We start from the raw sequence: 288,358 nt of genomic DNA, 5'->3' as shown, positions 1-288,358 counted from the left end.
AGATGGTATAATGATTCCTCTCACTTAATATCAGACGTTAATTATAGATCCACTTTATCATAAACATTCAAGCTAACAGTGTTACTTGTGCTTATGCTTGTAGTGAGTCATAATTATTCCATAAGTACCTTTCAATTTTAAAAGATATCAGCCAACTCAAATCTGAACCTATCACATCTATGATTTATGATTGAACTATGAACAGCACAATGTGCTGTCTCACCATCACATTCCCAGCCCCCCAAACTGCAGAGGAGAGGGTCGGACTGTATGGTGCTCACACTCGTGGTCAGTTGTGGAGCAGCACAGTGCTGCTGAAATGCCAGGATGTGGCAGGTGGCAGGATGGAAAGTCTGGCTCGCTTTTCCCCAATATTAAGTGTGAATATACTGATTCCTTTTCACCTCGACCACATTAACTACTGTTAACTAACTGTTTGTATTTTTAAGATATTAAACTTTGTATTAGAGGTGACACTGTTGACTGGGAACAATTAGCTTAAATTAATTAGTAATAGACCTTTTACATTTGTCAGAGTTGAATTAACCCTCATTGAGGAGTTACGGGTACAATTCAAGTTCAATTAGAGATGCCATCTTGATCATCTCTCATACAATTTTATTCAATTAGTCCCTTTCTTATTTACAGTCTTTGTTGTTTAGTATAGTTTTTGTTTTTGTTTCTGTCGATGTTTGGGCAGAAACAGAAAGTGTACTAAGCTTCTGGTTTAAGTTTAAAAGATTTTAAACTGGATCTTTGTCCTCTGTAATCTCCCATGTAAGTTGTTTTTCTTTTTTCTGTTTGTGTGGTACCCTGCAGCTGATGCTGAGCAGTGGAGTACTGGTGACGCTGAATCAAAATGGACCTCAACTCGAACAAGTGTGTGTTGACCGAACATTAGTGGGCCGACTACCAGCCAACACCGTGACTGATGGTTAGTTACACAAACAAACATACAGTATATTAAGACCTGTTCGGTGTGTATTTATGATTTCAGGGAGCTAAGGAGCTTATTTTTACCCTTTGGTATATATTTTATATGTGTTTATTTATTTAAAAAATGTTTTCACCCTTTAAGCCAGCATTGGTACACAATTCATTAAAGCCTTCAGACATTTTGACTGTAATTTTGGTTAGTTCTAACACCTATTATTGCAGGAAAGAATACCTTCTTCTGTATTGTTGCGCTTCTTGCATTCAGTGTATGAAATGATGGTTTAATATGTGGCTTTAATATTCTAGAGGTTCACCCAGGTTTAAGCAGATTAAGGACACAATCATCATTGTTTCCACCACATTGATGGGCCACCTATCTCTGCCCACAGCCATACACACACACACACACACACACACACACACACACACACACAGACATTTGCATTAAAATGTTAAATGTTTCAAAACCACAAAACCATCTACCATGCACTTTCTCCCACACTGTCAGCACCGACTGTGTGCTTACACCTGCTCACCACACATGCAGCCTGACATCTACCACACACACACACACACACACATGCACACTCCCCACTCTCCTCACCACTTTGTCACGCAAAGACTCTCTCTCACACACACACACACACCGATTCGCACACATGACAGGTGCCACAGGTGAGCGAGGCGACTCTGGTAGCTAATTGCGGGCAAATCCTTTTGTGCTGTGTGTGTCCAGGGGCCTTCCCTTAAGAGCATCCATCAGTGTTTTTCCTCCATTGCGCATTCCTCAAGGGAGTACCGCCCCCCACTTGCACTGCGCTCCCTCGCTCTGCAGACCTGGCAGGAGAGAATAAGGGGCCGTGGACACCGGCCCAAATCTGCTAATTATTTCTTTCTTTCTGTATCAATTATTTGTTCATAACACCGCCCTCCTCGCTTCCGCCCGAGGTCTCCAGACACCTGATAAAGCCCCCATAGTGCACACACTCTCTCACTCTCTCTCTCTCTCTCTCTCTCTCTCTCTCTCTCTCTCTCTCTCTCTCTCTCTCTCTCTCTCTCTCTCACATACACAAATACACACACGCACACACTCGTTCTTGCACAAGCACATATGTAATTACAGACGCACAGACTTTTTTTTTTTTTTTTAATACAGACCAACAAGCATTTACTTATTACTTTTACAGGCATACACACACAGAGACTGTAACACACACACACACACACACACACACATACACATTGGCACATACTGAGGTACACACATACACACCCACACACAGCCAGGTACACATACACCCACTCACCTCCCGCTGCGCTCCATTCAAAGCCTCAGAGGCACTAATTATTAGAGTAATGGTTGTGAGAGGGTGGGTTCCGGGGATTTTGTGTATGTGTATGTCTGTGTGTGTGTGCATGTGTGTGTGTGTGTGTGTGCATGTGTGTGTGTATGGAGGGGAGGGGGTGGGGGGCAGCAGGTTAGAGGCTGTTCTCACATCTGTCACTTGTTAAATTAGCCTTAGACAATTAGAGTAGAAAGCCAGACCAGATCACACTGTCGAACACATTTACAATGTACAATTACAGAGACAGTTTACAATTACAATCAAGTTGTGACTGGTGTAAGTGTGTGTGTGTGTGTGTGTATGTGTGTGTGACATGCCATGTAGAAGTGTCTTATTCATGTCTTGTTATGTTATTTTTTATATATATACATATATATATATATTATGTATTTGTATTTTTAATCACTGCAAAGTCAGTTTAAAAATAAATGAAACCATAAGTCACTGTGTAATGAACAGGATTTGACAACTTTCTTAAGCAAAAAGGTTCTTGGCATTTGAATACTGAAGAAAATCCTCTTTTTGATTTGCATGGATTGAACTAAATGTGAGGCCTGCTCTGTTTTACGTATTTGCCGCTCTGAGACAACACTCAACGGCAGCCAGGTCCGCTTTTGTTTCGCAATGTGACAAAAAAAGCAAGCTTAAACTTCTCTTAAACTTTGCATCCTCAGTCTTGGTTACCTCCGTGTTTCTACCATGAGCTCTGATTGCATCATACGGATCAGTAGATTACATATATTTTACACCATCAAAGTATTACCAGCTTCCTTTGGCCGATGTCTGGGCCAAGCTGTGCATATGCTCCACGATTAAGCATCCTTAAGTGATTTTTCATAGCCAGTTTCATTTACCCATGTTTAAATGTGCTTTGGTTAAGCCCATTGGCCTCTTATGTCAACATGCTGCTGAGGAGATGGCATTAAATGGATTTAGGGGACTGTGTGTGTATGTGGTGAGTGTGTGTGCTTTAACATGTGGTTGGTTTGTTTTATGAATGTGGGTGAGAATGCACGTACTGTATGTGTACATGTGTTGGTGTGTGGAACAGTGCATGCATAAAACGTGGTTGCAGGCTTGCATGTATGAATGTATATGTAGTGATCTGTGCATGTGTTTATGTATCTTGGGGGTTTGAAAATGAGTGTGTGTGTGTGTGTCTCTCTCTCTCTGGGGGGTGTATTGGGGTGGGTCATAAAGGTCTGGCCCTTAATACCAAATCAGCCACCTGGTACCAGATTGGGCCACAGCCTGGTTTCATATCCCCTCCTTCATTTGGGACTGAATGGGATTAATCCTAATCCCGTTTATAGACACCCATAGAGATCAATACTAAACTGCATTTAACTTGATTTGTCTGTAATCTATTACAAAGACGCTTACTATTGCATTAAACGTTGTTTCGGAAAGCCAAGGCCTTGTTAATGGCTGTATTTTGTAATGGTTTAAGCCTTGAACCAGTTTTCATTACAAATGCTTTATAATCCAACTCCAGCATAGGGACAGAGGGATTGCACTGACTCAACTGACCTGGTTTAAGATGCTAGTTTTTCTGTATTTTCAAGCAATGTTTCACTTCCCTCATGAATATTTGCATATTAATTTGAAATTTTCACACAACAGAACGATTTGAAGTGTAATCATACCAATACCCACACGTTTATAAATACACACATGCCATGGTTAATTGCCGGTTAGATTTCTAAATCTCGGGGTGCAGCCTTACTCGTTCAACTCAAAGCAGGATATCTGAGAGACATGTGTAACAACCCCCCTCCTTTCCATTTAATTGGTTTCATAAACAGATTAATTTGAAGGAGAGGGGGGCTTAATTGCTAATCAGCGTTTCCATGCAGCTCCTGAAGAGTTGAACAGGATCAAGTGTGTTTTTCTACCACAAAAAGGCCTCAGAGCCTGCAGTGCACTGACAGGAGGGGAAGAGAGAGGAGAACAGGAGAGAGAAGAGATACAAAGAATACAGGAGGCAGGAGAAGAGAGGAGAGGGGGAAATGAGGAGGAAAGGAAAGGAAAAGTGGGAAAGTAGTGGTAAGAGAGAGGAGGGAACGGGAGGCAGCCGGAGAAAGACAACTTCTGGCATGCCACTCCAAACTAATCGAAACTAAATGATACAGTATAAGGGGGACAGTGACACTGCAGTATAATGAAGTGAAGGCATAGAGGACAGTCAGAAAACACCTTCAGGATAGAAATATAATTGGGGAGTGCAGAAATGTCTGAGAATATGTGCAATGTACTGTATACTGTGCAGGATATTCACATGCTCAGCCAAAATACAGAGACTACAGGTATGTTGTCCTCACCACAGTGTAGCAACTGCAGCTATACAACTAGCTAAACTCTTCTCTGCAAATGATTGACTTGAGGCATAGTGAGCTTTCTTTGCTGTTTACTGTTCCTCTTTTGTATCATACAGGGCAGAGTGAAAACTGTAACACAAAAATACAAAACAAATCCCCATTTTACTTTCCAACATGTGCTTTCCTCCATGTAAATACATATAAATGAAATATTTTAATACAAACCAATCAAATTCTTTTTCATGTAAATAATATATCCTTTTTAACAATTATTTATATTCAACCATGAAATTATATACTTACGACATTGCCTCTGTGGCGTTTACAGCATGAATTGCTTTGGATGAACCCAAACACAGGAGAACTGATTCAGCTAGCTTCTTCACTACTAACAGGAAGCGAATTGTACACACGTGACTCCCTCAGTAGAGAAAACCCATTTCAAAATAAAACACATTTCAAAATAAAGGCATGTACAAACTTAGGCCATAAAGGCAACACACTCCCCGCCTGACCTCCGTGAGGTCACCAACTAATTACCACATGAACTAAGCAGGTCTCTGAACATCATTTTTAGCAAGAAGTAAAACAACTTCTGAGACTGGTCGGAAGAACGTCTTTGAATGTCCTTGGTCTGTGGTCTTCTTTGTCATGTCATTATCCTTGTACCACAGGAATCTCAGGTAGTTCCTGTGGTCCTGTCGCACCAAGAAGCAGTGAAACATCTGTTGTATATCTGCCAGGATCGCAACCTTTTCCTTCCGGAACCTCATCAGAACTCCAAGGAGTGTATTGTTGAGATCGGGTCCTGTGAGGAGCACATCGTTAAGAGAAATACCTAAGTGTTTGGCACTTGAATCAAATACCACCCTAATTTGGCCTGGTTTTTGTGGGTGGAAAACCCCAAAGGTTGGCAAGTACCAACATTCTTCACTCTCTCCCAACGATGGTGCTACCTCTGCATGACCGTTCTCCAATATTTTTCCCATGAAGGCCATGTATTGCTGTTGCATCTCTGGTCTCTTATTTAGACTGCACTGGAGTGACGCAAATCGTTTGGCTGCTTGTTCCCGGTTGTTGGGTAGGCGTTGCCTTGGTTGCCTAAATGGGAGTGGGGCAACCCAACTATTAGACTCATCTCTGTAGACTTCTTTGCCCATCAGTTTCAAGAAGATGTCATCTTCAATTGAGGATGCCAGCTTGTTGTCACGTTCTGTGTGATTGAAGACAGTTTGTCCTAACACCTCTTCTGCAGGTTTACTGACCTCTGACTTGCCATCACTTGCTGCTGTGCCATGATCAATCTTTTCTTTGATGTGCAAGAAGCTTGTGCAAGGTTGTAGGAGTGAGGGTCGACCATTCTCAAGCACAGTTGTTTTGAAGGTGTTGACAGTCTGCCTGTGTGCACTTCCCAAACACACTTCTCCAACTAGCACCCATCCCAGGTCTAGCCGTTGCGCAAAGGGGGCATTGTGGGGCCCGTTGACCTGTTCCCTGACCTTGTGCACTCTTATTACATCCCTGCCGAGCAACAGGAGGATCTCAGCAGTCGGGTCGATATCAGGAATGTGCTCTGCTACTTTCGCAAGATGAGGATGGTGTCGAGCTGCACTCGGAGTCGGGATTTCAGACCGATTGTCGAGTATATCATTGCACTCGATGAGTGGTGGGAGAGGGATTATAGCCCTTCCATCCAGCGACTCGATAATGAAGGCTTCAGCTCTACGCCCAGATGCTTCAACGGTGCCAGAACACGTCTTCAAATAGTAGGAGTATGGTTCACACTCTACATTAAATAGCTCAAATAAACTGGACCGTGCCAATGACCTATTGCTTTGGTCATCCAAGATGACGTAGGCCTTAACGTGTTTGTCTGGTTGACCTTTGCGATATACTTTCGCCAGGCAAATCTTGGAGCATGATTGACCAATTTGTCCTGGCCCACAAACCTCAGTGCAGCTTGAGTTAACAACTGTGGTGGCAGTGTTGTTCTCTTCTCCCTCCCCGCCATTGTGTGGTGAAGTTGAAGAAGCCTTAACTTGAGATGCAGGTCCAGGATGCATGGCAGAGTCATGATAGGTGCTCTCACATTCCATACACTTAACTGCATTTTGGCAGTCCTTAGCAAAGTGAGTGGTTGAGCTACAACACCTAAAGCAGATCCCTCTTTCTTTGAGAAAAGTCTTTCTTTCTTCCAGGTTCTTTGCTCTAAAAGCTTTGCACCGTTTAAGGGGATGTGGCTTGCTGTGTATTGGGCAGCTCTTATTTGGGTCACTTACACCTTTCACATTGCTTGCACGTGTGTGTGTAGAATCAACATCCGTCTTGTGAACCGAAATGGGGTTCCTTTCGAACTTTGTGGGTGAGCTGCAAGCGCTTGGGATAGAAAAGCTGGGGTCGTTTCTCTTCCGTGCCTCATAACTTATGAACTGGCTGAAAAATTCAAAGGGTGGAAATTGTCCTTTATTTTCTTCCTTATGTTTTGAACCAGCTGAAATCCATCTTTCTTGAAGCCCATAGGGCAATTTTGCAACTATGGGTTCGATACCACGTGCAGTGTCCAAGTAGGAGAGAGCTGGGAGGTAACCGTCCTCCTTAGCACACTGTACTTCCATTAGCAAATCTGATAGTTCCCGTAGCTTCACGTGTTCTTTTGCTGAAACTCTTGGGAAATTGCCAAGTCGGTCGAAAAGAGACCTTTCGATCATTTCAGGTGCTGCATAACATTCCTGGAGGCGATCCCAGGCCTTCTTAAGTGCTGTGACTGGGTTTGTTATGTGTACTGACCGTATACGCTTCACATGATTGCTGGATTCTCTACCGAGCCATTTTATCATCAAGTCCAACTCCTCAGTAGGTGTGAGGCCTAGCCCTTGTGTGACATTGGTGTATGAAGACTGCCAAGCACGATAGTGTTCAGGCTTATCATCAAACTGATATAAACTTGAATTCACCAGGTCACGCCGAGCCAAGTACTGCACCAGGTGTTCAGTTGTGGGTGCACTGTAGGAAGCTGTAGGCATGGACTTTGGATAGAAGGGCTGTGCTGACTTGTTCAGGTTGGACTGACACTCTTTTGAATCACTCTGTTGGTCAGGTGCTCTGTGCGAAGCCTGATTTTCCATTTTGACTGCTGGCGGGACATACACATAGTCAAAAATGTCAGGGTGGCTAGTGACATTAGCATATGATGTTTCATTTGGAAATGCAGGGGTCCGATGTTCTGGATTAAAGGAATTGCGAGGGCTAAATAATGTCTCATTTGCTGGGGGCTGACTTTTTGGTGAGTGAGCTTTAATGGCTACTTGATCTGGGAAGTCAGTTGAAGGACAGCTTTTATGTGATTGTGGGTCAAAGTGAGAGGTAATGTAGTCACTTGTCCGCTCCATTTTGTCTTCCTCTGCTGGGCCTACCTCATCTAGCACCAACGGACATGCCTGGGCATCTGCTGATTCCCACACGGCTGCTTCAGCCTCTGCTAATGCTGCTTCTCGGCGTATAGCAAGTTCTTCAAGCTCAGCATCCCTCTTTACTTTCTCAAAGTGATATGCAGCATCTTTGTCAGCCTTTATCTTCTGATATTCAGCTTCTCTGTCAGCTATCTCTTTCTTCTGCTCAGCCTCCTTAGCTGCTCTTTCTATCTTAGCTTTAGCTTCTTGTTCAGCAAATGCAAGGCGTGCTTTAGCTGCTTCTGCTTTGGCACGTGCACGTATTAATGAACCACTTGACGATGCAGATGACCGTGAACTCCTGCTAATCACTGAAATCTTGTCATTTTGTTTCCCATCCATCTTACCACGATGTACAACACCAGCCTTTAAATGTCTTTTCACTATGTTGTCCTCACCACAGTGTAGCAACTGCAGCTATACAACTAGCTAAACTCTTCTCTGCAAATGATTGACTTGAGGCATAGTGAGCTTTCTTTGCTGTTTACTGTTCCTCTTTTGTATCATACAGGGCAGAGTGAAAACTGTAACACAAAAATACAAAACAAATCCCCATTTTACTTTCCAACATGTGCTTTCCTCCATGTAAATACATATAAATGAAATATTTTAATACAAACCAATCAAATTCTTTTTCATGTAAATAATATATCCTTTTTAACAATTATTTATATTCAACCATGAAATTATATACTTACGACATTGCCTCTGTGGCGTTTACAGCATGAATTGCTTTGGATGAACCCAAACACAGGAGAACTGATTCAGCTAGCTTCTTCACTACTAACAGGAAGCGAATTGTACACACGTGACTCCCTCAGTAGAGAAAACCCATTTCAAAATAAAACACATTTCAAAATAAAGGCATGTACAAACTTAGGCCATAAAGGCAACACAACAGGACTTAATATGAAAGTGGACGGAAGGCGACATGAATTGGAAACACATATCTTCAGCTTTGTTCCAATCAAACCATCAAGAGCATCAGAAAACATGTCAGAAAAAAATAATGAGTCTCAAGAAATTATTAGCATTGAATGAGTCGTTATTTTTCTTTATAATTTGGTAATTTAAACTTTATTTCTTCATGTAAGTACTGTAATTAAAGGCATCATGTTTTACATAAAAATGATTTGGAAGATAAATGGTGACCCAGATGTGTAGTAACTTGTATGTGTTGATATTTTTGTCATGATTTATGGCTGTGTAAAGAGACAGTGGACTCCTTAAAAGGGACTTGTCATTTCTGTCATTTATATATTGTTATAATGTCGGATGTCTTGAATATGGTCAGTGTTCCAAAACTTGAGGTGAACGTATATAAAAATGACACTTTCAAGTCAAAAGCCAGGGATTCAGCCTGCTCTGAATGCTCTGTTTGCAAAGTTACCTCCACTTCCTTGTCCTACTGACATCATACATGCCTACAAACAGCTGTCCGTTGGTTGCTTTTGTTGCTAATGTTGTTTCATGGGTTGTCTCTGTCGTCCACTCCCGTATCTCGGATCAGATTCAGGCTCGAACATGTACGCATGTATTTGAGAAGTCTATATTTCAAATGAAGAATGAGAAAAGCAAAGCGAAATCTGACTGTTATTGTTTGTTCATGTAGCCTCCATGAAGCTAACCAATCAGAACAGAGTGGGCTCGGGAGGGGGGCCTTAAAGAGACAAGAGCTAAAACAGCCTGTTTCAGACAGAGGCTGAACTGAGGGGCTGCATAAAGAGCCAGTATAAGATAAATAAGGAGCTTTTTGAACTGTAAATCATACAAAGATGTTCCAGTAGAGTCCCCGAATAGAAATGTAGACCTGGAAATGTGCGTAATATGATCATCTTTAGGTGTCATCTCAACGATACATAGAGGTTGTCTTTTGTTTTTAATCATGACATTCAATGACAAATGTGGTGATGTCATTCCCAGCGGTGCTGAGCGATCGGCTGTTCCTGCTGGCCTTCCTGGAGCAGAGCCAAGTGGCTGCAGTCTACCTCAACAAAAAGAACCAGGACTCCCCAGAGACTGGCAGGCGAACAGACAAACTCTCACCCTCTGAAATCAAGGTACAGTAGAACACATTAATGGAGTGTGCATGTGTGTATATGTGTATGTGTATGTAAGACAGGACAGAGTGAGGTGTAGAAGAGACCATGAGAAAGAGAGAAAGGTGTTAAAAGGTTCACTATCACCGTCCAACTCTGTTATTATTCCACCTGATGACCAACATTTTTTCCACTCAAATGTGGATTTGAGTGAAGCCTGGAAACAAAATTATATTCAGTTCAGTCCCATGTTGTTCAGTACGAGGCCATTATAAACATGGAATGAAAGGTAGAAACCATTATAATAGCTTTCAATGAGAAAAATGTTTGAATCAAGGTTTAGTAGACTGAGACACCAGCTGCGTCCCCATGAAACCAGTTTGACAACCTACTATGAAATCTACTCAGTATATTGGCTGGTATGTACAGTAAACTACATACATCTACAAATTATGCAAATAAGGACCTCAGATTCGTGTAACGGTTATCTAATTTTCCAGTAGTCTTTGGAACAACTTCAACAACTGCTTGAGTTTAGCAAGATGTTTATAACCAGTTCAGCAGTTAACCAGTTAACCAGTTTATGTGGGTTTCTGATATCCATTTATCCTATCTATTTGCCCTAATACAGTCAGAGGTGGTAATGTTGGAAAATCTTAAAAATTTTGAAAAGACAATGCTGCTTGATATATTGTATATATCCTTAAAATGTTTTACCCATATGGTCTGAATGAAGAAAACAATCCAGTAGTCTTTCTGAATGTTTGTTAATAATTTTTATGAACAGTGTTTACTTAAATCCTAAAGAATCTCTTTTACAAGGGTGTTGATATTGCACAAGTCCTCCCCTCCTTTTATTTGGGCACCTGACTGCTGTTTTAGGACAAACGAGAATAAAAGGCCGAAAGAGTTTTCCATCCAGTCCGAGTAAGTTCATGGGAAAAGGGCCTTGCGGTTCAAATGTACCCAGGTCACCTTAAACTCTCTGCATCCTTCCTGTGTTTGTTTATTAATCTCTTGTAAAGATGGGTATTGAGAGGTAGTCTGATGTGGGAGGGGGGTTGTAGGTGTTCGTAACAGGTCTGATTATGTGTCATGCCCTTCTTCCCTCCCCCAAAACAAAACTACAGTGTCCTCCTTCACTAGCAGGCTAACCGCTAACCCTGGCATTATCACATTACTGCCAGGCCCTTTTGTTAAGGTGTGTGTGTGTGTGTGTGCGCGTGCATGTTGCTGTGTGTAAAAGCAATCGTTCCTGCCGTGCATCTGTCTCCACAAGCAGAGTCCTGATAAGACACCATCCCCAACACATACACACTCATTCAACCACTACGCCATATTGTACACCCCACTCCTCTGTCAATGCATGTGCACACACACACACACACACTCATGCAACCTGCAACATACACACGTGTGCACACGTATGCCCTGCCACCCATCCCCCACAAACACGCACGCGAGCACACACACACACACACACACACATCGCCCTGGTCCAGTGGGCTAAGCTGGAGAAGGGAGAGTGGGGGGCGTTGAGGGGGGGCTAAACTAATCCGGCCCACAGAAAGTGGTTTTTGATTATTGCTGACCAGCAAACGCCAGCAGAAAAAAAAAAAAATCTAGAAGAGGAAAGAGATGGGTAGGGATGGAGGGATGGAGGGGGCATGGGGGGTGGTGGGGGGGGGGGTAGAGATAGAGTGTGTTATTAACCCAGTGATTTTCAGATTTTTTTTTTTTCTTCTTTTCCATTTCTAATCTGTCAGTGATCTCTCGTTCAGCTGTTTGGGGCAACTCTTTGTTCCCTTTATCATCAGATGTTCTTCCATCATTTTCATTCGCCTCTGTATTTTGTGTCCAAAGCAAATTTCCACCCCACCCCACCCCCCGAGGGGCAAGAAGGGCAGGGATTCAAGGATTCAAGGATCATTTATTTGCCAAGTATAGAAATATAAGGAATCTGTGTTGGTTCAGCTTTCAAAACATGCCAAGACATTTACATTCAGTAAAAAATCTAACATATAACATTAGACAGTGTTACGCTGGGTGTGTGTGTGTTCAATAAAAAAAATCTAACAAATAAATAACAATCTAACAGTTACATAAAACACAGACACTGTTATGATGACACTGTTACGCTGGGTGGGAGGGTGGGTGGGGGTGGTGGGGGGGTTAAAGTGGCAGGTGCAGGGGCATGGACCACTGAACCTCAAATCTGCTCTACTCATACAGTGCAGCTTGTCGATTTACTAATTTTAGCATGTTCCTGGGCTGTTAAACCATATTTTTTTTGTACTTTAGGAGCATGTTTCTTTTATTAATTTCTATTTAACATTCCTGTATTCCCGCTTATGACAACATGCCTATTTAGAGGGATTCTGATTTTACAACTGACTGCTCTTTTCCGGGGTTTCAGATATTTATTTTGACACAAACCTCTCATTGATTTATTACAAAAATTCCAATTATTCTACCTTCTTTTCTCCTCTCCTTATGTATGATTTTTGTTTTGTCCTTCATTCATTCATTCAAGCATGCCTTTTTCCTCTATTCCCATTTCCCTAAAGCTGTAGTGCATAAAGGCAGCCGTCACCCCTCTTTCCTCTCTCTCACCCCTCTGTCCAAACCCAAACAATCTGCTTTTTCTTCATTACCACCCTTTATTCCTCTCTCTTTTCCCTAATTCACCTCTGTCCTGCCTCTATCTGTCAGGTCCTCTTCTGCACTGTGACAGAGGTCATGGACATGTGTGTGTGTGTGTGTGTGTGTGTGTGTGTGTGTGTGTGTCTGTGTGTGTCTGTGTGTGTTAGGCATCGACTGGCTCATTGTGTTAGTGAGTGTGACCGGAGATAAGGAGTGTATGAAAGGCCTGTATGAATATTGGGCTCTGTGTGTGTGTGTGTGTGTGTGTGTGTGTGTGTGTGTGTGTGTTAAGAGGGAATGAGCTGTGGTGTACATGAAAGGCAGGGTCACAGTGTAAGACCTGCAATTTCACCTGCTTTAAAAGTGCTTCTGGATAGAGCACTGTTTGTTTAATGGTGTGTTTGTGTGTATTTTGTACACTTACATATCAGTGTCTCTACATGTATGCACATGTGTGTTTGCGTGCATACATGCATGCATTCATGTATGTGTGTGGGTGTGTGTGTGTGCGCCCCCAAAGCACCACGAGAGCTCATTACTGTGCGCCTCTGTGTTGTGGCCCGTAGAGCGTGGCGGACCTTCCCAAAAATATGCACATCACTAAAACAACAAGCCCGACAGAACAAAACACACACACACACACACACACACAGACATTAATAATGGAAGATAAAAAAACAAAAACCTTAGACATCAACACAAACAGGACGGGGGAAGGACAAGAGAGTGATATTTGCGGCTACAGATGTGGAAGTTTCAGAGCCCTCAGGTGGGTGAATCCACATGGGTGAATCACTGAGGCTAAAGAGCTGATATTCTGATAACTTCCCCTTCTTCATAAGATATCTTTTAACTTTCTGGGTGTTTCTGTGTGTGCCAGTATTGATCTTTATATTGTATTTCCTATGTTGACTTTCTTCTCAGTGCATACTCTGCATACGTGTGTTTCCATGTTCAGGTGACCTGTGTGGAGGTGACTGGGCGGGGACGCAGGCTCCTCAGACGTGTGGCTCTCAACCGTCTCCAGGATGTGGCGCTGTGCTGGTGGAACCTGGACGAGCCTGGAGAGGGGCTGTGGCCCTGGACTCCTACCAACACGCACAGGAACAACCTGGTCCTGCTCAGCTGCTCACCTGCTGAAGGCCTCAAGGTAGACACACACACACACACACACACACACACACACAAACTTATTCTCAAAAATATAAAAGTTACAACTTTAAAGTTTGTTTTCTGACAGGTCAGTTACACACTTAAAAGATTACAATACCTGTCATGAAAGTGTAGCAACACACAACAGATCAGATGGTGAACGACAACAATCGTAGGTTCTTCATTTGAGAGTAAAGTATATTCGTGCAAAGACCGTGGACTAGCCCTTTACTTTTGGAGTTTTCTCATCCAGCCTACGTGTGTTTTGTGGACCTTATGGGTGAAGTCTTGTGGGTTTACTGCAGGAATATCAGGCGGCAGGACTCTTGTCAATGTTGGCTTGTCACTGATTCTGTTTGTGATTCTCCAGACACATTCTAGGAGTGGAGAGTGTCCTGTTAGGAGACCTCAGGACTCCACCAGAAATCTACCAATTTATAGAAAATGGTGGATTGCTCCCTTTTCTTCATCTTGCTGCCGGAAGTAATAAAGAAATTCAAGTATTGTTCACAAGTGATTGTAAGATGGAGTGTGAGATCAACAGGTGGATTGGTGCAGCGTTAGCAGTACAGCAGTACAGCAGCACAGTATGTTTCAAAGCAGCTTGGACAACCAGAGGGAGTTGGAACCATTGCTCCTTCACATCCAAGACATCTCCCAATGGAGATATTTCAGGGATGTCTAATGGGAAGGAGACCACAGAGTAGACCCAGATTACACTTGTAATGGTTACGTTACCCACCTGGTCTGGGAACACGTTGGGATCTCCCAGGATCACTCGCTGCCACAGCAACACAAACCACTTAAACTAGTGACAGAAACCACATATGCATCTGGATGAATGAATGTATAATTAACTAGAAATCAATGAAATGTGTTTGTGAGTTAACTTGATTGATTGCCTTTGTTGTGACAAAGTGTATCACTTTGACTGAAGAGTGTTCATTTCAGGAAAATCCTGTATTTCAAATGGGAAGCAGAGCTTTTTTCTTCTGAAGTTTGTATAAATTTTGGCTCAATTAGGAATTTATAAAGACAAATCACTGGAACAGTTTACAGTAGCATGAAATAGACAGAAATATAAAAACAATGCTTACAAATTAGATATTTTTTGCACATATTCAGCAAAAGAAAGGCAATTAAAGTGGTGCAGACTGTAATGACACTGTTGGTTTGCTTGTTGCACTTTCTGCCACCTTTAGCAGTTGATCATGTGAGGGCGACGGAGGGAGTTGTTTGTCTTTTTTGAATGAGGCATTTAAAATCCTGTCTACGTGCTCTTTCGAGATAAATCGAGGCTTTTTCAGTCAGCTCTTATTATAAACATGTCTCACAGGACTTTACAGAGAACAAGCTAAGCTAAATCTAACTAATCAACCATCAATAATTACAATGATTCAGTAGAGCACACAAAACAAATAAAGCAAGGACACAGAATATGGCATAAAATTATATGAATATGAATAACTTAAAAGGTTTTTTAATACCGTTCAGTACAGTTTGAAACCTTAAACTCTGTAAACACATATCATAACTCTAGCTGTTTATTTTACCCTACACACACAAACACACACACACACACAGTGAAAAAGGCAACAAAGCTGCTGTTTTTAAGTGGAGACTTGTGGATGGGATTGGGGATGGTGCGTTAGTGACCTCAAGGGTGGCACCTCTCTGTCGCACCTCCATGCATCGCCATATGAAACACGCAGGAGAGCTAAGCCGCGGTACAGCGTGAAGGAGAACGCCTACGCATCCACAAAGACGCACACACGCTGTGACACACATCCTCATGGCCTTTGGCAAAACCCTACCCGTGACCCGATTCTATGTTAACGTAGGTTTGGCCTCACGCCGAAAAACAGATGAAAGATCCCAAATTACCGAACCGGGCTTAACTCTACTCCTCATACCGCGTACCTCGGTAAGCGTATGCAAAATATTCACCACACCAAAGCGCAGAGAAGGGAGAGAGTTTGCAAGAGGGAGGAAAGATGAGCGTTACCAATTGCATGCAAGGAAAACAAATTCACGCAGGAGAGAATGAGGGAGGGTTGGGAGGTGGAGGGGGGGAGGAGATGGGGGGGGGGGGAAGGCACATGAATATTGAAATAATCAAAGCAGATGCTGTTCGCTGCTTTTTCCGCTTCTTGTTTTTGGAACGCTCTCCACATTTATCACACTCCTTCACCTAGTTTATTCTCTCTGTCTCCTTCAACCCCCCCCCCCTCCTCCTCCTCCTCCCGTCCTCCTCTCCTCCTTCCTTCCTCCACGCTTCAAGAACATTAAAGTCTCTTCGTGGGGCTGCGGCATCGTGCTCTAATGAAAGCGTTTGTTGTCATTTTTCAGATGCGCGGTGTGAAATTAAGCGAGCAGTTTATGTAAGAGCCGTGGCGGGAATCAAACGCCGGGCACACATCGGGAGACGCCAGCTACTTCAATCACTTCAAGCTCATATATATGTTCCTTTTGTTCAGTTCGCTATCTGCCGCACTAAGCCAATTTTCTAGCCAGTCTCTCGGCATTTAAAAAAGTCTGATTTCTTTCCCTATGTGGTCTTAATTCGTATGCCCCCCCCCCCCGTGCTGATAAGTGGAGCCACGGCACGCAGGGGGGTGTAGGGTGGGAAGGAGAGAAAAACACATACAGTTCGTTTTTATGCAGCCAGTTAACATTTTCAATGATCCTTCCTTCATGCTTCTATCCCTCAACCCCCAACAAACACACACGCACCATTTGCTGGAATTTAATAATCTTAATGAAATGAAAACACCACATGAACGTTTACTTGCATTTTGTATGTGTGTGTGTGTGTGTGTGAGAGAGAGTGTTTGTGTGCATGTTTGCGAACATACTTATTTTTGTTTTTGTTTTTTAAAGCCTATGACTATCCTGTTATCTGTCACCAAACAGTTTTTCTGCAGCTGCTTGATCGGCATTTGTGTGATTTCTGTCTTATTGACTTTGGCACTGTGCTGTGTGGCATTTGTCTCTACTGAAACAAGAAAAACAGATTGTCCATGAAAGACAAACTTAAATTAAATCATTTGCATAGAAAGAATGTATAGTTGCAGGAAAATTAAGCATTTTAATCTGTACTTTTATCTCATCCACAAGTGGAAAAACAATCACCGTAAGAGTGTATTAGAGGCTAAATTAATCATGTAAAATGGCATTATTTGCCTCTGAAACATAAATTGCAGTGTTCATATGGAGAATTTAAGCATGTACAGTAGAGAGCACATTTTCTGCAATGCACTGGAATCATATTCAGACCATGAAAGGGTTGGGTGTTGAATGCAAAGTGCAGAATTTCTCCCAAGCTCCACTGCTTTGTAAAAAATCACACAAGATACACTGGTTCTGCAGTTTCAGGTCCAGTGAATAATATTCCCTCCGTACTACAATTATGTTCAGTGGTACCAATTATGACAGTTATGGTGTGAGGAATATTTTGGCTCGTAATCCTGCTGTGCCTGTGCATTTTCTCACATCAGTACCTCAACTCTAACCCTAATTCACATACCTAAAACTTCCCAGTCCCATCCCCCGCCCCTCCAGAACCCCCTCATCCCTTCATCCCTCGACTCTCCTCCGAGTCCCTCCGTCTCTCTACCCGTCTCTCCCTGTCTTTCTCTGCTCCGTGAGCTGGAAAATTGGCTTCAAAAGGCCACTGCTGTGAACAAGGGCCAGCCACACAGTTGGGCCCGTCCGCTTTATCTTTCACGCCACGGAGGGGAAAAAAAGGTGCCGGCAAGAGAGAGAGAGGGAGAGAGAGAGAGAGAGAGAGAGGAGAAGAATGGAGAAGAATAGTTTTGACCAGTCACTGAAACCAATAACCAGGAGAAAGCTACTTACCAGAGGCCTCTCTCTCTCTCTCTCTCTCTCTGTCTGTCTGTCTCTCTCTCTCTGTCTGTCTCTGCTCTCTTTGCATCTTTCTCTCCATGTCTCCACCCCCTTTTCTCTCTCTTTACTCACTTCCATTCCCACTCTTTCTCATCATCTTTTGTGCATACATTTTGTCTGTCTGCATCTCTCTTTCTGTCTCTCCCTTCCTTTCACTCACCTGCTCACTTCCTCTCATGACCTTATTCATCATTTTCCATTTTATGCTCTCAGAACCAGGAAATACAGTACGTTCAGCTGCCACAATATACACACCGGAGAGCTCACAGGCAAACAAAGCTTTGCTTTTATGAATATATTGAAGTGACACATGCACATTGTATTTCAGAAGTCCTTTCTTTTCTCTTCTTATAAGTACTGATAAGCACTGACTGTTGTTTTGGGTATCAAAATGTAATTTTACTTGACTTTCATGTAGCAGAGACACGCTGAACAGCCTCAGTCGGCGTTGTGAGATCAATACCCAGAAAGAAGTCACCTGACAGCCCACCTGGTTTTTTTGTGAACACTTATACATAATATTAATACTTTTAATAGTCTATTGTCACAGTGGTTAGTTCACCCAAATAATAAGACAACCAGCTGAGCATACAGCTTTGATTATAAGAGTTCATGCATTGATCAGCTGCAGGTTAAGTATCTCAGAATTTGTCTTATGGTAACATGAATGTTTGCAGTTTAAAAGAGTTTTTGGCTCTTGTAAGATTCAAACCCCAAAACCCTGAAAGACTTTGTGCCGTGCTCCAATGTTCTAATCAGCTGTGTTGCTTTCAGAAGCCTTTAGCTCAGTCCACATGGAAGAGAAACTGAGGCAAACTGGCCTTGAAGATGAGCCAGAGTCCAAATGCTGCCGCGCTGGTTTTAATAAATATTGTGACTGGTAAACATGCGACAGAGAGAGAGTGCTTTCTATGTTGAATGTTCTACAGCGGCATTATTTAGATTTATTGACTGCATCCTTTTAAATATTGCACTTCTATGTAACTCTCAAAGCAGTTCATCTTAGTCAAGTACAAGTCAGTTGAGCTCAGGGCCCTTTGTGTAGGTTCTTAATATTGGGTTTAAATATACAAGATATAATATCCTTTAAAAAAGTATCTTAAACTGAAATCTAAAATGTCCTGGAAGCCAGCATAATGAGGCCGTGACTGGAGTAATATACTTTATACATTTTGGTTGAGTCTGAGATATGATTTCTGAAATAATGATCATGTGATTGAGGATTTTCCTCTCAATCAATGGACTGTCAATCTAGCTATAACTCCACTGTATAATATACTGTATCTTCAAACATCCAAGTAACATTGAGGAAATGACAAATCAATGCATTGACGTTTGAGGCCCATTACTTACTGCATGGAGCTTTCTAGCAGGGAAATCCCTTTTTATTGACTGTAAAGCTGGGTGAAAATAACCCAAATATCATTAAATTGATTCTATTTTTATGTTTTTATTAAAGGGATAACACTATCCCACGTCATACATGTTTGTTGTGTTATGTAGTTCATGTAAAAATAGACATAAGACAAAACAGAGATTAGTCTTGAGCCCCAACTAGAGGAAGCACCGGCTGTCGCAGGTGTTTGAACCAGTCCATGCAGAATTCGCTCTTTGCCTCTGAGCTTTAGCTGACACTGCCCCCTCCTCCTTTCCATAGGGGTTCACCTGTCAGGGGAAGCAGAGCTGAATCAGCTGCACCTCATCCCCGATGGTGCCATGGTGGCATGCTGGCACAGCGGGCACTAGCAAGTTGGGCAGAGGATGAAAAGCTGAGAGGATGAGATGTGGTTGGGGGGTCAGGGTTTGTGGAATTGAAGTAGGTCTTGTGATTCCTGTGACAGCATTCTGTGGACTATGGTCTCTCGCCTGCTATGTGTTTGTGTGCAAGTTTATGAAATGCATTTGTCACTTTGTCCAAGCAGAAATGTAGCTATCCAGAAAACCGCACCCTTCCGAGGATACCCCACCCCTTACATGCATTGCCTGCTGCCTCAAATAAACACACGCACACACACACACACACAGCACCCACCCCCTGGGGAGCAGCAGGAGCTAGCTCTGGGGGATTATGGAGAGCAAAAAAAAAAAAGCTTTCAGGAGGACAGTCATCTGCTTCTCTCCTGCTGTAGACCATGGGCAGGCAAAATAAACTCCCTTCCTCCCTCTAAGTCCCTTTTTGGCAATGCCTGCCAAAAAATTGGGCCGGGCAGCTTTGCGAAAGGAAAGGCAGGCAGGCAGCCGATCCCTCTTTCTGTCTACACGGCGAAAAGAAATGGGCTCATTTAGCCAAAGCTGCCACGGTCAATGCAGGGCTCTGATAGAGGCTTTGGTAAGGTGAAATCCCTCCTGAAAAGCTCTGTTAGTGACTATGGAACTGTTGGGCTGCTGTTTAGTACAAGCTGTTGTCTCCTGTCATCCACCTACTGTTCCTGGTTCCTTGTGGGTGTTTTATCGACAGTACCACCGGTGACACGGCCTATCTCCCTCAGTGTCAATGCTCGCTTGCTTAGCGGGGCCATTGTGCCCACTCCCACCAACTGGTTGTGATCCAGGTGTGAATAATATAAATTCTGGATGTGACCATTGGTCAAATAATTCCAAGCTTTTCTTCCTGTATCATCCTCTTTATATAGAAAAAGGCTTGTTTCTTGTCATTCAGACCATGTCTAGTATTGAGCTTTTGGCTCCTCACACAGGTAAACAGGAGGTTGTTTATCACTGGGTGCTGAGTGCCAAGCCGTGGCATGCTAAGGGAGAAGATGTTGTTGACCTTGAGTTAAAATGGAGCGCTTATCATTAGCTGTCTTGATTGACAGTCGGATGTTTATGAGCAAAGTGGAAGGCTCTATTTCTTCCGTCTCCAGGCGGTTTGGGGCTGCTGCCATGGTATGACTCATTTTTCTGTCCCTGTCTTTCTCTCACATGTTCTCTTTCTTTCTCTTTTCTTATCCTTCTTTTATTTTAAAACAGGTTAGTTCATTAACAGTACTGCCACAAGTCAGTCGCTTCCAATCCCAAAATAGACAACAGACACTGAACAATTTAGAGGATACTGGCTCAGTCTGGCTAGATCTTCATTTCTAAGTGGTGTTGTATCCTGTTTTACCAAGTGCACCATCCCTCTTACCACTCCAGTGCTAATGGGGATATTTGAACCAAAGACGGATACAGACAGAATTGAACATGTACAACATCTAAGTGTAGTAGACTTGTCTGCAAGATCATTTTCTCCGGTAACACATAGTGAAGTGGGTGGAATTGCCGGAAGAAAATTAAAATGTTAATTCACAATTGAAAGTTTAAAACTAACATATATTTTTCAACATGGCCTCTTGGATCATTTATAGGTTTATAACATAAAAAAAAATCATTTTTTTTTTTCTTTAAGTGTTCTATGTCTACTGGTTCAAAATACTAAAAGAAGACATCAGCCTCTAAATCAAGATCTTTAGCACATTCAGTGCGCTGTAGTTTCTGAACTGAAGTCTCTAAAAACTATGAGAACTAAAAAGTAAAATCTCAAGCTGCTTAATGTATTCAACAAGTTTTTACAAAGCTGAGTCTCTAACTTCAGCTTGCAATTAGTGGAGTAATCGACAGGATTTAAAGGACGGGTCTATTGTTTTATGACAGACTTAAAAAATTGTGAACCCGTCCTTTAAAGCTCATTAAGAGGATGTTTTCAAAACTAAACTACTAAAAGAGTAAATGCTTCAGAGTTAGAATAAATTGCTTTGAATAAATAAATGTTAGCAATTTAATTTACACAGGATATGTTATTGTGAATTGTTAGATCAGATGGGAAGATGATCAAGTGTGCATCAGTTGAGGTATTTAGTTTTATTTAATTAATACTCTCTCTCTTTACCTTTACTCCCTCTGCCAGGTCCTTAGCTCCATCCGGACTGAAAGCAATCCTCTGGACTGCTGCTTCAGCCGGCTCCAGCCCTACCAGCTGCTAACAGTGGAGCTACCTGCTGGACCCCAAGGATCCACAGAGGGGCCCTGGGCTGACTCTTGTGTGTACGAATGTGCACGAGGGCGCATGCACCGCCTGTCTGTCACCCGAATCCCGCTGCCTTCCCATCCTGTTTCCTGCTCACGTCACCCCTGTGAGACCACACTCCTCCTGGGCTTAAGCGACTCCTCCCTGGTCTTGTACGACCAGCGACGGGGGGTCTCTCTACTGGCCTCTTGCCCTGTGCCGGCCACCCTCCTCGCCTGGCATCCTGCTGGGGCCGTGGTCATGGTGGGGGGAGGGCACGGGGAACTGATGTGCTTTGATGTGGGCTTGGCACCTGTAAGAATGGCACTGGTAGCGGAAGAGGTTGCTTCGGCCGCCACGCTAAGACTAGCTGAGCACCTGCGCTGCTCTGGAGGCCTGGAGGGACTACAGTGGGGGACAGGCCTGGAAGGAGGCCCAGAGGGGACAGATACACTGATGCTGGCCTTTCATGGGGGACCACTAGCAGCCTTGAGATTCCGACTAGGTAAGTAAAATAAGATCCCAAAATGCCATTTGAAGAACAAATTACTAAAAATAAATGTAATGCAAAAAATGTAGGAAGTTGGAAAGTGTACAGAATGGAAACCAAAACTACGTTAGGGCTGCAAACTAACAATTATGCCCTTTATTGGACAATCAGATGATTTTTTGATCGATTATTAAATTGTTAAGTCAATAAAAAGCCTTTGGATCAAGATGATGTCTTAAGAATTGCTTGTTTTGTGTAACCAACGAACCAAAACTCAATGATATGCAATTACACCACAGAGAAAAGCAGCAAATCATATTAATTATAAAAAATGATGATTTATTTTCTTTAAATCACCTGATGAAACACCTAATAATTTCAGCACTACTCCACATTTAGCCATGAACAAAACTCAGTAAGTTAAATATCTCAGAACATTGAGCAAACTGTTGCATCTATTTAACATCACTTCAAAGGTCTCAAACCAGCAACAGTAAGAACTGTTTCAAAATACACTACTACAAGTAACCAGCCATAAAATTTATTTCCCTATCCGATGCACTTTCTCTCAATAGAAAATAATTTAATAACCCTCCACACCATCACTATCACCTCCTCCTAATGAAGGTGCCCTCCTCCCTTCAGAAGCTCTCCCTCTGTTTTGGATCTGACACTGTATCTGAACTCCGCTGTGTAAATATGGCTGCTGAACGGGTCGTCCTAGTACCTCTTCACTGCCGAGGGAAGTTAATTTGTTGACGGGCGGGAAGGTTAGCAGGAGTCACGCTCTCAGAGGTCATTCAATAATCGCCCTGGGGCAAGAGCCCCCCAGGTGCATTCTGGGATGCATTTTTCCGATAAATCGTTTACAGTGGCTGCGCAGTCCCTCGGGGCCCCCAGATAAAGTTTGCCAATCAAAATTTTTTCCGAAGCAGCCACCTCACCCCTCTAACACACGCGCATACACTAACATACACACTCATACGGCGCTATACACACTCACACGTACACACATCCAGCGTCTTTAATTGTGACTTTGGAAAGAAGATGTGACAGTGGCACGCAGCTCTCTTGCTGAAGTTTGAAAGCAGGAGTGTGGGGGTGGAGGGAGGTAGGTAGAAGATTGTGTGTATTTGAGTTTGTGTGTGTGTTTGAGGGTGTGTGTTTGGCTGTGTGTATTCAACTGCATTTGCCTGTGTGCACAGGGAAAGGGGAGGGTGTCTTCCAACAATAGCTTCCCCTCCTCTGATCGTCTGCCAAGGTTTTGATGAAGAAAGTCACTGCACGTCTTTTCTCCATGATAATTCTTCCCCCCCCTCACACACACGTGTGTGTATTCTTCTATTTCTGTGCTTCTATGCGCACACACACACACACACACACACTCCAACTCATTTGTTTGTTTGCTTGCGCTCCTTCTCTGTATTGACTTGTTTCATAAGGCCCGCTACATGACAGAAGGAGTGAGTCGGGAGGCGGCGAGGAAGAAAGACTTGGCCAAGCTCCAAGTTCTCTTTTTTCCATAGGAGGCAGCCCTCCCTGGTGCCCCCTCACCCCCACCCCCCTGCCTGTACCGAGTTATCTCATCTGGGCACACGTTAGCCGCGGCTGGGCCTGCACCGGTACAGGCTGTGGAAGTGCAGACCAGGAAATGTGCTGCACGGCGCAAGAAAATAGAGTCATTTTTCATGAGGATGGGAATTTAGTGAAATATTATTGATGTATAAAGTTCAATTACATAACTGAGTGTACAACTAGTGTTCAAAGAGCGAGACCAAGCGAGACCATGTCTTTATTCGACATTTATTTTGGTTACTTCTTAAAGCAGAAAATTAGTCAGCAGCCATCAAGATAACATAAAGGTGGGCTCTCTCCTCCACTGCACAAGGTTGTTCTTGCTAATTTGGAGACAGAGCTCATTTGTAAAGCACTTTTATCAAGCCAAGCCTACCCAAGGCAACAATTTGAGTTTAAACCTATTAGTATTCTTAAAATTTACTAATACAACACCAGCGTTTTGACTAGATTACAAAGGACTCCTTTCGTTTGTAACTTTAAGACATTCATTTCTAAATAAGACACTGTGGTCTACTTATTGATTCTGGACAATATAATAACACTTTTAATTGCTGATATTTTCATATTTTAGAGGACTTAAATGCTGAGCTTCAGATAATCATTAATATCTTTGCAATTGAATTCAGTGTCAGTTGTTGCACAGTTAAGTTTAGTCTCTGTGAAGTCTATTTGTCATGTTGATAATGCACAGTGTGAGTACTCTTTCTTCGTGGCTGTTTGTTCATGCTGCTGCTGAACTTAGTGCTCAGTGTTGTTTTGTGTACCGTGTGACACAGTGACGCCGAACTGAGCTGGTCAAATAGGTTAGCGTAGACGGGTGTGGGAGAGAATTGACAAGGATCCATTGTTTCTGCATCAGAGTTAGCTTGGAGCAGGCGTTCACACCCAACTCAAGGACCCCTACACACAAACATACACACACTCACACATAAACATAGACACACACAAACCGCTCAACGCTCAGCTGATGTATTAGCCACATTAGCCCACTCTTTAGGGGATTTGGGGGCTTGCTAATTGCCAGCTTGTCATTTTAATTGCTTGTACACCCACACACACACACACACACACACACACACACACACACACACACACAGACACACACACACAACTTCTTCAATTAATTAGACAATGAGTCAGTGGTGACTTTGACTTCCTGCAGCCTGGTCCATTGACAGTGCCGGTGTTGGTGATCACCAACACTGTCCAGAACTGTGGCACATTTCATACACAAGAGCAATTCAAAGTGCTTTACATAATGCATTAAAAACATTAAAAAAAAGAAAAACAACATACACAAACACATTAATATGCCAATTAAGAAGTTAAGAACAGAGATAAATACAGGATAATTAAAACTAGTTTTAATTGTAATAAGTTGCTCCTGATGAAACAAAGGAAAATAAAAGTGCAGTAGAGAAACCAATCAGTCAAAGCTTCAGGAGAACAGCTCAGTTTTTAAGTTAGATTTGAAAGTGGCTAGAGTTGGTGCACATTTAAGATCATCAGGAAGTTGTTTCTATCTGTGTGCAGCATCGTAGCTAAAAGCCGCTTCACCCTGTTTTAGCTCTGAGTCGAGGTACAAGTTGACTACTTCCTAAGGATCTAAGGGCCCTACTGGGTTTATACTCTTGTTGAGTTTGTACAGTTGTTTATAAACTAGCAGCAGTACATTAAAATCTATTCTTTAAGTAACTGGAAGCCGGTGTAAAGATTTAAGGACAGGAGTTATTAGAACTGTCCAAATTTGGTGAAATGGCTAAATAAGCCTAACGACATCGTAACATAATCCTGCTTGTGGCATGAATGTGAAAAATGTCTTAACGTGGCACTTTCAGAATTCTAATTTGATGAAGTTTCATTAAAGGAAGTTTCCGTTTCAGTCGGCACACGCTCCATTCATTGCAGCACACACTTAAGTACGGTGCTCCCGTGTTGCTCCAGCACTCGCATGCACGTCGGGCCTTTCCCAAAACAAGTCTGCAACAATTCCTCCTACTGTTGTATTGTGTACCATCGTGATCAAGTCACAGTGGACCATAATCACCCTTGGCATTCAACACCTTCACTTCCCGTGTGTGCGGTCTTTGTATAAAGCCACACACACACACACACACACACACAGGCACACCTTTGCCCTTACATACAAACAGAATGAGACACCTCTGCTGCCAGTTAGAGTACAAAACCTTGTCCTTCCATTATTCAGCAGAGTCCTAATCTGCTCACACACACACACTAACAAAAGCATAATCAATATCACCTCTGGTCAAAAGACATAATCAATTGCAGCGTCCCTCTCATCATCACTCATCACAAAAAAAAACAAACTTAAGTCACCAGACAGTCTGATTTGAATAAAATTTAGGCAAATCATTTGAACTTAAGAGAACATAACGTAAGTTCAATATTTTTATCAGTATTTATCAGATGTATATAAACAGATGGTGGTTCGCTGATGGTGAATCTTGTTTTTAATTTGCATTCACACACACACACACACACATATACACACACACACACACACATATACACACCAGGGATTAAACAGACTTCCCAGCTAATTGATTGACAAGTCAATGCCAGTCTGAACAATCTAGTGCTGCGAGTTTAGACCGATCCACTGGACACTTACTTAACTTAAGTAACACACTGCAAGTGGCAAAACGTTACCCTTACTTCACCCCTGAATACAGATTTCCCACAGCGGTGAAGGAAAATATGAAATGTTGTTTAACCAGCTGCATTTTTGCATATTTTATTGTTTATATTTTATCATCTAAACCTTGTGATACATCCTGACAGGAGGCCTTCATATGTAGTATAAATATTAATTTAATCAAACTAAACATTATATCTGCCATAGAGATGAATGAGATCCCGGTGCATTTATTCATCATTAAATGCAGTTTATTAATTTGTAAACTAAACGTGACAGGGGCTGTGACGGGGGGCCAGATGGGTCCAGGGGAGCTTCTGCAGCAGTGGCTACGTTGTGGTCAGGTCAGAGAGGCGCTGGGCATCCTGGAGGCCATGGACTGGAGCACCATGGGAGACGAGTGCTTCCGAGGCCTGAGCTCAGTCGCCAACCACCTGCTGAGGCTGGAGCTGAACGCAGAGAGAGAAGGTGGGTTTTAAAACACTTTAGGCTATGTTAAACACAGTAGATCGGGGGCTTAGTTTTACAGATATTTATGTAAATTTAAAGATCCCCTCTAGGCATGTTTTAAGATGTATATAAAATACTTTGAATAATAATTTGTGTCTGATATGGTTTTTCCACAAAAAAAGTTAAATCTTGTTAAAATCCTTAGATACTCATTTTTCCCCATTAAAAATATCAGAATCTGTACATTTGAAAATATAAATAATTACAAAAGTTTAACTGCTGGATACAAGATGCATCTTAGTTTACTGAGAAGTCTCAGTGTTTGTGCACCAGAGGCTTTAAGTTTCCACATCAAACTTGTGTAAATTGAATATCGGATCAGGATTGGCTCCAAACTATTTGTGATGTCACAAATCCTGCTCGTAGGCCCCTTTAAATCAGATTTTCAATGAGCAAAGAGAAACTTTCCTCCTTCAGCAGATGAATGTGAAAACAGCCTTCTAGTGTCAAACTCTTAACATACATCATTATGCACAGTGAAGCTCAAACATTCAACTGTAGGAACAAGAAGGAAAACACATTTTTGAGTGGAGGAGGACTTTAAAGCTGCACTGTTGACACATTATTATGTTTTACAACAGAAAACTGATAATATAAAACATGTTAGATTTCTGTCTTTCACTGCTTGGTAAAATTGTTTGCTGACACACATCTCACATGACCCACATGGATATTATTTCTTTTTTCTTTTCTTTATTGATTAATTCATTGCGAGTGTTTCTATTCTGTCTGAAGCCCAACTAGAAGCAGCACTGGGTGTGTTTTACACCCCACCTGCCCCTCTGTCTGACACGGTGATACTGGAGTACAAGGAGGCGATCCTGAAGTACGCCCGCCGCTTTTTTCACCACCTCCTCAGGTAATGTGTCCTGTAGCTTAATTCATCTAAATTCATACATTAACAGTATGTTCCCAATAATAATAATAATAAGTAATTAAAATGTAAATCAAACAATTAAAACCACATGTGTTATGATAAGATGTCTGATCACTGATTTAAAGCTGCTGATGTGAGATTTGACTCCTTTTTAAGGCATTAACAGAGGATTTTATTCAGTTATTATTAAAACACTATGCAGGGTGCAGAATCAGAATAAGAAATACAGTCCAAAAATGTCTTTCAGAAAATGACATCCATTGAAGAGACAATTTAATACCGCTTATTTGCCGCTCACTATTGCTATTTTAAAAATTCTAAAAAGGAAATAGCTTTTGAATGTCATCGCACGCACGCACGGATGCAGCTTTGAGTCATTCATAAGGCAAAGCACCACACATGCACCTGTTTAGACTGTTGTTTCATATTCCCTTCTGCCATGAGAGCCTTTTGAAATGCCTGTTTGACTGAAATAGACCCTGTTGTTCCCACACACTGCTGCTTACTGCTCTCCATCCTGCAATTACCTCCCATTCCCTCTCTCTCTCTCTCTCTCTTTCTCTTTCTCTCTTCCTCTGTAGCAGAGCTGGAGCGTTGTTTGGCATCCCTCCTCCTCTCCTCTCTTATCACCTACCTGCATTCTTTTTCTCTCCATCAACATCAAATGAAGGAAGCCCCCCCCTCCTCCCCCCATCCCTCTTCCCCCCCCCCCCCCCACACACACCTCCTCTCTCTGCTTGTGTTTGTTTGTTTCATGTTGGCTCTAGACAGGAAAAAAGTTGAGGTGTTTTGTACTGGGAGACGCAGCTCTTTCTCTCTCTCTCTCTCTCCCAGCTTTAATTCTGGATAATAGGAAGAGGGCTCACTACTCTCAGTTCAATTATTGACAGTTTTCTATGCAGAGGTGTGTGTGCGTGTGTGTGTGTGTGGAAAGGAAAGTTGGGAAGTGTGTCTGTCTGTGTGTGTGTGTGTATGTGTGCAGACATAAGGAAGAAATACATACAAGTGACCTTTCCATCTGTAAATTTTCATCCAAAGCGTGTGTGTTTTTAGATTGATGATTGTTCTCGGCTGTTGTCAGTCTGTCAGGATGTTGTCGTGTTTCCTCTTAAATCGTCTCCTCTTCCTCCGCAGACACCAGCGCTTTGAGAAGGCCTTCCTCCTCGCTGTAGATTTAGACGCCAGAGACTTGTTCATGGTGAGTGAAAAGTAAATTTCATTTAAATTGCTCTCTTGAAAGAAATGTGACACTTAACCATGACGAAAAGGTGGCTGACATCATAGTAGAGCTGCAACGATTGGTCGAGTAATCGATTAGCTGCCAACTATTTAATTCACCACCATCAACTTTGATAATCAATTAATCTTTTTGAATATTTTTTTAAGAAGAAAATGTCCAAATTCTCTGATTCCAGCTGCTCAAATATGAATATTTTGTGGTTTCTTGAGTCCTCTATGATAGAAAACTAAATATCTTTGGGTTGTGGACTGTTGTTCGGGACAAAACAAGACATTTGAGGACATCGCTTTGGGCTTTTTGCGAAACACTGATCAACATTTTTCACCATTTTCTGACATTTATAGACCAAACAACTGATCGATTAATCAAAAAAATAATCAAAAGATTAAACAATAAGGAAAATAATCGTTAGTTGCAGCCCTACATTATATTAAAACCCACTATTGAATCATTTTAAGTCAGTAAAGTAGGAAAAGCTCGACACTCTGTTAAGACTAAAAAGGTTAAAAAACATCAGATACTTCACCAAATGAATCACAAACAATATAAACACATAAACACAGTGGCAACACAGGTGCTCAGTGACTACAGAAAGGTAGAAAATATAGAAAGTCCTCTGATAGGCTGGAACACAAATTTAACCAAAACACATTTTATTCAATGAGGCTTACAATTATGTTAAAGCTGTATAGTTGTAGCCAATCGCAGCACCTCCCTACATAAAGTGATCCATACTAGAACCACTTTGATGACCCAGTGAGGCTATCAAGCAGAACTGTGTTCCGGCTCACTTACAATTTCCAAATGTACTCGGTTTTATTGGAAAATTCCACAGATATTGGGCCCCAGTAATCACAAACCGTGAGATTTTGTTGGCACTGCTAAGCGACGTGTAACATGTCTTCCAACATTTTTCAAACAACCAGTGATATTGTTACTGACTGTTAATAGATCCCTTCATAAAACACTTTCGATGTAATTGACGGGGGACAAAATCCACAGCCTTCCATCTGTGCAAAAATGTATTTAAAAGTTCATTTTAAGCCAACATGAGGCTTCAGTTGTGCAAATTAGTAAAATCAATTCAATATCTTTCTGAGCTATTGTCTTTATAAGTGCCAAATTCCTTCTTTTTTGCTTCTATCCTTTCACTGCAGCTTTTACTGAGACATTTTTACTAAAAAGACTAACTATGGAAGATATCTGCCTTATACAAACACCTGAACTATTACATTTTGAGGGATAAATCTCAGTGTACATATTAACTAGTAGCTTAACTAGTACTGTACTGTACAACCTATTTTAATCATTCTTTCACTGTTGTACCCTTGTTGCTCTCATTTGCACATGACTTGTAACCCATACAAGTGTGTGTGTGTGTGTAACGTGTCAGAGAGCAGGTGTGATCTCAGTATGGGCCCCTATCTTTTCACAACCTCCATGGCCTCGGCTCGGCCTTTTCCTCTCCTCTCATCTTCCCTCTAACTCGCTCTTTCTTCCACTCCACGCTGAAATGCTCTTCTATGTGTTTGACCCCCTTTTTCATGGGGCCCCCTTTGCTCCATGCTTCACCAACACCCTCGACATTAATACAGACCCACACACACACACACACACACACACACACACACACACTCCTCTTGCTCCCTCAATCACACTGATAGCACTGGTTCCAATTCCCTCCCCACTAAGTAGTGCTGCTGGGAAGCCGAATTGAAAAGGTGGAGTCGAGTCTGTGGACCTTGAAAGAGCGCAGGGAAGGGGGAGGCAGAGAGGAGGGGAGGGGGTAGCGGTGTAGATGGAAAGCTATATGACAAATGCAACAAAAAAAAAAAAAAGGAGAGAAAAGGCGAGAGAGAAAAGAAACAAGGTCTTGCTCTGTAACTTTGGAGGCGTAAAGAGATGAGTAAGGAGGGAGAGGAAGAAACAGGAGATGATCCTGGACACTGAGGTGGAGACATATTTGCAAGTAATTCTCAGTGTTGAGGCTGAACTGACGGGTGGAGTCAGACACATCAGGGCTATTCAGCCCGGGTGAAGCAGGCCAAAAATGTTCCAGCTACAGTGATTATTCTCATAGAGCCACATGTACAATCATATATGTGCACCGTATGTGAAATCCTTAAACTTACTGGGCCTCAGTCATGACATGTTTGGTCATATAGATGTGATCTTAACTTAAAATTCACTTTTTTTCAGTAATATACATGTTAATTTTTTTTTTAAATTCTGAAATTTAGCATTTGAGACACTTCTACACTGATATTCTCAAATTCTTTTCATATTTTGTTGAACGTGAAATAGAAAATAAAGCCCAAGTAACCTTTTGTAAATTCAAAATGACAAATATTCCAATAGATTAACTACTTTAAGTATTTTTATTATGTTTTCAAGATGCTTTTGTGTGTCACACGATAACCAAATTGTTGATTTGCTTGCCCCTTGAAGCCAGAGGTGTGACGTTGTTGTGATGTTATTCAGAGCTTGTATGTGTCTCTTCACACTGCAAAACCTCTCTAATTAAAGGTACTTATTTACTCTAAGAACTGTCTGTGCCCCTCCTGTAGCCCTAATGCTACACCTCCTTAAAAATCAAACAAGTATAGTGTTGATAGCACACAGACGACATCCCTCCAGACTTTCAGTTTCTCCTCTCACACCTAAAAAATATTTTGCTGAAGATACATTTTACGGAACGAAACACAGTTTAAAATTAAATCAGCTGTTTACGCTCACTTCATGAATCAGATGTAGGATTTTACTATTTGTCTTGTTAATTTTATAAGAACAAATTTAAGAGAGAACATAGAAAACGATGTGATCGAGCCCCTTTGTGGACAGATGCAACAGATATTTTCAAATCCTTTCATCCCAGATCTGTAACAAAGTTAACGATGAGTTACAACAAGCAGTTTCAAGCACTTTCTAGCCTCATCGACCTAGAGAGCTGCATCACATCACATCCGAAAAGAGCGACAGAGAGAAAAAGAGAAAGGAAAAAGAGGACGTTGACATTTCACCCCTCGCTCTGTCCCTCGCTCTAATTAGGTTGTGTTGTTGCTTTAACCTGCTGGTCGGCTGATTGAGTTGAGTTGGAGGGGGTTAATGAGGGCAACCCCCATCCTCACCCAACTCTTTCTAACTTCCAACTTGCCCACAGAACTCAATAACGCACTACTGACTCGATAAAATACACACACACACACACATATACACACAGATAACGTGCCCTTACCTCTTCTGGAAACGCCCAGCATGATATACCCCCCCCCCCCTCTCCCTTTATCACCCGACCCCCATCCCCTCAAGCCCCATTGTTTCCCAGCTAACAATGGAGGCCCTCCAAGTCTTTCTCTAAAAAAGAAACCTTTTGTTAAAATGAAACACTTTAGTGTCGGGCTAAATTGAGGGGGAGGAGGAATTGTTGGTAGGGGGGTGTTTTGGCGGTGGTGCAGGTTGGGGGGTGTATGTAGAGGTAGTAGTAGGGGGTTACTGAGTCGTTTGCATTTTTTTTTTTTTTTTTCATAATTGGCGCTGTTCTGTAGCTCCCTAATTAGCCTTTGATAATGAGTTGATAATGTAACCAATTAGGTCATTCGTCAGCCAAGTCAAGCCGAGGACAAGTTTTTTTTTTTTCCTCCCCTTTTTTCTTCTTCTTCTTCTTGGGTCTTTGGCTCTTGATGTAGCTTGTTAATTAAATCAAATTGTGTGATAGCCGAATCTGATGACGGCTCTTTTGTTCCCCAATGAGGGCTTGTACTGTTTCTTGTTAGATACGCTAACTAAGCTAAGGCAAGCTGCGTCTGTTAGGTTCACCCCCTATCTTCCTCCACTATCTGACGCCAGGCTCGGTGGCGCTGGAGGAGGAGGAGGAGGAGGAGGAGGAGGAGGAGGAAGAGGTATCGCACGTCTTCGGCAATAAGCTCATTGTTGTCGCTCAGATGAGTAATTTGCCTTATTAAAACGTTAAGTCCTTAACACCTATCTGATAGAAGTGTTAGTCAAACACAAGGCTCCTGGATAACAGGTGTGTCAGAAAACAAGTGTGTGTGTGTGTGTTCAGCAAATGTGCTCATGTCCAGGGATTATGCTTATGTTAATTAGTGAATATGTATTTTCATGTTTGCATACTTGTGCCCATGTGGATTTGTGTCCAGTCTCCTTGTCAATATTTGATTTGACTGTATGTTTGTTAATAAAGGTTAAAGGAGAATTCCAACCTAAAACATTTTAGCCCATGAACTGGAATTTCTTGGACTAACTGGTATTTAAGTGTATTTTTTTATTATTCCTGCAGATAACCGGCTAAATGCAGCGGCCGCAATGTAGTTTGATAGCAGAGAACTTCAAAAATAATCATCAGGATTTGATGTCAGTCTCTCAGAATCAAAGAGCAAAGGCTGCCTTTTAGTCTGATGTTTTACATGTTTTACAGATAGAAACACATCTCAGAGGAAACACAGAGAGACTAAGGCTGTGCCCGAAATCACTCCCTCGTTCATTTATTCACTATTCCCTGAATAATACTACATCAAGAATTCGGACCCTTATAAATGATCAGAATTTTGAGTCATCACCAACAGTAGTGTGGTTAAACTGTACACATCTAACAATAGTAGCACATGATGTTGCATTTTTAAACAAAAAGTAATCTTGCTTTGTCTGTCAAAGCACTTTATAAACTCTGTTTTTAAAGGTGCTATATAAATAAAGTCACTATTTATTATTATTATCTATGCTGTGGACATGGTTTACTTATTTATTTGTTTAGGGCTCTATATAGTGCATCAATTTTACACATATAATTCTGACACTCAAATATAGCAAATAAGGAGTGATATAGTATATATTTTAGTGACGAGGCTTTTTTCATTTGAGCACGGCTAGGTGTGCTCCATTTTAAATGTCTAGCTGACCAATCAGATTGTTTGGTCATAACTACCTGTTGTATAACACGTATTTACACATGCACGTCTCACTCTTTTGCTGTTACTACAAAACCATTGTTTCTGTTATTCTCTCTACACCAATAGCAACAAGTTGTTTCCCGTTAGGTGTGAAATCTTGAATGGCATTGTTGGAAATGTATGAAATCACAAAAACTGAAGTCAAAGTTGTCAGAGCAGGTTTAATAATCAAACAATAACTACAAAATAGCTCCAGTTTTAAAAAAATTATTACCGAGTGCAGGTGGAGTGAAGGGAGCATTCTTTAAAATGTCACAATTGTGCCACTATCGGTCACATGTCAGAAACCAAAAAGGTCAAAAAGTTACTCTGCATACCAAAAAAAAAAAAGAGCAAATCCACATTGTATGTTCACGTATGTATTTCCCATCGATCCTGTTTGACAGTAACACAGCCAACATGTTCGAGTGCAAACATACAGCAGACGTGAGCCCTTCTATTAATGTGCTGTAAGCGCTGCTGTGTGCCAATTAACCTAATCCTTCATTTATTTGGAAGTAACCCAAATATCAGTCAATATCGGGGTCTTAGCGTCCACCTCACCCCCCTTTCCCTCTACCCCTCCCCAAAAATGGCCCTCTAAAACGCCCCTCTTTATCAGTGCGGTTAGCTGGCGCGCTGCAACCCCTAAAGCTCTTATATAAATAAGATTAGTGTCGCGTTTGAGCGTTGGGGAATAAGAGGTGTAATATCTGATGGTTTTATATGCAGTATTATTGTTATCCCTTCTTAGTCGGGCTGATACTCCTCTCTCTCTCTCTCTCTCTCCTGCTAGTTCTCCGTTTGTCTCTCTCGCTCTCATTTCACGTTTGTTCATTCGTTTATTCTTTCTCTGGGTCTCTCTCTCTCCAGATTCAGACAGTATTATGAGGAGCTAAGCTGGAATAATGCGCCCCGGCATCAAATGTTCATATTGTTCTGTTCTGTCTGTCATACAATCTCTCTCTCTTGCTCTCTCTCTCTCCCTGCTGCTTCTCTCGCTCTCACACACATGAAAAACCCTTGTTGTGAATTTTGACTTCTTCCCGGCTTTTATGTCTTGTTCACCCTCTCCCTCTCTCTCTCTCTCTGCTCTTTTCTTCTTTCTCTCTCGCTCACACTCCTCACTATCATTTCACTATAATGCCTCCTCTCCTGTTTAATCTTCTGCTGCTCTGTTTGTTATCAATTAGGAAGCCTCACTCATATCTAATTGAGGGGCCATGTCCTCGTTCACAGCGGCTGAATTAGCCACCTCAGTCCTGGGAGCCGATTTAGGTCCTTTTGAGGCCATTTTGTTGTCAGCCATTTTCACATTTCCTCCTAACTCCTCACCACAGAGGGCAGGCACCACACTATAATTACCCAATCTGTTCCCATTCATACTCTTCAATTTCAGCACCTCTCTCTCTCTCATTCTCCTTTACTCCCCCCTCTCTCCCTGCCTCAATTCCTCTCTGCTCCCCATCTCTTTTGGAAACCAGCACCCCCCTCTTTTTTTTTTTTTCCTCTGGGGGTACAAAAGCTGGGTTACAATATGGGGGTATTAGGGCCGGGTGCAAGCTCAGCTGGGGGCTGGCTTTAGCCAGCTGAGGGTTATCCATGGCGAGCCCTGAGTCACGGCACTGATGTCCTGTGATGTCGCTGAGGCGGAAGACTTTCCTTAACACGCTGTACCCTTTGATGGGCCCTCAGGCCCTGCACTCGGCCTGAGGAAACCCTGCGACCCTGAGTAGCCCCTCGTTGGGTGCCAGGATGAGGGTTTGATTCACTCTCAGTTCAATCACTTTAGGTTGAATGTTGCAGAAAATCTGTTTCCCTTCTGTTTAAAAATTCCACAACGTATATTTTTTATTTTTCTCACTTTAACCTACCCGATATCCACAGCGTGTATATTTCGCTCCAGTCAGGGCGACATTTTCACACTGGGAGCTGCCCAGTACATTCTTAGCATTTACTGCTGGTAAATGTGGCAACATGATGATTTTCTAATTAAATTGTGTATTTTTTATTTATTATTTGTTTATTTATTTGTGTCTTTAGTTATTTACTTCACAGCTGCTCTGGGAGATTAAAAAAAGACGTTTCTACATGAAACTTTTATACCATCAAGAAGCTCCAGTGTTTGATTTTTACACTGAGAGCATTTAAAGGGACACAATAGAAGATATTTCAAGACATTCAGACAGATATTCGTAACTATTGGTGGTCATTGATTCTAAAGTGAAGGTCTGATTGTTTGTATATCCTGCTGTATGATTGAGCTGTTATCATACAGTTCAAATTTTCCCATCAGGATGCACTTTTTAAATCTAAAATTAAACCAATTTAACATCATAAAACTATGAATTAGTTCAATTTTTTATAGGGGAATACACTTTTCTTGTTGATCTGGACATATAGATCCCATGTTCCTAATCCAAACATTATTGACATTGTTGAATGTATTTAATTAACCTGCTATAACATCCTTTAATTAGTTAATGTGCTAATGGGACTAAGCTGTGTCCCAGTTCCATAATAAATACTAACTGTATAAAGTGTGTACTAATCTTCATAGTGTACTGTTTTAATATACAAGAAATCAACATCCTAAAACATTTAATAATAACAGAAAACCACTTTGACTGTCAGACGTTAATCAAACTGTGACTGACTAGAATGTCAAATGTCAAACAGAGAAAGAAAAATGTTTTTCTCTAAAAATGTTATATTTTATTTTTTGTTTTTTCCTGTTTCATGTTTCACCGTCATTAACATTAACAGTAGTGTAGTTTTACTTTTTTACATTGTAGGAGAATAATGTCCCTCAACAGGAGTTTTTGAGTTTGCATATTTTGTTGTTTTTTTTTTCAATGTACATTTTGTCTCTTTTCCATTATGAACACACTAATGTATATTCTCAAAAGCTGCTTAGAATGGATGTCAGACACAGTGCATGTCTCTCTTAAGATTTGAATTGAATCTGATTTATTAAGACTACGGTTTGAGAATTAATTTGTATTTTTCCAACTATTTAAATAGAAGATGAACTGACCTCAGCCTTGCTTGTAGCCTGGAGGGCCTTAAAACAGGAACAGTGTGGTTATTAATGAATAGTAAGGCAGCCTTGAGTATTAAATCAGCCACCCTCAGACATCATTTAGCAATATTATCTCTCTTTATGGCCGTGCGAGACTCAAACAGAGAGATACAGAGGATACACGCTGTTTCCAATATTGTCACAGGCTGATATAGTAATATGCTCGGCTGGATATGTTTCTCCGTAAAGAGAGAATACCAGCGTTTCTGAAAGGTGAACAGTCCCTCGCCTCCTCTCCCACTTTTGAAATGTGACAGATAACATCCTCCTAGTTCAAAACCGGAGAGACGAGGGTGTGGATGGAAGGGGGGGGTGGGGGGTGGAGGTAGAGATGGGGGGGTGGGGGGTGCGAGCAGGCTGATTTCAAAGTTTTTTGAGGAACCGGCATTTCATCCAACCGGTGCTCTTTCTGATGTTGGGCTTCAAACGCCTCATTTTTTTTTTCCTGTCATTTCATCTGTTTCTTCCTTCTCCCGCCAAAACACCGCCCCCCCCCCCACCCCTCCCAAAAAAAAAGAAAGAAAGAAAAAACCCTATTGTCATTGGAGCCTAGATTCATTTTAGATTAACGTTTGCGTTTCTTTCTGTTTTGCATTACCTTCAAAGGACCTCCATTATGTTGCCAGCGATAAGGGCGAGGTGGTGTTAGCGGATGTGGCCAAGACGAAAGCGAATGAAATCGAGGCCCAGGCCATCGCAGGCAACGGTAAGAAAATAATCATAATGTCTTAACCAAAAAGACACCAAATGTGACTCGTTATTTCTCCTCACATCTGAGACGGAAGGTGGACGCTCGATAACCTCGGTAACTCACCCACTCCGACACACTATTCTCACATCTGACGCCAGGTATTTTCTCAGGCTCTCACCCTAATTTAATAGAACCAAGGAGAATTACATCAGATCACGTTTGACAGATTAAGAGTGTAAAAATGGAAAACTCACATAACCTGTAGCCTTTTTTTTTTTAAAAAGACATTATCATCTATAGTAACGATTGAAAGTGAGATACTGAAACGAGCTTTCATTGCATGTTTAGAGAATTAAATGGAAGGTGTGAAAAAGAAATCTGATTAATCCGTTTTTATTAAGTGACATCAACCTTTACGTAACCACTAACAGCACAAAGAATAGTGGGTAAGTTAAGGTTTTTCACCAAATTGGATTTGAAAAACAAAAGTGTTTAATTTCAGACTAATGAAACACATTGAAGGCACCAAAGTGGTTTTGAGGAACCAGCAAGGGGAGGAAAACCAGCGAAGGCCCTTTTTTTTTTTTTTTTTTTTTTTTTTGTCGTTACTTCAGGCTGTGCTGCTGCCCTTTGACAAACACTCCCGAGAGCACATACCAGAGGGGATCAAGCTGAGTTCCAGATTACACACACACACACAAACACACACACACACGCAATTCCTAACAGAGGTTTCTAAGGCCAATGGGGGAGCAGAAAACATTCAAATTTGTGAGGGAACTAGATGAACATGTCTGATGAGTCCTTCATTGATGCTTAAAATACACCAGAAGGCTATGTGTGTGTGTGTGTGCGTGAGTGTGTATGTGTGTGTGTGCGCGCATTTGTGTACTCACAGACAACCAAATGAGGCGAGAGAGGTATTTAACTCCACCGTATAAGGTCAAACCCCGAAGGCTGAGTGTCTGTGTGTTTGTCGGTGAATGAAAATGAGCGTTTGTGTAACTGTGAGGCCTGTTTGCATGCAGTTTCTTTTGCTTTTTTTTTTTTTTTTTTCCTAATGTGATGCATAACACGCACACTCCTCCTCATAAGCCTCTTAATTATGTCCTCGATGATTTACCTCCATCACCTGCAGCATGTCCTATCCTTGGACAACAGCAGTGCAGAGAAAGGAGGGAAGATGAGACAGAAGAGAGAGAGGAAAAAGAAAGGATGAGGAAAGGGTGAGGACAGAAATTAAGAGGAGGAGGAAGCAAATAAGGGAAATAAAGGAGAGGAACGAGGAGGAAAGAATAGATAAATACAGTAAATAAATTAAAATTGAGCAAGAATGAAGGTGAAGGAAAGAAAAACAGACAAGAGACAAAAAATAATGAAAAATTAAAGGATGCATGAATATATAGAAGGTGAGAAAAGAGAAAATAAAGTCAGAAAACAAATTAATAAAAAGGGATAAAAGTATATAGATAGCTTCATTTATTACACACACACACACACACATCAGTGTGTTACATGGTAGATGGTTTGACTGTGTTTGACCGTGTCACAGCCAGTTGTGATGATGGCTCTCTGCTTGTGTGTGTGTTTGTGTTCAAGTGTGTGTACATCTATTTGTGTGTGTGTATGGCTGTGTGTGTTTGTGTGTGTATGTGTGTGTGCGCTGTACAGTTGTGTGTTACCGTTCAGACAAGCAGACAGAGCATATTAACGGAGCTGAAAAGACAGGTCATAAATAATGAGCAGCTCACTGCAAGCAGAGGGCTCCAGTGAACAGGTGTCTCGCTTTACACACACACACACACACACACACACACACACAGTCCCTGGCACTGTCGTCACACACCACCAGGATCAGAACACACGTGTGCACAAACAACTTATGTAAACATACATATAACATTTTTTAAATACTAATAATATATATTAATATATAGAATTAAGAAATATATAGAATAAAGAAAGCATGATGTGTGAAAATAACAACACATTCTTGCAGAAGTTTTGAAGAACATATGATACTGTTTGTCTTTTCTAGTTAGTATTCATTTATCATTAGCAGCAAATATGTTTATAAAACAAAGACACATTGGAGAAGAGTTTCTTTTTGTGTTCAGTTGAGATTAGTTTTGTTCTTCAAGGATAAAGCAAATAAATGTCCGTATTTTTTGTTATAATGAAAGAAATATTCTATAAAAACTGAAAAATAATGAAATCTCATTATGAAACATTGCTCCTCAAAGCAAGACTAGCAAACGGAAAACAAATATTTGCTCTCGGATAAATATTTGATCTCTGACATGGTGCGTGTGTGTCTAACAAATAAGTCGGTATCAGGGTTGTTCAGGACAGTAACCTGCAGTTGTTGTTGCAACTGCTTTGCAAATGAGTCGAAATGCTGCGAAAACGCTGTTGAAATACAAATCGCATCTACAGGTATGTTTGGTTGATCATCAGAGTGGATGGAAATTTCCGTGTGTTTGAACTCATAACGCCAGCGTCCTTCCGCGCAGACTGAACACACACTTGTGTCATCAGTCACATGCTTTTCAAACACGCGTTCCCACGGTGCAGCTACAGTGACCTTTGGCCCAGACTGACAAACTATCTGTTTGAACACACACAAGCGACTGAAATTTGTTTGTACTCAGTCATAGTCACACACCACAGATCCAGTTCAGAGTGGCCCTCGGAGTCACTTGTTTGTGTAAATACTGTATATGTACTGTATGTGTGTTGCACACATACATTGTTAAACAGCCTGTTTTGTTCATGCAAAGCAGGTGAATCCCTACTGAGGACTCAGAGGCCCAACATGTCCTGAATGACCTGCATCAGGTCAACTTCTTGTTATGAAGGCAAATACACACACGTTCACCGCACATGAACACACACAAACGCAAACATACAGTATTTTTTTAAACTCTGAAATTAGATGTAAAGATATTTCAGCATATTTAAAACAACAGTCAGGAGTCCATATGAGCACTGAGGGTTTCTTGCTGTAATCAATATTTCCTCCTGTTCATACTGACATTAGAAGATCTCTACATAATGCACTTAACAATGTAGACGATGGGGGATAAAATCCACAGTCCTTGTTTTTAGAAAAAATGTATTCAAAGTATATCTGAAGATAATATGAGGCTTGTCTGAGTTTGTCTAATAAAGAAGATATCTTCAACAAATACGGTCTTTTTAGTTAAATTTTCCCTCTTTGTGTCTCGATGGACAGTGTTTTCCTGTTCAGCTGCAGTGGAAGGATCGTAATATAATGAGGGAATTTGGCTAAAAAGGCTGTAACATTGAAAGATATTGACTTGATTTGACTAATTTGGACAGCTGAAGCTTCATATTAGCTTCAAGTAAACTTTTAAATACACTTTTGCACTGAAGGAGGACTGTGGATTTTGTCCCCCATCACTTACATTGAAAGTGCATGATGGAGGAATCTCTTGATGTCCAGTATGAACAAGAGGAATAATTACAGCAAGACAAACATGTCAATGTTCATTTTGGCACCTGACTGTTATAAAAAAAACCCATCCTTTTAAACTAGATATGCCTGCTGCTCCACATCCAAAGAGCTCAACAGTAGCAGAGCTAATTTATAGTGCAGTGTAATTACCTAAAACTTACAATAATATTGATACTTGATTGATCTTACTGCCCTGATCAGTCAACAGTCTCTCTCATCTCTGGATCACACTGCCCCCTAATAGCTGTTATTCCTTACTGATACCACACTAAGACATTTGCATTTAACATAATTCCTTTAAACCTGCATTTATACGCACAGAAAGTCCTTCAACTAGCACACAATAATACTTAAGTTGTGAGCAGTTTGTAGTATCGTACCACACAGATTTTAGTTTGTTTTAGATTTATGTTTTACTTTGTTGTGCGTGTGAAAGTGATGCAACAAGTATTACACTCATGCTGTCGGAGGAAGTGAATGTCCTCCACATTGTAGATAACACTTACATAACTACTGAATAATATGTATTTGTCTTTTTAACCCCTCCAAGGGAATTATTTCATTTCCAGTGATGCCCTGCTTCATCAGGAGGATGAGGAGCTTCTTCTTGTTTGCATTGAAAGGAGCTTGTTGATTAGGGCGTCTGATCAGGATACTTCCTGGTTGCCTCCCTGTGGAGGTATTCCAGGCACGTCCAACTGGGAGGAGACCCCGGGTCAGAACCAGAGCACACTGGAGGGATTATATATATCCCACCTGGCTTGATATCCACCGGGAAGAGCAGGAGGACGTGACTGTGGATGTTTGGGCTACTTTGCTAATCCTGCTGGCATCACGACCCAGATGTGGGAAGCGGGAGATGGAAGGATGAAGGAATAGATGGATGGATGTCTGCCTCATGTTCACAGTTTTACACATTCACACATGGGGATTAAGTGCTTTTCTTGCTCAAAGGCAATTTGACAGCAGTAATTGAAGAACATCATTTGCCAGTTTAGCAGTCAGACAGCAAAGTCCACGTCTCTAAAGTTGAGGTCAGCGGGTTTTTAGTTCATGTCCTCAGGACTCGGAGTATTTAATCTGCAGCTGCTTTACACCTGGAATTAACTGCAATTAACCGCCCAGTAGGACGGAAAAGCAACCCGCTGTGCTATTCTTGAGGAGCAGGAGTGAAAACAGCTGATCTAGGCCATCGGCACCCCGGGTTATTTCATTTCATTTCAAGAAAACGTCAAAACAAGTTGATTTGCATTAGAATGAACATATCTCTTGCTATTGTCTGGACGATTTCTCACTTGTTCTCTGAAAAATGACTCAATACCGGATCGAGTGGTTCTTTTTTTGAGGTGGATGTCTTTTGCGGCGCACCAGCATCAGTCCTGGACTTGGAATCAGATTGGGCAGAGACACCGGATTTCTATGCACATCTTCTCATATTCATGTGCGTCTTTTGTGAACCGAGATGAACAGAGATTCTGCCTTCGCTTGTACACACACATGCACAAAAGCACACAATAGGGGACACACATCTCAGCTTAGAAATGGTCCCTTTTATAACAGCATTGGAAATCGCTTATAGCTGTCTGGCTGACAAGTGTTTTGATTTGGATAGATACGGCATTGTGAGAGGCAGAGTAGCGAACAAGTGCGAGGGAAGGCTTCTTTCTCTTCCTCTCTATCTCTTTTCTTTTTTGAGTAGCGTTTTGCCAAGAGGAGAAGCCAAGTTGTGTTGCCTGATCGTTCCGTCTCCCACTCACAAAGGCTGATGTGACTGCTGGGCCTTTCAATGGGCAAAGAGACAAGAGCTTTATCTGACGATCCACTTCTCCACCTCCTCTCACTCTCCCTGTCTCTCTTTTCTTGGTCGTTATAGTAAAAGCCTGTTAGCTCCGGTGTGTGTTGAAGGAAAAGCTGCATTTGTCTCCCGCTCCCCTCTCAGCTGTGTCAGTTTCCTCTGTTCCGCACAAACCTCCGTTTACTGTTCGACTTCTCGTCTCATTTCAGAAAAAAAAAACGTCAGTGGCATGAAACAATATTGTCAAGGCGTGAAATCCGAATCAGCAAAAACCTACACTCTGCATATGTAAAGCAGTTTAAACAAACCGTATAAAGATGATAAATTATAAGGCTTAGAAACATGCAGAAATCAGACAAAATCTCCGCACCCTGTATTAATCGCTGCCAATAAAATGTAGTGGAGCGATGTTTCAATCTCACTGAGATCGATGTCTGGCTTTGTTGGGTGAACAAAGTAGAACATGCAATATACAGATGGATGACAAATTAACAGAAAAAAGCTGAATAAATATATATACGCTGTAGCTTTCATCGTCACCAGAACCCACTTTGAACACCTATGTGAGATTTTAAAGTGAAAACCACCCTGTGTTAAACAATGCAGAGGGGCTGCGTTGGTGGGGGTACCAGTGAGACAAAGAATCCAGAAAATCCAGTTGGAGTAACAGATTAATGCGTTTCAAGGCATGTCGGACGCCAAAACACCGCACAAACAGTTTCTGATACTCACAGACGGGATTTCACAACTCTGGAAAGTTATCACAGGGGCAACTAAATCGGTAGAAACACAGCGTTCACCAGGAATGTGCGCTCGCGTGTGTATGACGCAGCCCTTTAATTCATTTGAATGGGGTCGGCGCGTTGACGAAAGATAAAACAGTCGCCGCCGTGATAACCATCTAGAGTTGTAAAATCCTGTCTGTGAGTATTACAAACTGCTCTGTGTGGTGTGTTTTAGCATCTGATAAACCTTTAAATGCATTAATCTGTACGTGTAACACCACGCCCCCACCAACGCAGCGCCTCGCATTGTTTTAACGCAGCGCTCTTTACAGTCTGAATGTAGCTTTAGAGTGTTCACCGCCACCATCAACAAAGCATCAAATGAGGGAATATCTTATAGAAAAATGCTCTTCATCCCTCCAGTTGAGTTCAGAGACTTGGAAGAATCTTTGCTAAAAAGCACTAAAAGCTGTTTTGGCAGCTCGTGGTGGACCAACCCCTAACAAAGATGCTTTCATGTTGGTTTTTCCTTTAATCTGTCACCCATCTGTATATACGGTCTATAAACAAACATAAGGATTACTTACAGTGGCTGCAGAAAGTATTCAAACCCCACTTCACTTTTAGTTCACCTTAGAGTAGAAACAGTAGGAAAATACTATATGACCAATTACATTAGATTTACTACATCAAAATAATATAGGAAGTAAGTAGAAAAAGGTGCAATTGTATATTGATAATATATTTCTCACCCACAAATGGTTTAAACGTAATATACAATAACATAACTGAGAATCTGATGTCATCAGTGCTCTCGACTCGGTGTTTGTTTACTCTTGTTTGCTTTTGTCCCTCAGGTTATGTCAAATATATGCAGCCACAACATACAGCGCGTTTCTCTCACCTACAGTTTCAATTTTCCGTTGGAATTAGTTTCATTAGTGACACGTACGTATTAAACATATTAAACATCTTAAACATCATCGTAATCATCGTTGTTGCCAAAGCATAGCAGATTAGTCGTAATAATGTCATTTTATTCCATTCTGAGCTGAATAAAAACTGTTTTTCTCACTTGACGTGTTACTTTTTTTATTTATCCCTTCGTGTGTGTGTGTGTGTGTGTGTGTGTGTGTAGACCCTCTGAGAGGTAGAAATGGTGTGTATGGTTCCAGCATCGGGGACAGACAGACGGAGAGGAACCAGAGTGCAACAGGACCTTCATACCCAAACACTCCCACAACACAGTGAGTTCCATGTCTGTTATGTATGTGTGTGTATGTGACTGCATATTACTGAGTGTTTTTGTGTGTGTGTGTGTGTGTGTGTGTGTGTGTGTGTGTGTTACTCTCCGTGCTCTCATAATACACCATGTGTCTCTTTTCATGTTATGTTGAAGACTTTTACAGAAGAGCGAGTCTGTTTTTTCATATTAATATTATAAACAATACAAATGTATCTCATTTTGTTACGGTAAATGTTATTACTTTACAAAATATTTAGTTCAACTTGTTATAAATGAAGCCCCCAGACTCATTCTGTGTGCGGAGGATTCACTGTTTTACTGTTACATGTCTCGTCCCACAGCAACTCACTATTGTCTGAGTATAAATTGTATGAGAGTGTCAGTGGCCAAATGACCCAGCTGCAGCCTAAAAGCCTTCACTCCCAGTGACATTTCAAATGTCAAAACCACATCAGTTCCGGGTCTTACGCTTCTAGCCATCCCAGCACTGAAGCCGGAGCTGTTTAGCCACATTTAAAAACGCCACCGGAGTCCATTTTCACCACGGTTCAGTCTCCAGAGTGCTGACAAAACTCACTGTTTCAGAGTGATTGTTTAATACACTTGTCTTTGTGAATGACGTGTTGAAGCAGTGTGACTAAAGACACACTGAAAGCATCCCTCTCTTTGTCCCAGCCTCTCTCTCTCTCTCTCACACACACACACACACACACACACACACAAACAGATACTTACAAATATAGCCATCCACGTCTCTATTATTGTGGGATGGAGGGTGTGTGTGGGGGGACGGATGGAGGGGAGGGGGGGGCATTCCTTGTCATACCCCAACTAACATATTGGAGTATTTATATGGGATTTGTGTGCATTAGATAAAAAAGGCGCTCTTGTTCTTTTCATCCTCATAGGCTTTTCATGGCTGTTTGACTGTAACACTGATGACTCTCTGCTACCCCTCCACCTCCACCCCTCCACTCTGCGTTTCTCTAAGCCCCCTCCATCCATCCCAAATCCCTTCCTATCGGCCAATTTAAACAAGCTGGGTCCAGAGAGAGAGAGAGAGAGAGAGAGGGGAAGAGACAGAGAGAAATACTCTGTCCTAAGCTCTTTTTAAAAACAGTAAAAGGAGCGAGAGGAGGGGGAAAAAAAAGAGTGGTAAAGAGGGTTAGGGCGATTTGGCAGCCAAAAGCCCGGTTGTACTACCCCAGGTCTTCCCCTGCACCGCTGACAGAGGCTAAGAAAGCAGATCCCCAAAACCTCCCCAAAGATAATGGCCACAGAGAGAAAGAGACAAAAGCCTCTGTTTTTTTTTTATTGCACAATTTCCCCCCTCCTTTACAACAATTTTATATATTGAAACCCTCCCCCCCCCCCCTTCCTTTGTAATCTGGTCTCCGATGAAGTTTCATTGTTTCTCATGTGAAGCCAATGACAGCTTAGCTGAGATGGAGTAGGGGAGGCATTATAGCGCGGGCGTTCTCCCGTTTGGCTCGCTGAGAAAAGAGCAGAAACAGAGAGAGAGGCGAGCACAATGGCAGTTTGGGGGCTCCTCGCCGATTCCCGCATTCCCCCAAATCCGACTCTGTGTGTGTGTGTGTGTGTGGAGAAGTGAGAGAGAACGAGACGGGAATCTGGGACGCATCCCAACGTTCCTTTGATGGCTGCTGGCCTCTCTCGCTTATCACGTACTCGTCTGTCAGCGGCGTAAAGGAGAATGGAGGCTATTTTTATTTTTTGCTTAGCGAGGCCGAGGTAAAGGTTAGGCAAGTCAAGAGCGGCAAGGAGCCAAAGATTTATATTTGTCAATTAAATATTCAATTTTTACGTATTTATTTGATATTAATGTCCAGAATGTGTAAGCAGGAATGGCTTCAGTATCACACTGTGTTTGCTAGTGAGACGACAGATCATCGAACCAGATCCTAGAGCCAAAAACAGAAGCTCTGAGGTTACACTTTTGTAACAGTTCACCAATCGACAGTATCAAAGTAATGAGCCCTGATCAATAAAAACCTGACATCTGCCTGTAATGATGGAGGCGAGAACAGTGTCAGTTTGTAAAACCTGCAAAGAAAACTGCCTCACACCAGCTAGAATAACCTCATTAGTACGAATATTGTGTTTTATAGTATTTAAAGTTTTAGGACGTGTCTGCTAAGTGTTGAGTCTGGCCGGAGCAATTGATGAGGAAGTTTAAGAATTTAAGAATTACTGTCCTTCAGATCTAACATAAATTTACCATTTACCATCATGATTTTAAGTCTTTTGTGACTGTTTGATGGATTATAAAACTAGCTGAAAGTCATGTCAAACATGCACTGACAGCGATCTTTGATTGAGACACGTGTGCAACGTTCAAGCAGCTCCTACATGTGTCCGCCATGTTTTATCTGGTTGACATGTGACTCAGGTATTGACTCAGATAATTAATGGACCTGGTTGAACAGTCCCTGGGACCTGAAGATGGTCTAAATGACATCTTTCAAGTTTCTGTCTCTCAAGCTTTTCCACCCTCGATGAGGGTGAGGGCTCAATGAGAGCATTAGTGGCCAAAAATAAAGTCACTCTATTACTTTATTGATCGAGTGAAACAAACGTTCACACCTTTGTCTTGCTGGTACTGATGCAGAGAGAAAAGTATACAGCTTCTGTTCATTAGAAAATGGTAGTATGTTGGTATTAATGGAAAGTGTATTTCATTGCTTTGATGTTACTCCTGTACACAATGTGCCCCTTGTGTTTCAGTGTCTGCTGATGAGTATTGGATGCACAATAGTTAATGGATTATTCATATCATAATGTGGAGTGTACATACACATGCTATACATATACATACTGTATGTATGCATGTAAATCAGTGAGAGAAGAGGTAAACATACCAAACTATGAACCTGAAGTAGCCCTAGTGCACCAGATAGCAGTGCATTTTGAGGTTTGACTGACAGGTTCAGCTCTTTGTTACTTAAATGGAAAGTCATTTGATGTTCCCATCTCTGTTTGCTGCAACACACAGTGTATATCACAGCTAAATTCAACAAATTCACATAAAACATTTTCTGGAAAACACAAGAAATCAGTAACTGAAGTAGAGAGTAGATGACAGAGAGAATACGTGCATCAAAAATATAGAAAATCACTCCTGGAAAGCTCAAAACATGAAAAACTGTAAAGTTTGTATTGTTTGTCAAAGATAAGCTAAAATGTACATGTGCAGTCCGGTTCTGTGTTTTCACAAATGTAGCTTCACACATGATCTGTAAAAAGAAAAGTTACTCAGTTCTCTTTTTGTATTTTAGTGCTGATGGAAGAGCCAATCAGAGGAGGCCGCAGGCTGAGAACATACGTGTGACCGTGAACCCAGATGTCTTCAGGTCACTGAGTCAAACAGGTGTGTCTGTCTGTCTGTCTGTCTGTCTGTCTGTCTGTCATGCTTAAAACACCTGTATCTCTGTTGTGTCTGTGACAGAAGAATGATCAAAGACCTGAGTTTCACCTTTGTAGGTTAAAGAATCACAAGAATATAAATAAGCAACTGAGCGGTGATGAGTCGTCCTCCAGGAGGAATGTTTAGGTGTATTCATGACACTTCAGTTTCAACGAGCTGAAACATTTGGATCCTTTTTCAGCTGTCAAACTGGGTTTTTTTTTTAGCTGCAGAAGATTGACAATTTGTGTACAGTATCCTTTTTTCTGTTTTAAAGAAGTCACTCTGACATGAAAAATGTCTTTTCCACATGGTTATATAATATTTGTTGTCATTGCTTACTCAACAATAAGTGATAAAGAGAGTAGAAGTCTTTATTCAGAAGTCAAAATCTGGGAAAAGATTCATATTTGATAGTTACGTCATAGTGTACCAGTAGAGGAGCATAACAACTCAGACCAAATATGCCATCACAAATGTTTTAAGCTGCTTATAACTGTGAAAAACTGTTGTATTTTTAGTGAGACACAATGGTTTCATCCTCATACTTACCCAGACTTTATGATAAATTCAAACATTTTTAAAACAATCTCGTTTTGTCTCATGTCTCGTTGCCCCAACTGCCCTCAATGTTGCTCTTAATTCTCTCAAACTACCTCCAACATTAAACCCGTCACCAGTAACAGCTGATGGAGAGAATCAGCTCCGTTATATTAAATCACAGCCCGTCGTGTTCAGCATGTCGGTTTCAGGGCCACGTTTTGAAGCCCTGCAACATTCAGCCTGTTTTACTCTCTAAATGTAGCCTGAGTGCTCCTCTCTCCGGGTCTCAGATGTCTGAGATGACTAACTGGTCATTTAGGAAGAACACCCATTAAGAAAACATCACCACTCCTTATTCGCTTCTTCCTCCTCTCCTCCTTCCCGCTCTCTTCCATTTTTAATAATTCCATTTTTTTTTCGGGTGATTAGCAATTGTCTCACTACCAAATCGCTCTGTCATTTGATAATCCGGACTGTAGGCTATTGGAGGGAATTTGCATCACCGTTTTAAATATCTGTATAAGGCACACAGGGGTTTTAATGTCAATCATAACCTTATTAACGCAGGGCTCAGAGCGAGAGAGATCGCCATGAGTGACAACGGTTTACATTCGTTAAAACCCAGAAAAGGCGACGTGTCCGACGTACTGAGTGAGCATATAACCTGTTCAGGCATTCTGCGGCGTGTGTGTGTGTGTGTGTATGTTTATGTGCTGTAGGGCTGTCGTGTGTGATTATGCATGGATAATGTTTGGTTGTTGTACTTGTTCAAACTGTCACGGCTGCTTTACAGGAACGTCCAACATCTCTCCAACATCATCTGTCTTTTCATTTTGTCCCGCAGGAATCAGCGAAGGTGACAGAGACGACAGGAATGTAAGTTGATCGACTGAAATTTGATTTTTATTTTCATTTCTGTTGACAGGATTCACAAACCTGTATCACGTCCTTTCTACAGTTTGTAGATCAGCTGGGAAAAGTTGTCAGGAAGTATGTTATAAGTTCATAGACATCAGTATATTATACTGCTACTACAGTGTTTCCCAACCTGTAGATGCAAGAAAAATCAAACTTCTGCTGCAGAACATTGTTTATTTTTTTTATTACTTCACTTTTATTCGTGCATATGTGTATTTTTCAATAACTGAAATGAACTGATTACAACTCGTAGACATGCAAACTGTGACAAGGAGTCATAAGTATGTTGGGAACCACTGCTACACTACACTAAAGAGAGATAAATTGTTTTTAGGATATTATAATGAACAGTAGTTTGTGGTTTCCTACCTGCAAACGTACTGATGCTGAAGGGTTGAAGACTTTAGAATGAATTGTTAAATCAATACAACCTTAAAGTTAACATCTCATCTTTACCTGTTGTCTGACTATATAAAACAGGAAAGGAGCCGCTGTAATTCAATGTATAAAACCAGTTAAATGTAGTGTTTAAGAAATATTGTATAAAATGATATAGTGCAGTGTAGCGTAGTTTAAAATTAAGATTCAAATCTTTATCAGCTGGGTGATATGAAGCAGCTGAAGGCATGTTTAAAAGTAAAATGATGTATGAAGAACAAGTCCAGGACACATTGGACTCTGTGTGCTGTTGTCTTTATGTTTATACTCTGTTCAGGTTTGTAAAACGTGATGTTTCTGTTTATTCTCTCTCTCAGGACGATGAAGACCCCGGGATGCTCCGTGTGGTCCATTTAGGAATGGTTTGAAAAGACTAAATCTTCACCAATAACGGGCTCATTTTGTCTATATTTATATAAACAAAGCAGTTACTTAAACTTGTATCATTGTACAGAACAGCAGATGACTGATGAATCACACATAAGTATTATTAATAAATTACTTTTGTATTGAAAAACAGAAGCCAGAAGCCTTTATTTTCTCAAGTCAGAAACACTGACTGACTCTTAGTTTAGTCTAAACCAAATGAACCTTAAAAGAAAACAGTTACTCGCCTTAAAAAAATAAAAAAAAACATGACATGAAAATGTTTTAAACCTTGCCATTAATCAGCCTGAAAAAATAAAGACTTGTATTATACTTCCATCACCACTGATATTGAATGTTCCAGGCTTCCTCTGTGTGTGTGTGTGTGTGTGTGTGTGTGTGTGTGTGTGTGTGTTTGTGTAGTGTGTGTGCGCGTGTGCGTGCGTGTTGGCCGAGATTACGGGCCACAGTTTTATTCATGAATAGGAGCCAACCAGAGACTTTAAAGCATCGCGCGGAGCCCTTTTCCTGAACAGCAGCCATAGCCATGTCAGAGCTGTCGACGCGCTGCGCTCACCGACTAATCTGACAGCGCCGCGCGAGCCCTAATCCCTCACTGTATCGTAATCTATTTACTTTGCATTCTAAGAGGATTTCCACCAAAAAATATACAAGAAGCGATGTTGGAAATGGACAGAAGATCAGCGAGGATGCTTTTCTGCTCTCTCTCTCTTTTTTCTTTTTTTTTTGTTTTGTTAGCTTTTTAAAAAAAAAAAAAAAAAAAAAAATCATTGTATGTTTTTTGGGAGTCAATCCCCTGCGAGAGGGATGGGTGAAAGGAATTACATTTCTGACTGATACTAATACTTCTCTTATGTAAACATCAAAATGTTATATTTCCCCTCTGATGATACAGTCACACTGCAGAGGCTGCTGGAGATAAGTGGCATCTGTCGTTGCCTTTAGTGCATCTCTTGACACGTTCATAATTTACAAACCAAGGCTGCATTATCTCCCGATTGTTTGACTTGACAGCTCGAATAAAAGCTGCAAAATTGCTTAACAGCCGAGCACAAGTTCCTCCCATCTCTCTGATGGCCCTACACAGTAGCCTTTTTTGACACGCAAACAGTGAAATCTCTTCTTTTCATAAAACAGGAAAAACAAAGTACGAGACCAAACGCTCTCCTCAGTTACCCTTTAAGCAATTATGTCAGCTTTGTAAAATCATAAATAGTTATGCTTCATTTAAAATGTGGCCAGCAGCTTTATTGTAAAAACACCGCCTCACGCTCAAATCTTTTCCATCCGAGATGACTCGCAGAGATAGGCTTATTAGTGGTATTAACATACTGCGCGGCGTGCTGGAGCTGTGAAACGGCCTTGTTAACATTTGGAAATGAATCAAGCCTCCAGCACTTGCTATTATCCAGGTTATCTGTTTTTTTCTCTCTCTCTCTCCCTCTCTCTCCCTCTCCTCTGTGCAACAGCTGTGCAGTGTTTCTGCGAAGGCCTTATCACATCTAATGATGGCACTGATTGGACTGATACTGCTTTCCCCCTCAGGGCGAGGTTGTATGTTTTATAGGTTTGTTTCACTGATCTCCACGAGTGGGATCCCTAAAACATTATAGACGAATGTGTCAGTACCGTTAAATACATCATAGAGACAAATTTACTCACAACTGAGAGTAATTGGGAAGGATCTTATTCCCAGGAAAACATTACACAGAATGGTGTTAAATTTCTCATTGTTATTGGTTCCAGTGGATACTTTGCATAAGAATCGCAGTACAATTGTTTCATCAAGAAAAGTACTTAATTACGGGGCAAAATAGCTGTACTGAATATCTGTTTTTGCCTCTTGAGAAGCCTCAGAGACAAAACACATTATATTTTGATGCTCTATGATTAGAACAACCTGTTTTTTTTGGCCTCAGATTGAAGTCAGAGAGAAACATAAGAGACTAAAAGTGAAGATAAATGTTATATTTGTGGTCGACTTTTGGTCCAATGTGCATAAGCTAAATGTTCTGTTCAGCCTCTCTAACAGCTAAAAAAAAAACATACTAATCATTATTTTATCACCTTGATACTTCATGACTTTGAGTAATTTTAGGAGAATTTCTTATAAACATGATTTTGACTCCATGTTTCAGACGTCCGCCACAGAAAATGATGCATTTCTTCTGTTTGGGGTCTCAGAGACCCCGACTGGAAAACAATACAATATATTTTTATATGCTTTATATCTGTGATTGGCGTTGATGATACTTTTTATGCAGCACTTCACCTCCCAAATCCCAAATAAGTCTTATTAGGATTTCTGTTATTGGAGTTATATAAGATAACATCACTATATAAGACAACTTACTGCACATTTCTCTGTCTGTGAAATGACTTTTTGACAAACAAAAGTAGTTAAATAAACTAATATTTCCTTATTTGGTGGTAATAATGATGCTTTTATGGTCATTTTGGTGTTTTGTCACATTCATTAAATGTGTCCAGTTTATGGCAGAGGGAAGCGTTACCACCTCAACACTCTCATACATTGTGGACTTCAATAAGATGAGAAAAAAACAAAGTATTTACATTTTTATTTAAAGGGGGGAAATTGTTAATTTTGCAATTATTGTTATTTTTACACAAACAATCAGCTTTAAACTGATGTCAACATGACATAATGGTTCATTTTCTGTATAGCCAGTTAATCAAACTAGATAATATTTGAAAATTAACTGACTTTTCAGATTTTTAAGTGATAGTTGTATTTTCTTTTCCCCACAGAGGCCGACAGCTGTGATTGTTTCTGCATGTTTTAAAGGTCAAAGGTCACGAGTAGAGTTTAGATTTTCTCTACATAACCACAAAGCATCATACACGGTCAGTTTACTGCCATCGTTTTTCTGTCGCTTCTCTTTGGCTTCATATGTGGAGAGAGAAAAGTTTGTCAATGAAGAGCAAACTAAATGAAGGAGGAAACGTGACGAACACGTCAGACAGTAATCTGTTGACACACGGAGTCGACGTCCTCGATGGGAAACACTAAAGCCTGAAGGCCAACAAGTCTCCATTAAGCTTTCCCTGCGCTGGAGGGCTGCAGGAAAAGACAAGTTGTGACTTGGGACGAGGGTCCTCTGCATCGTTTCCAGATGAGATAATACAAGCCCGCTTCAAATACCTTTCCACCGCGTCCCTCCTCATCCCGACGCAACTGATTTACAAGGAGCGGAGCAGGGAAGTGAACGGTCATTTAAGGTCAGATATGAGGGGAGGTGCTCAGTCCAGAAAAACAGGGGGAGGCAAAGTCCACACTGAACTGCTTCCACCAGTCCAGTCTGGTCTGAAGGAAGTGTTTGACTGCTGCAGTGACCTCAGAAAAGTTTTCTCGTTTAATTTACTGATACACTGTTTAAAGAACTTGATTGGATTTTGGGAGTTTGGTCTTCTGATCAGTTTATTGAGTTGTTTAAGAGACGATTGGCACCAAAACCATCTCTGTGTCTCATGTAGGGAGCTCAGTTTAGGGTCCATGTTTATATTTTAGCGTGTCAAGTGAGTGAGTAGCATAACCTAAATTATTAGCTTTTAGCTCCACTGTTTGTATTGTTGTTAGCCACGATCTCAGGGCTGTAGAGATGGCAGCGTCAGTTGGTCGACCACTTTAGTCCAGACTTAAATATCTCAACGATTATGGGATGGATTGCCATGAAACTTACAGTTGACATTCATATTCCCTTCAGGGTGATTTGTAATATCTTTGAGGATTCCCATTATTAGTCTAATGCTTTGGTTTATGACTAAATACCTGCAAAACTAATGACATTCCCATTTGTGTTTAGTGCTAATTAACAAATGTTAGCATGCTAACACGCTAAATGAAGATGTTGAAGATGGTAAACATTATACCTACTCAACAGGCCTTAGGCATTAGCATTCAGCATTCAAAACACCATTGTGCTTTGACTATAGACTCTTGTTTGTTTTATTGATTTGTTATTTCTAAAAAAGCGAACTTCAGTCTTCAGGATTATTTGTGAAGCCGCTGAAAGTTCTTTGTTTTTGTTTAATTTCATCTCAGTTATTCCCAGCCTGTCAGATTTATAGACAAAATGTAAAAACGTCCTCATGCAGAGCTGCAAAGCGTCTTATTGTCTCTCTTTTAGGAGAACGCTGTATGCATGTTAGCAGACACTGCCAACAGATCAGTCTACTTGACCCCCTCATCACACTTAATAAGGGCCAAATACCCTAATAGTCTGCGTACCCATTTAATAGTCAATCAATCCAAACTGTCAGTGCTAATCAAAGAAGGACGGATGAAGCTCGACGTTACAGAGAGACTCGGTGTGCTCAACTAAACCTACAGTATGCAAACCCACGAGGAATTTCATGAATGCTCTCAGCGCCTTGTGTCACAGGGGTGACTAAGCTGCTTTCACTCCACCAGCTCGGCTGTATTGGCCGCCTGGACTGAACTGTGAAATCCCCTCATAGGAACCAAAGGTACCTTCACCTTCTTTGAGTTTGGATGACAGATTCGAGAGGTTTGGTGGTGGCTTTGTTGGGTTTTTTTTTTTTTTTTTTTTAAAGATTGTGTGAACCTGTATAGACCCACCAGTTATATGTGCCCAGACTTGACAGTAAACAAAACAAGATGCAAGAAGAAAAAGAAGAAACAGACAAAAGCAGAGAAACTGGAGACGACGGCCCGGACTACACCCACGTCGGTGTACAGTTGACCCCAGATTAACCTCCCCAGGTAAATATAATCCTCCTCTGTATCACCTCTCACTCCTCATACCGGCCTATGAACACACCAGGATGCCAAGGTCTGGCGACAGTCGACAGCCAATGAAAGACAAGTGTGTGAGTGTGTGTGTGTTGTTGTTTTTTTTTGTTTTTTTTTTCTTGTCCTGCATGGAAACAGAAGACAAGAAAGCAGTCCCAGCATGCAGGCTATCAGTGCATCTGTTGGTCCTTCGAATCTCTCTCTCACTCTCACACACGTACTTTGACGTATCGAGGTCTCGCACAACACAAATCCAATACTGGAGGATCAGTCCGGTTTCTGTCTCCTTTATCTATCTGTCTGTCTGTCTCTGTCTCTCCTAGATAGAAATCACAACCGCTCATGCAAAAATGGTCCAGCACGGTTCCAGTTCATTTCCTGGACAAGTGTGAACAAAATGTCAACAGTTTCCAGTCCACCCACATTCAGACACCTTTCACTGGAGCAGGCGAGAGGCCAAAAGGTCAACAGTCGACAACCAGTGGTGCAATCAATCGACCTATTGAACAAACTATGAAGGCGTCGGACCCTGAGCTCAGGTTGAAACAACACTTATCACACACTCGTGCACACAAGATTAGAGTGACGAACTGGTCCAATAGCGTCCTTTTTTATTAGATATCAAATATCAGCAGATGTGACGGACTGTACTTGAACGCATCTACAGGCGAACAGGCTGAAAATCCTGCAATTAAATGTATTTTATTAGCAGATTATGTATAATTGTTTGATTTTAGCTCCTAATTTTAAAGCTTTAAGAATCCATAAGTGTCTCTTTTAACAGTTTAGAGGCTTTTTTCACACTTGCAATAATGAAATTCAGATGAAAACACTAATTATATGCAAGTTTTGGTCATTTTAAGATGTTCAATATGACAAAATATTGGTTAGTGCCCTTAAAAAAAACATCCTGGTTGCACCTTGTGTTAACCGAAACTCTCTAAGCGCTCCAAGAATTTGGATGCCAATTACAAAAAAAAAAAAAAAAAAGTGTGTTAAACAAAGAGATGAACTAATTGACTGGATTATATCGTCAACTTAATCACTCTTGAACCTTTTCTAAATTAAAAGTGTTTTGTTGGTTCTTCCCTCAGGCGTGAAACCAAACCTCAGGTTAAGTTCAGACGAGGCCGTGAAGATGAAAACAACATTTTTTAACCTTTGTTTGCAACCTGCCGTAGATCTGATGAAAGAGAGAAACGAACCTTAAATACTCGGTCACATTTAAAAGAAATTATAATCTGACTAGTTTGCATTTGTGTGGTCCGAGACAAAGTGGAGTCTGATGGAAAGACGAATTTGGATTTGTGCTTTTGTAACCTCTGTTCTTGTTTTTATAATCGTTTCCATCTTGACAGAAGGATGATAATTCCTTCAATACAGTATGTTCGAGATGGTTTATCTGTCAGCATTTGTGTCTGAGGTCATCGGGTCGGATTAAGAGATACCTGCTGATTAAAGTTGTGTCTTTATACATTTAGAGTCGTTTTTAGTGCTTCTTCTGGTGCCAAAATACACTGTTAGAAGTAAATGAATCTGATTTGTTTGGCTGCAATCTTAAAATTCAGCCTTTATCTATCAAAACAAATATAAATAATAAAAATAAATATCACCTGCAGCAACTAAAAGCAGCAGACATGAAGTATTGTGTTGAGAAACTGAACTGTGTTTTTTTTTTTTTTTGCATGTAACTCTTTGTTGTAAAGTGAATTTCATCTTTTAATTAGTAACATCTGTATAAATGATTCATCTCAATCATCAAACTAATTGCATGTTTATCTGGAAATACTAATAATAATAATAATCCAAAATTATTTCCTAAAACTAAACAGCAGCAGCAGCAACATATAAATTAAAGTGAGACATTTCTGATATTCTGCTGCAACTTTAGATTAAATTTAGTTGTTTTAAACTGCAAAAGATTTGAATTCTGACTTAAATTCCTCAATAAACAGCTGCAGGAGTTGCGATGAGAATGAAATAATTTGCATGTTAAAAGTAAGTTATTCACACTTCTGTTATTTCTGAGCAGCAGCTTTTTCCTCAAACGCAATATTTACTATAAATAACTGGATTTTGAAGCTTTATTTGATATTTTTAAGAAGCTGCTGATCATTAAATGTTTTTCTTTTCCTGCATTTTGACGAAGAAAACCGCGTCTCCTGTGTGTTTATCAGCCACATCTCTCACATTAAAGCTCACTGATGACTTCTCCTTTTTCTCATCAGCATTTTCAGCTCGTTCATGTGGAGGCCTTCACTTCACTTCTCTCCACATTTTCATTTTTATTTCATTCGCTCTTTGTCTTAATCTAAATATCTTATTTTCTTGAATGTATCTATTTGTTTGGGCTGTTGTGCAGGTGTTTAATTAGTTAACTAACCTGCAGGCTGCACAGAAACATTTCCTTCATGTCTGACATGTTGGCTGCAGCTTCACATCCTCAGAGGAAACATTTAATAATCTCTTCTTTTGTCAGAAACGCTTACACCGCTCCTTTTTTCTCTTTTCTTTTTCTCTCTCTCTTTTTTTTTTTTTGTTTCAGTCGGTGTTTGAAGGTGAGCAGCTGTCTCATGTCAGACCTGTGGCTCCCCCCTACCCTCCCCCCCGACCAAAAAAAAAAAACTCCTTAAACAATCCACACAAGATTGGTTGCAAATGTTTGTTTGATGCAAATCCGAACAAATCCGCCGCTGCTCGTGGACGCTCGCTGCGCTGTTTGCGCGTCTTGGCGCAAACATGTTTAATGTCTGCAGATATTTATTCAGCTGCTGCGAGATTCATTTACATAAAAAGAGAGAAACACACGGCGGGTTGCAGCTGAAACACGATCATCCACAGGCAGGGAGGAACTCCAATATGTATCGATCAGGCTGATAATCTGATCAAGTTGATTGGAGGATCTATGGCAGAGGTTTCCAAACATGTGTCCTCTCCTCACAGGCTGCAGAAAGACTTAGATTGACTCATTTGGATGATTTTTAGGAGGTAAAAGTGTAAAATTACACAAGAAAAAGAGCAAAGATTGAACATAAATCAGAAAACAAAACACTTAATATACTGTAGCTCATTTTTTTTTGTCTCTGTCAGACATTATTGATCATCTTGTGACCGTTTAAGCAGTGATTCACTGATCCCAAAACAAATCAAAGTAATCCGCGACTCATTTTTTTAAACCTTCTCAGATTATTTAATCTGAATATAAAAAAAACCTTTAATAAAAACTAAAACAAAGATAAAATAACTTTAATGTAGCAGAAACGTTTCTTTCATCTTTCTAACGTGTTAATCCTCTTGTGGATGAAGACATCTCGACCTCACTGATGGTTTAATTATCATTTCATTGAAAATTACACTAATTGAACCAGAGCTGAAACAATCAGTCAATGTATCGATTAGCTGATGTACAGAAAATCAGTCGGCTACTATTCTGATAATTGATTAGTCACTTTTCAAGCAAAAAAAAGACAAAATGATGGATTTCTGCTACTACTACTTTTTTAAATGTGTCTTATGTGAAGAATACTGATCATATGAGTTTTATATTGTTAATCAGATAAAATATGAATCAATTAATCGAGAAAATAACCCGCAGTTTAACCAGTAATGAAAATAATTGAGCCTTAATTAGAACCTACAAGAAAAACTCTTCAATTCAGATTCATTTAACTCATTTAAACTTCCGTTTTTTATGTGAAATTATTTGAAAAAACTGCACTTACACTTAATTTTAAAAAGTGCGCACAATTTACACTTTTGGTGCGTAATTTCTTTGCACAAAAACAGTGATTTATTTATTTAAACCTGTTTTTTTTTCTGTTATTGGCTCCTTTGCTCTCAGCGCGGCCTTCACTGTCAGTCCAAAACAACCTTGCCAGAAAACTGACGCGATTTTTTTTTTTTTTTAAACTTCCCCCTCTTTTATGCCTGCGAGGATTACACACACACACACACACACACACACACACACACACACACACTTACATCTGACCCCCTAACCTGGCCCCACCTACGTAATTACCGCATCAGAGGCAGAGAAATTCCTGCAGGTTATTTTGGAGAAACCAACTCAGGGCGCAGGAGTAATTATCACGCCATTACAGCGCTGCATTCAATTACGCCTCGATCAAATGTCTCCCGGCTCAATATTTAAGGCTTTTTAACGCCGCAGTTTAAAAAAGACACTTGGTCTCCCCTAAAGCGAAGAGAGATGTTTAGTGTTTCAATTTAAAGACAGACACAGAAGAGGATTAAACTGGTTTGCTCTCTAAAATGGAAATGCGGGGCCTACACGCTGTTCACGGGTTGTATTAATTATGGGTTAATTTGCATTTACCCTGTTATAATTAGGAGAAGAAGAAGAAACAAGCTTTTAAATAAAAGTGTGTCTAGTTCAAATGAGAGAAAACAGGAGTTTTGAGTTTGTAATTTGCTGGTGTACATGCATCTATTAAAAAAAAAATAAAACCCAATTTGACTCCCTGTTGGGACTCAAACAGACAGAACCCACTGTGGAGGATCAATATGACTTAACGGATCTTTATTGGATGAACATGTATGTAAAGGTGGTCGCCTTAAAGATACATTCAACATCTCACTGTCATTTTTGGAGCTATAAATCCACATTTCCTCTCCAGAAAAAGAAAAAAAAAATGTTTTGACTCCAATAATCAAGCCAAGTGCTGCGGTTCAAACATGTCCAATAATCACGACAATGCCCAAGAGGAAGAGGAGGAGGAGGAAGGAGGAGGAGGAGGAGGAGGAGGAGGAAGGAGGAGGAGGTCTGCTTTGAAAATGTAGAGGCTATATATCATCCGGAAAACAAAAAAATGTAGCCAGAATATTTCTGCATCTATTATTTTTAAGATTTAGAGAGTTTTCCAAGACATTTTTCAAATTTGCTGAGTAAAACAATGTATATAAAAGCTGAAACTTTATGGCCAATTTGTTTATCTTTGGAATATTTGGAAAGATTTACATACAGTTTTTTTTTCCTTTTTTTTCTCCCAAAGTGGTAATAAACAATTTTTCAAATTCGGGAAAAAAAACACCAACTAAACATGGTCACTGTAACTGACCCAAATACATATTTACATATTTCAGCTCCTCGATGTAGCTGACTAAAAATCTCTGTCATTCTAAAATAACAAATTTTGAGAAATAAAAACTATACAGGAGTTTGTTTTTTTTTTGTTGTTTTTTTTTTTTTTTTGATTGGGTTGGAGGTAAGACGAAGGGGGGGGAGCAACGGCAGGCAGTTCCTGTCGGTGCACCAGAGGGGAAAATATTCCTCCCATCCAGAGAGCCAGAGAGCTGGTGGTCAAAGGAGTTTGGTTGAAATGAATTGAAAAAAAAAAACAAAACAAAAAAAAACAGTTTGGTTTTCTTAAGGTCATCCAAGAAGGGGGGCGTCTTTTAAAAACCCATTCTTCTTCTTCTTCTTCTTCTGCTTCTCCTGATCAACTTTTCATGTTCTCTTCACAGGACTTCTGAGGGACTGTTTCTCTTCTTTTTTTAATTTTTAAAAGTGGACGAGAAGGAGCTGCTGCTAATCTTATGGTTCATAAACTCTTTTTGTCTTTTAAAAAAAAACAAAAAAAAAAAAACAAGCTAATCTGGAAAATAAAAAGAAGAGGGAGCAGACGAGCAGGGAGGAGGAAAAAAAAAAAAAAAAAAAAAAGCCTGATCACAAGACTTGGAACCTCCAGGAGGCCTGGTCTTTGTAGTCCAAGCAGTCTGTGGTGTTAAAGTTGAGCTTCCACGAGGAGGCCGCAGTCTGCTCTTTGTAATCCAGGCAGTCGGAGGAGTTGAAGGCCAGGCTGGAGCCGCCGTAGGCCTGGTGGTGGTGGTGATGGTGGTGGTGGCCTGACGACTGGCTGATGTGGTGGTGCGGGTGGCCTGACATGGAGGAGGCCGTCATGGGGCTGAGCTGGTGGGGGTGGTGGTGGGAGTGCATGGGGGCAAGGTAGGAGCCACAGTCCACGCCGCTGAAGTAGGAGCTGGAGGGGGCGGGGTAGCCTTGGCCGTAGCCCGGCGTCTGGTTGTAGGACATGGGGTAGGAGGTGGCGGCGGCGGCGGAGCCTGACATTGAGCGCTGCATACAGGATGCGTTAGAAGGGGGTCCGGGCTCGGGGAGAGGGGCCACGGCTGGAGCGGGAGCGTTTCCGGGGGAGATAGCGGGGCTCCAGATGGAGGAGACGGTGCTGATGGAGGTAGAGGTGCTGCTGAGCGCCGCCGCCGGGCCCGTGTGATTGGTGGAAGAGGACGAAGACGAGGACGAGCCCGTGCTGGAGACGGCAGGAGGCGTGAACTGGCCGCTGCTCTCTGATCCGGTGCTCTCTCGGGCCGGAGAAGACTTCTTCTTAGGCGGCCTGGCTTTGGCACTGCTGCCGCTCTGCTGCTGCTGGCGACACTTGGCCCTCCGGTTCTTGAACCACACCTGCAACCGAGAACAACCGAGCCAGGAGTTAGCAAGCGTACACATAAATAACTGCAGCATTTCATCAAAAAAAAAAAAAAGAAGAAGAAGAAGATAGTCCTGGGCCATGCTGGGAGTACATTATGGAGGAAAATTGTGGGTTATTAGCCATCAAGGTTCATTTCCACCCCGGCCCCTTGGCTCGGACCAGCCAGGGGTCCAATTTCATACCTGGTAGACGGCTCTAAGATAACAGGCTATTGGGTTTCACCACACAGTAGGGTAACTCTAGAGCACCGAGAGGGTAGGATCATGTAGAGCATTTTGTTTCACACACACATTCAGAGAATAACTCAAATTGTCAGAGAGAGAGAGAGAGGCTTGCCTTGGTTTTCCCCTAATGCCTCTGAAGAGTAGTATTTGTTCAACATGGTAGTACACCAGTGAGTTTCTGGAGTATTTGCTGGACTAGTCCTGGTCTCTTCATTACCTCGCCGCCATATTTCAGATCAAATTACACAGCCTTCAGTTGTATTGCATCAAATAATAATGAAAGAATCTACTGTTTTCAATAGACTCTAACGTTTGTCTCTATAATTGTGTCACTTATTTCTGTTTACATCAAAACTCACATGCAGTTTGGTCTGTTGGATGCTTGCTCACTGCCAAAATGAAATAAAGTTTTGACAAAATAAATAATTATGAGCTCAACCAGAAACATAGGAGGGAAATAGGAGATTATATAAATAACCACTTGAACACAACCATCAACATCCAGTTGCCCCCAACACTTATTGATCAAAAATCAATCCATATATCCGTTATTATCCACTTTAAAAAGGAGCTTAAATGACTGTAATCAAGAGCTACCAGACCTGAAATTATACCTATAGCTTAATTATGTCATTTTCTTCTTAAATTAAATGAGAAAGTAGTGTTGAAATTACTGGTGTTAAAATTACAAAAAAATGTTTCAGGTTTGGTGATGATATGACACCTCAGCCATTTAGCCTAACTAACGGTCAGTTTAGCTAACTATAGGCTAACCCAACTAAGCTAATTATAACCGCTGTAATGTACATAAATTAGGACACCAACGGTCGATTTCAAGGACATACATGAACATTTAAATCATTTTTAAAAACACATGCATGCTTCCAGAGAGTGATAAGCAAAGACACAACTGACTAGTATACTTTTAAAATAAATAAATAAATGCGCTAAGCTAATTAATTTCCTATAAGGCAGCTCCTCATAATCGATGCTAATGAGGGACTAGCTAGGAGTTGCAGTTGAAATGCTGGTTTAACTATTTACAATAAATTAAGTTGCCATTTTATCATTATACTTTTAGCATTAGAACGTTAATGGGAAGCCAAATTTAGCAGGAAAAATACCTTTTAAAACGTATTTGTGTGTTTAAAAAATGGCCTGTTTGATGTTAGCAAATAGCATAATTTAATACCAAAAGTTACCAACGTCTATCCAGAGTTAACGGTAAGTGTTGAACGTTAACGTTAGTGTTCATGGTTAGTATTGACCGTTAGTGTCGACCGTTGGGTCCGGTAGGTTTGTGTTTTTTTGGGGACGTTTCCACACTTTAACTGAACACACGGAGGTGCAAAGGAAATATTTTATTTCTTGCCTGGACTCTGGACTCGGGCAGGTTGATTTTCAGTGCGACCTCCTCCCGCATAAAGATGTCCGGGTAGCGGGTTTTGGCGAATAGAGACTCCAGGACGTCGAGCTGGGAGCGGGTGAAGGTTGTCCGCTCCCTCCGCTGCTTCCTGGGAGTCGCTGCGGAGCAAAACGACACGGAAGAAACACAAGAGAGCCGTTAATAAAACTGCTAATAACGATGTTCATAATAATGAGTTTCTGCTCAGACTGTGAAGTCTGCTGTGGAAAATAATTAAAATACATCACTTTATCCTTAATTAATCAGCGTAAAACAAAAATTAAAATCTTAGAGGAGCTTTCCGTTGAAGGTTACGTTAGGTGAAATTGTAACGCGTTTTCTCATTATTGATCATTATTGTTTATGATCAGTAACACTGACTTCACTTATCCTGCAGACGTAGAGAAATTAACTTCTAACCGACATTTTTATTTTAGTTTACACCGATTAAAGTCTAGACAGAAACTAGACAAAAAAAAAATAAAAAATAAATAAGAATAAAAAGAAAAGGTTTCTGACAGGCAAAGTGGAGGTAAAACACATTCCAAATAACTTAATAGGCTGTTATCATGTGTACAATTTATGTTATAATGATAATTCATGGTGCACATACATCATACTTTAACTGCTTAACAAAATACAAAGACACTTGATGTGTGATTTTTGTCTTGTCCTGAACATTTTGTATCATTATTTTTTTGTCCATATAAGCAGAGTTATTATAGTTTTATATTTTTCCAGAGTGGCTGTACTCGTTTGAGATACGTTTTTTAATTGTTTAAAAATGTCTAGTTTAGTTTTTATTAGTTTCAGTATCAGTTTTAGTTGTTTTAATTATTATAATATGGAGTTGTATCTGTCAGGGGCAAGATTTAATAAGTTCAGAATAGTTATTACAATATAAACACGACAGTTGACTCTAGTCATTTATATAAATATATAATACATGTCTGTATATTTATAGCCTACAGTAGTATTAGACTTTATACTATATAGTCTCAATAAACCAGCCTCCTCATGCTTGTTGACACATTTGACATGAAAGAAAACTAAAAGACATTTTCTGTGTATTTTTTTTTTATTTTAGTTAGTTTTGTAAGAACACAGTAGTCTATTGTTTTAATTACTTTTTTTTTCTTAAGTCTACATTATATTTTTATTTCAGTTAAATAAAAATGTTTTTCACACCTAGTTTTAGTTTTTAAGTTTAGTTTTAGTTAACTATAATAAACTCGCATATAAGCCCAAAACACTAGTACGTTATTATTATTGTTATTATTATTGTTGTTATCCTGCTATTATTACCGTTGTATCATCATCATTGTTATTATTATTATTATTATTATTATTATTGCACATTAATTCACTTTTTAGTAGCCTAATTTTCTTCATGAAGAACACTTTTCTCCCTTTTTTTGTCCAATGGCATTTATGTTTTTAAAAAGGTGTGTGTGTGTGTATGTAGATATATAAGTGTGTGTGTGTTTGTGTGTGTGTGTGCTCCTACCTGGGTAGCCCACTGAGGGGTGCAGCAGGTCCATGGCAGCGCCGCTCAGCCCCAGGCCGTTGACGCCGTAGGGGGGCTGTTTGAGGTAGGACATCATGCTACAGGCGGTCACTGCTCCACCCAGCTCAGGCCAGTGGTTCGGTTTCCCCCGATGCTGCAGCTTGACGGGACAGGGGGCCGATCCAAGTCACTGCACACACACACACACAAAATGTATTTTAAAACAAGATGAATCAAAGCCAGCTGTCACTGCACATGTTAGTTTTGGAAGAGAGAGAGAGAGAGAGAAAAAAGATGGATCCTGAACCAGGGGAAGATTGTTTTCATCATCCAACATTTGAGAAAGAAACTCAAAACTAAACTAACGATCTGTTGTGTTTTATTTTGAAATCCCTCTTTCCAGACAAATGTATTCATAGTGGAAACACGCAGGAAAACACTATAAATAAACAGCCGTCATTACACTGAAGTACCTGACAAATCCTGCTCATAATTTACTGGCACTTGGATATAAAAACCACGACAGAGACGCACATGAAACCGCTTCAGAAATATTAGATTTTGGGGGGACAGTCGGGGTCAAACGGCTGCCAGATCCGCTCCAAGTCAAACCTCAGCGGAGAAAACAAACCTGCAAACTGAAGCTACACAACTTTTCATTTGTAAAAAAAAAAAAACAACAACAAGATTTTATATCATCAACCTCCAGAATATAAACTAAAACCATCAATAAAAGGAGGAAACACACATGAACATGGTCAATAAATCACTGCTTCCCTGAAAAGACTGTTTGTGTTGATCTGAATATATATTTATGTTTTGTTTACTTGTGTACTGTCTCTATTTTATCTTTATGTATTATTCACTTTTTCTCTGCTGCAGCTACAGTTTGTTGTAAATAGATGCACTTCACTTTTTTTTTTTAACACCAGAAACACTTTGATCCTCAAACAGTGATTAATAATTCAATCAAAAATAAATTACATCTATTATGTAATGTACCGTTTAAAAGCTCTGAATGTCAATAAGATCAATAATCAGGGTAAAAAAAATAAAAAAAGACAGAAAATAGCTTGTAAAATGACGCATTTTTGTCAAACTTTCACTCATTTTAAAGTCAAAATGGAAAATTAATTTTACATTTTGCAATAAAAAGTGCAGGATTATTATTCTGTGTTGAATCTTTTTTTTTTTTTTTTTTAAAGTTGAAACCTTTGAATAAAAGCACACTGAGTACAATATGAGTGTGTGTGTGCGTGTGTGTGTGTGTGTGTGTGCAGGCCTCCACACACACACACACACACACACACAGCGCGTAAAAAGCTGGATTATGGATGTGATTTGATAATGTATAAAATCACAGCTGCGCCTGTGTGAAGTCTTTTCTGTTCTCGGTCATTCTGTTTGTTTCGGGTCGTCAAACTTTGTGTGTTTTTCTGACCACAACAAGACTCCTGTGGCTCTTCAGCTCCCGGCTGAAATTAACTGAATCCACATTAAAATAATAATAATAAAAAGAAGGAAAGAAAAATCCAGCTGCAGTCCTGCAACATCACTCTTCTTTTTTATTAAAAAAACCAAGATATGAGGAGTCAGTTTTAACAGTTTTATCTTTTAAGATCATCTTTAATGTTTGTTCTCTTCTTTATTTTAACGCTCAGGAGAAAATAATCAAACTCTACTTGAAATAAAGGCTAATTTACTTCATTTTCTCCAGATTGTAACAAACAGGAAATTAATATTTTTTATAACTATGATATTTAATTCCTCTCTGTGCCTATTTAATTATAAGCAACATCCCTTTATGTGTGTTTGTTTCTCTCAGTAAAAGAGATTCAATTAAAAAGGTTCAAATTTAGGAGAAAATGAGCACAAAGCGTTTTGAATTTAAAACAAGTATCTGAAACATTAATCTCACCTGCAGAGAAGAGCTTTGACTTTTTTTTAAATTCTTTTTTTTTTATCCTGGTGAAGGTTTATAAAAAGTTGGATATTATATTTAATTTGAACTCCTCAGTGAAGAGTTTCAGCCCTGCAGTGTGAATTCAATTAGTTAATCTAAAAAAAAAAGGGAAGAGATTATTTTTAACAATGAGCTCCTAACTGACCAAAAGAAAAGAAAAAAAAAAACCCAAACCTGAACCAGACAAACGTGTATTCCAGCGGCTTCTAACGCCGCGTTTCCAGCTCTGCCAGGCCGGAGTGAAAAGGCGAGATCTCGGTGCAAATGAACTCAATTAGAATTTAGATTAGACCTCCGGGGAGAGAGAGCGTTTCAGAAGGGCTCTTATCAGCAAAATAAATTAACAAAAACCAAAACACGCCTCTCCAATTATCTACTAAGTGGTTCAAACGTTTTAATGGCCAATTGCACTCAAAAAAAAGGAAGAAAAAAAAAACCTCCACATGGATGAATCGGAATAGAAATATGAAAATTATCTACTCTGGGAGGAAGTTGACTTCATTTATCCAGTTCAAGCTGAAGTCCTCCACGCTGCGGATTAATTGAAATCTCCGCAAAAAAACAATTCACACAAGCGTTTTCACACCACGTATCACTGTTTGTTTTTTGAAATGAATGCAACGTTTGGAGAGAAAAAAAAAGTGACTTTTTCTGTCGCTTTTTTACACTTGAGCTGCTCGTGTTAATGATGCACAGTTTTGTTGCTCGCGTGCAAACTGCGGCTTGCAGTTAAAAAAAAAATAGAAAAATACGCACAAAACATTAAATTAGTGAGAGAAAAGGAAGCAACGTTACCTTGTTTTTTTCTCTCCTTCCCTTCTCCTGAGCTCTCGGGCCACAAGAGGAAAGCAGCAGTAAAATTATCCAGCAGTAGGAAGTCTGCAGGGCACAAAACTCAAGCAGCAGCAGCGGCAGACTTGCTCAAAAACAATCAACAGTGCGCAAACCGAGCAGCATCACGGACAAACACGCAGCCAGGTTAACCGCACACAAGCGTCACCGCGTCCTCGGTGCGGTTCCGGGTGTTTTTACAGCCAAATAAATCAAACTCATTTGCTTTCAGGGGGCTTGTCGTTGTCTGTCAGAGTGTTAAGGTTTCTAATGGAGATTGATCACCTTCTCTCCGCCCCGCGCCTCTATGAGCGGAGGACACCTGCGGATCCGCCTCCTGCAGCCAATCGGCGCGCGTCTCCCGGTTGACGGACGGCGACGGCGGCCTATAGACGCGTAGCTGCAGCTCCGAGAGCCCACTCCCACTCATATCCCCCCCTTCCCTCCCTCCCTCCCTCCTCCTCCTCCTCCTCAGGTCCCGGTCCCGAGACCTAGACGAACCACAGAGAGGTTTTAAAAAGATGGAAATGTTTCACAGGCCTGCTGGAGAGACTGAGTGCTTCAGAGAGCGCAGGCCTGCGTGCGCTCTGCTGTGCGCCAAAGTGCGTAAAGGCAGAAACTGACTTTAGAGGATATATATACAAATATATTCACATTTTATAGGAAGAAGTGATTATTTTGTTATTTGAACGCAGCTCACAAGAAAAAGAAGCATTTTTTTTGGAGCCACCAACAAGAGAAACAAACTAAATCTGCGGATTTTTCTTTCAACTGAAGCAGCAAAAACTCATTTTCTGCTAAAATCCTTCAGTTTTCTTGTTGTCTTGATACACAGAGGTTTTATTTTCCTCTAAAGCATTAAATTGTTTGTTAAATGAAATTTAAAAAAAAAAAATCATTACTCAGAAGGTTTCAGGAGAAAGAATATGTAGGAATCAAAGAAGACATTTGTTCCGAGGATTAAAAAGATCTTTTAAAAACTGTGTTTAGTTTGACAGAAAGCTTCCTGTTAGTTCACCAACAAAACAAAAACACATTTACAGAGAAGAAGCCGCAGCTGCTTTTTACTGGGACACTTATTCCTGCTGTTCATTCCTCTCATGATGTCGCACAAAAAGTCAAAAATAAAAAGGAAGTTAAATTTATCCATTTTGATTTTTATTGTGATACGCCCCCCCCCCCCCCTTCCTCCTCCTCCTCCTCCTCCTCCTCTCCTTCTCTCTCTCTCTCTCTCCACACACACACACACACCAGTCTCATGAATATTAATGAGGTCTAATCCCCATTTAGAATTACATTTGAGGATGGTTGACGTAAAGTTTAATAGGGATAGACCTCCAACTCACTGCGGAAGAAAAAGAATCCACAGAAGAAGAAAAAATCAGCAGCAATAAAAAAAAAAAAAAAAAAAAAAAAAAAAAGCTGCGGTCACTGAATCAAATCCTGCACTTTATGCGGATGTTTTTAATGTGTTTTTAACTCATCACACACAAAACAAACTGGGGTTTTTGGAGGTTTTTTTTTCATTTCTGGCTTGTGTGTCAGAGAGGGGTCGTGGAGATGCAGCTCAGCTCGAGCTTCTCTTCTTTGTGGATCCAAAAAAAACCATCAACTTCTGTAAATGAGGCCTGAGCTGAAAGCGAGCTAATGTTCAGACAGAGAGAAAGAGAGAGAGAGAGGGAGCGAGAGAGAGAGAGAGTGGAGGGATGGGAATTACATTTTTATGTGTGTGTGTGTGGAGGGGGGGGGGGGGGGGGGGGGGTATCAAAGTGGAGGCCGATGGGACTTAAAAGTCATCGACGAGAGCACTTTGACAGAGAAACTTAGACATCAATAGTCGGCGGAGCAAAAAAAAAAAAAAAAAGGGGGATCAAGTATGTTGGAGGTTGTGTGTGGAGGCCTGTAGTGATGCTGCTCGGAGGTTAAAGGCACCTGAACGCACCAAAAACGCACGTAAACGCACCTTAACAGTCATTTAAATGAGTAAATCCGTGTTTTTACGCACAGAGACGCCAAAAAAAAAAAAAAAAAAATCAAAAAGTCAGACTAAGTGAAGTCAAATGTGTGAATGGGAGGTGAACAAAGAAGAGGCGTTGTAAAGTTTTTTTCTGAGAGTTTTTGGCGGTTAATTCATGCGGGTTTGTGCTGCATGGCTGCTGACTGGAGGTCAAACACTTTTTACGCACCGTTTTATTTCCACCACATCTGAAGTCCGAGCAGTCAGAGGGCCCGTGGAGGCTCTGACTGAAATACCATCACCCCTCCTCTCAACACACACACACACATACACACAAACACACACACACACACACACACAGGCCCCGTTAAATTATGCAAAAAGGCCATTCAACAAATATGGCCCTCACAACACAAAAGAGACGGGTTATTCTGATATTTCCTCTACATTTCTTGTTTTTTTTCTCCCCCCCTCTCTCTTCTCTCGATGTAAGACCCCGAGATAAACCCCTGAACAAGTATCAAGTTATCAAGTTGCACCAACCTTTTGTAATAAGAGTATTTTGTCTAATCCCAAATTGCAGTTGAATTTTCTTAATGCTGAGCTGGTAAAGCCTCGGATTAGGCGGCGAGGAGAGGAGGGGGAAAAGTTTTGTCCCTTCAGCCGGCAGGATTGGAAGCGGGGATCTGCGGGGATGTTGTCGGTGCTTATTAAAACGATGATGCATAAAACACAGTGTTGCAGGAGCCCCGGCGCTCGCTGCACGGTGGAGACCCGGGAGGCTCCCTCAGGTGCAGTTTTTTGGACGGCGGCTAGGGAAGGAAGTAACGGCAGAGGGCCGAGCGGCTCTCAGCACCTGTGAGGTGAGGCCAGGAGACATCAAAGCTCAGGAGATAATCCATTCAGCTGAAGGATCCTCAGCTGCACAGCTGCGCCGAGGCACCGCCGCTTTTTACGCAGCGCGTCGCTCTTATTCTCTGTAAAAATAGGAAACTAACTGAAATGTTTTTTTTTTTCTCCACTCACTTCTACTTCCACATGAGCGTTAAAGACTCGAGTGATGCTGCAGAGGTAAGACAGGACTGTTTCTGTCATTTTATTTACTGCTAATTCTACAAAAATAAACATGCATCAAAATTGTTCAAATGTTGGATTTATCAGCTGATTATTTCTTTCATTAAAGTATTTTTTTTTAGTAAAGCTGATTGAAGATGAAGGAATTTAAAACTGATTTAACAGAAGCAAAAAAATCTAAACTAATTCAGGAGTAAAAGTGAAGTTTTACGTCAGCTTTTAAAACACAACAGAAAACATTTTAACAATCTAAACAACAAGTTTAAATTCATCTAGAAGTGACAGACGATGTGAGTCATTTTTTAAGTTTTCCTCTCACACACACACACACACACACGTGCAGCCATCTGACGGCACCGAGCTAAACGTCCTTCACCGTTTTTCTTTTTGGGCTCTTTGGCGTTATTCTCCACATTTACAGCCTCCCGTGATAAACGCGCTATAACGCAAAGTAAAACAAAAAAGCGCCTCCGGGAGGGGGGGACGACGCGCGTAATGTGCGTAATGTGCACGTACAGTCGGGTCCCAAGCAGAGAAGAAACGAATCAGCAAATTAATTTCAAAGTATTAGAAAGGCCGGGGAGGACGTCTGCTGTCACAACCTATTTTCCTGCTTTAATCGGGGATGGGAGGCTGCCTGCGGGGATGGAGCGGAGGGTTAAACTACGGACACTCTGATTTTTATTACAGGGACACGTTTTTACTGTTTATTTCAGGCTGCGCAGTCAGGAAGCCGGTACAAGATAAATAAGTGCAATTAAAAGGAGGTGATTTTTTTTTCTCCATCTTTAAAAAAAAAAAAAAAAGAATATCGACAGTTTTCTCTCGACCTTCTAGTTTTTATTCCTCCCTCCCTCCATCCATCCATCCATCTCTGCCATGGCTGCGGGTGACCGAGTCTCTCCAGCTCTGCCCCCCGTCTGCAGCGCGCACAGAAGCGGCCCAAGGAGAAAAAAAAAAAAAAAAAAAAACATCTGCTCGGTACAAAGTGATTTCTCTAATCTTCCTCGGAGGAACCTGCTCAGCACCGACCTCAAACAAACACACACACACACACACACACACACACATATATACACACACACACACACAAAAACCCAGAACGCCAATTTTAATTTATAAACACGCACAAGTCGCGGGGGAATTGAACAAGAGCGCAGAATAATAAAGCGTTGCTAAACGCAGCGCAGTGATATAGGAGCCACTGATGTGTTTACATTTCAATAACTTTATGTGAAAAGAAGAAAAAAAAAACCACAAGGATAGTCTGGAGCACGTGCAGGTAAAATGGATAAATTGATAAAGAAGAAAGGAAAGTATTGATTAGAAATGTATCTGCAATTATAAACATATATAGTGAATATATAAGAAAAAACATAATAATAAAACTTTTAAGGCACCATTTTATTAAAATTCATCGTTAAAATGTGAAGAAAATTATAAAACTGGTCGCAGATTAAATACTTGCAGCTTTAAAAACCTCTAATATTTGTTTCCTGAGGGGTTAAAAATAAATCCAGCACACGCTGCTTTGTGGAGTATGAAATCATAAGGACTTTATTGAAGACTTGGGTTATGACACTGGAATAAATAAACAGATAAATGTTCACACTTAAAAAGGACAACTGCACCAGATGTGGAGCTCTAAAGAGATGCATGTGTGTGTGTATATAAGCATATTTCTCCTCTTCAGGATACAATAAATAGAAATCAAAAAAAAAAAAAAAAAGTTGTTGAGCAAAAAAAAATGCACATGAAATGAAATGTGATGGTAGTTTTCACTTACAAGCAGCTTTTATAGGACAAACGGCAATAAATAATATATATATATTTTACTTTCAACTGCATGAATCCTGAAAAAAAGAAAACAAAAAAAAAAAACCCAGAGGATTTTGGAAGCTATTGGTCAGAGCAGTGATGAAAATATACAACATGAGATTATTATTATTTTTTTTTAAAACATGATCTTTCTTTTGGTAAACTGCTTTCAAGCCAAGACAATAAAAAAAGCAATAGGAAAGTTAAGATTTATGCAAGATTTATGAACGGTGTGCGTCGTCCCCCCCTCCCTCCCCTCCCTCCCCCTCCTCTTTTTAAGATATTTTACAAGTAAAAACTTTAAAGTGAAATAATTAAAAGATACACAGTCAAGTAATGAAGTAGCTTGAAAAGACTGATATTATAACGACTCTTGTTTCTGTTTTTTTAAAAGTCCAACTCATCTTCTCAACATCATGAAAAGAAGAAAAAAAAATAAAAATAAAGAAAAATCCCCCCCCCCCCCCATTAAACCCAGTTGTGCTGTACCTCAATCCGACTGGTCTCCACATTCAGACAGGATGGAGGCTGCTGCTGCATCATTACATACAAATATCCCATCTGTCTGATTAGGGGGGTTTGCACTGCTTTTGTCTCGTCATACATTTTCATATCACATACAAGTACCGTTCTTAAAGCAAATTAACATAAAAAATATCGTATATATATATAAATATATATATATATATATATATATATATATATATATATATATATATAGTGGGACAGTTTGAGTCAGTATAAAGTTGGTGCAAAAGCATCGCAGGGCTTCTTAATCCAGCCGAGTCTCTGCTGTTAGTTTCACCAAAAAACAACAACCAGAGCAGGAATCCAACAACTCATAGAAATGTCTAGGAAAGCCACTATCAAATAATAATAATAATAATAATAATAATAATAATATATCAATAATCGTAATGATACATTTCTTTTATCGGCTACATTTGTTGGTTGTGTTTTTTCTGTAATGACAATCATTGAAGGACACACTTCTCCTCTTTCTTGGCCATCTTGCCTTTGTTCTGCTCCAGCGTCCTCTCCAGGTGCTCGTCCTCCTCCTCGGCCCTGCGGGAGGGCAAAGGTCAAAAGGTCAGATGTGTTGGTTGGCGGGGAAGGGGTGCACATACAGGTAAACGCAGTCGGTGCCGAGGCAACCGTCGCCGTACCACCTGCGGAGTGGCCTTGCGCCAGGGGCCGAGCTCCGACCTTTCACCCGCCTGGCACCCTGTTGGCGGACGGTGCCGCCAATCTGGAAGGGATCCCGCCTGTGCAGGTGTGCTGCTGCTGCTGCTACCGCTGCCGTGCAGGATGACTGCAGGCTGGCTGGGACGCAACACGCCCTGAAATGTGTTTTCACTACGTCTACGGTTTCTTAGGAACCAAACCACAAACTTACTAAAGGTTGAGTTTGATGTTCTGAGAGAAAATAACCAACAGAACCGTGTGTTGTTTGTGTTTTTACATCAATGTTTCATACTTGTTCTGTGTCTGGTGCTGAGAGGATTGTGGGTAACTTACTGTTTCTCCTGGGCGTCCAGGTCCCTGACCAGCGCATCTCGTTTGTTGACCAGTATGACCAGCTCATCCAGCAGCAGCTGCTCTCGTCTCTTCTGGGCCTCCGTCTTCTGCCAGTCTGCAACGACACCAGAAGAACAAACAAACTCCGTCAGACCAGGAGACGCTGAGATCTTTTTATTCTAAACAACCTGGAGACGCTTTGACCTGCGGACCAACAGGTTGTTTATTTATTTATTTTGTCCTGCAGTGAACGACCTCACAGGAGCAACATTTCTACAGAATCACCTTTGACCCTCCTGGAATAGAAATGTTCTTCCTGCACACGTCTCACACACACACACACACACTGGACGTGGCTTCACTTGTTTAACGCAGCTCTTCATCAGGTAACTGAGTCACACTGAAGGACGAACGAGATCTTCACGAGGACTTCACAGTTTCAACATGACGGACACGTCGTCTGAACTAAGACACATGTTGCTCAAACATCTTCAGATCATTCAGCGGATGGACGGATGGATGGTTTGATAAAAGTTCATCTTGTTTTTGACCTGCTGGACTCTCGTAGAGATGAAGACGAGGTCGGTTCCACGTATGGACCAGTGTGTAGATGTGATGTGTCGACTCCATCAGGATGTGTGAACAGTGATGATGTATCGAACACTTGAAGGACGATCATGTTAACGTGCAGCCTCATGATGAAGGTTTCCTTCCTCATGATGTTCATACGTTTTAGGAAATTAAATTCCACAGTTATGAATTATCTGTTTATCACATCTTCTTGACACTGAAAAGATCTTAATGTGACTCATAACTTAAAGGTAACGACTGCAGAGCTGCAACAATCAGATGATTAATCAATTAGTTGGCAACTATTTTGATAATTGATTCATCGTTTTGAATAATTTTTTAAGAAAAAATGCAAATATTCACTGGTTCCAGCCTCTTAAATGTGAATATTTCCTGTTTTTTTTAGTCTTCTGTGATGATAAACTGAACATCTTTGGGTTGTGGACTGTTGATCAGGACTAAACAAGATGTTTTAGGTCACATGTCCAGAAACCTTCATTGTCATTTTTCACCATTTCTGACATTTTAAAGACCAAACGATCAATCGAGCCGGTAAAAGGCAGATTAATCAATAATGAAATTAATGTTTGCAGCCCTTAATGACTGGCAATCACTTTCTAACAGACTTCAGTCTTTCAGTCACATGTGGAGGTGAATATTGTATTGAACACTTTACATTTTCAAAGTTTTCTCATGAAAGTTGGTATAATATCCTCAGAAAAGCAAAGTGACGCCTCGTTATACTCAACATTTATTCAGTAACTATTAAGCTGCTTTGACACCTGTTTGGTTGTTTTGGGTCCGTTTTGAAAGACTTCAGTACGATTATTTAATGTTTATGTTGAATTTAATCATTTCGCAGATTCACTATTTTACATTTAAAATAAACGTCACCTCGCAACCAAACACTCGGTTTGTTCCTCAGCTAATAAACAAACAAACAGGTGAGCCCCCGACTCTCGTCTCAGTTCTCCAGGGTCTTTGCAGGAAGGGGCCCCACAGGGCCCCACAGGGTCCAGGTGGGACCCCGATCCAAATCCCCTCAGCCTCTCCCTGGAGGAGGGGGCTGCCCACAGGAGAGCACTCAGTCCCCCTGGGGCTCAAATATCCGCCTGGCGCCCTCGGCTCCAGATACACCCAACACCGGGGCAGCGCTCCTCCCTCCCTCCCTCCCTCCCCCCTAAAAACTCACCCCGAACACTGAACGCTGCTTAAACAATATCATTACAACCAGTAGTGAAACATCAATCCTGCATCTACCTATCCTGCAAAAACAACACAACTCAAGCTGTTTATAGATCAGATTAAATTAAATCAACTTGTTATTGTCGCTGCACATTTTACCAGTAAAACAAACTAACTAGAAACATTTCCTCCGTCGTCTCACAGCTAAAAAGAAGGAAGGAAATCTCTCGGCTTCTCCTCAGCTCACAGCGAGGACCTCCATCGTTTCATATTAGAGAAAGAAAAGAAAAAAATCCCAGCGAGAATTCAAACACAGCTGAGCCGTGTGCAACTTCTGTGGCGCGTAGGCAACTTCACCCCTCTATCAATATTTAACCGCCTATTGATTTGAGAATAAAAGGAATGTTGTAAAATGTCAGTCCCAAAATAAGTGTGGCTTTATTAAAAATAAATATTCCCCCCCCCCCCCTCCTCATTGAGTCAAATTGCAGCAGTGAGGCTGTGTGTGTGTGTTTTGTGTGTGTATGTGTGTGTGTGTCACGCTGGGCCCAGTGTGTTTGTCCTGAAAGGTCTGCGCTCTCTTCATTGGCCCCGCTCGTCCCTTTGAAGTCGACCACAGAGCGAAATGAACACAGTCCCAATATTTGGCTCTCTACGTTCTTCTCTTTCTTTCTTTTTCCTCCCTCAATCTTTTTTTTTTTCTTTTCCTCAAGGAAGCAAATTTACTCTCCTCTGCCTCTGTGGCGGAGTCGACAAAATACTTCAAAACTGCCAAATATGTCCAACTCCTGTGTGTGAAGAGTGTTTGTTTTTTTTTTTGTTTCCTCTTTTTCAACGAGAGGAAGGCAATTTGGAGTTGTGAGAGATCAAGACAAACTGTGTCAAGTGTAGAAGAAGAAAAAGCAGATGAGTCATCACGTGAGTCATCTTCCTCAGATAATTGTAGGACAGGAATGTGTCTATATCCGCCATAACTCCACTATCCCACAATCCCCTCTCTCTCTCGACAAGGCCGGCCCACAAGAGGAGGGTTCAGGAGAAAAGAAAAAAAAAAAAAAAAACTTCCCACAAAAACACAGAGAGGTATGAAAAAAAAAAAATCCTCTCAATCCTGCCCTCCTTCTCCTTCAGAGCACATCTCAGCCAAAAAGCCAAAGTCCTGCTCGTCCCAGGGAGAGCTGGGTGGTGTGGGAGGGGTGGTGGGTGGTGGTGGGGGGGTTACGGGGGCAAGCACACTGCTGTCAATCACACGTCGCAGAGTCCCGCCCCCCTCATTAGGAAGGTAAACAATAAAGAGAGCCGATGAGAGACGTGACCAGGCAACACCAGAGCGGGGCAGGCTGGGTAACCAGACACCCAGGAACAAACAAAACACCCTGCAGCCACTCAGCGAACCCCCCCCCCCCCAACTCACCCCCTCACCCCTCAACAAGCCCCGCCTCCCCCATCAGAGAGGGAGAGAGAGAGAGAGAGGTTAAAGAGAGGGAAAGACTTGGAGGAGTGTGTACAACTCACATGGTGGGTGCATATTCAGATAACCCTCGCCGTGCACGCCAACGGTAACCATGTGAGTCTGCACAAGGCACACAAGAATGCGCTGGTTCAAATCCCCATGAACCCCTCCCCGCCCGCTCTCTCCGACGACGCTAAATTTATTCAAGAGAGCAAACTGGTCCAAAGCTTCGTTCTCTAAAAAAAAAAAAAAAGCGAGAAGAGGCCGACTTACATGCATCTTTCTATCCGTCTCTCTCTCTCTCTCTTATTTTCTGTCTCACACACAAAACACAGCAATGCGACATCAGGATTTGATCCGCAGCTTCATAAGTTAAAGGACGACGTCCTCCGAAGTCCTCCAGAATCTACGACTACCGACACCGATCTATAAACGTATTCCCCTTCGTTTCTTTGTTGTTTTTTTTTCCCCTGTCGTCCTCTCCGCTCTGCTCGCTCTACCTCTTGTTCTCGTTGTAAAAGGCCCCCAAAAGCTGGTTTTGGCCGAGGTCCAAGTGGAGTCAAGAGACAAAAAGTGTCACTGGAGGAGAAGAAAGTCGACAGGCGGTGAAAACGGTTGACAGATAAACGTCTTGACGGCGACGCATAGCCGGATTCTTCAGTCACATGCAAATGTTGAAAACTGAAACACAAAAGTTTGGTGATTTCATTCGTGGTTAGACGCAAAAGTCTTAAACACCAGAAGAAGAGCTCAGTGCTGCGGAAAAAAATCTAATTAGCAACAACCAAAGATGATTTTCCACTAATTAAGACTATTAAGTTTAACAGTCTGGTGATAATCTATATTTATATTATTGTCAGCAAATAAACAATCCTGATATTTTGATATTTAAGGATCGTTTATGTATCCAAAGCCTGATACATCTTATTCTTCTAGAGCGACACTGTTGTCTAAAAACTATTGAAAACACATCAATGAGCCACATTGAGCGACACTTCCTTCGTTACAGTGAAGACACACTGTAGTTTATCTTGAGTCAATCCTACATTCATCATCCTGCTGCCATAAACACTCAGTAGAGCATCAAATCTGCTTCTCAACATCGTCTGAAACAAATACACTATTTACTGCTTTTTAAGGAAATTACGTAGACCACGAAAAAATGAAAGAATACGTTTGTGACCTGATTTTTAACATAAGACAAGCTGGGAAAACCTCCATCTTCACCCTTTACACTAAAGTATCCAGTCCACAACTTGACACCTTTAATGTTTGGGAAAAATGCAGAAAAACTGTTGAAGTAACAGACTGCAGTATCAGACTGCTTCAAATCAAAACATTAATGAGTCAGTGTAGCTCTGAAAAAGTAAAAAAAAAAAAAGTCGATGTATAAGTAGGTGAGACATTGAGCGAGCGGGAAACTAAGTTCTAACTTTTTAAATCATCCACAAATTCAAGCATCAATCTAAACAAAACGCACAATTTCAACATCTGTTCCACCGTATGTTACAATAACCTGCATATAATATCATGTTAGCTACACTAACAGGAGGCTCTTGTTCCAAGATCCTGGAAAACACATAAATTTACATCTTCTAGAGGATGTGAGGAGAATATTTTGTACATTTAAAGTAAATGAGGACAAACTTTATCATCAGTTTCTATGTAACGATGAAGAACGACCTAAAAACCAGCACAAACAACCTCACTGTAAAAAAAAAAAGTTAAAAAAAAAAAAAACACACTTGCTTCCAAAATTCTCCAAAAGTCCGACAACTTGTGGAACGAAGGTTCTTGTTATCGGCGGTTCCAGTCAACTAGCAACCCTGAAAGAGTTGGCGACATCATCAAAAGTCGCCCATGTGATAGGATTCCACAGTGCACCTAATCAATCAGGGTCTGTACGCGCCGTCCCGATGTGTTACAAAGCCCAAATAGATTTACAAATGGGAAGTGTGTGTGTGTGTGTGTGTGTGTCGGGGGTGTGGAGAGGGATAAGCTCCTGCATAGGATTACATATTGATTTTAAACATATAAAAAAGCTTATCATATCAAACCGTAACAGGAAAAACTCTGGGACCCGGCTATGCATAAATCCCTTTTAGATGGTGAGAGGGCGTCCACCTTAAAACACACACACACACACACACACACACACACACACACACACACACACACACACACACACACACACACACACACACACAGGTCCTCAGAGTGAGCCAAGACACAGTTTTGTGTGTGTGCATACATAGGTGTGAATCGGTAAGCAGATAAAGAGGGCATAGTGGATCAATTTTGTGGCAGGGAGATGAGAGTGTGGCATACAGATGGCATTTCCCCGCCTGGCATCCCACCAAGAAGGTACACGGAGGTGGTTATCATTGGGCATGCTCATAAACAACATCAACGCCGGCCTGACAGCCTCAGCGTGTCCCCAACTGTTTTATTCTGCAACAGCTGCACAGTTAATCAAAACTGTTTTAACATCAGGTTGTTCGTAACGTCATAAATCAGCTCAATAAACAAGTTATTGTGCATCATTATGTCACGATTTGAGCTTCGGTGGTTAATAAATGTCGACTCTCAGTCAAATACTATACTATCAGTCAAATAAATAAAACAGTCAAATGTTGTTTTAAGATCAAAACTGCAGCAAAGTATGTGTTTGAAATGTTCAACACTACAAAAAATCACTACACAAAAGTGACTGTCAGGTTTGTGCTTCAAACTACTTCTAAAAAAAAATCGGAGGAATATTTAGGAAAATGTGTCCTTTAGCAGGAAAGCAGCTTGAAAGTTGATTTGAGAGGAATTCTCTCCTCCTGACTTCTCTTTCCACCTCAAAGCGTTCTCTTCTCATCCTCCCTCTCTCATGTGTTTGTGCGTCCCGCGGTATCTGGTTCACGTTGGAAATACGACTGTGGAATAAAACGTCACGAGTCATAGTTGTTTCTCTTTCCTTCTCTGGTCTGCAGCCTGATCAGAGACACGCAGCTCAACAGCTTTTAACTCCCATCAGAATCTAAAATGTTTAGATTATTATAGACAGAATGAGAATATTTACTTCTATACCTCTGCTACAACTGGACAACAAAATAGCAAATATTCTTCTAACCATTTCATAAACAGAACCAGCTGTTAGCATACTTAACCAGTTAGCTGTAGCGTTTATTGACCTGGACAGACTGTGTGAAGACTGTGGTTCGATATGTGACTATGTAGGCCGACTGAGAAGTAAAGACAGACTGGTGTGTGTGTATCAGTGCAGGTATATATTTTTCTCAGCAGGGTGTGTGTGTGTGTGTGCAGGTGTATCTTAGTGATGTGTGTTTCTCTCTCTGCTCTGACTCTCACTGCATCTCTCTCTCTCTCTGTGTCATCGACTGGCCAACCAAATCAGCAATTACTCGCACGCCCGACCATCGCTCAATGGACCTGCCCAAGCACCAAATAAGAGCTGGAAAGATGGGCACTGAACACACACACACACACACACACAGACACACACACACGCAGACAGAAAGATAGACACACGGGTGGACACACAAACACACCTGTGAGAAGTAAACACACTGATGCAGACAAACAGAGACCAACAGATCCTCTCTCTCTCTCACTCACACATACACACACACACACACACACTGTCAGGTCTCTTCCCAGCAGCTCAGAACTATCTGTGGCTGCTACAGAAAGGTAGAGCCTGTGAATGTTAAGTGCCTCCCTTAGGGAGGAAAATAAGGCCGGCTGATAAGTTAGTCAGCTGCAAATCCAACAAGTCCACATGAAGGCAGAGAGGAGCGGTGACACGACACACACCACCTCTCCACCTCGACTTGCACACTATCTCCGCTCTTTCACTTCCACACACACACACACACACACACACACAGAGGCCTAACAGGTAGACACATGATACATATCTGATATAAATATGCACTCACAGAAGCACCAGGAAACCCACAGACACACACACACACACACACACAAAAAAAAGACAAAAGCAGACTTGCACACACACACACACACACATAGTTCAGCACAATATAATATACACAAACACGAGCACACACCCACACACTGAAAACAGACTCACTGATACAAAAACACACTCAGAAATATGAACCAGAAAAAAAGTGAAATCCTCCCATTTGACTCGAGCTGCAGACGCATGGCGGCTCGATAAAGATAAATAAATAAAATGGCCGGGCGAAGACGGAGGAAATCAACCTGGACGCAGGCAGCGTGGCGCCGTCTGCAGCTCCTGCTTGGCTACGCATGTCTGCTCCCCCCCTCAGCACCCCCCCACTCCCCCCCTTTGCCTGGCCCACCTCCTTTCTTGCTAATTACAATTGATTTATTATGGACCAGGTAGCTTATCAGGTGCCCGCTGAAATTACAATGGTTGCTCCTCTAGCAGCCATTTGGCCGTTAAATAAACTTTATCCAGATGTTCAGACTTGTAAATTAGTCTCTCTAGTTTGCAGATTTAGGAATATTTCTTTACAGATTGTTGGTCGTTTCCTTTACATTTGCAATCAGTAACACAATACAGTAGATTATTCTAACTCTATCAAAACACATCTAACGTCACAAAGTTGAGATTCACGTTTAAATGCAATTTATAAAGTGCAAGTAAGATTTTATTGTGAAGTAAAACAGAGAAGAAATTACACATCTCTGCTGCCTGGTACCTGCAGACACCATATTAAATCCCCTGACCTTTGTGTGTGTGTGTGTGTGTGTGTGTGTGTGTGTGTGTGTGTGTGTGTCTTACCCTCGATGGCCAGCATGGCTCTCAGCTCTCTGTTCAGCAGTTCGAAGCGTCTCTCCAGATCGTGCTCTTTCTCCCTGTGGCAAGTTAAGAGAGAATGAGTGAAAAAAAAAAAAAAAACAGACACACACTCACAACAAAGTTCATCAATATGTTAATGACTAAATCATTAAGCACTTAAAGAAACCTGCAATAAACATCGATTCAGCTACTCGCCTGAACCTTCTCCGGCTTTGCATTAATCTACTGCACATAACTGATACACATACTGCGCTCACACAGCCCTGGGTGAATGTGCACGCGTGTGTGTGTTTGTGTGTGTGTGTGAGGAAAGAAAAAGGAATATAAAGAGAGTAGAAAGGATGTGAAAATGCATTAAGAAAAATAAAGAATGAAACATATATATATGCATTTATGGACATGCCATGAGTGTGTGTGGTCTGGATGTGTGTGTATGTATGGCTACATGTGGTTTGTGTGTGCGTATGCGGCGCAAATTAAATTCTTTCCTCTTTCAGCCATATTAAAAAATGAGCTAATTCGGTCCCTAATAGAATTTGTCCTTCACAGGCGCCTTTTTCTCTTCGCCTCCACAAAGAGAGAACAGAAAGGGCTAATAATCAGCCCTTCTGTCAATTGGCCACTTTAAAAGCCTCCCCTTTCCCACGATATAATGTGATTATGAATACTTCAATCTCTCCTCCACTCGCACACTTTGAAATCCCAACAGCCGCAAATGAAGAAAAAGGCAGCCAGTCTCTCTGTGTGTGTGTGTGTGTGTGTGTGTGTGTGTGTGTGTGTGTGTGTGTGTGTGTGTGTGTGTGTGTGTGTGTGTGTGTGTGTGTGTGTGTGTGTGTGTGTGTGTCTCCACCTGTCGCAGCTGACCACATACAAAGAGACTGGCGATAGAGTGATGATCGCCACACTTCTATTGATTTCATATCCCGTCCACATGTAAATCAATGAGCGGATAGACAGAGGGGGATGAATGGAGTAGTAAGTATCCTCCCCCCCCCCTCTCTCACCCCACAACCCCCACCCCCCCTCCTGTGCAGCTTCAACGAATGTGATCTAACGCTTGAATAGAACGGTGACGTTTCCAGGTGTTTTAATGCCTCTTGGTGCATGAAAAGACAAACAAAAGCAGGTGATAATGGAGGCTACACAGCTGATTCCACCAGTAGGAAGTGGTTTATAGTAGAAAAGGCACAGGTCATTGTGGATGTGGCGGTAATTTGACTATAAAATTGAAATAAGGAGTTGTATGGAGAGATCAGCGGCTAAACAGAAAGACGATAAAGAGGCGGACATGTCAACAGACAGAAAAGTTAGTTAAGCTACAGGATACGTACAGCAGAGAGAGCTGATTCTGTCGTCTGATGAGGGCGTTCTTCTTGTTGACCAACATGAACCACTCCTGCATCATGGCCTCCTCCTCCTCCTTGTTGTTGCCTGGAGACACACACAAACAGAAAAAACAAGCAGAGTTAAACACACAGACACAATAAAACAACCCTTTCAATAACATCACAAGCTTTTAATATTTATTCCTCAGGTGTTTCTTTGCACCCTTTTAAAACCATCATGTCGATTGTTAAATAGAAAGTAAAATCAGTTACAGTAGATTGAACCTGACAAGATAAAAGGTCATTTTCTACCATCGGCAGCCTGTAAATAACAAAATTAAAGCGTACAGTGTATATAAGCGCGCAGGCATACACACATGAAAGAGATGATGCAGAGTCAGTACATCCATCAGATATTTATGTGTGTGTGTGTGTGTGTGTGTGTTTGTGTGTGTATATGTGTGCGTAAATACACTCTCACTTATGTTCCTTGTGTAAACATTCACATACTTCACACCATGTCTTCACAACGTCAATACAGCTTCAACCGGGGCGGGATTAACTCAGCGATTACCGTCGAGCATCTTTACAGAGTGGAGCCTCTCACTGTAGGGCAATACATATCCCACCAATCACTCAGCGGGCCTTCAAAAAAAAAAAAAAAAAAAAATACACGTCTCTGGGACTCTCCGATGCTTAGTGTAATACCTGCTCTACACACGGAGAGCTAGCAAGGCTCAAGATGCATGGCTAATGTAAGCTTCGCCCACGCCTGGGGCTAAAGCTCTATGCTGTAACTTACTTACAAGATACAATGGGATGCGCACAACTGATACGGACACAGCACATCGAATGGAAACCCTTAAATGTTTGCCACATAACAGCAACGGGAACAGCAACCATCAGTCATGTCTGACCTGGAATAAAAGAGGAACTATTCGGTTCAGGAGTTTGACATCAACTGGGCATCTGTCGACTGCCTCAGAATGATTTCAAAATAATAATTTAGACTATTTTAATGATTTAAAAGATCAGTTATTAAGAGGTTATTTTATAGCTTAAAAATTCAAAACATACAGGATTGGAACGAGCCATCACTCCTGATTGATTTACAGGTCTTTTGATGCAGAGACTATCAAGAGAAAATAAATAAATCTTAGTTATTAAAGTCTCCTGGTGGTGTTAAATGCTTTACATTAGTAAGGCTGGTAAACAGCAGGAAAAAAGACGTTTATTTTCAATTATGAACAGTTGACAAACACAAAAAGGCTGGTTTTGAATCATTAAGACAAAATCTTAAAATTATATATGTGAATTTAATTCAAATTTATGTAGTTAAAAACAGGAACAGGCCTTTAAATGTATTAACATAAGAAAGACAAATATTCTCCAACAACTTACTGTAGAATCTGAAACTGACGTATGTGATTGTACATAATTGGTGGATGAGTCTTTCCAAATTCAACAGAAAATTATAGTAAATTACACCGCTTTCTGAATTTAACAAGATGGACAGCTGCAAAATAAGTTGGGTACGAGATGTAGCCACATATCAGTGTTTTGTGTGCAATATAGTTAAATGTGCACTGATTGGGTTTGTTTTGTTTTGATAAGACCCCTTTAAACATGGACCTCACATGTATTAGAAATTAAATGTAATTTATTCTTTATAACCTCTTAATTTTTCTACACAGATCACTTGTATATTTCGTCAATGTGTAAATAAACTCCGCTGTGGTCAGTCCAGTAAAGAGCGCCGTTGATGTCAACAATTGGGATATAAGCTTCGTGGCACTGGAGGCCAGTTAAGCAGTGACAGCAGCATTAATCTGACACTCAGTACGTCTGTGAAGAGAGGAAATGGATGAAAACAGAGGACGTGAGATGAAAGATGGTCTTAGGGCTTATGTTATTATCTCTCGCTGTTTTTTTTTTCCTCCTCCCTTTCTCAAGAGGAAGGTTTAATAGCTGAGTAGCTACGACAGGCATCATAACAGAATTAACACTAAGAAGACATTTTATACCACTTATTTATTAATTGGGAGTCCTCTTAATAATAAGTAAGGCACTGTTGTGCTGTAAACAAGTATGCCAAGTTCAGTTTTTTCATACTAGTCCAGAGAGGAAGTTTTATTTATTGTCTGGGAAATGTGGTTATGACCCGCTCCTTCTTTTTGGTGGTTTCAAACATTATTGACTTAAGTGTTTTAAGCTCATACTGCTGCTTTATTTTTTATATTCTGGATAAGATTTTCAACAGAATAGAATATAAACTAAGGGACAATATGTTTGGTGCTTTAAATGGACCTGAATATGATCACAAGCTGTGAATAAATGATTGATTCAGCTGCTAAGGAAAAGAGAAAACCAAGAGAAATGTGTCTTTTTCTGTCCAACACACACACACACACACACACACACCGCCACTCATGGCAGAGGAGAGGGAGTATTGGGCCGCTGCGTCACTGGCGACAAAAGGCAAGCACGTGGATGTGTGCGCGGACACCGGTGAGTGTGTGGACATTTGTGATACTCTGAGCCAGCAGATGTATGTAATTTCATTTAGGAGGGTGGAGCGGGGAGGGAGGGGAGGGGGGGGGTTGTGGGGGGGATAGAGAGAAAAAGAACGAGCGAATGAAAGAAAGCTTCAGGATTTAGCGGAATCGGGGGCTCGTGGATTACTGTAGTCAACTTTGAAACGGACGACACTCGGAGGGGGGATAAAGCCGGCGCTGACAGGTCATTGTGCTGCCTCGAAGTCAAATAAAACAAGCAAATAATAATGGCAAATATTAAGCTCCTGTGACATTGTGGCGAGGCGGGCTGGAAGACGAGGGGGGATTATAAAGCTATATCCCCCACCGCTAGCCAGCCAGCAGCTACCAGCCAACCACCAGCCGCATTTTGTGAAAGGAGGGAGGAGAGGAGAAGGGAGAAGAGAGAAAGGCAAGGAGGTCAGAGGAAAGGTAGAGCGGGTAGGATAAAGGAGATGAGGGAGGTGGGGGGAGGAGGAGGAGGAGGAGGGAAGGATGGGTAGTAGGAAGGAGAAAGGGAGGGATGGAATAAGGGCAAGCAGTTGAGCGATTTCAAAGCAGAGAAAGAGAGGAGGGGATGGAGGGATGGAGACGGGATGCTAGACAGCTGCTCAGCATCCTCCTCCCTTCACTCAACCTCTCCAGGGTTGAACTTTGACCTCCACATACTACCTGACTCTTAAAGAGACACTGTGCATCTGCAGTTTGTCCAACTGAGACGAGTCACATTTACAGGCTCTAACATTCACTTCATTTATTTATTTATTTGGTTGCTACAAGACTTTAATACCCATTAAAATTACATATGAGACAATTTTACAGTAGAAAACTTAAGATGACAACCAGTAGAGTCAGTTTTTTAAATTGTGCTTTAGGGGAGTGTACTATTCAAAAAATAAATATTGGTACTTTTAAAATATTAAGGTTAGTTCCTCTTGTATTTATCAATGAAACTGCTATTATTAGTAGGGCTGCAATTAACAACTATTCTCATTATTGATTCATCTGTTATTAATTTGTAGTAATCCCTTATTTGTGCAGTTAGAACATTGTGAGAAATGGTCATTACAGAGAATTACATCTTCAAATGACTTGTTTTGTCCGGCTAAAAGTCCAAAACCCAAATAAGTTTAATTTACAATTATATAACAAAGAGAAAAGCAACAAATCCTCATATTTGAGAAATGTTTGCCATTTCTGCTTGATTAATAATCTAGTAATTTTAAATAGTTGTAGACTTAATTGTTTTGGCACTAATGTTTATGTTCAGTTCATTAGCGTAACCGTATGATATCACTGAAAGTACTGAAAAGGGGAAATTAAGGAACAAACAGTGCAGATGGAAGAAATCAAAGTGTTTGTTTCAGTTCAATAACTGTATGTAGTAGTTTATGTAACTGTTCGTTGTTGCTCAGCACAAATATTAAGGCACTAAGCAGGGTTGAGGGTTTGATTCCCACTCGGACCACCCATGCTAAATATATACCAGTACAACAAGAACAGTACTGTCATGAATACGTCCACCAAATGGCATATGTTAAGAGTGACAACAAGAGAGAAAACACTGCTGAACGTTGTGTTGTATGAAGACAAATGGTGTAAATATCGCTGGCAGGCGCCATTGACACTGTGTCTGTGAATCCAGCCTTGGCTCTGAGACACTGTGGATCCATGCTGGCTCTCAGGGGGCCATCTTGGATCAAAGCATCTGGCAGTTTGGCAGGTTGCATTCTGGGTCTTGCTGCTTGCCTTACACGCCATTTCTCAGCGCTCAACACAGAGCAGGGCAGAGCAGAAAGAGGCCAAAAATCTACTGAGACTGAAGCAATAAATTTGGCATCGGTACAATGTTTGATCAGGACATCAAAGGATTAGTGAAATATGTCTGATGGAGATACACCGGGTTTCCCTTCCTACAGGAAACTTTATCGTCATTAATATCGTGTTTGGTGTCAATGTGGCGGCGATGGTGAGAAACACACAAGATAAAATCAACTCAAGCACACATATATATACACACACACAGCCAAGATACAACTGATACACACATCCTGACAACCCCTCTATCTGATTGCCTGTCTCCCTCTTCTCTTGTTTCACTCTCTCTGCCTCACAAACACAACCTGGATACAATGTGAAGGGGGATACATTTATCCTGAAGGCATGGAGAAAAAAAAAAAAAAAAAAAAGGCTGGTTAGCATGGGTCAATGCGTGATTGTACGCTTCAATATGAGAGGCAGAAAGAGAGGGAAATGTAGAAAGAAATGGAGAGAAGGCAGGGTGAAAAGACAGAGTTAGCCTCTATAGCCAAATAAGATTAAGATAGCTATCTTGGCCACTGTTCCATTCAGTGTAGATAGGAATAATGAAACCCACCCTGAGGTGGTCAAACTGCTGCTGCTGCTGGTGGCCTGCGCTGGTTTTTAATTAAATGTGTAACGTTGCTGTTCTACGTCTCATTAAACGCATGCAAGGAGGTTGTTTTAGTGTGTAAATATTGATTGATTTCATATTTTCAGTAGAATGTTAATTTGCTAAGATGCCCAAAGCTGGCAGGCATTTTACATTTTATTTGTCATATTTCACAAAGGAGCTTGTAACTAAACACTTTTTTCTCTGTTTTATTGTTCAGTTTATATACAAAAAGAAGAGTTTGATGCCAACAATCCAAATTTTTCTTGTTTTATTGTTGCTTGAGACTAAAGCATCTACCAATTATTTTCATTACTAACTTATTGGTAATTTCAATTAATAGTTTAATCTATGGCATATCAGAAAGTAGTGAAAAATGGCCATCACAATAGACATGTTAACGTGTAGTAGCGGGAAAAGCACAGGTGTAAATAACAACATGAATCATGGCTGTATTCCATTTATGTGTGCAGGTTTCATGGCCCCAGTATTGTGCATTGTTCACTGTCATGGTTCACTGGGAGACCTTAATGGAACAGAGACATTGTTCATTTTTTTTTTTTATTTATCTTAATTTATCTTTTGTTATTAGTAACACCTGTGCTTTTCCTGCTATGACAAGTCAAAATATCTGCTGTGAAAAAGGTCGACTTCCTGGAGGTAGCGTCTTCAAAAAGATAGTTTTGTCCAAATGACGATATAAAACAGAAAATTAGCAAATGTTCACATTTGAGACATTCGAACCAGCAAATATTTGCCATTTTTGCTCGTCAATCAACTAATTGTGTATTTGAATCGACTAAACACAGCACGATATTGCAGGGGTCAAAACTTTGACCTTCCAGTTAGGGACAGGCCTTTTGACCATTACGTCACCCTGCCACCTAAGAACCACAGGTATTTGTTTAATCGTACAAGAATATGATGACTGGATACGGAAATCCGACACTTTCCTTCCCTAGAGAAACAACTTCTTTCTGTGCCTGGAAGGAGGGAGCTGGGATAAAAGGGGGGAAATGAATGAGACAGAAAGAGAAAAACATTAAAAGCTGTGATCACAGCACGTTCATCTCATTTCTTATCCCACCATTTTGCCATTTAATCCAATAGCTGCTAATCCAATTTGTCTATCGGACATGTAAAAAGGCGGGGAGGAGGAGGAGAAAGACAAGGAGGAGGAGGAGGAGGGAAAGGGAGGAGATAGAGCTGAACTTCTCTTCTGTGTCCAAGTCACTTTTCTGAATTGCGGTTTATTTAGGGACGAGCCGCACTTGTGCCTCTCCCATCGCTTTCTCCATCCGACCGTCAAGCCCGTCTGATATCAGCGGGGATCAGGGCAAGATGAAAGCCAAAGATGCATGAAAGGAAATGAGAAAAGAAGGAATAAAAAGAACAGGATGAACATTGTTTCCTGTGATTAGGTAAGAGCTTGTTAAAAGGCTGTCACTGCAGTGATGTGAATATGCATGACAGGGGCCGGCCTAATCAGAGAGGTCTGTGGCGAGGACCGGAGGGGGGGAATTGTGGTTAAGTAGCCTACTGAAGACTTGATTTAATTAATGTGAGTAGAGGAGTGTCTTGTTAGGAAGGAGACACAGAGAGAGAGAGAGTGAGAGTGGGAGAGAGAGAGTGTGTAGCTTCTAAGCAAGAAAGGCTAGTGTGCTGGAAAATTCAGTTTTGGCCATAAAACATAATCTAAAGCCTGCAGTAGTGGTGTTTCTTTAATGCTGGAGGAGATCTTCAAATTTCAAGTAAGCTTTGGCTTCAGCTCTGACAGCTTACTCACTTCTCTCTCTTACTTACTTGCTCTTATTCAAAGCGAAATGCAATAAATGCCGCAATTCCCAACTTAGAAATGTTACAGAATCAACCCCCCTTCACCTCCAATCTTCTCGACATTGCACATGTGATTTCTCCTGCACTCTCCTATTCTCCTCCGCTCTCTACTGGAGTGGTGCTGAGGGCTATTTTTTTTTTTTTTTTTTTTTCCAGGGAGGCTTGTACGAGGCCTTTTTAGCCACCTTCAATGGCACAATGGTCCCAGCGTATAGAGCAGATTCCTGCTTTATTGAACCTGTATATAATGTCTGGTGAATGGAACACATTAACCAATTCACACTCACCTCTTTGCTTCCCTCCTCCCCCCCTCCCCGCATAGAAATTGGAGGAAAGTAAAATAAGAAGAAAAAAGAAAGAAAAAAAAAACCTCCCCTCACATTGAGGCACAATGACTGCCTTTTCCACCGGTGTCATTTGTCAACCACTGCTTGCTTTACAACTTACAAAAGAGGTGGAGGTAGAGGAGAGACCAAAAGAAGCAGGAGTAGGGTGTGACTGAGAGTTTTGGGGGCAGAGAGATGAATCGGGTCTTTTTTTTTTTTTTTTTTAATCACAATCATAAGTGAGGCTGCATAATTATTTGTTTCTAATTATGATGTGTGTTAACAGTAGAGCTACATCTTGTTGGAAGTATTTGTAAAAGAAACTGCCCAACGTGCAGAGCTGTTTGATCTTGTGTAATGATTTTTTGTTTCCATAATCAATAAACACAGGATATCCGCATGAGTAGAGTGTTAAAATATTGAAGCGATACTGATATAAAATGTGTGTGCTGTAGAAAAAGAGCCACTGATACTAATCGGAGTTGAATTTAACACCTGCTGAGGTGTTACTGGTTAATCAAATAAAGGTGTCGGGGCAAAATTTTGACTCGTTTTCCAAAATTCAATAACATTTATTCAATTAACTCACACATCTAAAGAAGGGAGGAGATCCAATGTGGTTTTGATGGTTTATTAACATCCACACGGTAAATCCCACTGAGGTTCTTTCAAAAAGGGAAATATACAAACTGTCCTCATTCATGACGACATGTGGTTTATGCATTTTTAATGCAGTTCCACTCTTACATTTAGCTAACTTGCCTCTAACATTTATTCTGCTAGCACTGTGGGTTATCTCACTAACTGCACACGTACAGTAACTAAGTCTTAATATACACATATTTTGAGACAACAACTGACTACCAACTACATTAAAAAGAAGTATGATACTCAGTTCTCAGGGACAATAAATAAATGCACATAATGAAAAACTCAACTCTTATATTTAGACAGATTTGACTCTTAGAAACATCCTCACCTGCCACAACAGTTGATAACTATGAGGTGGTGAAGTTGGAAACAGTCAGTTAGTTCTTTGTTTGTCCTAAAATTCGGTCAACTGCACTCAAGAAAGTTACTTCCAGACATTGCAACCCCGTCTCCTTGAAATAATGTTTAAATACTAAAATAACTAAGCACACAGACTTTTACACCAGAGGCAGAGGTTCACATCCTGGGTCTTGCGTGTGATTAGGTTTATTTAACAGAAGCGGTTTGGAACGATCTTAAAGCCTAAACATAACAATAAAAATGATGCTTTAGCTGCTATGACTGGATATTTGAGGAAAATAATGAAATGAATATTTTGTAGACACGTTCAGTATGAGGATTTTTCAATTTTGCAGATAAGTTCATTGAAAACATTCCCTCATTATGTTGATAAAAGTCACAACTGGGGCAACATTATGCTTCTATTTTACTTCAGGAGTATGTAATCTCTAAGAGACAGGGTTGGACACACGGCTGTATTTTTGTCTCTGAAGTATTTTCATAGTTTAGGGCCAAAAGTTAATTTCAGACAGAGACAAAATAATCATGATCATGTAATATTTTCCATATCGTAAATACCATTACAGTTTTAGCTGTTATCATGCAGCCCTGATTGTGAGCGCTGCCTCGAGGAGAGATGAACTCAGGATGGTAGAAAGTCGGATTGCCAAAGCCTTTTTTAATGAGCAGGAGAGTGTACATAAGCAGTGCCTATCATGTCACTGTTTTTAACGTTTGTGTTCAGAGAGCATGTTAAACACAGGACGATAGGGTTTGTCCTCCTAATATGTTTCTTCCTCTCATCTCTCTCTCTCTCACTCTCTCGCTCACAGCCCCCCTGGGCAAACACATCTGACCTCAGAGCTAACAGTAGAACAACCTCCAGACACCTCTCACTCCTCCACCTCAGAGGTTAAGGAGGGGTGGGAGCTCAGGCAAACAGAGTTCACATAATAGACTGACTCTGGAGATGAAATCTTCATATTTCAGGCTTCGCTTTGTACACACACACACACACACACACACACACACACACAGAGCTGCTCGTAGGGAGTGGTGAAGAGTGTATTTGCGTAAGAGACGTCATTTATGCAGCTTTCCCTCTCTTACTCCCACGCACTCCTCTTAATTGAGCTCTTCTCTTCTTTCCACTTCCTCCACCTTCTCATTTTAATTTGAGTATCTAAATTAAATGTGTGTTTATGAAGTGAACTTAAGCATCTGATTCTTTATTTTATTGAATAACGAGGGACTAAAACGGGGCCAGATTAGACCAAAACAAATGCCTTTCCTGGAGTATTTTTTCTGTTTGTCTTGCAGAACCAGCCAAGCCGTGACAATCACACAAATACACTCCTCCTCCTCCTCCTCCTCAACTCAACCCCCACATCTCTTCTCCTTCCTCCCCTCCCTCCCTCCCCCACTCCATCAAATTGTGTTTTTGCTACAAATCAATAAACATTATCAGAGAGTGGCAGACTATGGGCTGGTGGAGGCAGCCTCTGTCTGTTAAAGCCCAGACCGCCCTGTCTCTATCACAGCCTGGGTGAGAAGGCCAGGAGGAAACAAATACACACACACACACAAGAAAAAGGTAGACAACACACACACAAACACAAAAATACATGTAACAGGGACTTACAGTAAACATAAGAATCTACAGGCACAGATTGAAGCAGAATACATACAAACAGAGCCACAAGTAGACACACAGACATGCCCGATGATCAAAGAGCGAGTCTTTGATGCATGTACGCTTCTACAGGGAGCGATTTCTCACATCCACGCATACAGAGACACAGACAGCAGAAAACAATCAAACTGAGAGGACTGGAAAAGAAAAGAACAGCGCGGTACAGCACCGGCTGTTTAGTCCATGACACTCAACGTTTGTAAGAAATTAAAGGGGGGAGAAAAAAGAAAAAAAAAAATCACAGTCTATGACGCCAACAGTGACTTTAAACACTCTCTAACCCATTAAGGCCGCTGTATCACCACTCTATGCTTGTCAGCTCCCGTTAGCTTTAGCGTCAGAAATCCCCGCTCTCTCCGACGCTCTACGAGAACCATTTAACTGAGCTCTAAATAAGATGATTTTCAACCTGTCCCCACTTAGCTTGGGGCTGTAAAAGGAAAATCAGGGGGCCTGCCATACACCATTTTCTCAATTACCTTTCTCATTATTGTCATCCGTGTTCATTACTACTATTATCATCCTCCCTTTTCTGTTGCACCCCCCCCCCCCCCAACCCCCCACTTTAGGCTAGCTTAGGCCATTGTGGCTGTCATGTTGGATGAAGAGAAAGAGGAGAGCGGCAGAATCGAGAGCTTTTTCAAGGCCAGAGCACTTCAGGTAATTAATATAGCAAGAGGGGGCAGATGAGAGGAGACGGAGAATATGTGAGTATATGTACGCCTGTGTGTGTTTTTGCTGAAATGCCTGATTGGGGAGCTCACCTGCCGATACCCCCTAAAAGGTATTTCATTAGCAAGCCTTTTACCATACAAGCACAGGAACAAAGCCTCGGTTACGCCTGTCTCCACTCCAACTCAACGGGGCCCTCCAGGACGCCTGTAGCTGTGTGTGGGAAGAGTAAAGAAGAGTGGAGGAGCAGAGAGGAGAGGCGAGGAGAGGCTATCCCTGTTCATAATCTCATGACAAAAGGCAAAAAGGCATCATCCTATTAACAGCATGATCTTCACCATCTCATGCTAGCTCCTTTCCACAGGGGGCTCTCTGTTATTATTAAGGTGAGTGGGTGATAGGGAGCAGGAAAGGCGCCCGGTGCCTCCCTATTAGCCCTGGGACAAGAGTAGGTATGGAGGGGGAGAGGAGAGAGGAGAGACCCCATGCTAGGGTCCTGCTTGGAGTCTCTTTCTATTCTTCAGAATGAGAGCTTGGACCTTTGGGGGCTGGTTTCTATTAGGCTTCAGTGATACAACACAAAGTGGGAGACATTCTTCAATCAAACACCTCGACGCCAGCGGTGATGCTCGCTGGGAAAACATCCTCAGCTCCACCTGAAGCCGACTCACTTTATTCCTCAGCTCACGTCAGGGATCATATATTAATTAAATGCTGTGAAAGCCGCGGCGTTACCTGCTCTATATTCATTTTTGTAGTTGTGTTGTCTCCTTATGATGCTCACAAAAAGTCAAAAATGGTTAAGATTCATGCTGTGTACTGAGAGTTGATAACTGTTGTCTAGTTGTGTATCGAATTAACATGTTGTGTACGTTAGTTTGTTTGTTTTTTTTACTGTATTTATTCACACAGAATATAATTACGGCAATATTTTGTATATGCATGTTGATGGATTCTCTGCTGCTCGTTTATGATGGTGGAATCTGTGGAGATGATGCAACATGTTGCCTCTGTGCTATCAGGACGTTAAATTAAATATGACAGAAGCGATTACATGTATCAGTATTTGCATCTCTTCACAGACTTCAACAGGCGTTAAGGTAAAAAAAATAAAATAAAATAAACAAACACTGGAAACGGAAAAGAGGGAGGAGTCATGGACATTTTTTTGTATTAAGCTCGGTATCCACTGGCAGCATTGCTAAAATACTCAGTGTGTGTGTGTGAGAGAGAGAGAGAGAGACTGGTGAGAGAAAGAGAGATTAGTCTGTTTTTCTGTTTGAGTGTTTTGTCTTCTGCTCAGTGGGGGTGCTTGCCTCTAGCCTCAGGTTACACAGGGGAATTGTGGGAAAAAAAGAAGTAGACTGAGCTGTGTTTGAGAATGACAGCAATGCCGGGCTTGGTGTTAAAAAAGTACTGAACAGGTAACTCCCTCCTCACTCTGAATTTCACTTCATTCATAAATGATTAAAAGTTCTTTTGTTAGTGTACAGTATCTCATTTGATTGCATTATTATCACCGAAAAATTGTTGGTCCGTTTTGACCTTTTTTCTTCAGAAGCCTCATTGATAATAATGTTTTGACAACATTTTTTAATGGTTTACAAGCATAAATACGCATCTGAAGCTCATTTAGATGTGGTACCAGACGCTTTGTGGCTGTACTTGAATATGACAATCTCTGATGCTTCTAACATCCTCAGTACAGGTTGGTAACTAACTGCAAATAAATACAAACATTTAACTACATTCATAAGTTACTTCAGAGATGCGAGCTGTCCGGAGACCCGGTGTGTAAAGATGGCGGAGCGAGACATGCACACTGTAGCTAGAATAGCAGGGGATCGTCTCCGGCACATTTTGGAGACAGTTCTGTGTACATTGGACATAACAGACTGCAATGAAAACCTGTCTGCTAATGTTTGTGACATCTCAGAAGAGGCACGAGGAGCAACAAGGCTTCAGAGTGATGCTACTAATGTTCAGATTCTGAGAACTAGTCTGGGATTATCAACGAAGCTGTGCTGTCAACCTTTATATTGTTTACATACAGCAGAAATATAAGCACAAACTGTTCTTTTTCCTTTCTTCAGTATGTTTAAAACACTACTACATGATATTAAACTGAAATAGTCAACTAAACATTAACTGATCTTTATTATAGTGATTAAGAGTACAGCAACAGGTTTGGGGAAAAGCTGAGTACTGACGTTGTGTTTATATGTCAGTTTTTGATGTGGACATGAACCAAAGTACAAGAGAAACTATCATAATACTATGATTCATTAACTGTACATAAGTAGACTTCATTCACTCCCATTAAAAGCAATAAAGACGATCTTCAATTTCCTCTCTTTGCAAATTTCTGAATCCAATCGATTTTTTCTATGTGTGCATGGATTTATCATGTGATCACGCTGCTTGACGATGAGACAAATGTCAACAACTCATCGCTCAGACGGCTCTGCGAGTACACCCACTGTTGCACTTTAATTAACACTATACACAAATGGTACATGCTGCACAGCTTCAACATTGCTTTTAGGACATTTATGGATAAAAATAGCATTGTTCTTGCTGTGTGACAACCTATTACTGCAAAGAATACACACGGACTCACCTGATAAAAGTCAGGATTGAGCTAATTCAGTGCGATAGAGAAAACTTTGAGGGACATTTTTAAAAAGGTATGTCAAAGTAAAGAGTAGAGATACTCGAGAGATGCACTCCTTCCGACTCCATCGCCTCCCACACACACACACACACACACACACACACACACACACACATACACCTCCTCTCATCATCATCGTCCTCCATTCTCCTCTGTAGCCCAGTAAAAAGCCTGTGATGACCTGGGTGTGTAGCTTATTAACCTCTCCATCAGTTCTTATCAGCCAATGAATAGCCCAGTCATCTGCCCCTCCTCTTAAATCTAAGGGAAAAAAAATTTCTCCTCACGTCAGTAATAATTCAATCCACACACAAATCATTTAAGGTGTACGCGCGCACACACACACACACACAGACAGACACACACACACACACAGAAGGGGATCAGTGGTAACATTTTGTCAACCTCGGTCCTGGTGGGCTTCCAAGATTGGCGTGGACCAGATGTTACTGAAATTATCAACAATCGGAGGAAACAACAGACGGGCGTGTGTGTGTGTGTGTGTTCACGTGTGTGTACTTATGTGCCTGCCTACATGCATGAATGTATGTGTGTGTGTATGTGTGTGTGTGAGGGCCAGAATAAATTAATGGCTGATTTCTCCCCTTGCTTTGATGGCATTAAGAGCCCTCTTCTTCTCAATGTGCCGCGTTAAATGCTTTTCTCTCCTTCTCTCTTTCCCTCCGTCTCTCCCTTCTTTTTTTTTTTTTGACAAGCAGGGCCACCCAGCAGAAAGCAACTGATGCAAAACGCCAGAGTAATCCCCCCCTCCATCCACCAACCACCACCACCCCTCCCGCTATCTTTAGTCTTTGACACAGTAGCCATTATCTGTGGGATTTAGTTAAACCAAACCTTCATGTATTTGTTAGGCCCTGGGTTCGTTTTCTCCTCTGACTGCTCTGCTTGAGTGTGGCCAGGCTGGGGGGGGGGGGGGGGGGAGTGGAGGGGTTTACATCATCAGTACAGCTAGCTGGAGACATAAGAAGAGGGGGTATACAATGCCATCTAGCTGGATACTGTTAAGGATGTTAAACATGTTAAAGTAGAAATTTGTAGCCTTGTTTGTAAATCGCTGCCAAAAAAAAACCCCAAAGAAAAACCTAAACTGAGTTTTTACAGAAGTTAACAGCTCAAACACAAACATTTAACTCACCCTGATTAATTTAACCAAACTTAACAAAAACAGATCATATGATATCCCATGCTGCCTGAGTACCACAACAGTGAACTGAGCCATACATACAAGGAACCAGGAAAAACAAAACGACTTGTTTCTTGACATTTTCATGCATCAGCAGTCAACTGTGTCAAGTTTATAAAACTATTTGACAAACAAAACCTGAAATATGACTGGAAGATAAACCAAATTTACAGAGGTACCAACATTACCAACCTACAATTTATCTTATCACAGTTTTCAATAAACAGAGTCTGAATTATATTTAATTAAACTGAGAATAGCTACAACAAAGAGTTCAACTAAAGAATATCAGCAGCTGGTCATCCTGTAATTAACCCAGACAAACATATAAAAAGCAAGTCAACAAATATAATGAAATGTCACATATGGATGTATTAGTTACAGATAAATGTGGATGATATTGTCCAATCCTAACATGAAAACTGATGACGGCTACAAAGAGAGTAAAACACTTTGCTTAAAAAAACCTCATATCTATAAAATCATGCTTAAACACTAGAGCCTTTCTCTCAGCTACATGCTGCTACAGAGCTAAAAGCAGTGTTATGGAATCACTGTTGAAACTCGCAGATAAGCTGGGGCTTGGTGGGACTAAGCTAAGGTTAAGCCAGGTGGTTTAGCTCCCTGAGTATGTGTTTACACACACACTGAGGTGTGAACCATTTGGGGAGCTTAGAGGGGTGGAGAAACATGAGTTGATTTAGTGCTAGTGTAAACCTTAGTACCTGTTGATGGTGTTAATTGGGACAGCTTAACACAAACAGCATAAATCTGTAGGGATTCTGATCCGGGCCAAGTCAGATATACACACTGGTACAGTGGGCTGCCTATCAAATCCCAATACTTTTTTTTTTTTTTTTTTATGGTAACAACCGAAAGGCATCAAACCTACTGAGATTCATAGTTTTGTTTAATTATTCTTTAATAATGTCATGATTTAGATACAAATTTTGCCAATTTTAAACTATTTTATGTAGGAAAAGCTCTTGTGCAGCTTCTTGTGTTTAGACATTTAACATTTGAGAACTATTTTATATACTTTAAATTAAAAAAAAAAAAGTTTTGTAGAAAAATGTGTGATTTCTTCTAAAAATAATGTATCAAAAAAAGTTTATTTAAATTATTTTAGTACAGGTTAAGAAATCCAGGTACTGTGTAGGCACTAGTATGAAAAACTAACAATCTCGAGCCCTCGTATTCAGTGGTGTATAGAAGTAATTTTGAAAATATTGCCCCTATTTGACTTTAAACACGGGGCCACACACAGGTCAAGCCACTTATATGGCAGTTATATTTATTTGTAAGGGAGTAAGAGAGGAGGGGGTAGAGAAATTTCTGAATGAAAAAAGTGTGAGTATGTCACAGAGAGAGCAGTGATAAACCCCCCCCCCTCAACCTGCTGACAGACAGCTGCAATCTTTTTAGCATAAGTGGCTCCGCCTGCTCCATTAGCAAAGAGAAGGAGGAGGGTGTGTGTGTGTGTGTGTGTGTGTGTGTGTGAGAGAGGAGAGGGGGGGAGGCTCGACCCCCCCTGGGGTAGATGTTAGAACAAATTTGAGGGGTGTCATATTACACGCCTTGTGACAGGAGGCCGAGGGGAGGTGAACGATGAATTTGCTTAATGAATTAATCTGTGGACCAGTAATAGCTCTGCTAACAACATTAGTCATCCTTCTTTCATCTCTGTGCTGCGATTCACTAGTTTCTCCCCTCGTCTTCCTCTGTTACACAATCATTTCATCCATTCCTTCTTCATCTTTACTCCCTGTCCTTCCTCTCTCAGAGGTTTGCTTAAGGGCAACAGCAGTCTAGCCTTCCCCATTTAAGATATAAATAAATACATTTATTTAGGTATTTATGGTAATCTTTTGCTATTTTCAGGTCAGACCTACCGAGGAATTAAGTCTCTAGATTTGTTTAATATACTCCCTGATGTACATTGTCCCTAATGTGTTTGTAAATGTGTCAAATAAATCCCCACGCACACACTTTTTCCATCTGGAACGATATAACATTACAACTGACACAAACACCAGGCTGTTACTGCCACTGGCCCTGGCTCAAGCTTTGATTCAATACACAAATGCAAAATTGCTGTGTTTAAATAGATATTTAAATGGAAATGTATTGGGAAAGACAGCTGTTGGTATTTGTAGCCTGGAGTGCTCATTACAATGGGAAATGGGGAGGAGTGTGTATGGGAGGGGGATGATGACAACGGTAGCATGGCGAGCAGCTGTGTTAGCAAGTGAATGGTGTAATTACTGGCCAAACCTCTGTCATTAACCTGCATTGTCGAGTGCCACCACATCCGTTACCATGAGAAAGCCTTGATTAATTGACTGCAAGGTTGAAATTCAATTATGTTGTTGGGCTGTAGTTTGTAAACCAAATAATTATCAACCACATACAAAACAAACAACAACAACAAAAAAACCCCTCTCTTGTAAATCTGAGCTATACTGAGAATATTTTTCTCTTTAATTTCAACTGTCAGTTTTGCTTTGAGATGGACGCGAGATAAAGTTTACATTAACACACAAACAAGAAAATAAAAGAAGAGGAGGGGGAAAAAACAGGTGGATTAAAATGTGTCCGCTTCATTTCAAACCAATAAATTAGCTCTTCATATAAATTTAAATGCACAAAAAAAACAAGACAAACAAAAATAAAACACTGGCTCCGCTTTGATTGCGTGCATCTCTGTGCTGCTACAAAGTCTGCTTTGTGCTGTGCGTGTTTATGCGTGTGTGTGTGTGTGTGTGTGTAGCTAAGCTGCGGTTGTGTGTATGAACATATTCAGTGTGTTTGTTAATGTGGAACTTGTATATTCTGTGTTTGCATGTGTGTGTCTGTGACGATGTGTTTGGCAGCTTGCAGGATGGTTTGTTGGACCGGCTGCTGCATGGGGTCTCAGGCAGAGAGGCGGCTGATGAAAGCATTGGCGGGATGCTCCAATAAAGAGCAGATTATCATAAGCGGCCATTGTCCACCTCCCAATTCTCTCCAACAACCCCCCCCCCTCCTCCCTCCTCCCTCCTCTTCCCGTCCCCACTTACTCACCCCTCTGCTGAAAATGTTAATCGGGCCTATCGCTGGCAGGCTGAGGACAGGAGGAGTGCCTGGCCCAGTGAGTACAACTTCAACTGATTTAGAGGAAACGTGGATACAAATTAAGAGAGCAACTAAAAAAAAAAAAAAACAAAAAAAAAAAACAGGAAAAAAAAGCAGTGACAAAATAATCAGAGAGAAAAAGAAAGTGAAACACAGACAGAGAGATATACGACAAAAATAAAGTAAAATAAGAAGCAGCCTACAATAATTCATAAACAAATTTAACTTACACGTCCCTGGGCCGTGACGAGTAGCTACACCCCCCCCCCCTTCATCCCAACAAACTCCCTCCCTCCCTCCCGTTGACTCCATCCACCCAGCTCGTTTTATCTGAAGATTCTCAGACAATGCCTAGAGGATCCCGTTCCCTAATCTTCCTAAAAATCCCCTTTCATCCCCACTGTTAAAGAATGTATGAAAGGCTGACACCGAGCTGGAGAAAAGAATGAGAAAAAAAAAAAAAAAAAAAAGAGAGAACCAGTGCACATCTGGGAGTGAGGAGGGTGGTGTCACTGTGCTGGACTGGGGAGGGGAAGGAGGGGGGGTGGGTGGGTGGGTGGGTGGTGGTGGGGGAGACAGGGAGGCAGAGGCTCAGCATTGGTCGCTTGTGCAGAGTCCTTGCAAGTTGACTAATTAAATTGTTTTGCTGCTCAAACATTCAAATGGCCGAGGAGATTAAGGGCATGAGCGGGAATGGGAGTTTGTGTGTGTGTATGTGTGTGTGTGTGTGTGTGTGTGTGTGTGTGTGTAATGGGAAGGGGGGGAGGGGGGGGGTTAATCTGTGTTCTGACCCAGTTGAACCTTGGAGTCACACACACACATTTTCCACACAAAACAAAAAAAACCCAAATCCTTTGTTTTGTCCCCCCTCAAAGGCAAGAAAAAGGCAATAGGTTTTAAAGGAGAGATCCCAAGATTTCTTTTCTTCCCCCCATAGGGAAGAACGGCGCATTTGCTCCTGAAGTGAATTCAAGATGACCACAAACACATTCCACTGTGGTCTAAATACAAAAACCATTCGATTGAAAGTGAGTGCTCTTTTTGTAACCCTGACAACAACAACAACAAGAAAAATGACCGAAGGCTTCAAAAAAAAAAAGAGAAAAAGAAAAAGAAAGAGGAACGCATCTTCTCTTGGCTGTGTCTATCTCAGTTGCCATGAGCCTAGCTTACGAATCGGGTCTGTGATTATGGATAAACAATAGTTGCAATCTTCACTGCTCAACAATTTCAATCACAATTCACCACAATGAATGGCCGAGCCTACAGCGTAGCCTGTGTTCACTTTCAAGTCTACCTTTATTGGAAGATTCAGTAGAGCTGTGTGTGTGTGTGGGGGCTTAATGTTACTCAATTCATTGTCAAAGCCCAACAAAATACAACAGAGGAAAAAGAGGAGTTGTACGATGTAGCACCTGAAAAACAAAGTGAACGCTAATTAAAGCCAACACCAAAACCTCTCTCCTCTCTCCCTCCATCTTTCAGTCTGTGAACTGGGGAGGGTATTATAGTCTAAACACTTTTTCTTCTCTCAGTGCTGAAAGATTAGACTGGTTATCCCATTAAAGTTGGTAAAATGCCATTCTTGTGTCTTTAAGCTCTCGTATAGGAGGTCAAGATGAGTCTGCCTGCGCTTACAAGGCGGGCACGGATGTAATCTGCCCAAAGTTACAATAATTAATGTTAAGCTTCTTCAGCAATACGTTTGTGAAAGAACTGGCCCTGATAATATACTTAAAGCTGCACAGGCTGTTTGTGTTGTCGCGACGAGACAAGGCAGGGCTTGATGTGCATGCGTGTATGAATGAGTGTGTGTGTGAGAGTCCCTATGCCACTCACGTAGCTGAGCTTAAATCTTTAGTCAAACTATAAGCTGATGCTGCCACAATGCTGGATTAGGACGACAGGCATGGGAAAAAAGTGAGAGGCTGGCTCACTTGATGCAAAAGAAATATACACGTAACACACACACACACACACACACTCCAGTGACAATGATGCCTGAAACCCATCACCATTAGTATTAGGACTACAAGTACAGGATCTGCAATGTAAAGAAATTCCAATTACAGATTTCAATATTTAAATACCAAGATATTCCTTCAAAAGCATGCATGTGCACATACATACATATATATTTTAATATCATAGATGAAATGCAACTAAATATTGATAATTCAGAAATAGATTAAAACCAGATTTTAAAAACCTATGTATTATGAAGACAGTGGTAAAGAAAGGACAGAGTAGTGATTTTAAATAACTTAATCATTGACTAAACCAAAAATTAATTTGTTTCTCTATAAAGTCAACTGCAAGACAACAATACAATTAGATTAATTAAAATTTGCCTGAAGGACTTAGTTTGGATGATTTAGAGCCACAGGTTGACGTTTAAGCTGTTCACACACTGCAATCCTCCACACACACACACACACACACACACACACACACACACACAGACACACACATGCTCTAAGGCCGCCAGCAGCCCTTTTCGAATGTGAAGGCATTGACAGTCCGTTCTGTCCCTTTCTCAGATACTGAGGGGGATATGCTGCATGTGTAAAGTACATTAAGCTCTTGCTGGATCCCTCCTCGTGCCATTCTCCTCTCGTCGACTCGCAGACACAAAGGCAGATTAAAGGAGCGCACGCCATAAAAACCCCTATGTCAATCTTATCGGCTTCAAGTGCAATTTTTAAACATATGTTAATCTGGGAGAGCTAAAACTCATTCTCTGCTCTCTCTCTCTGCTTGTTTATCTCTTATCAAATGCGCAGTAGGTGAGGGGCAGCTTCGCGGTGCGGCTAAGTGCCATTATTTGGATAATTGCGTCCATTGTTGCAGTTTATATAGCTATTTGAAATGGGAGGTGTGTGTAAATAGGTGCAGGGGCCAGGTAGGGGGTGGTTGAGATATATTCAAACAGGGGCCAGGGGATTTTCTGCAAAGGCTACATGACGCATTTGAATGCTTCTTCATACCTAGAGCTGAAATTTCAATAAGGAGTGTTTGATATATTTTTCTGTGTAACAATACCTTAGAAAAAATAACAATGCCAAGGTCAGAAGCATTACATGCGTTGGTAGAAACTCACTAACAATGAATAGTATCTAAATTCTACTGTAAATTAGCATGAAAATAAAGCGCATATTAATGACACTATTGAAAGTTTAAGCTTTTCCATCCATGCAAGGTGCTTTTTTTCTCCCTTGGAGCACTGTGCAAAAAGGTTGTATGACACTTAATAACACCAGTTTCATAGTTTAACTTTTGCAAAAGCAGCCATGCGATATCATTCTAGTCAAAATTATATGTATTCTTAAATGATATTCTATCTTGATGACAGTTTTGACAACTTTTTAGTTGACAGAATTATAACTATTATAGGAATTCATCTTCAAAATGAAAACACATCTTCTGTTAAAACGCGCTAATATTCTTCTCCTATAATCAAACTCCTATAAATATTTGGTCTGTTGCAGGAGGTGAACGTTCTCCTAATGTTGCATGTGTGAAGGACAGTGCTCCCAGTGGTGCAAGAATAACAAGTTCATTAGTCGAGGGGGGGCGCCGCAGGAATTCAAATTCCCCCCCGACCTGGGCCTGGCCTCTGATTGGCTGGCTGCGTCGGCATGGCGAGACTCATTAGAGCCCAGCAGTAATTAAGAGTTGTTAGAAAGTGAATTCTCCAACCGCAGATTAGAAAATTAAACTATTTACTGATTACATATTAATAGAAGACAACAATGGCGCTTGCCATAAGCTTGGAAGGCAACCAAGGAATAAATCTGTGTACTTAATTACCATAAACAATGGGGGCATAGAAATGGAGTTTTATGCACACTCCCTCCTGTAATGTGTCTGATATCAGAAGACACTTGACAATTCTTGTTCAATTATCTCTATTATTTAATGTGCTGTGAACTGCCTCTGAGTAAATAAATTAACCACCCCAATTACTTTGGATTCATCTGGGGAGGGCCGCGGCGTAATAGAAAATGCCGCAGAAAGCTGCATTGTGCCCAAACCAGGGGAGAGAGGGAGGGGGGGAGAGAAAGGAGGAGGAGGAGAAGAGATGTGTGGAAAAGGAGGGAGACGAAGGGGGAGCAAAGGGTGAGAGAACGGAAGGAGAAATAGAGATCCACAGGGATAAAAGGAACAGAGCAAATAAAAAGTGATGCAGAGGAGCAAAGAGGATTGAGAAAGAAAAGAGAAAGAGAAAAACAAAGAAAGATAAAAAAGAAAGAGCAGAAAAAAGCAGAATGAGGAAGCTGATTTGGAAAGCACAAAAAATAAAGAGTGATGGGATAAGTTACGTAGAACAGGAAGAATTAAAAAAAATGAAGATGATTGAAGACTTGAATCCTTGTGGAAAACATTATACATGCAAACTCTATATATAGAGAAGGAGGGAAATAGAAGGATGAGGCAATGACAAAGCAAAAGCATGTGATATGAAAAGAAAGGCATATTGAGGACCAGCAGTGGATCTTCCCAGGCTTTCTGCTGGTGAAGCAGGGAGATGAACAATCAAGTCATGGGTCAGTCGGTCTGTCTGTTCACATCTGCCCATCAGTCCTGCAGCGCTGTGCACTACCACAGTACCACTGCACACTGAGCTCACCCAAACTTACCTCAAGAGGTCTGAATCATATGATCAGATGCACTGCTATGGACATCGCACTGAACATCCACCCTGCTTATAAAAGTAGCTCTGTGTCTATGAATAGACTGCAGTAAAAACTACATATAGACAACATAGATGTGAACACATGGCTAAATGTAGAATTACTAGTATGGGAACAGTCAGTGAAGTACATTTATACAATGATTAAGAATGCAGAGATCTGTAAATCCCTCAATACATGAATAGTAGCCTAGACTTCCTCTCTTGACCATTTTCTCTCTGTGACGTCCAGCCTTCACCGCACCTGTACTTCTTAGCGCTGACCCAAGTAACCCTTAGGTTTTCAATTGAGTTCTTTATTATCTAATTTTTTGTTGAGGTCACATCTGAACTCCAGCTCAATTAAAATACTGCAAGGGTGTGACAAATTTTATTTCTGTCCAATCTTTTCTCTGGAGAGGTCTGCTCAGGAAAGCTCAGCTTCTTTCTCAAGTCTGCAGATGTTCTGTATTTCATAAACACTTTAGATTGGATTAGGGCAACTAAAGTAAAAGTTGATAGTAGATTGGGTAAGAAGTTGGTCTTTATGCTTCTACAAGACAATAACAGCCTGGCTTGAAGACACACTAGTTAAAGAGGTTGAACTGGGGCTGCTTCCATGTGTTGATGGATGCAGAGTTGTGTGCTTGTGTGAGAAGTGGGGTGTCTTTAAAAAGGAACCTACATGCTTAGTAAACTAGACAAAACAAGGTTCCATGTATAGATAAAATGAGATCATGAGAAGAAACAGGCAGAGGTGGTCGATACACATTAGTGGTGGATTTCACAACCACATATCAGTTCACACAGGTGCATAATAAGGAGTGTTTTGGATGGTAGAAGAGAAAATCTTGTCTAATACATACAAAAGCCTACGTTTTATGCACTTCTGTGGCCAACAAGTTGCAATGAATTAACTTTATTCTGTCAGATTTTTTGCCAAATTCATCATGATGAGGAGACTTTCCAAGAATATTTATTAGCATCCAAGGAAGCTGCTCAAGATTTAAAGAAACTGTGTAAAGTTTTCTTAATTGTACTGTGATTGTGTGAAGTCCCAAATTCAACCAGGCACCTGGACATCCAGCTGCTACCTGGTGACTAGCAGAGTAAAGAAATATCAACATCTGACTGGTGGCTGGTGGTAAATTCTCACCATGTTCCCTAGTTAAGCACAGGCACCGGTCAGATGTGATGGATCAATACCGGATGTTTTGCTTACAGCCAATCAGCCACGGTTTCAATCAGACATTTCAGGTGCGGAGAAAAATATCTATCATCTATGACAGCCAATAGAAAGGTGACCTCAGTTGCTGAGGTGATAAAGGTTACTTTAGTGACCACCTGTCACTGGCGCATCTCGCTCCGATGCCTCCAGATCTTGGCCTAAAGGCACAATCCATAACCTATTGGATGAGTCTCTGGGATAAGTGCTGCAAAATGAGATATGGAAACAGAAATGCACTTTCAGGGAGCGAGAAAGGTGCTCCACATCAAGTTTTTTTTTCCTCCTTGCTGCAATACGATGGTAGTGTGGAATCGGTAGCTTTTTCACTGCATTTTTTATTTTGTAATGAGCTTTAACAAAATGACAGACGCCTCACAGGTAAGCACAGCCTCCCCAACGTACATATGTCAGGACCAAAGAGGTTAATTCTACATGTTTCATTGATAGTTATGATAATTAACAGCATCAGGGACAAATCATAGGGCTTTTATTGTATAAAAAACATATGATATCACCCACATACACAATATACTGAGCTACATCCTCCAGTAGTGTGTTGACTCATGGAAGTGACATTTTCTCGATTTAATTCCCCACTGATGTTATAAGGGGGTTAAAGCAACCAAGGTGAATCTCTCTTCGTGATATCCTTTTATTATTTTGTCCTCGCCTTCCCTGTTGTCCCCCCCTCTTCCTTTTCTAGTGAATCCTATTTTTCAGGATATATATATATACCTGCGGTCCTATATAAACTATATAAAGAGAAATCTTTATGGTTGAAGGTGTTTGGAAGTAAATAACCTGGCGTCTTGCTGGCTAGCGGCTGCTTTATCAGTGGGTGAAGAAGAAGAAGGAAAAAACAGCCCTTCAGATTGACACAATGGCATGCGCTCCGACAGGGGAAGAGGGCACAGAGGCAGGGAGGGAGGCGAAAAGGAGGAAAGCGAACACAACAAACAGAGGAGAGATAGTCTCGATATCAGGACCCAAATGGGATGGGGAAGGTGAGCGCAAATCCCACCGCCCCAGTTTCCTTTTCTAAAGACCTCCTCTTCTATCCTCCCCTGTGTTGCTTTTTAAAGATTTTGGGGGCTAAATCCACCAAGTTACGCGCCGATATATCAGAAAGAGCATGAGAGCTGCTACTAAATTACTACAGCAAATACTGTACCTGCAGTTTACAAACATCAAAATTTTACACTTCCTGGATCCACGTGTTTTTTTTTTTTTTTTTTTTTTTTCTCCAAGCAGCATTCTTGGGTGAGAAATGGGATGGTTTAGTATCACAAATGGGGATGCTATTCTCCAATTTCAGTTAGGGACTTAACGGAGCCAAGGCCCCTCTTTTGGCTCGGCACACTGTCTCATGTCTTAACAAGGCTTTACCCCCGGCCAAATCTTAAATAAAAACCTTCCGAATCCGGCTCCGTACGCCAAACCAGATTGCACTTTGTATGCGCGGGTGTGTAAGCATTTGTGTGTGTCTGTTGTGGATTTGTGAACTGTGTCAGTGCTCATGTTGTGTTGCCTCGTGTTTTTTTTTTTTTTTTTTTTTTTTTTACATTTCTTTGCCTCTCCCTCTCTCCTCCCTTTAACTCACCCCCGTCTTTCCTTATACAGCATATCAATGAAGGCCAGATATGTACTAGGGGAAGGAGGGTGTATGTGTGTATCCGTGCATGGCTGAGCGCACTGTTCAATAGTGTGGAGGCTGGCTGGCTGGCTGGGGCTGCGGCTGGCAAACGGCTGCAGCGGAGACTTCGGCTGGGGCTCCGCTATCGCACCCAGTTATCGTTTCCCCCATGAAGGGCTCCCTTATCACCCCAGCCCAGAGAGGTCTCCCTTCTTCTACCATCCCCGAGACACACTCCCCCCTCTCTCTCCCTCCCCACCCACCCATCCCCTCCCTTCTCCACCTCCTCCTCCTCCTCCCTCACCCCCCCCATCCCCTCCTTTCATATCCACCCAGCGCTCCGTCGCGCAACATTCAACCGAGAGGGAGGGAGAGAGGGAGGGAAGGAGGGAAGGGGGGGGCTTCAAAGATTCTCTCTCACACAAACGCACACATAAATACACACACATAAACTCCCTGAGTGTGCATGCGTGTGTATGTGCGTACGTACGCTCAATTTGCCAAAACAGTTTTTCCAGTGTAATTGGGCTTGGGGTACCTGTGTCCATGAGATAGCGCAGCCTCTTCTCCACGCGAGCTGCTCGGGCGTCTATGTGCCTCTGCTCGCTCTCCAGCGCAGACAGCTCCCCAACCACATACTGACTGGTGTCTTTGAACGCCTTCTGTCAACCGAGAGAGAGAGAGGGAGAGAGAAAGAGAGAGAGAGAGAGAGAGAGAGAGAGAGAGAGAATGGTTATGAGAGAAAAGGAAGAGTAGTGCGATATAGCATTAAACAGAGACAGAGAAAAATATGATAGAGGGATGAGACAGAATGAGAGGAAAATAGAGATTGAATGAAGCAAGAAGGTGATGAAGGGATACAAAAAAGAAAGGACGAGAATGAAAAAAGAAATGAAAGGAGAGGAAATGAATCAGAAGGGAGGAGGATAGTGAAAATGGTTTTAAAATGTATGCAATAGATGAGCAGAGTGTCCAAAAATCTTCTTTACATAAAACAAAAGAGAATTTCACCAGAAAAAGGTTTTAATCTCACAACAGATAATACATACAGCTATTGACTAACTGTTGCTGCTTCTTGTTTTGTAGGAGCTTTGTTTGGCATTACTGAGTTCCTCTCTCACATCTTCAAAACCACTTTATAGCAAAAGGAGCAGCAAAGCTTTAAATAACCTGATTAGAGAACTGTGAATTAACTCCTATTCAAGTAAATCTTCGTTTACGGCAAACTATCAAGGCGAGCAGTTTCCTTAAATAATCATTGACTATGTTACTGATCAATAATTGATCAAACATCAAAAATAAAATACCAAATGCTTGTTTGTCAAACATATCTTTTCATAGCTCAACACAAACAAATCAGATATAAAAACACGTGCTAATTATTTGAATCACTCAGAAACACTAATCAACAAATGGCCCAACAAAATCCAAAAGACTCAACATAAAAATTCTGCATAATTAGCTTGATGACATAAATTAAATGTGAATAAACATGTAGGGAACTTAAAGTTAACCCATTCTTGTATGAATAAGAAGTGTTGTCATGTAGCCTGCAAGTGTCTGTATCAATAGACTTTAAATCTTACTGGTCATTTAAGCATATGAGTGTGTTTGTGTGTTGAGCTTTAACTTAAACACCAACATTTGCTGAATCATGAATGATAATAAAGAAGCAGCAGCGACGATGAACTGGTCAGATGAAGAGCTGAAGGCAACACTCAAACCTCCTTCACGTCATCAAGGTAACCAGCACCTTTACTGTCCCGTTACTTCTGCATAGAAAACCACATCTATCTACCACTCCTTATGACAACTCAACTGATTAACCCATCATCAATCCCCAACAGCACTTTGAGTACATTGTCCAGTTATATATCACATTTTTTATCCAATGCTCAATCCACAATCAATGATATATTTAGGTTCAATTCAACTTTTCACTAGCGTAGATCTTTAATAATTACCGAGTGTTCCTGTACGTTCATTAAAAACACAAAAAGTGTTTTAAATTAATTCAGAACAAATATTTACAACCTACTGTGTCTGACTTACATGACAGGTTTTAAATTGTTTTCCTGCTCTGAAGATTAAAAAGAAGAGGAGCGGAAGAATACAGAGATTCAGAGAGACGTCAACATCAGTGGGAGATGAATCAGTAAACTGCTAAATGTGAAATACAAATCACGGAAAACAATTTACGAAAAATAAAGTGTTTCTTTAAACAAATTATTTAAAGATATTTTGGTTTCTGCTTTCTTTTACTGGGGGGAGATCATTTCTGTTCAAAAAAACTTTGACAGGTGCTAAAAGTTAAAAAATGTACATTTCTTGTAGTGTTGTCTTGTCCCACCTGCAGGTTAAATGTCTCCACAGTCCCTTAAACTAAACCTTACATTCAGCTCTCCTAACCCACTCTGCCATTTCAGATAAGTCTTTCTTCCAACTTCTCATACATACAAACACCAGCCACTCCATATGCACACACACACATATACACACACACACACCCATCCCTCTTTAACCATATGCACTTAATACACACTCCATTTCTGACCCCTCTTCACCTCTGTCTCCTGGCTGCTTGCTATTCTCCAGAGAAACTCCTCTGAGTGAGGAAAATGTTTATTCAAATTCACTACTGAGGATGCATCCGAAAAAATATCTCCATTTTATTGCTGATGCACTTCATTTTTCTTAATGGGAAGAGGAACTAGTGAGCAGGAGAGAGAAAGTTTTTTTTTTTTTTTCATTCCACCCAGGCCAGCACTTTTTCCCTGTACTCTTTCCGACGTGTGAGCGTGTGCATCTGTGTGGTTCTGTGCATGTGTGTTTTTGCAAGTGTGTGTGTGTGTGTGTGTGTGTGCTGATTCCCAGCAGCCTCTCTCTCTCCCCCCCCCCCCCCCCTCCCTCCCTCCCTCCTCCTTGCGCGCTCTCGCTCTATCACCATATTTTTCCTTGGCAAATCAATTTTACACATGATCAGCCCACTCCCCTTGCCGCGCTCGGCCCAGCCGTAATTAAGAGGAGGGAAATTACCATATATATTATATTAATGCAAACATCATTCAGCAGGTAATTCTTGGCTGATCGGGATAATGGAAAGGTTGAACACCCATTAACCCTGGGGCCCAGGCACTGGGAGGAGGAGGAGAGAGGGTGTGTGTGTGTGTGTGTGTGTGTGTGTGTGTGTGCGCACATGGGACTGGGGTGGAGGGTGCAGGGTCGAGGGTAGGAGAGGGCTGCTCGGGAAGAGAGATTCACCCCGTGGTCTCCAGTGGCACACACACTCATTGAAATTATAGCATTCTTATAGACACACTCTTTGTACGCACAAGTTCAAACACAGGCCGAGAAGAGACTGGGAGTGTGTGTATATACGTACACTTGAAGGACACGTAGGCACACAACTCCTTTGCAGACACACACACACACACACACCTCTAAATGGCAGCTGATATCTACCATTGTTATAATTAAAATGGCAGTCTGTTAGATCAATACATAGATGTCTCTGCAGAGAAGAGAGGACAGTAGAGGGAGAGAGGAAGTGTGTGTGTGTGAGATTGTGGTGGTGGTGGTGGTGGTGGGGTGGACAAGGTGAAGAGGAGGGAGGGAAATTCAAGCTAAAAAGGTGCAGAGAGAAGAAGAGTTCACTGATAGATTTATCTAAGACAAGTCAGGAGAGACAGAAAGAAAGCTGACTAACAGGAAATAAAAAAAAGGCCAAGTAGAAGCAATTATAGGATACAACCTCCCACCTCACTCTTGACCTGTAACTACTCAATTTCACCTTGACAAGCCAATCACCAAGGCATCATGAAGCTAAAGTTAAGGGCAAAGTACACCCGTTACTTGGGCCTATCACAGTGCTTGCTCATATCTTGCTTTTAAGCCATTAGTATTTTAATGGTATGGATTTTTTTCTGCTTTTCCTGTCAGTTATTGCAGGAGGGAAAAGTTTAAAGTATGCACTGAAAACCCTCAGCATACAGAAGTATGATTTAACAGAAAGAAAATGACAAACCTCTTCTTCAAATGGTCTGCGGATATCAATCTCCGTCGGTGAACCTCTATCCTCCTCGGCCCTCCTCAGATCTTCAGGTACAGACTTCTGTCTTTTCACCTCTGGAGGAATAAAGGGACGAATGGATAAGGAGGAGAGAAAAGGAAAGTGCAGGCATTCGAAAGAAGACGTGTAGAAGTTGTGAGATGTCATTGAATGGTCATTGCATATAAATGTTGTTTTACATGCTTAAAGTGTAAGATAGTTGATGGAGTCAGAGAGGCTCACTACTGAAACTAATTAATAATGATCAAGGAGTGATGGTGTGATCATCTTCAGTGTCAGTTTTCATTTCTTTCAGTGACTGGGCTGAAGATTGACTACACTTCCTCCAGGATTTCTGTCTCTTTCTTTCTCCCTTTCTTTCCTGGAATTCTTTATCATTTCATAGGTGATTTATTCAGCAGTTATGGTAAATTTGGTGACAGAGGTTAAGGAAGAGTTTCTTAATAAAGTTGGTTTCAAATGAGCATTTGTCGAACAAGTGAATCATTATGACTTTATTTAGATTTGAGCAACTACTCTTCAAAATGTCTGTGCACGTCCCTGACAGTTACCTGTTCTCAGGTGTGAGTCACGTGCTGTTGTGTGAATACATGCTCAGTAAATTCTCCCTGGGTAAATATGCATGTTGTTAGTGTGTTTGTGTGTGTGTGTGTGTTTGTGTCGCATTGTCCCCTACCTGGTCTGCTCTCCACATACTGGCTGAAGGACTTCAGCTGTGTTTTCCTGACAGCTGAGTCCTTGTTGAAGACTACCGGGCTACGCAACCTCTCTGTCGCTCTGCGCAGCCGCTCTGCTCGTAACTCCTCAGCATTATTCTGTCAAACACAGAGAAAATACACATTTAGCCTCGACAAGTATGAATCTGTTGATACCAGATGTCACAGGAACATAAGACAGTGTATTAAGAAACGGTTACTTGTAATTACATTGAATAAGAAATTGAACCTACAGTATATCTGGTGTTGCTGTCCTGCCACAGCTGATTGGTTTTGATCTCAAAGTTTACAACACTGATGTAGTAAGATGGGTGAAAGCAGCTGATGAATACATGCAGATTCAAGAAGTGCACAAACAATGGCTAGTGTAAAAGTGTTAAAACAAACAGAAGACACACACACACACACATACAGATGGAGTAGTTGGTTAAACTTTAAACTATTACTCTGACAGCCTCTAGCAGCCACTCAGATCTGCTCTCAGGCTTTTATTAGGCAGCTGTTTCAGGATTTCCTAGCTGCTCTGTGATTATTGTAACCAAAAACACACACACACACACACACACACACACACACACACACTGGTGCACATGTAAACACGTGTGCACAACACCTACTGACAGGCCATGAGATAAATCTGGTAGAAGTTGATATGTTAGCTACATTGTGGTTTGCATGTTTGCGTGAACACCTCTCCAAGCACACACACACACACACTCTCTCCCTCACTCATGAGAGAGACAAAAAGGAGGCAATTAACTTGACTTTCAACAAAACCCCGAGCCAGAAAATATATTCAAATTATGCAAAATGGGAAAAAAAAGCTATTGTTTTCAAAGTGAACATGTGTTAAAAAGCTACACGCTCGCTTCTCCCAATATCAAAAAACGGCATGCAGAAATGCTTTATTAGCAGGCCTCCAAATATGCCAAGCCGAGTGGAAAAGAAACCGACTCGGGCTAAGACTGACGTTGTGGCAACGTTAATAAGACGGCGAAACGTGTAATAAAGTCGACAATTAGGGCAAACATGTTCCACTGCTTGAGACGGAGGGAGATAGTCAAGCAGGGTGTGCAGAGCGAGGACAGCTAATAGAGACAGTGCGGGTGGGGAACGAGCTGCAGATAGGGAGTTGTTAGTTTAGCTTCAGATTATTGACTTTCAAAAACAATGTGAGCAATTAGTCTGTTCTCGCTTTGTTTTGTCTATTAGTCTGTCAAGTTTCCACCAGCCACTTAAAACCTTATGTCAAGTCAAATCGAAAGCAAAATTTATTTATTTATTTAAGTGCTATATAGCAAAATGGCCAATTAAACATTTGAAGACATAAGGCTTGTATGTGTGAGAGTGCTACTGTTTACTGTGTGTGTGTGTGTGCGTCAACATTAGGGGGCAACAGCAGGGCAATATCCAAGAGCAGAGAGTAAATTACTGACATCAGGAAAAGCGAGGAAGAGAAAACACAGGTAGGTAACAACTGGTGGTTTTGACTTTCTTCCTAAATAAAGGGAACAACAATAAGACAATCACAAAAACTAGATTGCTGAGTCCCTAATTAATGTTTGGTCTTGGCTTTCATGTCAAGGTTGCAACTGTGCAGTATTCAGTGAGGTTCCAGGACAGCAGCATTCAAAAAGCACCAAAAATCTCTCTGGTCTCATTTTTATTCATTAGGCGGACGTGTTATAGCAAAAAAAAGCTTTTCATTTGACTTAAAATGACAAATGTACAATATGTACAATAGACATGGTTCATTATCACGATCTATTATGATGTTATGTGCGTAGGTCACCTAGGTAAGGCAAGAAAAATACATACAATACACACTACAAATTACTTACGGTACTATAAATTTCTGTAGACAGGAGTCAATCAAGTGGCAGATTACCTGAATATTTTTTGTTTTTCAGGAGAAGTGTAACAATCAATGATAATTGGATGTCAAAGGATTTATTGGATTACTGTCCGTCCTTGTCATATTTTCATGAGGAGGATTTGTTTTTTTTTCAGATTTTACTGTGTTGACTGGTAAAAACTGCAAGCGCTTGCAATATCTACAGTGAACTGTTGATTTAGTAAAAGAGTAAATCCCTAGGGAGCCTGATTAGGACACTGAAGCTGTCGGCCCAATGATTAGTTGTTGTTTAACTGTTGTGAATCTGATGTGTTCAAGCAGAGATTAAACAGCGATGCAAAAAGTAAAAACCGCTGGCACATTACAACCAGATCTGTATGAACACGCCAATATCATAATGACAAGACAACACTTCCACTGGCCCTCAACACATTCTTAAAAACTGACTATACAGTGTGGGTGTCATCACTGTCAGAGGAATTGGGGTGCTCTTTCTTTCTCTCTCTCTCTCACACACATACACCCTATTACTCACTGGCCCACCCAGCCAAGTTTGAAAAATACATTTTGTAAAAATAAATATAAAAAAACATTTTTAAGGAAATAAATAAATATAAACTTGACTTGTTGTTGTTGACTTGACGTGTGTTGTCTGATTAAAACAGAACTGTTTAAATAAGTTGTAGAAAGTCCCTGGTATGTAATTGGTTGCTTCAGCTAGCTTGCTGCTTTTCAGTAATAGTCATAGCAAAATTTGTATGCATGTCTCTGCACAGTCAAGAATGGAAAATCAAAGTGCTTCTCTTCAAAGTGGTTTGGACAGTTTTCTTGATAAAATAGAGTGTAAGGACAAAGTTTTCTGTAAAATGTGCAGATTTCGTTTTTCGTGAGCTGACGGGTACTAAAGCAACAATAGCTGTAGGGTATAATGAATGCACAAGGCAGATGTTACATGTGTGATTTCTGTCTAAGTTAACACCTCTGCTGTCTGGGTTTATGTTCAGTTGCCACTTTATGCAATAAAATAGTTAATTAACTGTACTGTACGCTGTAGAGCCAATGAGCAGTCGGTCTTATTGGTACAAATATACTGTTTTTTTAGTCTGGACAGAGTATAAAAGACTATTTTTTTCTCTACTGTTGTGTACAGCCTTTATAGACCAATGCTCTGTTGGTTGAGCGTGTTGGATCAGCAGTGTTTTGCTGTTATTGGCTTTATGATGCAGAATGTTGCAAAGTAAACTGGTCGCTCGTTTTTTTCAGTTTTTCTATGTTTGTTCTATTTTCTTCTAACTATTCATAAGCCAGTTTTTCTGGGAAAATATGGCCCACTTACTTTTGTATTGGCCCACCCAAAATACAATTTCTGCCTACACCGCTGACACACACACACACACACACACACACACACACACACACACACACACAGAGAACACCTGCCCACTTGGCTACCCCTCTGTCTCTCTTTTACGCTCTGGGACAAGCAGATATTGGGGTGTCCCCCCCCCCCCCCTCACTCCCTCCCTCCCGTCTTACTCTTTTTCTTTCACTCTCGCTCTTTATCTCTTATCGCTGCTATCATCGCTGTGGTAAGCTGTGGCAGTGGTGATTCAGTGCTTTTGGTGTGTGTGTGTGTGTGTGTGTGTGTGTGTGTTGGACAGTCTGAATGTGCGTGCAGGGGGCTGCGTGACTAATGTTGCAGTCTGCTGAGCGTCGCATGGCCTTATCGTGCGCTACCGAGGCTGCGCATACACACAATTACTAATGAGAGGGAGACTGTGTGTGTGCGTGTGTGATGTTCCTGCAGGTCGTTCCACCCTCCTGAAGGACTTTTGGGATGCCCAATCCTCTTGGGACAAGACAGTTTATCCTTTTTTAAAAGGACAGAAGTAGTAAACTCACACGGCTGCACATATACAGACATATTTATGCACACACATTTTTTGACATAACTGATTTGTTTTAGTTGTGTTTTGGTGAGAACACTTTCATTTGGTGCAGCTTCACATTTATATCACATAAGCTGAACTTGAAAAATGAACATGGCATCATATTAGACAAGCATTTGAGTGCAAATAATGGCTTGCTCACTAGTGATAAAGCTGTCTTGTTGTGTAGTTTAGGCTACTGTGACAGTAAACTGTGTTTTTCAGAAGCTCCTGCAGCTCCGGTTGTTCTTAGCCTGAAATCTTCAAAAAAAAGCTATGCAATTATAGTTGAACAACTGATTCAGCTGGGCTGGAAACCTTTGAAATTTAAACACTTGCAAATATATCATGGCTATTTCATGCTACATAGCAGTAAAACCGTCTTGCACCTTCACTCCTAAGATGCAACTGTGAATCATGATTGTTAGCCTCTGGGCAAATCATACATAATTATAACAAGATGCTGATAACTGTAGTTGTAGTAAACCGTGTAGTTCATCAGCTAACATATGAAGCTAATATCATTCTTAACATGAATCCAAACAAGCTGTATTAAATGTTGAGAAGTAATATTAAAAAACATGATAAACTGTTAAATGTAATACATATATAACAGCTCACATTCACACAGGTATTTCCACCTACATTCATTCACTGATAGTGATGGGGCTGCCATGTAAGTTTCTGACCTGCTGACTCAGGAAAAGTTCAACATCAGGCATCAAAAATCAAATATTTGGCAGAGCGAGGAATAAGTGTTCACATTTTTGGGTAAGGTGTTTCTGATGAGGTGAGGTGAGGTGTCACACAAACGGTGATTCTACCTCTGTGTGGGTCAAGTGAGTACAAATGCACACATAAGCACTCTTTTGGCCATAAAGGACTAAGCCTTTTAGGCTTTGAACACAAGAGGGTGTTTATGTGAATCGATGATCAAAGACACCCTGTGTCGCCATAAGCACAGAGGGTTTCGCTTGTACTGACAGCCACATACGCACACACTCACCTTATTCCACTTGACATTCAAAATCAATTAAACAGATGTTAAGACTGGCCGACTGCGTTGACTCAATATTCACATCAGAAGATATAGATGCATGCAGGAGCAACAAACCCCCCCCTTCCTCACCTGCTCTCACACACACACACACACACGACAACTCTCTGAAAAGGTCATAGTCAATAAAATGGGACTGCTACGTGTTATGTAGAGCATTATGATGCGGGGGTGTGTGTCATGGCTTTAGACAGTCATATGGACACAAGAGGGATAAACTATGAAGTGGTCAAACTGACTGATATGTACACAGGGTCAGCAGGCCGACAACCGGGAACAATCGAACCTGATTGATTGGACTGACCCTTTGATGGTGTGCAGAGAACGAGGGGACAGACAGAGAACGACAGAGAGATAAAAGGAAAGAGTGGTGTGGAGAAAAAGAGAGAGAGAGAGAAAAAATAAAGATACCCAGTGGGACATTAATGGTGGATATGTGTGTACCTCCAGTCCTTCTGCAGGGCTGAGTGGGGAGGTGGAAGAGGCAGTAGGCGAGGATGAGGAGGAGGTGGAGGACGGGGATGAAGGGGAGGTGACTCCTCCTGGCCTGACCTCCGCCAGCTTCTTCAGCTTCAGGTCCACATGCTTACTGTTTGTTCCTGGAGAAGAGAGACAGAAAATGATAATGAGCACAAAACAAACACAGAACATGTAAAACAAAACTGATTTATAGTTTTGTTTTACTACACAGTAAACATACAAAAGCACTGAACTTCACACACACACACACAGACTGAAACTCTTACAAAGTCAAAAAGGCAAGACAACTTACTTTGGATTCATGTACACACACACTCACCCAGACACAGCCATTGATAAGAAACGTACACAAACACACGAGTGGGAAAAGATATACAGCGTATACTGTATATATATGATGTGTGCGAGAGAGATAGGGATCTGAACAGACCAGGCAGCCTTAAGTCCTGTTTGTACTGCAGAGAGCTGCTCAGGTACCGGGTATACATGTCCAGGACTATCACCATGGTAACCAAAAGGGCAAGATGGAGGGAAAGAGAAAATGAAAGATAGGTAGAGGGAGCATGTTTCATTTTTAAATGTTTGTTCTCTCACAATCTCTCTTTCTCAAGAGTTTATACTGAGAGGTGTTTCTAATATTTGGTCCATCTTTGTCGTTATAAATCTTTATAATCTTAATATACAGTCTAATAATGCTATACTGCTACAAAATTCAACAGCACCAAAAACTCCAAAATGGCCATAAAGTTTAATTAACACCTCTCTAAAATGGTTTTATAAAGTGAACATTATAACCTTCTTGAATACTGGATTTATTGAGGAACTGCTGTATTAGACCACATTCATTTTAAAGTAATAATCTTGAAGAATTTCATTTAAGTAAATGTCTATTAAACCACTATCTATCGCTGAATGAGGTCACACAATGGTGATTGAGCCTGTGGCCCACTGATTAAAGCCTTTGCATCGGCAGTATTATGAAATGGGTGTCGGTGGCAACATTCCCAGGAAAAATCACAAGTGGCACACAGTTAGTGACGTGTTTTTCATTACCCAGCGGTCGTTGGTCCGCCAGAGAGGGTAGGCGGTGCTAACATGACAGTCTCGCTCTTCAACTCACTTTTATGTGAAGCGGCGTACTGCTAACTGACTGACGTCACACAGACGACACTGTTTGGAGCTCTGGGAAGTGAGGTCGAAAAAAACACCTGCAATTATCACCATAGGTGCTGCCAAAGAGAATGAAACTCTTTGAGCTCTTTGAGATTGTTACTTTAACCCACGTTTAACCCACGGTCAAAATATCTTCACAATCATGTAAAAATAATGGTCTGTTCTGCCTATTTTCTTCTTCTTCTTATTAAAACCTGTTTTTAGCACCTTTCTCATTCTTTATTTTCTCCAAAATGATCTTCCCTATTTTCTCGCTAACTCCCTCCTCTCGTTCCAATCTGTCAAACTTAACTTCCTCCTTCCCTTTCCCTCCATCCATCCATAATTTGTTTGTTCTATCCTTTCTTCCTCCTTTTTCCTTCCTTCCTGCCTTCCTTCCTTCACTGCTCCCTCAGTTTCTCTCTCTCTCTCTCTCTCTCTGTCTTCCAGTACTTGTGTACAGCTTTATTTTCCAGGGACTGGTAACCACAGCTCCCCTGCCAGGTCAGACCACTGCACTGAAGAAGATGAAAGAACAGGAGGGCAACCGTTTCATGTGTCACCTCCCTGCGTGACATGCACACATAAGCTGTGTCCCAATTCAGGGGCCGCATCCTTCAAAGGCTGCATTTGAAGACTGAATGCGTCAAAGCGGTGCAACAAGGCTGTCCGAAGGCTCCTTTAAATGCGGCCGAGAAATGCGGCCCTCTTTTCCCGAATTTGGAGAATCCATCAGCTGGATCCTTCACGGCCCAACCTATCCTAAGATTCATTGTGTGCTGGTGATGATTGGATTTTTTCCAAAAAGAGAATGGCATCTCCAACTCTAAGAGCGACCAATGATTACACTTTTAAATTTAAGTATTGGGTTTCAACTCACTTGAAGAGCTAATGATACAAATATTAAAAAACTAGGGGGCCTTGAAACCTCAAATTTTTGTTAAAATAATATCCTAAGTTACGTGACGTTAGCGATGCTAACTGACGTAGCTAGCTACATCATCACGCATTGCTGCATCTCCATTTCCTCTAATAAATGGTAAAAGAAAATAAATAGATAAAGACAATTAAAATTCTTTAATTAAAATCCATTTCTACTAGCTGCGTCTCGAATGTCAACTGCAGCTTTCAAGGTTAAGTGACAGGAGCGGCGCTTAGTGACGCAAATAGGAAATCCTCTGTAGACCAGACTGTCTTATTTAACAACAGTTTGGCCTTCGCGGTCTATGAAGGAAACACCTTTGTAGACTGCGTCTTTCAAAGGACGCAGCATCTGAATTGGGACACAGGTAAAGACAAACAAACACAGACACACACAAAATTACATGATGCATGCATACAGACGCCAAACATAAGACACACTCTCTTGAACTTTGTCACAAACACACACCCAATGACATACAAAGAAACACACTTAGACTCGTATACATATATGATATAAAACAAAATACAAATGCAGCATATACACAGCGGAGGAGATGAGGGGAATGACCTAACAGGAAACGTACGACAAAAACTGAAAATTTAGGAGGGAAAACATTTACAGAATGAAGTGTGGTATCAGCTACTTTAGTGTTACAATCACCATCTTTCAGGACTACATAAAATTGCCTCCATTAAAGAACAAAAAAGAAAACACACCAACAGTGAGAAAAAAAAAAAACAAATAGAGCAGAGATACTGCACTTCAAAGCTCGAGGAAGCATTTGTCTGTTTTCATGTTTGTTTCTTCTGGTCCCTCACTGTACTCTCACCTATCTCACATCGGCAGGGAATTGAGGGAGCAAATAAAATAAATTAAAAACAAAACAAAGTAATTAGTTTACCTCTGAAGATTCTGGCAAATGCTTTCCTGAAGATATGATTTTATTTTTGTCTGGGGAGCACTTTTCAGACTTTATTAATTACTACTTAAAGAAGTTTCTAATGAAAGGGGGGAGAAAAAAAACCCCACCACCAACAATATGGCGGCACTAAACTAATGTATATTGTAAGTTAGTTCCTCCAGAGTGAAACACCGATAGGTACGAAGCTTGCGAAGCCAATGGGATGCAGAAGTCAGAGGGGAAAGTGAATAGAGGATAATTGATGATGATGCACTGAAAGGTTGACGGCATGCACTTAAGTGAGTGACTGAACGACTGAAGACGGCAGAGTGGAAGTGAGTAAGAAAGTGAATAAGTGATTGAGTAAAGCTTAGATCCGACTGCCTGTTCAAATTTTGATGAGGGCAGTTTAAACTAAATGACTGGTCTCTACTAAAGGCTTACACTGCCCTGCATTGAAAGGCTGTGCTTACTGTGTGGAGGAGATAAGGTGTAGTATCACAAAGACCCAAGAGAAAAAAGAATCACTCTAGTGTTGTTTAGACCTGATATTTCATTATTACAACAAATCTTCTAGATTCCATTTAGTTCTTCATCGGACCTCTGTCCACTGCATTCAACTTTAAACTTTAAAAAAACTACCCATCAGATATTTTGTCTAATATGTCATTAAGAGAGAGCATGAGTGAGTATGTGAGTGATTTACGGCATTCACATTCAGGTATACAGTTTGAACAAGTGAGTGAGTAATGAGTGAGAGACTGAGAGAGAGACTTGGAGAAATTGTAAATGATTGGGGTATACAGTATGTGAATGTACAATTGAAAACTGACCACTGAGAATGTAGGAAATAAGGTAAAGAAAGTGCAGGCAGGTAAATGTTAAAAAAAAGGCAAAGAAGACAGTGAACCATGCAGCACCACACAGCCTCAGCCAGTGATTTTACCCAAAGAGGATAGCTCAGAGCTGGGGTTAGTAAGCTCCAGGGGCCCCTGGGTGCTGGAAGTAGCTGGAAGAGGGGCCTCCAGTGGCAGTGGGTTAGTAACCAGGGCAGACGCAGACGTGGTAGCAGCAACAGTATCATCATCATCACCATCACCACCACCACCACCACCAAAATGGAACTGCTCCTCCTCAGCCCTCCCCTCTTCCTCATCCTCACCCCTTTCACCATCAACACCGTCACCCTCATGATGACCTCTCACTCCGTCCAAAACATCTGCAGGTATTGAGTGGGACAGAGGAAAGGAAGTATGAATGAAGGGAGTGAGTCAGGGAGGCAAGGGAGGAAAGTGAAGAGTTAAAGTGTGAAGGGAGGAAGTGAGTGAAGTTTATAAAAGAAAAAGTATAGGTGTTAGAGGAATATAAGGAAGAAAATGAGAGGAGTGCAGAGAAAAAAAAAACGTTAGTTTGTGTTAACATTAGTCTGTGCTAAGAGAACATGTTAAGTGACATGCATTATTAAACGTCTCAAAACGTAGACATAACATGTTGTCATCTCTTAAATCTGTATCTCTCCTTCAGCACCACACTAACTTGATGGCATGTTGACTATCATCAAATAGATCGTCGCCCTAATATTTGGTGCACTATTGGAAACTGGGTAAATTGTTGCATAGTACTGTGTAGAGCTCATTAATGGAAACAATCCTACTAACCAATCTTGTATCTAACTGAGTTTATGCTATGAAAAGGCAGAAGACTACTGAGTGACAATGAGGGACTTTGACTGATTGGTGTCTATCTGTTTATGTGCACGGGCGTACACATATCTAACACACAAAGTGAAACTAAGACCTCTGTTTAATTTCCCTCATTCAAAGATCTGTAGCCTGCCTTTCTTGTTCCAGATAAAAGAGGCAGGGCAAACAAAAACCACAAAAACATGAAAGCACATATTCCATTAAGTCTCCTGAGGGGCTCAATAGAAACAACAGTGTCTCCACATTAGGAACAAAAGAAAAGAAATGTTGAAGAAACTCAAATGGAGACCTGAGCTGCTCTAGCTGCATGGATAACCCACCATGGATTAAAACAAAACAATCAGTAAACAGCGTCTGACATCGCAAGCTCCCTCCCTCCTCTGCTATTTACTTCTTGGTGGGGAGAGAGACCGAGAACAAAGAGAGAAGGCAAGAGAATCAAAATAACAACATTTCCTTTTTTTTTCTTTTTTTTTTTTAATTTGCTAGCTGCGATGCGGAGCGTGCTAGCAAGCGCTGTTCCTGCGTGGCTGGCTGGGGCCTAATTAATGGGAGGCCATGGTGATGGAGTTTGGAAAGTTTCTTTGCGGGCAGACACTTGGAGGGGGCAGCCCGGGCTGCATTAAAGGACCGTGAATGGTGTTGAGGGGAGAGAGAGAGAAAGACAGAGAGAGAGAGAGAGAGAGAGAGAGAGAGAGAGAGAGAGAGAGAGAGAGAGAGAGAGAGAGAGAGAGAGAGAGAGAGAGAGAGAGAGAGAGAGAGAGAGAGAGAGAGAGAGAGAGAGAGAGAGAGAGAGAGAGAGAGAGAGAGAGAGAGAGAGTGGGGGCTAGGATTAGCCGTTCTGCTCGGCAGGCCTTGTGTATCACAGCCCACAGCATTTCTCTCTTCTCCTCACCTCCTCCTCCTCCGCCACCCTTGTTCCGTTCTTTCCTCCAACTCCATTTTTAATGAGATCAACAATTAGTCCAATTCAGAAAAGCTGAAAGAGCAAATAAATCAAGTGCTAACCCTCCCTCTGCCTCGCTGTCTTTCTTCAGTTGCTGTTCTCACTCCTCCTTGTTGGTTAGGGTTTGTTAGTTTTCGTTTCGTTCGTTTATCTCTTCTCTCAACTTAAAAAGGAACCCAACATCACTCTCAGGCTATCATGTTCCTTCTGACTTTCTATTTGTAATTTTGTCACTTATACCTTGAACCCCTCTCTGTCCATTCACAACCTATAAGAGGCCATGTCTCAATGTTTGCTAATCTCTCCCTCTCTTCCTCATCTGTGGGACCCACAGGAAGTCATCCTTCCTTGATCCCTACTTTTAGAATATCAAGAGGCTTCTTCTCTCCTTCTTCTTGATCACAGTTACACTTTTCATTTCCCTGCCTTCTGCACGCTCTCCGTCCTCATCTGTCTACACTCACACCTTTCATTTCCATACACTGCACTCAATCTACCTGAACAGTACAACCGAAAGAGGGGTGTAATGTTGAGGTATATCGGAAACAAATGACTAGAGAGACCTAATAATGGTCATCATCATAATAACCCCAATTTCAAGGAAATGGAAAGCAGTGGGAAATGTGCATGGCGGAATTTTCTACCCCTGCAAGCCGTTATTAGAAGTGTTTGGTATTTTGAGCATAATTTGGCCGCACAATGTGTTGTGTTGATTAACAATTACTGGGCGAATGAGACGAGGGAGGAGTCACAGGGTAAATTGCTGCTCTGAATATGAGGGTGGTGCTTTTTAGACCCGCGGCCGTTGTCAAATGACATTTTGTTTTTCTCTGAGGATTAGGCAGAACCCCTTTAGAGAGCATAATGGAAATGTGTGAGTCGTAGCGTGTGTGGATGAAGGAAGTGAGTGTATGTCAAAAGCATGCTAGTGTGACTTTTCTTTTGTATTATAGTTAATGAGTATTAGTGAGTTGTGTGAGTGTTAGAAAGTGTGTGTGTTATTTTTTTTTTATGGCATTTTAATCAAACTCTGAAAGTATGTTCATGGGGATAAATAAAGTCTAAATGAGAATGCTGTGTGCCCATTACGTGAATGTGTTTATGTTTGCTGACTTGTGTGTGTGTGTGTGAATGTGTGTGTGTGTGTTGAGGTGTGTGCTGACCTCCAGCAGGGCTAGCCTTGCTGCCCTTGACTCTCTCAGTGCTGGATGGGTCCAGCAGGCTCATGTCAGACATCTTGACTCCGGATCGAGCCTCAGCTATCAACTGCCTGGCTCGCTCTCTCAGCTGTCTCCGCCGCTCTGCATCCCGCTCCTGCACACAGGCATAAATATGCACAAAAACATGAACAAAATAATTCAAGTCATTCTTGCTCAGGTGCAGGTAAATGTTATGGATGTTTTCCGATGCATACAGGATCATAACACTCACTGAGATCCAGAGAAAAAACATAATTAGTGGCCACAAACACGTTTGTATTACATACCAGTTAATGATTATACAATTTCATAATGTTACATTATGACTATTTTAAGAATGAACACTGTACACAGACACTATACTCACTAATTTACAACATACAACCTTCACAGACAAACAAACTACAACATAATCAAAATTAAAGTTTTGTTATCAAAATGGATACACACACCTTACTGCATTATGGAGTTAGGACTGTATACACACACACACACACACACACACACACACACACACACACACACACACACACACACACACACACACACACACACACACACACACACACATCATCTTGGTACTAGACAGACAGAGTATTGAGCCATCACCATCAGAGTAATGGCAGAAATGCCATTTTCAGGCCGATCCAATCTGATCCTACTGATAGCACAGGCCACCACACACATACACACACTCACAGAGCAAACAGGAAAACCTTGATGATGTCAATTGACAAACACTTAACTGATGACGACCCCACTGAGCACACATTCAATGCACGGCAAGCAACATATGGTAACCAAGCAGAGATACACAAATGTCCAAGACAGGTAATTTAAAATGTACTCTTGATAAGACTGATACAAAGTGATTTTCAGAAAATAAGGGACACAAAACAGATAAAAAAGGAACAGCAAGAAACATATCATTAATTCAAAGCTACTCTGAAAAGCAGATGGGGGGAAAGTTATGAGGAAGCATACTGATTTTATTTTATTTATTTTATCCATTTTTTAAACAAGTTGCGGCAGCCGAAGAGTAATGCACTAGACAAGTCAATAATTCTGGGTGAGACTATGGTGGAAAAAATACTGTTTTGAATCCTGCCTGCATGATTTAAGAGGTTACGAGGCACACAAACTAACACAAACATCACTGCGCACTAACACACACACACACACAAACTCGTCTTACATGACCCAACTTAAGCACAAACACACACACACAACACCTACACACTCTGAAAACTCCACCTTGCACCCCTCCCCTTCCAAACATACACAACCACATACGACCCAAGGGAGAGCGGAGCAGCATTTCTCTGTCACTGTTCTCCCTCCCTGTGGTTTCCTGTTAATCAGGCTTCTCCATATTGAGGCAGGGGTTTTAGGGCTGGCCTATTGAAGCCACCCATTTATCCATTAACAAAACAAGCAGCGCCCGCTAATGAGCTACATCTCTCCATTTCCATGTCAATTGTTTGTTTGTAGCCATTGTTAGGATGGGACAATGGGGCTGTATTGTAAATGACAGCAACCCTAATGCACTCTGTGTATATGTGCGTGTGTGAGTGAGGGAGCCCAAGGGGATGCCCACAGGGAGATGGGAACACACCTTAGAGAGAGACTGAGAGAGAGAGAGACCATGGCAGAGTGAAGTAGAGAGAGTGACAAAGAGTGAGGTGGAAAACCAGAGAAGAAATTATTGTTGATACTAAAAAAAGTAAAGTATCAAGTGTCGAGCATTATGATACTTCTTTCTCAGCTCTCATTCAGCCCTGTTACAGGCATCAAAGCAGGGAATCATGATTTCTAATTTGAAAGAAAATGAGAGCCTGAAATCTGGAAACTTTGCCATGTGCCTTCAAAAACCAAGTTACAAAGTGCTTTACAAGAATAAACAAAATACACAAGTAAAAAAAGACAAGATATCCTAAAACAACTATCATGGTTATGTTGGTCGATTGTAAAAAAGATTTTCCAAACATGACACATGACAAAGGGAAGGTCGAGCATCAAAACTAAGATCGACAGAGAACTTAAAGTATTAATTTTAGGTTGATGACAGAACTTTGAAGGCCAAATAACTTGATCATGGATTTGGATTAATTAAGCTCTAGGAAGTCCTGTGACATCCAACACTTTATATCTAATAAGCATGCTCAGTGTAACAGTGGAAATTCAATTTGTGTTTACTTTTATGTGATCAGAGAACATGATGTAAACAAAAAACAATAGAGGACCTCAGATTGACCCCTGTGGAACACCACAAGACATACACTACTAGAAAAATTACTTATTAAAAATGGATGCGTAGAAATAGGTTAAAATAAAGACTTAAAACAGGAGGAGTCACAACAGAGAGTATGCTAGGACAGATGGCCTAAAATACACTATTTGAGAACTTTGTAGGAATGATCCCTAGTGAGCAGGTGTGAGGATTTTATGAGTTGACTGCAAAGTCAACTGAGATACTGACTGAAATGGGTTAACACAGAGATCCACTTCAAATAAATGCATGTGCTGAGGCCTCTGGGGTCAACCTGTCTATTCAATTTAATTTCTTGCATTTTTAGCTTAGATTTTAATGGCTGACCAGAAAGAGCGACTGATCTGAGACAAATGCGTGGAATAGTATTGTTGTATTGCAGGAATATGTCATCCATCTATCCTACTTTGTATTTACGGTGTTGTTTTCTTTCAATATTTCTTTATTATCATTCTCACTTCCTTCTCTCTTACTATGATTTCTATGCAGGCGTCTCCCTGCTTTTATAAATGTAATATGATAAACAGTAATGTCACAGATGGCCTTCTGGCTATGGACTGGTTCTGATATCCAATCTGGCCTTTACAGATATGGATACAACTACCAGTTTAAGTGTGCCTGTATGTGTGTGTCTGTGTATATATGCATACAGCTTGGGCCCCCATGTACTCCAAAACATCCCACTGCATTATTGTTGTCGGCCATTTTGGGGACAGGAAATGGGGAAATTGACTTTGCCTATCCAGAGGCTAGGATTAACGCTACAGAAAAATGCATCTGACTAGCGCCTAGCTCAGTCAGCTATAGAGCTACTGATTAGAAAATATGAGGATATGTTTGGAAGGACAGGAGAGAGGAGAGCAAGTGTACAAGACGAGTTTCTTATACATTGCAAATGCACATGAAGCTCAGTCAGCTAAGAAAAAATAATGTAGCAGAGACAGAAAAGAAGCGACCACAAATACAACTTGCAAGAAGAAAAACAGACTTTAAAACATAAGCTGAAAAGAGAGCAAGGTTATCTTACACATTTTTCTCTCTTATGCAAATTAACCACTAGTATTATATTAAGGTCATTTAAAGTTCTAAATAATGCAGATGTTGGCGAGGGAGCGTTATTTCCAAACATCTTTTTGGGTGCTTTAAATTTCCAAGTCTTTGTCAAACCTTTTGAGATTGGATGACTGTCACCCAACTATTACCAACACTGACATCCCAATTACTACTCATTGTTCTGTTGAAACACGATATGCCAGAACTTTTTTCATTCCTAGAAGAGACTTGTTAACCAAGTGGTGATGCAATGCCACCCAGTGGACATTACGCCAAAACAAAGTGATGATCACGCTCGCTATTTCCAACTTGGGAAGTCGTGACGGAGATCATACGTAACAGAAAAAATAAAAACACACAACCCTTTTATTTGGCAATGCAGGACTAACAACTAGTGGATGTAAAAGCCATGGGGACACAACTTTGGGAAAGAGCGGAACACACAAACCAAATTAGCCTCGTCGTTACACGATCAAAGCCAGGATGAAAAAAGAAGTAGAAAAAAGGAGGAGAGAGAGCGTGTCAGCTGGTGGTCAGTGGGTAGCACTGCTTTAAGAATGGAAGCTCAGGAGGAGAAGAGACTTTTCTTTTTTTAAATGGCGACAGCAAGAACAATCGTGTACTGTGTCTTCCATTGACTGCTGGGAACCTCCAGGGGAAGAGAGGCTAAACGGTTGAGTGCGAGACTGAGACAGAGGGCTCCTCTGTGGGCTTGGCGTCGGGGTGAGGACCCCTCTCCGCTCTGGAAGCTCTTTTTGATCAGAGGGAGCAGGTTGTCGCCTTGGTTGCTCTTTTCTGGGCAAGGAGAAAGAGGGAGGGAGGGCACGCACCACTGGCCATGTACAGAGACCTGGCGTGGGCACAGAGTGATGCCACACACACACACACACACATACACACAGGGATGCACACACAATCACTATCTAAAAGGGTTTGCCAACCTCCCAGATAGCCAGCCAGTCTGGCAGCCAGTCATGCAGTTCCAGACATTTGTCATGACAGGCTAATTCACAGTCAAGAGGTGCTTTAGGTCTCTATCTTGTCCAGGCACACACACACAGATGCTAAAGAGCTACAGAGCACACACACACACACAAAACCAGTCACATTGCTATGTAATCACACACTCGTAAAACACGGATTCAAATGCCAGAATGATGATCCAGATGCATGATGGCACATGATGCAGATGCAGGTAGAGCTCAGTCAGTGGTTAAACTGCTGGTACTTCATTCAAAGCTATCCTACCGCAAAAACCAATACACAGGAAACACCTACAGTAGTTACTTTATGTTAATATACTAAATAATATAATACAATAACATATAACTACCATGTCTACCATAAGAAGATCTTTGCTGGGGAAATACATTGATATATGAGAGAGAATAAAGAACTAAAGATCCCGAACTAGCTTCCTGGTTTCTACAACAGTTGGCAAAGAGGCTAATTATCACTATATTTAGAAGACATCTTTAGACCAATTAAAAAGGGGCAAACTTGGCTTTTGCAGCTGACCACATTTCCATGACACTGTACTGATTATCAGATTATCCAGATGTAAAGGCGGGTACCACCAGTGAGAGTCAAAGCAGTGAATTAGAAATTCTCAGCTCTTGGTCCTCATAATTCCTACTGTTTATATTTCAAATAAGCCAACAGTTGATTCGAATCAAAACATGTAAAATCTGATCATCAAGAATGTCGTTACAGTAATAATTAGAAATAATAAATAGCCTCTGCTGGTCTCTGTACTACAGTTTTACTATTTGCCATAAGGTCACGTTTGGAGGGAGGGATGATGTAAGACGGGGGGGATGCACAAACAGCAACATCTTCTTTGTGGCAGAGAGCAATGGGGTTTATGGGAAATGTGGTCTTCGTCTTGAAAAACACAACAGAGGATTCCAGTTGGCTCAGTTACAGTCTTATCTGCATACTGTAATTTCATCGCAATCAATTTTAACAATAATATAAGAATATGTAAAAAAAAATATTACATGTACCAAATGTAGAAATCTATTACTTTCAAAACCCCCTATTGCTCAAATTTTGGTAAAAAGAGAGAAAGAGAGAGTGAGAAAGGGGGAGAGAGAGAGAGAGAGAGGGAGAGAGAGAGCTTATCGGCTGGCTCCAGACGGAGTGCGCGGATCAATGGGCGTGCGAGGCCCACAGCGATCAATGCATTTGATAAAGAATTAAAGAAGAGCCACTGTACATGGCTATCAAAGAACCAGGACACGGCCTAATTATGATTCGACGGGTGCGTGCCCATGATAGGGGTCTGTGTGTCTGTGTGTGTGTGTGTGTGTGTGTGTGTTATATGTTCATAAATATAAATCTGAGATGTTAGAGTGGAAGTGGTGTGGAAGCGCAGGCTGTGTACCTGTGTATACATGTAAGTATGTGTGTGTGTGTGTGTGTGTGTGTGTGTGTGCACAAACTGAATGGTCCAGGAGTGGTGTGTAAGTGTGAGGGTTTAAATATTAGTGTGTGTGTGTTTTGAGCAGAGCTGTCATGTTGGTGCGGTTTGCGGTTGTAAAACTAAGCTTTAGGTCATACATGATATGTGTACATTTTTATGACTGTGTGTGTGTGTGTGCCTCTGTATGTTTGTGGTGTGTATGTGTTAATGACTGATACCATTTCAAACTCAAATTGAAACATTAAAAAAAGGGATATATTTATGTCATATAGTCAGAAATGATCAGGTGATTTTCATTAAGTTGCTTTACGGTATTTTTATTGTGCCATTCTTTGTCTTTTGTCTTGAATGTCTCTTCTATCCTGTATGTGTTTTCCTATTGAACTGTGTGTATTTGTATAAAGGGCCATGTAGGGACAGGTGTTTCAGACTTGCTAAGGCTATAACTGTAGTTTGTGGTATTGTTCCATGCTATAAAACTGTTTGCATTTGTATAGAATAAAACAACGTGTGCATGGGAAACATTTTCTGGGTAAATAAATTTGTGTTTGACTTTTTAAGTTCTGTTTAACTGTGGCTTCAGATTTGAATGTTGAGCTGTCTTCCACTCTGTGTGTGTGTGTGTGTAAGTGTTTGTGTATGCTTAACAAAGGACACTTTTACAGTAGGACAGGTAGAACAGGAAGAGTGGAGCACGGAGACTACTCAACACCCTCACACACACACACACACAAACGTCAGAGGAGCCTGTCACTCTGACAGACGAGTAAGATGGGAAGGTTTTGCCCTTTAAATTGACAGGATAATTACTGGTAAGAGAGAGAGAGACACAGAGACGAAGAAAGTGAGAGAGAAAGAGAGAGAGAGAGATGGGGGGGGGGAGAAACATGAGCTGAACTTTGTGACAGTGGGCAGCAGAAAAACACAAGTCACTTGTCACTGCACAACATACTTTACAAGCAAAAAGGGGCAGTCTGTGTGTTTGAAGGGCATCATCACAAAATAAGGCCCCCCCCCCCCTTTGAAAAAGCTCTGATATCGTCGATACCTTGGTGCGATATGGGCAATTATATCAGAGTCATCCAGAGAATGTTTCTCACATCAATTTGTCTGTTTTGAAAGAAGCAGCTGCTGAATTTAAAAAGACGACACATTTTTGCTAAAATGCATACCAACATATGTCACTGTGAATTTCTATTATTAGTATTTGCACTGTATAATTTCACCTTTTATGACAATAAAATTCACTTCCTCACTTATGGCCCTTTTCGACTGCACAACCTTTCTTTTTTTTTTTTTAGGAATTCAGGAACTGTCCCTGCATTTCAACCGCGGGAACCTAGCACCGGTTTTGGTTGCTGAGCCAAAGTTTCAGCCCTAAAGCAAGTATTTTCTAATGGGCCGGGAACTGTCAGGGTGGAGTTTGCAACACTAACAGGCAGCCACAATGTCTGAATAGCATCCATTCAGGCTGCATGGAAGTCCTCATAGTTGCAAGTATCAACAGGATTCGGGACTGAAAAAACATTTTCTATCTAAATGACAGTTTTGAAGCTGATTTCTTGAGCAGTTTATAAAAGAAATAGGGAATGAATGAGCAAGAGAAACTCTCTTAGATTATTGTATCAATAGGTTATGTATTAAAGCAAAAAAAAAAAAAAAAAACTACAACAAATGGTGTCTTTAATCTGTTATTTGTCTAATTTGCCTAAAAGTTAATGGTTCTTCAGATGCAGTGGAAGTGCAAATACATATTCCTGAGTGGAGTCTCTGGGACAATTTGGTCAGCAGGAAAATCAGAGATATGTAAAGTCACAAGTACCAAAACCTGAACCGCATAAAGACACTAAAATATCATGAATATTAAATGTATGTACACACACGTGCATATACTTGTGAACACATTTAAATCACACAAAAGGCACACACATGTCCAAAGTAATTAAACTTTCCACTCAAGCTAAAACAAATTCTTTAGACACTTAGTAAAGTGGTGGGATTACTGTAATTTCATATGAACATTAAATATTCTCTCGTCTGAGGACTTTATCCTTCATATTTTATTCATACAGAGTGGCTTTAAGACAAAGAGAGAGGGAGACTGGTGCTACAAGGTGGACATAAAAAAAAATATCTGACACTTCCAGTCTTGTACAGTGGAAATTATTTGGTCAAACATGAGCATGAGGCATGTGATGACTTGACAAAGAGAGATAGAAAGGGAGGTATATGTGTTCAGTGGAGGTTTGTAAGTGTGTGTGTGTGTGTGTATTACAGCTTTCCTCTCTGATGGCTTGATCAGCTCTTGTGATGCAATTGAGAGAGCGGTCTTTCACTTGCTCGTTAACACACACACACATGCACACACACACACACACACACTCAATTTGGAGACTGCCTTTGATCTCCACTCCAGCCAATTCAGCCACGACACATACCCACACACTCCAACACACACAGTACAAAGAAACTCCCCACCAAACTATTTAGTTTCATTAGGTGCAGATTCTTCAAAAAGAAGAGAGAGAGAGAGCAAGAGAAAGGAGGGAGGGGGGGGGGGGGGGGTTGTAGGAAGAGGAGGAAGAAGAGAGAAGAGAAAAGGGAGAGCTAGGAGAAGAAAGGGACGCCAGCCACATTAAAATGAGACCTGGAGAAAAACTATTACTGCTGGGAGAAAGTTGAAAAGGAGAGAGGACAGGAGGAGGAGGAGGAGGAGGAGGGGGAGGGGGGAGTAAAGGACAAAATGTGGACAAAAAAAAAAGGAGAGTGAACAAGGCCATATTTGCATTTTCAAAATAGATTTCTTTTTCTATATTTGCTGCAAAGACAGCCGTTCACTGGTAGCCTTTTCAATGGTTGAACTCAAGAGATGTTTTAAACCACAGGGGCCTAAATTAGGATATTTGTATGCTGGACTTGTAATATTATCAAATGATTACAGGATTATGTTAGATTGGATACATTTATCATAAGTAATGCTGCAATTTGAGCCAATAATGTGAGATTTTGGATTATGAAACTCAAATTTTGCTATAATAACTCATATTTCTTTGTTATGAGCTGTTGGCTGCCTGAATATGCCAGGCAACATTCATCTTTCCAGCTGTCACTGTTTGGAAATTAGGGCCAGCAGCCAGGTAAGAAGTAGCTGTTATTGTGTCCCTTTGATAAACTCTTTTCTTCAGTATCACTTGGAGGATATTGATTATTCAGACGCAACATGTTTCTCAGTTTTGGAAAGTTTATGAGTGCCAAGGCTCAGCCAGACGGCCTTGTTTCTACCATCAGTGACACAAATAAAAGAAAGAAAGAAAGAATGTACAGAGGAGAAAATGAGGACATGAATGCAGTCAAGTCAGGATCAGAGGACAGCAGATGGGAGTAGATGACAACACCCGCGGGTCACAACAGCAAAGACCCAGGAGTCCCCTCCACTCCTGAGGAGGAGGAGGAGGAGGAGGAGGAGGAGGAGGAGGAGGAGGAGGAGGAGGAGGAGGAGGAGAGGGAGCGATGGAAGAGAGAGAGAGAAGAGGGGAGGAGGAGGAGGAGGTCGGGGTGCTGGTCGGCAAAAATCAAACAGGACCCAATTATAGGAATCACAACGAGTCAGTGAGCAGGGGAACTCTCTTACCTGGAAAACACCAAGGCATTTGCGTGCACTTTTTAACGCATACCACAAGCACGCACGCGCACACACACACACACACACACACACAAATGTTCAAAAGAATGCTAAAGTGCACAGGTGCTGCATACTTGAACACACAGCACACACGTATTTTTGCTTTACAGTTTTGCAAAGAAATACACACAGATTCACACAAACACACACAGACTTCTCCCAAACCTAGTGTGGATCCTGATAATTAGCCTGGCCAGGCCGGTGTGAAATTACTATTCTCATCTGCTAATGGATGAGAAGACCTGAAGCGAATAGACACAGACAGACACACACTTCTCGATTAAAATAATAACAGTAAGAAAAACTAAAAGACCAAGAGAGAGACTAAAAAAAAAAAAAAAAAAATCCTATTGCTGCAATAATAATAACATCCTTGCCCTAGATATTTGTTAGAAAAGCTCATTAATTACCCATCTGGCTGTTGGTTGGGACATTACAACATAACAAGACATCTACACTGTGACTAATGATAAATTGTGAAGGCCACCTATCAGGAGGAGGAGGAGGAGGAGGTGGAGGGCTCAAGACAATTAGTAGTACCGATTATCCATCAAAGACTACAGAGAGTAGGACAGACGGCAAGATAAGATGGAGAGAACTGAAAGAGAAAGACGAGATGCGACAGAGAAACAGAGAAATACAAAGGACGAGCAGAAAGAAAGAATGAAAAAGAGAGAATGTGGCTAAACAGGAGAAAAACAAATGGACACAAAAAGAGGGAGAGATTGTGTGTGTGTGTGTGTGTGAGAGAGAGAGAGAAAGTGACTGAGAAGACGAGGGAGGGAGAGAAAGAGAGAAAACTGAACCTGTGACCTTAGATGAAAGAACCAGTCACTGTGGGCTACAATTAGGGATGGCAGGAGGGAGAGCATAGGTCAAGAGAACAGGGTTACACTTACACACACACACACTTACACACACACACACACACACACACACACAGTCCAAACAAGTATCCAACACATTGTTCAGTAACAACAGTCACTGTAGCTGTGGATATGCAGGTATTTATGCATTTACACTTGAGAACGCATGCTATGGGTTTAAATTCTTAAGGAATACTTACACAGAACTGTTGTCAATACAATGTGGTGCAACTAATATATCCTTGTGTTGATTTGTATGTTTTTTTTATATGTGTCGCATTTAGCTGATGCTTGTTTAAAATGTGTTTTTATTATTGCAACAGTAAAAAAGCCCTCAGTTCTAACTTCACCAATGACACCAAACTAATACTAAAGAACAGACTAAAACCACAAAGTCTTGTTGATGTAAAGAGAAAACTTCAGTTTAATCTGTTGCACCTCCCTTTGATCTTTTTTTTTTTTTTTTTAAAGCTGAAATGCAACTATGAAGTGCATTATTTCCTATACTTCACTATTTCCATAATATGAAAAAAGAGATTTCATATTGGGAGATATATGCAAGGTAGAAAGGTTTTACTGATGAGAATAAATAAGTAAGTAAGCACATACTGTATGTATGACGTTAGAGTTTATTATTCAGTTGATGACAGTACTTTAAAAAATCCTTCTTGGCCTGATTTTAATTGAATTAAAGCTTTAATCTGTGATGTGAGTTGCAGTGGGACTTTATTTCTGAATTTTAAAGGATGAAAAGAAATCTCTTGGAGAAGGTTGAGCCTCTGTTGACGAGTCTCACCAGCTGCTACTCAGTAGATTTTTGGAATAAAAGTTTAGCATCTAATATAAAGTTTGGATTTGTTGCTTCCAGGAACCTGCCGTACCCGACCCCTAAAATGATTCATACAGTCCAAATGTAGCTTGTCACAATTTTTTTCAACAAATCAATCATTTCAGCGCTACATAGAGTTGTGCTGTTGTACAAAGCCCTGACTTGCGCAGCCTTGAGCAAGACATGATTTTAGTTTATTAAAAAAAAAAACTCGGACTAACTGATTTGTGCTTTGAACGCTACACCCCTTAAACAGCTAATGTGTCCCCCTCCTCTCCCTCTGCCCAAATCATTCTGTTGCCCCCACATTAGCCACTTCCCTGGAAGAATGAAGCCCGCTTTAATTTAATTAAATTATACCTTATGCATGCTAAACAGCAAAGCACCTACTTAGACGGATGGAGAGTTAAATGGGAAAGGCTTGGGCCTCTCCAGCTGATAACATGGACACACACACACACACACACACACACACTCACGCTAATCAAAACAAGACATCAAGTAATCTAATCTGAATCACTAACAATTATCAGCACATTGGCCTCAAGGCCAGTCGTATTCCTTTGATCAATGTTTTCTATTAAAAAAAGTGTAAACAATTCAATATCTCCCTCTCACTCCTCCTCTTTTCCCTCCTTCCCTTATGCATGGAAGCGGTGCGTGCGTGTGTGTGTGAGGGGGTTATTAACCAATTGTCCTTGGAAATGAGTAAGGAAATGAGGAGGGGAGGGAGACAGAAAGATAGAAAGAGAGCGGAGGGGTGGGTCTGGCTACTTTAAGGAGCTAATCCAAGTGAAGTCAGCCATCTTGCCGCACAACAAGGGACAGTAGAGGACCTTTTTTTTCGTTGCTTAGGAAATATATCGGCGCAGCAACAGCTTTGAAAAACTCTTTTAATTTGCTTTCTTCCTCTGAAGACTTTTAACGCCACCAGTCCTTGGAAGGTCCTCATTTATTTCCTCAGATTATGCTGAAATGGTTATTCCTGTGGCCTACACACAGACAAACACTGACAACACACTTTAATACATAAGCATGTGCACACACACACACACACACACACACACTAAAAACCATCTAATTCAAGGGCAAATTTCTCTTTAAGGATTCAGGCAGCAAATGCAGGGGCATGTGGCTGCTGCCTTTTAGATATTTCATTACCAAAAGGTATTTATTTCATTTTACCCTCAAATCCCTTGTTGTCACAATTCTCACAAGACCATATTTTTTTTCTTACCACCCCTTCCCTTTCCTTTCCTTTCCTTTCCCTGAAACATTTGGAAACGTCACTGAGGATTTGACCACAGTGCTTTCCCAGGGTAACTCCTGGTCCATCAGTGCCCCCCTCCCCTCCCAGTGTATTATGTTCAGTGGAGCGTACTAGGTTCAGAGCTGGCAATTTCACTCGCGTCTTCTCTAGTCTAGTTTGCTTCGGTACAGCGACTCTCACCCCCCTTTTACCAAGAATGTACTTTTGCTGACAGGTGTTTGTGTACAACATTTACTCAGTGTTCAGGGAAATTGACGGGGGCAGCAAATTTGGTCGGGATGTCATAAAAATTGTGCAAAGTCAAGATGACCAAAGAGGGAGACTCAAAGAGAGAGAGAGAGAGTGTGTGTGTGTGTGAGAGAGAGGAGAGAGAGAGAGCGAGATGTTTATAGAGCAAAAAGGGAGTGAGGAAGTCCATCCACATTTCGTTTTTTCTTACTGACACATTCAGCTTGTGGCATTCAGTAGTCCTCGAGAGAGTCTGAGCAGAAGTTAATGAGGAAAAGTCTTCTCTCCTTCTCCCAGCATTCTCATAAAGTGTTCAACAAAGTGGACTGCCAGAGGATGAGACATCTTGGACAGGCTTTTCTAGCTTTTTGCAAGTGTACCAAGCAGCAAATACGGAACTGTGGAAGTGACATGAGGGTGTTGAAGAGGGTGGTGGTCACTCTAGTGGCTGTTCCTGCACACTGAGGTGATGCTGTACAACACTCCAGTGCACGGAGCAAAGAGGCAGAGACAGACAACTCACACTCAGGACAGCCTTTACTTACTACACACAGAGGAGGTCAGACAAACCTGAAACCTGAAAACCCAGGCTGACTCAAACTGGGCCTCAAGTAGAGACTTCTTCCTGTCAGATTTCCTTCCCATGTGTCTTAAAGCTCCTCCAATTCTTAAAATGACCAAAGAATTGACCTACTTGTTTTTATTATATCAGACAGACAGTATCATTCTTCAAAGAAAGGGAAAGTAAACCGTTTCAGTCCCATAAATGCAAGCACACACACACACACAGACAGCACTTTGACTTACATCGCTGACATTTGTGGCCCTGTTTGGTGCGGTGACAGCTGAGTTGGGGACGTTCTTGTTGCCGGCCTTCATTGCAGCGTCTCTGCGGGCCTGCTCCAGGAGGAGTCTGGCTCTCTCCTTCAGCTCCTCCTGACGAGACAGCACCTTCTGGGAGACCAGACAGCGATTGAGTGTGATAACGTGAAATAATGCTAATGACAATATCCAGGACTGGGTACAGTTCACTTCCAATTAAACTGTGTCATAAATAAGGAATCTTTTGTTCACTTAAACGTACTCTAGTACACATATTGAATATGAGAAATTAGTCCTTTTAGATTCTCGCACACTCTTGCTTCTTTGCAAGTCTATGGTAGGAAAAGCTGTTTGTGACTCTAGAAATATAAAGTATCTACATATAAAATATTGTATCAACAGTCTACTTCTCTCCTCAAAATTTTACTCACCTTCTCAGCTGGGGGACTTGATACAGGGGCAGGTGTTGGCTCCTTTTAAAAGAGAAAACAGCATTAACTAGGTGTGTAGATAAAATATTAGCTGACCTATTTAATAAAAAAGTACATACATACATGAAAAATACCAAAAACACATCAAATTTGCAGACTTACAGGTTCTAAATTGTAACAAATAATAGTTTGTACTGATAATGTTTTAACACATGATTCTTACCAAATTAATTAACTGAATTTAGCAATGCCATTGACATGAACACTGACTGACATCTTTACATAGCAAGCTTTCACATTTCTTTCTTGTACAGTAAGCAAACAGATGTATAAAGAGATTAAGACAAGCTGCCCGTAATGTACGAGCAGGGTATATCCCCTCATGATATACAGGACCTCCAGGACACTCCGGCATTACGGGGCCAGCCTACAAGCTGGGCTCACGACACTGTCTGGGTCCAGTAGCGTGGAGATCATGACGGCTTTGACAAGAAAGCAAAACACACACCTAGCCTTGGATTTTATCTGCAAGGTAATCCTGGCTACATTATAACAGGATGCATACAGGACAAACACAGCTTCTACATTTGGCTTAGACACAGTAATATTACAACCAAGCTGTTTATAACAATGAAACATGTTTATCCTTTCAACAAGTCAAATCTGACCTGGGTGCAGGCGAGGATGCATCCTGCTAGCTAGATAACAGCAGATCAAAATGGGATGTCATAACTGTCATAACCCCCCCCCCAAACCCTCCCTCCTGCTGCCCCCCCACCTGCCCCGTGACCTTTCGACTTGTAAACAGGAAGCGGTAATCTGGGGTTAACCAACACAGGCAGCAATGTATTCAATGTGTGTTTGTGTGTGAGTGTATGCGCACATGCATACAGGTGCGTGTGTGAGACAAGATGAGGTGTGCTCTGCGCAAAGTGTCGCCACGCCTGAGCAGTCACGGCGCCAACTGCCATCAACTGAAGGGATGAGAAATATAATGAAAAATATAATGAAATGTCAAAGCAGGGGGTTTTCCTGGGTGCCTTCTATAGTTGCCACATGTTAAGGGCCCGGCCTCGATGTGTCTGGGTCTCGGCAACGAGACAGGCGACGACAACATCTAATGCAGAACGGGAGAATTTCGGTACGGTCATCTCTGCAATGACATCAACGAGGTCGGGATTTGAAGCTTAGCGAGTGCCAGGAGGGAATGAATGTTCACCGCATCCTCTGTCTTATGACTGATGTAGCTGTGAAAGTTTCAATCAAAGTGAGGGTGCAAGGATAAAAACCTGAACAATCCATTTAGGGGCCAGGCAGCTACCTGCAGGTAAACACTGTCAGAATCTTAATACCTGACTTAAGTAGCCGGATGAGAATTAGTGTACATCACACAACCTGATCCAGAGGTTGTTTAACGTAGAGGATTTATAATTAGCTTTGAGATTGTTTAATGTATCTCTTACTGACCCCTAAAGGACACGTTTAACTATATTCAAAACACTGAACACATTCCTGTGTCTACATCCCAGCAATAAGTGAGCTGCTTTGCTTCTCTTTTATTAAAATCAGGTGAAGAAGCATAAAATATTAATTATTCAACATGTTCAAAAAGTTATTCTTATTTATAACTAGTCTCAAATGGTAGTACAAAGTGAAAACAGTTATGGTGCTTTTGAAGAGACAGAATCTGAGTTCCTTTTTGACAAAATCATAACACTTTGACAGAGTTATGTGTCTATTTAAATTTCTTTCAATTTTTAAAAAGATCTAACATTTAAATAAATGTATTTTAGCTATTTGGAACTAGATTTTTCTAATGTGGCATTTACATTTTCTCATGTTGTTTGTATACAATAGCATTATTTGTCTGGGTGTTTACCTGTTTAGGGGGCACATCTGTGTGGTTGACTGGAGGGGAGCTGGTGTCTGAGGCAGGCTCAGACTCCGAGTGACGCAGGCTGGCCCTCTTCTTCTTGATGAGGTCGGCGTCCCTGTTATAGGAGAAGCCCAGCTTCTGGTGTGGTGGAGAAGAGGAGGAAGGGGCTCCTCTCCTGGTGGGAGACCCCGGCTCCATACCTCCCTCTCTCCTTTTCTCTCCCACTTCATCATACTGCTGTCTTTCTTTCTCCATCTCTCTATCTACCCTCTGTGGTAACTCGCTAAGGTCTAAAGTGTGGGCTTTAAGCAGATTCCCCCTGTCCTCAGAGCCTGACGGTGTCACATGGGTCGAGTCTGTTGAGGAGGTGCCCAATGCTGTGCGTGGTGATGGGACAGGAGGTGAGGTTTGCAAAGGCCCTGCTGTTTGCAAGCTGGCTGTAACTGCTCCTACTTCGGCCTTCCAACCCGGCTCCATCGCCTCTTCCTCAGCGCCTTTAGTGCCGTTAGATTCGGTGTTAACACCAGCAGCAGATGAAACAGGTGAAGAGTCAGCCTGGCGCGGCTGCACGTCATTGAGTTCAGCGTAGAACTTGTCCTGGCCTATGGAGGCGTTTGTATCGGTTTCAAAGTCGCCCACCTTGTAGGTGCTGCGACTGCTGTTGGCTTCTATCTGAACCACGTTGAGCTCCTCACCGGAGAAGTGGGCCCGGATCTGGTACAGGTAGGTCATCACTGTAAGCTTGTCAGGAATGGCCAGCAGCACCATGTCAGATGGTTCCAGGAGACGGGAGATGCCCAGGCTCGCAAACCCATCATACGCCTGCCAAAAAAAAAAGACACCACAGATAAACTGTCATGTTACAAATAACGCCTACCTGTTTGAAAAAGATTTGGATAAAGGAAAGAATATGCCACATTACATCTAGGATTGAGGGGGTGGAAGGGTGACAATAGTTGGTGAGATAGAAGAAGTCTGGTTTCTTTTTCCTGACATAAGTTGTATTTGGTGCATGGTGCATTGCATGTATGATCCATGTGTGTATGTGCTCATGTGTGGTTGTGCGTGAGAGACACCTTTGGCATGACTGCTGACAGGTCACGTCAGGGATGGTTGTCCCCGATAAGAGACGCAGATACCCCAAGGCAGAGCGCTTAATCCCAATGTGTATGTGTGTGTGTGTGTGTGTGTGTATGTGTGTGTGAGAATGTGCGCGCGAGTCCTTATCGCTCCCCTACATCAACCTGCCCGCGCTCTCCGTCACGCGTGTAATTGGTCTGATTAGAGTCTGATGAGAAAATACAGGTTTGATTATCAAGCGACACACGAAACCCAATCCCCCATCACCAGATAGACTGAGACAGAGAGAGAGAAGGGATGAAAACCATTATCGCAGCCAATGACAGGTAAATAAATAGATTAACAGCACACACACACACACACAAACACACACAGACACTACCTCCATTCCCGCACACACACACACACACACACACAACCTCCCCATCCATCTCTCCCAGGTATCACAGCTTGTATCTGGCCTGCTTGATAGTGTTGATCTAATTCCAACCTGTTGCAGCTCTCGTTTGTTTCACTGCCTCCGTAGATCTCCCCAGTCTATCAATCTCTCTCTCTTTCTCTCCGTCTCCCTCTCTGACTTCCAGAACCTCCTCTGTGTATTTTTTTTTTTTTTTTTAAACCTTTATTTACCCCCGGGGGATTGTTTTGAAGAGCCCGATTACTCTTTTCAACTCTGCTATGCTTAAATATAAGTCCTTTTCTTTCCTCCAACTCTACATTTCTTGGCATTTTTACTTTATCCAGAGAAGAGATCAGCTGAGCACATATGATTCTGCTCTGCGTTTGGACCATGTCATTTGGGAGCTTTGTAGTAAACAACTGTCTAACTGAAGGACCCTGAGCTACTTCAATGATGAGCTGAGTTGCATGTTTTGCTCAGAGGCCCCTCAACTGTAATAGTTATTCAGAGAAAGGGATTTCTTAGACACCTTTTTTTTTTTGTTTGAGCACCAAATGTGTAAGTGTAAAATGTTTGCACTATAGTAAACAGCATGTACACTATTTTTTTGTTAACTATCCCACAACACAAAGATTAGCTGCAATACTGTAGATGTGAAAATTAATGTTATGCAACACTAAACGATGATGATGATTCATAAGTAGAGCTGCAACGATTTGTCAATTGATTGATTAGTTGATCAAAATAAAATTAACCTGCAATTTCTGATAATCAAGTAATTGTTTCGGTCTTTTTTCAAGCAAAAATGCCAAATGTTTACGGATCCACCTTCTCAAATCTAATGATTTGCAATTTTTCTTCATCATATATGACAGTTAATTAAATATATTAATATTCTGGACTGTCAGTCAGACAAAACAGGCAATTTGAAGACATCAATGCAGGCTCTTTGAAACTGTGAATGACATTTTTCCACTATTTTTTTAGCATTTCATTGATTAAATGATTTATCAGCTAATCGAGTAATTGGCAGATTAATTGATAATTAAAAAAATCGTTAGTTGCAGCCTTATTCATAAGTCCTCAAAATCAACTGACCACTCACTGCAGAGTAAATTAATGAGTGTTAACTATGTAGGCGACAAGGAAGCGATTTCAGCACAGCTCAGTGGCCTTCCAGTTACAAACCCTGTTTGATGTCGTTCATTTTATTTCTCCAACTGTATTTATTTCTATCACAGATGGAGAGAACTGGAGACACGACAACAGACGGAGAGAAAGGGAGACTAAGTAGGTGGTGCATTTAACTGAGATGTTTCTCAATTTACAATCAATTATGACGTCTTTTGTTAGGAGGAGTCTTTTTTCACTCTCACCTATTTTGTCCCTTTCTATTGATGTAAATGGTAACAATGGGAGGAACATCTATACTCGCACAGGGAAACGAGGGGTATGCGAGTTTGTGTGTGTGTGTATGTGTTTGTGCCTGCAAAGACAAGGCAAGAAGAAAGAGATGACGGCAGGAAAAAAAAAAAAAAGAAAAAAGAGAGAACAGAGAGGAGTTTGCCTTTACAGCGAGCCTGTTTAAGTTCCCCCCCCCCTCCTTCCTGTGGCAGAGAGGGAGTGTGAAAGAAAAAAAGAAAGACAGAAAAGAAAGAAAAAGAATATGGGGAATAAGAGGGCCTGATTGGGTTTCTAACACGTATTCAGGGGAGCAAAGTGTGCTTGCATTGTTCCCCTCTCGCCCAGGGTAGGCTGTGAAAGAGAGCGACAACTTTGCTGCTCAATAGGGACAGAATGAAAGAATGAGAGAGAGAAAAGAGCGAGACTGGGAGAAAGTGAGAGCTGTACGAGGAGGAAGGAGGGAGGGAGGCTCTCGAACTGGGTTTTGTTTCAGGGTCGATGTTAGTCTTGACATCTGCTACAGTCTTTTTGACCTCAGTGTCATGCTTCATTCTTTCTATATCTTCTCTTATAGCTTGACGAGTGCTGATGATGTCATACCGAGACACTGATGACTATTAGAGGGAAGACTGGTTGTATTTAGATGAAATGTTTTCTGGAGGTGATAGCCTATAGCATGTGCAACAAAAGTTAGCCTGGCATTACCGAAAATGTTGTATCACTTAAAAGTAAAACACTGATGATAACACACAAAAAATTAACTACTTATTACTAGGTAGTACTTATTACTACTGCTTGGTACTTTTAATATTATCTTTCGCCACCTAAAAAAGTTCTCTCTGTAATGAGCAGAACATCTCTGGTAGGGCTGGGCAATAAATCAATATTATCTTTTATGTTTTGTTATATGCATTAAAGCAACGACGAAAAAAATGCTGAAATTCTCTGGTTCCAGCTTCTTAAATGTGAATATTTCCTGGTTTCATTAGTCCTCTGTGTTAGTAAACTGAGTATCTTCGGGTTGTGGACTGTTGGTCGGGACAAAACAAGACATTTAAAGTTGCATCTTGAGCTTTGTGAAACTGTGAGTGACATTTTATAGACCAAACGACTAATCCATTAACTGAGAAAATAATCAACAGATTAATCGAATAGAAAAGTTGTTAGTTGCAGCCTTAATATATATGAATTAGTCCAAGCAAATTATAATTTAACACTATCAAAATGGGTTATAGAAACTTTGGTTTTACATGTTAGAAGACTTTTGTTTGTTATGCATTACAGTAAAACAGTTTATTGCAATCCATTTGTTAGTTTATATGTTATATTGCAAACATATTGTTACAAGAAATTCTCATTATAAATGATGATTTCTGCTCTTATGCATAGTTATTAACAACTGGAACGAGCCTGTCAGCAGACTTCATCTTTTTTATAGCTCAACACTCACTGATTAGAGCCACATTTTTGTCCAACATGAATGTCAAATATTTTGGAAAATATCTGTTCTTCCTCACTTTCCATCATCCAACTGACAAAAGCTTTGGGTCTGGACTAAATGTCACCGTTGCCTGCCCCAGGCCGCTGCTCCCCGCTCCCCCTCATCTCCCTCTCAGTGACTGACAGCTATCTATCGTTGTCAATCAACTCCCCCCCTCCCCTCAGCCCAACCCCTCACGGTTGTGCTCAGGGCGCTTCAGCCTGCTGCTTGGTGCTACACTATCAGATGGCATGACAAATGACTTCTCCTTGGCCTCATTACACACACACACACACACTCACACACACACACCAGCACACCGACAAAACAAACATGACTGAGAAGCAAGAGGTCCAAAGACACAATACTCTCAACATGCAAAATCCTGAAAGAGACAATCATCCACTAACTAGCATACATACACATACTCATTGATAAAGGATCATTTCAAAGTCTGTGTATCTTCTAAATATTCACTGTTTTTTTTTTTCTACCTACCCCCGATATTGATTGTTCTTATCTGTCATAATTCAGCACAGTCCGAAGCTCATTGCAATCACTCTTCACAGATAGACAGTGAAAGGAGGAGGGGGCATGTCTATCAACTAGCCATGAAAAGCAGAGATAGGTGTAGTTTATACATTTCCATTTCTGCTGTCCAGTCAATAAATCCTATACATCCTAATAACTCTTTATGACATAACTTGATAAAATATTGTGAATAAAAGAGAAGTGTCTTTCCACTGCTGTTCATTCTTCACATATTTTAATTAAATTTTTTAAATGTTTTCTTTCTTCCTGCTGTTTGCTATTTGGGGTCCTTAAGCTGCCACACTATGCTGTCCTCACCTGTGCCTGTTATAGTGTGAGAGCTTTCTCTTTTCTTGCTGGCAATATCATGGACACTCCTCTTTTCAACACCTTCATGGTGCTACATGACACCACACGACGCATTACTCCTCTTTCCTTACAGCCACATACAACGCCGAGTGTAATCCATGTGCAGCTATGATGCACTACTGGATACATACTAACAACAAGCACGAAGACATCACATCCGACGTCAGCACAAATCAGTTTATGTGAAAATTTTAACGCTACATGAGATTAATCTGAGAATCAAAATAAACTGACACAAACCACCAGTGTCTGACTCATCGCAGGTAAGGAAAAACTAAGACTCGTGAAGCACAAAATGCTATTAATATCTGTTTTTGTTGGATAAATTAACGAGAATCAGCCGCTTCACCGGTTGCTAACTTTCTGAACTGAAAATATTTGAATCCTTGACTTGTCTAAGGTGAAACAGGACCCTGACTGGGCCAGTACAGCGCACATCATTTTAGGTGTGAGGCCAATAAACAGGACACATGAAGACAAAGGCTTTTTAATGGTCTTCTTACTCCACATTTCACAACATATATCTTTCTACTAATGACGCTGGATTTGAGGCTTTAAGTTCAAACAACTTAGTCACAACTTCCTACATGTGACTCAATAAAATTCAACCTGCCAAGAGGGTTAGACAAGAACTAGACACACTATTCATGAGCTTCCACCTGGTCAGGCATATCCTCCATGTTGCTTATACACACATATATATATATATATACCCACATTCTTGAGGGCTACATGAGCACTTAGGCAGGAGGTGAAAGAGGGGCAGTTAGGCGATATCTACCTGTGTCTCCTCTGTGCACTTCGGCTTGCTCGGCCACATGTACAACAGCAGCTAGCGTAGATCTATACAGAAAGCTGGTCGCAGCACGCTGGGTACAGTGCTGCAACTATTCTCCAGCTATCACCTTCTACGGCATATTCCCATATTACTTATATCTAACCAATTTCTTCAGGGCTACTTGAGCACCTGGAGGGGGGTGAGGGGCAGTTAGCAGATATGGGATTGGGTCTCTCCCTTTCCCTCCACTGTGGTTATTGTCAACAGGGTAGCATTCATGCCTAACAGGGCCACCAGAGGTTATCGCTGAGCCAGAGTGTGTATGAGAAGAGGAAATCAAGCTGCAGGAACCCGACGCATATCGTTCTGTGTAGCCCTCGGGGGCCAAAGAGGGGACAGGGCGTCTGCGTGTCGGTGTGTATATATGTGTGTGTGTGTGTAGTAACAGAGCAAAAAAAACAGCAGTGTGCATTTGTGTGTTCTGCAAGTGTGTACGGAAAAAAGTGAATGTGCGCGCAAAGAGCCGGAGGGACCGAGGGAAAATGGTGATGTGAGCGAGTCTGCACCCCAAACTGTGAATGTGCAGATATGATGGCATAGGGCAAATACATAGGAAATAGGAAAAATAGGTGTGGGGTACATTTGCTTTATGAAGAGAATTGGTTATTCAGTAGAGGAGAGGAGAAACCAAAAGAAGCAGTGATACTCAAGCCAACGTGGATTACAATTGATACACACCAATAAACCCACTCCTGCACAGTCTTTTACACACACGTACTAACAAAACAGTCTACAGTCTAATCAATACGAGACAAATATGCTCTTATTATATACACACACTGACATCAACACACACACACACACACACAGGCTGTTCAGTAAGCTCCCAGCAGGCTGCTGAGTTAAGATACCATCTCTCCTCTGCCAGGTGACTAAGTTATGCCTTTCACACACAGCCACGTCTACACATCACAGCAGGGGGGGGACGTCTTATGAAAACTGTCATTATAACATTCTGGCTGTAGTGCGTATGTGTAACTGTGAGTACACGCATTTGCCTGCCTTCATGTGTCACGTAAACACACACACACGCTATATCCAGGGATTAATAGCAGATCTTTAAATAAGGCCAAATGGAGATGTGGATGGGAGGGAGCTAAGTGGTGTGAAGGGCCCAGCGGTGGTTGCCTCTTACCTTTTTGTTGTTTTCTTTAATATCCTGAGGATTGAGCGACTTGTAGTCTCTGGAAGAACAGTGGGGAGGGTCGGAGAGGAGGCAGGCAGAGGAAAAAAAAAAAGAGGGAGAGAGAAAGAGAGAGAGAGAAAATGGGAGACAGAGAGAGATAGCAGAGAAAGAGGTGTGTTTAAATATGCGTCACATGTAATGGCATTAGAACTGTAACATGCAATTTCATAGCGGTGCAATCAACAGAACTAATAGAGTGGAAAATATGTAAAATAACACACACAGGAATGCCGTGGCACACAAGCATAAACACACACACACACAAACACACACACACAGTTTTGATAAATTATCTTCATGTCTGCAGGTTTTTCATATGTTGTACACTAAACATTTATGGAATTTAAGGAACATTTTAGGAATCACACACACACACACACACACACACACACACACACACACACAGGACACTCATAATGTTCACACACAATTACAAAGCACACACGAGAACAACGAGATTAGTGTTGGCGGCAAACATGCAACTCTGTATTAAAATATGAGAGTGACAGATGGCGTCCGCGTGCATAAGTGTGTACGCATCTTTCATCTCAAACAGACAGACAGAAATGATGTATACAAGGACACAGCATGATGACAGGTTAACTGTGTGTGAGCAAATACGATGCCAAGGTACCAAATGAGAAGAGCTTTCATCTAATGTAAGCATATAAGACTTTCCCCCTGACCTTTAACAACCTAGAAGTTTTACTTACTATGTTTTTTTTTTTCTCTCAAGGACTCAACAGTCTAGTTTTAACCATAATTTGGCTTGCTGGTCTTAATTCTAGGCCTAATATTGTCCTTAACGTTCTCTCAGTGTGTGTGTGTGTGTGTGTCTCGTACATTATGTCAGGTCTGAAGTGGTGCAGCAGGGCGCAGAAGGCCAGACCGTTCCTCCAGGAGGTGGTGAAGTTGGTGATCTTCACCCCGCGGTAGTTCTTGGTGACTTCACGGCACCAGGCCAGAAGAGACTGGCTAGCGTTGGGCTTCCCTCCCAGAACCGGGCTTGGGACGGGGCTGGGCTGCAGGCAGAGAGAGGAAGAGGAGGAGGAGGAGGAAGGGAGGAAGAAAGAGAGTTTTTGAATTTATCTTTTGAGAAATTATGCAACACTTGATATCTATTATATTGCACACTGTGCATTATAATTTTTCCCTGTAGATTGTGAGAATATCGATGACAGACAACTTTGGAAAGATACATCACTTTCTCAAGCAAGTTAACATAAAATAAAAACAACCTCTCACAGAATATTGCACCAACCCTTTACACTTTGTGCAGATTAGTTTGTAATAAAGATTTTGCAAATTATATTCTTGTAATTGCTCACATTGCCATCCCCCCTCCCCCCACCTCAGAGCTCCTTTCATTATTTTTCAAAAAGAAAAAAAAAACAAAACGTTTTACTTAGCGACTTCTCCCATCCAATTAGCTTTTCAGTATGTGTTAGCATACTGACATACAATGAGCCCACACGTGCACGTATGCGCACACACGTAGACACACGCCATAATGAAGGGTCATTCACAAAGCAGTGTATGACCGTGGATAATGTAAACATCTTATTAATTAGCTCCGCCTTTGAAGTCTTATCTGGGTCGAACGCTTTCACCATTAGGAGCCTTTTCCTCTCCCTTACTCCAAATCCCACAAATCCTTGGTGGCATGGAGACACTGGTCTTCCTCTAACAGCCAGCAGAACCAATGCTATTCTGATTATTCCGCTGGCTATTCACTAATCTGTTTATGGAGGGACAGATATGGGCTAATTCTCTCAGATCATTTTGGAGTGTCTGGTTAGAAATGGCAAAAATGTCATTGAGATTTGATTTTATGCATTAGAGGCCCGTGAACAGAATGACTATGAAATGTGTTCAAAAGTGCATATTACTATTGTATGTTAGACAATAGCATTAACATATTACTAACAATATGTCATTGTGTATAAACAAGTTTCATCGAACTTGATTTGACTTTTTAAAGGTTTTAAAACACTACAAAAAATATGACATTTTTCAATCCTAATAAATTTGAAAATTTAAGAAGATATAGTGTAGTTTTGTTAAATTACAAGTTTTTAGAAAATGCATCTGCTTCACTGAACCACATTAAAGACCTTTTAAAGGTTTTATGTTCAGTTAATATGACTGAACAGACAAGTCAAGTCCTACAGTTAGTCTACCATGTCTCTAGTTTTTTTAATTGCGCACGTTTTAGTACAATATTGACTCAGACGACAAATGCAATATGCGAATGTAGTCATGATGCAGCTCTCACTGCCACATGACAATCCCACTAGAACAAGATGGTTAAGGAAAAGTTCAAAATTAAACCTTTACTTAACCTTTAGTAGTGAAAAGTGAATGAAAGAGATGTTAGTTTTACACAGGCTGATAATGACAACCATAACGAGTTAACCCAGTTTTTAAAACACATAGTCAGGGTCTGAAGAAAAGACAGCTCACATTGAGCCTCTGTCCTGTAACAAGGCGAGCGGTGGCCAACCAACTCCCTCTGTTGGCCTCTTTCTGCTACTGCAAGGACGAGAAAGTGAGATGTGATGGGAGCTCAGACTTCAGACACACTATCCTTACAAATTTTGGGGAAAAAGTGCAATTGAGTGTTGACGTGCTGACTGACTTGAGCATGTTTAAGTTTTTTGCTGAACCCATGACAACTAGCTTTTGCTGGGGCATAGAATAGATTAAAAAAAGAGAATTTGTTACATTTGAAAATTGCAAAAATATATGGAGGAGTGGTTTGAGGACATGTGCTCAAGCTTACTGCTGAGCCCCAGAAGTGTACAACTACACGTCTGAATGCCTGTCCAGGACCAATTTTAAGATTATATGAACCAAAATTTCACATCTGCTTTATATACTTTATACTAGCCCTTTAGATATTTGGCTTTCCTTGCTGTTGACAGAGTTTAAGACACTAAAATAAAAATTTTAATTGTTTGTAATGTCAACAGGCATAAACAAAAGACTGTAACAACACTAGCCAGTGAGCTGTAGTCTTTGAGAACCTGGATGTCTTCTCTTGCTCTTCAATTGTTGTAGTTTAACCTGTGACCGTGAGCCTGGAGCCTGCTGAGATGCCACAAGGACCAAGATGAAAGAGACTGGAGGCCATCTCTAATAGCAACTCCTAACCTTTGTACCAGTGTGTGTGTGTGTGTGTGTGTGTGTGCTTGTGTGAGTCATGCAGGCCCCTACGGCAGTCTCAGTACAGGGAGACGGTAGCGGGAGCCTGAGGGGCGGACACTTGACATTTCCGGCTCATCTTTAAAAGAGGGCCTTAACCTTTCCCCACAGCTTCTCCAGACACGTTTTAGGCGGCCTCGACAATGCCTGCGTGCCACCCAAACAAATGGATAAAAAAAAAAAGAGAGAAAAGGGAAAAAACAATACAAAAAGTGAGAAAGTCAATACCGATTACAACGTAGTTGCGATTACTGTACATGGAAGGAGAAGGAGAGTTCAACATAAACAAGGAATTGTCTTTTTAACCCTATCAAGAAGGACAAATAATGTTGTCATTGAACATAAATATATCACTGACAAATCTAACATAATGTGCCTATTCAGACTAAAATACCATACGTGCATATATTCATTGTTGGCCGACTGGACTAAACTTGTTTCTCCAGTTGTCTTCTGTTTTTGCCACTGTTTTTGTGTGTGCATCAGTAAAAGTGTGTGTGTGTTTGTTGACTTTCAGTGTGGAATGGTCTTCCTCCAGGCCTTCCTTTTCTGCTTTTTCAAGTGACGGTGGAAAGTAGCTGTCTAATTTGAGCGCTCTAATTACCTGGGATTAGACACCAGGTGCTATTAAAGCAATTAGACACACAGCACACTCCAGTGCCGCAGACCCTGCACCCTAGCCGGCGGAAAACACACACACACACATACACACACACACACACACACACACACCTGAGTAACATAGCCAGTGGGAAAACATAAACGTACATTAGCCAGCGAGACAGGCTCACTCTCGTATACACACCCAACCACCTATCCATATGCAAGTGTCTGAGCCAACAGACAAAATAAACACAAACAAATAAATAGTTGCACTTTAAAAAAGTAAAAAACTTCCTCACACACACACACTGCTAATTAATTACATACAGAAGATGAGGACAGTGTGTTGATAAAAACTGATCAGTTTGAGGGTTTTAAACATCTCTGTTAAACCAAGCGAATATGTAATTCCAAAAATGCACGTGCTTCAACGAGACTATGCATCCTTTTCTTCATTCCTGACAATTTTTAGATTTTAGAAGCGGCGTGGTATTCACCCAACAACGGTGGCGCACGCCAAGCAGTGACCCCACGTTCATAACAACCCCGACTGATGTAATTTTCTCAAATCGCCAGCCCAGACTGTTTCATTACTCTCCTTACTGATAAAGGTTTATAAATGCATCTACGCGCTCAAGCTTTCATATCCATCAAATATGGAACAAATACCATATCTTCTTTTACAGTAACAGACTGCACAACCCTAAGACACAAACACGGGAGGAGTGAAATTTTCATGAGGAGCAGAAATGCACCCTGACTTATCAAACAGTTTGCTGTCTTGCCTGGAGGAAGGTGTGCACATGTATGTAGTGTGTGTGTGTGTGTGTGTTTGTCTTTTATCTGTCTGTGTGAATGTCACTGGATGTGTGTGTGCAACACTGACACAGCCATGTAGCTAGCTCGGCTCGAGGGTAGGATTAGCGGAGGAGCATTGCCTCGGCCCACAAACATTCCATATTAAAAAATGAAAAGGCAACCTTCATTACTATCAGTGGCACATAACCTCCCCTCTTCCTCCTCCTCTGCTACTATTATACACAGCCCTAACAGCCTGGGTGAAAAATACAAGCCACTGACAAGAGATTCCATTATTCCTGGTGCCTCAGTGTCAACAACATACATCCGATGGGGCAAAGAAAGAAGAAAATGGAAGGAGGGGAAAAGGATGGGAGAGAGAGAAAGAAGGGGGGTTAAGCTCACTACAATGCCTGAATGACAAGATAGGAGGAAACCTGGGATTGGAAGCATCCAGTTTCCTGTTGGTACTAGTGTCGGGAAGAAGATTTTTGGTGTCAGCAATGTTATTTTGGGAGGGTGAGATGTGATCTGAGATCTGGAATCATAAGTAAGCGGATGAACCATGATATGGAAAATTAGAAAATTGTCACAGGTCGATCTTTGAGCTTAAGTGAAAGAACAATTCTGCAACGAGGTTGGAAGTCTTTTAGAGCTTTTAGATTTGGGCAATTTTCCAGTATCCTGTATGTTCTCTATATGAGCAAAAGTCATTTAAAATACCTTTTAGAGGAACTGCAAACATCCACTGACTTACAATGAGTTTAACAGTTCTAAACAGTCCTACTTCACCAATATTATAAATGGCTGAGACAGTGTAGAGTACATCTAAGTTAAGTTTAAAACATTTTAAGACAGTTTCACAAATCAAAAAAATTTTAAGATTACAATCCTAATGTTTATTATCTCAATGATTTTGTGAAAAAAGTTTTCAACAAAGCCTTACTTGCTCTTTTTCAACCACAAAGTTAATAAAAAATAAGGACATGTAATTGATTATTGCAGGTAAATCTTTTACTGATGGACAACTGAAGAGTTAGAGGCAAAAAGCTGAATAACACTACTGCTGGGTGATCCTGTTGCCTTTATTGACGATGGACAAATGTAAATAAAGTTGCATAGCATTAAACACAATTAGATGACTTAAGAGTATGGAGGCCATTAAAACTGGCCTTTCAGAGTCATAAAAAAGATACAAGTCAAACGCTTTAAGTGGCAGCTTTGTCTCTCACTCCGGGGCATAACGCTTCAATGGAAATTTAACTGGCCTCAACCCAATGACATAAACCCACGACTCTGTGGAGAGAAAAGAGCTTCCGTGTCTTTCCAATCTCACTTTCATGGCTTCAAAGCAGTGTCAGGGAGTGTCAGATTTGAGGAGGTGTTGAATCTCATACTCTTTAAAACTTGTAATCCGCTCAAGGAGCCTACGGCAACGAAAAAAAAAAAAGTCCACACATACACACACACACACACAAGCACACGCACACACATAGAGCGAAGCACACATAAACACACAGACTCACTCCAAATGACAACAGTGTCTACAGTATGAAACCACACATACTGTATATACGCGTACACACTCAAACTCTAATGCACTGATACTGAACAGCAGGCACATACACACAGACAGACACACTGAACTGAATGTACATACACATACGAGACGGGCAAAAACATAGAGACATACTGTACGGCTAGACGCGGTTTAGAAAAAGTAGGTAAACACACAGTAACACTCACTAACACCCACTTGAAAAACATTAATACCTGTTCACATTTAAGAGGATGAGGTTTGTGCACTTAAGTGGCCTGTCCATCCTGCTACTGAAAAGCTCCCATCTGATTGGCTGGGCTCCAACCATCGACATGCTCAATTATTTAATTGCACCTTCAATCAAAACAAGCAATTTGTTTAATCTGGGCTTTTCTATGTCCGACGTCTTCACATTAGAAAAAGATGAAGCGGAAAAAACAGAATGATCACCTCGCGTCATCTTACCCATGAAATTGTGCTTCGGATTTCAAACGTTGCCTGCATGAGAGCAGAGGGGAGGGAGCAAAGTCCAATCAAAAGTTCAATTATGTAAATGGAGATGTGGAGTGGATGGAACAATAGGGAAAAGGAGGGGGGGCGAGGGGGTGACAAAAGGCTGGAGGAGGAGAGGAGAGAGAATGTACCGTGAAAAATAATACATATTAACATACAAAGGAAATATCGCATTACTGTTGTAATCACAGCGAGGAGGGGCTCCTTCCAAAGAGAGCTGTGAGAGAAAAGTGTGTGTGCATGTAGACGCTGTTTAGTTAGGTCAGGCTTCATGTGTGTGTGAGCAGGCAGAGAGAGAATGATAAGCCTTTACACCTGAGAGCTCACAGGGAAGGTTGAATCTATGACAGGCTGAATCGGCTACTCTTGAGCAAGGCACTCGGCTGCTATGCTAACCAGCCAGGCAATACCGAACTCTGTATTTATGCTGTAGCTTTGTGCGAATAGACAAAGTAGGAAAATACATATGTAAATACATTCACCATGATGGTGATTTTGGGGGGGGGGGGGGTTGCTAGTGATTCGCTCAGAAGCAGATATACTTCCCATCTAGCAGTGAACCTGCAGGCCAAGACAGAAGGCCTTTCGGCAGTTGGCTACCGTGATGTAAAATGCAAAAATCAGGAAAAGCGGTTTCCTTTTCCAGGACCATTTTGCTTCCAAGGCCTATTCTGCTCCAAAGGCATAACCATGCAAAAGCAGCTTGAAATTGAAATAAAAACCATTCACTGAAAAATAGAAAAAAAAAAAAAAAACATCATGAAATAACAGAGTTTGGAGGAGGCAGCAGACAAAGGAGTGACTGTGCCAGCTTGCAGTGTGCCCACCCGCCCGCTCGCTCGACGAACGTGTAACACAGGGGCATAATGCGGTGTAAGCGCTGGCTTTAGCTTGTCATGGAAACGGCAGTAGCATTACCCACACTCACGCCTCTGCAAATTAGCTTTGGCTGAGAAAGAGAAAAAAAAAAAAAGACATGCAGGGTGGGTAGGTATGGGATTGAGTGTGTGTGTGTGTATATCTGTGTGTGCGGTAATGGGGGTTGGGGTGGTGGGGGTCAATGGTATGGAAGATGGGATCCAGTTAGGGACAAAATGAGACAACATCAGTGTTGGTAAAACTGTACCAGATTCTGCTCTCCATCTTTTCCCTGCTATGGGTTACACAGATCCAGCTCCCCATCAACCCTCACGACATGAGGTCTCAGCAATGTTTTATGAAAAATTCACCAGCTCAGAGCGAGAGAGTTCAACGCCTGTTTTGTCCACCTGCCTCCTCTTGAACCGTCGATTCTATGGCAACACCATTAGAGTCTCAGCTGTTGTTTCACACTCTTCTTAACCTGCGTCCACGATATATAGAAACAAGCAAAATGTAGAGCTGCACTCTGAACTCTCAAGCATTCACGTGTTACCTCTGTTGGATGTAAAACAGTGACTGTCTAGATGTTGTGATGCTCTTTAGTGCTGTCATGAGGTACAGTTAATACTTCAGACTTCCAACACTGGCAGACAGCTGTACTGGCAGCTTCTATCTACAATAAATCTGATGTGACTTCATCGCAGCATATCTGTCAGAGACTAACTTCAAAGGAGCCACATTTTGCATTATACATAAAACATTCCTTCAAACTAAATTTCCACAATCATTACTAGACTGACCAGAGTGATGTTTACTAGTGAATATTACATACTACTGACCACGCAAATGAATTTCGCTTGAGATCATGAGTATGCATCCTTTATATCTTTCATCTTTTAAACTAGGATTTCAAAAGAATCCAGAAAATAATCCAAAGGCCGTCCGCCTCTTTGCTCTTCCTCCTCTCTTTCTCCACCTCCTCATCCTTCTCAGACAAATAAGCTTTGGAAGAAGGAAGAGAAGGAGGGAGAGCAAGGGGGAGGGTTCTCATAAATCTATACCGCATTAATCTCCTTTAACTGCCATCTTCAACAAACAAATTAGTGGTGCAATGGATTCAGAGATCAGCTGCGCCGATAACGCTGCCATTTATCAATTAATCTAAGCCTGGGCAGGGAAAACTCATTAAGGAGGCCACTTTAGGAATTATGTTCTGCAGGTAAAGAGGCTGACAGTGTGTGTGTGTGTGTGTGTGTGTGTGTGTGTGTGTGTGTGTGCGTGCGTGGTTAGGGGATGTCTTGACACAGCAGTTGCACACCCCCCGACTACAGACTGCCATTGTCCAGCGCAGCGTGGGCTCCAAAGTGATGAGAGGGGTGATAGCACAGCCAATTAAAATGAACATAATTACAAAGTCACCCCTTTGACTCCTGATCAGAATACACATGCATCAACACACACACACATACTGGAGAAGGCAAGGTGCGGTGGGGAAAAATGCTACACATAGGCGGAGAAAAATAGAGAGGAGTACGACAAGAGCATCCAGAAAGAGCGGGAAGAGATATCAATAAAGACAGTAGAGACAAAGTTTTGCAAAGGAAAACAACATTACTGACACTTTCAGTAGGTTCGCACATTAAGAAAAGGTACCCAGGTGGCCATATAGTCATTAGTATATCTGCTTTTGATACATTGTGGATGGAGCTGGAGTTCCTGACTTTGGCACCAACAAATCTTAACTTGCAAATAATCTAATAATTCTCCTTTGCTACACAATTTACCTCAATAAATTTATTTTTTGGCATACAGTGTTTAGTACGTTAACATGCTAACGTGGCTAAAGCTGACAGTTTGACCTGCTGATAGTGCTAGATGAAAGTTTGGGGATCATCAAAGACATTAGGATTCATTCTCTTCGATGTCTGTCAATCGATCAATCCCGCAGTCATCAATATTTTTCTCTGTGGAGTAGCGTTGGACCGACGGAATGACCAACCAATGGATAGACATTCCCATTCTGACAACCATGTTGCTAGCTTGGCCAAACATTTAAACATCAAAAAAAAAACTCCCCTGTTAAACCTCTCTGTTGCTGTTAAGGTGAATAGAAACGGATGTTACAGCAGAAAAACATTCAACTCCAAGTAGAAAACCAACATTAGCTGCTAACTGGCGTCACTCCTGCTGCATTCAAACAAAAGATCCAGCCGATATGAAGACATTATTGAGTGTGCAAACCCACTGTATGTATGATTGTTCTGACTGAATTATGACCAAGACGGGACTGTATGATCAATTCTTGAGGTTGAGGTCGACTGATCTCCTACAAGAGTGCCTCAAATAAAAAAAGCCAAGGGAATGATCTCACTCAGATATCTACAAGTTAAGCACTGAAAATGCCACTTAGTATTTCCTACAGCACATAAGAACACACACCTGCATACCATAACAGTCCAAAGGAGGAGGAGGGTGCTGGAGGGCTTTATAAAGAGGCAATTAAAGCCTTATCATTTCTACACTCACTCTCTTTTCCTCAAACACAGACACAAGAGTGCACATGTGTGCGCGCACGTCCGCACACATTTAGACATACGCACCCAATTTGAAAGAAGAATCTCTCAGACTAATTCATAAGGTACTTCTAAGGTCCTTTTTAAATTATGGAGAACGGTTGGTTTAATTCAATTAAAATGTAGTGGGGGCCACTTAAGGATGACAGGAGTAAGGTATGGCATGTCTAAGTGAGTGCGGGTCTCAAGAATGTGTGGGGGGTCTTAGACCTTCTGGGGGTCCAAGGAGTTTTCAAGTGCATGGACTTCTATCTCCTCATGTGAAGCCCCCTTAAACCTCACCCCAAAACCCTGGATACTTCTGGGTTTAAGCCCACACACACCTGGAAGACTGGGGCAGATTAAGACCAGATTAAGATAAAGTTACCCCTTCTTCGGCCGCTATGTCATTCAAACCCCTGGCCTCTATGGCCACTGGATAGAGGGACACACAAGACAAAAAGGTTTGGTTCATTCACATATATACACACACACACACAGGCGCACACACAAAGGACTTTCTGGTCATCCTCATAAGCCCTATTAGTCTGCTATAGAGCCTCTCATAGCAGACATCAATCATGGAGGGATTAGTCAATTCCCTTTCTAAATGAGTGGCAAGGGAAACTTCCCTTCAACTCTAAAGCAGGTCTCTCTCTTTCAGAGATTACACAGCGATTTGTTTTCATTTTGTTCTATCTTCATCGTTTTCTGTTTGACTTGCTTTTCATTTCTCTCCCTCTTGCTCTGCGTCTCCCTCGTTCTCTCCTGCTTGCAGCTTGTGAGGTAATCCTTGGCAGATAAAACTAAGGAGGACTTACCAAAGGCAGATTACAAGCGGCGCTTTGCGGAAGGCCCTTTTACACCAGTCGGCGCGGGTATTGAGGAGAGTGAGCTCTTCGCAGTGCTTAACTTGTGAACTCGACATGCACCCAACAGAGGAAGAGGTGGAAAAATGATAGCCGCATTACAGTAACTGGATCAAAATATATCCCTCACAACACACACACGATTGCACATTAGCACACACAACACACAAATGCTTTTCTTTTCATGGAAACTGTGTATAAAATTGAGTTTGGAATGGTTGCTGAATACATATTAACATTTGATTTTTATTTGTTCACTTAAAATGGCTAGATATATTAATATCTGTTGCCCTGTGAGACTTCAGGGTCAACACTGTGAATTCCTATACTGAGTAAATCAGCTCTTCCTTGAGTAAACAACTTCTTGGAAAGTCTTTTAAAATGTGGCTTAAACTTCTATCTTTCTCTGGATGTCAGAGTTACACAACTTACCCCAAAATATTACCTTATCTACACATTCCCATAACCTTTCTCAACTTAGACTTATTTAGAAAACTAAAAGATGAGATTGTTAATTAGTCAGTAATGTCTTATACCCTTCTACCCAACTTGATGACAGCGATGCCCTGCAGCATGAAACGACAACAGGAAGCCTGATGATTGGACCTAAACTACATGAGAGAAGAAACTGGGTCTCCTCTCTCCCACAAGATCCAATGACAGACCACTCAGAGACTGCAAATAAGAGTTGGGGAGGGGTCCTCACTGGGAAAAGGCAAACATTGAGAAGTACTGACTTAGCCTTACTCCTCTCAAGGATTATTCTCCTAATATTACACAGCTTATGGAAAGGCCAATGTGGCCAAGGGGAACCAGTGAGGCTCCAATGCCTCGGTCTCAGAAATGGACCGCTATGACCGTTTCCCTGCTAATATTGATTACAAGTTCTGAAGTTCTGAATCCTGAAATGAGACACAAAGACTCCTCTGATCCATTACTTTAACCCAACAATATACAGTAGCTATACAAATCAAGTGCCAGTTGTATAGCTATAACAATCGCACTGGAATTACTGGGGGGAAATATATTTAGATATATCTGTACTGAAGTGTGACTAAACTTTGAGCTTTTTACCCAGAAAAATTAACCTTGATCAAGCAATAAGATGTTTAGTGTTTTCTCATCTCCACTGAACTAAAGGGAAAAAGCAAAGACAACTAAATTTAATTTATGACAATGATATGCCCTTTTAAAATTAATGCTTACATTATAATACATTTGTCACCTTTATCAGGAGCTAATGGTTCACACTTGCATTCCCTTATAAAAAAAAAACAACAAATACCAAGACTCCCACTAAGGGCCATAATGTCTTGACAATGTTTTGTGTTGCTTTCTTTCTTTGCCCTAACACAGGACACATATTGTAAAATTTCAACTACTGAGGAATATTAAGTATAAGAAAGTTTCCTATAACATCTATTTGATCATTGTTTAAAAGCATTCGGCCATGAGCCTTACTTTCTTTATGTCCTACATCAGAGACTCTTTGTGAAAAGGTATTCCAAACTTGTCAGAGAAGATGGAATAACTTTGGACTGGATATAATGATAACAAGATGAGAGACCTTGGAGCCGGTAGAGATCAGAAGACAAGAGATGACTGTCCTTGTCTCTTGGGCTCCCCTTTGTCCTCCAAAAACATCCCTCAGTCGTCACGGCAACCTCAGTAACACTTCACAGTGTGGATGTGGTCCTCTCTTGCCGCGAACCCCGGTGAAAGCTAATTAAGAAATATCGCAGCCTTCTGCGAACTCAATTAAATAATGTTAATTTATTCTAATTTCAATTTCGAGGTAGTCTGAACTGAAGGAGGGGCTATGAAAACAAAGTCTGGGAGAGGAAGGAGAGCTCTGGCCTCTGTCTCCCCCTGGCACAGGAGCTCTCACAACCTCCAAAACTATTTAATTTGAACCTTTTGATTAACATAAGTAATCACACGAGCCCTTCAACTGAAGGGGAGAAAGAAAACATACCTCTGGTGTTGGTTCACTTTCTCACCTCTGTAAAGAGTGGGTGTGTGTGCGAAAAAGAAAGAGATAGAGGGAAATGTGCTAAAGACACCATGTTACATTGTGGTTGAGACTATAATTCTTACCTTTTTTATCAGTTTGTACTAAGAAAAGCACATGGATTTAGATGATACTAACAAAGGGTACAGTTAAGTAATAGACAAAAAAAAGGTTACTGATTGGCCAGGACACCAAAATATGTAAAATACATTTTGTCAATTTGCCATTAACCTGTATTTCATAAAGCTATCGACAGTTCTTGGATGTACATGTATTGTCAGGCCCACTACTGTAAATGCCAGCAACTAAAAGTTGAACTCTTTCTCAGATTCTTTGTGTAAATATTAAGTTAATATAGAACTTCTTTGTTCAAACTTTTGCCCACAGATATATGTCGCCTTCCAACTTTTCTTTATATGAAAATAAGGCAAATAATTCATGAAGCGGAAACTTGATGAAAATCTTAAGATCAGAGCATCTAAGTGTAGAGCGGTTTGACTATGGAATAGAGATGGAGATGAAACAGAAGGAGGAGCAGGGGATCACTGAATTACTGGGAGGGGTGAAATCAGCCCCAGGGAAAAGAGATGGACTGAATCAGACCAGACAGAGCTCACAACCCGCCCAACAGGAACTCCCTCTGTTCATTTAAATTAATCCCACAGACATTTCCATCCTTCTAGCACTTTCTCAGCTAAACTTAAACTTGACGTCTTTGAGGATCTATATCTCGCAGACAGGACAACGGAAAGACACATCGGCGTGGGAGCCATGAAGCATCTAATGAGGGTCTGAAGTGCCACTTTCATCCACTTGAAGACGGACTCAGCTTACAAACAAAAATAAGAAAAAGTAGCTTTTATACTGTATGTATACTCAAAGTTCAAAGTGGCATTCGTGAAAGCTCGATGGCAATAGTTTAAGAAGCTTGTGAGGTAAAAATTGCAGTCAAGGTAAAGACATGTGTTACATATATAGTGACCCTATGACATAGTGAAAGGACCTACATTGGGCATCATGGATGAGTAAACAAAGGTTTTTGGAACCTTTATAGGTGCTGAAGGTTGAACATCTACATTTAAATCTCTATCCACTGACCTTACATTGTAAATGTAAATTTGCACTACATTTCCACTGGTCACACAGGTCGCCCTGCATGGTCTCATGATTAAAAACCTCAACAATGGTTAACCCACATAGAGTTTCCCAAAGGATTTTTTTTTTTTAGCAGCAGTGCTGTTGTGTGTGTGCAGAGCCCACAATGCTAGGACCTGTATTTCCACACACCGGCAGTGGAATAACTTAAAACTAACCTTAGAATTGTTCCAGATGGGTGTATTCATGTTCATAGAGTCATGTGCATGTTAATTTACCAGGAGCTTTTGACACAAGAACAGCTCTGGAAGCCCAGATAGCTGTAGTTGTAATAAATGTCAAAGAATGAAATGCCTCAACACTGAAAATGTACAGTATTTTTATTGGACTCTTGAAAGCATATAGAGAAAACACTGCCAGGTGTTTCAACAAATGCATTCAAGTGGTTATCCTGTCCATAAATTGCTAGTGATGAACGTGTGCTCCACTGGCAAAACTCCAGAGCTTTGAGCTCTTGTTAAAGCTTAATGTAAATCCAATCCATATGTGTAATACCTGTGTATAGAGGAAGTGGACGCACACCATATGTCCTGTAGATGTCCTGATTTTTCACAAGCTGGCATTGAAGTGGGGGGGTTTTAATGCAATGACATGGCGGATACAACTACATCCAAGACAAAGTTTAATGTTCTACTTCCCCTCCTCTGAATTCATACATTCTTTGAAGGGGAGATTAGCTAAACCAAAATATGACATTAATTTGGGGTGTATAATGAATAAGTATTTTAATTTCTTCTCCCTTGCTGTACCTTGTTCTTATCTTCATACCTTTATTGCTTTGGCTTTTCTTATTTCAATTCATATCTTTTAAATATCAGTCCAGGAGCACAGGAATATTATCTGAGCACCAAGACTCTGACCCTTACTCTTGTCACTTTTTTTTGTTGGTTGTAACTTAGGTGGTTAAACTGCTGCACTTATGTTACAACTGCACTGACTTAATGTGTAAAAATGTAAATGTGATATAAGGCGTGCTAATCTCTTGGTTTGCAAAAGACATGATTTCATTCAACAAAACATGTATGAGACGTTTCATACCCTTCGGGGCAGGTTGTAAATGTAAAACCGAGTATGGCGGCTTTCGATATATGAATTTCTATTCACATTCTGAGATTAGACTAGTTGTCTGTGTCTGTGTGTTTATCTTGGTCCTACACACCTATTGCCCACAAGAACAGTTGGCAGAGATAAATATAAATGAAGAATACACACCTTGAAACCTATTGTATGAGAGAGGTAGAGGTTAGCTGTGTTTTGGGGGAAGGTTACAACTGCCCCGGTGCATATTCGCTGAACTGAGCCTCAGGCATGCTAGAAACTATAAGAGAAGATACATACATGCATGCAAGCACAAGCACACATCTACACTCCATACACGTTCATAGTGCGATGATGTGTTGGTTTCGTCTTGGCCTCTCATAGTGGGAATGTCTCCTCTTAATCCTCTCTGACTTCATACATTCAAAGGTCATCTAACAGCCTACACATGGCTGAGGCGTGCGTGTGTGTATGTGTGTGTGTCATAGTGCTCGGTGTGAATAAGAAAAAGAAACCTATTCACACTAGCTGTATATGTCAACAAACCCTGTAGGCCTATCCTTGTTTACTGTGAACATCCTATCTCTCTCTCTACTATTCCCTGGCCATCTTCTTTCTCTTCCCCCCACTATTCTCCTTTCCTCTACCCTTCACTATCTTCCACCTATTCTCCTTCACTGCACCCCCCCCCCCCCCCCCCACCTCCTTCTTCAATCCTCACCCACAATTCATTCTTTGCATCCCCCCTTCCTCCCTCCCTCCACCCCTAGCTCCAGAGGCAGGGGCATCTCTTGGCGAAGTGTGGCCCACCACAGGCCACTGGCTTTGGGTAATTAAAGTGGTTTAGGCCCCCTCACCCACGGTCACAGGCAACTGCAGCTGGGTGATAAAGGCACTGTGCCATAATTACATGGACGGCCAGCATCACCGCCCAGCTACACTAAAACAGTCAGCTAGCCAGCTGCATGGGGAGGAGGGACCTGTGTGTGTGTGTGTGTGTGTGTGTGGGTATAAGTAACTGTACAGAGTGTGTTTGCATGTGTGGGTGTGTGTGCACAGGGGGTCAACACCCCCTTGTGATCGCTCTGCTGTAGTTAAGCCCCCTGTGTTTAAGCCCCACACAGGCCCATTGAGCCCCTACACACACACACACACACACACACACACACACACACACACATTTTTAACCCCCACCTACCCCCACACCCCCAGCCAATCATTCCCCACCACTGGTCTGACTCCTGCCGTGAGTGTGTGTGACCATCAGCCATTTAATTAGACCCAGCCATGATTTACCTAATTTAAATAAATAAATAAACATACGAAAACACCCCAATAAACAAATACCTATATTCAAATGAGGAGCTAGGGAGTTTCATGAGCATAAAGAATGGGGCAGAAGATGGGATTGTGCAGGTGGAAAGAAAGCTAATGTAAGGACCACTGGATGTGGACACACAAGCGGAAACACACACACACACACACACAAAATACTTCAAGTCACTCACTTATAATAACATACGCTGCAATGAATGAGCCAGAATGTATAGTAAGTAGACTATTAGATGTGGAATTCTAGGATTTTAGGGTTCAAGTTTATGTTGAAGCATCGTCGTCTGTATTACTGTTTAAACTTTTCACAGAGCTTTGCACTAAACTCTGCTGCACTAAATTTTATGACATTTATTGTACTCGCAAAACTAACCGACATGCCTTCAGTTGAAGAAGTCAAACTTAGCTAAGAGGCAACATGTTAGATATACGATATTATTTCTGCTGTGTCCGCTCCATAACTTTCACATTGAAGACATTGAAACTATTACTACCAAAAATCAAGCCTTACACATTTAGGGCTTTTGAGACCAACCCACACTTATGTGTCCATAGCATGTGTGTTTTCTTAGTGCAGAAACTGTCATTGGTTGCTTGCCAAGACTCACACTTTTCCATACTAATTCTTTGATATGCTGTGAACCTGCACACCCAAAACACTGTAAAACTGTTTCATTAGCAAGTGTCTGTCTTGTCTTTTAATGGGAGGTTACTTTCAATACGTTCTGCAAAACAAAACATTATTAGAGGAATTTAAGTTCATTTTTTCACCTTTTTTTTAATCCCACAAGCACTAGGCTGTAATACATCACTAGTGAGGTCTGTGGTGAGAATTGTACCTGAAACCTGGATTAATTAGGATCTAATGTTTGGACATAGGCCTCTTTTTGTAAAATTCTTTGATATTCCATGACTACTAGAATATATGAAACTCACAGACTGTGGAGAAAAATCTAAACTCCAGGATACTCTAGAAAGTTGCAGCTTGTAGGATTCAGGATGAGATTTCTGTTTCTGTCAATTTTACTGGAGCAGAAAGTGATTACATTCATCACATTTGTTGTTTTGTTGTAACACATGTCTATGTGCCTGTTGCGGTGATAAATCAAGTTTATTACATTCAGGTGAAGCTTGTTTACCTTGGGGGAAGATGAGGCCAGCTCTCTCCCAATCACCGCTGCCACTGGGCTGGGCCCGGCTGGCTGGGTTCTCTCCCTGTCTGGGCCAGAGCTGGGTTTGGGAGCTGGCGGACTGGGGCCGAGGCCAGGGCTGGAACTTGGGGGCGGGGGAGCCCTCCTCTTTTGGCTGCTGCCCACATCCAGGGAGGGGGTGCCAGCGGGGGTCTGTGTGGGGCTCGATGTCCTTGGCTCATAGAACGGGTTGGATCTGAGAATGGAGGGAAGGAGGAGATGACAAAAGACAGCAAGAAAAGACAAAAAGATGTGTTAGAAAGTGCATGAATGTAACAAAGACTGCAATTTTTCTTTTAAATTCAAATTATAGTCATTTGCATAAATACAGAGGTGTGATAGTAGCACCAAACTGCAAAAAATAACAAAATACATAAGAAAACAATGAAGTAAATACAATACATGACAAGGTGTCATATATTATAAATGAGCATGGACACAGCTAAGCAATTCAGTGGTAGCACATGTAAGAAAAATGTTCATACAAGAAAAATTGCAGATCAATACTTGGCATTTTGTTTGCACCATTAAAACATCTAATAATGAACTATCAATATTATCAAAACTATTTAAACACATATTTGGCTCTAACTGCCCATTGTTTAATTAAGGAAACTGCTACATGGAAATGAGTTTGGTGCAATACAATGAACAACACACACAAGTGGTAAGGTAATAGAAGATGCAGGTGCACTGAGGTCAGGTCTGCGTGACCTCATATCCTTACTGCCCAAGGTGGACTACTGACAGACAGACAGGCAGGCAGGAGCACAGAGACACACACACACACACACACACACACACACAGGCACTTTCACACACATACCAGAGTGTTATCAATATACAGGCATGCTTGTGGCACTGAAAGCAGGGGCACGGCCTTGAGACATTTACTCAACATGCAACAAGCAATCCCAAACAAACAAGAGAATTTGATGGAGAGGGGTGGGGGTGAGAGCGAGAGAAAGAAAGAAAAAAAAATGATTGACTAGGTATCTGTGTGAAAGAGAGGTTAGACCTAGTCAGTGTCTATCTAACTGCAGAGCGCTAGAGAGGGGAAGTGAAGAAAAGAAAAGCAGGCAGGCCTATAGAGCAGCTTAAACAGACCAGCACTGGCTAAAAGACATGTGAAAGGGCTCCAGTCAAAACACTGCGTTGCCCTCTTGAACCTTCTATTCTGCACAGAACTGCTCCTGATGTAAGAGACAGAGCAAAAGAAACACACCAGTCAATAACCTGTCTGTCTTTAGACAGCCGAGAGGACTAAAACACACGGCTATCCTTCTGACAGCTTCGCTCAACAGCCAAAAACCTACGAGTTTCCATTTACAATTTAGGCACGGCCACTCTTCTGCAGAGGTCATTCAAAATCAGTGAAACCTTCTACGTAGGTAATTGTGTTCCAGCTCTTAATTACAGATTAAAAGTTATCATTAAAACTTGCTGCAGTGGTCATAGATATCCACTCTTTGACTTTTCTTTAACTATAAAAAAGTATGCACATCCATAAGGTGCTGGATCAAACAGTAGACAAAAAGTAGAATCTGCACACTGCTCTTTACTCCCACAATGTTTTTTTTATGTCTTCGTGCCTCAAGAAGATCTGATTGATTGAAACTTTGCGCAACAACAGTAAATAAAAAAACATTGTTTACTATTTCTGATAGCCCAGTGTCACACCTGTTCTACTTCAATTGATTTAAATATGTGTTTTAAAAAAAAAATCAAAAAGAAAATCCACAAACCTGTTCAGTTTTTGGATAGGAAACACATTATTGTATTTAATGACATTTTTCTTTTAACTGGGAATTCCTTACTGAACTAAACTTGTTTTGATACACTGAAAGTGATGAGTGGTGTAGAGTGGTAAAAGGAAAGAGGGGAGGAAGAAGAAAATAATAAAAGTGAGAAAAACAGGATGAAAGAGAAGAGAGGTTAAGTAAAAATGAGCAGAGCCTGGGGAGGAAGTTACGGAGGACAGCAAGGAGGGAAAGTATGGGGCAACAAGTTGATAGGAGGAAGGGAAGGAATGACAGAGGAGGGAAAGGAGGGAAACCAGGTTAAAGAATGCGGTGAAACAACAGGGTCCTTGTTCCCGTTGAAAGAGCTGCCTCGGTCACTCTGCCCTGGTGAGGGGGCTACAAGTACCCCTCTAATAAGGAGGGGTCTTACAGGACTTAGCCTGCCAACAGTAACCAAACTAGGCAGTCTGGATCCTCCAGGACTGCTTTTCGTATGGACTCCTTACAGAGATGTAAAGGAAAGCATGTCAGTTGGCTATTTTGTTCAACAGTCTAGGTAAGTGTGTTTATCTGACTAACAAACAGTATGACGTGGATTACTCTACTGACATACATAAAGAGTTAAATGAACTGTATACACAAAGAAATCAGCTTCAGGTCTTTTTATATTATTATGAGTGTAAATGAAAGTTGGAAAAACAGTGAGTAAATATGCACAGTGCACACTCTTTCCTTACTCTCATGATGGAAAATAGAAATAGGTTTGTCGCTTTCATCTTAAAACGTATTACCAGCAAAATGTGAAGTTTTCACAAAGCAATGACTGATTTTTCATGTGTCAGCTGACTGGAAAATGTTGGAAAATTGGGATATAATAGAATAATAAAGGAATAATGTCTTACTCATCGAGCTCCTCCTCCTCGTTGTGGGTGGTGTCGGCGTACAAGTACTTGCTCATGTCAACAGGCCGCACCCCTACCCTCTGCCTGGGCTTTGGGGGTTCTGGGTCTGGCTCAGGATCCATGTCCTGGTCCGGCTCATCGAAGGGGTTTCCCGGGGACGTGTGCGTCTCGAGTTCATCTGGTTCACTGAATGGGTTTGAAGAGTTGTGGTCGTAGAAGGAATCCTCATCAACCCGCTGACGTAAGACGGGCTGGTCAGGAGGTTCTGTTTGACAGAGAGGAGAGAACATCAACTGGAGATACAAACATACTATACTGGGATTGTAAAAGTATCACAGACTCAATAGTAACGTCTTTATTTGATCATCCCATCCAGTTAGAGAACTGGGCAGCAGAGGGGGGGCAAAATAAATGTGTCTGTGGTCCCAGAAAATAGCTAAGCATTATGGACTTACCTGTTCATTTGCCTTCTCATGTTGTGTTTTTGTAAGAAGCTTACAAAGAAACGGCTGAGCCACAGTACAACACTAAGTATTTCCCCCCTACGCAGTTCGATTTCCCACATTTGGTTTACATTAGTTAACTTGAAAGAAAACTAAAACTTGTTCAAGCACAGTTTGAATATTATAGTGCTGCTCGCTGGGCCACAAACACTGAGGATAATTTTGCTTAATTTAACAATTCAAACATGCTTTGTGTGTACACATATTCACAGAGCCTGACAGTATCAGACACATGTACATGCCTATAAAAAAATAACAACCTTATCATCCCTCGAAACAAATAAAAGTAAACATATATTTATATTTCAATACTGGTTTAGTATTGTCACACAAACAATAAGATTCAGATAAAAGTCAACTTAAACAAGCAAGCAAGCAACAAAGTGGAGACTTTCTGCGTGTGGGAACATGCCACAAAAAAACAAATAATCCATACTGATACACCTGGCTACTCAGGTGGCCAGACAAAAATATTGGTTTAGCTGTATGACTGAAAGTACTAAAGCCTACCTGCTATCGTTACACATGACTACACACATTCACCGTATGTGTGCATCCAAACCTTCAACTCCACTGACACTACCTTAAACAAACTACTAAACTTTTACTGTGTTAACAATATTAGAAACCTTAAATCTTGAAATACTTTGTCATGCGCTGACGGTGTTGAACATACCTTCCTCATCAGGATCACCGAATGGGTTGAGGTTGTTTGGGTCATGAAGGTGATCGTCAGGCTCATCAAAAGGATTGGTGCTCATGGCAGGAGGCGTGTCCTGATCCTCGTCTTCCAGGAAGTTCAGCTTGTTGATCAGCTCTGTTGCCGCAGAGTCAAACATAAAGTCATATAAATGATGAGGAACAGTGACAACAACTGAGTCAAAAATAACAGCTATGAAACAATTAAACTCCCAAAACAAGACTCTGAAATGAATACAAACATTCACAAACCCAAATATACCAAAGTCTGCACTTGGGAGTGAACCACAAGCATAAAGACCAGTTCAGTTTTGTGCGAGTAATCCCTCTTGCTGGAGAGCGCCGCCTAAACTTCGCTGTGCTCCTCCGCCACCTCGGTCCACTTCAATGCATGTACAAGCAGCAGTGGCCTTCTGGGAAAAGTTGTGCGGCGGTATGGAGGGTTACCGTGGGAGACGGCATGGAGTTGCTATGGAGATCCTAGTTGGAGAGGCTGAGACTTGTCCACTTTATCTTCATCGTCCTCACTGTAGCTCAAACGGATGCCGCCAGTGTGTGGGTCAATTTGAAAAGAGTGTAAATGCGTGTGAGGTAGATGCCAAGAAGTGCAGCTGAGCGCTACGTGAGAATCTGAGCGAAGAGAAAAAGTGCTGTGAGTGTGTGTGTGTGTGTTTTGGTCTATATGAAGTGTTGCTATGTGAAGTGGTGGTAGCTGATAAGAAGTGCTGCTCTTTTGCTTGCCTCTTACTGACAACATTCATGACCCATTTTAGCTCATGACAAGTGCACGTGTGCATGGGTGTGTGTTTATGTCTGTGTGCAGCTTAGTTTGTGACTGTTTTCTATCCAAGCAGAACAACCTGGAGGCTCAAGTAGAGTAACTTCAGGATACAAAAAAACCTTCAAATGAGCTGAACTGTGTTTTCTAATCACAGATCTTTTTGTGTAAAAGCTCCTAAAATAAGTTTTGGTTTTGTCATGTGTTATAGACAGCAAACAATAAGCAGATTTTCATTCTAGCCAATGATCCAAGTTGTTTCACTCAATAGTTCATCCTTCACTACTGATGAGGAACTAACCTGCAAAACCATCTAGTTTAGTCTCAAGCTGGAATGAAAACCTGTAAACTTGGCCCTTCACCACACATAGTTTGAGACTAATTTCATGCTGAGCCTTAAGACAAGAAGTTACACTAACCCCAACCTGCCTGCATCAAACTTAAACTACATCTACAGTAAACCAATTAAATTAAATTAAACACTGTTTTTTGTGCTAAAACAGCATGTATCCATACCAGGCGTTTCAGCTCGTTTCAGCAAATACTTCTGTCCACATTAAAACACCAACACGGGCATGCACAGAGAACAGACGAGCAGGCCATAGAAAACCAGTGAAGAAGTTTTCTGTTTTCTGTTTCAGCAGCGGCTTCCTAACCTTTTGAATTTGCAAGCAGATTACAACAATTAAGCGAGAGTTGTTTTGTTACCGTTTCGACAAAGCTCCATTTTCCGCCGCATACACTATAATGCCAAGCTGGCGTTCTCAGATTTACACGCTCGTTTTAGTCTGGACGGAGAGAAAAAGATGTGTTTACAAATTTAGTGTGGACATGGTCTTAGCAATGTTTCACTTTGTCACTGTGAAGCGGCTCACCAGCTTGAGGCCCCGTGAGAATCCCACTGATCCAAAAACTTAATGTTCAACTGAAAACAAACAATATTTAATTCCAATTTGAAAACAAAGCAACACAACTTTTGTCTTCCAGAAAAGCTCTTTGTTGTGTGAGAAGAGTTCATTTAGATATCATTAACCTGGTTTGGTTCACTACCAATTGCAGTTGAAAAACAAAGAATAGGAACCAAAAGGATGAACACCAACACATGTGTTCACAACACCTTGTACATCACATCACCACATGGACCAAAATAAACTATAAGACCACAACACGATCACAATATCAATGTCAAGGAGGATCAGGGGATGGGGGGGTTGAACCAAAGAGAGATAAAAAAAAAAAAGAGATTTTTTTTGAAAAAGGAGGAATTAAGAAAAATGTGGTAATGAATGATAGTGTAGAAGTTACACAAGGTTCACAAAACCATGAAAGAGGAGTCAGGAAACACAGGATGAGAGAGGTGAAAGAAAGGTGAAAAAAAGACCTTGAGAGGAAGCGGCAGGCTTAGCGGTTGCTTTGCGTGCTCGCTTAAGGACACCACCATCATCATCATCATCATCATCCCCATGTAAGCAGCTGAGGGCATTCAACTGGTTTACTATCTCTGTAAACGACAGGGCCATACAGGAAGGGAGGAAGGAATAATAGCAGTGAACAAGGCAAAATAATACACCCCATGGAGAATATCCACACACACACACACACACACACACACACACACACACACACACACACACACACACACACACACACACACACACACACACAAACACCATTTATTTGCACATTCATAAGGAAGGTAAGACGAATTAATCTATTTCAGAGTGTAGACCTTGGTTTATATTTGTAGAATTATTAACATTGCTAAGCTAGCTAGCTAACTAGCTGTGAAGCTAATACTTGACTGACAGAGTCTACAAATATATAAACCAACACTGATATTTGTGTAGAGGGAAACATATGCTGTAATGCTGTATGTACACACAAATATATTACATGTTTTAGTTAAGCTTTTACAGTCGAGGTTGCTAGCTGTTTACCTTGGTGAGCAGAAGAACATCTAACACTCATTCACACACAACTGACAAACACATACATACTCAAATACACAAACAATACACACACAAAATATATATTCACGGAGGTGTAAAATACATCCTTTTGGGTGTAAAATATCCTCTTTTCATCATTTACGTATACTGTTTGCAAAAGATAAAAAGAGAATATATGATTTGCAGGATATGTGTTGGTTGGCCTAGTGTTAGTGTCACTGGGATAGCTTGCTGGCTTGTTGGATAGGTAGCATCCAAGGGGGGAATATGATAGTGGGGAGTTTTGGCAGCTTTGTCAGGCCTTTGATTCAGAGATGCACGCTAGTGAAGCATCGCTCTGGGCGCTCAATGCATATACATACAAATGAGAAAAAGAGCAGGGAAGGGAAAAGAAAGGAGAGAAAGCATGAAGCTTAACACGAGGAGAGAAGAAGGCGCTTTGAAAAGTTGGATTAAGCAAAGCAGGAAGAAGCGGAGCCCATACATTAGACCTCGACATGTATGTATAGAAGGACGCAAGCAAGCCACCGTCAAACTAGCAGTTAACCAACACAGGAAGGAGGAGAATGCGAGGAAAAAAAGGGGAGAGGGGGGAAAGGAAAGCCTACGCATAAGAGGATAACCTGAAGCTGACACAATCTGTAAAATGAAGCTCATGAGTTCACAACGTCTCACATGTAGGCGAGCACGCACACTGGTACACACAACTTAAGGAAGCATAAACTTAGAAAAACAACAAAATCAAGAAAGAAGTTGATGCCCAACATGAAGCCCGGGTCTTGGATATTCTGGTCTGGGTTGATTACTCAGGTGGGTTAGAGATGTTATCCCGGGGGTAAAGTTGTCAGTTTGGGAAGATTGCAAAATTCAACAGGACATTTGGACATCTGCCTGTTAAAATTAGTTTCATGGTACGCTGATTGCTGCAAAAATGGCTCTTACAACAACAGATCAACTTACCATTAACTGAGCTCATATGATTATGCCATATATCTGTCGACAGTCTTACTAATAAAAGCGATGTGTGCTTGTTTTCACCTGTGATCTTGGCAGCCTTCTCCTCCTGGTTAACCCTGTTCTCCTCGTCCTCCTCATTCTCCTCCTCAAAGTCGTCCAGGTTGCCGATGTCTGCCTGTTTCATGCTCATCAGGCTGGCCAGGCTCTGCATGTCCTCATCACTGACCATAAAACACACACCAAACAAACAGAAACTCATGCTCAGCAACATTTAAAACAGATATATACAGCACATATAATACAAGTATAATGGTCTGAAAAACAAGCTCACTCTTTAAAGCATACAGGCCTTTACATTTTTATGACACAACCTAAATAGATTAACAACTAACAATTCATAAATTGATTGTATGAATAAATGAAAATCCATCAGCAGTTTATTTTCAAGGTCTGCTAGGAGACACACAATTCAACCCCAAAGCTCTCACCAACACAGCTGCTGATAGCCAGATCACACGTGAGGATTATCATAGCTCCCTATCTCTCTCTTTTTGTCTCTACCTCTTTCACCACTCGTTCATTTCTTCACTTCAGACCTCCGTCTCTACACCTTACCCTCGTCATAAAAAAAAAAAAAGAAAAAACTTCTCACACTTTAAGCTTTTGTCTCTCATCCCTACACAACCTTTTCCCATTCAGCCTTTGCCTCTTTATTTCCTCCCTCACTACCACTTTATTCACAGATGCATCAATTTCTACATTATTTCTTGTATTTTATATAGTCTTGTGTACTCCCTCCCCTCTCACAGTCCTTCGAAACCACCGCTCCATCATAATCGCTGTATTCTCCTCTCTGTTCTTTGTGTTTGGTGTTTCCCCAGGCCCAGAGGCTCATTTGAACTGGTGTGATGGAGTTTGTTTGTGTGTGGTCGACATCATTCCCAGAAGGGTTAACAAGGGTTACGCGCCATCGACCCGCCGTCCGTGCCACAACAAAGGCCTCGCTGCTCTGCTCTCGCTCGGTGTATGTGTGTGAGCGCCTGTCTTTAAATGAAAGTTACTGCTATCAAATTAGAATGAATAACAAACGGCAAACACCGTGATTGAGAGAGTGGGAGAGTGTCTCCTCAAATGAAAATTGGTGGTATCAAAGAGGAATATGTGAGAATGAATGAAGAGCTGCACTGAGTGGGTAACAGAGCGTGTGTCTGTACATTAAACTAACTAACTAATATGTGTACATACGTTATATTATACATTTTACATTTAGAGTACATACTGTAGATCAATAAAACAAACATAATTACTTTTAGCATCAAACCGGACACTTTAGCTTGATGTGATTCTTTACAGAGCTGAGGACATTGACTTGCAATCAAAACTTCAATACTGGCATATTTCAAACGTCTCTGGTTGGAAGTGACATGAAAAAGAGCTGAAAGAGACGGGTTTTTAATGTAGAGACTAACTTCCTGCTTTTATACTGTTGTTTATCCGTGCAGCAGTATCTACATCACGCTAGCTGTGCATCACTATATAAAGCCAGGGAGAGTGAGGTTATATGGCTGATGTGTGAACTGCATGTAGTGTTTTGTTGACTTGAAATCTCACTTATAAAAAAAATACTTATCACATTTCTAATTTGACATTTGTAGCTTCTTTTTTGCAATCTTCATTGCTGTTGCAAAGACAGCAAAACGTAACATTAGCAAAAATTAGCCGGGTTCCAGACATCTGAATCACTGCCTGCATCTCTGATTTGCTCAACGATTTGAACACAAAGAATGGAACGAAAGTGGAACGAAATGTCGATTCATTCAAATTATCAGGATAGAAGAGAATTTGAACCAGTTCCAAAGAAACATGCCTTTTGGTTCTGCTTTTCCCTTTGTTAAAGGGAAGTTTGGATGTGCTGCTAGTATGTCGACATCACTGGGACAACATATGTATATAATATATACACAATATGGTGGACAGGAGCAAGCTTCCCAAAGACGGTACTTATACTGTGTATGCATATTTTCACTTCAGCCTTAAACTAAAAATGTCATTCATGACAAATTACATATTTATAGTAAGTATAAATCTGCAGAAAATAAACATGATTCTGGCTTTCAACATCTTTGTTTTCTTTTCTTGTGTGTCAAGAATCTGAACAAGGATTCATTGAGAAGCAGAGCTGATAAAACAGGAGCAGAATCTGACTTTAATAAAAACATACATGATACCATTCCCCACTTAGGAAAGGTGTTACATGAGAAGACTTACGTGGCCTTTCCCTCACGGAGAAAGATGCAGGAAAGGGAGAACTGCAGCGTGGCCGACACCACCTTCTTCGACAGGGGCTTAAACTTGAGTTTGACATCTGTCTGTGTGGGCATGGGACTGGCGTACTGCTTCATGTTTATACTGCTGGTGGCCAAGGCCTTCCTCCGCCCTGATGGAGACTCCTGTAGAGGAACAGAGACATGAAGCACATGCAGGTTAATATAGGGCCCATATTGCAATGCAGGATCAGGTGGAAAATCAAGAGAAAAAGGCAGGAGAGAGGCATTTGTTAATTTAATGTGAGGATATTCTGGAAGATTTAATTGATTTTGTATAATTGTTGTCATCTGATTTACATCCTCCTTTGAGGAACAAGTACTTGAGGGGTCAGTAAAGTGTGGAACAATTAATTTTAATACAGGGCGCAGAAGGTGAAGCAGAATAAATATTTTCATTATCACCAATGACTGTGATTACAATATCTAGACAAATAATAGTGTATTTGGACACTGTTGGTTGGTAAATCCAGAACAAACTAAAAGCTGGGCCCTCCTGTGTTCCTCATTGTGAATTCGGTTGTGAAATCCTTCCTGATATTTCCTATCAAAGGACCTCGCTGAAGCCATTTTTGCTGTACTTCTTTTCAGAGATGTGCTCTGAGCCAGGGGCTAGCAGTCAAATTGGAATTTGGGAATATGCCACAGACCAGGTGATAAGAGTTATAGAATCAGTGACAGTGGTCTATGTGTGTGTGTATGTGTGTGTGTGTGTGTGTGTGCTGTTCACCAGAGGACAGTGTGTAGAAAAATAAGAACAGCCGGAAAGCCTTGTCACTGACTGCTAGATATGGAAACTAAACAGTTGGGGACGTTCCAGCCTTTTGTCTGCCCCCCCTCTCTCTCCCTCCAACGAAAACTGATGGGTTTTGTCTGCTGCAAGTCTGGCTATGGAAGCACCACGCTGTCAGTGAATAGCAGACTGGTTCACCTCCTTGCTGTGTTGATACCACTGACATACCATGTCCCTCTTTTCTGTTTTGCCTCCTCTGTTTCTACAGATTCTGTTTTTGTGATGGGAAACTGACACATTTTCCTGGTTCAGTGATACGTGTTCATTTGCATGTGACGAGGGACTGATGTTAGAACCAAATGCAACGTGAGGGTCAGACACTGGTGTCCCTTCATAAGCCATGTGGAATGAAAGCAGCAGGAAGTGGTAACACATCTTCTCCCTTTACATCTGTTTCATTCCTCTTTTTCTCCCTTTTTGCAAGGATGTTTAAAAACAGCATATATAACACACACCTACACCCACACACACACACACACTTGTGTTATTATACCTTCTTGTCTCAGCTGTGAATCGAGCCCGGAGGATTCATCCTCTCATGCGCACAATGCCGAACAAAGCAAAGCAGCTAGTTCTCTTTCACACAACACCAGTTTGAGAGCACATATACATATACACATACGCTCCAGCGTGTATGGTAGATAAAGCGATACGAGCTCTTTACATTGCCTGTTTCCTGATGTCTTCACACACACACACACACACACACACACACACACACACACACACACACACACACACACACACACACACACACACACAAACCTCAGAGGCTCACACTCTGTGGGGAAAACTCAATCTCAGCCTTATCGCTAAGGACCGCAGGGTATTCATTCATATACACACACAGACATACCCACACAGAGTTAGTATCTGTACAAAGTAGTAAAGCTATCGGTAATATAGTGAGACACTATGTAAGCTCCAAATAGAGACAAGAAATCTATGGGCCAGCTATAGGAGCACCAATATGGCCTGTAAATGTGCACAACTTCAATTTTCACTATTAATAACTATATATTACATTACATTCACTTGGAAAAAATGCATTTTAAGCAACATATTGTTGTGTTATTACAACACATTATTGGCATATTTGCTGTATTCAATCAATGAATAAAGCTAAAAATTGTCAAGAAGATGACACAAAGAACAGTGCAAGTAGCTAATTTGTTTCTTAAATCGTTGAGACGTAGGATAAATCGTATTTTAGCAACTCCAGTAAACTTAAGTTAAGTCTCACTGTCAAAAGAACCAGCAAAAATCTGACATAACCCAAAACCTGCTCCAGTATAACTCCATGGTTGGGTTCTCTTACCATCCCAGTGGAGAAATGATCTCACTTTTGTTTTTGCTTTTGTTGAGCCTTTTCTGTTTTAAAAAATATTTCCTTGATGTCATAGCAGAGTTTGTGGTGTAGCACACATATAGCAGTATTTTTATATCTGCTTGTTTTTCTGTATTTATGAATATTTTCTGTGTTTTTCTAAATATGGCATGTTTTGTCAAATTAGTGAATATGTTTTGGTAAATTGCTTGCATTTTCTCATTGTGTGCAGTGTGTTGGCCTGTCTTCTTCACCATAATAAATCACATGAAGTAAGGAGTTCTTTCTTTGTTATGAGGTCTTAAAAACAACCAGAGGATTGGCTGATTGAATGAGTTACTCTGATTTATTCAAAGCATCTATTCAATTCAGCCATTAGTACATTTTTAGGAACATAACAGGCTGAGGAGATCAAGCAGTTGGCATGTGGGAGCAACAACAGCAGTCTTGTCAGTAAAAGGCTGATTCTGTTACTATACCTCCAGAGCTACTGTCCACGTACATTTGGACAAAACATAAGTTCCTCTGACAGAAATTATCAGTATCAAAGATTAGAAATGCCTGTTCCTCCGATCCTCATTCCCCTGTCTCCCACCAACATCCATTCATATATCTCCTTCTAACCCTCCTATCCTTCCATCTCTCTCTATCTTTACCTTCTCTTTCCCACCTGCTCCTCGCACAGACCAATAATTGTATATATAAAAAAAAAAAAACTACAGAAGAATCAGACCGACTGACTAGAGAGACCACTTGACATTTCGTGCTGACATTTGAGCCTGTCACTACGGCTGGGGAACATAATGACGTATCATCGCCCCACCACCAAGCTTGTCCAAAGAACAGCCCATCAGGAGAAGAAGAAGAGGAAAAAAAAAAAAAAAACTCCCTCTCCACCTCTTATCTCTCTGCAGATTACACCCTGGCTATTATACTAAGCTAATAGCGCATGTAGATACTTTATGAATGAATTTGCCAAATGCACCAAACACTTAAGAAGAGGGGATTTAGTAAAAAGGAGGATGGGGTGGAATAAGGGGAGGGTGGGGGTCTTGAAAAATAGGAAATACTTAAGGATATGCAAATACCCCTGCAAAAGAATGGAATAACCATTTCAACAGATTTGAGTAGGGGCAGCAAACAATGGAAATCTGCTCTATTTCCCCGGATGCTGCTTGTCAATCAATGTGTGTGTGTGCATGTGTGTGTGTGTGTTTGAGAGAAGGTGAAAAGGGGGGGAGTGGGGGGGTAGCTGGGATTAGGGTGACTGGGAGGTTGTGACAATGTGTAAAATGAAAGGGAAGGACAATACAGAAGTTTAATTTATTACAGAGAGGATAGGACTATCAATATGCTCTCTCTTTCTGAGCCCAACGAATGACTAAGTACCTGTGTGTGTGTGTGTGTGTGTGTAGAAAGTGGCACACACACAGAGAGAGAGAGAGAGAAAGAACGACAGTGAAAGAGAGAGAGGATGGAAAGAGTGAAGGAGGGAGGGGTGATGGCTGTATGCTGCCCCCTAGCTGCATCTCTGTACAAATGCAGCTCTTGGTTAAAGACTCACAGTTACCTCTGACTTATAGCACAGTAACACACTCACACAAACCAGGCCAACATGTGCCAAGACACAAACATTTACACAGAAATCACTATAAGTATGAGCAATCAAACCTGAAACCTTCCCACACATACTTTGCTCTGCTTATTTTTTTTTTTCCACCATAAATGACGCTGGATGAGTTTCATTCAAGACGGGACTGTTTGGGTGTATTTGTATTTGTGTGTTAGAGTACCAGGCCTGCCCCTCTCCCTTGGTGCCAGCTGGCCCCGGATCGATCCACAGATGCTCCCCTGGTGGGGGGGCAGGGGTCAGGGCAGGAGGGGTGCCCGGGGGTCCTGCTGAAACCCTCTGCCCCAAAATGCCAATGGGACGGGCCGGAGGAAGGAGGGGTAGAGATCCTTTTGTCACCGAGAGATGGATTAATTAGGCTGAGTGCTAAAAGAACCTGGCTTCTTTGTATAGACCTGGTCTAACACAGACACACACACACACACACACACACACTGACAGGGCAGTGTTAGCACATGATGAACAAAAAGAATAAGTGCCACCAAACACACACACACACACACACACACACCAATCAGCTAATGGCTTTTTAACACAGGTCACCAGTCAATTGGTTTTTAATTTTAACAAACATGGTCGATATTCCCTATTGATCCATATATTACCACTTTTACTAACAATTCACATCAACGATATCTATTCTTAAACTGACCATTGTTGATGATAATATGAATTTTATACAGATTGTTGGTGACAACTTTCTCATGAGGTGGTACTCCCCATTGTTGGCAGTAAAACTGATTTGTCAATAAGAAGAAGAATCCGGTTAAAATGTTTTTAAGGAAGATAGACAGATGACAAAAACATGACTCTGGTATCAAAACAATGATGATAAGTGATGAAATCACTGGTTCCACATCAAGCCGATGATTATCTGACTTAAGCCTGGTGCCACAAAACAAAACAATCCTAAACTGGGTGAAAAAGGACAAGCTGAGGTCAGTTTCACTCTGAATGTAGACTACAGTACATCTGTATAGTCAAGTATTTGAGATCTTATTTTGCAATGAATTGTTACCCCAAAGTAGTTTACGGTAATCAGTGAAACTACAGGAGATGGATGAGTCCTTCCTTTCTCTCTCTCTTGTTATGAAATGTGTTGACTGTGAAGTTATGTGAAACAAAACCTCAGTCTTAAATGGGGCTAATACATAAAGCTTAAACATTTCACCCCTCACAAAATCGTGCACAGGCCTTTGTAATTTGTATTCACACCCGCTCAGAAAAAAAAACATAAAAGCCAAACTCAATTTACCCTATAGAATAACCCTTAGGTAGCACCGATTAGCCCTCCGCCCCAACACCCAAAATCAGCTGGCTCTGGTTGAATTCAGCAGTCAGCAGATTGAAGGGGTAGTGGTGGTGGTGGGGGGGACGGCACCGCGTTATTCCTCTCGCCTCAAGGTCACAGTTATTGGAAATGGAGACATCCAATGTGCTCACATCTCTTTTTGAATCCGCACACAATGGAGTGATTCCTCTGTGTCAATTTGGCCTCCCCTGATAACTGATAAGGCAGGCCTTTTTACATACCACCTATGAATACCCCACTATAGGCGTTATAGACACACACACACACACGCATACACACAAAGATTAAGACCAAATTATTCATCTGCTACTATTATATGTGAGGATTTATTTTTTTTCCCCGAGCAGTGTGTATGTGTGCATTTTAAAAGCAACAATGGACATAAAAGGCATGCAATACTATCACTGTGGTTATGTGAATTACAATAACAATGGTTTTAATAATAGAATGAACTGTGCAAATGGCTTTCATGTGTGTTGTCACTAGGACACACACACACAGCCTCTCTCTCTCACACACTGCCACACAAGTATGAAATAGGACCACAGGATTTCTCTTCACTACAACCATCTCGTGGATCAGATTTAACTCCAACCTCACAAAATCTTTCACTGACCACAACCTTGTCCCCGGGGGGCGTGAACAACAAAAAAACACAACAACAACAACAAGGTTGACAAACAGTGGAGGGAAAGTGAGAGAAGACGTGAGTGAAGAGAGCGAGAGAAGAGCGATTAGTCACAACAAGAGCAGGATTAGGCTTGTTTTAAAAAGGAACAGACGGCAGATTACAGCACAGTGTGTGCCGTAGTTTTGGATGAATATGGCTTAGAATGACACTGAGCTCCAGACATGGAGTCCTTTTTTTGTAAAACACTAAGAAACTGGATATGGGATCATTGGATGTGGTGCCTACAGCCAGGTACAGGAACGATCAGACTATACTCACGAGAGAAGATGAGCACACTCATTAGCAATGGCGGTGTAAACATATACAGACAACAGCAACTGTGCACCAACAGCTAACACTTACAACTGGTTCCAAATCTATTAGAAGGTTAATGAAGGAAGATCTAAAGACAGGATTGGTCTTGCAAGTGTCCTTGAGCAAGACTCATAATACCAACTACTAGTGTACTAAGTCAAGAGTAGCCAATTTGACCTCTGTAATTGTGGAAAAGGCCACAAGAAAACATTCTGACTTTTTCAATTCATTATCCATTTTTCAGTTGAAACCTTTATGTCTCAGGCATTTTGATTTGCTCGATATAAAAACATTTTTGGTACGAGATGTGTGGGCGAAGGCAATTTCTGCTACTATGCTCGATGGCATCACATTGTAAAACTTGCTAATTCATTTCGTTTGATTTCCAAACAGATTATATCTCTTGCATCTGAAGTGCAAATGTGCAGGCGATATTCTGTGTTTGCCAGACAGGAGACTCCAGTTATCACACATATTAATAATCAGTCAACAGTGTGTTTGTGTGTGGTGTATGTGTGTAAAAGAGAGAGAGGGGGGGGGGGTGTAAAGTGAGAGAGCAAGAGAAAGACAGAGAGAGGGAGGAATGCCTTTAATGCAGGGTTGCCTCTGATGGCAGCAGATGAAAGGAGAAGAGTCACAAGCCAACTAGTCCTTAAAAGGCCTAATCCTAACTGGGAGAGAGGAGTGTTTTACTGGAGACTGACCTCTTGTTAGCTTGCCACACCAAGCCAAAACGCACACAGAAATACACATGAGAACTGAAATATTCCAGAGGTTGAACAGCATTAATGAAACCTCCAGATATAAAAGCAATCATCTCTCCACCAAACAGCCTGAGCCCAAGTTAGCAGGTTGAAGGATCGTCCCTCTAACCGAGGTCACACTAGACTTGACTGTATGTTTATGTCTTTGCTTTGAGCTCTGTTCAATATGATTATTTCTGACAGGTTGTAGAGATGCACCTGACATAAACATGATACTCAGTGCATCACTGACAGCTACACTGGACTTGTACATGACAGCCATTAAACAATGTGCAAACAAGCAAAATTGAAACTAGACAGGGAGCAGGGGAACAGCAAGACAGATTTAAGTAGATGCAGATTTAAATTAATATATTAAAATTAAACCCTGCGTAAACACTGGGGCTGCAACTAACAATTATTTTTGATTAATCGTTTAGTCTATGAAATGTTAAAAAATGGCGTTCAAAATTTCTGAGAGGCCACAATGATGTCTTCAAATTTCTAGTTTTGTTTGTCTAAAATGTTAAGATATTCAATTGACTTTCATATATGAAAATGAAAAATAGCAAATCTTCACATTTGAGAAGCTGTAACCATCAACTATTTGGCAATTTTGCGATTCATCGATTATCAAAACATCTATTAATCGTTGTTGCTCTAGTTTATATGGCCAAAGTCCAAGGAGATTTATTGTATGATACAAATTGTGTGTTTTGTCCGACCAAATATTTTACTGACAATTATATAAAATAGAGTAAAGCAGCAAATCCCAACTTTTGAGCAGCTAGAACCAGAAAATGTTTGAATTTTGTCATTTATGAAGCTAAAATGCCATTGATAATCACAATTCTTATAAATTAATATGCTGTGGATTGACTAATCATTTCAGCGTTAGTAATCGTTCCACTGAAATCTGCCGTTTTCATTCAGCTTTTCTAATTAGTCAGCATCATAATTCATAACCAGCAAAAATGCTTAGATAGAGACCAAGCCAGTATCTCTTTCTCCCTTCATTTCTTTCCCTCCCACCCTGCCTCCCTCTCTTTCTCGTCTTATCAGTGTGTCCAGGGTGCCCTCCTCTCTTCTCCTCTCTGGGTCTTTCTTTTGGGTGGCCCTCAGTGCCCCCCACACACACTCAGACCCAGAGCATGCACTTCAGACAGGGGGCTAATGGGAAAATAAATTACCAGCAGGCAAAAGCCCTGGCTCTGCACTTCTGCTGGAGAGAGAGAGAAAGGGACATGGGGGGTTTGGAAAGAAAGGGTGGGAAAGGGGGGGGGGTCAGGAAATGGAAAGAGAGAAGGGTAGAGAGGACGAGAGAAGAAGACAGAGAGGTGGATAGCAAGGAGAAGGACGGAAAGGGAAGTCGAGAGAAGGGAAAAAGATTGAGAAAATGAGGAAGATGGGGTAAGGGAGAAAGAAAGACAGAGCCGAGAGGGGGAGGGAGGGAGAGAGAGAGGGAGATAGGTCGACAGGATTATAGCTAGAGTTCATCCCTGGTCTATGAAGTGCCTGCTCATCACTTTTCCCACCATTTCACCATCTCTGGCCATCATCAAGGCCTAAAATGGCCAATAACATCACCACACACACACACACACACACACACACAAACAGCCACTGAGCCAACACCCCCCCAGTTACTGTATCTGGGATTGATTACTTCCCCTGCATGAAGCCGAAGTTCAGATATCAGGACGGCAGATTCACCATGGTGGTGGACAACGGTGGACAAATTTGTCAAGGGTGAGGTAGGTGGTGTGTCCGTCCACTTTTGACTGGTTGTGTGTGTGTGTGTGTGTGTGTGTGTGTGTGTGTGTTTAACAGAATGAATGATGACGGTGGTCGACCACCCAAGTTCTTTCTTTTGAGCTTTCACCTCATTTTATACTACACACTCTGACACGCAGACACACATCTATTGCAGTAAACTTAACCAGTACAACACAACTAACACAAAGCTGACAAAATCGGTCTCAAAACGTCACTGTGAAAGCAGGAAAATAACCTCTGATGGGTAAAAAACTAATAACAATACTGGCTTAGTCACAGTTATTAAAAAAAGTGCTTTACATGCAGGAAACAAAAGGACATTAAAGGATATGACTGGCGATTTAAAAAATGTTCTTATTGTCAACAACTCTCACGTGCAAAGCCAAATTATCAATGAATTGATCTACTTACAAGTATGTATGTGTGTATCCAAAGCCTGATATATCTTATTCCTCTGTGCCATAGACCTCCATTGTTGTCCAAAAACTATTAAAAACATGTCAATGAGTCACACCGCTGCACTGGATGACATGTACCTTGGCCACGAAGACTTTGGGCACGTTAGTTTGTTTAGAAACGGCTCCAAAGACTAATAACAGCGATCACGTTTTCAGTCTCCCGAGAGTAGTTCTGTGTGAGGCAGACACTTCTGTGGATGTGCGCTAACGAGTTTCTGTTAACAGCGCTTCACTAGCTTGTTGTGCTACATATCACAGCCTCTTGACTTTGTGCTACATTGTAACACGGAGGTCTACAGCACAGAGGAATAAGTGATACACACTCAATACTTGTAAGTAGATCAATTCATTGTTGGTTTGAACAATGAAAACAACCTTGCCAGCCGTTAATTTTGCCTTCTTGGGAGTCACTTTACCCACAAAACTATCATTTAAGCACCTGTTTTAAAATGTATAGTAGAATAAAACCTCTTACTACGCCATACAACTAAAATAATAAACTTCCATGAAATTGCAATATAATCACATTCCCAACAAAGTTTTGTGATGGCTATATGGTGATAGTCCTCCCATCTTGTTTTAGTTTCACCACCACACGACCGAGAAGAGGATGCTATCAAGCTCGAGGGTTTTGGCTGATAAAACTCCCACAGGCTGGAACCTCTATATTCCAGAGATATCAAATGATGATTTCCAGTTAAAGACAACAACGGGATTTTTTTTATGGAATCAGATTCTTCATATCCACTCAATTCTCACTTTAAGGATCTGTTTGTTTTAGCTGTTTTAGGCAGGCTGCTGAGATCTGACAGGGCTATGATAGGGCCCTAATCCAGAGCAAAGCTGATTTGCTTAAGGGGGCGGGGGGTTAAGATGGCCTGTGACAAGAAACAATTGCCCCAAGTGAGAGTCTGCCTCTCTCCCACCCTGCTCCATGACAAAGGTGTACTCTCCATGCTAAGTGACAAATCTGGGGAGACAAAGAGCATTAGCAGGGTGATGCTCTGCTTCAGTGCCTCCGATTGTGGCCAACTCAAAGAGAATCTAATATGGATTTTTAAAAAAAAAGGAGAGGGAGAGATTAGAATGAAAGAGAAACAATGAACACCTTCTACCAAGGGGGAATTAGTGGAGGGATTGGATAAGGAGCTGGTGTGCCTTAGTGTGTGTGCATGTATGTGTGTGTGTGTGTGTGTGTGTATGTATGTGCATGGGTGAGCGCTTGTTCTTTGAAATTCCTTTTTCCAAGAAAGAACAATAGGGTTCCCCAGTTCGGTTTGTTTATTCTGTTTATGTGCATGACACACTCACACACAAAAAACACAAACAGCTCCCTCTCATATCTAAATGTGTACACTGTGGTTGAGCTGTGTAGTGTTTGATCTGTTTCAGAGTGACTTCACATTGGTGAAACAGCAGAATAACTTTTAATTTACAGATTCATAGATGACTTATAACCAATAAGCATAAAGGGCCCATCATACTGCCTCCACACTAAATTCTACTCCTATCACTGCTCATACAAGAGATGCTTAGAAAGACATTTAAATGCAAATTTATTTATTTGTATGCAACATTAGGACGTTGTTTTTTTTTTTTTTTGCTTTAAGAGAATTTATAAGATCATTTTGAGAAGTGACACACAGCTCTCTCACAGAGGGAATGTGTCCTTCACCACATCTCCTCAACACCCATGGGTGCATGCCTTTACTGCAAGTAACCTCAAATTCCTGACACCTTCACCTCTGGGTGCGGTACTCTGAGTACAGATTTATATCCCAAACAGAGACAGAGCATGTTTGGGGATCAGTCTAACTGTCAGTGGCTGGCTTAGCACTGGCATCAGAGCACATCATAAGACCCTATTCATTGCCACTTAGCAGAACAGTCGCCTTAGTTTGCCAGTAACTGTGTGTATCTGTGTTCACTCCCTAAAATGCTCGTACACAAACACACACACACTCGCACGTACTCACCACGAGCGGATCTTGAGGAGATAATGCCAAACAAGTCACCCTACACACAAGTTTAGCCTAAGTTCAACACTAACGCATGCACACATGTTCTTTCGCCACCGCCACCCACGCATACACACACACACACATATCTGCCGAACGAACAACCCGCCCACGCAGACCCGGCGGGTCAGGCTTGTGGATAAACAGGGGGATTTGCTGGGGCCAGTGTTTTGCGGGCCACACAAGCCTGTCTCCATCGCGAGCAGCCATCTTAAGACGCAGAGAGGAAAAATAAATAACCGAGAGATGGAGATAATAACTGTTCCGCTGTCGTCGTCGTCGTCGTCCAATTGCACCTCGCGTCGCACCCGAACCGTCTGACCACCCATCATCACCATGTAACACATGACACCAATAACAAGGTGAGATGAGGATGAAGACAGGGATTAGAGTCGACCAGGGAGGAGCAGGGCAGTTGACAGGATGTGAGACCATGAAGTGATAGAAGACGACCTCAGAGATGACTGATAAGAGAGGGTGTGGCTGCCAATAATGTACAAACAAGAGCCTTCAATCATATATCAGGACTGTTGAAAGACATAATGGACAAGAAATAATGGTTCAATACTTCAAGACATCTGGAGCTTGTATGTTAAGATTTGCAACTGTGTAACACAAATATCACAAAATATTATGTGCATTGTGCAACTTGAGTGTCTGCAGTAGTTCAGGACTGGATGTGAAGTTGCACATCAGGTTTTGCACACAAAGAAAAATGTGAAGAGCAGACAGTCAATGTGCGGCATGGCAAGTCAGCAACACCTAGAACAAGTTAGTCTCGTGATACCAGAACAATTGGAGATCTCCCAACCTACCAGTCATCTGGGGATTTGTAAATGGAAGGTAGTTGCTTGAACGGTGGCAAGAACGGCCTCTAACAAACCTAAACGGAAATGATGCTCTCCCCCACATTCTCCTCCGTAGTGAACTGCGTGTCACCGCCCCGATATGAAGGGCCGCCCTAAAGACTTTGGATTGGTTCTGCAATGCAGGGTTTTTTTGTTTTTTTTTTAACTCTCTGTTTCCACCTAGTTTTAACAATGAAAGCCAGCAGATCTGTCCTCAGTCTCTAGTTGAGTGAAGTGTGTAAAGACTGACCTGTGAGTCCAAGTACAAATAACATCTAAGTCTACTTCCTTTCTCGCTTCTTTGTCTCACTCCGCTCTTTCTATTTCCTCCCAGCCTCTCCTACCTTCACTGTTGCTGGTTCAAGGCTCGTTTTACACCAACCCCCCCAAACAACCTGATACAGTAGACACCTTTGCTGAACCTTTCCAGCATTTGTGTTTGTAAGTGAATGTGTGTGTGTGTGTGTGTTTGTGTGTGCCTGGATGCGTGTGAGTCAGTGTGTGTCTTCTGGGTCAGCTTGGGGACAGGAGGCAGTAACAGGAGGAGGAGGTACAGCTTGTTTTCTAGATTGGCACAAGTCTGTACACAGTGAGCTGGCAGTCCCTGCGGGGCCAGGACAGGCGTGGCCTGGGACAACAGCCATCATCATTCTGTAACAAAAATTGATCCCGTATTGTAGTCTCTGACATTTTAATTGAAATAAATATCTTGTTTTACTACCCTGTATTGCTATTCAATATAATACAACAGTTATTCATCGTTTTACATTTGTTGGTTTTCAATCATTTTAGCCTTTTTTTTATAGTTGACAGTAGTGACAGATGGCGTGCAATGAAAATCACTGTATGGAGTAAAACTGAGAACATTGAGAGTGTGTGGTATATAGAACCAGAGTGCATTCATCGATTAGTTGATTGACAGAAAATGAATCTGCAACTATTTTGATAATCGAATATTAATTTTTTGGTCATATTTTAAGGAAAAATGCCAAACATTTGATGGTACCTTTAGATTTTGGACTTTTGATCAGACAAAACAAGACATTTGAAGACACCATTGAGCTCTGAGAATTAATAACAGACATTTTTTCACTATTTTTGGATATTTTTATTTTATGGATTAATCAGTAGTGAAAATAATTGTTAGTTAGCGGTTAGCCCTTGTGGTATGTGTTGTAGGCTGCTAGGATTACCAGAATGTCCAAACATTACTGTTTCAACCAACCAGTGTTAGCTAAATGCTCTGCATGCGGAGGGTGATTTGTACATAAAAGTACTGATGTGTTAAGCGAGAGCAGCGACAACCATCATGTTAATGAAAAACGAGACACCTACAGGGACACACACCTCAATAAAACAGTATTGTAATTATTTTTATCTAACTGGTTTTACTTCTTGTTTCAAGGAACATGCAAGTCATGACTTGTGTCTACTTAGACTGTGACTTGAAAGTTCCTTCCATTGGCAGGGATGCCATTACACAAACAGATCTCGATCTTAAGTATACTAGTATTAGCTTGCGGTGCAGTATTTAACAGCGGTGCGATAACGTGCCATATTTAACTTTGTCATGCCGACCAAACATGATGCATTCCCCACTTTTAGCCAACCAATTGCAAAATAGCTCATCTTGTTTAGGCCTGTTACAGTAGCACTCCCCTTCTGTGTGTCAAGTGTATATATGTCACAGTGGTGAGATGCATCATCATCCTTTAAAGTTTTGCCAAAATATTACAAACATTGTTATGAAGGTTTGAGGGACTGATCCACAGTCTGTAACATCAACATCTTGAGTCAAAACACACACACACACAATAACTTCAGTTAGGACATCTATCATGTGAAGGCCACACAGGCGGAAATAAGGATGTTTTCCCTGGTGACACTTGTGTTTTGATGTTTGCTTTGGGGTCAAACGTCACACTCTATGAGGCAAAACAAAAACCTGTTTGGGCTGGTTTAGACTCCACATGTGTGTATGTGCCAGAAATGTATCTATAAGCATCATGTGTGACAGGATGCCAGTGTGTGAGATTTTATACTGTATGTGTGCACACACGCTGTGAGCCTGTGTGTGTGTGCCTATGTGAATATATGATGGAGAGACACTTTGTGTATGAGCCGGTGTACATGTGTACATGTGACTGTGTGTGTGTGTGTATTTGCAGCAGTGTCTGGTGACATCTGCTGCGTTGTTGGCTGGGAGCGGAGCGCAGCGGGCTGCAGGAGCCTCAGACTAAGGAGATGAAAGCCGAGGTCACAACCTGGACCAGTGGGACAAGACACACTCGCTCACACTACACATGAATAAAAAGTCACACATGCAAACGTAAAGACCTCCACATGCACACGAGCAACATACACAGACTGCACATGTGCATGGCGTACAAAAAGACACACACTGCAAACATATGTCTCTCTCGCTCACACACACACACACACACACACAGTATGCGGAGGGCATACAGGAACACAAGGACGAGAGACTTAAGTATGAACAGGACCAAGATAAAACAGTGAAGCAGACAAAACAATACAAAGAGAGACTAAATACGCTCACACACATACACATACACACACACAAAAACAGTGAGAGTGAGAGTGAGAGTGAGAGAGAGAGAGAGAGAGAGAGAACAGAGCATGAAAAATATGACACAAACACAGAAACAAAGCCCCACATCGTCAGGGGCAACAGTTTAATCAGTTTAATTAACAAACACATGCATGTAAGCAAAAACACACACATACACTGATAGAAGATATGGTGTGTGTCAAAAAATGTACATAGCAGTGTATGTGTATGCATGTGTGCTAAAAGAGACAATATATTTAAGTACAGGTGTGAAATGACCAGGGCTGCAACTTATTTCTACTATTGATTAATCTGCCAATGATTTTTTGGATTAAAATATCACAAAATAATGAAAAATACACAAGTTCCCAGAGTCCAGGTGCCATCTTCAATTAGTTTGTTTTGTCCAAAACCTGAAGATATTTAATCTACAGTGATATAAAACAGAGAAAAGCAGCACATTCTCACATTTGAGAAGTTAGAATCATTAAATGTTTGAACTTTTTGCTTTACTGGCTTAAAGGTTTACTCAATTATCACAATTAATGTCAATGAATGAATGAATTTTGTCAACTCTAGTGTGTTAATGCTTATGCTTACATACAAATCACACACTAGCTCAAGTATAAAGATACAATATCTCACACAGATACCAACCCACATACGCTCAGATACAGTCACACACAAACATGACACCTGCACAGAGACGTAGTTGGAGACACACACACACACACACACACCTCATGGTGGCGGTAGCGGTTAGTCAGCAGACCAGCCATGTGACGAGGTGGTGTGGTGTGGATTAGGGGCCAGTAAGCCTATTAAGGCGACAGGAGGGACCACCCGGCCTCCATAGCCACCTACAACCCACTAGCACACACACACACACACAGAGCACCCTAAGACGTAACTAACTGGACACCCAAATACATAGCTCTCCAGACACAGGTGCAGTTTCTCACAAAGACACCAACACACACACACACAAGAAAGAAACACGTCTTTTCCATATTTTTTTTTGCTGTGAGCCTAACTGTGTGTCTTGATTTTATTATTCAGCCCACATAAATATTTTATGCACTTCAATGCAAGAAAATAATACATGTTGGCTGCATACTGGCAGAAAATGGCAGCATTTAGAGTTGTGATAGTTATGTGTGTGCCCTCTGGTGTGTACTTGCTGTGTGTTTGTGGTTGTGCGTATGTGCCCGGAGAGGGAGGGGTCCAGGCATGGGGGGTAATCACCAGCATCTGTTGCCTCTCCTCAGGGCGATTAATTAGATTAAATTAATTTGGAAAGCGTGTGTGAATGTGTGATCCCATACTAAGAAGCCCCCCTACCCCTCCCAACACCCCCATACACACACACCCTCACACACAATAATTTACATCCTTCCAGCTTTCTACTATAAAGCATATATTATTTAATATCAGCTCTGTGAGCACACATGAACGACCCAAGCGAACACACTCGCGCTCTTCTTTCCGACACAATAAATTAGAGCCTTTTGAGTTCTCCAAACTATTTAAGAAATGGGAAACGAGCAAAGGTGAAAACTTTGGAGACACGCATGCACACGAGTGCAAATTAATCCCAATTTGTCGGCCTCGGCACGGGAGAAACTTTTGGGATTTCATACTTCATACCAGCTTTTGTCACCTTTGCGTGAATAGCCGAGGGCTGAAATAATTGTGTTTTTCTTCCCAGAGGCCCAGTCAGCGCTCACAAGCCACTGGCCTACGTAATGTGTTCCAGACAGAGAGAGGGGAGGGGTGGGGGCAGTACACACACCATGGGTATGTACAATACAGAGAGGGTGTGTGTGTGTGTGTGTGTGTGTGTGTGGAGGTATGGAGATAGTTTGTGGCCTGTGTGTGTAAGCGGATGGGTGTCATGGTTTTTCACTGAGTGTGCGCTGAGATGAGTGTCAGTATGTGATTGTGTGAGTGTGTGTCAGTGGGAGGTATGTGGTGTGGAAATGGCCTTAATGGAGTTGGATGTGGTCCACAATAGACAGGACATCACCTCAGAGAGAGAGGGAGAGACGGAGAGAAAAAGAGATGCAGAGAGGGGAAAAGAAAGCAGTAACAACATGGCCGAAGGGGTGTTGGAAACATTATCATAAGCCACAGTAAAAATTCCTTCAATAAACAGTATGTAAATAAAGTCAAACAGTTGCTTATACATGCTGCATTTACATTTGTAATGCCTCCAAAATTGTCTACACACCTTTCCTTTGGATATCAAAACATGACAGCATTCTAGAGAAGACTATAAGGCTTTTTTAACCTTTTTGTATGGCCATGTGACAAATCTTTTGCCCTTTATACAGCAGGGAAGAAAAAACAGTCACCCCTATGATTGTGTTGGTTTTCAGCATTAAAAAGGCAGTTAAAGCTGTCACTACTTAACGTGGTAATTAAAAAAAAAAAAAAAAAATCAATATTTAAAATCTGGCAACGTGTAGCAGACAGGCTGTCAAACAGTGTGAGCGGTGATTTGGCAGAGCAGCCATAGATTTGGAAATTCCTTCTTTTCTGAGTGACATTGATGTAACGCGAGTGAAGAAGGCGAAGTCTGAATTGGGAGGGAGAGAGATGGAGGAGGAGCAGGAGAGTGGGCCTTGGAGTGTGTGTCCCTGTATATTCAATGTATTCAGACATGATAGCTTCTCACTTTAAATACAACAGGCCTGTGTGTGCGTGTGTGTGTGTGTGTGTGTGTATTATATAAATCCTCCCACAAAGCTTTGAAGATGAGGGAAGTTGGTCTACCATCTCCAGCTTTGGTTGATATGCAAACGCAGAGAGAATACACACAGACATACATACACACATTAACCCCCTCATGCACATACACACACAAAAGAGCCTGTCAGCACAATACCTTCAAATATAGCCGTCCAATCTTTTGACTCTCTATTTGCCCACCTTTTTGATAATACGCGCCTATTTGAAAAAGGGTGAAAGGCAAGGGTAGCATGCAATTTAGAGATACTACTGTGTAGCCATTTTCAGCCTGCCACCTCTCCCTCCCTCTCTCCATCGCTTTCTCTTCTTTGCTCTCTCTCCATCTTTTGATTATGCGATTCGACTTGGCAGACGAACAAATAGAGGAGAGAAAAAGGTAGTGTTTGACACTGCCATTTTCAATGACAAAATACAATCTAGCCAGGGCCAGTAATTCGACGGGGAGGGATTAGCCTAGCGCGAGGTTGGGCCCCCAGATTAAGACGAAGCCAGAGCACGGGGATCTTGAATTTCATCATCTCCGGCGCTCGGGCACAATGGCGTATTCTTCCCCTTTCTCCTCCGCCGTCTGATGAGGGGTCAGGAGAACTCACCTCTCCTCTTCTTCTGCTCCTCCTCCTCCTCCTCCTCCTCCTCCTCTGAGCAGCACTCACTACCGCATTCATTCATCCTTCCTGACTTTATATTAGCTTAGATACCTGATTGGTGGGGGTGGGGGTGTGAGCAGGGGGCTCTGAGCTGTCTATGCACTCATGTACACGCATGCAAAGTCAAAAGTCAGGAGAAAATGTGACTAGACATTTATAAACACTCTAGATGTTTGGATATACATTTCGTCACACATACATCATCACAGACATACAGGCACTTGCAGGCACGCAGAGATACTTTTCCTATTGACACACATACACAGACAAACACACGGGTGACATAAAGTGGTGATCCAACAGATTAAATGGTGAATGTTTGAAAGCAGGTTTTCACAGATCTTAGGGTAGACTGCCCTCTGGTGGTCAAATTATATATCTCCCTAATTATTGCTCTGTCAGTGGTGAGAAACCAAGAACCAGCAGCACTATAACAATATGTCATAAGTGGAAGTCACATGGATGCACCTACCAAGACGGTTGCCTAGGATATTGCTCCCAAAAAAATACCCATTTCCCCCTTGAATTTGATCACTAAATGCTTATTTTTGCCACCCAGAAGTGGTGTGTAGTTTTCGTAATCACTTTGTGTCATTCTTGAAAACCGCTGTTTGTTTCTGATGGCTGCTACAAGCTTGTAGCTCGAACCGCAGAAAGCTGCAGGCCAACCCAACTCAAATGCTCCAGTTATTGCATCAAATGCTCTCACAGAACTTCAGGCGACTTTGGAAAAAGCAATGCAAGAGATGTTGCAACTTGGCAACGTTCTCAAAGAACTGCAGATGGATTTTTCCTTAGTGAAAACCTCACAAGCTAAAGTTAGCACGGATATAACCGCTATTTTTGAGAGACTGAAGGAGGCAGACAGTCGGACGATGGACCTCGACAGTGATAATGGTCAGTTAAGCGCTGAGCTGTTGAAGGCATCCAAACAATGTGACTAGCTAGAAAGAGCAGTGCAAGATGCAGCGAACCGGGGTAGACTCAACCACAGTTAAATGAGATATATAATAAGAAAGCTGAATTTGCCATATTTAGACTCAAAAGAAATTTCTACAAAAGTGGAGAAACATCAGGCAAATTTCTGGGAAGACAGTCAAAGCAAAAGGAAGCCACGCATGTTACATCAGGTATGAAGGATGTATCTGGACAAGTGGTGACTACACCTCAGGAAATCAATCAAGTCTTCAAAAAGTTCTACTCACATCTGTATACTTCAGACACTCCTGTTAATATTGGAGAAATCAATGCATGGTTTTCAAGGACTGATCTCCCTTGGATGTCGTCTACTCAAGTAGAACCTTTGGACGCTCCAATTACAGTGGATGAAGTTAGGAAATCTATTAAATTAATGAAGTCAGGAAAGGCTCCAGGGTTAGATGGCTTCCCTGTTGAATATTATAAGAACTACATTGATATTCTGACACCTATCTTAACTAAGGTATATTCTGGGGCTATATTAATGGGTGAGTACATTGGATCAGGCAGTAATGTCAGTGATCCTCAAAAAAAAGAAAGGATCCACTTGATCCAACCAGCTACATGCCTGTCATAATACTAACCAAGGTATCAGCTATGCACCCAGAGTATATGCTGCTGGACATTATACATCCAGATCAGGTTGGATTTATAAGTGGAAGGTCATCCTCTGATAACCTCAGAAGATTGCTTCACTTGATGTGGCTAAGCAGGGAGTCTCCCTAGGAGAAGGCTTCTGACCGGGTGGAGTGGGGTTTTTTTTGTTGCATACTATGAAAACTTTTGGATTTGGAGTTGGGTTCTTAAATTGGATTAGAGTGATATATGCAGACCCACCGGCATGAGTCCTTACAAATGGGTTGATATCACCCTCCTTTAAGCTGTCACGGGGCGCAAAGTAGGAAGGCCCGCTCTCTCCATTATTGTTTACGTTATTTCTTGAACCACTTGCAGTGGCAGACCAAAGGTTGGTGGGGTTAGAGCTGGATGAAAAGAGCACAAGCTGTTTCTTTATGCGGATGACTTTTTGTTTGCCTCTTCAGCCCCTATACTGTTAGGTTTATTTGAAACATATTCAAAGATATCAAGTTACAAAATTAATTGGTGCAAGTCTGAAGTAATGCCAGATCGAGAACTTGTCATAGGGTGTAATTAGCTCACTGCAGTTCAGATGGATAGATACAGGAATGGTATACCTTGGGATAAAACTTTATGCAAATCTTACCAGTATAATGAAAAATTAATAACTACTTCAAAAGATTAAAACAAAATTAGATAGATGGAAACTGACAAATCTGAGTTTAGGGGGAAAGATAAGCATAATAAAAACAGTAGTTGCACCTCAGTTGAATTATATCTCTATTTTGGTGCCAGTCAGCTCTCCTCCAGGGATTTTTAAACATTTTAAATCAGTTAAGAGACTTTCTGTGTAATGGGAAGAAACACAGAATTAACATTCTTAAATTATACACTACAAGGCATTAAGGAGAGCTGGGATTACCAAATGTAGAGTTGTGTGAATACCATTTGAAATGACAAAATTGGCTAAACATTGGAATAATGGAAATACTGATCAACTTGCATGACTGAAGATAGAAAATGAACTTGCTGCCCCCTTGGGGCCGATAGAGGCACTGTCACAGAAAATGTACCAAGCTTTAATAACAAACCAATCCTGGAGCATTCCAGAGAGACATGGATAAAAGCTCATAAGTTGTTAGATGATAGTCATCAATTTGGAAAAACCCATTAATCTGAATAGGGAAAAAAACTATTCTGTGGGAATCATGGGTAGATAAGAATATTCAAAAAGTTAGTGATTTGTACAGAGCAATCCTTTCAAGAGATTAAATATGATTTTGGCTTAGCCAAGAGGGAGTTTTGGAGGTACCTACAAATAAGGAGCTACATAAAGAGTCTGGGGGTTATATTAAGTAAAAAGGAGAACAAACTATTATCCTGTTTCAATTTTTAACTGTGACAATTTAAGAAAATTATGAGAAAGAGATCTGAACTCAAACATAGAAGCAGATAAATGGAAAAATATGGTGGAACATAAACAAATTTACACATTACAAAACCATTCACTGGTATTATTATACACTTGTTAAACTTCTGTATTTCTCTGTCTCCATCTCTCAGTGTCTCACATTACGAGTAACGGTGAAAGTACTCAGCAATTCAACAGGTATAAGGTGTTTTGTAGATTTAATACAACAGTTACTACTGCATGTGTACTTTCTGTGATTTTTTTCCTCACAGTAGTGTGCAAACACATCATTAAATTCCAGACCAAAACACAATACAGCAATATTAGGTCATGTCTCAGATGAATTAGACTGTTTAAGATGAAGCTACATGTTGCCCCAAGTGTATATCTAATTAATTTTTGTTTTTAAAAGCTGCCATCTAGTAAATCTGTCTGCTGCTTATAAAAGTTTTTTTTTTATTGCTCATCATTTTTAGGCATTTAGGATGCAAAGAGAAACTTGAAAGGACTGTAATCAATCAAACAACGAGCCTAAAGTGCTACATTATCACATTAAAAATCAATTAGAGACAAGAGGCCAAGACTCAGAGCCACAGTATATGGAGCTTTATCGAGATCTATAGAGTTTGGAGGAACAAAATGAATTTGAATTACTTTAAAATGTATTTAAAAAACAAAGCACACCTTCACTTCCTGTTGATTACTTATAATTATCTAACAGGCTTAAAAGGAAACCTTACATTTATCCCCTACAAAGTATTTTCTAAATCAAGATAAACATAACAAACCTTCACTATAAAAATCACTGCCTTGGTCTTTCATTTAGATTTTTCCATCATGACCCTCTCTCTAAATCTGAGTGTGTGAAGGTGTAAGGTTGCCTTCTTCCTCTCCTCCCTCCCTCTTTTCCTTCCTCCTCTGTGCTCTCCATTCCTGCTGTCAGGAGACTGGTTCAGCTTTGATCTTTCTGTCATTAGTCAGGTATGCAGAGACACAGGCAAACCTACTAACTTTTTTTTTTTCTCCTTCTCTTGGGTCTCTGTGTGCTCTCTCCCACGCTCTGACCAGAGAACACCAGCTGACCTGCTTGTCGTCTCGGCTTTCTATCAAAGAGAGAAAGGTAGAGCAGTTTCTGCTGTCGTTCCTTTGAGCTTGATGTGCACAGAAAGTGACAAGTGTCAAAGCACTCAGCCAGCTCTCCTACTATTCTTTAACATTCTTTAAAAAAAGAGGGTTGAGGAGTCTCAGAGGCCTATCCTTGTTGATGACTAGTGACCTCTTCTCTCTACAGTCAAAAAGTTTATATATCAGACATCATGAAATTGGTATTACCCAATAACAACTTCTTTGACAGAACAGAAAGCTAATATTGCCTTAAAATACAGTAAATCTGTTACTAAAAAGTGTAAGCTAGCTATAACTTCATTAACGCTCAGTGAAAAGTTTATATGCCAACAAAAATAAAGTAAGAGCAGGTATCAGTTTCTTAAATTCTTACTATTACAGCTGTTTTGGCAAAAGCTTGCATGTCACGGAAAGACGAGGCTGGCCTAACATGCAGCAGTTCCTTTGAATAAAACATCCTGGACATTTCATTAATGATCTTTCAAACCGTCTTCAAAACCTTAACCAACTCAAACAAATGTGAGCACCAGACAGGGAGAGAGAGAGAGAGAGAAAGAGAGAGAGAAAGATACTTCAAGACTTTGCCCTGAAAGGGAGGTCAGGCTGTTCCTGTGATGTGTGTCGGTGTCAATATGTGTCAGTGTGTATCCCGCAGGGAGGCTAGTCTTTCAGCTGCAGGACCAGGACAAGTACCTGTGACAGCACAGACCCATCCTGTTGAAGTGCCAGAGCAAGACACTGAATCCCTATTAGATCGAAAGGCACTGCTCTGTAGCAAATATTGATCTATGATTTTATCACTTCAACTACACTACACCACAACAATTAGTAGAATGACACTGACATACTGAGATGTGCTTTTATGTTTTTCTTCAATGTCAAAGTACAAATTGATTCTATTACAACCAATATTTCTTTAAGAGTTTAGGAAACACTGTATCACAGGACGACCACAGAGAACATTAGTCAAGTTTTCTAACAAAAGCTTAAACAAGAAATGGCCAATGTTTAAGTACAAAAAACACATTTCTTCAACATGTCTGTATTATTTAGGAGCACATGTCACATCACTGCTTCCAACAGAAGGAGGGAATACGGTGAATCGCTTTGAACAGCAAGTTTCTAGTTTCCTGGCAGACCCATGTTACATGTTGAAATAATCTGCCCATTCTCCCTCTTTTTTTCTATATTCCCTCTCTCTTCTCTCAATCTATCGCTCCCACTATCACACACAGCTCTCTCGTGTCCACCTTCTATGTCCTTTTGTTATTTATCATGAGTCCTGATTTTTATTTGTATGCAGTTGCCTTTCAAACTGTTTTCCTTTGCTTCTGTTGCTTTGAATAATAGCGTGAGATAACAAAAACAAACGACAAACGAATAAATGAACAAATGAATAAATAGATACATAAAACACTAGTAGTCAAATTACTCATTTGCAAGCTGCCACTCAATAAGCGTACGTGAAATTTATTGCCTTTAGATATGGCCTTTAAATAACACTCCACAATTGTCAGGAATGGTGGCTGTTACCATCATAAACACATAAACACACACACTTGTGCCAAACAATCACTGTGGTCATGTATGCAAATCAGCACCTGTAGTTGCATGTATGCCAACATGCAAATCAGCACCTGTGGTTCAAACTGAAGGCTACCATCCACACTGAGAGAGGCATGCAATAGCAAAACTTGACCACATGGTGGCAGAACCTGCACATGTAATGCAAAAAGGATTTACCTAAAAATTGCTGAGAATTGAGGAATTACATTGAAGCAGTAATCACCTGTCACTGTGAATGAGAAGAGTTTTCCTCTTATCAACAGTCCAGGTGCCTTTGAGCAAAGCACCTTAACCATAATTTACCAAATAAGATTAAAATGAATACAAAAATCAAAATGCAGTGTGCCCAGTACACAGAAAAAGAAAGAGAGTGTATCAATGCAATGACAAAGATAAGAAGATTGAGGGGACAAAAGGGCAAAGACACAAATAAGTAGATATAATTCAGTACTCACATTTTCAATGACAAACGTCCACTCTTTGTCTTCAAACTCCTCTGCATGGGGGTCCTGCGAGGGCAGTGTAAAAAGAGATGTTTTAATACACAATATACTGCAACCACAGTATGGTCATTTAATTCAGCATCACACCTGCACTCCAAACCAATCTTAAGCAACACTCTTGAAACAATTCATTTCATTCACTGAAGTTGATGGATTTGGTCATAACAGTGTCAGAGGACTTAAAACCAACCAGGAAGTCAGAAAGTCAAGTTACAGTATGAGGTGAGTGGAGGACAAAGAACTAATATCATAAACACACTGCAGGTGTGACAAGAGCCTGAGCAATCAATGCCCCCCCCCCCCCCCTCCCCTCCTCCCCCACACTACATAAATGTTGTTGTCCACCATCAGTCTAAAAAATGCATTCAGTGCAACAAAAGCATGATTCTGCTGCTGTATCAGCTGATCCATCATGCTTATTATCCAGTCCAGATCTATGATGGTAGTACTGTGATCAGAGTTCAGTAATGAGTGAATTCATTTTAAGCAGGCAGCAGTTAGCCAACATTATGCACTCAGACTAAATCTTTCAACATCTGCCCTCAAATAAAACACAACCTACCAGTAAAATAAAACGTTTCTACACCTGTCTGGGTGAGAGTGTGGGGGTGGGGGCAGCCCTAGTACAGTAGCTGTGTTGTTTTCAATTTGGGAAGTTGATGTGAGGAAAATACTGCTTTCCTATAGAAGTGACGTGTCTCAGGACTGGGGAAATACGCTGAAACGTGTTGCCCTTTACAAAACAGAAACTGTAAAACAGAAAACAGACCGTTGAAGTGACAGCTCATGTGCTTTGCATACACTCCCTCTATTCACCCACTGACCTGATTTGTTTGTCCTAATTCCCTTCCCATACATGTCTGTATAAATGCATACATGTTTTGCATTAATCAGGTAAATTTCAGTCACATAATAATGAGCTATTGACTATCTGTCTGGACTCAACAACAGCTGTTTATGTATTCCTGTGTACACTTTGTGTCATACTTTGTGTGAGTGTGTTTGACTAGTTGGTTTAATTGTAATGTATACTTCTATTTAACTGGCAATCAAGCTTTAAACTGAACAGAAGAGAATCTGAAACATCCATGAACATGACATGAGAGTGCAGAACAACACAAAATTATAGATGTTTCTCTCACTGTCTTTCTGCCAGTCTGGGAGCCAGGTTGCCTTTTTGTTGATATACTGTACTTGCCTGTCTGCCCATGTGTCTCTCTGTCTTGTCTCCCCTCCTGCCTGTCTAACTCTGAGGTGATGAGGAGACAGTAATGGACAAAGCAAGACAGTCTTACTGTGCACACATAGATGACCTTCACTGATCTTCAGGTGCACTGTTCACATAGAGGCAAATATACACAGATCTCACACACAAGTAGTGAGATCTGTGTGTATGTGTAGGGAGTATATTCAGGCCTTGAACCATTAATCAATAAAATCAATTTTGTGTATGATTGTTGCAGCCCTAGTTTGTAACACACACACTGAACACTTGTACTGATGGCCTTTCTTTCTGCCTGCTCTTGTGACACACCCCAGAAAAATCAATATTCCTGCAGTCTGCCACAGACACAACACACACATGGGCACAGAAAGCTGTACTGTTGCCTCACCCTTCAATTTTTAAATCCTCCATTATTAAAGAACCACATAAACTGTTACTAAAAGCCAACAGAGCACAGCATTATCAGCCTTTTCAGTTCATTGTCAGTTTATGGTGTTGTTTGCAGAGTTTTAGTGCTGCTAATAAATATGAGCTCCCCCTCCCTAATAGTATGCAGCTTTTTTTTCCTAAAATCTCATTGTCATTAAGGGATTTTCAAAAACAAGCATTTCAGAGATACAATTATTAAAATATCTGTCATTGTGCAAGCAAATATCAAGCTCTTGTACAGATGCATTATAAAAACTCACAAACCAAAGTCTGTGAATTACAAACTAGCTAAAGAAAAAAAAAACAACACCTGGCTGTGTTCAGAGGCATATTGCCAACCTACGTTTCACTCTGGTGGTTGGCTGGTATTAACAGCCCACTCTGCTCCCTGCTTATTGCCTCTGTAATAATCAATTCTGTCTATAGGATGAGCAGCAAGAACCCTACTTACTTTTCCACTTCACAGTATTTCCTTGTTGTCTACAAAGTTCAGCTAAGACTGCCTGCCGGTGTACATCTCTCTGAGGTACAGGCTGCAATACTGCTAAGCTCAGCTGTTTTCACTGCAGTGCTTCAGGCCAGACAGGACTATGAGAGTATCTTCAAATCACTGTTAGCGTTTGCTTTAACCTTCAAGAACAACCAAATGGCCAAAAACAGGTAAGCTGTAAACCACAGAAAACTATACTAAACTGACTTTTCAGAATTTGCTCAAGGACCCTTCAGTACTTTGAATCCTCTAGCTAATAAAAGTCTTTACACTAAGTCAACATACTGCATATATAATTAGAAGTTATTAGATATAGGAGTTTTACAGATTTAGACCTGCATTAATTGATGTTTTTGATATTCATGAATTGAGTGACTCCATGTAATGTGAGCAGTCACTTCTACTACCAAACCCACTGAGGAATAACACCCAATTTGGCAATTCTAACCACCTTTTAGTTCATTGTTTTGGCCCACAGACTGTGACGACGTCTACATTAAGCCGTCTACATTCTAAAACACCGTTTTCGAGCAATCACGACATGCGTCCACGGTGGGCGTTTCAGCTCATTTCTGCAAATACCTCCGTCCGCATTAAAATGCCAAAACGGGTAATTCTCTTCCTACTGCAATGGGATGCGATTGTTGCTGTGTTTGTGTAAGTAGTCAACTCTTCAACCATAACAACTTGATAAGCTGATGGTTTATCAGGGCTGTAGTTTGGAGTTTGTCTCCTGGTGGTCAAGAATTGCTTAATGCAGCATTCATCGGACCAGTAATGCCTAATTTTTCAGATATAGTGGAGGAAAACTGTTGTAACAAAGACAACAAGCTGATTGCAGAGGCGATATTATTTGATTCATGGCTTTATGCAACAGATGTGGTTGAACTGTGCCTTTGGTCGCTTTGCTTTGAGTCTCCATACAAAAACAATTTTTATTATTTCCTCTGGGACAGGAAGTGGAAGTGGCCCAGAGTAAGAGGAGACCGACATGTACACCACTGCTACAATGGCATAGACGGAGAAAACTGAGCCAGTACACATGAAACGTTTTTCATGCATACTTATAACTGGCAGACATCACAGTGTGCTTTGGGTGTCTTTACAAAAGGTCTGGAGATACATAATGTCTCATGAGATTTTTCAACTATATCTCCCATCTTCAATTGTGCAAGAAGCATTGTAAGGACCTTCTGTATCAGGTGCCTGATTGGGATTCACTATACTGCTGTAAAGTTGTTGATAACGTACACACTGACAGGAAAGTAACAGGCTACTAACGCTTATATGAAGCAGAGGCATGTACAGAGGTATTTGTGGCAGGAGGTCTGGTTGAGACAGTGAGACAGGTAACAGGACACTGAGCTCAGAGCTAGCCTGTCAGCACAGAGGCCTAGCATGTTTAAATAAGCCCGGCACGGTGACAGATAGGGTCTGTAGAAGTGTGTCATTTACAGACACACCTGTAATACAATACGTATAAGGGCCTTCCGATTACAAAATACATTTTCAAATAAAGAAATTCAACAAGTAAAAGTGCCTTCACTTTCACAAATAGTCGAAATTTTTTTAATGCACAAATCAATATGTGTCAACAGTTCTGGCATAAATGAAAGCCAGCATTTTGAATTTTGCAAAATGGGTACTAGATTCCCATTAACAACAGAGAAATGTTGTGCTATGTGACATTATTTATCCACTCAGAAAAATAAATGCCTGGAACGCCCTCACTGATAGCTGAACGGTTCCGGTGCATGCCACCTAGTCCCTGGTTACACTTCAGCTGGGGACCTTTGTTGCTTGTCATTCCCCTCTCTCTCTCTCCCTAGTTTCCTGTCTGCTTCTCCACTGTCTGCTGTCCGATAACGGCAAAAAAAAAAAAAATGCCTTTCGTGTTGTATACTAATAGACATATGCAAAGTTTGGGTTTTGTTCATTTACTGAAATTCAAAGAAATGTTACAAATAAAAGTCAACATTTAGTATTTAATCTCCCAATTCTGAAAAGAGGATCAAGTAGGCAACCCTACAATTATTTTTGTAGGTTACCGTTACTGCAGTCTAATGGCCAGAGGACCCTCATGTTCCATAAACAACCTTAAACAGAGCAATGCTTGTCTCAGAGCTAATTAAACAGCTGTAAGCCTACCTTAAAAAGAGTGACAGTGATCTCAATGTTCTCCGGTACAGGCCACACCACCACTCCTCTGTAGGGGTTTTTGATGCCAGGCTGCCAGCTGTGAGACTGCAGGACAGAGCAAAATATGAGAAAGGTATGTGAGCCATGAGTAGTAGGAGATACAACAGGGGTTATTAGTATAAATTAGTAGAAGGAAAAACATGTATTTACAGCAGAATAATATCAACAGTGATAAGATAAGTAACAGACAGTGGCTGAGAACAAACTGTATCACCCTGAATGCAAAATGTCTGGCATGTCTCAAACATCAGAAGGTAGCTCGCTGATGAGTATTCTGGATTGGTGCCTTTCAGAGAAGTAAATTAACATTTGCAAGTGAGAAACTTTTTGGCTTTATTGTTTCTATATTTTGTTTCAGAATGCCATACATCAAATACAAACCTTGGAGGATTTCCGCCGACTCCTGCGTGTCCAAACCACCACCAGTTTGTCTGGTTGCCTGGAAAGGAAGGACAGAAAAGAGAGATGAGTGCAAAAGGGAAAAGGAATTTATTCATCAGTCTACCCATATTATTTTTTACCCACCAAAATAATAAATTGCCTTTTTGTGTCACATATACTCACTCCTCATAAATGTTGCCACATATTAACTATTTAATTAACGGCAGCTAGCAGTAAACCGGTAGCAAGTGACAGTTTAGCGGAGAGCTGCGATGTCAAGTAGCTGATGTCCTGTACGGTAAACAGTGCCTTACAACTAGGAGCGTTCGAGGCGGTCTGTGGAGGGAGCTCCTTCACGTCAGACCGTCTCGAGCGCTCCTACGGTTTTGCAGCACTGTTTAGACATACATAAAAAAACACATATGGCGCGCATGTCTACACTGTATAGGGACAAACACAAGTAATTCCTCCAAGCTTTCATACCAGATATTTTATTATATGACTATTTTGTTACAAACATTTTCCCGCTAGTGTGGCGGATAGTCTTCTGAGAAGTCTACCCACATTTGGTGCTTAGTGGGTGTTAATTTCAGACCCTGAATACACACAATTATTTTTGGTGAGTAACAATGAATATAAACATAACTTTAGTTTGTCGACAAGAAAACTCCAAAGGCCACTTTTAAGACTGTCTGTCCAATTGATCAGAGCTTGCATCTTAATGCCTGAAGATTTAAGACCCTGATAAGCCTACTACTGCATGCACACACACACACACACACAGAACAGAAAACACTCACACACACCTGAACAGCCACTCCTTGTATGAATAAATCATGAGACACAACTAAGCCCTGGCTTTGTCTCTGTGGACTGCACCATGGACACACACAACTCATATAACTCAACCCAGTTCCAGGTCAGAATCACGCTGCACTGACAACTGACAGGAGTAGACAAGAGTAACCTGAACTCCAGAATACAAATCAAATATTCAGTCTCTCAGAAAACAAGTTACAGACAACACATATATGTAATAAAGACTGTTGAAATTTTGTATGAACGTGAGATGAGTGCTGGGAGACGTGACGTGCTGACGGAGCACAAAATTTACTTTTTTTAACCACCAGTCAAATAGCTAGTGAATGTTGTAATTTTACCAGCCACTTAATAGACTACCATTGTTTTTTTGGCTGGTGAATGAAGCAAATTTACCAGCCAGTTGTATATTTTACCAGCATTTGGCTGGTGGCTGGTGCTAATTTGTGCCGTGGGTGCTGAGACAGATTAACAGCAGTACGACACTCATCAATCTGGTCACAACTGTCGTATATGTGTCAAACAGAGTCAATGATGGATACAAAAACGGCATGCGTCTCTTAAAAGTTACATAAATACTTAGTATTTACCGTACATAGCCTGAAGGTGAATTGAGTGCAACAGTGCAAATACTGTACAGCAGTTATGGTCCACTCTGGTGCTACATCAGCGTATCCAATGTGATTAAGCGAGAAGGTAACTCATCAGCTGTAAATATTAGGACACACAGGGGGGCAATGTTGTTCTTACAGAGCATTAAGGTGCCAATATAATTCATCAGAAGTGAACCACTGTTTACACGCAGGTTGCAAATGGTGCCAGTGCCCCGTTTCACAATGGTTGTCACTCGCAAATTGCAGATAAATTTACAAGATTCATGGATCACAAATATGGTGTTTTCTTGAGGTTTGTTAAAAGTGTCAAAATGAATGCGTGAGGAAATTATCTGGCGTTGCAAGTCACAGCTTGTTGCAAATTTGGTGAAACAGTCTTCAACTGTGGAAAAATCCTCCCCACACACCTTTCTGATGTCTGAACTGGGGGAGGGTGTGTCCGACAGTTTCGGTAGCTTTTTGAAACCGACAATCCGCCATTCACATTTAACCAGCTGTACAGTACAGAGGTGAGGTTAAACAACTGTTTCTGTCCCTTTTCACATGTACAACCATGTGCTACACTATAAATGCCTTCCAGGAGACACCATCTGAAAATGTGCACCATGATCCCCACATTTAAACAATATCACATCCTGCTCCTCTCTATGATGACCTTGAGCTTTTCATTCTGCATTTAAACACTTTTGCCTTCTAATGTGGTCAGACTTTGACACACACACTTTCAAAAATCTTTAAATCTCTCTCTATATAGCACACTCTAAAAAAATCAGTGAGATAAACCTATAAGCAACTGCTTCATAAATCACATCTGACTTGCTACTTTGCCTTGATGTGAAAGGAACAACATGACAAATTGGGGCCATATTTTACTCTTTATAGTCAAAATGAAAAATCATCCAAAACACAGCCAAAGCAGTTAGCTGGCAAGTTTGGACCTGCTTGTCTGTCACTTCAGGTGCTTTAGTGTGTGTGTGTGTGTGTGTGTGTGTGTGTGTGTGTGTGTGTGTGTGTGTGTGTGTGTGTGTGTGTGTGTGTGTGCGGTGGAAGGACAGAATAGTCATTCATTGCAATTTTTATATTAAAAGAACCACTAAATAGTGACTTTTAATCTTTAATAGTAATATTTTAGTAGGGATGCACCGATCGGATATACCGGATCAGTATCGGTCGAACACTGACCTTGTTAGGGGGGTCGGGCATGACGTAAGCAATTCAAATCAAATACAGTGTGTGTGTTTCAGCTCTCTATTATATTCATTCATTCACTTCCAAGAATCTACCACGTGGTCTTGAGCAATACACTTCAGCTCCAGGGCTGAGTCTGACTTCTGACCTCACAATGGAGAAAAGTAAGAAAGCAAATTGCCCTACAGGGATCAATTAAAACCACTCAATTCTATTCTGTTTGTCAGGCTTTGTCAGAGTCCAACAGATAAATTGTCCAGGCAAATATTATCTTATCACAGATATATTGAAATAGGAGTGTACATTGGACATTTACAGAAATGCCAATGATATATATTTGAGGTCATTTAAAAATAATACATCATTACATGGCTTGTTCCCCAGATAACTCTGACAAGTTTAATTTACCACTGTAAAATGTCCCTTTTTCCCCTTCAAATTTAAGGGAACTTTATCAAAAATGTCCCACCTTTTATTCTCTCCTTGTATTGTTACTGTTGTGTGAAAATTCAATAAATTCACAAAAAATAAATATTGGCCACAAATCCAACCAATCGATCCAAATCAATCAGACTATACAGATTTTAGGTGAAGGTGATTACATAGCATTTGGATGTCAAACAGTGGGAGGTGATGTTGAACTCCTCTTTATGTATATCTGTGGAAATATTCCCACATTAATGAGTGCTTAACTATATCCCCAATATAGTTATTTGTGGTTTATGTGCATGAACTCTATCGTTAAGTACTGCAAGGTTAACACTAGGTTTATGTGTGCATGGGCCCTTAAGTCAAAGACTCTTGAAGAACAACAGCCAAGCAGCCGTTCTAGGGAAAGAATGGTTGACTGTATGACACTAGAGAGAGGAAAAGCAGGAAGATAGGAGAGAAAAGATAGAGAGAGAGAAATAAAGAGGAGGCGAGAGGGAGAATGACAAGCAACAATTTCAGCCTTGAGGAGAGGCCCCACATAGAGAATCTATTGTCCAACAACACAGGCCAAATCAGAGAGAGCATGCACACGCACAAAATATTACCCTCTGTTTTCTTCCCTTTGTACAGTACTCTCTGTGCTATGAGAAATATTGAAACCATTTGTCTCCGGGCTAACTGACTTCTGCGCACTTTCGGTCTCGTCCTCCCTCGTGTTCAGCTTCATCCTAAGGCCAGCATGTTCCTTCTGTGTGTGTGTAACAGGAATCAATGAGCCATCAGAGAGGAATGTCAGAAACAGAAGAAACAAACATGTCGAAGGCGGCAACAGAAAGCCCTGAAGACAGACATTTCAACTGTGTGTTCAGCAGCCCTCACTAACACTAAAAGCTATTTTAACATTAAGGCTTTCGGTTTACACTAGATTTGAGGTTTGGTTTGGGTAAGAATTGGCTACATGATGGCAATAAATATGTGTTTCTTTATAATGATCTGGTTTGTACTGATGATGGAGTACCCTGAGAGGCTCAGACTGTTTCACAACATTTTAAAGGATGGGTTTTATAGGAAGTAGAACAAACAAACTATTTCTATATTTCAGTATTTTTGAGTATGATTTCAAGAGCAACTAAACACTTGAAGCTTGAACACTCCCCCTCAAAAAAATTCAAAAAATGAACTAAAAACTCTGAACCACAACTCAATCTTTCCATTCTCCATAGTCCACATTGCTGACAGGTGATTTTTGTATTTACAGTGGGGTCCAAAAGTCTGAGACCACTTTCCCACATGTAAGGTGTGTGGGTGTGTGTTGGGAGTGGGGAGCTTCATAGTTTTCTTGCAGATTTTTTAGGGGGCCCAGAGGATAGAATTACTGGATTTTCTCTGGGAAAAAGGAAAAATAACATCTGTTGTAATGAACCCTACAGTCTTGGACCAAGATCAGTTGATAGTAAGTCACCTGTAGTCACTTTATTACACTAACTGAAAAAAACTTTGTAGATTTTGTGTTGAGATTTAAGAAACTTTCTTTTCCTGCCACTAGTGAGAGTGAGCTCCTCTTACATTTAGCAGACGTCATGTATACTCTGATTACCTTTGCATTATGCTGTCTAAAGCTGCAACAATTAATCGTCTTTGTTCTACAACTCAGATATGATAAAGATAAAAAATAAAGATCAAAATATAAAACACAGGACTCTAAGACGAAGAAAAAGAGACGAACAATGATTCAGTGTGTGTGTGTGTGTGTGTGTGTGTGTGGGCTGGAGAGATGGGGTAGATAGGAGTGGAAGTGGGTCAGCAGTCTCAGCAGGGACTGAGATGAGAGCCCCCCGAGATTGACACAAAACACAGATAAACCCTCCTACATTTACATTAAAGGCTGCAGCTCTCATCCAGACAAAACCCATGATTAGTAAGCATGTAGGTATTCGATGTTTTCCTAAAGGGCACTTTAGCATCACGACAGGAAATACAGCACACCATCTGTTGTAAGAACCCATCAGCCTGCAGTTACAGGTTTTATCTTCACAAACACCAACTAATAGCTACATTACCAGTTACAGACTTTTTACCAGGCAGGCAGATCTTTTTAATTGGCATTTTGGTCTTTAATACTGCATGTTGTTTTGAGTTTAATTGCCTTATTGATAACCTCACGCTTCATTTAACAGGGTTAGTGAAGCTACAGGAGAAATTCCTCTTTCTAACAAGACTAGGTCAGTATCTGGCTGAACCGTGTATGGTCAATGTGTGAAATTGTGGCCAGTTTGTTACAGGAATAGTCAGTTGTAGTGTTTAAAATGTGAATTCCTGGATATTAAATGTTCATCTGCAATTTTCTGTAGTGGTCCCAGTAATATATGTTGTTAAAGGTGTACTGAAGTAGCATCACATGACATGGTTAAGCTACATTTGAGTCAAAAAAAAGGTTATAAATGCAGTCGCAGGAATAATACTTTCCACTCATATCTTGGGATGTTTGATTTGAAAGAGAACTTATTTTAATTCTAATTATAACTATTCCTATATAACCATGCCTATTCCTAATTGTCTATCTGTTAACTCCTCCTGCTCTTTCGTCTGTTTCACTCTGCGGATGTCTCTCGTTTTTCACTCTGCATTGAGTGTTTTGTGAGAGTGATGGTTATTTGGGGTGCTTTAGCTCTGCACTCTCCCTCATTCCTCTATGTGGCACTTTTCTGCCTCTTTTCCAGTCGATGATCATGGAGGCTGCAGTGGAAATTGTAAATGAGAGTTTTGACAGCATTTTGGGTGCAAATTCAGGAGGATTATCTCTGCCTGTTTACCGCAGTTACAGTCAAATCAAATGCACCTGCAGAGCAGCGGCCCCACACTAAACTGATATAACAGCTACCTGAGACTCATGTTTTACTTGTGTTTTAATGCTGTTGTTCATCGTTTGTGACGTGAAAACGTCATAGAAATAAAAAGCTTGCGTCCTGGTTTGGGTTCCGTTATAAAATCCAAACGCACCGTGGAGCATCTCTCCTGCTGCTACCAGCCGAAGAGTCGACCACAGCGGACGGTAAAGGAGGAGACGGTAGAGACGGTAGAGACGCTGGTACGCGTCTGTTTAAAACAGGAATTTAACCGACTTCACTACATTTAAAACCAGAGCTGAGAGTGTCAAAGCTCAGAGCAGAAAACACACTCTGCATCGCACTGCTGTCTTTCGATTTTTGATTTTGAAAGCGCAATGGCCAATGGGGAAACACCAACACTGGGCGGCCGACCAATGGTGTAACTTCATAGCTCACTCACTCACGGACAGCTGCGGTTTAGGGCCGGTCTGTGGCTGGTCCAGCCAAAAACCAATGTTTTGACAATCTAAAATTCTAGTCACATGCTGGTTGAATGCATTTCAAGATTTCCACTTCAAGTCCATCAGTTTTCTCTGTCATCTCTTTGGATATCACATGTTTTGATACTTAAGAAATGAGTATGCAGGATTAATTTCTTGATCATTTGGCAGGCCATAATATTCTGAAACAAAAACAAAGTCAAGGATTTGTTCATCAAAAAATCTGGCAGCTTAAATGTGCTTGTGGTAAAACACTGAAGGCTGGGAAGTGGAGGGTGCGTCAGGATGTTGCAGCTGCTCTATCTTTCCTGTATGTAGGAGGAAGGAACCACTTCACATTTGAAGTGATGGCCCCAAGACCATCATTACATGTACACACAACAACTGCATATGTAGCATGTAACAAACCCAGACACACAGCAGGGTAGGTCTCAGTTTAGGTCAGTGGTATAGCAAGAAAACATAGTTGAGTGATAAGCACAGACAAAGCATCCTATTTTTTTAAAAACACACGATAGCGACTTTGGCAATGTTCAAATTCCAAGAGAGAAAGCTGTGAAACTAAATATTTATACAATTCAATTCACTTCAATGACCACACAGCTAAGCTGGTGGAATTAGGTTCCAGTACAGAGTGTAACAGCACAGCTCCCAGTAATTGCAATGTATATGGAAGCAGGATCCAAAATTAACACCTGCCAAGCGCCAAATGAGGGTAGATTTTCTGTTTGGTGAGTAAATCTCGGAAGGCTATGCGCCACACTGGTGGGTAAATGTTTGTACCAAAATAGTCATGTAATAAAATATCCGCTATGATGACTTGGTGGAAATTACTCATGTTTGTCCCTATACAGTGTAGACATGCGATGGACTTCTACTTTGATCCCTGTAGATGTTTGTTTTTGTTAGCTAACTTCCCTGATATACAAAACTGTCTTGTATTTTGAGTTTTTTTGTACCATACAAAATGGCAAAATGAAAGTGTAGATCAGCAGATGTTGCTCATCTTGGCATTATGAAAACTCTTTATACAACACTGTGTATCACAGTGTATATATATATATATATATATATATATATATATATATATATATATATATATATATATATATATAAATAAAATATTGAACTTTGATAATACGGGTTTATTGGGTTATTTTATGGAAATAAAAAAAATTAAAAAATTTTTAAGTTTGTATTCAACATATTACCTTATTATCTCAATGAAATGTACTGAAACAAATGTATGTGTGACACGGAAAGGCAATTTGTCATTTTGTCCAGTTAAAAATATAATATAGTCCCCTTGGCAGGTGAGTCAAAATGTTAATTTTGGACACTGTGTGGATGTCATGACGATACAAGTCATGCTGGTATTTCTCCAACATGCAAGTTGACACCACCACCTTTCAACTTTCTATGCTTAAAGGAGAACTCCACCAATTTTACACATCAAATAATGTTTACAGGTCTAATTTTGTGCCCATGAGCCCATGAGTGAATAGAGCAGTCATTTGTCCAGAGATATACAGCGAGCGAGCGAGCATGTTGATGACGTTTCTATGATGCGATTGGCGCTGCAGTGTAGCCGCTTCGTATTCGTTTCTGCTTGCCTTTATATTGCTGTTTGAATACATGTGGTATTGATATCAACACAAAACAGTCATCTTTATGGATGAGTTGATGGCCTCGGCCGCCATCTTCGATGTGCTGTAAATGTGATTTCCACAGCGAAACCAAAGGAGTATTTCCAGTAGGTGAGAAGGCGTCTGACATGGACAATCTCCTGCTACATGTGTGAAAGGTAACTCTGGACAATGTCTGGACCTGATTCTCCAGACGCTGTCTGGAGTTCACATGAGAAAACTGCTTAAGAGGAAGAGACAGACAGGAGTTATAAACATTGATCACAATGAGGTGAATGAATTAGGAAGACAGTCAGTGAAAGAGAGGATGGAGGAGGCATGAGAGGTATGTGTGTGGTTGGAGGCAGGCGACTGAAAGAGGATACTGTATCATTTCAACTAGATGCTGACATTACTCAGAGGAGGAAGAGCTTTGACGTCTGCAGACAGACTCCATGTCTGCCTGTATATCACAGACATTAGGAGAGAGAGAAATGTAGATTTGTTGTGCTGTAATACAACAGTTGTGAAAGATGAAACATCACAGACTACAGTGTTGTGTGTGATGCATAATAAAACAGACACTCTCTCAGTAATCTCTAAGGCTAAAACCACAGACTGCATTACTGCATGAAAGGTTATTGTCTTGTAGTATGATATGGGACAGACAACTGCAGTAGAATATAAGCTGCTGAACTATATGAGGTGATACAAATAGCCAATGTAATGTATCCTGATATACTTGCATTACTCATCCTGCGTCCCTTCTTTAATACTATACCATGAGTAATACTGTCTTTATACTGCAGTGATGTAATAATCCCTATCTGTACACAAGAGTGCCTGTTTTGCTCCTCTCTGTCATTAACTGACACAAAACAATAGTGACTGAACTTATATCCAGAGTATAAAACTTATGAAAACTGGCACATACTGCACACTTAGCTCTCCTGCTGGGGATCCCTCCTTAACTTGGCTCGCCCGAGGTTCCACCACTAAGAATTGTTAAGAGATATTTTCTTTTTCCTTGTATGGGCGAAAGATCTGAGATAAGTGGTGTCAGGTAACTTCCACTACTTTGTTTAGGTTTGGTATGCTTGTTATGTCTTTCCAAGATGTTGTTCCAAATTGTTCTGTCATTGCTCTACTGTGTTTTTTTCCCCATCAAGAATCCTTGCAAGACTCGCTTGTGTATATATATATATATATATATATATATATATATATATATATAAATAAATAAAGAGAGAGCTATTTATAGAGCTGTTTAAGATGTTGGGACTCTAAAATATACATAAAAGGAGCACCACCCACAGAAGTTCAATCTTCATCAGCAAAAAAAAAAAAAACCCATCACAACTCATACTCTTTGACAAATAATCTCTGGGAAATTCTGTGAAGGACAACCACAGCCATAACCACTCGGTGCCCAAGATGCAGTCAAAATGAAAAAAAAAATAGACACAGTGGCAGTTAAAATGCTTTCAAAGTACTATTTACTCAAAAACATGACAGCCCCATCAGGAAAAGCTTAGCTAAAAAAAAAAATCTGCTTTATACCTAACCTACTTGGCAAATTCTGATGCAGAACAGACAGCAATATAGGGATGGATGAGAACGTGAAGAGAAGAATAAAAGAAAGATAAAAGGAAGAATAAAGAGGGAGAAAGAGAAACTGAGACGAGGGGTAATTCTCAATTTGCTACGCTATCAGTCAAACTGTGGCCGTTGCTATCAAGACAGATGTAGCAGCGCAAACACAATCTGTGTCAGTGTCACACTCCAGACTGCCTGATAAGCTAAACACACATACTGGCCGCATAAACGCACACACGACAAGGCAAAGCAACATTTTAAATTTACAGGAAGGTCTGTATGATGCAGTTCAGGCAGTGTGATCAGGAAAGTGAAAAGCATTTACTCACTGACCATCCACTACCTGTGTGATTTAAATGTCTTCTTTCACATAAATGCTTAATTTCCTTTGTTATCGCATGCTTTCTCTCATTTTATCATTTTTCTACCGAGAAAAACTCAATAAATTTGCATCTGTGTTAATACTTTTCAGCTTCAGATTTTGATACTTTGAGCTGTTTAAGATTAGCTTTTTTTTTTTATGAGGCTCTGGAGGTTACTATCCATCTCGCCAGATAAGATCTCATCTATTTTGTCTCTGTGTTATCGCTTCAAATATTATTCAAGATTGAATATTAATATTCCTAGTCAGTGAAGCTTCAAGACTGTGGTGGAGGCTTTGTCTTCAGCCTTATTATGTTGAAACAAGGAGTGCACTGAGCATAAAGAAGAAGAGGATTATGCTGCGGGAGTGGTTTGAGACGGCATTTTAATACTCTTTTGTCACTATTCGAACCCATTGTAAACAACAACATGATCCCACTGGTCTTCGAGAAGGACGAAAACACCCAGTCGGATCTCATACACCGAAACAGCCAGCTTTTAACTCAACAAACTCATCAGATACGTACTGGGTGCAGCAACATCTGACATTTTGTTTTTGAGATATCGGGATCTGGGTGTATTTGCAAATATTAAGAGTGACAATAAAATTAAAGTGCGTGTCGCTGTGTTCTTCTGGTCCAAACTGCATCCCTTGACCTCCAATTATACAACAGTCAGTCAAGTGTGCGGCAACCAAGAGCTGGGTCAATGACACAGAGTTAACGCTGAGAGCACTAAAGCATTACTGGAGTGTCTGGAGTGTCTGGACTGAAATCTAAAGCACCTCGCTAATCAGCTTGTTTAATTGTGCCCGTTTACGTACGTGTGCGCGTGTATATAAATGTTTGGCCACTTGTGTGGCAGGGCTACTTTCTGTAATTGGATTAAACACTAACATTAGGATTAATGCATGAGGTGTGTGAGCATGTGTGCATACGTGAGATTCTAATTTCATACTTGGAGTGAACTTTTTCAGCCTCTCATTTTCAACGGTTAAAACGGTCAACTAGACCAGCAAAATGACATAAATAGCTACTTTATGAAGTGAATGTAGTGTAGGAAAGGGTTACAAAGGACAACTGTAACCAGCGGGTGAATGATTGAATCACTGCCACAGCCAGTGTGACATTTTTAAGGAAGAAAACTTTACCTTGTGTTACCATGTAAGAGGCTTTGACCTTTTGGCTAGTGATTTGGGGAGATCAGGTGGCCATTTCTTCTGACCATGTGTCTATCTTTATTTCTCCTAGTTTAACTTTTACATTTTTTCTATATGCTTTATGGCAAGATTGACGATTATGACTGCTGCTTAACACATTTCACCAGTCCCATTGCCCATCTGGATTCAGCTGTGTCACATAACTACTTTGATGAAGACTATTGTTAACATCAAAACTGTATCTGATCTGACAAGTGATACACAACTATAAAAGGTGGGGCGTGAAATGGGACCAAACAATCTTTTTCCAGACGTTAGCAGACTTCATCATTCCCAGTGAGCGGCCTGGAGACATCAAGCGTGAAGACTCTTTTTGAAGCAGCTGCATTTTATATTCAGCAGGCAGCGTGGTTTGTTTCAAGTTAGCTGTATGTTATTTTTGAGAAATGCAAAAAAAAAAAGTTTGCTTGAAAAGGATAGTAGCATGGAGACACTTGAAGCTGCAGAGACAGGCTGACTGGGGGTCAAGTGTGGCCAATTATGGCTCCTCCATGACTGAGGGGAGAGACAAGGTGAGAGCAAGTTACTAGCGATAAAGCAGGTAGGTTGGATGGATGAAAGTGAAGATCAGAGACTCCACCTGCCCGCAGGGATGGAGGTCAGGTGAGAGTTATTTCAATCTTATCCCCTGAGAAAGCATACAGGGAGCAGAGAAGAGGGAACTGTCAAAAAGAGAGGCCTTTAAGTGGTGATGACTGACAGCCAAGAGAAGAGAATGAAATGCTTCTTTGCTGACAGGACTGTCAGGACTGGCTCATGGGTGAAGGCGAAAACTTTCTACAAGATTTTGGGAGTCGCTGGAAACAGAAAATTGCCAAAAGTTCAGTACAAAGATATCCAATGCAACTGATGGGCATTGTCTGCAGTTTGCAACAAAAATAACTCAAGTCCGTGTGTTAGATGCTACAAGAGAAGTGTACACACATTGGGAATAGTGTGCATCTTCTAGTCTTGTTGCTTTAATTTACTGGCTCATCTCCAAGTGCTCTTTCACTCCTCCCTTATCATTTCTACTAGATTTCTGCAATGGTGGGAGAGTTCAATCTTAACATTAACTGTATGACTGAGAAAGCCTCTGAGGCTCTGAGCAGGCAAGCTCAAAGCAAATTCATTAAGTCTTTCCACTGTCTAACCCTCATGAGAAAGAAACAAAGCAGATAATCACAAGTGAAACTCAAATGCAAACTTTGGCAGTCAAATACAACAGAGTGAAGGTTCATGAACTCGCTATGAAACACGGATGATGAATAAGTCTAGATGCTTGCTCAACAAAACATCTCTGACTGAATTAACGTAAAAATATAAAATATGGAGAATAGAGGAAAAGAGGGATTAGAAACACAATGACACAGAGGACAGTAAAATGGGTACAAGCCGTAGTAAAACATACAGCTCAGTGCCGCTCAACCAGATAGCACAGTGAAAGCCCCGGGGAGAGATCAGACACAGTAAGAATCGGAGATCATGTGTTTGGGAGCATCTCCAAAATAAATAAGGGAATAATAGGAAACCGACTTTCTGTAGGGGGAGGTGAAATGGGGTAATCAAAATCCCTCCTCCCTCAACAACTACTGTTACTACACCAGCTTGCCAAAAGCCACAGGGAGAGGCTGGCAAAGTAGGAATCACAACCATCATGCGCTAAAAGCACCAGCAGCAGAGAAACAAGAAGCCCTGGTGAGGACAGCAACGTCAGTTTCTTAAGGCGACGATCATGGTAAGTGGTCATGGTTGAAGGCACATCAAACTGCTCTCTTCATCCTGTTCGTTTCTCTTTCCGTTTCAGGTTCCTCAGCAGCATCAGCTAACCTGAACTTAAGGGGGCACTGGGGGCATTTATAGTAGGTTGTGTGATTTGACCATTAGACCAAAGAGTAACTGAGGTAAAGAGGGGATATGGCTACAAATTACCACCACCACTACCAGAGAGTGACGAACAAGGAGCTCCTGACTTTTTTAAAGTCTAGAAGGCTGGTACAAGAAGGAACAGGACTTTGCTGGCATGCAGAGTACTAGAATGTGTCCTTGAGTTAAAGCAGCTTTTTTCAGCTAGGGTTACTTTAGATGCGACGGGCCCTCCAGCTGTAGCCCTGATATTGTCAACACTAGTGTAGCCTCGTCGGCAGATGCAGCGGAGTTTGTCCCTCTTTGCCAGCCTGGGTTCACTGTTTAGCCGGGGACGCACTCTGACATAGAGGCTAATCTGCGGGTGCTCCGGTATCATCATATCGCTTTCTTGCCCTCCGGTTACACTCATATTTTTCCTTCACTTCCACTTTCTTCACCGGTAGCTCAAACAATGCTCTGCAGTAGGAAATGGGTGTGTGATTTGACGTGCAAGCCAAAAACTGCAGACTGACTGGCTGTTGTCATGTTTATTTCTGCTGTGTGACAGGCTGTTAGATCTATCCATAGCGTTAAAAATGTCTGAAGTTTATCATCACAATCGACATAACTTTTATTACGATCCCGTATCAAGATCATTTTATCACCCAGCCTTAGACACCAGTACACTTGGGACTTGTGGTGTTTTTCTTTGCCACCCTGATACACATATAGTACACATTTATCAGCCTGCAGATGCTGCAGCAAAGCTCTGCAGGCTGATAAATGATGAGCAGTCTCTGGGGCCATGTGTGCTTCTTGCCTGACAGCAGCAGAGGCAGACACACCAGCAGAGTTTTCATCACATTTAACACCCCATTGACTGCTTCACAACCCTGCAGTGTTTCATATCTCTTGGTGTTTGTGTGGGAGGGGGTGTGGAAGTGCCCGTTTGTGTCCATAATTGCAGCGCAGAACAACTACACTTGGCTGGATTCCACTGCAAAGCAGTCAAAGTAACATTTCCGGAAAGAGAAAAGAGAAAGAAGGGATGAGAGGGGAGGGAAAGAGAGGAGAGATCAAATTATCAGGAGATGAGGAAACAAAGGGAGAGAAGGAGAAGAAGAGGAGATAAGAGGGATGAGAGAAATAAACAGAAGAAAATAGATAGAGGAGCATTAATGATGGTGTCAGAGCCACCCCAGTAGCGGGCTTGGTGCAAGAAAACAATTACAGAATCCGAGGAGGAGGAGGAGGAGGAGGAGGAGAAGAGCTGCAGGCTGGACTGAGAGGACAAAATGAGTTAAATCATCAGCACGTGTTATAATTAAGGAAGTGATAAGCAAGCACGCAAATTAGAACTCAAGTCAACTATGAAAACACTTAGTGTTCGCTCTGGTTTTGGCATCTTACTGGCATCAGCTCAGTTCAAATTTTCCAAAAGATTTAACCTAAGGCACATAAACAAGAATAAATGAATGACTGAAGTGTTAATCAGACTATACATTTTTAAAAAAAGAAACCATAGATAAGAGCAATGCAATGATTAAACCCAGAGGAACCTCAAGGCCAAAACGGTATGTCAATGACAACCCAGATTTGTTGGTTTCTTCCACAATTTACAACAGAAAGAAATGCAGCAAACTATCATCTGGCAGTGGAGCCATCTCCTCGTGCCAAACCTATACTCAGGAATGTGTCATGGCCTTCGAATTTGAATATAATGGACAGCCACGTCAGACGAGTCGGCAGGAAGATGTTCCTCTGGCAGAGACATGATGGACGCTTGCCACAATGCACACATGCTCCACAGAAGACAACATGTCACAGCCTGACACACGCTGGTCACTTTCACTCAAACAGTGAGCCATTTGTCAACTGAAAGCATAATGCTTGGAGTGAAGGATCATTTTAAGGAGATTTGACATTCATTTACACATTTTTTTTCCACTTTTGGCATTTAGCAAAGCTTCTATTTAGAGCGATAATACAATGAGCGAGCAGTGTTTAGCTCAAGGACACATGAAGGCTCAACATGGGATCATGCTGGTTAATGCACAACTATTGGCAGTTGTGGCAATCAAACCCTTCAAGGATTGACCTTTCAAGCTAATGCAGTTTGTTGTTTTTCTTCCAGTGCAGTCCTCACTGTGACTGTAGCTACAATCTTTAAGTATACAATGATTACACAGCTCAGAAATCATCTTTTCAGTAGCTACACAAATTTGTATTTATGGATCTTGCAACCTAAGCCCTTTTCTGTGTGACTGGAAAGCTCACATCATCACTTTCTATCACTAATTGAATCAAAACATGATTGTTTTGGGTATATTATAATAGTACACAACTCCGGCTAATAATCTACAACACATTTATCAAGTGTTACACCTGCGCTATGAAAATCCACACATTAAATAATAAACTATAAATGAATTTTCACAGCGCAGGGATTCACTGCAGCACCATGGACACCTCGACAGAGAAGTGCAAATCCGCTTGAGGCTGTGAGTTGCTTGTGTGTGTGTGTGTGTGTGTGTGTGTGTGTGTGTGTGTGTGTCCACAGCCTCTCTCCTAAATCACTATGAAATAACTGATGCTGTGTGTCTGCGTGCGTGTATGTGCACGCCTTCCGAGTTTCTGCACAGTCCGTGATTGATATGAAAACTTCTCCCCCAGAACTCCTCAACCTCCCTTGTCTTGTCATGTGGCTGTGAGGGAAGCAGTCCTGATTAGCCACGCTTGCATGTAGCCAGATAGAATTACCATGTAATCAATAGCGCCTCTGTGTTGCTTCCAGTGTATCACTCTCATATCCTCGGCACGCGTGTCAGCACGTCTATCAGCGCCAATGACAATCCCGGCTTTTCACGATGTTTTCAAGCTATATTTTGCCAGACAGGTTGACTAAAAACACATTCTTCCTCTAAAGCACCAGCCTCAGGGGAATACTAACAGAGTGAGAGAGGGTTACATTCATGCTGAAGTTCACACCGAGTTGTCTTTCATTGTTCGGGTCGCACCCGTCTTGCTGGTAGCTGAGGGACAGAAAAGTGTGTCTCGCTTACTGCACTCCTCCAGGTATCAGAGGAGTTAAACCAACAATTCTTCAAAATCTTGATTTTCCAAATATCAAGATATAAACACCTGCCAATGAGGCAAGAGCAACATGCAGGAGTAAATCACAGTGAGCTAAGGGTGTGCCGTATCATATTGTTCACAATAATATCATATAATATAATTTTTAATATGATAAAAGAAAAATCATATGTGATAATGGCAATATTCCAACTTGTTGACGTAATGACATCATATCGTTACGCACAGCAACAACAAGCATGGCTGAAAGCAAAAGTAAAATTGCTACTGGCTCCACGGTGGAAGAGTTCGTTGCAAAAAGGGGAACGACTTCAGCAGTGTGGAAGTGATTTGGTTAGAAAAGATCAGATGTGCGACAAACGATGTTAATATGCAAGAAGTGCAAGAAGACTTTAACACAACAAACTTATTTTACCACCTAAAGCAGAAGCACCCGGTTGAGTACAACACGAGCCAAAAATACCGCCAGAGTACACAGAAATACCCTTAAATATCATGATATTATTTTAGGGTTATATTGCCCACCCCTAACGTTAACACAATTAAGCAATGAATCAATAAAGAAAGTCACTTTTAGTTGCAGATCTGTTCTGAGAAGCAGGATCTCTTGTTCACTTAACTTTCAAGTTGAATGACTCTCCACCTAAACCATCAATACTCTGACCAATAAGGCTGCATGTATACTTTGTAACGGGTTAACTGTAGATATTAGCATAGCGGCAATACATACAGCCATGGTAAGCCACTTATTGTTTTTGATCAGCTGAGCCAAGCTGAGTTCTTATCAAGTCTTTGAAAAAAAAACTTCCAACAAAAAGAGCCCAGAAAGAGCCATCAGTGCATTTTTTTCCTGGAAGGAAAGTATTATAGTGAGAGAGAGGCATGAATATATGTATGTATGTGCCTGTCTATAATCACAAACAGACGTAGCAGTTTAGTTCCAACGCCTTCATAAAGACGTGGCCATTGCCTGCTGACTCAGCAGTAAAAAAAAAAAAAAAAAAAAGTCTGTCTCCTCCTCAGCAGCATCTGCCAGATTCAGAGACTTAAATATTTTCTGTGCTCAGTTAATACAAGATAGCTCAGACTGGCCACGTGACAGAGGTAGGAAATGTGGTGGTAGTGGCAAAATTCACTCCGTTACTTGAGCTGACACAAGAGCTTTGTGAGGAGTTTGATCTGAAACCTTTCGGATCAGACTCCAGCAGATGTTTTAAACACAGTACAACATAATATAGCAATGCAATGCACAGTAATGACCAAATACGTGCTTATGCTAGAGTATGAAAATGATTTGAGGTCGCAACAACTGACACAAACGGAAACCAGCAGAGAACAGATAACGTTTCATACAGGACACAATCTTCTCTGATGATGACTTGTTGCACAGGAGATACGATCTATAAATCAGAATTGGACTCACTTAAAGCACTGCTATGTTAACATAAAAACTAACCCAAAAGACGAGCAATAAGCAAACGAGGAAAAGAAAGGTTTGACACAAGTGTGTTGCATATACCTCATGGGAGAGAGATGCAGGAGAGTTTAGACTTTTAATAAAGTGGAATATAGTATTTGGAGCAGGTTTCAGACATTTTGTCTTCACGGGTTCTTGCATTTTAAAAGCTGCTGTTTAGCAGCTGACTGAAAAGTTGGACTTTTCTACCAGCACGTGAATGTACCACAGACTTTTCCACAGGCAGACTAATCAAATCACATGCGACAAGGGGACTATAACGCTAAAACACAGATATGAATGAGGGCAACACTTAATTGTCTGATCTGTAGAGAAGTGCTTGCAACACTGGAAGGACGGAGATATTAAACAATTAAGACAGGCGGACCTTGCACTGCTCCATCACACCAATATGTCGGTATAATATTTGCTTAAGTCCTAATAAAAAAAACGATGTGTGTTTTTCTGAGCCTGGACAGCAGTAATAAAGCTTACTGGATAGATGGATTTTCCAACTAGTCCAATCCCCAATGTTAAGGCTAAAGCAGATTTAGTATATAGATCTACTTTATATATTCACAAGCAGGATAATTGTTCACCTAGTTCTCCCAACATTGGGATTCATTATGATACATTTCATTTAATTGCACCTACCTAATGATTTTACATATTCATATTGTGACTTCTAATTATTTAATACTTTGCTGTCACTTGTTCTTTCCATACATTGGTATAAAAAGTACTTTATTACCCTGTCAAGTGGTAGTTAGTGTTGACACTGAACTTTCCTCTCATCGAGCTCTCTCTCCACTGTGTTTCTAAAATGGAAATGTCTTATTGGATAATGATTGCCCCACTAATGGTAATTAGGGAGTAGTTAGTCAACCAGTCAGCCACACAGGCAGCCAGTTGACATAAGCAGTGCAGTCATCCGGTGAAGAAGTCACTGAGCTAATCTAACAGTGAGGCAGCCAAACAGTGATGTTATAAGATTAGCAGAATTACAGATTAGCAGCTATCACAGAAACATGTGAGGCGAGCATCTAAATCAAAGTGTAAACACCAAGAAGTCAACAGGTTATACGCTTAGTTAATAAATAAACAGATATCTCAGTTTATCAATTTATATGGAGGTCAAATCATAAGTTTCATTTTTTCTTCTCATCATGTGCCAAGTAGATCAGCTCTGATTAGATTAGATGATTTACAACCCTGACCTGAATTATCATAATAACCTGCTACAGATGATAGGCAACAGAGAATATTGTTCATTTTTTTTTATCAAAGATGTTCAGTATCAAGTTACAAAGGGGCAGTGCTGCAACACTGTGAATGGTGCTTTATTTCACTGGCAAACACAAATACTGAACTCATTAATGTTTTAATGGTTAGTCTGAATTGATTCTGGCGTCTATGTGGCTATGTGAGTGGAATGCTAACTCCCTCTGCTCCACACTGGGGCAACTAGGCCCCAGATAAAGACCAAACATTATTTTACAAGTACAAAATATTGCAGGTCACTCTCCAATCCAAGGCTCCTCCTCTGTCTCAAGGATGAAAATATTAATGTTGTGCAAACTACCCAAAGTAGAAAGATGTTTGGCTTGTAGAGGAGGAAAATGTTGAGGGGGTAAAGTAAACTTAAACCTCTCTAAACTGGTGAAGTCACTGACCTGCAAGGTTGAACAGGTGAAGAGCTGTTTTTCACACACGGCATCTGTCACCAATTCAACATGTTCATTTAGCTGAACAGCCACGCATTAAGGCCCACTAGTGCCAACGCTACCAGTCACCAAAACTAACAACAACTGCAATAGGCATTAAACAACTGACCAATAGTGGCCAATCAACCGTTGACCTGGTGCATCAGGGGCCTTTCCATCTAGAAGACAGAACTCATCTTAACTAAAGATGTGAAAATGTAATTGAAGAAGGTCCCGTGTGGAGTGAAGTTCCCTACAGAGAAAGTCAGGGAGAGGCCACATTACCTGACTAATTACAGAGGATTCAAACACCAAAACATTTATTCTGGCTGGATGAAAATGCTCATGCAAGCTCACCCCACATCCACATGATAAGTGGAGTCAAGCGACCGATCACACTTAAGGCATGAGAATCACACGTGAACCTTTGAACTTCTTACCTACTGGTTGCTTGAAGTGTTCTCCTAAATTATCAACTCTAAAGGTTCTTCTACTGAGCCTCTCAGTGCCAGACAGGAGTGTAAAATGAGTGTTTACAATTTACACAATGTACATTGAAAAAGCATGTATGGGCACACATACATGAGATCACTCACACAAAATAAGTGTTCAGCCTTTCTTCCTGTTATTGATTCCAGAAATGAAAGGGCTGTGGGTTTTCAAAATTCACTTTTGAAGGTTTCAGGAGATCCATTTGAGCTCTGGGGACTGTTTCCAGTCTGCGTAGATGGAAAGTTTCCACTGCAACAATAACATACCGTACTGATGAAGTCCAAGGAAGGCAGAAACCGTGCGCCAACGCTTTCTCACACACTTCTAGCCAGGCATGCAACCATACACACACACACACACACGTAAGAACATTCAATCAAAAACCTGCAGAGACCCCGAGGAAACACTCATAGCCAACACACTGGACGTAAAGGCAGACATTCCTCACAGATGTTTTTTAAATCATATTCTATACAAGAAAGCTGACATTTAAGATGAGTGGTAGCGTCATACACTGGCTGGTGACTCACTAATGGCAACATAAAATGTGCATAATGTACCCCTGACATAATAACACACTTTAAACATGCAGTAGTCTGCAGCCAAGTAGTATCTGAGGAAAATCTGAGCGCTTTGTATCTTCAAAGGTTGATAAATTTAGATTTTATGCCTTTATAAATCACTGTTATTCCAAACAACTACAGATAAGAACTGGATTAAGCAACTACAAATGCATATACATACACACACACACACATATTGGATTGAACAACATAAAAGAACCCAGCTCAGATTGCAAAACAAAGCGTACCACTGACTATGAACTGAGCCCACCCACCCTTTGCTCTGGGAAGAGATGTACATTTTTCTCATTCCATTCTCCAACACGTTAACATCTGTCCCAGGTCGAAGCTGTGTGGGGCTGTGTTAGTCACGCCTACAGCAAACCGCTTGAGAATCCATGTCTGCAGGCTACATCCTTGCTTTACAAGTCCCCGCTTTTCACTCATTACCCGCAAGCTGTAGTGTCGCATATATATATCCACCCATTTCTCCACTTTATCTTCACCTGTGAAAACACACCTGATAGCTCCTCCACCTCCCTCCCTGCAATGTATATCATTCATTCTTCACTGCAGAAACATCTTTGGGTTGTACTTCTATACATAGAAGCTCAAGCTGTGACACTAAGGCAAAATCCAATCCATATAATATCAAAGGGTATTTTCTCATTATAGATTATGTCAGCTTGTGGACATTTGCTGTCATTATTTCTAACACTATTACATCTTACTAGAAAAGGTGGAGGGAATGAGATGGCATTGGCTTTTTACGTTTAACTTGTAAGTCTAGGTCATTGTATTAGTGTCAAAAAAATAAATACTTTCAAGTGTTGTTATTACTTTGGAATGATAAGAAGCGGATGTTTCGCAAATAGTATTGACACACAAACAATTTGAGATAATGAAAACAAAGAAAATTCCTGAATCCAACATGTAATTGCTACAAGAGAGCTGACAAGATTTCTCCCACTCTATCCCGTAATATAACAATAATAATCTCATAATTTCCCTCCTTCAAGGAGGTCAGAGGGCAATATCAGATTCCCAGCAGCATCCATGGAGCTGGTAGATGTTTAGTGGTTTGCACAAGGACATTTCAGGAGGAGGGCAGCTTGAACCCAGCCCGTCAGGTTGAAGGGAAATCTGTCTGCCTGCCAACCTCTTTACTCAAGGCTTAAACCAAACAAATTCAACATTGGTGCACAAGAAAAAGACCATAGCAATTTTACAAGGCATCCGGGCCCCTCCCAGCATGCAGACATGCCTGCACACCAAGGAGGGAGTGTGTGTGTGAGAGAGAGTGTGTGTGTATGTGTGTGTGAGTCTGTGTGCCTCTGTGTGTGAATTATGGCCACCAGGAACGAGCCCTGCATTCCAGCATAGACAGAGACACACAGTTTTCATGGGGCTTAAATGACAGCACTGTGGTTGCCTGTAAGTCCCCAAAAAACTCACCATTTCTTAGTGCATTCCACCATCAGTTCCTGATAGGAAGCCACGAACTGGAATTTGGAGGCATGCTTCCCCACACGTTGCAGTCTCTTCCACACCGAAGCCATGTTTCTTTGGGAACGGGTAGTTTCTGTGTGCCTATCCCGCCCTGGGCTTCCTTCTTTGGGCTTCCTTCGCACTAATTCACGCTAATGTTTATATGTATCTGGGCATATCCAACCCGCGTAGACACATAGCTAATATTTTACTGGAAGCACACTGAAATAAAAGATAAGACTGCACATCCAGTCGTGGCTGCTTCTCTTTAAAAACTGCCCGATAAATCCAAATGTAAGGACACAAAATCTCTGCAGCAGTGGTCGAGGTCTGATTTGACGGCGCGCATGATGTTATCAAGAAAATCACTCCAGAATTTCAAAAGGGCATGATGAGTAATCCACTGGGTAAAAATATCATATCTTTATCTGATGATCTTCCTGCAAAAGAAAGAAAAAAAGATACCGTCAGCACAGCAACAGCCAGACTGTAAAGCCCCGGTATTCCGGAGTGTCCTCGCTGGTTTACAACGATAAGTAACTCCACAAAACGTCCCGATACAGGGATGCTTTGTCTGTGTGATAGCTTTACCGTTATCGTCGGCTGTAGCACTGCAGCTGTGAGAACAACACAGTTTATCTACACTTTGCTAATGTGTAAGAATGTGGAGGACACCAGCACTTCTGCTGCCAGCACGGCGTGCCGGGGGGCTATTTACTGGTGTGGCAAGCTAACTTGGGATGTTTGATGATAAAATATGAATTTAATGTTCTGTAACAGTGACAGGGAAGCACTGACATTACACTGAAACAAGCCGTGTTACTCTTCAAGTCAAAAAGAACTGCACCGAGAGGCGTCACCCGAAACAAAGACTCAAATAAACATTTTGTAAACATGGAATATATTTAGCGGAATGTCTCTGAATCCAGGCAATAGTCCGAGCCGTTGCGCTCCGCTAACCCGAATGATTCAGCCGCTATGCTAACGAGTTAACATGTGAAACTAGGTTAACAGTACCCCGTATGACACTCACCTCAGTGTGATCTCCAACGCGTTATCCGTTAAGAGGCCTTATCGGTTAGGAGATAGCGAACTGTCGCCCGCTTGCTAGCTAATTATCGCCTTCTTTTTGCAGCAGCACCAGCCGTACAGCTAGCTAGCCTGCTAGCCATCATAACACGGCACGAGCGGAAACCGTTGCTCGCCAGTCAATTGACACATTTGCTCCACAGGTGAGGCGAGAGCTTCAACGCTGAAGACAATTACACAAATACCATTTATTTGAGCTTGTCCTCAAACTTTAAGTTAAACAAAAGTGTTCAACCCGCCCCCCGACAGGTATTCCCACGACAAAGTAGTCCGATAGTTACTGATAGTTAGACCGCTCGCTTGGGTAAAGGTAACCGATATTTACAAAGATTCACTTCCGGGATATTCAAAGTAAAACAGGTAATTAAACTACATCTAGCTAATCGAAATCAGAATCAGATGTCGGCTATTTTATAGTACGTCTATATTAATTCGATTAATCATAAATCCAGTTTTCTTCCAAATGGACGGATTTGAGGCACTGTCACCCTTTTCTTTGTCTAGCTAACAAAATTATCTCTTTTATTTTGAAGGCCAATCATCCAGTTTTGGTATTGTTCCGTGTTTATCTTGTCTGGCTTAAAGCAGTTTCTCCTCTCCATCATTTCGCCTGCTGCCGCCTGGATGACTGAAGGCTGAGGAAAAACGCCCCCGGGCATCACTCATTGGTGGGATTCTTGTGCCATTTACAGCTTGTTTACTGATTCATGAGGCATTTCTGGGTTGTTGTTATCACACTGGTCAAATCCAACATCAATCAAAGGCATTTAATCCTGCACTGGGAGTGTGGATCAAATGCTTTCTGGCTCTCTGTTGCTTTTTGTCTGTCCTAAAGACTCCACATTTACAAGATTCATATATCTATTTGTTGTATAAGCCTATAAAGTACCCAAAGTACAAAGTTTTAAGCTTAATGATAATGTCTGTTTTTTAATATCCTTATATAAAATGTTTGGGTGAGGGCAGAATTACTTTAATGGCTAAATGACTGAAATATTTGGAGTGAAAACAATACAGTTAGTTCACCCAGGACACTATGGCATCAAAGCTCATCCCCTAAGGCTTGTTTGCTAATGAGGATGAGACTTGCATTTCCTGGCCCTGTCACATTAATAAGTGAGTGTTAACCTTGTAGTCCTGCATGCCGGGGGGTCTTTTTCACGTGTCGGGAGGAAATAAAACACCCACCATCCATCAGAAATCAATAGCCCTTCCTCTACACACACACACACACACACACACACAGCATCACACACCCCTCACATCCCCCGATTGTAACCACTGGCTTGTAAATGCAGAGCAGAGCAGGCAGGAGGAAGGAGGCCAGTACTGCGAGGGAAAGACAATATGAGGCAGATTAATTTAATCTCAAAAAAAGATCTGGATTTAATAACAGGAAATTGATATTTTATCCTTTTATATGTTGCTCAGGGTTGTAAGCTGCGAGAAAAAGGGTGGATTTGTTTTTCTCTTTGTTTTTTTGGGCAAGTTTTTGCAATGGGCTGGATGGTAGAGGTCTGACTGGAGACACAATGGACGCCTTAAAAGCTCAATCAAATTTAAATCATCAGAGAGATTCGGTAGAACATACAAATAACACGGTGCCAGTGTTTTCAGCTCAATATAAATGCCTATGAACAATGAAAAATCTGCTATGATGTTTGTATCTGATCCGCATCCGGGTGAGCCTAAAATTAATTTCAAAGGTAGTTTTCTTTTAGTTTGGATGTCAAATAACATCTTGACAACATAAGGATTAAAAGCGAAGGATTTCCTACCAACATTTGTTAACAAAACAGCAAAGTTTATGATTATATTGTGAGTTGATTTAGAAATATATGCACTTCTGGATCGGGTTGCAGAGTAATATCTTTGGTGTTTTTTGAAATGAAAGTCTTTGTCTCCCTTACAGTCACAGCACAAAGCCCCACTTCATATCAGCTTTCATTCAGATCCGTATTTGTTAACTGAGAACAATTTAGGATTTAGGGTCAGAGCCGATTTGACAGCAGGGGGCCTGCTGATGCTGCTGCTCCGCGTCGCCTGTTTACATTTTACTCTGACAGATTACAGGGAGCCTCCCTCCATGCGTCAAGGAATGCTTTGATGTGACAAATGACCCGGTGCTAAATGACGCTTTGTGTGCCTGCCCACATGTCAGCAAAGGCCTCATTTCATACATAACACAAAAGGAGGACCGGCCTGCCGGTGTGTATCTGCGTGAAAGAAAGAGTGTATTATAGAGGGCAGTGAGAGTGAGAGTGAGAGAGAGAGAGAGTGGGAAAAGTCAAGTGGAGTCTTGTATGCGTCCCAAGTCCAGACACCTCCTTCTTTTTTTGTGCCTGAATTCCAAAAGCAAAGAAATGTTAATTTGCACCCTCCTGTTGTTAAATCACGATTTTTATTTTCCATTGTTACACTGCTGTTGTTCGGCTTAGCTATTAGGGGAAAACAGAAAAGGCAGACACCCATGATGTTGCAGCAAAGGCAGTTTCATCACTTAATCGCTATAACAACTTTAATGCTACACCAGGGAATCGTTTTATGTGCAAATAGGCTGCAATAGTGAAGAACGCCATTCCCCCCACCAACTGAGATTTGCCCTATTTGTCCAAAACCTTATTCTGTTTCCAGTTACTGTCACTTCTCCAACCAGGGGAAATGTTGAATCCAAGTTAAAGTGAGACTTACAGACTGTCAGCAGAGAGTGAACTCTGTGTCCGGAGAACACCGGGATCACCAGCATGATTAATGATTACCCGAGTTATTGGAGCAAAAGTCGGCTCATCTCTGCTGCTCGTGTGTGAAGCTGTCTGGTGAAATTTTGACTCTTGATTTGTGTGTTTGTTTTTTTTCCACAAATTATTTAGTTTCAATCCAAACGATGAGAGCCACTGCTGCTATAAAATGCTTTTTACTTCCCAAACACTATGAAGCACATTGCTGTTTTGGCTCTGTCTACTGCACAGATGGAATATCTCAGTAGTAGTGACTAGTTTCTTATTTTTGGTTTTATATCAGTTGTGCTAACAGCGATATTGTCTCTAACCAACTGCGTGGGGAAAGTGGAAGTTTCACACCTTAACTCTCTCGCTCACTCGCTGCGTTTCCCCTGTATGGAGAGCCAACAAAAACATGTCCTCCAGGATCTAAGCCAGCTCTTGAAGCGCAGGGACTCTGGCGTTTGGTGTTAGGCCACTTGAAAAGACCTGTTAACAAAGCAGAGTCCTTTAGATACAAGCCAAGTGAGTCTGAATCACTTCAGTGGAGCACAGATAGCCAAAAGTGTCACTAGTGACAGTGTTGAGGAGCATACAGAAAAACAAGAACACAAGCTTTTTGTGTGAACATTCTAGCTTAGAGAAATACACCTAAATGTTTAAGAAATGTGCAGTTGCAGATTGGCTGTTGGTTACTTTATTAATTGCACATTCTCCAGTATGGACATGAGGTTTCAGTATATTCTGAAACTGGAAATAGTCTGGCGTTTGGAAATGTGATGAGTTGGGAATTCCTCAAAAAGCTATATGGTATCTCCCATCTATCAACAAGGCAAACCCAAAAAACAAACAACGATTTTATCTTTACGAGGGCAGCTTGGGTTACCACCATGTCATTTTTTTTTTCCTTCCTCTGATGCCTATTTACGCTTGTCTCCTCGTGGAGATGTGATTGCCATGCTTGCATTGCTAGATAAGCATCTTCTGCTTAGAACTGTACCATCCTGAGTCATGGCAGAGTGTCTGATGGTATCTGTCGCTCACTGCTCAGTTACAGGAAGCCTCGGTCTTTCCGGATGGATGACTGAATTTACAGATGGATGAAGGGCGTGGCAATTTCCTCTTGGATCGCCGGCCGTCACAGCCACAACTGGGTTAAATACGGATTTCATTTATATGTGATTTGGTTCCAGATTTGAGTATGCAAATTTAATCATGACAGCTATTTCCTCCCTGCTCCAGCCTGGCAAACAGGTGAAAAAAAGAGAAAAAAATAACACCAAATTAAACGAGAAACAACTATTGGCAACCTGTTTTGCTTTCTGGGTCTATTACATTCTCATCTCTGGAGACTTCTGGCTCCACCTTGACATACAGTATTTTTAGCATCTACAATGCAAGATGAAGATGACAGAAAGAGTTTCTCCATCAGTTGCAGACCAGAATGCAGAATGCAATGTTACATTTGAGTAAAGTATACAGGTGTGATCATGAAAACATGCCAATACACCCACCCTTTTACCGAAAGCAACAAGCTCACACCTGCTCTCCGGAGGCTGCCAAAATGCGTTCTGGAAAAACATAGATAATTTCTCAACTTAAGCAGAATTAGACAAGTCAGGTGGAGGGAAACTGAGTACAGCAAGGTGTAAATTATTATCTCACAATGATATCTGACAGTATAAAAGTGGAGCAAGAGGGTAGATTTGTCCTTTTCAAGGCGTAAAATGTTCATGTTTCTGAAGGTTTTTTGGACAATGCCTCTATCACAGTTCATGGACACATTATTCTCTGGAACAAAAGTCTTTGTGGCAATGTCACACCCTTGCAGTCAAAGCACCTTACTCTGCTAGATCGCTCCGAAATTAGAATTAAATTAATCTGTTTTGTCTCTGCTGAGGAATGGAGTTTCAGGGAAAGCAAATTACCCATTTACACTCATCTGGGTGGTTATCAGATCCATGTCTGTGTGAAATTAAACCCACATTCAACCAGGGGGGAGCCTGGACTGTGCACAGACTGCACAATGATCCCTAGTCTGAAGAATCACTTTTCCTCTGGAGAAACATGGTGCTGATTACATATGGCCTGCTCGCTGCTGATAGTGAAAGCCAATACAGTGCATTAGCTGTTTTATGCTGACAGTGAGAGCGGTGCAGAGTAGGGGCAATTCATATGCAGCGGACAGTATTGCTTCACAATGGTTACAAAATAAATGTTTACTCAGGCTGTCATGGTTTGAAATCCCATCATCTGCTGCATGGACTGGATCTGAATGATTTGAATGACCTGCAGTGAGGAGTTCAATGTGCTTATTTTTGTTCAACACTAGAACTGACAAAATTCATTAAAGGCCAACACATTTGGTGCAAAAAAAAAAAAAAAAACCTTAAATAATTTGACAGTCATGCTATTTTTAAATTTAAGGCTCAAATGGGGTTAAAAAAAAAACATGTTTCGTTGAATTTAAGCTGTATGTTGAGTATGTTTGGGTTGAAGTGTTCACAATTTTCAGACTGAAAAATTACAAACCAGCCATTAAAGGACATTTTCCTCTGGGGATTATGGAAGTGAAGGAGAAGGATTAGAGAAACCCCTTAAAATATATATGTAAATGTGTGAATGCATATCAGTGATATGGTAGAAAAGAACATGCATGTCCTGTTGTTAACCTCCCCCGGTTCAAAAAAAAAAAGAAGAAAGAGACAGAAAGGGAACATCCTCGACAGTCATCACTAGATCAGCACTCCGCCGCAAGATCATTAGCGAACAAGCGTCAGCCGGTATCAGCTCACTGGATGAACAGTGACAGTCCAGCAGACGAGTCACTCTCCAGTTACTCTCCCCAAGAGAGAGAGAGCTCTCCACTTCCATTCACACAACCTGAACAAAGGCTAAATTAGTCCCTGGATGACTGTCTTGGGGCTCTTTGGATCCCACTCAGGCAGTTTGAGAGAAGAGAGCAGAATGACTTCTTTGTGAAGCTCAACCTCCAAAATTAGACACTTCCGTCTGCCTTTTTAAATAGCTTGTTAATTAGCAGCAGGATGGCTGGATGAAATCATTAAGGGGTTCGCTGCTGGAAGTAATTAATCAACACCACAGGGCTTGTTTAATATGCTGAAATCAATATAGCCTTTGCCTCTGGTGTATTTGTGTCTGAGGCGCAATTTCAGGATGTTAAATGTGATGTTTAATGTAATTTAATACTGTATAAATAGTTGTCAATTCTGTCCACGTTGCAACTCAGATTTACGATATTAACGATGGCTCATGCAGTTTCAGTTAATAAATGAATACTAGAGTAAACATGTCGTGACTTGTTGACTTATTTAACCAAAAACCACAATTTTCCCCTGACATTAATCAAGTGCTGCGAGTGCTTAAACATAACCATTCAAACATTAATCATGTCTAGTTGCCTCTAAAATCTCTCAAAAAGAAAGTGACTTTTTTACAGCAACAGTAAAAAATAACCTCAAATGCAGAAACCTGAAAATCATTTACAGGAAATACAATAAAAGAGGCTCCATAGCAACTATTCACAAGCAATCTTTGGAAAGTTCAGTTCAAAAAACACCATAGTAATGAGTTCCTTGTGCTTAAGATGTCACCAAAGTTATAATGAAAAAACAAAAGATTCAAGGATGACTGTTGATGCCACGTAAAAAGTGTTTGAACCAAAGGTGTGCAGAAAAAAACGGACACCCTGGTGAATAAACCTTGTGTGGGCTGCATTACATAGCTCATTTGTCACTAATTCTTTTGCTGCACGCCAGAGCGCTGATAAGATCAAAAGAAGAAGGTGTGTTTGATTTCAGAACTTAACTCGAATGAGAATATATTCACAGAGTTGGTTAGATATGAATCGTTGTCGGTCATGCTGATGCTACATATGTGCAACAACATATGACTTTGAATGAGAGGACAATCTGTGTGTGTGTGTGTGTGTGTGTGTCTTTGTGTTCACACGTCATTCCCTCCTTAATAAAAATCATGTTTCTGCAGCGAGGAAGAATGTTTGTTTTGCTTTTCCACTTAAATGAGAAAACAAACCACGTTCTGTGTGGAAAACTTGACACTTTGACAAATATCTTACATTAGCATCAGCTATTAGAGGCTAATCTGAGAATGCATCCAGATGTGAAGATCTGGGTCGACACTACAGCGGCTTTCAGGCTTTCTTTTTTTTTTTTAAATTTAACCACTGATTGAGAAAGAGGAACGAGAACACATTCTGCAGACACCTGGGGGCCTTTGATAGTCACTGTTTTGGTAGGGTAGAGTGTGTTATTCATGTCAGTTTCCAGGGAAAGAGGGAGTGTTAGCTGCTTCGCTTCTGGAGATTTTTCTGCTGATTTGAGTTGGCCTATTTCCAGTCATAAGGCTACTTCACCTGCTTTCCCCCCGACATCAACACAACAGCGTACAAACCTTTAAAAGTTCAACACTTTAAGTCAGCAGTTTTCACGTAATTATCCTCTCTGACAGCACAGGAGTCGAGAGTCGCTGGAGGTGAAACTGAGTTTTTGTTAAAGGCGTCGTGAGAGTCTCTGCAGTTTGAAAGATAGCAACAGAGGTCGGTTTATGAGTTTCTTGGATGTTCAGCTCAGAGCAGGTGGCTGTGATTTCCCTTCTTTCTTGTTGAATCAAGCCAAATATCAGACTCTTGTTTCTTCTTCTCTCCCTGCCCGACTGTAAAAGCAAACGCACAGTGGAAGAAAACTTAAAAAATTTTTCTCCCAGTTGTCAACAAAGAGATAAGAGCAGCTCCTGTCTGGATAGTATCAGCTGTGAAGCATTATTCCAAGAGACAGAAAGCAGACAGTGATTTATAATGTGAGGTTGAAGGAGGGGAGGGGGGCGAGGGGGGCAGGGGGGGGGGCGGGGAGAAAGCAAATTGTGTTTGAGCTGCACATACAAGTCAAATCAAAGCAGAAAGATATGAACCAACAGATCTGAGCAAATCCCCCTCTTCCCTCATTTCACAACAATTGTGAAATATGTCAGAGGAACAGTCGCTGCAGTGTCTTCGTAAGGTCGTAAGTTCATGGTGCAAAAGGCTTCAGTCAGTTTCATTTCATTAATATTCTTCAGTATGGATATTACTGTAAACACCGTGTTCACATTTCTCCTTTCGTCACCTCTCACTGATACTGTATCGAAAGGTGGCGACATACAAAGAACCTTTCATGACGTTGTTGATGAGCAGTAATTCTTTCAGCAGGCGCCGTATATACACTTACACTTATTCGTTTGGCAGACGCAGAACAAATTAGGTACAATCCAAGGTACGGTAGATGAAGGAAAATCCTTTGAGAGTAAATGTTTCAACACTCAGTTCCACTTGACACGAGCGGCACAAAAAATATACAACTATAACCTGGAAAATAGACCTTACAGAGAGTTCACTGACAAGCTGTGACGGAGTATGTTTACGTGCACACTGGTATTCTGGTTTTGAGTGTTATCCTGGTTTTGGGATGTGTTTTTTTTTTTTTTAAATAGAAACCTGGTTCTTCAGCTCTCTGTATAGATAAAGTAAAGCTTTCCAATCATCTTGTCTTTATTCCTCAACGTCTCAGCCACCAATTTATGCAACCCAGTTTGGTTTCTGGCTGCTGCGTTTACCAGTCTGCTGGATTCAACTTCTCCATCTGGTCACCAGCGATGGAAAATGAGAAAAACAATACAGTTTATTCTCTGCATGACCAGTGTTACATTTGATCATCATGACATCATTTGCCTTACTGGTTTCTGTTTTACTGACTACAAGGTAACGCGAGGCGACAGCCCACCTGCACACATCGCAGATGGACTTCAGAAACCTGGATGAGGTCTGAGTATCCTGGTACTCCAGCTAGCATATCCAGGTTTTTCTTATATAATAATGGCTTATCCAAGTTCCTAAAACCAAAATGATGCTTACATGTATAACACGTAACCATAATAATAAAAAAACCCCAGTAATAAGCAGAACATTAGTGCACAGGTAAACATGCTCCAACTGTCCTGATTGGTCCCATACTGGTTGCTATGGCAACTTTAATGGTAAGCAGGAGTTCCCTTAGTGATCTTTTTAGTTTGTGATTGTGAATTATTGCTTTTTATTTTTTATTATTGCTTTGTTTGGGTACTTTTGTTAGTTCATGTGTGACGTTTTAGTCATTACACGTGATCTAGTGGTTGTTGCATGAAAGACTTCATTACCAGACTTCAATCTGTAAAACAAGGCTTGAAAATCAGGTTTAAGATGATTCAGCAGTCATGCTGATGAGTGCTGATAATAAGGAAACTTTCAGAGGATGTTTTATAACACCTGGCCGACTCGCCAATACAACTCGTGAAACACCGTCTCTGTTCTGCACGATCTGCAGAATCTGGAGAAGTTGCTGATCTTCTGTGAAAAGCTCGTTCTGTCCCCACTAACACACACACACACACGAACTGAGATTGGCACAGGGATAATTGATCTGTTCTGGAGTTTATTATCAGGAGTTTTTCCTCCCTGGCTGTCCAAACATATTGAAAGCAGGAGCGAGGAGTGGAAGACTTAGTAGACTTGGCAGGCGTCCTACACAGACTTGAAGCAAAGAATTCAACAAAAGAGAACGAAGATGAGAGATTGCAAAGAAGAAAGAGGAAGCAAACAATATTGACTCTTGTTTTTATGTACATATTTGAGAAAAAAGCTGAGAAAAAAGACCCTGGATTGAGGAGCAGCGAGTGTGGAGTCCCTTTAACTGTCAAACTGCCCTCGAGAGAGACACTCAATCTAGAAAATCCACGCTTATCAAACTCTCTTTGATGAGGTTTAAAATAAAAGCAGGAAAATTAAATGAGCAACGAGAAAAGTAGCAGCAAAAGAATTTTAAAAAAAAGAGAGAAAGTGTAGCAGAAGAAGGGATAATATTCTCCTTAGTTGATCTCCAGTGTGCAGTGGAGCTCGCCGGTCCACTCATTGCTTGCAGGTGTAATAACACGGACTGATCCAGCGCCGGGGTTGGGGGTTCAACAACTCACAGAGAAGATATTTCTACACCCCTCTCCTCCCTCTCATCTGGAAACCAGCAGCTCAGCTGTGGTCTGCTGTAAATGTAAGTCATTCCAAGCAGCTCAGCCAGTAAAACTTCTCATATCACTGTCTCTCTTTACCACTATAAAGACACAGACATCAGCCATTAAGAGATGAGCCAAGATACGGCCTCCGCTCTGGTTCTGTTTTATTATTAGTTTTATGGCTTCAGTTCAGTTGACTTGTATTAAATCATGTTGTCCTGAGTTGGACTTAATGCCACTGAATTTAAGAACATGATCTGTTGAGGCACCAATGATGGGCACAAGCATTTTGCAATCTTATATTAGTATCGTGGAGTTAATATGCTTCAATCAAGCCGTAGATATGAGGAGAATATTGATAATATTTTGATGTTTTTGATATCTGGAGGGGGGGATTCTCTTCTCTGCTACAGGCCAGAGGTCAGAGGTCAGATTTAGGGGTTCATTATCCTGTTTCAAAAATGTTTCAGCTGCATAAATGTGATCCCAGTTTGTAGAATAATATACTCAGTGATGAATTGCAGCTTCAAAGCTTTATGTTGTCTTCCTCTGCAGTAACATGTGACAACAAGCCTTCAGTTAGCAAACAGGTAAAGATAGCGTAGCATCGATTCTGTGAACCTCAAAACTGAGGTAACTCGTAGTCAAAGTCACTCGTGCGTGACGAATTACAAAGTGACACAAATAAGATAAACAGCTACCCGCTTAATTGTTGTAAACTGAACTGAAGGAAACTTAAACCAGATGGTTGTTGACTCAGGGTCACAGAGGGCAATCATTTAACATCTGGGTTCCCAGGCTAAAGCAAGGCAGATGTTATCAGTTAATATAGAACGGCTATAGCAATGTTTCTGGCAATTAAGCTCCTCCATCGACTTACTGATGTACGATAAAGCATGTGGTTCTGAGTCCAAGTATTTTCACGGTATACTTATATACTAGATTTCTTTGTTCACTGTGTAGTATAATGTACACAAACCTTCAAAGATCACACTGTGCAGCTCAGTAAGAAGTGACTGTGTGACATGCTGTTGACCCATAATCACAGTATCAACTTCTCTGCTAATATTGCTAAGTGAAAACAAGTTCCCCAGAGTTTACCAGACTTTCCGCAGGTTTTAAGCCAAAAATACCATAAAAATGATAAAACTTTCTATTTGGGTTTAAAGATCGCTCTGTTATGGACACGGAGCATTAGTTTGGGTTGAATGAATCGCTCCAGGCTTCTATCTGGTTCTGTACTCTGAGGTCTAAGAGAGAGGCTAAAGAGTTTTGACAGAGCATTTCCCTCCTTCCCCATGTGTATTTGCATGTGTAATTAGGTTATATGGTATTGTTAACATTGTTGTCTTATTGAGAAACAAGAATCAATTATCTTTTAAACCAGCGTTTTGTGAGCTGCTGACTCACCTCGTGTTCCTTTGAGAATCAAACATTTGAAGCGTTGCAAACAACAAACCAACTCGATTATGTTCAGCAAACATGAGCCTCCTCCGTAACTAAATCACAATAATTCAATTCATTTCTTTTCCAAACAGCCTGCTCTGTTGTAAGTGAATTTTCAAACCGTTTACGCAACATAACTGAACTGACAGCTGACGCGAAATTTAGACAATGCATCTTTCAAAACTTGAGATTGCACAACACGACAATGGAAACTCAATGTGAACTTAAATGTAAAAACAGGCCATGGTGAAGCCCACAGAAGGGGTAAATAATGGTGAGATAATCATGAAGTAATGAGGGAAAACTTATTAGCTACTCAGCATTGATGTATCACTTTACTTGAGGGTGAAAAAAAAAGATTATCTAATGTTTTAGTTTAATTAATGATGAGTTTATCAGGAACGACTCATAAAGAAAGTAGTCAGTGTGTTGATTCACAGATAATTATGAACTAATTATGACCTAATGATTCATTAATATACTGTAGTCTGTTCTCTCATTATCTACTATATAGTCCTCGAGTTACTGTGAAACTACTTTTCATGAATCCTCTATTATCAGGTCATAATTGATTTGTTCCTCACTCGTTCTTTTGTAACTACTCATAATTTTGTGTGTCATATTGTTAAGTGTTTCCAGATTGTCTTCGTTGTGCACTAAATCTCTATGAATCAAAACTTGAGAGTGTCTGGTATTGTGATGTTTTTATCTTTGGATTTTCTGTTTTTGTTTTCTACATTAACTGATCATTTTTACAATCATGGATTTATTTTCTACACACGCTCGTCCTTCTTGGCGTCGTCCAGACTGTATCCGACCTTTTTATTCTGTGAAATGTACAAATGTGAGAAGCATGAGGATAGTTCGTTCAAAATGGGAATGTTTGGTTCCCCAGTGTTTGTCTCTTCGCAAAGTAATCACTCTGGTCTTGTGCTTCCTTATAGCGTGGGATGAATGTGTATTTCTGCATCCACTCATCCTTAAATACTCAATAACCTTTTGATCCTTTGTTTCAGCCAGTTTTGAACTCGCCTTTTCACTTTTTCAACTCGAGTTCCCATGAAAACAAGCTGATAAAAACTACTATCAGCTGAAAGATAACAGATGATGAGGTGATGTGATAGTGCTTCTTGGAAATATAGTCTGGGTCAGGTTGTACTGAACTTTTGTGACAGGTCTTGATTAAATGGCTTTGTGGTTTGGATGAGCACTAGATGTTAAGAACAATGAACGTAAAATGGTTTTAGAGCTGGATGATCTCTGTCATACACCATTAAAATGACAATGAAGAGCGAGCAGAGCACATTAACAGACATTTAAATGTGAAAATGTTTCAAAGCTTTGTGTCAATTCACTGTAGAAGGAAAGAAAAGAGGAAGTTGAGACCCAGAGAGAGAGAAGACAGTGGTACGATTTAACCGCGGCATCGTCTCTAGACTCATCACTTCTCCTTTAAATGAGAGCAGCTGCGGCTCAGATCGCTCAGACAGCATCAGATAGTTTCATACCTGATACAGATCTTAGAAAACCAGCCAGGCGTGTTAAGTCTGAGGTGTGTAACACTGATACTAAACACCACAGGCAAGACAAATATGATCGTCACAGATCCAGGAATAAGGATGAACGGGGAGAGAAAGGATGAAATAATAACAACAAAAACACATCTATGTTTATTGAGGGAGACAAACCAGAACCCTGAAACACTATCCTTCTACTTGAAGCTCTTAAAAGCGGGCTGAAGATACAGAGCGCTTTACTGTGTTTGTTTGGTTTTGACACAGCGAGAAGGTGGAGGCAGGTATGGGAGAGCAACGTCTGTCACCCCGCAGGTCAGGTCGTCTGAGGGAACGAGGGGAAAGGGTAGAAGGGAGAAGAGCGGGGTGAAAATAAACAGAAGACGGTGAAAGCGGTTTAAAGAATTTCACTTGATTTAAAAGAAGGAGAGAGCAAGAGAAGAGGTAAGAGGAGAAAGAGGAGGAGAGGCTTCAGTCTGCCAGAAAATAAGACAGAGACAGATGAAGGGCAGCTGTGCTGACAGTGAAGGATACTTTTCTCACTGAGGTGTGTCCAGTCATCAATAATAACGACACTTTCATAAAGGAAACTAAAGATCCAAGATCGAGATTTCATGAAACGTTTTCTCATCTTCGCTCCAAAATCATCCAAAGGAAATAAATGATTTTCTTTTTTTCTTCTCCAAGCAACAAAAAGGACCAACATTTCCAATTAAAGTAGCGATTGATCAAACATTGATCAGCCAGGTGCAGAGATGTCAGGCTTTAAAATTTACTGCCTCAAACTGTTCGGAACAAAAACTCCCCGCACATTTGGAAGACATTCACATCAATCTGGAGTTTTTTAGCTGCTCATTGATGAAACATGGAGTAACAAGTGAGTGATATCAAAAGATGTTTCAACAACAAAGGTTTATTTTTTTAAAAAAAAGCCTTCGACAGCACAGATCTCGAGGGCTCAGCGGTCTGCTCACATGAGCCTCCAGGCTGAACTAGTCGTGGTGTGACTTGATGCTCCTTAAAGCCACTGATATCTATTTGTGTTGTTGTATAAATCTGCTGAACACTGGATTACCCAGTCCCCACTTCAAATTAATTCAGAAACCAGTTCTGGTGGATATTTTAGGAGAAATGTGACAATGCCTGCTCAGCTATGCCAGAAAAAATAAAATATAATGAAGCAGAATCTGTTTGCAAGAAAACCTCATTATGAAGCCAAAAAAAGGAACTGAAAGTAGATATTTCTGTAGCACACTTGCACCTTTCTATTTGAAAAGTCTCTTTATTAGTTGAGTCTGTTTCAGGGCAGCATAATTCAAGAGGACAGGAGAGCTGGGGGCAGCAGCGCCAAGCACTTCATCATACTGTCGAGGTCGCAGACCCGGTAACATTTCACCTGTGTTTTGTCTCTTCATGGATGATAAGTGCTTATTCACAGGATCTGGGAAAGAATGTATGTGATATATAGTGTAACAACAGTCTTCTGCAGTGTTTTAATGTAGTTGAGTAAAGATTTCCCTCTCCTGCGTGCTGCAGCAGGGTGGAGTCGTGTCAAAAGCACATTGTTAGTCTGCACGATGTGCTGCAGCGACACTCTGGATCGCAGTCTTTGCATGTTGATATTCTTCTTTCTGAGAGTCAGGGGGATGATATCCTCCGCTACAACTCTCCGGGGGCGCTCTGTCTCATACCCTCATTTCCTTCTTTACATTTCCGATTCCCCTTCTCCTTCTTTTCCTCCACTCCCCGTCTGCCTCTAACGACCATGTCTTATTTTTCCCCTCACATCCTTTACATTTTACTCTTTTCTTCCTCCTTGCCATTTTTTTTTCTTTTTCCACATTTATGCTGCCCTTTCTTCACCGACGCCTCTCTCTTTCTTCCCCTCTTGCCTCCCTCTGTTCCTTTCCTTCATTATTTCTCTTCTCCCCAAAGGATGCAGAGAATTAGAGCGCAACTTCCTCCGTCAGAAACACCTCATTGGAAAGCTGTAAGCTACATGTTCATTAAAACCAGAGGGTGGATCATCCATCATAACTCCCTCCACCTTCAGGACACTGTTTCAACACCGTGTTGCAGTAAATTGCCCCTCTGTGCCCACCTGGGCAGAGCCAAGTCAGCAGACAGTGTTTGGTTAACACTGCGTCTCGGGGGTTAGTGTTTAACAAGGATCATTATTACCATAATCAGTGTTTCTTTATTTAAATGTTTCATATAGTTGTACTCAGTGGATGGAGAGCATCGTACTCTGGCAGAGTTGAAGGTTTGATTTTCTTCATTTATGTATTTTTATGTTAATTTTATGTCTTTTTTTGATGTGAAGCTCTTGGTGGATGTATTTTCTTTTGTTGTACAGCACTTTGAGCTGCATTTTCTGTAAGAAAGGTGCTATACAAATAAAGTTATTATTATTATTAATAGTAGTAGATCAAGCAAGGCACCAAAACTGACTGGTTTGGGTTCATGAAAGAATCTATTGAATGTCATATATCTATTTATAGGTTTAAACCACAGTCTGTATATAAAGATGGACGTGGCGTGGTGTGACATCACCCACTGGTTTGCACTGGAGCCAGTTTGAAGCCCAGAGCTGCTGCTTATGGAAGGGGTGTTGCCTTTGACGCTCTGGAAACAGACCCCGTTACCTCGGACTGAGGCGGGAATACTGACTGGAGCACACTTGGGCAAACATTAGCTACTTTAGCTAAATAGTGCTAAAAGGGCAGGTACCCTAAGTAACATTAAACCTACTGAAATATTGTGAGCAGCAGGTGAGTGAACTGTCAATCACAGCTGTCAATCAACGCCCACACGGCAGACATTAAAACTATGTCTTCAGATCTTATTAACAGAGCAATAATTTCCAAAACAACCACCAGCACACTTATTAGAGGACCTGAATTTAGTGATTGAAACCATAATGACTTGTTGAAACAATTACTGACCTGCCATTCTCTAGAGAGAAGTTGATGCTTTTTGAACAGGAGTCAATTGGAAGCAGAGATTGTTTTGGAGCCAGCATCTAGCAGCCGTCGGTGGCTTTGCACTAAAACATATTTCTGCATCAGCTTCAGCCTCAAGCCGTGGTAGTTCCTCACATCAAGAATACAACGTGAAAGGCGCTGAATTTGTGTTTTTCAGGATCATCCTGATCACACTCACACAATTATACACAGTAACTCCTGGAAGCTGCCCAGTACAACCACACAACCACAATCAGTTGGCCACTGAGAGGCTCCATGGGAGCACTTGGGGATTCAAGGTCTTGCTCATCAGTGGCGGTAACGAGGGAGGAGAAAGCTCTGTCACTTCCCACATCCAGATTTATCCTGCACGTCTGGGGTTGAACTGGCAGAGGTCTGTTTCTCTGACCTTTACTCCACCAGTTAGGCCTAAACTGTAGGCTGAGAGGACTCATTGAACCTGGTTTACTGTAGTAAAGTAGTAAAGTAGTGGACCAGCTTTTGTCTTCTGCATCACATCCAGTGCGTGACTGCACTATTTTCACTGTGAGAAGGTTTGAAATTCCAAAACAACAATTAATTTTGAGTCCATGTCACTTTTCAACAAAGCGAGGTCTGTGGATTATCTGGAACACTGATTGTGCAGAGACAGGTTTCTGTTGCAGCTCTTCAGGACTAAAGTTCAGTTCACCTCCATTGTACTGGGGTGGCGGCAGAAATCTCGATTTCCAGTTTATCTTGGCTGACAGTACCTGTTGTATGGTGGCATTTACACATCAACAAGCAAGACATTTCCTGCGTTTAGGTAGGATTTTGTTGGAAAGTGGTGATCTGGATCAGAATGGTGACTCACTCCCTCCTTGTCACATCCGTCACACGGCAACCACCACACTCAATGCAACTGACTGTTTCCTCCACTTGTTCCAGTCTGGAAAATGAAAAAAACAACTTTCCAAAGTCTTTTAGACCATCTCTGGCTCAGTTAGTGTATAAGAGTAAGTTTCTCAAATGAATGCATGTTTCTCTACGTCTCTCTATATGCTTCGACAATACAGATGAGCTACAAAGCAAAGTGACATTAATAACTGAAAACATGTGACGGTTGTATCAGAGCAAGACAGGAAAGATAGAGATTCAGTAAGAGGGAGAGAGGAGAAGAGAAAGTGAGTGAATAAAAGAAAGACAAACAGGAGACAACACAGAGAGGATGTGGGTCTCTGTCTCTTTATTTCAGCTCATAAAGCTCCTCATAAAAATCCTCTGCAGTCCCACAGTGACGCTACGCTGCAAAGCAAAGCTCAGCTTCAGCGTTTCCTCTCTATTATTCATCTCTGTGTTTTATATCGAACACAGGAATAAGAACTCATCACTGTAATTTATACATGTTAATGGATCATTTTTAAAGCCATCATCGGTAAACTTCCTGAAATGCTTCTTCTTCCTGTTTCTAACAGCTATCAGACCGGATCATCTTAACCAGGAGTCTTCAAAGTCTGGGACTGTGGGCCTCCCTTCAGACAAAGCCTCACAGCCCCCTCAACCCCCTTTAGTTTACGTGCCTAGTTTCATTCCTGGATGCCTAGGGGATCGTGATTATGTTTTTGATCCCATAGACACTCAATAATTGAGCCCAGATAGTCTGATATTGCTGTTTGACATAACTTCAGGCTACACTGAATAGATAAAAAAAAAAGTCTGTCTGAAGTAAAATTCCCCAAAACGACTGAACTTTCTCTTTAACCAAATCACACACATTTAGGCTGTTCTATGTGATCTCCTTTTGATAGCTAATGTAATATTTTCCTCACTTTCATTCACTGAGCTTCTCTTGAAACTGTTTGCAGCCCCCCTGGGGAGACCCGCCTCTCACTTTGAAAACCTCTGATCTAGACGGATGATCTTCTGCATCCCTTCAGTCTGCTCTAAAACCTGGTGAAACTGCATATTTTGCACCTTGGGCTCGGGAAAAAATGACAAGATAAACTTCATCTGGAAACGCTGCTTTCACATCAGAAGTTCAAGCATCACGTTAAAAATGTTTCCTGAGGAATAATTGTTTTAAATAGTCAAGTTTTACATCTCTCAGACTTTTCTCAGGTCCTGTTTTGTTGTGTTGGATGTAATTATTGTAAATTAATGTGTTTTTATGTAAATTTGTGACATGTACAGTATAATTGTGTGCAGCCATTTCAGCCCAAGAGACTTCCCAGTTAAATAAATGTTACATAAATAAAATAAAATACAGTTAAACGATTAAGTGATGTGATGTTTTTCACATTACACATTGTCACTAGATACACTGTTATCATAAAAATATAGATTATAGCCACTTTAAAGCTTTGTTACTTACAATTATGTAAAGATGCAACTGTAGGAATAGACAGAAAACAACATTTTGAGCATTGAAGTGTGTGTATGTATCATTTCTTTTTTGTCTTCCTCTTCTGCTTCCTCTTCCTCTACTGTGCTGCTGGACTGATCTCGGAGTCTGAAGTGCTCTGTATGATTAATGTCAGCTCTTCTTCCCTCATTAAAGTGCTGCAGGATAAAGAACCATTCAGCCTGAAGGGTTCAACGAGTTATCTGGTGAGTTTCCTTCTGTCTTTTCATCTTTGGGTCCAGCCGGTCGATGCCAGCAGCTTTCTACAGGACTTAAAATGTATGCTGTGTTTGCATATTGTGTGTGTGTGTGTGTGTGTAAGAAGTGAGAGAGAGAGAGAGAGAGGGAGAAAGGTGTCTGTATCTGTGTTGGTGGTCGATGATAAGCGATGGGTGCTGCTACTTCAGTCCCAGAGAGATTACATTCATTTCACTGACAGATGAGGAAGTGACTCCTCCTGCACGGGACCTTGGAGAACAGGCCAGCTCATCAGTGTGTGTGGGTGTGTTTGTGTGTTTGTGTGTGTGTGTGTGTGTGTGTTTGTGAAAGAGAAAGAGAGAGAAAATCGCTGCTCCCATCAATTTCCGTTTACTTAACCTCTAGTTTATCGTTCTGGCTTCCTGGCAGCGTGCTGTTGATGTCATCCGTGAGTCAGGATGCGGTCAGCTTTCCTCCATTTAAACCTCATCAGTAGTCAGATTGTCTAATTTGATCGGATGTCAGGATTGATTGAGTGAAGAGAAACTGATTGTGTTATTGTGCGTCCAGGCTAAGTCAGCTCTTTATTCCCTGATGATGAGTTTCATATGAGCATGCTGGTGTGTTTAGTGTGTGTTTGAAGTTCAAATTGCTCCCATCCTAGAATAAAACGTCTCCATGTAGCCAAACACGTAAACACAGACTGGTTTAATACACTTTTGACACATTTAATATACGGAATAGAGATAAAAGTTGCAGCTCTGATCCTAAAATACAGAATTTATTAAGGAATAACTAAACATTGCAGATGAGGTGTTACTTTCCTCAATAAAGTAATAATTACACATTAAATACTGCACATAGGAAACTGATGAGTAAATGAAGCAACAGACAAAGGAAGAGAGAAAAAATGAAAATCAAAGAAAGAAGCTTTTTAAATCCTCGACAAAATGTAACTGGTGTAAAATCTAATGTAAATTCCAAGCTCTTCGTTAAGACAGACAAGCAAAATGTGCTGAAAAACATTCTGCTGGAAGAGAAAGTGGAAAAGAGCTCAGCGGTGAGAATGACTCAGCTGTCGCTCTCGTGATTCAGACTCATCCAGACCTGGTTCAGAAAGCTGCTGAATTTATTCCTGGTGTGTTTTGTTTTATCCTGCGTGGATCAACAGGTTGTCGGAATCCGCTTTGAATCCAGACGCTTCGGTCACAGATGACGGAGAATCGGTCGACTCTCTCTGCAACTTTCTTGTGACTGTCAGAGCTTTCTGGAAGAGGCTGTGTGTCGTGTACAGTACCAGTCCTGTCTTGTGTTTTTTTTTTTTTCCAGCTCTGGTCTCATCTGGACATCTTATAATTCTGATGTTTCCAAAAAAGGGGAAGAAATGAAGCACATTAAGACCATCTGAACAGTGATGCTAAACCTGCACTCGCTGTATGTTTTACTTCATCACAGTTATTATTCTAAGCATTTCTAAATCTTTAATGCTTCAACTGGGTACATTTCAGTTCTTTACTGGGATTCAGTGAAATTATATAACCTGTAGTTTTATACAAGGAGTCTGATTCGCATTTGATAATTTCCATGAAACACTGTTGAACCGCAGAAAGACATTCAAGTCTCCAGTTTTGACCTCTTAAAATCTCAGAAGACTGACAATTAAATAACACAGCGACAGACATGATTTGCAAAACAGCACACACTGAGAGTTTAAAGGTCCCTTCCAGACATATTTCAAGATATATTAAAATACTTTGCTTTGAAATGATATTTGAGTCTGACAGTAAAAATTCTTGGAATGACATCGACTCCTTTTTCCTCATTAAAAAACATGCAGAATCCATGAATCTGCAAATATTTTTCATTTCTAAAAGTTTAACTGTTGGACACAAGACGTCTCCTACTTCCAACAACAAGTCCATTCTCAGTGTTTGTGCTGCGCTGGAGGTTTCACGTTTCCACGTCACACTTGTCTAAGTTGCATACTGGACCACGATTGGCTCCAAACTAGTTGTGATGTCACAGATCACGCTCTTAGGTGCGCGTCTTAAACTCAGATTTACGGTCAGCTCGGAGAAACTTTCCACTCTCGGCAGACGAAGGTGAAAACAGCCTTCTAACGTCAAACTCTGCACATACATCATCCTGCACAGCGAGGCTCAAACATCCAAATGAAGTAGCGAGAAGAAAAACACATTTTTGAGTGAAAGGGGGATTTTAATTGTCAGGCATTGATAGGTTGCGTGTCGGCTTTGTGAAAATCACCAGATACACAGCTTCAAAATCTAACTTTTCAACTGTCTGTGAAGTTTAGACTTGCCCTTAAGTACCTTATAAGTGCATGAAACTTTTGGACTTGCAGCTCTGATAACCTCTTATTGTAACTTATAATCAGCAACTACTAGTTTTGTCCTTTTCTTTTCCTTCTTGTGCACTTCTCCAAACACAATTTTCACTTAACTGCACGTGCATCTGCAGCTGCCGAGGCTGCACCTTTACCGAGATGCTGGTGTGATGCGACACATGTTGGGTGTTATTGCTACATTAACCACAGTATATATCATGATGATCACATCACCAGAAACTAGCTGTCGACTCTGTTTGGACCTTGATTATAAAAACCAGAATATATTTCTGGATGAGACAGGATATCACGGCAGGACATGACACAAGCATCCAGACTGTTCCCTGACGACAGGATGCAACCGTGGAGTCTAAAAGGAAAAGGAAACAGTTTTCAAGGATAAAGACCTAAAAATACATGAAAAAACACCACAACGATGCCACTCGAGTCCCTGTGAAGATTCAGGTCTCCAGGTTTTGAATTCATATGTAGGCACTGGATGCTTCACTGCACATATTATGTTATGATCTTATGTTAGTTCACAAGATTTTGTAATTTATTGTTAAATAGTTTTACAGCATGTTGACTGGTTTACTGTTATCTCGCTTCTGTAAAACACGGAGTTTCAGACGGTACGGAGGCCGTGTTTTGTTTGGCTGAGACAGTTTCACTAAATGGACTCTGTATCTCTCCTGGCAAAGATCAAGGGCTGTTAAAACAAAGCTGAATACCCAAAACCATTTGTCTTTTTAAAATGTTTTTCCTTAAAAGGCCATCGGATCATTATCAGTCAGACAATAGTGCGCAGTCAGTGTCAGGAGAAAACACACACACACACACACTGTATATCTCTCTTGTGAAGCTTTTTGCACTCCCACACCTACACCAGATGATAATTGCCATCGCCTTAGGAATATGATCGTCATGACAACCTTGTCCCATCGTTCCCGTATTCCCCCGTGTGAAGAGGTGTAAAGGGTAAACACCCTTGAGAGGAAAGGGCAACGAGGGCAACCAGTTTGTCTCTGGAAAAAGCCTCCATGTCTGTGTCTGACTGAGTATTTCTTGGGTTCACTCAAACCTTGTTTTCTTATTTATCTCTGGTTGTGTATCAGCAGTTTGCTGAGTTTGCAGATTGTGAGCTGTTTGTGTTTGTTTGACCTTTGAGGGCCAATGGCAGCATTTTTTTTTAAAGACGCCATGTGCAGAATTTTAAAACCCCAGTGAGTTGTTTTAAAAAACAGAGATGAATGGGCTAAATTCAACATATAGACTGCACCTTTTTTAAATCAATATAGTCTAATTTTCATTCCAGCAAAACTTTATGTCAACTGAATAATTTGAATTTTCCTGTAATAACGTAAACATTGTACACGTAGTGGCTTTAAAGCTGCATTAACTGATTTTTTTGGCACAACACAACACTGACATATCATCATCTTTTAAGCTGGTGTGTTTAACCGGTCAGCAAGTTACAGTTACGGAGCAACATTATCATTCATTTGGAGTCGTGTTTCTGTTCACCTGGTGAATATTAGTCCAATATTCACTCTCTTTTAGCTCTGTGTTTGCTCTCTACCAACTCCTGAGAGAAATATCTGACTCTTTAGCTGCTAAATGCTCCACTATGTTCACCAGCTAACTGTGTCTGTTTGCTGTTTGGTGCTGAGCAGGTAGTGCACAGTGGCTTTTTAGAGATTTTTCTCTGAAAATAGCTGCCTGCTGCGGCCAAAAATGACACAATGAGAACGCTGAGAGTGAAGCAAAACAGTAAGGTTGCAGCCGGACAGCTAAACAATGAGCTGAAACTCACTATAAAGCTCCGTAAAGCTGAGAGGAGCTGCAGAGTCACTGATAATTCTGTCAGTTCATTACTATGAGTGACGAGTGTCCCATGAAACAGTCGTTTGATGCATTGTTAATATAAAGAAAATCAACTGTAGTCACTTTAAGGTGATGGGAAGGGTGGCTACAGGATCTGATCTGCTGAAGTGATGTTGAGCAAGGCACTAATTGTCAGAAAAGCTGCTCTGTAGCTCCAATCTCCCTGTGAAAAGAAACGCTTGCTTGGAGACCTGTGACAAAGGGACCTTCTGATACCTGAAACATGTGCGGCGTCTCTGTACCTGCGAGTAGCAGCCTGAGAATCACTCAAGGGTCTAATTACATCAAATATAATCAAAACTAAAACATATTTTCATATATAGCAGAACAGATGGACACTGATACAGATTTATTGCTAATAGTTCATCATCTTATATCCATAACTGGCCATCCTGACTCCACACTGGGCATCACTCCAAGTCCCAAATCCAATTTTTACCATTACGCTGCATTTCCTGGCAAAGTGCACGTTGTCTAATGTCTAATATGAGCCCATCTTTGAGTTTAACAGCTGAGAAGACTCATGACTTTATTAAATTTTCTTCCACAAACCAAACTAATTAGTTCTGCAGCCTGTTATGTCGACCTTATGGAAAACTGGACTCATTATTGTTATCTTTGTTCGATTTTTGAAATAAAACATGACACCAGCACTACCAACCAGACTAAACTCTCAGTAAATGACTTCACCCTCTCTGAGTCAAATCTTAATTTGTAAGTGTGGATGAGAAAGATGTTTGCACCAAACAGACATTCAGTACCGCAGAATGAACTGTGTGATCCAGTATGTGTCAAATATCAGGCGGTTTATACACTGCTACCCTCTGCAGGTGAGGAACCGTCACTGCATGAGCAAACTGAAGGAGATTTGACTTAAATGTGATTTTATATCCAGTTTATTGTTTCTAAAATCTACTTGTTTCTTTCTGAATGACATATTTAACATGTTTTATTTGCTGCAGTAACAATGTGATCATTCCTCAGCAATTTATCTATAGTTTTATGTTTGCTACAATGGTTTCATGGTGTTTCCTATAAAGAAAAAATACACAAAATATGAAACTTTTCTAATTTTGCTTTAGTTTGTGTGGTATCCAAAAATCTTAGAAAGATAGAAATTAATTCTTTGATTAAACTGTTCACAACTCAAGTCCACAGAAAGCCCATAATCTGTGATAAAGGGGTCAAAAGTAGACATTATTTTATGAGGTCACACATGAAAAAGGTTAGACCACTAAACCACTGGTTCAGTAGCTGCTGAGCAATTTCACACACAGGAAGTAAGATGAGATCTGTTCTCAGATAGTAATCCTCATTTTTACATCCTTAGTGGTGTAAAGGTTTCGATTTTAAAACCAACACACTCATCAGTATTAAGTTCTTACTTTCACTGGACGGTTTAAAGCAGCGTTTCAGCACAGAAATTACGACTTGTTAGATAACTGTTGTTAATTTTTTTGTTTTACAAAAGCAGTCTTTGGAAATGTTTAGAAATAATGACAGAAACACTGACTTTATCGGTGTCTTCACATAATTTATTCATATTACAATAAAAATGCATAGAACAGTATATACAAAAAAAACAGCAAAATATAACTTTATTGAAATAATCAAGTCATTCTAGGTAATAAAAAAAGCGATCACGCTTAACATGGTTTTAAGGAAAATCTTACATACAGTACATACAGACATCAGGCACAGATTTGGTGATCATCTCTGACTAGTGCAGGTGTTGTATAACGATAATGACGGGTTTCTGAAATACGGGTTAACAGGTAATTAATGCAGAGATGTACAGTAAAACAAAAGCTTGTACATTTGAGTTGATGGCTCATGAATTTGTTTGAAGATTTAATCTTCGGGTAACAAAAGACAGATATTTGAGCTAAATCCTGATTGATAAAATGTACAAGACACATGATGATGAAACAGTGGAAGCTTTTATATTGTTTGTTGGGCAATTTCAGGGACTTTTGAACCAGGATTCGTCCCAAACACTCGTGCATTTATCACATGATAACTCCTTCTTGCTCTAGTTAGGCTTTTTTTTTTTTTTTTCAATATTTTGCTCTGGGTGGAACTCGTGAAATTTATGCAACACCATTCTGACCAATTCATCACCCTGGAGCTACTGTGGCATTTCAATACATATAAATAGTAATAAATAAATAGAAATGTTGTTTATTTTTATCCACTGGCTCACTGTTGTGCCACTGAAAACAACACCAGCTACAGAAGATCAGAAAAAATGACACATTACTGGCAACTGAGACCAGAGAAACACTGTCAAACACACACAGCTACGATGTGCGTCTAATAGAAACGAGGGAGAAGGAAAAAAAAAACAAAAAACAGTGAAGCGAAATTACAAAATCAGGCGCAGTAACGGGTGAAAGTTTAAGTTCCAAACATACGCGGCAAGAATAAAGCTGCTCATCAGCCTGCGACATTGAAAATACCTCTACAGCCAATCATCAGACAGGAGTAACAATTATATATATAAAAAAAAAAAAACGTGACGATGACTTTTAAAACATGTAAACATTTCAAGTAGCCACAAACTCGTGCAGCAAAGAAAGAATGTAACCTACTACCAGTATGTGAGGGGTGAACACAACAAACACAGTGAGCACGTTGAGGACACATCGTCCAAAGTGAGACCAATTAAATATTTATGAATATTTATGCATGAAATTAGCTCCAGTCAGTCATTGGCTCCTATTCTACCTTTTTTTATTTAGTGTTTGTTTTATCCTACCTGGAGATAGACGGATTCTATCACAAGAGAGCAAATAAAATGGCTTCTAGTAAGTTGGCAATCCTACAAAAATGTACAGAATTAACCTTTTTTGAACCTCGCTGCGATTGTCTAGACTTTTTCCGTCGCCGTGTGCGGCAAACCTCAAGTATCTGACATCAATGTAGGCTAAAAAGTAACAATGAAGAGCATTTACAGGCACACAAACAGTGAAATGCAGACATACGTTTCCATAAGTGATGATGTGGAGTCAAAGACCGAGATAATGAACGGAAGGTTAAAAGATGAATAAATAAACTGGATGTTTTAGGGTCATGGAGTTGCCAGTGTCTGTATAAAGCTCTGAGTCTTACAAACTGAGGATGACCTCCCTGACCAGCAGGGGGAGCTCTGACAGAGGCACAGGAGCGCGGTAATGTAACAACCAGGTTCAGGGTTCAATCTAAACGTCTGACTTAAAAAAAACCAACATTCATACAACTTGTTTTCAGTGTTGACTTCATGGACCACGTCCAGGTGATATTCTGAATGTGAATACTGAAGAAAATCCACTTCTTCTTGAGCTGAAAATCAATGAAATGGATCAAAGCGGACCGACCCTAAACCTGGGTAAAGACATGCATTCATGTAATACGCTTTCCCCCGAGCTTTTCCGTCAGGCTTCGAGAGACACACGGCGAGCGTCTCCCTCCTTGTTATTTAACTCTGAGCTTTCCAAAAAAAAAAAAAAAACAACAAACACACAAACAAAAACAAAAAAATGTGTAACGTCAACCTTGGTAAGTGTCTGACTGAGTCTCACATACAGCTGAAAAAGGAAACATTTTCTTACAAGAACGCAAAGTAAATATGTGCAGCATTTCTTTCATAAAGTGAGTACACAGAAGTCACAGCAATTATTTTGAGCTAAAGCCATACAGTAGTGAGCTGAGCAGTAACCTTCAGATAAAATAAAAAAAAAGACTTCTTCCAAAACCAGTTATCCACATTTTTATCCACTTTTCTCTTATGAACATGCTCTGAAAAGAAGGAAACAACGACAACTTCCTGAATATAACTGGAGCTACGAGTTCTTAATGAATAAGCTTTTTTAAATAAAGAAATCCACCATTTCTGGATAAATTAAAGATAACAAGAAATCCTCTCCTCCAAAAACAGATATGTAACATTATGACATTATCTTATAGTAACATTATCTTTTCAGAGACAGTTTGTCAAGTAACAGAAGCTAAAAGGTATCTTTGACGTGACGTGACACCGTGTTCAACCTGCGTTTTAAAGCATCTTTGACTCACTGATATCACACTAAAGCAACATTTCACGTCATTCAACACTTCGACACGACGGCTGCAGACACTCGTGAGGCAAAGTTATGATGAGTATTTCAGACAGAAGCTCTACTCTAGCAGCCTGAAATAACGTCTATCTCTGAAAATGCACTTTGGGGTTTATATGAGCAGTTTTTCTTTTTTTTTTTTTTTTTTTTTTTTTAACGTGTAAGAACCTGAAGCAAAATTAGACAGCATTTTGGATTTCTCCATCTATGTCAAACTTAGCCCAGACCTGCCGGGCTCCTATTCCTCCTGTTTCCTGAAAGCAAAGTGTGTGTTCACTCCACCAAACACACCAGTTCAAAGTTTTACAATGATTAGAAGTTTTGTCCAAATGTGAGAAATCTACCAGTTAAAAAAAACATGACAGACGGCACAAATTACAGGACAGAGAAACCATAGAAAGCATCTGGGTTTTTTTTTTAGAAAAACAATGATAAACGGAGTTACCCCAAGTCTTAATGAGGAGAAACTGGTTGAGTTTAAGTTGGAGCGAGTCACAAGTAAATACTTTAAGGAGTGTAGATGGGAATAGCAGCACAAACTAAGCCTCCAGCAACAATTACCAGGATGTGTTCACCAGGAAGCTCATCTAGAGTTAGCAGCAATAAACTGCCGTCTGTGGGAACGCTGGTTGTTACTGAGAAGTTTAGGATTTAAGTTATATTTAGACACTCAAAGTGCTGAAAACATGATATTTCTTTCCTCACTGTAAATAACTGACAACACAGTGTCTTTTCCCTTGACCAAACAACAAAGAGAGTCCCAGGTGAACACACCCCAGGCCTTAATCTCCTTATTTATAATACAGCATTGAGACGCTCCGTAACGGAGCTGACACACAGTGTTAAAGCATTATAAAGGCCATATAAATAGTCGTGATATAAATATGTGCACGCAAAGACAGACACGGTCACTTTGGGTGAAGCTCATTTGACAGTAAAGCAGGGTTAGCTCGTCTGTGGAAGTCTGACACTGAGTCATAATACTACGGTGGCCATTCTGAAAAACAGACCTCACGATGCACGCTTCCTTGTCTTCAAGGGTGCGATGCATCAGTTGCACCAAAATGAGGCTCCAAGTGACCATTGCAATAACTTAAAGCTGCCAACTTTAAAGTCACGACCTTGTCCGAAATTAAATATTTCTTATTTTGACCTTTTGGGAACAACCCGAAAACTTCTTCACTTCCAGGGTCATTTCAGTCTGTCCCACACTGGCTGCTGTGGAGTCGTCACTGGCAGTTCAGGTCGGGGCTACTGAGCCAGTCCCAGATCTTGATTATCTCCTGCGGGGTCCTCGGGTGCACGAGCATTAAGCTCTTGTAGGCGCAGGGGTTCGACCTGTATTTCTCCTCTATGTTAAAGGTCCTGAAGCCTTTGTGTTTCTCAGGGGCCAGCCCAATCTTCCTCATACACATACCTGTGTAGACGTCATCTATCGGGTAGAGCGCCACATGTTGCGACGCGTTGTGTAGACGAGTGGCGATGTCACCAGAATAAAGGTACCCGCCGCCTCCTGCGTATGGAGGGTACGACCCCGTGTACATGCTCTCGGGGATGAAGTATTTCACCCTCTTGTCTCGGTGCGGACCCGCATTGGTGATCACGTCACCAACAAACAGGTCTCTGGCTTTGGGCACCGAGAGGCTCTTGAGGAAGTCCACGATGCGGTAGGTGTTGACAAAGACGTCGTCGTCACCTTTGAAGATGAAGCGAGCGCCGGGACAGCGAGTCTGTATCCATTCCAGGAACAGAACTTCTTTGACGGTCAAGTTGAAGAATGAGTCCCGGTAATCCCACTGGATGATGTCTTTGTGGAGGTTGCTCTCATAGCGAAGCATCTCTGACAGATCAGGGTGGTGGTCCCCCGCTGTGGCGTTGCCGAGAAGAAAGATAGTAACCACCGTCTGATTGGCTGTAACGCCCGCCCGTCCCCAGGACTGACGGATGGCCTGACGGCGGTCGAAATGCGGTGCAAGTGACTTAACGGCCAGCAGCAGGAACGGTGGGTCCTTACAGATATCAGGCTGGTCTATCATGATCGGGTAGGAGCGGCAGCGCATGTAAAGCAGGAAGTCCTTAAAGCGGGTCGGTAATGAGTTGTAGTCTTTCACCTGAGTGGTAACCCTGAAGTCAGGCCGGCAGGGGTCAGAGGTCAAATTGGTGTCGTTAAGCCAGTCAGGCACGACGTCTGTGGTGCTGTAGTTAGTCATCAGAATGGGGTTCTTCTTAATGTCCAGAATCTGCTGCTGGCGGTTCCAGTAAGCCGAGCTGGGAGCCAGTTTGGTCCAGAAGGGTTTGGAGGGAACGAGGACCTTGTGGCGCCCATTTTTGTCCTGGCTGCCGTGTCGGGTGATGATGATGAAGATGAAGAAGTTGACCATCGTCACTGTCACCACAAGTTTCAGCCTCCTCCGCAGCAGCGCCATGACAGTTCCTGCCACCGTCGCCACCTGAGCACACACAGAAAACAAAAGATCTTAGAGATAACAGAGCAGTTCTCCCACGACTCATTCATTGACAGAAATTCCAAAAAAGGGTTTGTCACAATATCAGACAGAGTGTAACAAGTCGAACAAGGCGTCCAACAAATGAGCAGATTTACAAGTGATCAACAGCACAAATGAAGGGAAAACAGCTGCTGAAATGATCGTGCCAACAGCTGAATCTCTTTGGAAATTGTTGTTAATGTGAAACCGCAGACAGTCATAAGTGGAGCAGCATGGCATACAAAGCTTCATGTAGAAGATGACTTTACTTTACTTTACAGGAAACTCTTTGTGGAGCCACCAACCCGTCAAGCAAACTGCTCCTCTCCTGTCTGCAGTACAACCTTCTCTCTGACCTGGTTAATGATTCAAACAGTGAACACATATATTACTATCTTTGCTGAACAATTATCACATTGCAGCTTCTGTGTTCTTTTTTCTTTGTCATTTAGAAAGCAAAAGTGAAGTCTTCAGTATGTGAACCAGATTCCTGCTATGACAAATAGTCACTTTTGAACCTTGTGTAACCTCTCACCAAATACTTTAGGTCTACAAATATAACGGACTGTAAATGTCTTCACAGTGATGGACCGCAATTAAATTAACTACTGTTGAAAACACGTCTGTCATAGATCTTTCGAGTAGATAAAACTTTTAAAGGTTATATTTGTATGAATCACCTGTGGCCGTTAAATGAGCTGCAGTCAACATCCTGTCGCTCACGCTCGTGTTTGCGGTGCGAAACTATTGCAGGTGATGTCTTTTTCCTCACTTACACTTCTCATAATTACATAAAAAGGTTTCTAACGTTTTGTTTTGAACCATGTTCCAACAAAGCATCTCTCACTCTCAGTCAGTCAGGTAGCTGGTTGTTTGTTCGTTTGTTGAGGATAACGGGAGAGAGGCTAGGCACTCAGGAGTGTGCAAAAACGTCACATTATTTGGATTTTTGCGGAAAAATCAGGCTCGGGTCCTTCACATAGAAATGAATCTGTTACAGACAACCAAGAAAGTCGGGGAAGGTCTCAATTTTTAAGTTACGTTTAATTTAAGTTAACCCGTTCACTCATTGGCAATAAAAAAACGAACCTTTAACTGCCAGTCAGTCTTGACAGGAAGTGATGATGGAAAAATAATCAATTAATTATTCAGGGAAATGATCATGTGCTCTACATTTGAAAGAAAACAAGATGGTAATCACTGTTTTTATGGCCGTTTATAGGTGGTACAATAGTGGAGTGTGTCATTTCAGCATTTCTCTTTTTGTTTAAGAAAAAAAATGTTGGAACAGGAAGAGAAGATCTTTCAACCACAAGACCACCGTGACACGAAGTCACAAGAAGGTTTGCGTCTGACAAAGAAGTTCATTTACAGCTGCCGGAGGTAAAAATTAGAAGATTAAATATGTGGAAGTCCAAATCAACACAACAAATCAAACACTTCCTAATCCTCCTAACTTCACAGCCATATTTAACTCTGTAGGACTATGTTATATCTAACATGCATATATAAGGGTGGTGTTAATATTATCACAGGTACTTACTTCCCTTTTACAGATAGTTTTGTCCTGTGTGTATGTTTGGTTTGCCAGTTGCGATATCTATAATATTCTGTTAAGTGCTGAAACATGAATCAACAAAACTGCTGATAAAAATGTCAAACATTTACTGGTTCTAGCTTTTAAAATGTGAGGATTCACTGCTTTTCTCAGTTTTTCTAACATTGTAAATAAAATATCTTTGGGTTAGTCAGAAGAAACAGGCAATTTGAAGACGTCACTTTGGGATTTGATGAGTTGTCATCAGCATTTTTGATATTTTATAGACTAAATGAATATTCAAAAAATAAAAGAGAAATCAATAATGATTATCTTTAGATGTAGTACATTTTGATGATTCAGATGATTTGAATATACGGTAGAGACAGATCCAAACAACTTATCCCAACTTCAGAGGATATGAGCGCTTGGCTTAGATACAGGATACATAAAACTGGTCTGAACAGGAAGGTCAGCAGTCAGGCTCAACAACCGGACGCCATCCAGGGAACTGGCAGGGACTCAGTAGGTATGTCAAAAAGCAGGAAAACCAACATGACACTCTTGATTGTCTTGAAATTTTTGTCAAATTGATTTGGAGGGAAACGATTTTCTAATAAAAGTGAGCAGCTGGGATGTAATTTAATATCAGGGCTTTTTATCCGCTGCAATCGATCCCTATCTGATGTTTTCCAGTCGACTGCTTATCTGTCTTCTCTTCTTCTGCAATCACATTAGTGCTTAATGGCCAGATATTACGTAAAACAAGAACTAGCGTCTTTCTCAAAAACACTTCAGAAGGGAGGTGCTTGGTGCTTGTTTTTTCAACCGTGACGTAGTTCCTAACCGTTAAAGCTGTTAAAACCACATATCCTTTCCTATTAGCGATTGATGTTTGCCATTCCTGGTAACACCGTCTGTGATAGTTTCCACCTTTTGCACATAAAAGAAAGAAAATCATTCTGCAAACTTTGCAAAATCAGCAACCAGCAGATGTTAGTCTGGTTAGTGTTCCTGTGTGCACTGACAAGACGGGCAGTTATCAAACTGGATGCACTAATAAACTGGGAATTCTGGCCACAATCCAGACTAAATACAATAAAACAATTAAACAATTATCCACCATAAAAAAGGTCACTTGAGTTCATGTTGTGAGGTTATCTTGTGAGGTTATCTTGTAACAAAGCGTGCTCTCTTAAAAAAAGGTATCACAGCCATTCAGTCACTGCCATGTCTCATTAATTAATGATGACATATTGTAATAACGTGGTTTAAACAACATAATGGCAGAGGACGATTTAGGACGAAGAAGCTGAATATTTGAGGATTTATTATCACCTTGAATTAGTCCCCAAGTCAAACCAAAAAAAGAAAATGAGGACAGCATGTGAGTGGTGGGTTCATGCAAACAATACAGCCTTTCAGGAGGTCTGGGTCTGCCTCAGGTTTCTGCTTTGGCCGGCTCACACGTCCTCGCTGACAACTTTCTCTCTGCCATGTCTCACTTTCTTTTCTCTGCTTACTGTTAATGTCTGTATTCTGACTTCTTCCTCTCACTCTCTGGGCCTCTTATTCCACATTTCTTCCTCCTGTTTTGTGCTCACCAGCGAGGCGGACACGCTTCCGGCCTGCTGACCCTGACCACAAAATTAACCATGACTATTAACAAATGACCTCAAACCTTTGTTTCAAGGACGGGTTCACAATCTGTCTGTCTTAAAACAACAGTCAGGAGCCTGAATGAACACTGAAATAAGGTTTTCTTGCCATAATCTTTTGTCTTGTTCATTCTGACCATTAGAAGATCCCTTCATCAGTTGAGATGCCTCACCAGACAATAATATTCTCGGTTGTTAACCAATTAATGGTTAACCATTGATCCATACTTGGGAGTGGTAAAATATTCACTTCTTGACCTTTATAGTTAAATTGAGAGACTGATTTAAAAGTCTAAGAATCCACAGCCAAGGCTAATGTTTACCCTGTTCACCATTTTAGTTTGTCATTGGTGACACATGACACATGTCATTAGTGTTGCAGGTGTGAGAGGAAGGTGAATGTGTGAACAGTATGTCATGGTAATCTATTCAGTTCAATATTTGTTGAGACATTTCAGTCTCAGCCAAAGCGATAGAGAAACTGATTGACCAACACTGCCATGCCTTAGAGCCATGCTGTGTTGTTGTGTTAAAAAGGAAGTAGTGGAAATCACAGACTGTGATTATCGTCATGATGCAAACAGGAAAGAGAGGGAGAGGGAGAGAGAGAGGTACAGCTCTAAAGAAAGAAAAGAACACAACATAGCATGATAGAGCGAGAGGAGGTGCGAAGGAAACACCAACACAGGATTTTCATTTTGACACTGCTGATGAATCGGTGATGTCAACACTCGTTCTGATAAGTGAGGAAACTCTAACTTGACAACTAACATGGCTAACTGAGACTGGCTTCAGTGGGTTTACCCTCCTCTGCACCGCTGCCTGTATCCTTCCTGCCTCTGTATCGTGTTGCTCTCTCCGCCTCCTAGCAACAACTCTGCACTGCTGCTCCTGTTTGCTTTCTTTCTTTAACCCGCTCAGCCTCTTTCCCACTCACTATTTTTTTTACCCCCCCTCCACTACCTGTTTTCTTCTATCCTCCCCCTTGTTATCTTGAATTGTGGTCATATTTACGTGAAAACATAAAGACAAAAGGCAAGTGGCAGCAACACAGGATGATGATGATATAATCCTGAAGGTATATCAGTGTTATACTACTAACAAAGACAAGCACAGGCATGGCGTTTCCTCCTCAGACCTCCTGCGTTTGCTCCATTTTTCTCATGGATAATTACCTTCCTGTCCTCAACATCGCCATACAAACAGAAAGACTTCTGGGAAATGAGTGGGTGTGGGGGGAGGGAGTGTGTGGTGGTGGGGGATTCAAAAGAAGAAAGCTGAACAACATGTTGACAAGGCCACAGCTTCCGGATGTCTAATTTACCATCAATAGTCCAAGGCTTAACACACACCTTCCTGGACCATCTGTGGCTGGTTAGAAAGCATTTATTTCAGCCGTAATGATGCTCTCATCAGTGGATCTGGTCTGGGCTTGACTACCAGCCTACAATCAAGATGTTCACATGGGTTTCTTATAGATATATTCCAGTCAGACTCCTGTTTTACTGCCACAGAAGAGAGCAGATTTATGTCTGAATGAGCCCTCTTCACATAAAGTTATGTTATGTTTCCCCTCCAATATTAAAGTGCAAACTCCATCTACTAGTTCTGCAGCTTCAGCGGTTTATTCTCGTGGTTATTTTTGTGCAAATTTTGCAAAAAAAAAAAAAAAAAAAAAGTGCAATGAGATGTTTGTTCTACGGATATACATGAGAGCACATAAAAATGCAGAAGGCACACAGATTCACAAAGTGGCTGCACAGGAAGTGCAGCATGTTTGTAGTTAATCAGAGTTTCCGTCAGTGCAGTGCAAGCCCAGCAGCCCACCAGGCCTAAGCATCGGGGAATTGAAAAATAAAAAAAAGTATTTTAAGAACTTTTATAAACTAAAATCTGTCATACAAGTAGCATAGCTCCTTTAAGGAACAGCTTAGTCCTGAGTGTGCGGTGGAGAGAGTATGAAGTTAGCAGTGTTTACAGTTTAGGCTATTTGTTGGTAAATACATGCTACAACTCCTCCAGACTCAAGCCAAGTTCCCATGTCTTGTTTGCCCTGAAGCTAGCAACAACTTAGGCCCCGGCTCACTTAAGGTGGACTCCATTAAGGTGGACCAGCTTCTCTCATTTTAGTGACAATCTCAGGGGCTCAGAATGGTGCGTCTTCTCAGGGGAACATCTTTGACTGGATTTCTGAGTTTTTACTGTACAGAGACTGCCGTTGCTTGATGAGTACACTGATATGTATAGAAATGATGAAGTATGAGGTGGTGTTCAGATATAGGAAAATAAAGGAGCAGGCGGAGGTGTTGAACAGGGCAATATCAACTGAAATGACTATCAGATAAACTGTCCTTCCTATTAATTTATTGTACTGAACAATGAACAGAAAATGATAATTGTGTAATATTTATTGACCATATCATTTAAAACGTTTTTGTTTGCTAGAAACAGGAAGATCAAAGTAGAACAGGCTCTATTTAGTATTAGCAATAATAGAAGCAATAATATAAAAATGGATTTGAATAACACTTTTATGGCTTCTCATTCCATCAGTGGGATGTTTTGGATATTTATTAGCATTATTTTAACAAATGCTTAACAAAGGCTTGTCTGTTTCACAAGTGTTTGGTGCCAGATTTGCGGTAAACACGACCGCAAACCAGGAAGTCCGCTTGGCTCTCGTGGAGCTGTGTCATTTATTCTCTGACAAACAGGAGCTCATAATGTATTTTCATTGTTCTATTTGTGCTTTATTGCTAACCTGACTCTCTCTCCGACACACACACACATTTGCACTGAGTGCTCTTAAAGAGGCTAATTGATCTGGCGCTGCTCTGACAGTATTACATTTAGCTTTGTTTTGTTCTGTATTATAATCATTGAAGCTGACGTGTGCCCACATGACTAACATGTCGTCTTTTTTCTCCACCGGCTTTCTTTTCTCACCTGCATCCGCCCTCAGCTGACATTTCATCAACATTTGAGTTGTTTTATCTATTGTCTAAAACTGATAAGAGCAAGAATGTCGACTCGACATATGAAGTCAGTGAACCCACATGCTTACTGGTTCTCTACTAAAGCAAGTCTTAATTCCATCATGCTTACTCTGACGATGTTGTTTGAGTAACAGTAATCAGAAAATTCTTTATATGTGAAGTCAGTGCAAATTATTGTAAACATAGTGAGTGTTAGTTTTATGTGATAAACAGCAAAGCGTGTCTCTAACCATTCTGCATCCACTTCTAAAGCTCTGTCGATTCTAATTCATCCAAGTTTCAAACAGTAAACGCACCCTGTCTAGTTCTCTTATAAACAAAGTATTTGTTTATATTCAGTGTTACTCACCGAAACGCACTTTCAACATGTTCAACTTACAAACTTCAGTTTTCTTCCACATTTGGAAAGCTGAATTTTTAAAAAGTAGTTTAAACTCTGGATTGTTTTTGCAGTCTTTTCTCTGCCTTGAGCAATAATACATTTCTTGGCGGTTTATCGTCTCCTGTAGATCAGAGGGATAGAGCTGTCTTAAGCAATGCTTGCTTGCATAACACGTATTTGTAATCTACATGTATGCAATCTTTGCTGACAAAAAACAGAAAGCAAAACAACTTCTGTCACCAAAATAAGAAGCGAGCTCCTTCTTTCCCATTGTGGTGTAACTGGTTTGGAATTCATGTGTTGAGTTTGTTTTGTCAACATGTTAATATGTTACTAACCTATTGGAGAAAAGCAATGTAATGCAGTCAATTTTTATTTTAGCACGCGGTTATTGTGATTATTCCAGGACAGTTGATGTTGACCATGTAGATGGATGTGATGGGACTAAAAAGCACATGGACGTTCATTTGTCAAGTATGTTTCTAACATGAATCTAAATTCACACAGCAACTAAAAGATGTTAAGACTGAATAAAACCTCTAAAACCAGGTAATATTCGTAGCTCTATCTGTTGGGCAAACAATTTCATATTTGTGGACGGCGCACGTTGGATCCTAGCAACATCAGTGGGCCAGATGGACGACGATGCTGTTTGCGGTTTCATTGATTAGTACAAAAAACAGCTTTGAGTCATACTGATTGCATCTGGCAGTAATCTACTGGACAATGCCAGGCAGTGTTTAACCATTGTGGTGTCCACCTGATAAAAGGTTGAGTGAGGTGAGGCGTCCCACCTGTGCGGGGGATGGGCGGGAGACAGCAGAAGACAATGGCAGTAACAGGTTAAAGAGTTGTGTGTCCCTGTGTGTGTTTAAATTTTAAAAAAGGGGAGATAAATGAGTTACTAGCTTGTGTTTGTGTCAGGTGTTGGTTGATGTGAAGTGAAATCATCATCACAAATTGAATGATAGTTAAAAATCAAATCACTTTTGAAGACGCACTTCAATTCCTAAAGAACTTTGCAGATTATAGTGTGTCTAACCCTGATGTGACCTCTGCCTGTGTCTCTTCAACCAACTCTTTTAAAAAGGAATAGCTCACCTGAATATAATGCTGCATGTGTGCCAGGAATGTTTCTGAAAGGTGTGTGTGTGTGTGTGTGTGGGCACATAGTGCGATCTTACCTGTGCAGGTGAGTGGGGCTCCTCCGCTTGTGTGCTTGTTGTCTTGGTATCTCCTGTCAGCTCTCTTACCCCATACTTAGCCCCGCCCTCACAGGAACAGCAACCAATGGGGAAAAGGGATCAGGAAGGGAGGAAGCTGAGAGGGGGTTGAACCTAAAAACAGAAGAAACGAGCCGTGTGTCAACAGCCGTGAGCAGCTTGGCCTGAAGAAAACCACTAGATAAATAGAAACCATCACAAAGAGCTCTTAAAACCTGTCCTCTTTTATTCAACACAAGCCAAAAAGCTGAGTGACTTTTCCTTTTCTTTATAAATCTAACAAATGCGAACAAAGGAGAGAGACAGTGGCACTGAAGAACACATTAGAAAAGCTAATAAACTGATTAAAAATGTACTGAGCAGGAGGTAGAGTGTTCTGGACAGCTTCAGTCTGATGATAAAAGCTGCAACACAAGATGAATAACAGCCTAGCATAAGTTTACCTCCAGTAGATGTTTAATATTTTATAATCAGAAAGAGCTTTCCATAATGTAAAGTACACAGTGCAAAGCTTTTATCATTAGAAAAAAAACCAAAACAGTCTCTTGATATCAGATTATGTACAGCGGACACGTATCCATTGATAAATCAAACTAAACTATATCAACAAGTAGAGCAGCTCGCACTTATTAACCTCCGTCCACCTGCCAAAATGTGACTTCACAAGCAAATGTCTTTCAAAAAGTAGCGACATACGGGAAATACACTGAAGGGAGAAGAGCTGAGACAGTTTATTATGTTGTAGTTCTAAATGTAAAACACATCTTTAGGAATTCACTAATGGTATTACCACAGTAGACTGACAAGGATTTCATGAACAAAACATTTGGCCACATCACCTGATGAGTAAATAGATCTTAAAATTGTAAGGGGCATTAATATTAATACATATAAATATTAATGGGGACCTATTAAGCTCATTTCCAGCTCTATATTTTTATTCTAGGACTCCATTAGAGTAGCTTTGCATGATTTACAGTTTTAAAAAAATCCTTTATGCAGCCCCTCAGTTCAGCCTCTGTCTGAAACATCTCCCGTCTCTTTAAGGCCACCCCCCCCCCTGCCAATGAGCCCACTCTATTCTGATTGGCCAGCTTCAGGAAGCCTGGCAAGGTGCAGCCGTATCAGACTTGTGTTAAGTTACTGCTGATGAAAACCTAACATTTCTTGCATTTGCTGCTTCACATTAAAAGCTTTTAAATGACTAAAATAACAGGAGATTTTTATTGTTACGATTTTATAAGAAATGAAACGTGCTCCTCACTGAATTAGCAGAGCTTCATTAGCGGCGCTATTCTCCCAATAAAAACAGTTCAACATAACAAGATTTAGGGATATTTGGAGCTCTTTGTTCAGCAGATCAGTTAGAAACAATGCAGGGAGGATTAGTACAAGCAGAAACAGCCACAGTGATGATGATGTTTGATGAAGAGCTGCAGACCACCAGCACACCTCCAACAGGTAAACAACTTATGTTACTTTGCCGTGCAGTGTACTGGAAAAACACTCAAAGCGTTCCAGCTCCACTTGAGTCATGACTTGGCGTGACTACGCCCAAAACAAGGAAAAAATGCCATAACGTTAGTGGAGCGGCGTGGTGAACTTGCACGCTTTGTGTGGAGCAGACGACCTAAAGAAATCTGTCATGAGCCGACATAGGCTCAGACTTAAAGATGAAAAAAAACTTTGGAAACCGAGCGTTCAGAGCAGTCTGAAGCATGTGCTTTTTGCTAACAGGATTACTTCTACATGTTTACCTCATTATTTGAAACTTTGGCCACGTTTAATATGACCATCTGACATCGTAACATTACATATATGACAGAGAATAAGGAAAAGAATAACAGGTCCCCTTTAAAGAAATCATTTGACTGCAGAAACCCAACTGAAGACTGGTTACGTAAGTTCATATAAACACACTGACTGACAGCTAAGCACATGCAGGCACAGGTAGAATAAAGACAAGATGTCATGTTTTGCAGACAGAGAACATTTAAGACACAAAACAGACTCTGACCCTACATATAGTATATACACATCACTCACGCTACCACATTAACAGAAGACCGAGACAAAGTCACAGATGTCCTTCCGACCACAGAAACAAAAGGTTGGTCTAATAGCTGTTTTCAGGGATTTTCGTTAGCTTACAGACATTTGTGCTCATACATGTCATTCTTCCTCCTCAGGCTTATGTTTGAGCTTCTCATATTCATACTGCGGACATGCTGCTGCATGCATTTCTGCTGTGCTCCAGATCCATCTATTCAGGGAGTTGAGCAGTCTCAATTTACGACTCGGCATCTCTCTCTGCAGATTTCTGTGAAGCATGTCCACTGCACTGCGCCTATTACTTGAGAGTGTGTGTAATAGCTAATTACAACAACAGGACAAGGTAACTCATGTTCACACATTGTATCTGGCATCCATATCCAGCTAGATTGTGTCTATATCCAGCTAAGAGTTGTTTAGACACCTAAAATTATGCATGTCTCAAGTTCAAATGACTATTTGTGATAATGTTTCTTTTTCTCACATTTAGTTTTATGGGTGGGAAACGGAAAATAACAACATTTGCACTCAGCCAGACTGCAGAGGCTTTTTGGTACCTGTACTTGAGTGCAGACTTTGAAACCTTGCTTGAGAGTTGTTTGGAAAACAAACTATGAAAACAAACTATATTTCAGAGCTGCCCACTTGTGATCCAATCAAAACAGGATGCATTTCAATGCTGAGAGTAAACACGGTGTTGAAGGCAAAAGCAGAAGGAAAAAAACATTAGCATGGTACACACCATGCCGGTAAACTCCCATCTACAGAATGTATTTTTAAGCCCGACTGCACACCGAGTATAAATACACTACCAGTCAAAAGTTTGGGCACACTTTCCCATTCCCTTTAATGAGAAAGTGCGTCCAAACTTCTGATTGGCAATGCATCTATTTTGCCAACACTAATGACTACTGTTCACACACTATAAAATAGTAATGATGAATAACACCAAACCACTGGGAGGTTCATGAAACAAGCAGGGTCGACACCAGACAAGCACCAAATGCCTGTAGAGTTTGTTTTCGGTAACTACCAACACACTGGTAAATTAAAAAACAACAGCTTTAATCTTTAGCTTGTACCAAGATGCTGTTGTGGAAAGCTCCCTTAATACACGACTGGCTTTTGTTAATCATTAATCTAGGGTTGTGCTGGTTTGGATATGAGAGGTCAGCAGATAACGAGAGCATATCACCTCTCAGTGCGCCGAGTTAACGTACTAACTGCCTGAAATATTCACTTGAAGATTATCAAACACCCTCAGAGAAAGTATGAGCAGAAGAGTTAATCAACAGTGGAATGTCTCTATGGTTTCTGAATGCACTCGCTGACACTGATCTCATTATGACCTGTGTGCTCTGCTTCTCACTCCTGTCCTGTTGTCCTGTTTCATTCACAAAAGATAAAGTACCTCCAGACTTGACAGTCTGTTTAACTTTTTTTTCGAAAACTTTCCACTTTTCCTTCCTGGCTTCCATTCCTCAATTTTAATTTAAAATGTCACAGGGATCTTTCTAAAATGTAGTTGAGCTGCGGTAACTCTTTTTATAGCTTTTAATGTTAGAGATTGAAGTGACTGAAGAGGACATCAAAGAATCTCCTGTCCGTGAACGCACTTTATTAATGTTTAAGTCCAAGTGGTTATTTTTCAGTTGACTTAATAGATCAACATTTGCATGTAAAAATAAGCATTTTACCTTTTATACTGCCAGAAAGAATTAAAAAGAACTGTTAAAGGAGCGAGAGGTTTCCTGATATTTAAAATGATTTCTGGGTTTCTCACTGCCTTTATAACTGTTGAGGATAAAAGTATCAGGTACACACAACTAATTTTTTAACTGGAAATAATATTCAGGTCCGAGGTCACGTTAAATGGCTTTTCTGTTCGCAGCTGAGAACACAACTAATGAAGCTGCACTGATTAGCGTAACCTGCTTTTCTGTTAGACGAGCTCCGATGCCAGCACTCAGAATTAGCAAGGTGTTTCATTTCCAGACATTGTATGCAAAAAGGTTATAAAAATATACAGCTACGTCCTCTGCACTGACCAGTTAATATCTGAGTGTGGAGTTAAATTTGTGGTTAACTCGTGAGCGCAGTGCAGAGCAATAAACCTTTACCTAATGTGAAAGAGGTCACCAGGACATAAAATGTGAAGCTGATACATGCTCATACTGCTGACCGCTGTGTGTGTGTATATATATATGTGTGTGTGTGTGTGTGAGAGTGAGATAGCAGACACGGAGGCGTGTCACTCTTCAGGGGCCAGATGCATCAAACTCTGTGTAGATTCGTGGTGAGAACTGTGTGCATGCACAGAGCCAGAAATAAGCATACACGTTGTTTTTGTCAGCTTTATAAAGCCCAGAAGAAGAATAAAATGAATCACACAATAATAATTAATCAACATTATGTTTGTGAATGTGTCTTTGATTGGTATTTTACAGATCTTCAGCTGGTTGTCAAACAAAACAAACAATGTTTTTTCCTAAAAGATTCTGCCTGACACCTTATATTTCTTCTCCACCTCATCACATCACCCTCACATCGCTTTAGAAAAGCATTTGTCCACCTGGACTGAAGTATACATGAGTTGTGCACACTCTGTACATAAATACCAGTTTATGTGCAGGAAATGATGAATGCATGTTTTTTTTTGTGTGTACTCATCGTTTATCCAGCCCCTGGTCTTTGGACAAAGTTCAACTCTAAACTGACAGAGAGAGAAGAATAAAGATCGAAGGGTGACTGACCAATCAGAAGGGGCACATTTACAGCAACTATACAGTGTGGTGTAGTTTCATTAAATGTCATTGGTGTGCTTAAAGACAATATTAAGCTATGCAGATTGATTTTACAAGTTTATAAGCAATAAGGGCTAGTGGGATACAATTTGTATTGGTGTAGTTATAACCTCATGAACCATATTTAATCACACTGTACGTATAGAGGCACGGTAGAAGAATCATAATCATATACTGGAGAAATTTGAGTGTATTTGTATTACATGTCACTTTGCTTGGGTCTGCATTAAAGTCTTCACCGTTTAGAAAAAATACCCTCTGGAAGAGATCAAGAAATAAGGGTGTAAAATGACTAAGAATAACTTATAAAAATAAAAGGCCAGAAGACAACTGGGCAATAATGGTGTAAAATGATTCCCAATCCTTATGTATAAAAATTGGATATAATCAGGAAGAATTATGTAGGCCAGGACATATCCACAAACAGCTCAAAACATGGTCTGAAGAGTTTTGACCAACAACGAGTGACGAGATAAAAGTAACATAATAATTGGTCAAAAATTAGGGAGGGTGGATGATAAGGTGGAGCGATTTGGTTCTTTGTAAAAAGTGCTATTTTGCTCTCCTTTTCTTGCCGGCAATAAAAGAACACTTTCCCTTTTTATTATTAAGAGAGAGTTTTTTTGCTCTGATACATTTTTCTGCAACAATTCGACACAACAACAGTCTGAAATGTTTTTACTGTGTGCAGAGAAAAGTTGTTCAGCTTTGTACTAGGTGAGCCAATGTGTGGTATTTCCGTTCCACTCGACTAAAAGTCTTAGGGTCGGGTATCAAGACCTGCTCTGAGTTGGAAAAGGTTTCAGTTTTCAATTTTCCTTGCAGTTATTTGACACTGTAACAAAATCAGGAAGTGAATTTTAAGTCATGTTTTTCTTTATCTACTTTCTATTCTCCGATCTACTGGTGACATTCTCATTGTGAGAAGTAGGAAATGATCTATTTCACCAAAGAAGATTATGGCTGTGACTAAGTATTATTTTCTTGATTAATAGAAACATTGTTTGGTCTATAAAATGCCAAAGAACTGTTGTTACTGTTTTAAACATCCAAAATTATGAAAAATACCCATTGCAGTTACCAAAAGCCAAAAGTAACATCTTGAAATTGCTTGGTTTGTCTGACCAACAGTCCAAAACTCAAAGATACTTAGTTTACAATCACATAAGACGAAGAAAGGCAGTGAAAATTAACAGTTGAGACCAGGGTTTTCACTGGGTTTCTGGAGGGCTTAGTGCTGGTTGCGTGGGTGGGGTGGAGGGGTGGAGGGGTGATTCACTGCCTGCAGGTGGTTTGGGAGGAGGACTGCCGTCTCAGCCAGTATCCAAGTTCACAAGAATTTGATAAGTTTTAATATATGCTAATCAGGCTACATACAGACAGCTTGTTTTTTATTAGCCTAACCAGCGCGCTGTGGTTGTATAAAACATACTGGCAGTGGATGGGACACTGCCAGTAAAGCAGGTGGAAATATCGCTTTTCTACATGTTTATGCTTGTTGAAAAAGGTGTTGTGATAAATTACTCTTGTTGGCTTTTCACTTGTGAATCTTTTATAGCACTTAGAGTAATGAACATTGAGGTGTGTGTGTGTGTGTGTGTGTGTGTGTAGGAGCTGAGCCCCGCCCTTGGTCAAACACCGACAGAAAGCAGAAGAGAGAACGGAGAACCTAGCGTGACCATAAATAACAGCAAAATACGGTGGAGACTCTCAGCATATTTTCTGTCTGTTCATTCAGCTTAGGCGATGTGAAAAAACACTTGGGTGCTGCACATAAGTGTTATAATGATACAGAAAACCCTGGAAATGCTGGAATGAGTAGATCTTTTGCATTTTTTTTACTTGAATGACTTAATGACTAATCGACTAATCATTACAGTTCTAAAGATGATTATTGTCTGTCACCATGATGAGGAATACAAAAAAGACATTTTACTATTCTCAGTATGTTTTACAGATGATGTTACATCTTTAAGTCCTTTATCTTGAAGGAATTTATCTGTGTTTTAACTTTTTAATTGCAATACGGCTTATTTCATGACTCATGGATTATATAAAGCACTATGAACTGCCTTTGTGTTTGATAAGTGCTTTATAAATTACACCTGCCCCACCTATACATTCATGTGGTGATGTAATTTGTTGCACACACAGTCCGCCCTGAACCTGTGCAGGTTTCAACTACTAGAGATATTTCTGAGCACTACTTGACCCGCGTCAGAAGCGTACAAGAGGATGTTTCGGCATCAGGGAATGTGGGCCTAATAGCGACATGGTGCTAAGAGAGACCACCATAAATAGCCTGTGGGCTGCAATCAAACGAGGTGCTGTAAGAGCTGGAGTCTGCACACCAAATATCTACAGTCAACATCAGTATTCACACTGGGCTAAAGGTTACTCTTCATCCATTACTGTTAGTCACAGATATGTGGGCTTCAATGATGGTTTCTGTGGTTTTTATAGCAGCTTCTGGTTGTTGTGTTCTTGTTAGTCAGCAAGCTACAAGAAGATCTAATAGTGTTAATATATAACAGTGGATTAAAAAAAAAAGTCTGACAAAGCACTTAAAGTCTGACACTCTTGAAAATAGAGGATCTTGTATATAAAAAGACAAATCTTTCACTCCACCACCATGATAATTTATTAGATAACTTTAAAAAAAATTAACAAAACTCTTCAGTTGTTTATTGTATATTGTGTCTGAGCAGCTTATTGCTTACACTGCATTCAGACCACAAACAACCTAAACCACAGTCTATTTGGAGGTAAACAAAGACCATCCTTTTTAAAAGGCAGTTCTCGGTCCGGTTGTTTAGTCTGCATCAGAGTTTCAATTCACAGCTTTCACACCAGCCAAAATGAACGGCACCAACTGGGCAAACACACCAGAGTTCTTTTTAATGGAACCAAACAGGTTAGCAGTAAAAGCACCCTGAGTCACAGACTTTTTGTGCCATAGCAACCCCTGGCCTCACACTGTCTCAAATAAATTGTGGTTACAATTAATAAAGAGGCAAATGTTAATTGAACTCTGATTTCCAGACGTGCCACCTCACTACATAAAAAAGGAATATTACAGTGACGTTCAGACCGACATTAGCTCTGCGTGAAAAAAACACAGCCCTCTTATTCATTTGAATGGGGGCAGTGCTTTGACACAGCGGGGGTGCCGACACAGAGAGCTCCAGCAAAACACGAGGTCAGCCTGACGTCATTCAGCAAGGCGTCGCGTCGGCCAATCACATACATGCAAGCGCACATTCCTGGTTGATTACTTTGTAATGTGACCGCTGTGTTTCTGCTGTTTAATGTTTACTTCACAATTGTCACTACAAAAAGATAAAATAGTTGCCCCTCCGATAACTTTCCAGAGTTGGAAAATTCTCTCTGTGAGTAATTAAGACTGCTGTGCAGTGTGTTTTGGCATCTGATAAGCCTTTAAGCATAAAGCTGTAGCTCTGACTGGACTTCCTGGACTGTATTTCATTTTCTCACTGATCCTTAAACAACACCCAACTTCTTTCGGTCTGAATCCAGCCTACTTCCTATGTTGGCACCGGACATACAGTACCAGCCAAAAAATTGGAAACACCTTCGCATTCACTTGAATGAGAAAGTGCGTAAATTGTGAGGTGCACAATCGTCCAATATGAATGTGATTGCTTGGGCTACTGGGCTGAAATGATCGGTGGAGCAAAGAGAAACTTACATCAGCTGACAATACTCCTACCACACACACACACACAAATTTAAAATAGAAAGGAATTTCTCATTATCAACAAATACTTGTCACTCTGACTCTGCATGCTAGAGGTCATCTCTCTGTATGGTGAGACCTGTTCACTCACACTCAGTGTAATCTAAACTGAGAGATGTGTGTGTGCACATGTGCGTGTGTTTGAATGTAGTGACGAGCGCTGTCGCCGTCCATGTCGATACTCAGTTAATGCATTACACAAACATGCCAAGTTTAATACTAACACATGACTCGCAGTGTGACCTGATGAGCAAAGACACTATGTACAAATCGAAGGCTGCAAAAAATAATCATGTACTATATATTGCCGTGTTTATAGTTTCTAAGATTCATAACTGAAGAGCAGTGGAATACAACAAAAAGTCAGGGTTATAATTCAAGACGCAGCATTGCATCCATGACAGCTGTGGCATTTGAGTAAAACCCTATAAAAATATTACAGACAATCTATGTACATGTTCTTTTGATCACTCTGTACCTTACGTCAGTGATTCACAAATTATGAAACACTGCCACTTGAGGCAATTGGATCATCTATCTAGGACAATCTATCTAGGATCTGATTGCCTGACCCCAGTGTGTCATAAATTTAATTTTATAAATGGCACATCTGTGGTAAAAAATACAATTTTAAATCTTATTGTGTGCTTTTTGGGATCATGAATCAGCTACCGAGAATAAAAAAAAAAGAAAGACTTGCAGCTTCTCTCCTGCTGGATGTTCCAGACACAGAATTTCCGCATTAATTTTATGCAATAAAGATGGACCGATAAAAAGCCTGCAGTGCAGCTGTGGTTTAGGTGGTTGTTCAGTCTTGCAGTGGAAAAAGGCAAATTGCAGCTAATGACAGCAGTCATTACGGGAAGGCAAATAGATGGGAACTTTTACCAGAGAAACTCAGGGTATTACAGAGTACATCCTCTCATAGAGACAGGACCACAAGAAAACATCAAACAGATAGCTTGTAAGATAGGGTGAGGCAGTCTAGTGCCAGTTTGGGAGAAGACAGAAGACACAGACACAGTGGCTGCGTTTGCAGGAATAATGCAACTAATGCTAATGCAGTGAGGAAGGCAACAGTCTCATTAAGCTGTTTATGTGATGGAGTATTTGGACAATGTCCAGGGATAAATTGAATGAAATTAATTTGATTTTGGAAGTAACAGAGAGTGTACGGATTAGACCACTGGTTTTCTTTTTAGCTCTACAGTACACAACATTCAGTGCTTCTTTGGTTTTTCTGAGAATAGCCTAAAAAAATTCCGCTATTTCACATCATAACTGACTGACCACCTAATCCAGTACGTGACAATGAGCTGCACACATGACTGCATTTCAAAACATGATATGGAAATCAGTGAAATGTCCGTATGCTTCGTCTATCATAGTAAGTAAAATTAAGTACCTCATATTGTGTCAATGCAACCACGCTTTATCTCAACTAAGAGCAAAATCCCATTAAGATAATAATGCTATAACTTTCCATGTGCATTAAGTGCACGTGGGTAATAAGGTAGAGAAGAGAATCACCATATAACTCACACACGATTACGCCAGAGCTTTGGATAACCTCACAATACCCCTCCTTTGTGCAATTCTTTAGAGAAACTCTGCAAATACTGTAAATGAAGAGCCATACAGGAATTAGTTGAAGTCTGATTGGTTCCTGTGAAAACATTACACAACTGGAATATCCGGCCTTATTACTGGTTATGAGCCATAAACTGCTAAATAAGTATGTTAGACATCCTCAGGGACTGAGAGCAGGAAGAAAGAACTGAGCAGAGAGAGGAAGAGTGCAGACAATGGTGCAAATAAGATGTGAGTCTATAAACAGATAACTGATGTGTCTAACTTGCTGCCAAATAATCTTTCTCGATATATTTCTGTGCATCAAATCATCCACCTCAGTGTTATATCAGTATTTTTTTTTGGTCAGGTTACACTGACGTCCTGTGCTTGTGAAATCGCTAGTTCCTCAGACACCGCGTTGTCTCCTTGTGTGCACAAGCGTGCAGCGACTGCTCATAACTCACCAGACTCCACTCATATCCTGTTGCCAAAGCACTGAGGGCCGCCTCATTAACCAAACTGTTGTCATCTCTGCCAAACAGTTAATAGAGAGAAGGCACAAAACCAACAGCCTCCCGACGAACAGTGACATATTTTGGCGGTCACATGGCACGTTTCCACTACGACAACTTGACAACCTGTATCCTGGAGCTCCACATGGCCGCAACTTTTACAAACCTGTTAGGCTTTGGTGCTAGGTTCAGCCTTGTGTTTCCGGTATGTTTTACAAAAGCCAGCTTTCCAGTGATGGGCGAGTCTAGTTTAAGGTTGAACTAACGTATATTATTGATTTATCTATAAAATTTCAAAAAATGATGTAAAAATCATCACACTTTCATGCAGGGCAGTACAATAGGACCAAAATCTCATATCCCGTTATAGGTAATTTTGTATCCAGATAACAATACATATCACAATATAGCACATTTTCTGTAAATTCAATGAATTAATGATTCTGGTCTGTGCCTCCCCAGTGTGTGTGTGGAGGGGCAGTCCCTCCCTCATAGTGTAACCATAAATGACAGTAAAACATAGTAGAAACTCTCATACTGAGCTGAAATGAAATGAGTGCACATAAATGAGGTAAATGCCATAAGTAAACATAGTCTCTATTGTGTTTCGCTGTCCACACACGGAGCTCAGCGGAGCGGAGGAGAGACAGACAGCAGTGGAGAATTGACGACTACACTAGTTACTGTAAGGGCAATAAAAGCTTTGCCAGTAAAAAGCCAGTAAGAGTAATTTATGAATGTAATTCATGGAAAAGATGGACAGACTCCAAATGACGAAAAATATTGCCTTAAAGAGTGTGATTTACGACACAACGAAATAAACGATAGAACATAAATATGAAATGATAGACCTTTTTCTATTGTCACGTGTATATATATATATATATATATATATATCGCACAGCCCTCAATCAAATGTCTCGTTTTGTCGGACCAACAGTACAAAACCTAAAAATATTTAGTCAAAGTTCATAGAAAACCAGCAAATATTCATATTACAGAATATTTTGCTTAAATAAAAAAATGACAAATGATTATTGGATTATTAAAACAGCTGCCGATAAATTTTCTGCAAGTTTTGTTTAACAGCTCTTGATCAGTGCTGAAATTTAATTCCAGTGATGCGTCCCCAAAGCGGGCTGACAACAATGGAAACAAAAGCAGAACCTGTGACAATGGCTACTTGCTAGAGTTAAAGGTTGTTAAGTTCCTCAGCAGGAAAGACTGAACCGTGACTGAACTGTGACAAATTCTGCAAACATCCTGCAGGAGACAGTGTCTTCAGTGTTTTATAAGGCCAATGTTTTGACATTAAATGTCTTCATTGATCAGATATGGTCATTATTTCCTTACAGGTTTCTGCTTGGTGACTTCTTGTTATCATATTTGTGCCACACAGTGTCTAATCCCTCTACAGTATATTTTCCCTCATCAAATGTTCCTAGTCTCCCAGCCAATCTGCTACCCATGCTCATTTCCTCCCTACTCATTCTGTTAGCGTACTGGAAAGCAAATGCACAACACTGGGTGAGACTGATGGAAAAAAAAACAAACAAAAAAAAACAACACTGGGTTCCTCTGGTGTTAAATAAACAACGCTAAGAAATGGGACTTAATTTGGGCTCAACAGACACAATAGTGTTAAGAAAAGGTATGCAAACAGGAGAGGGAGATAAGCAGACGACACACAGCAGTGACACGCTTTTCATTGAACTGAAAGTAACAAGCACAATTAGGTTAGAGTACTGACTGGCCAGTGTTATATATAGTCCCCAGTTTAAGAAAAATGCAGACAGTAAATGATCCTAAACAACAAGACAAGGCAACCAACCTAAAACCAACTGAGCATCTGTTTCACCTGGTGAAGACCAGAATGAGGGCAAAGAGCTCCTGAAACCAGCAGTACAGGCCTTGCAGGCTGCAGTAAAGGCCTTTCAAAGCATCTGTGTGTGTGTGTGTTGGATTTCAGGCTGTCAGTGGAAACTAAATCCTATGTGCTTCTAACTTACATTACCGCCAGCTATTTTCTCATTAATGCAGGTGCTATTATTTTTAAAATCAGTTTTTTTTTTCCCTACCTTCCAACGGCCCATTGGTTTTACATTTTAGTACGCTATCAAATTCAAATGGCAGAGACCTTAAACTTTCTCAGCATAGCTAATGCATCATTATGAAATAAACGTCCACATTATGACGTCCTGGTTTTCATTGAATTTACTTAATTTTAGAGTGGTCTGTGAATCCTTTCCGGTGGTGCGTTCAGGTGCTGAAGTGACAGTCTGATGACAGAGCTTCTTCTTTCAGCTGCCACATAGCATTGCATTCATAAGCTATAATGTTTGGAAACTTGACAGGGAATACAAATAGTTATCAGACTTTGGAGCTAACCCCCTTTTACATTTCCAGCATTTGGGGAAACAACAGACGTGACTTTTTAGCATTTATTAACTGACACACTGTAGTCTGTGCTGTACATTTACTGCCAAACTGACAACTTACTACTAACCTTTTCCCCTGCCCTGCTCGCATCCACCGTCACTTCTCTGCCCCTCGCTCTTTCCCACTCGCTACGCAAACATACTCCTTAACGGAGCCACGCTACCGATAGTTTGCCAGGCAACGACACAGAGGTTGACTCACGTACCGGAACAGCGCTGCTCAGAGACTCCCAAACGCTGTCGGATATCAAATATTATTATTATTTTTTTTTTTGGCCTGGTGGGGGTTCTCGTTGTGTCATTATAGAGAAACACAGATTCAGTAAACGTTCAGCACGTTCAGTAATAATGGATTACTCCTGGAAAGCTGTTGATGTAGCACTTTTCTCCTTATGAAAATAACACGGAGATTATTCGACCAATGAGAATTTAGTCGGACGAGAGCATATCGACCAACTAATCGACCAGTCGACCAGCAGACTACAGCCCTACTTGAATGAACTCCTCAGAGTGGAGGACAGTTTTAGCTACACAACAGTACATGAACGCACCATTCCTCTACACTGACATGCGCTTAAGTTAGTTAACAAAGAGATACCTCTGCAAAGTGGTGACATTTTCACAAGAAATTCTCAGGCAGCAGCTCTGAGGAGAAGATAAAGGCTCTTTCTACAGAATGACTTGTATCGATTCAGTTTGAGTCATAGTATAGCGAGGAGGAAATGGTGCTGAAGCTAGCAGAGAGACAGGTAAAGGACCAGAAGAGGAAACACTAGCTGCTACTTTGGGGACACTGATGGAGAATGTATATCTCCGCCATTGCAATTAGATCCTGGATAAAAGATTGTTTTATGAGAAAAACTGTAATAATCCTAAGTTATGAATGCAGTTGTGTTTTTCGGTGGGTGGTGCACTACGTTTTAAGGTAAGGTGTATCACCTGAACATCTAATTGAGAAGATTAAGAGAATTCTGCAAAATATCACAAAAGCTAAACTATGGCTGTGTGTTTTAGGAAATGACTGACAGAGGGTGTAAGCAGATGTTAGTTATTTGGCTCAAACATGCAAAACCACTGGTATGGTCCTTTAAATATGATGACTCCTTTTAAGTTTATGTTCACTTGTCTAATAACTTACTGTCCCCTAAAATTTGGGGACCATGTCTAAAAAGAAAATGTCAATTTAAAGTTGAGAGCAAGCACTTTAATCTCAAAGTGACTATTTCAAATCTAATCTGCTGGAGTGCTCACTTACATACATGTTCTATGTGTTGAGTGGCCATTACAGGTAATATCAGGGTCTATTTATTTCTTCCTATTGCCTTTAATGCCTATAAAGAATTTAAACCCACTGATGTATTTGCCACAGTCGGGAGCTACAAGCTGTTGGCAGAATGACTGCAACATAATGGACTAGGAGTGTCCATGCAGCAGTATATATCCCTGTAAGCCGTTTGTAATTGTAATTGTTTCGGGAAACAGTGGGAGCAAAGCACTTCCAAGGCAGCAGCTGCTTCTGACTTCGGCAGATATAATAAATATAATGTATTCATGATCATTATTGGTGATATAGAAACCTGCCATTCTTATGTTTTATTTAGATACTAAAGATCTGGAGATCACAGTGGCCAAACTGAACAGTCATTCATACATTCTGTGTGCTGGTAAAGGATAGCAGAACCGGGTAAATTTATATGTAGACCTATTTTACAATATGTTGAGAAACAAATTGGGGAAGTGGAGAAATTATTACATCATGTAACATTGCTACAGACATCTGTTAGCTATAACAGCCACCATGAATGAACATTTTCTGCAAAAAAAGGGCTTTCTGAACAATTATCAAGGTATGTAGAGCCATAGGGGGAACTCAGACACTCAGCAGCCAGACAGTTCTCCGTCCTCTGTTTAAAAGTGAGAGATTGAAATTAAAATGAGAATTGCTGGTCAGACCTTAAAGGCCAGTCCACTTAAAGTGAGCCTGGTCAGGTTAGGCTAATGCATTGTCGCTAACTTCGGGGCTAACCCCCTTCAATAGACGAGTCTTTTCTTGGTATTGAAAAGCTGCAGCGTTTATTAACTGACACATTGTACATTATACTGTACATTTACTGCCAGACTGACAACTTACTGCTAACCTTTTCCGCAGCTCCGCTCACAATCACTGTCACTTTTCTGCCACTCGCTCAACCACACACACCCGCTATGCACACACATTGCACACAGCCCTATTCTTTGACAGAGCTACGCTACTCTAATACCAGTCCCTTTCATGTAGATGTCCTTTGAAGAATGAAGAGAAGGAGGATGACTCAAAACATTTCCACAAAGGGTGTCATCATAGCCCACTGATATTAAGGATCCTGTGAAATTTTAGCAGCAGCGATTGTAATTTTGCAGTGGCGGTGCACCAGGGCAGAATGAATATAGGGGAAACACTGCCTGTATTATTCTAATTAGTTCGAGGAAATAGTTTTGCCCACATTGGACCTGAGCAGAGGTCAAATCACCCAAAATAACTGAAAACACCTGTGGGGTTGTGTAGGAGCTCTATTAACCAATCAAATTTGTGTTGGTTTGTATGTCTATTCTCAAATGCTGATGCTGGGAAAGTGATAATTAGCTCCAGATGCTATATATCCTACGGAAAAACCGTACGCTTGTTTGAGAAGGGAAAAACAGTGAGCTGAGCTCTGTCAAATGTGCCTCCAAAGCTATCTTAGTTACATGTATTTTCATGCTCGTGGAAAATGAAAATGAGCCACTGTGGTTTACTGTGTGGTTAGCACATACAGTGGAACTATTTCTTCACCAACAACAGCTGCAACCAATGACTGCATGCAGCATCTCATTAGTGCTGTTCTCATGGCCGAGCTGCTGATTTGTACACTGTTGTAACTGAACAGAAGCCAGATGGGACGATGGGAAGATTGGTGACCAGTCAGTGCTGCGCTGACTGTACGGAGATTAAATTTATATTGATGGTTTCATCTAGTGAACAACAGAAAAGACAACAACAACAAAAAAGCTAAATAAATGCAACAAAGAAAAAGTTCAGGCTGATGCTGCTCCTGGCTGGCGGTCAGCTGGTGGAGCAGACAGGTACAGCCAAGTGGGAGTATTTCAGCTCTGGTTGCACAATAATGTTAACTGACACTGAGTTATTATGGTGAATTTCATCGTTTTTCTTGCTGACTCCAGGGGAAAGATGGTGGCAGTGTGAGTGACAACAAATTTCTCTCACCATAAAATGAAACAACCGATGGCAGCAGGAAGGTTTGCTTGGCCGCAATTTAATCATTTTTTCCTCTGCTCATGTTACTGCTAAATGTGACTAGCTTATCCGCTTACAGAGGCTAGTTAGCAGAGTTAACAAGGGGATGTTCATTGTTTTATTGTAGCCTTTCCATCCACTGTTCCATATCATAAAGATGCAGACAATGCCTGTCTTGTTGCAGATTTCTTAGGTGAGCTTGATTTAAATTGGGTGTGATCAAGAGCTAACGCTGGTCTGGTCTGGCCTGGTTTGAAGTTTCACCGTTGGATATGTTGCATGCAAGGCAAACTGGTACGAGTAGGGACTGTGGAAGAGTCTATCTAAAGAGGACAAAGCAGATTTCTGTAACATGAATGACTACACTATAGTTATAGTACAGATCTGATGGGATGTCACCAGAATTAGCAGCACCCTTGGGCATCTTCAGGTCTCCCATTTGGGGATGTGCTGAAATTACTGACCTTGAAATGTGAGGAAGACTGTTAATGAGCCAGATCTTTAAATTAGAAGGAATGGCGTCACTCTTATAGCTCAAAATGCAGAGCTTTATTCAACACCTCAGACAGACACATTTAATTTAAAAGTAACACCTTTGAATGCTCTCTTCCTCTCCCTTCTTTTCTCTGTCAGCATTTTACTACGCGTCAGATTTATTTACATCGATATACTGCCCTTCTCTACCTGTGACAGCTGGGTGGGAGAAATTAAGTATGTTTATTTTGATGCTGCGGATCACTACTAATACAAAACATGTCAGGATTGTTGTCCCATAAAAATTAGATTGTGTGGAGGCCTGAATATAGGCTCGTGATCGTACTTCGATTAGTGGTGCAGCCCTAGATACACCAGAAAGGACTGAGCCCCTCGGCTGAAAACAGTCTGAGACTAAAAATCATGCAGATCCAAATTCCTCTGACATCTGTGTACATGTTGATGTTCTAGGGAAAAAAACTCCCTATGAAGATGACTTATTACTCATTGCTGTTCCTCTCCGCCTCCCTAGAAACTGTAAGTCAGCTGCCATCAGGAGTGTCTGGACTCGTAATGAGGAATAATTCATTAGATGACATGCATTAAGTGAATAAAGAGGGAAGGAAAGAACGGGTAGAGAAAATGCCTGAAAAAAGGTCACAGGATTGATTTAATTAACAGGTGAAAGCACATTACGTGATGGTCAAAGTTTCCTTGAGCAGGAAACTGGAGCTCACTGACTGCTGCTGAGCTGGAAGAGACAATCAGCAAGTGTCTCCTCACATGATGAAAAGGGAAAATGACTAGCTATCCATGCAGAGTGCTGGATGTTTCTGAGTAAAAAAAGAGGCTCACAGTTAGTCCATTTCCTGTGTCAGCTAACATCAAAATAACACAGTCATGCAGTTGCTATCTTTTGTGGTCATGAAACAGAAACAAAACTCAATATCTCTCCGTCTACCATAGCAACTTGATACTGCAAATCAGCAGCTAATTGGATCTTCTGAGTATGCTCTTCCCTAAAATCTCTTTCTCTCACAGTGACTCACAAACACACACAAACAAACAAACAGAGGTCATCTTAACTTCCTTTATCTGATGTAACTGATCACAAGACATATGTTGGGACATGCTGTTCTACGTTGGGCTACTTGTATCACAAACTGTTAACCATGCATGCAGTGTAGGGAGTAGATACAGAATAAACAGAGATAAAACCCCATAATACCCCTGATAAGAAACCCGGTGTGCAGAACAGAAAGCTAGAGATGCTACAAAATATGAATCCAAGGTAATGGATCCATGTGTGAGCATATCACAGAGCCAAACTTACAAAAATACAAATCATTTAGCTCCACAATTAGGTATTCTCCATATTTTCCTTTACCACAAAATCTGTAGTAAGACCTTAATCAATACAAAACTCAAAAAGGGACATTTGGTAAAGAGCAATTATGATCTAAGCAACTAAATGTGCTGCAACTAAATTATTTTCAATATCGATTAGAAACTGTGAAAAATGTCCATCACAGTTTCCTAGAGCCTGAGGTGATGTCTATGGATGGGAGGACAAAAGATTTTATCGGGGATTGGGATAAACAAAAAATACCCATGATATGTTGATCGTGGTGAATTTCGGGATAATCGTACAGTCCTATATTGATTCCCTGATTTATTTTGAGCTGCCACATGAGGGAGCCTGCATCTCTCCAGTCCATTTTCACTAAAAAAAAAAGATGTGTCCTATCTGTGATGCAATAAAAATATTTGTCTCTTGACAAATTGTAAGGTGCAGTGATTCCAGTATGTTTTAGAGTTTTAAACATATTTCGATGATTATCGGGACAATATCGTGAATTACAGTTATTTTGGCCAGGATAATCGTGACATGAAACTTTCATATCGTCCCACGCCTAGTGATGTCATCATATGTTTTGTTTAGTCCGATCAACAGTCCAAAACCCAAAGATATTCAGTTTACTATAATGGAAAACATGGAAAAACAGTAAATTCTCACATTTGAGAAGCTGAAACGAGGGAATGTTTGGCATTTTGCTTGAAATTTAGCTTTAATGATGAATCGATTATCAAAATAGTTGGGGATTAAATTTCTATTGACCTACTGACCGATTACTCAACTTATCATTGCAGCTGTGTTCAGCAAGTCTACAACAAATGCTGAGGCAGGGTGTGACATAACCACTGGCTGGATGACCCAGGGTCAGTAAAGGTTTATGCAGGTCAAGCTGATTGGCCAGTCACTGGCCTGGACTGGCCAATCAGAGTCATGGGTACACAGTTTAAGACAAGGCGAGGATATTTCTCTTTGTTTCATAACGTTACAAGTACAGTTAAGCTTTGCTGTCGGTTTCCTGAGTCATTTTTAAAAAGATGAGCGAAAAAGAGAGGTGTGGGCGAGCTGGGAGAGAGCGGCGGTAGCGAGAACAAAGCAGTGAATGAGAGAAATAAAACTTTCTGATTGTTTCACGGCAGTTACGTTATAAAACACAAATAAATAACCAATCAAACACTCAACAGATGATTTACTGTGGAGACAGACGCTGATAAATTTCTGTTTGAATTTCCTCCTCTGCATTTCCCCTTTTCATTCATTGCAATTCAACTGTTGAGAACGGGTGGCTTGCGGAGGCAGACAGAAGGAGCTTGGTGTGAACAGACACAACACAAACAAAACGCCATTATGTTCTTTCTCTCACTCTTTTATTTTGACGAGAACATGTCTGCAGATCTCTCAGCGCTGTCTCAGTTCTTGACACAAGAGTTTTATTATCAAGGTCATCTATAGTCACCAAAATGTTATTATAAATTCTCTTCTCCATATGTGGTCCATACTCTCTCTCTCTACATTTATACACCATTCAATTACTGATCCAATATGTAATATCTAATTTTATATTTTGCATATTTGTGTAATATATCAACATTAGATAACATAACTAAAGGAAAACAACCATCTAAAAAGGGAACTTCACTGTTGTATGTATTATGTATAAAATGAATATATCACCAAAATTATGGGAAAAAAGAGTTTTTTTTAATTTTTTGGTTGCCAGAGGCCGGTATAACTCTGATCTACTGGCCAAGTGGACCAATAGATCAGAGTTATACTGTTACATTGGACACTGTGAGGGGTTAAAGAGTCATATTAGTCACCTTCTTTGGCTGATTTATGTTTATTTAAGGATATATTTATATATGTAGAAAAAGCTTTCAGAGAATAAAACATGTCTTTACTTTGTTCTCTTTTCCTCCATGATGTTTACTAGCTTGTCATAGTTGAGCCCCATTTTTTTAACAGCTAGACAAAAACTGAAGACTACCAAATGTGGTTAGGACCTCTCTAGCTAAACATAGCATGGGACACAGAGCTGACACACACACACACACACACACACACACACACACACACACACACACACACACACACACACATCTGTATCTGCAGCAACTCTGGAAAATGTTGCTCATGTGATTAAAAACTTTTATCTTGGAGAGCACATATGGCATCAGAGAGAAATGGAAAGGCGAGAGGAAGAAAATAGTTAAGTTCTAAAGGTTTAAGATTTAAAAAAAAAGTTGGTTAACAGAGATAAAAGATAGCTAACAGGCAGACAAAAGCACCGTTCAGTATCTTTTCTCTCAGTTATCTACTTCAAATATTGGGTTAACGTTAGCCTACTACTCTGCCGGTTCATGTTTGTGTTAGTTAGTGTCTCCAACGTTACACTTATCACTTAATGTGGTGACAGTTAAACTTAATGTTTAAACTGGCCGTATATGGGTTGAAATAACACATATGTTCCTCATGGATTCATCTGTTAGCCATTTTTTTTTCTAGTAACTGATCCATTGTTTAGTCTAAAAAAAAAAAAAAAAAAAAGTCAGAAATTTCCCACAGCCTAAGGTGACCACTTTAAAATCCTTTTTTTTTTTACCCCCCAAAAACTCAAAGACATTCAATTTATTTAAATATAAAACAGAGAAAAAGAGTAAATACTCATATTTGAGAAGCTGTTACAAGTCAATGTATGTTTGTAGGTTTTGTTTTAATTGGCTAATAGTCTTTAAATGGTTACTCGATCATTAAAACTGTCGATTAACTTTATATTGATCAATTGTGACTCATCAGTTCAAAACCAGACCTCACTACATGTAGGGTTAATGTTACCGATTTAGTTAATTATTGCTGTAAAATATCTTTATTTTACCAGAAGAGTTTTACTTTATTTTGTTATGTGTAGTTATTGTAATCTTCCTAAGGAGCATACCCGAGCTTATTATAATTCACATGTGACTATTACTCAAACGCAACTGTACTCATAACCGTAGTTTCACTCACACACACACACACACACAGACACCAATGCTAAAAGTTACCTCAGAGGCAGGTTAGCTTACTTCTTGGAGCGGTTAGATCGTCGTGTGATAGAAACGTAACTTAACGTCCTAACAGAAAAAAACCCCGCTCCGGATTGCGTCAACTCACTTGGACTGTTTTCGTAGCCGTCCTTATTCAACCCAAAGTCACTCCAGGAACCGGGGAAAAGTTAAATAAATCCATGTGTCTTTTTTTGTGTCGGCGTCTAAGCGTCGTGGGTTGTTGTCATTACCTCTCCGCCGACGACTGAGGGCTAACCGGGGCTGACTGTGTGCTTCGTCTTCGTCCCAACGGCGATGACGCTGCGGCTGGTTCTCCTTTGGGCGGAGCTAGGCACACGCGCTCTCTGTGTCTCTCTCCCTGTCTCCCTCTCTCCCTGTCTCCCTCTCTCTCTCTCTCCCTCTCTCTCTCTCACTCTCTCTCTCTCTCTCTCTCTCTCCTCAAGGTGCCTTAATGAGTGGACTCCACACACAAGGGTAATTAGTCCGATACCTGGCTTGGTTGCCCCTAATTAACTGACATCAATTGTTCATGTACACGTGCACAAATGCACAGCAGCAGCGTCAAGGTGAAGTGTTGCCATCATGCTGCTTTCAAAAATAAAGTCCAAACAAAATTGAGGTTGTGAATAATAAACTGTTCACTGATGTGCAAATGGAAGTAAAGCTGATCAGTTACAGGTTAATATGTATTATTAACAAGAACGGGGCTGTGAAAATGTTTCAATAAAGTTTGTTAACTTGTGCAAACTGTGGCTTTCAAAGCTGAATGTGGTGCTTGTTTGCAGCTACAACGAAGCTGATTATTGACATTTTCACCTGGTCCTAATTAACTGACATCCATTGTTCAGGTACACATGCACAAATGCACAACAGTGTCAATGTGAACCAATGAAAGTGTTGCCATCATGGTGCTTTCAAAAAGTCCAAACAAAATTGAGATAGTGAATATTATGCTGTTCACTGATGTACTTAACGACTTAATATTTTGACTAAAAAACAACAAACAAACAGAGTTACACAAATGGAAGTAAAGCTGATCAGTCGCAGGTAAAGATGTATTGTTAACAAGAACGGGGTTGTGAAAATGCTTCAATAAAGTTTGTTAACTTGTGCAAACTGTGGCTTTCAAAGCTGAATGTGGTGCTTGTTTGCAGCCAAAACGAAGCTGATTATTGACATTTTCACCTGGCTTTGTTGTGTCATCATCCCTTATTAACTGACATCCATTGTTCAGGTACATGTGCACAAATGCGCAACAGTGTCAATGAGACACACTTAAATTGAAGTGTTCTCACAACCTTTTTGAGGTCACCATGATGGCAAAACTTTCACATCCCATAATGTGGTATTTGTGACTCGAAACTGCAAGTGGAGAGTTTATAGCTTGTTCATGAGTTGTGATTTACACTAATATTTTTTAAAAATCTTTGCAACAAGTACGTTACTTTTAAAATATTATTATATAATATAAATATTATATACTTTTAAGATCCCTTTAGCAACTTCAATTAAGATTAAGACCCTCTTTATTATCATTTCTCAGCAATTTATCTGCATTTGACCCGTCCTGTACACTAGGAGCAGTGGGCACCCAGGACCAACTCCAGGTCTTTTTGCCAGTGTAGTATTAACCCTAACACACATGTCTTTGATGGTGGGAGAAAACCCAGCCGACACCCATGCTAACACGGTGAGAACATGCAAACTCCACACAGGAAGGAACCGAGATGGGCGGGGTTCAAACCCAGGATCTTCTTGCTATGAGGCAACAGTGCTAACACTGAGCCACTCTGCCACCAAAGAACCTAGCAACAAATCTATTGTGACTGTTTGTTGGCAAACACAAACAGCTTGACATTTCGGGAAATATGTTTATTTGCTTTCCTGAAGATCGATACCACTCTCAGTGGAACTAGAGCCAGGAATCACTTGACGTGTGAAAAGAAAATCCATCAAAGGTTATTTGTCCTGACAGTGCAGCTTTGTCCGGTGCTTTGCTAAATTACTTGCAAACACAGTTACTCATCAGTCTGTGACATGAGTTACATCTGTTACACTTCATCTGTCAGTGAGAGAGTAAGATTCTTAAACAAACAAGGTAATAAGGCCTGTTTTTGTAAGTATTCTGGTTTTATTATCATTGCAGTATAGTTTTAGTAATTGGTTGTCAATTAGAATCAAACTAAGCGGTTCTGCCTCCCCTGCAGTATGCATTAAACAAAACCACAAAGTCAAACATAAACAAAGAGAGTTTTCTGTTTATATATTTCCTGTCTTGGGAAGGAAGTCTGACGTAAACTGATACTTCATGCTGTATGTCCTCTGTCCATGCTAATATGCTAATTTGCTGTCCCTGTTTTTTCTTACTTTAACTCGACACTTCAGCAGCAGAACATGTAC

The 288,358-nt window shown here is 40.9% G+C and overlaps 4 protein-coding genes and 1 long non-coding RNA gene across 19 annotated transcripts in view; 1 reads left to right on the top strand and 4 right to left on the bottom strand.

Moving 5' to 3' along the window:
* The window catches only part of wdpcp (WD repeat containing planar cell polarity effector), an 86,795-nt gene extending 35,859 nt beyond the window's left edge, over window positions 1-50,936 (top strand). For 4 of the 5 annotated variants that reach the window (XM_067610734.1, XM_067610735.1, XM_067610732.1 and 1 more), the window contains 12 exons: window positions 820-934; window positions 9,973-10,109; window positions 13,690-13,881; window positions 21,676-22,279; window positions 26,781-26,969; window positions 27,747-27,870; window positions 29,023-29,086; window positions 37,763-37,862; window positions 44,984-45,092; window positions 48,388-48,479; window positions 49,903-49,934; window positions 50,732-50,936. In XM_067610734.1, coding sequence (XP_067466835.1) covers window positions 820-934; window positions 9,973-10,109; window positions 13,690-13,881; window positions 21,676-22,279; window positions 26,781-26,969; window positions 27,747-27,870; window positions 29,023-29,086; window positions 37,763-37,862; window positions 44,984-45,092; window positions 48,388-48,479; window positions 49,903-49,934; window positions 50,732-50,782 — 1,809 coding nt within the window. In that variant the 3' untranslated portion in view covers window positions 50,783-50,936. Of the gene's footprint in view, window positions 1-819; window positions 935-9,972; window positions 10,110-13,689; window positions 13,882-21,675; window positions 22,280-26,780; window positions 26,970-27,746; window positions 27,871-29,022; window positions 29,087-37,762; window positions 37,863-44,983; window positions 45,093-48,387; window positions 48,480-49,902; window positions 49,935-50,731 lie in introns of those variants that run through there. The other variant, XM_067610737.1, reaches the window with a different exon arrangement.
* LOC137196542 (uncharacterized) lies at window positions 4,673-5,417 on the bottom strand. Its single transcript, XR_010931255.1, has 2 exons — window positions 4,904-5,417; window positions 4,673-4,729 (listed from the first exon to the last, which is right to left on the bottom strand). It is a non-coding gene; the product is annotated as an uncharacterized lncRNA (long non-coding RNA).
* Window positions 50,937-60,100: 9,164 nt separating the features above from the next.
* Window positions 60,101-68,399, bottom strand: otx1 (orthodenticle homeobox 1). Its single transcript, XM_067610728.1, has 4 exons — window positions 67,937-68,399; window positions 65,179-65,368; window positions 63,639-63,790; window positions 60,101-62,014 (listed from the first exon to the last, which is right to left on the bottom strand). The coding sequence occupies exons 2-4, from the start codon at window positions 65,273-65,275 to the stop codon at window positions 61,262-61,264; spliced, it is 1,002 nt and encodes a 333-aa protein (XP_067466829.1). The 5' UTR covers window positions 65,276-65,368; window positions 67,937-68,399; the 3' UTR covers window positions 60,101-61,261.
* Window positions 68,400-72,533: 4,134 nt separating this feature from the next.
* On the bottom strand, window positions 72,534-228,094 carry ehbp1 (EH domain binding protein 1). 9 transcript variants are annotated; one of them, XM_067610727.1, is made up of 26 exons: window positions 227,735-228,094; window positions 226,669-227,141; window positions 204,896-204,953; window positions 204,464-204,559; window positions 200,124-200,177; window positions 176,094-176,275; window positions 173,907-174,046; window positions 172,301-172,420; window positions 170,119-170,259; window positions 168,940-169,204; window positions 166,245-166,491; window positions 149,473-149,651; window positions 148,579-148,627; window positions 141,345-142,163; window positions 139,466-139,507; window positions 139,020-139,166; window positions 125,555-125,705; window positions 122,689-122,961; window positions 118,729-118,883; window positions 113,405-113,543; window positions 112,684-112,784; window positions 109,198-109,321; window positions 83,677-83,776; window positions 82,328-82,401; window positions 74,340-74,454; window positions 72,534-73,886 (listed from the first exon to the last, which is right to left on the bottom strand). In XM_067610727.1, the coding sequence occupies exons 2-26, from the start codon at window positions 226,770-226,772 to the stop codon at window positions 73,796-73,798; spliced, it is 3,966 nt and encodes a 1,321-aa protein (XP_067466828.1). In that variant the 5' UTR covers window positions 226,773-227,141; window positions 227,735-228,094; the 3' UTR covers window positions 72,534-73,795. The 9 variants fall into 9 exon arrangements, with proteins under 9 accessions (XP_067466828.1, XP_067466818.1, XP_067466819.1 ...); XM_067610717.1 differs by lacking the exon at window positions 172,301-172,420 and having other exon boundaries at window positions 122,905-122,961; XM_067610718.1 differs by lacking the exon at window positions 172,301-172,420 and having other exon boundaries at window positions 122,905-122,961; window positions 139,020-139,163.
* A 24,885-nt stretch (window positions 228,095-252,979) lies between these two features.
* Window positions 252,980-286,265, bottom strand: b3gnt2b (UDP-GlcNAc:betaGal beta-1,3-N-acetylglucosaminyltransferase 2b). Of its 3 annotated transcripts, none has more exons than XM_067610714.1 (3): window positions 286,065-286,265; window positions 264,636-264,788; window positions 252,980-256,842 (listed from the first exon to the last, which is right to left on the bottom strand). In XM_067610714.1, the coding sequence occupies exon 3, from the start codon at window positions 256,816-256,818 to the stop codon at window positions 255,622-255,624; it is 1,197 nt and encodes a 398-aa protein (XP_067466815.1). In that variant the 5' UTR covers window positions 256,819-256,842; window positions 264,636-264,788; window positions 286,065-286,265; the 3' UTR covers window positions 252,980-255,621. The 3 variants fall into 3 exon arrangements, with proteins under 3 accessions (XP_067466815.1, XP_067466817.1, XP_067466816.1); XM_067610716.1 differs by lacking the exon at window positions 286,065-286,265 and adding an exon at window positions 285,977-286,049; XM_067610715.1 differs by lacking the exon at window positions 286,065-286,265 and adding an exon at window positions 285,956-286,048.
* Between the last annotated feature and the right edge of the window lie 2,093 nt (window positions 286,266-288,358).

Source organism: Thunnus thynnus, chromosome 14 (genome assembly GCF_963924715.1).
Source record: "Thunnus thynnus chromosome 14, fThuThy2.1, whole genome shotgun sequence".
Lineage (NCBI taxonomy): Eukaryota > Metazoa > Chordata > Actinopteri > Scombriformes > Scombridae > Thunnus > Thunnus thynnus.
The sequence above is the reverse complement of the archived record's forward strand: the minus strand, read 5'-3'. Positions and strand labels throughout refer to the sequence as shown.

Coding starts and splice junctions, on each gene's coding strand:
- otx1 (XM_067610728.1), bottom strand. CDS start 65,275: ATGATGTCCTACCTCAAACAGCCCCCCTACGGCGTCAACGGCCTGGGG. Junction 63,791..65,178: donor CCCCTCAGTGGGCTACCCAG/GTAGGAGCACAC, acceptor TTTGCTCCGCAG/CGACTCCCAGGAAGCAGCGG. Junction 62,015..63,638: donor TGCCCGAGTCCAGAGTCCAG/GCAAGAAATAAA, acceptor TCTCGGTTGCAG/GTGTGGTTCAAGAACCGGAG.
- b3gnt2b (XM_067610714.1), bottom strand. CDS start 256,818: ATGGCGCTGCTGCGGAGGAGGCTGAAACTTGTGGTGACAGTGACGATG.
- ehbp1 (XM_067610727.1), bottom strand. CDS start 226,772: ATGGCTTCGGTGTGGAAGAGACTGCAACGTGTGGGGAAGCATGCCTCC. Junction 125,706..139,019: donor GGGCCACAAATGTCAGCGAT/GTAAGTCAAAGT, acceptor GCCTGTGTGCAG/GAGCGGGATGCAGAGCGGCG. Junction 118,884..122,688: donor CTCTGAGCTATCCTCTTTGG/GTAAAATCACTG, acceptor TCTCTTCTCCAG/GAACAAACAGTAAGCATGTG.